Here is a 280843-nt window from a genome sequence, read left to right as displayed (position 1 = left end):
AGCTGAGGCATCGGTTGGCCACAGTGAGCACAGGGTGCAGGATGATGATGATGAAGAAGAAGAGTTTGGATTTGATATCCCGCTTTATCACTACCCGAAGGAGTCTCAAAGCGGCTCACATTCTCCTTTCCCTTCCTCTCCCACAAGGTGAGCGGGGCTGAGAGACTTCAGAGAAGTGTGACTGGCCCAAGGTCACCCAGCAGCTGCAGGTGGAGGAGTGGGGAAGCGAACCCGGTTCACCAGATTACGAGTCTACCGCTCTTAACCACTACACCACACTGGTAGGACTCCACTTCCTTGAGGTAGGACTTCTAGCAAGAGATGGGCTGCACCTCACAGCAGTTGGCAAGAATGTGTTTGCTAAGAGTCTTGCAGACCTGTTCAGGAAAGGTTCCAACTAGAACTTGAGGCGGAGGGAGACATCACGGACAGAAGAGCACCTGGCACAGGGGATAATAGCTGCATTGATGCACAGGAAACTGAGGAGGTGCTCCAGAAACCTGCCAAAGGGCAGGAAATGTCAGGCACCCGAGGTTCCCATCCCCCACGGTAGGTTGCCAGAAACGAATAAGTGGAAGTTCTTTCCAATGCTTTTATTCAATAATTCACACAGAGAGGCTTAGAAACGCAGCTGCTTGGAGTAATGGCCTTGCTCCGAATGAGTCTCCTCCCCCTCCCCAATCTCCCACAATGCATCATCACTACGGCTGCTGAGTTGTGTCCTCTGTCTCTGAGCTCTCTGCTCTCCTACTTTCAATGCCTGCCGGGTTCTGGGAGGGGGGCTTTCTAAAGACACTGTGTCTGTTAGCTGCCCCCCTTCTTCTTTTTCCTTCTCTCCCATTATTTCCCAACTTTCCCCCCATCTGCCTCTGAGGTATGATCTTCCTCAAACCCTTGTTGTAATCCTGAACTGTCTTCTTCTCCTCTGGAAGGTTCAGTCTGAGGAGTCGGTCTCCACCATCCCTCCCCCCCCCCCAGTCCCTGACACACTCCTAAAAAAAAGTTGAGTGTTTTGTGGACCTTGAGCCATCTCTGCAACTCTTTCAGCTGCTCTAGACCAGGAGACAAGAGAAAGAACCTGAGAGGCTGGAACTGAAGCAAGCAGGACTTTCTGTAACCACAAAGCTCACCCCATGTAGAGCTCACACAGTTCTGTACTCTGGATTCTCTGGAACATGTAGCTCTAGAACATCCAGTATTGAGACATCCGGTTCTGGAACATTCGGATCTGGAAGATTCGGATCTGGGCCCATAACCTTGCTGGTGCGTGAGCATCTACTCTTGGGTTTTCATTTCTGCAGCAGAGTTCCTTTTACAGAAATTTTTTTCTGCATCTTTTACTTCTTTACAGCAGCAGCAGCAGCAGCATTCCAGCTATCTTTTAGTGAAATTCTCATTACAGGAATAGACACCATTTGGTTCTGTTTCTCAGAGTCTTTTCTATTTACACTGGTGACTAATAAATAAAAACAAATAAAGCAACATAATCTTTTCTTCTTTTAGCCATCCAGCTAGAGACCTAATGCTGACCTATTCACTTGCTCATTTACACTGACCCAGACCCACATGTCCTAATAAGGACAACAGTTGTTGGGGAAATTTTCTATTGCCTAGCAAGTTGTTTAAGACTGTTTTCATGTTTCTTCTAGAATATTCCAACATTGGCCTCACTCTTCCCACCTTCCTGATTTAAGTCCAAGGAGCTTGTAGTCATAGCAGTTATTATAGGTTCATTTTCATCATTCATGACTTATGCAAAATAAAGAGAGATTTATATCGATGGAGCATTAATCTAAAACCAACTATGTGTGTTTCCTTTCTGCAGTGCTGGGTAGAATCAACATGGAATACTGTAAGAATCCAATGCCATCTTAAGTCCTTGTTCCCAGGTGCTCCTTTGTATTCAGATCAGGCCTCAGCAGAATAACGTAGCACTTGGGGAGGAAGATGCAGCCCAGGAGCCCAGCACTGGAGGCCAACATAGAGAAGATCTGCACGGCCACCATGTACTTCCCCTTGGTGCTCAGGTAGGTGGGCACAAAAGACACCCAAACACTGCAGAAGACCAGCATGCTGAAGGTGATCAGCTTGGCTTCGTTGAAGGAGCCAGGCAGCTTCCTGGCTAGGAAAGCCACTGTGAAGCAGATGGCAGCCAGGAAGCCCAGGTAGCCGAGGGCCACATAAAACATGGCCACAGAGCCTTCGTTGCATTGCAAGATGATCTCTTCCGCCTGGGAGTGCATGTCGGGCTCTGGGAATGGGGGAGAAGAGCCCAGCCAGAGGGTGCAGATGAGAACTTGCACACCAGAACAGGAGATGACAATGGAGTTGGCCAGACTCTTCCCTAGCCATCTCCTCACCCTGTTCCCTGGCCTTGTGGCCAGGAAGGCCAGCACCACCGTGATGGTCTTCGCCAAGAGAGAAGAAACAGCAACGGAGAAGACGATGCTGAAGGCTGTTTGTCGGAGAAGGCAGGTCGCTATTCTTGGTTGCCCAATGAAGAGGAAGGAGGACAAACAGGAAAGCAGGAGGGAGGCGAGCAGGATGTAGGAGAGGTCCCGGTTGTTGGCTTTGACTATTGGTGTTTCTTTGTATTTAATGAAGATTCCTAACACAATGCCTGCTGTTGAAGATAAGAAGAGGACAATGGAAGCTAAGGTGATCCCCAGATGTTCTTCATAAGCCAGGAAGGTGATAATCTTGGAGACACATTGATCTCTGTCCTTGTTTGGATGCTGATCTTCTGGGCATTTGGTGCAACGTTCTGCATCTGAGGAAGAGGAAAAGAGTGGCTTCAGCATCCCTTACATCCATGACCACCTGTGCTCCGGAAATAAGAATGTGTAAAGAGGTAAAGAGTGGCAAGCAATTCTTTGTTCCTTTTTTGCAAAGGGCAAAAATGCTTCCTCTCTTGTAATCCTTCTCACCCACCTTCTTGGTTGGACATGGTTCCTTCCGCACAAGGATCACAAGCATAGCAGCAAACAGGCTTTCCTTCTGGAACCACCTTTGCAAATCCAGGTTGACATATTGTGCTACACCTGGAACGAGGCACGGCCTAACCATGAAGATAAGAAGGTGCATGGAGAATCAATAAAAATGATACAGGGAGAGGGAAAGTAGGTGCATTAGGGGTATTTGTGTTTCTGGATTTCACCCACATAGTTTGGTAATCACCCAACAGGATTTCTTGTCCCCCTGATCTCATCCACTTTCTGCACAGAAGCACCATTCTCCAGCCCTGACCCTGAGTTCCAGCTCTGAGGGTCTGCTGACGGTTCCCTCCCTGGGAGAAGTGAGGTTACAAGGAACCAGGCAGAGGGCCTTCCCAGTGGTGGCACCCTCCCTGTGGAGCAACCTCCCATAAGATGTCAGGGAAATAAATAACTAGCTGACATTTAGAAGGCAGTATTAAATATTCGAGGTTTTATTGTACCAATTGGCTGTTTAGATCTCTAATGTGGTTTTGCCAAACTTTGGATTCTCCCACATGTCAAATCTCAGGGTGCACATGCCTGGGTGTAAGATTTGGGGAGTTACAAAAAACCAGCCTCCTTTGATGCTGGGGTGTGTGGAAGATGTGGGAAGGAGAGAGAAAGAGAGAGAGTGTCAGGGCTGCCACTCAGTCCCAGCTCACATAGGACCACGCTAGCCAGCGTTCAGGTTAAAAGAGTCTTTATTGGATTACAGGTTCCATTTCCAAACTGCAATGTGCAGCCCTACTTCTTCTAGGTCAGACCAGCGAAGACCCGTCTGAGTCTCCGCCTCTAGCACACCAGCTTAATACCCTAGCCTTGCTCCACCTCCTGCGCCTTTCCTTCCGTCTCTGGGTCCTTCTGCCCCCTGGGTCTCTTCTTTCCTACTCTCTTCTGACGCGGACCCCCCTGACCCTTCCGCCTCCTTGCGGCGGGCTTTGGGACCTGGCTCACTCTCTGGGCTGCTTACTGCGCCAGCTTCCGCTACATTTGAACTTGGCGCGCGCGCCCAACTCTCCACCTTCCTCTTGATCGTTTCGTCGCTCCCCGAGGTGGGCGTGACTACTCCTGACTCATGCCCTCCCTCCTTCTGAAAGCCTCCGGAACCCGATATCTGGTCCCCTTCCTCCCCGCTGCTCCCGGCTGGGTACGTGGGTCCCGATCTCCAACTACTGCTCTCTGATCCCTCTCTGGACCCTTCTTCCTGGGGTGTCCCCCTGTTTTCCCCCCTTGCTCTGACCGCTGGCGCTCCCTTCTGGGAATCCTCGGACTCACTGGATAAGCTCGGCGATCTCGGTTCGTCATCCCCACTCATCTTTCCTTCGTATTCCTCCCCCTCGCTCTCTGTCTCCTCCCTTCTCTGCGTCTCTGCTCCTGAACCCCTGACATCCATCCCCCCCTCGAAGCCCCCCCTTCCCCCCTCCCCGCTTTCAAGGGTGGTTGCTGGGTGCTCCATCATCACAGGAGTGAATGCCGGATACAGTTCGCTCCTCGTCGCTGGCCGCCAACTGAAGATCTCCGAGTCTTCCTCCTCGCGTTCCTCAACGTTGAGCTGCTCCGCCTCCATTTCAGTGCCGCCGTGCTCGAAACCGAGATCCTCCCCGCACACGTCCATGTCAGTCTCTGCGTCGGTCGCTTGACCTGGCATCTCCAGCCACCTCCGGCGCCACTGCTCCTCTGGCCGATCGTCCCACCAATACGAGGTGTCAGACGCCGAACCCTCCGGTGACCCCTCTGGGGAACGTGTGCGCTGTGCGGGCTCCCCGTCCGAGTCGAAGCCATGGAACGTGCTGGAGGAAAGTGTGGGTGTGAACAGCCAGTCGTCGAAGAAGCCTGCTGGCATGGGTCTGTGTGGGAAAAGGGCATGAAACTCGTCCTTGAGCAAGGGTTCCTCCAAAGCGTAGTCTGGCACCCAGCTATTAGCACTGGCCCGGGTGCCCTCTGGCTAGGAGGTATTCCACTCCGTCTTCCCCCCATCTGGAGTCCAAAATCTCCGTGACTTCGTTGATGGGGTCCTGCTGTGGCAATCTCCCCGCCTCCGTCCGCTCCTGAGACGGACTCGGTGCTGTTCCTGGTTCCTGGAACCTGTGAGGTGTCCTGTAGGGAGTGAGCACCGACCTGTGGAACACCGGATGCATCCTGGAACCCTCCGGGAGCACCAGCCTGAAAGCTACTGGGTTGATCTGCGCTTCGACTTGGTATGGACCGAGTTGCTTGTGCCCCAACTTCTTTTTGGCTAACGATCTGGTCGGCACTGCGTGGGCTGCCAACCAGACCCAGTCTCCCACTCGGATCTCTTCGCCAACCCGCCTGTGCTTGTCCGCTTGCACCTTGTAAGCGTGCTTCGCTAGCTCCAGCTGCCGTCGGAGTTGATCGTGGACCTCCTGCAACTCAGACGCGAAAGCGTCCGCCGTCTGCGGTTCCCCTTCCCCCACTCTGTCCAGTCCCGGGAAGGTTCTGGGATTCCTCCCATTGTTGGCGAAGAACGGCGTCACCCCTGTGGACACGTGCTTCGTGTTGTTGTAGGCGAACTCGGCGAGCGGCAGGTAATCCACCCACGTCGCAGGCTGTTGATTGGCATAGCATCTCAGGTACTGCTGCATGATGGCATTGACCCTCTCCGCTTGCCCGTTGGTCTGCGGGTGTCTCGCTGATGTCAGGTTGATCTTGACGTTCAGGAAGCCCATCAGCTTCTGCCAGAAATTCGAGATGAACTGGCGACCGCGGTCGGACAGTATAGACCGCGGCAGCCCGTGCACTTTGAACACTTGATCTATGAACAGTTTGGCTGTTTGTTCTGCCGTGGCCACCTTCGCACACGGTATGAAGTGTGCCATCTTGGTGAACAAGTCCACCACCACTAGTACAGCTGTCTTGCCTCTCGAGCTGGGGAGATCCGTGACAAAGTCCAGGGCCACCCTCTCCCACGGTTCAAACGGCGTTTGCAGCGGTTCCAGCAGTCCCGCCGGTGGTTTGTGCACCGGTTTGGCCCTCTGGCAGGTGTCGCACCTCGCGACGTAGTCCGCGACTTCCCCTCTCAGTCTGGGCCACCAAAAGTCCCTTGCGACTAATTCCACCGTTTTTTCCGTGCCAAAGTGCCCGGCCGTGGGTGCGTCGTGCAACTGCTGCAGTACCTTGGCGCGAAGTTCATCTCCCGGCACGTAGATGGCCCCTTTACGTAAGAGCAAGCCGTCCCGTATCTGGAACTCGTCGCTCTTCGCTGTGCCCTTGTGCACCTCGGCCATCTTCGCCTGCGCGAATGAGTCGTCCTGCAACGCCCGCCGCACCGCATCCAGGTCTACTGTGGCTGAAGCGCACGCCCACGCAGCTGGCGCGAAGATGTGCATGGCTGCCGCTGGCGTCGCCTCTTCGAGGTATTGCGGTTTTTGGGACAGTGCATCCGCCATGATGTTGGTGTCGCCTGGGACGTACTCTATTCGGAAATCGAAGTCAGCAAAGAACTCCGCCCAACGTATCTGCCTCTGGTTCAGGAACTTCGCCGTGCGCCAGTGCTCCAGATTCTTGTGGTCCGTGCAGACCTGCACCGTGTGCTTGGCGCCGATCAGGAAGTGTCTCCACGCCTTGAAGGCTGCATGAATGGCAAGCAACTCCCTGTCCCAGATGGTGTAGTTCTGCTCCGACTTGGTGAGCTTTCTGGAGTAGAACGCTCCCGGCCTCCAGACCCCCTGTGGGTCCCTCTGCAGCAGGACAGCTCCCACTGCTCTATCGGACGCGTCTGTCTCTACCCGCATCGGTCTGCTGGGGTCGATATGCAGCAGTTGCTCTTCCGACGCGAAGAGACGCTTGAGTGCCTGAAAGGACTGCTCCGCCTGCTCCGTCCAGATGAATTTCTTTTTCTTGGAGCTTAGCGTGTCCGTAATAGCCGCCGTCTGCATCGCGAACCCTTTGATAAACTTGCGATAGAAGTTGGCGAAGCCGACAAACCGCTGGACCTCCTTCCGGTTGCGCGGGCTCTTCCAATCCAACACCGCTCGAACCTTGGCGCTGTCCATGGCTAGCCCCTTGTCCGACAACTTGTAACCCAAGAAATCCACCTCCGTCGTGTCGAACTGGCACTTCTCCAGTTTGGCGTACAGTCTATGCTGCTGCAACCTCTCCAGCACCTCCCGAACATCCTGGTCATGCGCTTGCTGCGACTCGGAGAATATCAGGATGTCATCCAGAAAGCAGACGCACTTCTTGTAGAGGAGTCCCGCCAACACATGATGCATGAAAGCTTGAAAACAGTGAGAACCGTTTTGCAATCCAAACGGCATCACTCTGTACTCGTAGGTTCCCAGAGGCGTGAACATGGCTGTCTTCCACTCATCGCCCTCCCTCATGCGGATGAGATTGTACGCCCCTCGCAGGTCCAACTTGGTAAACACGCGTCCCTTGCGCACCGTCGCCAGTAGGTCGTCAATCCTGGGCATGGGGAAATCAGAGGGCTTGGTCATCTTGTTCAAGAGGCGAAAATCCACCACCAGCCTTTTTTGGGGCGTGTCCTTCTTCTTCACAAAGAAAACAGGACTGCCCCCTACTGCCCTGGACTCCCGGATGAAACCGCGCTCCAAATTGTGATCTATGAACTGTTTGAGTTCCTGTAGTTCATCCTCCGACATGGAATACAGCTTCCCCTTCGGTAGCGTCGCCCCTGGTAGGAGGTCAATCTTGCAGTCATATTGCCTGTGCGGTGGTAACTTGTCTGCCTCCTTCTCGCAGAAGACCTCCAGAAAGTCTGCGTATTTGTGGGGGACTGCTTGCAACGTTCCCAACTGCAGTTGTGATTCCTCCTCCTCTCTCTCCTGTTCGGGCAGGATGCAGTGTTCTGCGCAGTAAGAGGAGCCGAAGATCAGCTGTCGCTGGTACCAAGCCAGTGTCGGACTGTGCCTGTCCAGCCAACTCATGCCCAACACAATGGGTGTGTCCGACAGGCGGGTGACGTTAAAACTGATGACTTCCCTGTGGTTGCCAAGGCGCATCACCATTGGCGGCGTTTGCTTCACCACCTGCCCCCCCAGCAACTCTCTACCATCCACTGTGACGACTTGCAGGGGCAGAGTGGCCGGTAATAGCTGTATAGCGTGCTGCTCCACAAAATCCTGTGATATAAAGTCTGCGTTGCTTCCAGAATCCACAGAAAGCGGCACTTCGATAGTGACGCCATCGGGCAGCTGGAGAGATGCTGTGAGTTGCACTACTGGTTTGGGTGGGAGGGGGTCCGTGGGTTGCAAGATTGCTGGGGACTGCTTCAGTGATGCGTCTGGCTGGGCCCCAGTGCCTCTGTCTCCAGCCAGACATCGTCGTTTCCCTGCTGTTGTTCGCTGTGTTGCGTGGCCGCTTTCACCGTTGCGGAGGCTGCAGTGTGCTTGGAGCTCCTCTGGGGACACTCTTTCGCCAAGTGTTGAGAGCTGTCGCATATATAACACTTCCTGGTCCCTCTAGGAGGTTTAGTCTTGACTGCCGCCGGTGCAGGGGCTCTGGTAGCTGACTGAGCCCTGGCGCCTCCCACCTCCATAGGTTCCACTCCCCCTCCTGGCGGAGGTGTGGATTGCGCACGCGCAGCTTCCCTGGGAACGAAAGAGAAACTTCTCGCTGCTTCGCGCCCTCCACGTCCTTCGTCTCTGCACCATGGACGTTCTTCCAGCCTCACCCCCACAGTCAGCGCCCTTTGGACCACCTCCTGCGTGCTCCGGGGCCTCTCCCCCCTCGCAATTTCGTCTTTAACAGCACTGCTCAAACCTTCCCAGAAGAGGTCTCTGACTGGGGGCGAATCCCGGTCCCATTCTAAGGCACTGACCAGCGCAAAAAAGCGGGCGTGATACTGGCGTACGCTCGCCCTCCCTTGTTTCAGTCCATGAATCTCCCGTCGGGCAAGATCCACGTCAATGGTAGATAAAAAGCACGCATCCATCGCTTTGATAAAGGCATCTGCATTCTGAAGCGCCGGATCTTTATCCCTCCACAAATTGCGTAGCCACGCTTTCGCATCCCCATGCAAATGGGATAGTATAAACCCCACTTTCTCTTCCTCATCCCTAAAGTCTTTCGCCAGCAGTTGCAGTGCGCACATTACGTCTGCTCGAAAATTGGGGTACTGTTGTAAATTCCCATCGAAGTGAGCCACAAGCCCTCCTGCTCTCCGTGCCAACCCAACCCCCTCCGGTCTGGGTCCTGGCTGCCCATGCTTAACCAATGCTTCAAACCTGGCGTGGAGATCTCTGTAGGCGGCTGCCGCATCCTCCTCCCTTTTCTTGGATGCCTGTACCTCCGCGTTCAATTGGGTCACTGCCTGTTGCAGCGCTGAAATTTTCTCTGCTTCCGTCATCTCTGCCAACCGTTGTGAGCTCGCTCCCAAACACCAATTTCCTCCTCTCGCTGCTTCTGCCTCCGCTGCGAGGTATCAGGTGTCCGAAGCTTTAATGAGACGGGTCTTACTGTCAGGGCTGCCACTCAGTCCCAGCTCACATAGGACCACGCTAGCCAGCGTTCAGGTTAAAAGAGTCTTTATTGGATTACAGGTTCCATTTCCAAACTGCAATGTGCAGCCCTACTTCTTCTAGGTCAGACCGGCGAAGACCCGTCTGAGTCTCCGCCTCTAGCACACCAGCTTAATACCCTAGCCTTGCTCCACCTCCTGCGCCTTTCCTTCCGTCTCTGGGTCCTTCTGCCCCCCGGGGTCTCTTCTTTCCTACTCTCTTCTGACGCGGACCCCCCTGACCCTTCCGCCTCCTTGCGGCGGGCTTTGGGACCTGGCTCACTCTCTGGGCTGCTTACTGCGCCAGCTTCCGCTACATTTGAACTTGGCGCGCGCGCCCAACTCTCCACCTTCCTCTTGATCGTTTCGTCGCTCCCCGAGGTGGGCGTGACTACTCCTGACTCATGCCCTCCCTCCTTCTGAAAGCCTCCGGAACCCGATATCTGGTCCCCTTCCTCCCCGCTGCTCCCGGCTGGGTACGTGGGTCCCGATCTCCAACTGCTGCTCTCTGATCCCTCTCTGGACCCTTCTTCCTGGGGTGTCCCCCTGTTTTCCCCCCTTGCTCTGACCGCTGGCGCTCCCTTCTGGGAATCCTCGGACTCACTGGATAAGCTCGGCGATCTCGGTTCGTCATCCCCACTCATCTTTCCTTCGTATTCCTCCCCCTCGCTCTCTGTCTCCTCCCTTCTCTGCGTCTCTGCTCCTGAACCCCTGACAGAGAGAGAGAGAGAGAGAGAGAGAGAGAGAGAGAAGAAGAAGAAGAAGAAGAAGAAGAAGAAGAAGAAGAAGAAGAGAAGACGACTGGGTGCTGCTGGCTTTCCTCCCCAGGTGGACTGAGAGGGACCTGGCTGGGAAACATAGTCTGCCTTTTCTCAGGATGCCTGGGCGCTAGCGCATTCTTGAGCCTCCAGATTCCTCTCCCCTCTCAGCTGCTGTGGCAAGAAGGAGCAGCGCTGGCAGCTGAAACTGGGTGGAAAGGACACCACTGGTCCCCCTTTTGCAGGAGTGGCTCCAGGAAGAGCATGAGCAGGATCTCCTAGCCTTCTTCCTGGGTAACATCCCCTACCTTGTGAAACTTCTCAGGCCACTCAATGGCTTCTGGGTTGATGGTGAACTTGATGCCAGTAGATGCCTCTCTACTTGCACTGCCAATCTTCACTAGAGCACGAGACTTATTGGGAAACATCACCCAATTCATAATATCAAAGTCAGGAGGCAGCTCCCAATTCTCATCCAAACATATTGTGCCCCTGGAGGTATTCAAACACTGGATTTCTCTGAAGAAAGGGTGGAGCTGGAATGACAGGGAAAACAGCAGCATTTTATTGTTCCTCACTTGAAGCAAGTGGATCTCCAAAATAACATTAATACAAATAATAAATAAGCTTAATACAAACGACAATAAAATCACCTGCCATGGCTGAAACCTTCCCTGTTCCCATTGGGCTCCTTCTCCCACCATCAGCATCCGCCGTGGTCTAGATGAAAACGCAGCATTTAAGGCCTGGGCTGCCGCTTGAACATTGATGTAAGTGCCATAACTGTCTGCAGACAAGACTCTCTCAATCTCCCCTTGGGGCAAAGACTCCCGTTCCTTCTTCTCTCTGCATCTTTTCCAGCCTTTTGGGGATAAAACATGCTTTGCATATGAACAGTTAAATACTTCATCCAAAAAATGGATAAGAAGACTGGACAGTGATTCATCATAACCACGTTTGGTGCTCCTTATTCTGGTCTTAATTGCAAAAGAGAGAGAGCCATGAATGTGCTGGAAGAGTGTAGGAGGCATTATCAAGCCAGTGCTGATGCCCAGAAAAGCTGTTGTGATCCAGACTTTTGCCCCTATTTCCTTCTCATAATACGTACATATTTCTATTATTAATAATATTCCCACTGTATCAGTTACATAGCAAACAAATACCCCAACTTGTCTCTCTCTTAAAAAAGATTCACTTGGATTCTTCAGTGGAATTAAATCCTCTTCTGCCAATATTTTTGACAAGGCAACACAGATGCCTCTTCTGATCATCAGAGGTGTCATAGTCCTCACAAACCTTTCTCCACTGTCATTGTCTGCAGCTAAGAGGCCAACCCACGTCCATCCGAAATGGAGGAGCAACTCCACGATCCCTTGGTACTGGCTTTCCTCTTTGGGGAGCATCTGGTAGACGAAAGGGAACTGTGTTTTATCTTCAAGAACCTGGGCTGTGAAGCCATAACTGAGCTGGTGAGGAAAGGAAAGAGTAATTGTTTTGCTTTCAGGAAGGGAGTAGATATTTAGTAATCTGAAATGATTGATATAAGTTGTGCTGGTGGGGCCAATGGGCATTTTATTCCGAAACATCTGGTGGTGTCAGGAACTGTTCAGATGAGAAGAAGAGGTGGAGACCCTCAAGGGAGGGGGCAGAGGAAGACAGCATGGAGCCAGGTTTGTGGTGGTGGGAAAAGGACACAGCCCAGAAGAAGAAAAGAGCTGGGGAATGTTGGAAGGTGAGGAAGAAGGGCAAGGTAGCAGATTCACCAGCCCTGAAGAGAGACAGGAGTCAGATGCAATGGAGACAAGATCAGAGCCAGTTGAGACTAGGTCCCTTGGGAGCCTGCTAGATCTTCCTCCTTCCTCTAAAACCAGGCGTTTCACCCACATCACAGAGCAGAAAATGACCCAGAGGCAGAAGGGGTCCCTTGGCCGCCACCGTAGGCAGCAGGAGGGGTCTGATATGCAGACAGCAAGCTGGGGCAAGGGGGGTGGGCACACTGGGCAACAGCTCCAGCCTGGAGGGAACATACTTTGTGGTTCTCTGTCTGTTTTGCTTGATACTAAGAAGTGAATGGAGAAAGATGCTCCCTGCCTGCCTGGTTCCCCTTGCCAGTACTTTGCCTGTCAGGTGGGGGCCAAGTAGGAAAAGGCTCGGTACATTCAAAAAAGAATATGGATTCCATTCCATTTATTATATTTCTGTGTTGCTTTTCATTCACGAAAATCACAAAGCGGCTCATGAACAGCAAAAACGTAATAGAACATCACAAATACAACATAATTCATATAGAATAATTTACAAATCCTCAGTAAAACAATTATGTTCTATAAGACACTCTTAACAAAACAACAGTACAATTTCAACAAAAGTAACATTATATGATTAACAAAATAGCACAGTATGTATAATCTATGGAACAATATTAATACCCTCAATAAACCAGCAACCAGAAATGAACTGTGCACTCTGGAATTCATGCACCCAGTTTCCCCACCGCAGGACTCATGATCTCTCTCTCGTTTCAGTTCACTAAAAGACACATGCAGATAATGTCCATGGCAGCAGCTCAGGGCTGGAAGGTGGGGCAAGGCAGGTGGGAGAAGCCTTGGCCTGATGGCCAGCACATAGCTCAGGGTTTCCCCCCTTAACTCCCCCCAGGAGAAAGTAGAGTTTCCTCCTGTGTCCCTCCATGCCGTCTGTCCCATTCATACATGTGGGATTTTGTAGATGCCTGACATGGTGGAAATCTCCATTGAGATGTCAGAATCACTCCTTCCAAGAACAGCCAGAAGGGGGTTCCCTTCTCCGCAGTGATAATTGGGAATGTTTCTTCCGCTGCCTGCAAGCAGCTCTAGCATGGCATCTGAAGTCATCCTGGCATCAAAATAGTTCTCATAGAGGTTGTAGCCAAGGGTGGTGTTGGGTAAGAGCCTGAGATCCCGGTTGATCTCCTGGATGGTGAACAGGAAGGAGAAGATGTGCCAGTAGAACGCAAATGTGTCGCTGCAGTGAATGGACAAATTTAAAAGACTGAAACCCTCTTCACAGGTGAATGATAACCAAATATTATCCACAAAGATTAGTCTCTATTAAATTATCTTATTGCATTTATATACAACCGTATTATGCAATAAAGATTTGGAGATTTCTTCTCCAATCCAGGAGTGTAGAGGTACTCCAGAGAATAAAACAAAGTAAGAAAATGAATCTCCCTCTCCCCAAATTTGTGAAATACTGGGAAGTTGCTGCAAATGTTTTGCCTGTGCTTTTGCCTCAGGGGTTTGGCTCCTTCAAAGGGGGGCTGTACACACTTCCCAGCTCTTATTCAGAAGGAAAAATGGGGGTCAAGTGGGGGGGTGTTTTGTCCAGGGTGACCAGTGGGTTAGTTAGGAGCAGTATGAGTCCAGGATCTCAAAACATCTTTACTTAGAAACGAGGATGAGAGAATGAGAGAGAAGAAGAAGAAGAAGGAGGAGGAGGAGGAGGAGGAGGAGGAGGAGGAGGAGGAGGAGGAGGAGGAGGAGGAGGAGAAGAATTGCTCATGTTTGAGAGATCTGACTCCATAGCATGGGAGTCTCCTGGCCTTTATTGTTTTATTTCTTCATTTTCTAGAAAGCATACCTCTCTCTCTCTCTCTTCAGCCAACAAACGTCACCTGGAGGATCTTAACATTTCATTCTCAAAACTGCTGCATCTCTTAAAGGCAATTCTGACTAGGCAGTTTATAAATTGTACCAATAGAATAGTAATAAATCTAATCTTGGAACCTTGGAAACTGCCTGAGTTTCATGCCTCCTCACCTCCCTCCTGCAGGTGGGATAATTCAGGGGATCCCTTTGATCCCTGACCAGATTCTCTTGCATTCTTGTGTCACCAGCCTCCAAAAGCAACCCAGGAGCAAGAGAAGGAGAGTATTTTACTTGGGAAGATGCAAGGAACTGGGAGAGGCTTTGGGGGAAATCTTTTCCTGGACTCCAACTCCCATCAGCCCCAACCATCAAGGCCAAGGGTCGGTCAGGCAAGAGGGGAGTTGTAATCCAGCGATCTCTGGAGGACCCCAGACTCCCCAGCCTTGAGAAAGATAGGGACCAGGGGCCCTTAAGGATTTTGACATCCCTCTGTAAAGAATTACTTACCCCACGATCCTGGTGAAGGGTGTCTGGGAAAAGACATAGGGATCATATTTTACAAAATATTTTGGAGATATGATTCCACCAATGAGAAAGTCTCCAGGTTGGTAGTAATTGCGAGCATCAATTTCATCTCTGATCAGATTCAAGGAGCATTTTGCCTTCTGATTCACACAAACTCCTTGGGAGCAAATTAGCAGCAGGAGCAGCAGGGATCTCATCCTGGCTCTGCCTCCTTCACATCTGCTACGTGTGGCTCCTCTTACCTCCGGACCCAGCCAAGCAGGAGAATCACAAGACTCTCGCAAGACCAAAGCTGCAGTGGCTTTCCGGGGGGGGTGGGGGGCTCAGCTCTGGCTTCCCTCTCCCCTCCAGCCCTTCACCTGCTCCAAATCTTGACTCACTCTGTCTCCAACACAGGATCTATCATCTGCAACAACTTTTTCTTTTCCAGTCCAGGTACAATTAATAATGTCATGCTGTTGGTGCTTCAGATGCAACCTCCAGAAATATCTCTTGGGCTTTTAGAAGATGAAATCACTATGATTTTGATAATGATAAGTGGAAGAAATTTCACCTAGATAACTTTCTGGTGTCTTGAATGCCTCAAGCAGCAGCTGCAGAGCTGGAGGAAAACATGTTTGCAATGCTGCTCTAACATTTGGCATAAATCAAGAGGGGGCAGAGTTTGGCCTGAAATTTGTGCACAGGACCTCCGGAGAGAGACCTGCACCTGGATCCGACCAAAGGCCCAACTAGTCCAACACCCTGTAGCTCACAGTGGGAAACTAGAGAAGCAGGACCGGAGGGTCCCAAGGGAGCTGCTCACACCTTCTCAAAGAATCGGGGTGCGTAAAGCTTGAAAAGGCTACAAGCCCCCAAAGTCCTGCTCTGCCTCCACAGGGGAGAAGGCTGTTGTGCTCAGGTCCAGTCAGGGCTTTTGATGGAGACATTGGGTTGTCCACTGTGAGAACAGGATGAGGAATGACAATGAGCCATTGGCCTAAATGAGCCATTGGATTCCTCCATCAGAAGCACTGTAAAGCGTAATGCCCTGTGGACTGTCCTTCTAAAATTTGGCTGCCCAGATAAATTTGTGAACATCATTCGGCTCCTCTGTGATACTGACAGGAACAATAGCAGAAAACAATGGCTCTCAAAGTGAACCATTCACAGTGGGATCGGGTGTTAAACAGGGTTGTGTTATTACCCCAGCTCTATTCATTATTTTCATTTCTATGATCCTACACTTTATTGATCCTACCCCAGCAGAGTAGAAATCACATATGGAACAGATGGAAAGCTCTTCAATCTGAGCAGGCTGAAAGCAAAGAGTGAAGTTACCATAACTTCTGTCCTAGAGCTTCAGGATGCGGAGGACAATGCGGCGTTTGCACGCTCAGAGGATGACCTCCAAACCATCCTAAATATCATTGCAGAAGTTTACGAAAAGCTTGGCCTATCGCTCAACATAAAAAAAATCAAATGCTGCACAAACCAGTACAAAATATCCCCTCTGCAGCGCCACAAATACAACTCAATGGTGTAACGTTGGAAAATGTCGATCACTTCTCCCACCTTGGCAGATACCTTTCCACAAGGGCCAACATCGATGCCAAAACACAGCATCACCTGAACTCTGTGAGTGCGGCTTTCTCCTGATTGAAGTGCAGAGTGTTTGAGGACCGGGACATTCACAGGGAAACCAAAATGCTTGTTTACAAAGCTATTGTACTACCAACCTTGCTTTCTGCTTGTGAAACATGGACCACTTATAAATGCCATCTCCAACTCCTTGAAAGATTCCATCAACGGTGTCTTTGAAAATGTTACACATCACTTGGGAAGACACACAAACTAATGCCAGTGTACTGGAAGAAGCAAAGATCACCAGTGTCAAAGCAATTATTCTTCAACATCAACTTTGTTGGACTGGTCATGTTGTTCGGACGCCTGATTTTCATCTTTCAAAGCGACTACTCTATTTCCAACTTAAAAATGGAAAGCATAATGCTGGTGGTTAACAATAGAGGTTTAAAGACTGTCTCAAGGCAAATCTAAAAAAAAATGTAGTATAAACACCGACAACTGGGAAACACTGGGCTGCAAGTGCTCCAATTGAAGAACAGCCTTTACCAAAGGTGTCATAGGTGTCGTGGGTTTTGAAGACACTCGAACTCAGGACGCAAGGGAGAAACGTGCTAAGAGGAACACATGCTTGGCAAACCCACGTGATCCACTCCTGCCCGGAAACCTGTGTTCCCACTGTGGAAGGACATGTGGATCCAGAATTGGCCTCCGCAGTCACTTACTGTTACAAGCATGTTCATGGAAGACCATCTTACTCATCTATGAGGGATTGCCAAAGAAGAAGAAGAAAGATCGGACTTCCGGGTTGGCGCGATCTGGAAATGGCGGATTCCCTCCGAGCTGCGGAGGGAATCTGCTCAGCTGAGGACGGGTCTTGCCGCGCCGGCGACGCGGGGACCCTTAAAAACCGCAGGCGCTGAAGCCTGCGGACTGAAGACTCGGTGGGCGCCTTAAGCGCCCCCCCGACCCACGAAGAGCCTTTTTAAAGGCTGGGAGAGGGTACGGAGGGTGGCGTGGCGCTGAGAGTCGATCGCTACCTCGGTTGAGCGAAGCCGCGAGCCATGACTGGAGAGCGCTGACTTCCTTCCTTGAAATTCGGACTGAAAAGAATAACCCGTGAGTAAAACGGAATTGGACTTTTTGAATATTATCCCGTGAATTTGAGACGACCGGGGGGTGTGCTAAAAGGAAGTCCGCACCCCCCCTTTTGCAGACGATCTAAAGCAACGACATAAGAACTAAGCTGGAGAGCCTACCCTTTGTGGGGTGAGTTAAAAAAGATATTAACTTCCAAGATTTGGCAAAAAGAAATTTTGAGCTGGAGAGTGGAGTTTTGGAAGCTTTCTTTCTGTTGTAAACAACCCCCCCTCCCGGGCCCGGGAGCGTCCTGTTTTTGAGCTTGTGGAAGAGGTGCGGAGTTTGACAGCTGTCAAAGCTGTCAAACGGACAGTTTAGAGTGGAAAAATTGTCATTTAAGATCCCTCTGGACTAAAATGAGTTACAACTGAACTAAAATTGTTGGAAACAAAGTAATAACAATAAGTTAGAGGATTGTTGGAGAAAGATTACCAAGTAACCAGATTCCCTCTAGGGGGAACTCTGTGAAATTACAATGGCTGTGGATGGAAAGTTACTAGTGGAAATCGAAAGAATGTTTCATTTGGTGGGAATCTTACAAGAGCAGAGTCTGGCTATGAATAAACAACTCATGACCTTGACTTCTGGAACAAGCAGCTCTGCTGAATGTATTGAGGACCTGAATGAGAAAGAATCCACAGCTGAATTGGAAATGATATCTAAAGAAGTGGAAGAGACTAAACAAGAAAAAGAGAAAGTAAAGTTGGAAAGTACCAACCAGAAGCTGACATCTGTGGAATATAAGCAAGGAGACTTTTGGATCATATCTACCACAAATCTGCGAAAGATGCAAAAGAAGGAGGAGGAGGCCCCGGGAGTTTATGGAATACAGGAACTTAAAATAAAGAAATATGATTGGGGCCTCCACTCTGACTCTGACTCTGAAGATGCAGGCCTTGTGGAAATTTTCCAGTAGCTGTTTCCAAATGTCCTTGTGGGAAAAGAATATGGTTTGATGGTGATAGAACTTTTTCGAGATTCGACGACCGACATAAAGGATTACCAACAAGACCGGCGGAGAGGGACTGAAAGAGACTTGAAAGCCTCGGACGTGAGGAACCCAGGCTAAGAATTGCTATTTTGGACATGTATTTTGGACATGTATTAGGGAAGGGACGAAAACCGGGGATGGGAGGGAGGGAAGAATAGAATTCTAAAAACACTCAAGACCTTTGGGTTTAGTTAATATGACCTTTATTTAAGACAAAATGGGAAATCGATGGAAGGGAATTTGAGTCCAACTTAGAAAAATCTATTTTTCTTTATAAAAGAGGTAATATTAAGATGGTTAAGAGGAGAAATACCAATTTGCTGACATAATTCTGGGAATTGGGATGCATGAAGGGGGGTGGGGGGAAGTTAGGGAACAAGGTTAGGAAAGTAGGATTTTCTGAAATTATACATGTTTTTGTCTTTTGTCTTTTCTGTGTGTATTTTGTCTTTATAAAAGGTGAAAAACCAATAAAAAAATTTTTTAAAAAAAAAAGAAGAAGAAGAAAGATCAGACTCACCATAGCCTGTTGGGAAACCCAACTCCTTAGTGGAATGTGACCCAGGCTGAACAGATAAACTGCCAACCAAGTTTGAATGTTAAAGGGACATGTAAATTAGAACTGCCATATGTCTGAAATTTCTCGGACATAGCCAGAATTGGCATTCAGAAACAGAGTCCGGGTGGAAATTGCTAAAATGTCCAGGAAAATACAAACATATGGCAACCCTCACTGCGAGAAGCCAAGTAACAGGGAACCAGGCAGAGGGCCTTCTCGGTGGTGGCACCTGCCCTGTGGAACACCCTCCCACCAGATGTCAAAAAGAAGAAAAACTACCAGACCTTTAGAAGACATCTGAAGGCAGCCCTGTTTAGGGAAGCTTTTAATGTTTAACAGACCACTGTATTTTAATATTTTGTTGGAAGCCGCCCAGAGTGACTGGGAAACCCAGCCAGATGGGTGGGGTATAAATAATAAATTATTATTATTATTATTATTATTATTATTATTATTATTATTATTATTACAACCCATGCCAGTTCCCCAGAGTCCCATCCCCCCCACTGGGCTGCAGTGGCCCCCCGAGACCTGGAGGGATTACATACCTCCAACATTTCTCCAGTGGAAATAGGGAAACCCAGCCAGATGGGCAGGGTATAAATAATAACAATAAAGTATGGGCGGCTCCCAACAGAATATTAAAAGCACAATAAAACATCAAACATTATCCCTAATGATCATTTTACTATTTATATCCCAGCCATCTTATTGGGTTTCCCCAGCCACTCTGGGTGGCTCAGGGGGTCAGATAACTCCATCCCCTCCAACATTTCTGCATTGAAAATAGGGATGTCCTAAGGGAAAGTGGGACATTCCGGGATCAAATCAGAAACTGGGACGGCTTCTCTAAATCAGGGACATCCCTGGAAAATGGGGACACTGGGAGGGTCTGGGATGAGGAGCGGGAGCGACTTCTCCTGTTGAACTACCACCTGAGTGGGAGGAACAGAGAAAGGGCTTCTGGGCCCCCGAGTTCCAGCCTTGTCTTTCCCCTACGCCTGAAGGTTGGGGGGTCGGGGTCTAGCCAGGGTTTCTGTCCCGGGGGAAGCCTCCCCAGGGGGGCCACTGGGGCTCCCAGCCTGGAAAGCCCGGCTGCATGGCTCTTCCCACTGGAGACGGGATCCCCTCTGGGTTTGCTACTGTGCGGGAGAAAGAAATTCTGGAGGGGAACGGAGGAAGAGAATCCGCTGGACTACCAGGCACGTCCAGATCCCAATAGACTGCAATCTACTCACAGTATTAAAAAAAACCTGGCAGTGATCTACCCATTGTAAAACAAACAAACAAACTGGCAGTGACCTACCCATTGTAAAACAAACAAACAAACTGGCAGTGATCTACCCATTGTTAAAAAAAATACTGGGAGTGATCTACCCATTGTAAAACAAACAAACAAAAAACTGGGAGTGATCCACCCATTGTAAAACAAACAAACAAACAAACAAACAAACTGGCAGTGATCTACCTTTTTTTTGGAAGCGAAAGTTGTTGGGCTTTTTTGGGGAAAGGCAAAGTTGTAGAGCTTTTTAAAGGAAGCCAGAGTTGTTGAGATAATTTTCGGAAGCTGAAGTTGTTGAGCTTTTTTATTTTAATAAAACATTTTTTTAAAAAGATCGCTGAGGGGCCAGAGATCGTCCTGGATCTACCCGGAGTACCCCGAGATCTACCAGTAGATCGCACTCTGCCTGTTGGACATGCCTGATCCTTGGGGTCCCTTCCAGCTCTGCCGTTCTCTGACCCCTTTCAGGAGCTCAGCTTGAGTGATCCACCCGCAGGAGAGCCTTTTCCCTGCCCCAGGCAGATCCCTGGCCTGCCAGGACGGTGACCCAAGGGCCCTTCCGGCTTCAGACTCACAAAAAGCATTTCTTCACCTCACGCGGAACCGCAGAGGACTACAAAACTATCATTTCCTCAAACGAGTAATCAGACAAAAATGAAACTTGTGAAGCTTATTTGGGAGTAAATTTACACGCCAAAACTCCTTGAAAGGGTTTGCACAGAACAAAGAGTGATGGGTGGCAAAAAGCCGGGGGGGGGACCATTTTAAAAGGAGACCAGAGGGTCTTGGCTGATCTGAGGGAAATGGCGTCTTTTAAGGATCCCGTGACCAATTAAATCCCATTGGAAACCTGACCTCAGAGAGACTTTTACTGCCCCTGGAAGTTCTCCTTTGGAGAAACATTTTGCTTTGCCTGGAAGGGAGGCTCACGTCCCCTTTGCTCCTGGGCTTCCTTTGCACTCAGATGATGTACGTCCTTTTTACGCCCTTGGCGGATAAACGTGTTGCGGGGTGTTTGTTTGCGTGTGTGGGGGCACAAAGACGCACCCAGGGGTGCCCACCTGGGCCTTGGACCCCGGGGAGAGAAAGCCCCCTTTCGGCCCTGGGTTGCCTTGACTCTGGTGGGGCGAAGGAAGCTGGTCTGGGGGTCAAACTCCCCTGAGGGAACCCTCCGCCTCTGAGGAGAAAAAAGGCCCTATTATTATTATTATTATTATTATTATTATTATTCCTCTTAGGCCTCAGAGAGGGCCTTTCCCTCCTCGCTGCCCCAGGCCTGGCATCTCCAAGGGTCTCGGCCTCCTCCGTTGTGCCAACATGGCGAGGAGAGAGGTGCCCCCTGAGGCAAAGCCACCCTGGGCACAGATGCCGAGGGAGGGTGGCCAGGCGGCCAAGGACACCCCAGGAGCGCTGGCACCCAAAGGGGCCGCCATCATTCAGCCGGGAGGAGAGAGCACAGAGGAGCCACGAGGCCCGCAGGGGCCGCCATCACATTCTCTAGAAGAAACAAAATGGCGTTTCCCGCCTTTTTCGGAAAAGGGCGGGAAAGGCCACCTCCTGGCCCTGCCGCCTCCCTGGGCTCCTCCTGGCCAGGGGGGGAATCCAGCTGCCCCCAAACAAGGAGGGGAAAGAGAAAGAGGGAGGGAAGGAAGGAGAAATGAAGGAGAAGCTGGGAGGAAGGGAGCAGCCAAGAGAGAAACTCCCTCAGGAAACCGGGCGAAGGAGAGGCCCAGGCCCAGGGGAGGGTTAGAATTCCTGCTCCATGTTTGCAGTCATGGGATTGTTGCCTTTCACATGACATTATATGTTTTGACTCCACAGAGTGGGATGTGACGGAAACAGTGTGTTTGTGTTCCGTGAAGTGGACTGTTGTCCTTTGATGCTAGAGAGAGGGGGAGCCATTTTGCAGTGCTCCCTGTGTGTTCATATGTAGATAAAGTAGATTAGCCAAAATGCTGAGTTGCTGAGGTCTGCCATGCGCATGAGGCGCAAACTCTGCAGATCCCTGAGTGTGCCAGTGTCTGTTGGCATCGGTCGCTGTGATGTTCGGGCAGAAGAAAGCTTTTGAAGCTCCCAAACGATCGACCAGGAGGGAGGGAACATGCCAGTCGGGCAGGTGTCTCTGCCAGGGTCCTACTCGGGTGTAGGCCGAACTCCTGACAGGGAGCTCCTCACCCAACTGGCCCCCCAGGAAGGCTTTCTCCTTCTCAGACAGAGAGAGACACAAAGACCCCGCCATCCCGGGCTGCAGGTGGGAGAGCCTGCCCGCCCCCCTCAGGAATGGCGGACACCCAGCATTGGACCGGGCAAATCTTTCAGAGACAACGTTGGCGAGATCTCTCAGAGTTGGAGATGGCGTTCAGAAGTGGTTCACGTTTCACAAGCAGACACTCAGGTTGGTAGTGGAATAGCTTGGTAAAGGTGCATTGCGGTTTCCCTGCAAATGTCCTCAAACGCTCTGCGCTTCAGTCAGGGCCAGATTGAGGTTGGATGCGGCCCTCAGGAGCTCCTGAAGGGAAGGGGGCCCTTTCTATGTCCAGCTGTCCTTTGCCCACAACAAATTGCTGCTGTTTTTTGTGTTGAATATATGCTAGATGGTCATTGATGGACCTAATGCATGGGGAGGCAACCTAACGGCCGGGGGCCGGATCCGGCCCAATCGCCTTCTCAGTCCGGCCCGCAGACAGTCCAGGAATCAGCGTGTTTTTACATGAGTAGAATGTTTCCTTTTATTGAAAATGCATCTTTGGTTTATTTGTGGGGCATAGGAATTCGTTCATTCCCCCCAAAAAAATATTGTCCGGCCCCCCACAAGGTCTGAGGGACAGTGGACTGGCCGCCTGCTGAAAAAGGTTGCTGACCCCTGGCCTAATGGGTATCTAAAGCACATCACAAAACATGTATTTTATCAAAGTCATTGTTGAACTGAAATACAACTAAGAAGTATATTAAGAGTGAAATACAATTAAGAAGTATATTAAGAGTCAAGTAATTATGAATCTCTAACTTAATAATGCAAACACATTGGCATTTGGCAAGAACAAAAGTTCCTTTAGAAACACCATTTACAAAGACTCATCGCCTAGTCTCTAGAAATTTGCTATATCATGAAACAATCATATGATGCAAACTACTAATAATTATAAAGAGCAGAATGTAGGCACCCTATATCTAGAAAGGAGCAAACCAGTGATATTTTAGGGAGCAGGCGGAGCCCATTAATTACCATATTTTTTGCTCTATACGACTCACTTTTTCCCTCCTAAAAAGTAAGGGGAAATGTGTGTGCATCTTATGGAGCGAATGCAGGCTGTGCAGCTATCCCAGAAGCCAGAACAGCAAGAGGGATCCTTCTTGCTGTTCTGGCTTCTGGGATTCAAAATATTTTTTTTTCTTGTTTTCCTCCTCCAAAAACCAGGTGCGTCTTATGGTCTGGGCGTCTTATAGAGCAAAAAATATGGTGCATCATAGGAGCCTACACAACACCCAACACTGTTGCTGTATGTAGGTTTTATTACATTTGTTTTTTATCTTATATTTTGGAAATGTACATCCAGGTTTTTTCCTTTAAATTTTTTGAGTGGGGCCCTAAGCTATAGCTTGTGTATCTTATATGTAAATCCAGCACTGACTTCAATCGGGAGAAAGCTGCACTCGCAGAGCTCAGGTGATGCTGGATTTTGGCAACCGTGTCAGCCCTTGTGGAAAGGTATCTGCCCAGGTGGGAGAAGTGATCAACATTTCCCAACGTTACACCACTGAGTTGGATTTGTGGTGCTGCAGAGATGTTATTTTGTACTTGTTGGTTTTTTGGATGTTGAGCAATAGGCCAAGCTTTTCATAAGCTTCTGCAAATATATTTAGGATGGTTTGGAAGTCATCCTCTGAGCGTGCAAACACTACATTGTCCTCCGCATCCTGAAGCTCTAGGACGGAAGTTACTTTACTTTCTGCCTGCTCAGATTGAAGAGCTTTCCATCTGTTCCACAAATGATTTCTACTCCAGTGGGGAGTTTCCCTTCGACAAAGTGCAGGATCATGGCAATGAAAATAGTAAATACAGTTGGGGTGATAACACAACCCTGTTTAACACCTGATCCCACTTCGAATGGTTCACTTTGAGAGCCATTGTTATTTGCGATTGTTGCTGTCATGTTATCATGGGGGAGCCGAATGATGTCCACAATTTATCTGGGCAGCCAGTTTTCAGAAGGACAGTCCACAGGGCATTACGCTTTACAGTGTCAAAAGCCTTACTCAGGTCAATAAACGCCATATACATGGGTTGGTTTTGCTCTCTGCATTTTTCTTGAAGCTGTCGAGAAGTAAAAATCATGTCCACTGTCCCCCTAGAAGGCCGAAAACCATTTTGGGGTTCAGCAAGGCTTGCCTCGGGTATTGTTAAGATACTGTTTGCTAAGATCCTTGCAAGAATTTTGCTGGCCGCCGCTAATAGATAGATGCCTAGATAGTTTCCACAATCACTTCTGTCACCTTTTTAAAAGAGATTGAGAATTTTGGCGTCCCTGAAATCTGCTGGGATCTTCTCTCTCCCAGATTTTTTCGAAGAGCTTGTGAAGTTGTTGTGCAAGTTCAATTCCACCCACTTTGAAGACCTCAGCAGGTATCCCATCAGGTCCACTGATTTTGTTGTTTTTCATTTGGTTAATAGCTGTGCACAACTCTCCCAGATTTGGAGATATTGCAAGCTCATCTCTAACTTGTTTTTGTGGAATTTGTGAGTGGACCTCAGCAGCTGTGGGGGAATTGCAGTTACGGAGGTGTTGGTAATGTTCTTTCCAGCACAGTGCAATAGCTTCTTTATCTTTATCCCAGGAGTAATAAATGATGCAAATATATAGACCACATCTTCTCATGCCATTTCTGCATCCCAAAAAGAGCACAATAAGTTTGTGGGAATATCTGCAACATATTGTTCCTTATTAGTGGTCAGAATATGAGTTATTGGTTTGTGAATTGGTTTAAAGAGAAACCAAGGGGGAACAGGACAGAGCAGAGTTAGCGTATCAGTCAGAGTCCTTGTCCCTCTTCCGTTACCAAGGGAAGCATAGAAAGTGTGGGTCTGTGGATGGACATGGGGGGGGGGGCTGTTCAAAGCAAAGGTCATCGTTGGTCTTTGGATTCAAATGTAGATCCACCAGATTGAGCCCAGTGCTGCTGGTGGGGCTAGCAGGTGGGACTTCTGGAGGCTTATTTCTTCTCTCACCCTGCTGTAAAGTGTATGCTCTTAGTTATGCCAAAATCTCAAGGGGGGCGGGGGGAGTGCCAGTACCAACAGGCTCCTCCTACCCTTTAATGAGGCTTCCCCCCCCCCCCACGCTTGAGGCTTTGTGTTATTACATATTTAATTTGTATACCGCACTTCATCCGAAGATCGCAGGGCATAACATAATATAAAAATATGAAACAAGAACACAAAATCATAAGAAAACAAGACCCATAACCCCCCTCCCACAAACACAGGTGACAGCAAAAGTTGCAAGGTTTTTAGCTGGGGCAATTAGAATAAGATCCACTATATGACTGTTGATTCAAAACCCCACAATGTATTTTATGTAATCAACTTTTTATTTTTATTTCTATTCTTTGTATGTCGTATTGTTGTTTTATTGCTATGGCCGATGGCTGATGCAAATGAAGATTCATTCATTCATTCATTCAGCCTCATTCTGCCCCTCCCACAAACACGTTAAAGAGGCCAGAGAAAGTAAATCAGCCAAGGCCTGGTTAGAGAGGAACATTTTTGTTGTGGAGGTGGGGTTTGTGCGAACAAAGCCAATCTCCTGGCAAACTGGGAATATCCCCTCGCCCACCCAAGTTTAGGGTGTCCCACACCTTTCCTCAGCGGTTTCTTTTTCTTTGAGAAAAATAAGTGACTCACGCAAATGTAAGCTAATCTTTAAAATAAAGAAAACTGTAACAATATAGTTGAAACAAAAATTTTAAAAAATCCTTCCAGTAGCACCTTAGAGACCAACTAAGTTTGTTATAGGTATGAGCTTTCATGTGCATGTACACTTTTTCAGTCTATTTCAGAAGTCTGTTTCACTGTATCTGAAGAAGTGTGCATGCACACAAAAGCTCATACCAAGAACAAACTTAGAGCCAAGCCCAGGTCTTTTGGCAGCTGACTGACTGTATCAGAATTGCACTGAATCAACAAGTAGAATAAGGAAAATAAAAAATACATTGAGAAAGCATAATTAAGACATACATTTGTAGTAAACAATATACAAGACAGTATGTAAACTGCTATTCCCAATCGAATGAAAACAACATAATATTATCCACAAAAATTAGTATTTATTTAATTATCTTATTGCATTTATATCCAATCCTTTTCTGTCAATTACACTATAAAGATTGGGAGATTCATGCTCCGTTACAGGAGTGTAAATGAACACAGTCTCTATCCAGAGAATAAAACAGTAAAAAATGAATCTCCCATCCTCAAAGTTTCTGAATTGTTTTGCCTTTGCTTTTGGCTCAGTGGTTTGGCTCCTTCAATCCGATGACATTTGCAGATCAAATTTGCAGATGACACCAAACTGGGAGGGGTGGCTAACACCCCAGAGGACAGGATCACACTTCAAAACGACCTTGACAGATTAGAGAACTGGGCCAAAACAAACAAGATGAATTTTAACAGGGAGAAATGTAAAGTATTGCACTTGGGCAAAAAAAATGAGAGGCACAAATACAAGATGGGTGACACCTGGCTTGAGAGCAGTACATGTGAAAAGGATCTAGGAGTCTTGGTTGACCACAAACTTGACATGAGCCAACAGTGTGACGCGGCAGCTAAAAAAGCCAATGCAATTCTGGGCTGCATCAATAGGAGTATAGCATCTAGATCAAGGGAAGTAATAGTGCCACTGTATTCTGCTCTGGTCAGACCTCACCTGGAGTACTGTGTCCAGTTCTGGGCACCACAATTCAAGAAGGACACTGACAAACTGGAACGTGTCCAGAGGAGGGCAACCAAAATGGTCAAAGGCCTGGAAATGATGCCTTATGAGGAACGGCTAAGGGAGCTGGGCATGTTTAGCCTGGAGAAGAGGAGGTTAAGGGGTGATATGATAGCCATGTTCAAATATATAAAAGGATGTCACATAGAGGAGGGAGAAAGGTTGTTTTCTGCTGCTCCAGAGAAGCGGACACGGAGCAATGGATCCAAACTACAAGAAAGAAGATTCCAGCTAAACATTAGGAAGAACTTCCTGACAGTAAGAGCTGTTCGACAGTGGAATTTGCTGCCAATGAGTGTGGTGGAGTCTCCTACTTTGGAGGTCTTTAAGCAGAGGCTTGACAACCATATGTCAGGAGTGCTCTGATGGTGTTTCCTGCTTGGCAGGGGGTTGGACTCGATGGCCCTTGTGGTCTCTTCCAACTCTACGATTCTATGATTCTATGACATCTTAAGTCCTTGTGGTCAGGTGCTCCTTTGTATTCAGATCAGGCCTCAGCACAATAATGTAGCACTTGGGGAGGAAGATGCAGCCCAGAAGCCCAGCACTGGAGGCCAACATAGAGAAGATCTGCACGGCCACCATGTACTTGCCCTTGGTGCTCAGGTAGGTGGGCACAAAAGACACCCAAACACTGCAGAAGACCAGCATGCTGAAGGTGATCAGCTTGGCTTCGTTGAAGGAGCCAGGCAGCTTCCTGGCTAAGAACGCCACCGTGAAGCAGATGGCAGCCAGGAAGCCCAGGTAGCCAAGGGCAACATAAAACATGGCCACAGAGCCTTCGTTGCATTGCAAGATGATCTCTTCCGCCTGGGAGTGCATGTCGGGTTCTGGGAATGGGGGAGAAGAGCCCAGCCAGATGGTGCAGATGAGAACTTGCACACCAGAACAGGAGATGACAATGGAGGTGGCCAGACTCTTCCCTAGCCATCTCCTCACCCTGTTCCCTGGCCTTGTGGCCAGGAAGGCCAGCACCACCGTGATGGTCTTGGCCAAGACAGAAGAAACAGCAATGGAGAAGATGATGCTGAAGGCCGTTTGTCGGAGGAGGCAGGTCGCTATTCTTGGTTGCCCAATGAAGAGGAAGGAGAACAAACAGGAAAGCAGGAGGGAGACGAGCAGGATGTAGGAGAGGTCCCGGTTGTTGGCTTTGACTATTGGGGTTTCTTTGTATTTAATGAAGATTCCTAACACAATGCCTGCTGTTGAAGATAAGAAGAGGACAATGGAAGCTAAGGTGATCCCCAGATGTTCTTCATAAGCCAGGAAGGTGATAATCTTGGGGACACATTGATCTCTGTCCTTGTTTGGATGCTGATCTTCTGGGCATTTGGTGCAACGTTCTGCATCTGAAGAAGAGGGAAAGAGTGGCTTCAGCATCCCTTACATCCATGACCACCTGCCCTCCAGAAATAAGAATGTGTAGAGTGACAAGCAATTCTTTGTTCCTTTTTTGCAAAGGGCAAAAATGCTTCCTCTCTTGTAATCCTTCTCACCCACCTTCTTGGTTGGACATGGTTCCTTCCGCACATGGATCACAAGCATAGCAGCAAACAGGCAAATGGAATTTTTTAAACAGGACAGGAAAGTCGGCTTCCAGGTGGAAAAATCAAAATTAGAAACCGAATTGTTAGAATCCAATACTAAGAATTTATCTAGAATGTACAACTTGTTGTTGAAATGGAACACACAGGATGAAACAGTTAAATCGGCTACGATTAAGTGGGCTCAGGATGTTGGACATAACATTATGTCAGCTGACTGGGAATGGTTATGGAACACCGGTATAAAATTTACGGCATGTAATGCCTTAAAGGAAAACATTATGAAAATGGTATACAGGTGGTACATGACCCCAGTCAAGCTGGCAAAAATCTATCATTTGCCCGATAACAAATGTTGGAAGTGTAAAGAGACTGAAGGTACCTTCTATCACCTTTGGTGGACATGTCCGAAGACTAAGGCCTTCTGGGAAATGATCTATAATGAAATGAAAAAGGTACTTAAATGTACCTTTTCTAAAAAACCAGAGGCCTTCCTCTTGGGCATTGTCGGCCAATTGGTGACAAAGAAAGATAGAGCTTTTTTTATGTATGCCACAACAGCAGCAAGAATACTTATCGCAAAGTATTGGAAGACACAAGACCTACCCACTTTGGAAGAATGGCAGATGAAAGTGATGGACTACATGACATTGGCCGAGATGACAAGCAGAATCCGTGATCAACAAAAAGAGACGGTAGAAGAAGAATGGAAAAAATTTAAAAGCTATCTTAAGGACTACTATAAACTTAATGAATGTTAAAATGTCGGAGTTTCCAGAAACAAAGGGGTACAGGGACATAAGGTCAGAGTGTAAGAGAGGACTAAGAGGATAGAGATTGGAAAGTAATAACTGGGAGTTGCTAGTTGAACAATGGACATTGGGATGCAGAGAGGGGGGGTATGGGGAAGTCCTAGAAAGGAGGTTTATGAAAATATGTTTGAAACTATACGTGTATGTTTGTCATTCTTAATGTTTGTCTGTTTTTCTTAAAAATGTTGTAAAACCAATAAAAATTTTATAAAAAAAAAAAAAAAAAAGATAATCTTGGAGACACATTGATCTCTGTCCTTGTTTGGATGCTGATCTTCTGGGCATTTGGTGCAACGTTCTGCATCTGAGGAAGAGGAAAAGAGTGGCTTCAGCATCCCTTACATCCATGACCACCTGTGCTCCGGAAATAAGAATGTGTAAAGAGGTAAAGAGTGACAAGAAATTCTTTGTTCCTTTTTTGCAAAGGGCAAAAATGCTTCCTCTCTTGTAATCCTTCTCACCCACCTTCTTGGTTGGACATGGTTCCTTCCGCACAAGGATCACAAGCATAGCAGCAAACAGGCTTTCCTTCTGGAACCACCTTTGCAAATCCAGGTTGACATATTTTGCTACACCTGGAACGAGGCACGGCCTAACCATAAAGATAAGAAGGTGCATGGAGAATCAATAAAAATGATACAGGGAGAGGGAAAGTAGGTGCATTAGGGGTATTTGTGTGTCTGGATTTCACCCACATGGTTTGGAAATGACCCAACAGGATCTCTTGTCCCCCTGACCCTGTCCACCTACTGCACAGAAGGTTTGTTCATTCAAATTTAATATCACACATTTATAGACAATTCAAAGTGTTGGTGCTAACCTTTAAAGCCCTCAATGAACTTGGCCCAGTATGCCAGAAGGAGTGTCTCCACCCCCTTTATCCAGCCCTGACCCTGAGGTCCTCCTCCGAGGGCCTTCTGCTAGTTCCCGCCCTACAAGAAGTGAGGATACAGGGAACCAAGCAGAGGGTCTTCTCGGTGGTGGCACTCTCCCTGTGGAACAACCTCCCATTAGATGTCTAGGAAATAAATAAATAACTTACTTTTAGAAGGCAGCCCTGTACAGAGAAATATTAAATATTTGAGGTTTTATTGTGCATTTTTGGGAGGAACTGCCTGCTCCTCTTGTACCAATTGTCTGTCCAGGTGTCAGGTGCTGGTCTGGAGAGGAGAACTGGAAGGGTCCCCACAGTCTGCTCAGCTCCGCTTGGAAGAAGAGAAGGAGTGGGAAGTCTGTCCTTCTGCCCCCCCCCCAGCAGTTTAAGAAGGAGTAAGAGCTGCTTTAGAGCTGCGTGAAGAAATGCCTAGTAATGAGATGGGGGGGGGGGAGTTAGAGAGCAGCCAGCAGAGATCTCCCTGGAGAGTCCAGAGCAGGCATCCCCAACCTGCAGCCCTCCAGATGTTTTGGGACTACAAATCCCATCACCCCTAGCTAACAGCACCAGTGGTCAGGGATGATGGTCAAACGATGCCTTATGAGGAACGGCTAAGGGAGCTGGGCATGTTTAGCCTGGAGAAGAGGAGGTTAAGGGGTGATATGATAGCCATGTTCAAATATATAAAAGGATGTCACATAGAGGAGGGAGAAAGGTTGTTTTCTGCTGCTCCAGAGAAGCGGACACGGAGCAATGGATCCAAACTACAAGAAAGAAGATTCCACCTAAACATTAGGAAGAACTTCCTGACAGTAAGAGCTGTTCGACAGTGGAATTTGCTGCCAAGGAGTGTGGTGGAGTCTCCTACTTTGGAGGTCTTTAAGCAGAGGCTTGACAACCATATGTCAGGAGTGCTCTGATGGTGTTTCCTGCTTGGCAGGGGGTTGGACTCGATGGCCCTTGTGGTCTCTTCCAACTCTATGATTCTATGATTCTATGATTCTATGATGGGAATTGTAGTCCCAAAACTTCTGGAGGGCTGAGTTTGCCTATGCCCTGTCTGGAAGATCATCCCTCACCAAGGGCTCATAGGTCCCTACACATTCATGGATAAAGGATGCGAAGGAATATGACTCCTGGGACTTCCCGCAGAATTTCAGGATGTTGTTGGGGACAGAAGAAGAGGGACTCAGAGTAGCCAATGTCTCCTCTGCGTGAAGACATGGATCTTTTGTCGTGCAACCAGATGACTAAATAAAAAGCCATAAAATATGTACTATTTGTTCTTCTTGCCTCTGAGGATTCTCCACACCTGAAACCAGCTCTCTAATGTGGTTTTGCCAAACTTTAGGATTCGGGTAATCTGTTGTTGTTGTTTAGTCGTTTAGTCGTTGTCAGAGCTGCTTGAAGATCCTAGCTCACAGAGGATCACGCTAGCCAGCGATCATTAAGTAAAAGTCTTTATTGAATTGCAGTTTCCATTCTCACGCTGCTGCGCGCAACTCTACGTCTAGTAGCTAGATCGGCGAAGCTCCGTCTGATTCTCCGCCCCTTGTGCACCAACTTAATATCCTAGCCCTGCTCCACCTTTTCCGCCTGACTGTCCTCCTCTGGGTCCCTCTACCCCCCGGGGTTTCTTCCTTCCTGGATTCTTCTGACGCTGACCCGGACCCTCCTGCCTCCTTGCGCCGGGCTTTAGGACCTGGTTCCCTTTCCGGGCTGCTTACTGCGCCGCCTTCCTCTGCATTTGAACTTGGCGCGCGCGCCCAACCTTCCACTTTCCTCTTAACCGTTTCTTCGCTCCCCGATGGAGGTGTGGCCACTCCTGACTCATGCCCTCCCTCCTGTGGTGAGCTGCCAGCGCTTGCCCCCTGGCTCCCTTCTTCTTCCCTGCTCCCTGGCGGTGACGCTGGTCCCGATTTCCAACTGCTCTCCCCTGAGTCCCCTCTGGCTCTATCTTCCTGGGGTGCCCCCCTAGACTCCCCCCTTGCCCTGGCCACTGGTGCTCCTTTCTGTGAATCCTCTGATTCACTGGAAAGACTAGGAGATCTCGGGTCGTCGTCATCACTCATCTTTTCTTCTGCCTCCTCCCCTTCGCTCTCTGTTTCCTCCCTTGGCCTTGCCTCTGCTCCTAAATCCCTGACATCCATCCCCCCCTCGAAGCCCCCCATTCCCCCCTCCCCTCCTTCCGGTGCTGGAGCTGGGTGCTGCTGTTGCAAAGGGACGAACGTCGGATATCGTTCGCTTCCCGTGGCGGGCCTCCATCTGAAGTCTCGCGGGTCTTCCTCCCTGCTCTCGTCGACGACGGTCACCTCCGCTTCCATCTCTGTGCCGCCGTGCTCGAAACCAGGGTCGTCCCCGAAAACGTCCATGTCCGTTTCTCCCTCACTTCCTCCTGGCGGCGTTGCTCGTCCTGGGCCTTCCAGCCACCTTCTGCGGAACTGCTCCTCTGGTCTATCGTCCCACCAATACGAGGGTTCTGATGCAGATCCCGAGGGTGACCCCTCCGGGGAACGGACGTCTTGTGTCGGGTCCTCTTCCGAGTCAAACCCCCGGAAAGTGCTGGCCGAAAGCGTGGGCGTGAAAAGCCAGTCGTCGAAAAAGTCTGCTGGCATAGGTCTATGTGGGAAGAGGGCATGAAACTCGTCTTTGAGTAGAGGTTCGTCCAAGGCGTAGCCCGGCACCCAGCTGTTCGCACTGGCCGGGGTGCCCTCCTTGGCGAGAAAGTATTCTACCCCCTCTTCCCCCCATCTGGAGTCCAAAATCTCCGTGACTTCGTTGATGCGCTCCTTCTGTGCCACTCCCGCGTGCCCTGTTCTGTCTCTGACCGGACTCGGCGCCGTTCCGGGTTCCTGGAACCTGTGCGGTGCCTTGTAGGGAGTGAGCACCGATCTGTGGAACACCGGATGCATTCTGGAACCCTCCGGAAGTGCCAGTCTGAAAGCTACCGGGTTGACCTGCTCTTCGACTTGGTAGGGCCCCAGTTGTTTATGCCCTAGTTTCTTCTTGGCCAACGACCTGGCCGGCACTGCGTGGGCTGCTAACCAGACCCAGTCTCCCACGTGGAGCTCTTCGCCAACCCTTCTGTGTCTGTCCGCTTGTACCTTGTATGCGTGTTTGGCCAGCTCCAGGTGGCGCCTCAGCTGATCGTGGACTTCCTGCAGCTCCGACGCGAACGCATCTGCCGTCTGCGGCTCCCCCTCCCCCATTCTTTCCAGTCCCGGGAAGGTTCTGGGGTGCCTCCCGTTGTTGGCGAAGAACGGCGTGACCCCCGTGGACACGTGCTTCGTGTTGTTGTAGGCGAACTCGGCAAGCGGCAGGTAATCCACCCACGTCACAGGCTGTTGATTCGCATAGCATCTCAGGTACTGCTGCATGATGGCATTGACCCGCTCCGCTTGCCCGTTGGTCTGCGGGTGTCTCGCCGACGCCAGGTTGATCTTGACGTTCAGGAAGCCCATCAGCTTCTGCCAGAAATTCGAGATAAACTGCCGCCCGCGGTCGGACAGAATAGACCGTGGCAGACCGTGAACCTTGAACACGTGGTCTATGAACAGTTTGGCGGTTTGCTCCGCCGTGGCCACCTTAGCACACGGAATGAAATGGGCCATCTTGGAAAACAGGTCCACCACCACCAGCACTGCCGTCTTGCCCCTCGAGCTGGGCAGATCTGTGACAAAGTCCAGAGCCACCCTTTCCCAAGGTTCGACCGGAGTTTGCAGCGGTTCCAACAGTCCGGCCGGCGGTCTGTGCACTGGTTTGGCCCTCTGGCAGGTGTCACACCTCGCCACGTAGTCTGCGACCTCCCCTCTCATTCCAGGCCACCAGAAATCCCTGGCTACTAATTCCACCGTCTTCTCCTTGCCAAAGTGCCCGGCCGTGGGCGCGTCGTGCAGCTGCTGCAGCACCTTGGCGCGAAGGTCGTCTCCCGGCACGTAGATGGCCCCTTTACGGATGAGCAATCCATCTCGTAGCTGGAAACCGTCGGCCACAGCCTTGCCCCTTTGCACCTCTGCCATCTTTGCTTGCGCGAAGGAGTCATCCTGCAACGCTCGTCGCACCGCCTCCAGGTCCACGGTGGCCGCGGCGCACGCCCATACTGTTGGTGCGAAGATGTGCATGGCTGCCGCTGGCGTTGCGTCCTCCAGATACTGTGGCTTACGGGAGAGGGCGTCCGCCATGATGTTAGTGTCCCCCGGGACATACTCTATGCGGAAGTCGAAGTTCGCAAAAAACTCAGCCCAGCGTATCTGCCTCTGGTTTAGGAACTGTGCCGTGCGCCAGTGCTCCAGATTCTTGTGGTCCGTGCAAACCTGCACCGTGTGCTTGGCGCCGATCAGGAAGTGCCGCCACGCTTTGAACGCTGCATGAATGGCCAGCAACTCCCTGTCCCAGATGGTGTAGTTCTGCTCGGACTTGCTGAGCTTCCTGGAGTAAAACGCTCCCGGTCGCCACACACCCTGCTGGTCCTTTTGCAGCAGGACCGCCCCCACGGCTCTGTCCGAGGCGTCTGTCTCCACCCTCATCGGCCTGCTGGGGTTGACGTGAAGCAGCTGCTCTTCCGACGCGAAGAGACGCTTGAGTGCCTGAAAGGACTGCTCCACCTCCTCCGTCCAAACGAACTTCTTTTTCTTGGAGCTAAGCGTGTCTGTGATGGCCGCTGTCTGCATAGCGAAGCCCTTGATAAACTTGCGATAGAAGTTCGCAAAGCCGACAAACCTTTGGACCTCTTTCCGGTTGCGTGGGCTCTTCCAGTCCAATACCGCTCGAACCTTGGCGCTGTCCATGGCGAGCCCCTTGTCAGACAACTTGTAGCCCAGAAAATCCACCTCCGTCACGTCGAATTGGCACTTCTCCAGCTTGGCGTAGAGCCTATGTTGCTTTAGTCTGGTCAGCACTTCCTTGACGTGCCTGTCATGCTCCTGCTGCGATTCCGAAAAGATCAGGATGTCATCTAAGAAACAGACGCACGTCTTGTAGAGAAATCCCGCCAACACGTGATGCATGAAAGCTTGAAAAACGTGGGAGCCATTTTGCAGTCCAAAAGGCATAACTCTGTATTCGTAGGTACCCAGTGGCGTGAACATGGCCGTCTTCCACTCATCCCCCTCCCGCATGCGAATGAGGTTGTACGCCCCTCGCAGGTCTAATTTGGTGAACACTTTTCCCTTCCGCACCTTCGCCAGGAGGTCGTCGATTCGGGGCATGGGGAAGTCCGACGGCTTGGTCACACTGTTTAAAATGCGATAGTCCACGACCAGTCTTTTTTGGGGCGTGTCTCGCTTTTTAACAAAGAATACAGGACTGCCCCCCGCTGCCTTGGACTCTCGGATGAAACCGCGCTCCAAATTATGATCGATGAACTCTTTGAGTTCCTGCAGCTCGTCCTCCGACATGGAATACAGTTTCCCTTTAGGCAGCGCCGCCCCCGGCAGCAGGTCAATTTTGCAGTCATATGGTCTGTGAGGGGGTAGCCTGTCCGCCTCCTTCTCGCAGAAAACTTCCAAAAATTCTGCGTACTTGTGGGGAATCGCTTGCAGCGTGCCTAGCAGCAGCTGTGACTCCTCTTCCTCTCCTTCCTGCCGGTGCACGATGCAGTGTTCAGCACAAAAGGAAGAGCCGAAGACCAGCTGCCTCTGGTACCAAGCCAGCGTTGGGCTGTGCTTGTCCAGCCAACTCATTCCCAATACAATGGGCGTATCCGATAGTTGAGTGACATTGAAGCTGATGATTTCTTTGTGATTCCCAAGTCGCATCGCCATTGGCGGCGTCTGCTTCACCACTTGCCCCCCTAGCAACTCCCTGCCATCCACCGTGACAACCTGCAGGGGCAGTGTGGCCGGCAGCAACTGTATAGCGTGCTTGTCGACAAAGTCCTGCCCTATAAAGTCCGCGTTGCTGCCCGAGTCCACTGTGATGGGCACGTCCATGGTGATTCCATTGGGCAGCTGGAGAGATGCGGTGAGCCTCACCACTGGTTTGGGCGGGAGGGGGTTCACGGGCTGTAAAATCTCTGGGGACTGCGGCACTAACACGTCTGGCTGGGCCCCAGGGCCTCTTCCTCCAGCCAGACTGCTTCGTTTCCCTGCTGTGTTCCTCCTTGCTGCGTTGCTGCAGTCACCATTGCCGAGGCTGCAGTGAGCTTGTGGAGCCTCTGGGGACACTCTTTCGCCATATGCCCTGGCTCCTCACAGACGTAACACTTCCTGTTCCCTCTAGGAGGCTTCGCTTTCACTGCTGCCGGTGCTAGGGCTCTGGTTGCTGACTGAGCCCTTGCACCTCCAACCTCCATAGGTTCGGCTCCTCCTCCTGGCGGAGGCGTGGATTGCGCCCGCGCTGCTTCTCTGGGAAGGAAGGAGGGGCCCCTGGCTGGTTCGCGCCCTCCACGCCCTTCGTCCCTGCTCCACGGGCGTTCTTCCAGCCTCACCCCCACTGCCAGTGCCCTCTGAACGACCTCCTGGGTGGTTCGGGGTCTCTCCCCCCTCGCGATCTCATCTTTAATCGAGCTGTGCAACCCCTCCCAAAAGAGGTCTCTTACAGGGGCCGAATCTCTGTCCCATTCCAGGGCACTGACCAAGGCGAAAAAGCGGGCATGGTACTGCCTGACGCTGGCCCTCCCTTGTCTTAGCCCATGCACCTCCTTCCGGGCAAGATCCACGTCAATGCTTGATAAAAAACACCCATCCATCGCTTTAATAAAGGCATCTGCATTCTGGAGCGCCGGATCCTTATCTCTCCATAAATTGCGTAGCCATGCTTTAGCATCCCCATGCAAATGAGACATGATGAATCCCACTCTCTCTTGCTCATCTCTAAAGTCTTTATGCAGCAGTTGCAGTGCGCACAGTACGTCTGCTCTAAAGTTGGGATACTGTTGCAGGTTCCCATCGAAGTGAGAGACCAGCCCGCCTGTGCGTCTCGCCAACCCAATTCCCTCCTGCCGGGGTGTCTGCTTTGTCAGCACATCTAACCTGACCTGGAGATCCCTGCAGGCGGCAGCTGCCTCCTCCTCTCTCTTCCTGGATGCGAGAGCCTCGGCATTCAGTTGTGCCACTGCTTTTCTGAGTTCCTCTATCTGCTGCTCAGCCGTCATGTCGTCTGCCGTTCGTGAGCTCGCTAGTGGGCACCTGCTTCTCTCCCCTCCTCGAGGTTGTAGATGCCCACAATTGAGTGAGACGGAGCTTACTGTCAGAGCTGCTTGAAGATCCTAGCTCACAGAGGATCACGCTAGCCAGCGATCATTAAGTAAAAGTCTTTATTGAATTGCAGTTTCCATTCTCACGCTGCTGCGCGCAACTCTACGTCTAGTAGCTAGATCGGCGAAGCTCCGTCTGAGTCTCCGCCCCTTGTGCACCAACTTAATATCCTAGCCCTGCTCCACCTTTTCCGCCTGACTGTCCTCCTCTGGGTCCCTCTACCCCCCGGGGTTTCTTCCTTCCTGGATTCTTCTGACGCTGACCCGGACCCTCCTGCCTCCTTGCGCCGGGCTTTAGGACCTGGTTCCCTTTCCGGGCTGCTTACTGCGCCGCCTTCCTCTGCATTTGAACTTGGCGCGCGCGCCCAACCTTCCACTTTCCTCTTAACCGTTTCTTCGCTCCCCGATGGAGGTGTGGCCACTCCTGACTCATGCCCTCCCTCCTGTGGTGAGCTGCCAGCGCTTGCCCCCTGGCTCCCTTCTTCTTCCCTGCTCCCTGGTGGTGACGCTGGTCCCGATTTCCAACTGCTCTCCCCTGAGTCCCCTCTGGCTCTATCTTCCTGGGGTGCCCCCCTAGACTCCCCCCTTGCCCTGGCCACTGGTGCTCCTTTCTGTGAATCCTCTGATTCACTGGAAAGACTAGGAGATCTCGGGTCGTCGTCATCACTCATCTTTTCTTCTGCCTCCTCCCCTTCGCTCTCTGTTTCCTCCCTTGGCCTTGCCTCTGCTCCTAAATCCCTGACAGTCGTGTCCGACTCTTCGTGACCCCATGGACCAGAACACGCCAGGCACCCCTGTCCTCCACTACCTCCCGCAGTTTGGTCAAACTCATGCTGGTAGCTTCAAGAACACCATCCAACCATCTCATTCTCTGTCGTCCCCTTCTCCTTGTGCCCTCCATCTTTCCCAGCATCAGTGTCTTCTCCAGGGAGTCTTCTCTTCTCATGAGGTGGCCAAAGTACTGGAGCCTCAGTACTGGAGCCTCGGGTAATCTACCACATGCCAAACCACAGGGTGCAAACTCCTGGGTGTAAGATTTGGGGTTTACAATAAACCAGCCTCCTTTGATGCTGTGGTGGGAGTGAGAACAGTGCAGAGAGGGGGAGAAGAGTTCCGGTTGCTGCTTTCTTTCCTTCCCAGGTGAACAGACAGGGACCTGGCTGGGAAACATAGTCTGCCTTTTCTCAGGATGCCTGGGCGCTAGCGCATTCTTGAGCCTCCAGATTCCTCTCCCCTCTCAGCTGCTGTGGCAAGAAGGAGCAGCGCTGGCAGCTGAAACTGGGTGGAAAGGACACCATTGGTCCCCCTTTTGCAGGAGTGGCTCCAGGAAGAGCATGAGCAGGATCTCCTAGCCTTCTTCCTCGGTAACATCCCCTACCTTGTGAAACTTCTCAGGCCACTCAATGGCTTCTGGGTTGATGGTGAACTTGATGCCAGTAGATGCCTCTCTCCTTATACTGCCAATCTTCACTAGAGCACGAGACTCATTGGGAAACATCACCCAATTCAGAATATCAAAGTCAGGAGGCAGCTCCCAATTCTCATTCAGACATATTGTGCCCCTGGAGGTATTCAAACACTGGATTTCTTTTAAGAAAGGGTGGAGCTGGAATGACAGGGAAAACAGCATTTCATTGTTCCTCACTTGGAACAAGGAGCTGTACAAAACAAGATTAATACTAATAATAAATAAGATCAATACAAACGACAATACAATCAGGTTTTTTTTTAAAAAATGAAATGCCTAACAGACACTTTGGTCTATTAGAAGTAGCTGCGAGAACATCATTTTCACAGATACCCCTTTCATTTCTAGTGAAGATTGAATTCATATAGCTCCGTTCATCCAAGGATCTGATGGTGGATTACAGCATAATTAAAATTCTTTATGGTGCACTTGCACATGACATCTGGTGAAAGGCCTGTGTCAGGAACGTGGCTCACCAGAATCAAGGGGAAGAGTCAGACTTAGAAATTGAATAAGTGAAAAAGGGACTGACTCTGCAGATGAGAGCTGGCTGACAGTCGACAAAAGGGCAGTTCGACACTCCCACTTTCTCAAGGAAGATACTGTTAGCTCTTAAGAAGAGGAAGAGTTGGAAGGCAGCCAGAGTGTTGCTAGGCAATCAGCAGATAAGCAGAGGTCTGAGACTATGTTAAGTGAAAGTGGGGAGGGCAAATGCCAGCCTCTCAGTCCCCATTCTAGGAGACTGGATAAGATCAGAGGGCAACGGAAGGGCAAGAGGGGAAAGGCAGGAGTTTGACGTCCTTCCGGCTGTGGGAGGGGTGAAGATTCAGACTGACCAACTATCGAGCAGGCGAGAAGCCGTGCTCTGGAGGTGTTTTGTTGAAAATAAATGTACATTAAGCTGCCGGAGAGTCATTACTTCTTGTTGGGGCTTGCTTGCTTGCCAGAGTTCGTTACAGACTGTATCGCAGTGGAACAGCACCTACTTTTCACACCAAAGGCCTGTGCTTCAATCTCCAGCCCCTGCAGGTGAGGCTCTGTCTGAAGGCCAGGGGAACAAGTCCCTGGAGGCAGCACTGAGGTCGATGGGCCAATGATCTGACTCAGTATAAGGCAGCTTCCTGTGCTCCAAGTGGTCATGCCTGCACCAAGTAAAATGGTTCAATAGCTGCATTTCCTTTCATCACCATGAATGCTACACAAGGTGATAAGGAAAGGGAGTTCTTCCGAGGTTAGAGAGATTCATCAGCAGATTCAACAAGCATTTCATGTTTCCTAACTGAGCAGGTGCTACAGGGTCTCTCCACAGAAGGCCTTCATAACCCCCACAATCATCATCTGATGGACTTGTTCATGTGCATGTCTTCTACAAGAGGTCTGGAGGGTGGCAACACAAGAACAGGCCTTTTCTGTGGCAGATTGTGTTATTTGGTTTTTTGTTATGGCAGTTATCTTTCCACAAGGGCCAGCATTGATGCCGAAATCCAGCGTTGCCTGAGCTCTGCAAGTGCCGCTTTCTCCTGATTGAAGTGCAGAGTGTTTGAGGACCGGGACATTCGCAGGGAAACCAAAATGCTTGTTTAAAAAGCTATTGTACTGCCAACGTTACTATATGCTTGTGAAACATGGACCACTTAGAATCATAGAATCATAGAATCATAGAGTTGGAAGAGACCCCAAGGGCCATCGAGTCCAACCCCCTGCCAAGCAGGAAACACCATCAGAGCACTCCTGGCATATGGTTGTCAAGCCTCTGCTTAAAGACCTCCAAAGTAGGAGACTCCACCACACTCCTTGGCAGCAAATTCCACTGTCGAACAGCTCTTACTGTCAGGAAGTTCTTCCTAATGTTTAGGTGGAATCTTCTTTCTTGTAGTTTGGCTCCATTGCTCCGTGTCCGCTTCTCTGGAGCAGCAGAAAACAACCTTTCTCCCTCCTCTATGTGACATCCTTTTATAGATTTGAACATGGCTATCATATCACCCCTTAACCTCCTCTTCTCCAGGCTAAACATGCCCAGCTCCCTTAGCCGTTCCTCATAAGGCATCGTTTCCAGGCCTTTGACCATTTTGGTTGCCCTCCTCTGGACACGTTCCAGTTTGTCAGTGTCCTTCTTGAATTGTGGTGCCCAGAACTGGACACAGTACTCCAGGTGAGGTCTGACCAGAGCTTATAAAGACCATCTCCAACTCCTCGAAAGAGTCCATCAACGGTGTCTCCAAAATTTATTACACATTACTTGGGAAGACAGACGAACTAATATCAATGTATTGGAGGAAGCAAAGATCACCAGTGTTGAAGCAATGATTCTTCAACATCAACTTAGTTGGACTGGTCAAGTTGTGTGGATGCCTGCTGATCATCTTCCAAAGCAACTAATCTTTTCCGAACTTAAAAATGGAAAGCATAATGCTGGTGGTCAACAAAAGAGGTTTAAAGACTGTCTCAAGGCAAATCTAAAAAAAAGTTGTATAAACACCGACAACTGGGAAACACTGGCCTGCAAGCGCTCCATTTGGAGAACAGCCTTTGCCAAAGGTGTCATGGGCTTTGAAGACACTAGAACTCAGGACGCAAGGGAGAAACGCGCTAAGAGGAAGGCATGTTTGGCAAACCCTCACCATGATCAACTCCCACCCGGAAACCAATGTCCCCACTGTGGAAGGACGTGTGGATCCAGAATTGGCCTCCACAGTCACCTACAGACTCACTGTTAAAGCCGTGTTTATGGAAAACAATCTTACTCGGCTATAAGTGACCACAGAAGAAGTGTGGTTTTTGATGATAGCCAGACACAAGCTTGGCTGTCAGATTTCACTTCTGAAAAGAAGCTGAAAAGAAGCAATTACCGTATTTTTTGCTCTATAGGACTCACTTTTTCCCTCCTAAAAAGTAAGGGGAAATGTGTGTGTGCATCTTATGGAGCGAATGCAGGCTGCACAGCTATCCCAGAGGCCAGAACAGCAAGAGGGATTTCTGCTTCCACTGCGCAGTGATCCCTCTTGCTGGCTTCTGAGATTCAGAATATTTTTTTCTTGTTTTCCTCCTCCAAAAACTAGGTGCGTCTTGTGGTCTGGAGCGTCTTATAGAGCGAAAAATATGGTAACCTCTGGTTGCCTTGAAAAGCTGTATTGTTGTTTTCCTGCCCTGTGACTCAAGTGACTGCAAACTGAGAACCATCCTCTTGCCCAAACCATGCTGCTGTCCCATTATTGTGGACTGCAAAGACCTCCCTTTCTTAATGATCTTTGGAATGGGATGATTAACAAGTGTTTCTGCATCTGTCAACAAAAACCAGTCCCTGTTGAATTAACTGTTTTACGTAATAAAGAGAAAGAAAGAAAGCTCCATCTTACAGCATTGAGTAAAAGCAACAAAGAGCTGGTTTCATTGTGTGGATTGAGAAACCTTTGTCTCACTCCTACTTTTATTCCACAGTTAGGACAATGGATTGCAGTTTGCAGAAGGAGGAAGGAAATACCTGCCATGGCTGAAGCCTTCCCTGTTCCCATTTGGCTCCTTCTCCCACCATCAGCATCCGCCGTGGTCTAGATGAAAATGCAGCATTTAAGGCCTGGGCTGCCGCTTGAACATTGATGTAAGTGCCATAGCTGTCTGCAGACAGGACTCTCTCAATCTCCCCTTGGGGCAAAGCCCCCCATTCCTCCTTCTCTCTGCATCTTATCCGGCCTTTCGGGGATAAAACATGCTTGGAATATGAACAGTGAAATGCTTCCCACAAAAAATAGAAAAGAAGATTGGACAGTGGTCCATCATCACCACGTTTGGTGCTCCCTATTCTGGTCTTAATTGCGAAAGAGAGAGAACCATGAATGTACTGGAAGAATGTACAAGGGAAAGTCAAGCTAACGCTGATGTCCTGGAAAGCTGTTGTGATCCAGACTTTGGCCCCTATTTCCTTCTCATAATACATACATATTTCCATTATTAATATGATTCTCACTGTATCAGTTACATAGCAAACAAATACCCTGGCTTGTCTCCAGTTGAAAAGAGCATCACTTGGGTTCAGCAGTTGCTTTAAATCCTCTTCTGCGAATATTTTTGACAAGGCAATGCAGATCCCTCTTCTGATCATCAGAGGTGTCATAGTCCTCACAAACTTTTCTCCACTGTCATTGTCTGGAGCCAACAGACCAATCCAGTTCCATCCGAAATGGAGGAGTAACTCCACGATCCCCTGGAACAGACTTTCCTCTTTGGGGAGCATCTGGTAGAGGAAAGGGAACTGTGTTTTATCTTCAAGAACCTGGGCTGTGATGCCATAACTGAGCTGGTGAAGAAAGGAAAGAGTAATTGTTTTGCTTTCAGGAAGGGAGCAGATATTTAGTAATCTGAAATTATTAATATCTAACCACAGTTGTGCTGCTGGGATCAATGGACTTTTTATTCCGAAACATCTGGTGGTGTCAGGAACTGTTCAGATGAGAAGAAGAGGTGGAGACCCTCAAGGGAGGGGGCAGAGGAAGACAAAATGGAGCCAGGTTTGTGGTGGTGGGAAAAGGACACAGCCCAGAAGAAGAAAAGAGCTGGGGAATGTTGGAAGGTGAGGAAGAAGGGCAAGGGAGCAGATTCACCAGCCCTGAAGAGAGACAGGAGTCAGATGCAGTGGAGACAAGATCAGAGCCAGTTGAGACTAGGTCCCTTGGGAGCCTGCTAGATCTTCCTCCTTCCTCTAAAACCAGGCGTTTCACCCACATCACAGAGCAGAAAATGACCCAGAGGCAGAAGGGGTCCCTTGGCCGCCACCGTAGGCAGCAGGAGGGGTCTGATATGCAGACAGCAAGCTGGGGCAAGGGGGAGTGGGCACACTGGGCAACAGCTCCAGCCTGAAGGGAACATACTGTGTGGTTCTCTGTCTGTTTCGTTTGATACTAAGAAGTGAATGGAGAAAGATGCTCCCTGCCTGCCTGGTTCCCCTTGCCAGTACTTTGCCTGTCAGGTGGGGGCCAAGTAGGAAAAGGCTCAGTATGTTCAAAAAAGAGTGTTGGATTTCACTTCATTTATTATATTTCTGTGCTGCTTTTCATTTACAAAATCGCAGAGCGGCTCATGGACAACAAAAACGTAATAGAACATCACAAATGCAACATAAATTGTATAGAATAATTTACAAACCATCAGTTAAGCATTTATGCTCTGTAAAAAAACTATTAACAAAACAACTCATAAGCTAAACAGCACAATTTCAACAAAAGTAACCTTATAAGATTAACAAAATAGTACCGTATGTATAATCAACAAACCAGCAACCAGAAATGAACCAAGCACTCTTGAATTCATGCACCCAGTCTCCCCACCGCAGGACTCATGATCTCTCTCTCGTTTCAGTTCACTAAAAAACACATGCAGATAATGTCCATGGCAGCAGCTCAGGGCTGGAAGGTGGGGCAAGGCAGGTGGGAAAAGCCTTGGCCAGATGGCCAGCACATAGCTCAGGGTTTTCCCACTTAACTCCCCCCCAGGAGAAAGTAGAGTTTCCTCCTGTGTCCCTCCATGCCCCCTGTCCCAGTCATACCTGTGGGATTTTGTAGATGCCTGAGATGGTGGAAATCACCTTTGAGATGTCAGAATCACTCCTTCCAAGAACAGCCAGAAGGGGATTCTCTTCTCCGCAGTGATAATTGGGAATGTTTCTTCCGCTGCCTGCAAGCAGCTCTAGCATGGCATCTGAAGTCATCCTGGCATCAAAATAGTTCTCATAGAGGTTGTAGCCAAGGGTGATGTTGGGTAGGAGCCTGAGATCCCGGTTGATCTCCTGGATGGTGAACAGGAAGGAGAAGATGTGCCAGTAGTACCTAGGGGACTCATTGGAATAAATGGATCAATTTTAAAGACTGAAACACTATTTGGAGGTGAATGGAAACAAAAATAATATTATCCCAAAAGATTAGTATCTATTTAATCATCTTATTGCATTTATATCCAACCCTTTTCTGTCCATTATACAATACAGATTTGAAGATTTGTTCTCCAAACCAGGAGTGTAGATGCACACAGTCTCTCTCCAGACAATAAAACAGAGTAAGAAAATGAATCTCCCTCCCCCCAAATTTGTGAAATACTGGGAAATTGCTGCAAATGTTTTGCCTGTGCTTTTGCCTCAGGGGTTTGGCTCCTTTAAAGGGGGGCTGTACACATTCCCCAGCTGTTATTCAGAAGGACAAATGGGGGTCAAGTAGCGGGGGTGTTTTGTCCAGGGTGACCAGTGGGTTAGTTAGGAGCAATTTGAGTTCAGGTGGGGAAGCACCAAACAACTCAAAATATCTGTACATAGAAATGAGAATGAGAGAATGAGAATGAGAATGAGAATGAGAAGAAGAAGAAGAAGAAGAAGAAGAAGAAGAAGAAGAAGAAGAAGAAGAAGAGGAGGAGGAGGAGGAGGAATTACTTACTCCACAATCCTGGTGATTGGTGTCTGGGAAAAGACATATGGATCATGTTCATAAAAGCGTTTTGGAGATATAATTCCACCAATGAGAAAGTCTCCAGGCTGGTAGTAATTGCGAGCATCACTTTGATCTCTGATCAGATTCAAGGGGCATTTTGCCTTCTGCTTCACACAGACTCCTTGGGAGCAAATTAGCAGCAGGAGTAGCAGGGATCTCATCCTGGCTCTGCCTCCTTCACACCTGTTGTGTGTGGCTCCTCTTCCTTCCTGACCCAGCCAAGCAGGAGAATCACAAGACTCTCGCAAGACCAAAGCTGCAGTGGCTTTCCTGGGGTGGGGTGTGGGGCTCAGCTCTGGCTACCCTCTCCCCCCCCCAGCCCTTCACCTGCTCCAAATCCCTACTCACTCTGTCTCCAACACAGGAAATACTATCTGCAACAACTTTTTCTTTTTCTTTCACGGTACAATTAATAATGCCATGCTGTTGGTGCTTCTGATGCAACCTCCAGAAATATCTCTTGGGCTTTTAGAAGATGAAATCACTATGATTTTGATAATGATAAGTGGAATAAATTTCACCTAGATAACTTTCTGGCGTCTTGAATGCCTCAAGCATTGGCAGGGGGTTGGACTCGATGGCCCTTGTGGTCTCTTCCAACTCTATGATTCTATGATTCTAAGCAGCAACTGCAGAGCTGGAGGAAAACATGTTTGCAATGCTGCTCTAACATTTGGCATAAATCAAGGGGGGGCAGAGTTTGGCCTGAAATTTGTGCACAGGACCTCCGGAGAGAGACCTGCACCTGGATCCGACCAAAGTCCCAACTAGTCCAACACCCTGTAGCTCACAGTGGGAAACTAGAGAAGCAGGACCGGAGGGTCCCAAGGGAGCTGCTCACACCTTCTCAAAGAACCGGGGTGCTTAAAGCTTTAAGCCAGTGTGGTGTAGTGGTTAAGAGCGGTGGACTCGTAATCTGGTGAACCGGGTTCGCCTCTCCGCTCCTCCACATGCAGCTGGTGGGTGACCTTGGGCCAGTCACGCTTCTCTGAAGTCTCTCAGCCTCACAGAGTGTTTGTTGTGGGGGAGGAAGGGAAAGGAGAATGTTAGCCGCTTTGAGACTTCTTCGAGCAGTGATATCAAATCCAAAGTCGTCGTCGTCGTCGTCGTCTTCTTCTTCTTCTTCTTCTTCTTCTTCTTCTTCTTCTTCTTCTTCTTCTTCTTCTTCTTTAAAAGCCCCCAAAGTCCTGCTCTGCCTCCACAGGGGAGAAGGCTGTTGTGCTCAGGTCCAGTCAGGGCTTTCGATGGAGACATTGGGTTGTCCACTGTGAGAACAGGATGAGGAATGACAATGAGCCATTGGCCTAAATAAGCCAGCAGAGTCCTCAGATTCCCAGGGCTGTTATTTCCTAGTTGCACTGCTGATATGTGAGTGCCATCAGAAGCACTGTGCTGGCCCCCCCTTCAGACCCTTTCATGGCGCCACCGATGAAAGAGGAAGGCACACTTGGCAAACCCTCACCATGATCAACTCCCACCCAGAAACCTATGTCCCCACGGTGGAAGGACGTGTGGATCCAAATTGGCCTCCACAGTCACTTTAAGGCTGTCTTCATGGATGACCATCTTACTTGGCTATGAGTGATCGCCAAAGAAGAAGAAAGATCATACTCACCATAGCCAGATGGGAAACCCATCTCCAAAGTGGAAGGTGACCCAGGCTGAACAGATAAACTGCCAGCCAACGTATAAATTAGGGCTGCTATATGCCCAGAATTTTGCGGACATTGTCTCCATAGTCTCTTACAGACTCACTCCTGCATAGATTTCTGGAACTGGCGACTTCCGGGTTGACGCCTCCGGCAATGGCGGAGCTCCTCCGTTCGGGAGGAACTTGCTCCGTGAAAAACAGGGTCTGACCGCCACGGTGAAGGTGGAGACCCTTATGAAATCACAAGCGGGAGAAGCTTGTGAACCTGGGATTTGGCTGGCACCTTTTGCGCCTCCCCTACTCGTGGGAAAACCCTGTTTTGGGGATCCGGAGTGACGTGGGGTGAGTGGCACGGTGCTTTGAATCAACTGCTTTTTTCACGGAGTGAAGCCACATTGCTGTTGCCGGAGAGCGCTGACTTTTTCCTGTGGACAATTGGATTTTAAACAACTACTCGTGAGTAAATCGGAAAATTGGATTTTTAAATACTCTAATTCGGCACTGAAGCAGGAGGTCATAAACAGGAAGTCCGCCTTCCATTTTTGTAAATAGACTGAAGCAAAGACGTTACAAGTTAAAGTCTTTGAAAGCTTTTGGCAAAGGATTAAATTTCCATCGGTTTAAAATACAAACCCCCCCTTGGAAGCAGGAGAAGAGGGGGAAATCTTGGATCTAGTGAGCCTGCAGGAGAGAGTGAAAAATCAAATTACCACTGCTCTGAACCTGGGAACGGGCTGCCAGATGACGTTTGGAGAGAGTGCTTTTGACAGAACGGATTTGACAGCTAGCTAAATAAGAGTAAGATACTGTTTCCATTGTCCTCCTCTGCGTTTAAAAAAGAGGAAAAGTAACTGAAAATGTATCTTTAATGCTTGAGTTGTGCCTGAAAGAACTGATACAAGTGGAGACTGTTTCCCTCTAGAGGGAGCTTTTGAAACTGTAACAGGACTGTAACTGGGGGATTTCCAGCTGCAGATAAGGAGTTTGAGAACCAGAGAGTGACCTTGGACCATTTTAAAATGTTGACAGGAGAGGCCATTGTGACTATTTTATGTAAGATAAGCTGTTCGCTGGGACAGCTTCACAAGAAGATGGATGACATGACTTTTAAAGTTGATAATTTGGAACAGAAAGTGACTAATTTGAGTCAAAAAGCGAACACCAACACAGAAATAATTCAGGACTTGGTACAGGAATCCATTTTGGCAGGACAAATGGTGGAGGAGAAGGAGGAGAAGGAGAATGCTGCTGTTGTTGAACATAAAGTAATACAAGTGAGATCCGTGGTTTTACAGAAGCAAATTGAGGACTATAAGTTGAGGCCTTTTATGATTGAATCTAGGAAAAGTCAGACTCTGAGGAATGGATCCCGGCTTGGACTAAAGAAGGAAAGTTGGAAAGATCCCTCTATGCAGGGATTAACTGACTTTTGGGACATGGACTCGGGCCTGGAGGAGATTGAAGTTTTGGGGGCCTTTGGACTTGGAGGAATCTTGAAATATACCCTGAAATACTTTATGGACTGTAGCTTTAACTATGGAAATTTGGCTGATCTGTTCAGAAGGAAGAAAAGGATTGACAGGTTGGAGTTTCCCCGAGATTTGCTCTTTAGCATTAAAGAAAATGAAGAAGACCTGCAGAAGGGACTTGGAAAAGAGTTAAGAGCCTCGGACATAAGATCACCAGGTTGATGGACTTTATGGAGTTGACGGAAAGGACTGGCAGAATCCGAAACCAGGGAGAGGAGATGGTGGAAGAAGACTGGAAAATTTAAAGTTTATATATAGACTTATGATAAAACTAATGAGTGATAGAAAAATGGTGTATCTGAAGAAGTGTGCATGCACACGAAAGCTCATACCAAGAACTAACTTAGTTGGTCTTTAAGGTGCTACTGGAAGGAATTTTTTTATTTAGAAAAATGGTGGAATGATTTTTTATGGGCTTAGCAGAAATGTTATAAGGAGTTAAGCATATATAAGTATTTTAGTTCTAATGGAAAATAAGGTTAAAAATGCATTATTTACAATATGATAGAAAATGGAGAAAGATGGAAAGGATTTGCTGAAACAATTAAAAGAAGTGGAATACAAAAAGGGAGGTGAGAGGAGGTCGAGGAAACAAGGGAATGAAAGATAGAGTACGGAAAAGAGATGATGTATGTTTTTAAATTGTTTTTGTTTTGTTTCATTTAGGGTTAAGGTTAGGGAGTGGGGTTTGTTTAGTTTAGTTTAATGTGTTTAGTTTTGAGTTTAGGTTGTGTTTTGCATTGTTTATATATTGTATTGTATTGTGTGTTTTTTTCTTTTTTCTTTCCTTCTTTGTCTTTTTTTCTGTTTTCTTTTTCTTTTTTCTCTTTTTGTAATCTATAAAAATAATAAATATTATTTTTTTAAAAATAGATTTCTGGAACTGGCATCCCCTTGTCCAGTGCTCATTAATGGTTCCTTCTCATCCTGGGGAAAGGGACACGTGGGGTGCTGCAGGTTCTGTGACCTTAAGAAACGTCTCCACCTCCATTGTTCAGCCCAGAAACAGGTTCAGCTCCAAGGGCCTTCTGGTGGTTCCCTCACTGCAAGAAGCCAAGTTACAGGGAACCAGGCAGAGGGCCTTCTTGGTAGTGGCGCCCACCCTGTGGAATGCCCTCCCAGCAGAGGTCAAGAAAATGTAACCTTCAGAAGACATCAGAAGGCAGCCGTGTATAGGGAAGCTTTTTAATGTGTAATGTTTTATTACGTTTTTATCCCCTCCCACTCTCTGGAAACCAGTTGGATCCATTAAGTAGCGGGGGCGGACCATCCGAATTGGTCCCACCTCCCTGCAGAGGGGAAGGGTCGTGGAGAAGTCCAGTTGCACCAGGAAGTGATCTGACCATGGCACTTCTTTCGTTTCGCTTTTACTTAGTGTCAGATCACCAACATCCGTAGAGGTGAACACCAAGTCTAAGGCATGTCCGCGGCTATGAGTTGGGCCAGACTTATTCAGGGACAGCCCCATGGAGGCCATGCTTTCCACGAAGTCCCGAGCGGCCCCTTGTAAGGTCGTGTCGGCATGGATGTTAAAATCCCCTAGGACAACCAAACTAGGTGTCTCCAGGAGAGCATTTGCCACGACCTGAAGCAGCTCGGGCAGGGAATCCTTGGTGCAGCGGGGAGGTCGGTACACCAAAAGGAATCCTGTACTGCCCCTATTGCCCAACTTCCAGAACATGCACTCAGAAAACTGGGTCTTCCCAATAGGACACCTGGTTTTTATATATGCTGGAAGCCACGCAGGGTGGCTGGAGCAACCCAGTCAGTTGGGAGGGATACAAAGGGTACCTAGGTCTTGAGGCCCTCAAAATAAATTTTAAGCAAATTGGTGAAGCAGCAAAGAGTTTATTGACTGCATACGTTCTTGCAAGAAGTGGGTGTCCAAAAGCAGGCACACCCGAAATTAGCAAAACACAAGCTTATACCCCCTTTCCCCAAGCTCAGGGTCCCTCCCTTCTTTCCCCATTGGCTGGGGACGCAGAGGGTTTACAGCCTATCACGGCTGCCTGATTAAAATACTAAGACGCCCGCCTTTGTTAACATTGCCCATTACCCTTAATTCCGACGACTTCTCATGTTTGTCTTTCCCCTTATATGGTCTATGCTTTCAGCCTTTTACACATTGCCTCAAACTATAAAGCCACATCCTGAGCACTAGTGGGTGTAGCTGAGTTCAATAATAATAGCAATAACAACAACAACAACAACAATAATAATAATTTATTTTTACCGGCCCCCAGCCATTCTACATCTACATCTGCTGACGCATACAGATAAGTTGCAAGCTGCCTTGTTTTTCTGTCGTTCTAACCATAATCCGTTCTAAACATAAACTTTAATCCAAAACCAACTATGTGTGTTTCCTTTCTGCAGTGCTGGGTAGAATCAACATGGAATACTGTAAGAATCCAATGCCATCTTAAGTCCTTGTTCCCAGGTGCTCCTTTGTATTCAGATCAGGCCTCAGCAGAATAACGTAGCACTTGGGGAGGAAGATGCAGCCCAGGAGCCCCGCACTGGAGGCCAACATAGAGAAGATCTGCACGGCCACCATGTACTTGCCCTTGGTGCTCAGGTAGGTGGGCACAAAAGACACCCAAACACTGCAGAAGACCAGCATGCTGAAGGTGATCAGCTTGGCTTCGTTGAAGGAGCCAGGCAGCTTCCTGGCTAGGAAAGCCACTGTGAAGCAGATGGCAGCCAGGAAGCCCAGGTAGCCGAGGGCAACATAAAACATGGCCACAGAGCCTTCGTTGCATTGCAAGATGATCTCTTCCGCCTGGGAGTGCATGTCGGGCTCTGGGAATGGGGGAGAAGAGCCCAGCCAGATGGTGCAGATGAGAACTTGCACAGCAGAACAGGAGATGACAATGGAGTTGGCCAGACTCTTCCCTAGCCATCTCCTCACCCTGTTCCCGGGCTTTGTGGCCAGGAAGGCCAGCACCACCGTGATGGTCTTGGCCAAGACAGAAGAAACAGCAACGGAGAAGATGATGCTGAAGGCTGTTTGTCGGAGGAGGCAGGTCGCTCTTCTTGGTTGCCCAATGAAGAGGAAGGAGGACAAACAGGAAAGCAGAAGGGAGGCGAGCAGGATGTAGGAGAGGTCCCGGTTGTTGGCTTTGACTATTGGGGTTTCTTTGTATTTAATGAAGATTCCTAACACAATGCCTGCTGTTGAAGATAAGAAGAGGACAATGGAAGCTAAGGTGATCCCCAGATGTTCTTCATAAGCCAGGAAGGTGATAATCTTGGAGACACATTGATCTTTGTCCTTGTTTGGATGCTGATCTTCTGGGCATTTGGTGCAACGTTCTGCATCTGAGGAAAAGGAAAAGAGTGGCTTCAGCATCCCTTACATCCATGACCACCTGTGCTCCGGAAATAAGAATGTGTAAAGAGGTAAAGAGTGACAAGAAATTCTTTGTTCCTTTTTTGCAAAGGGCAAAAATGCTTCCTCTCTTGTAATCCTTCTCACCCACCTTCTTGGTTGGACATGGTTCCTTCCGCACAAGGATCACAAGCATAGCAGCAAACAGGCTTTCCTTCTGGAACCACCTTTGCAAATCCAGGTTGACATATTTTGCTACACCTGGAACGAGGCACGGCCTAACCATAAAGATAAGAAGGTGCATGGAGAATCAATAAACATGATAGGGCGGGGGGAGAAGGTGAATTTTGACAGTTTGGAAATTACCTAAGAGGATCTCTTGTCCCCTGAGCCTGTCCACTTTTTGCATAGAAGCATCTCTTTGTTCGTTTGTTTGCTTGTTCATGCAAGTTTTATATCACACGTTTATATACAATTCAAAATGTTGGTGCTGATCTTTAAAGCTCTAAACAAACTTGGCCCTGTACGCTTGAAGGTGCGTCTCCTTCCCCTTTATCCAGCCCTGACTCTGAGGTCCAGCTCCAAGGGCCTTCTGACGGTTCCCTCCCTGTGAGAAGTCCCGTTACAGGGAACCAGGCAGAGGGCCTTCTCATTGGTGGCGACTTCTATGTGGAACAACCTCCCATGGGATGTGTGAGGGTTTGATTAGCTGCTTGTGCGTGAAAACGTGCTCCCTCAGAGTTTGTGCGCCCCCACAAACCTCCGTGTGTGACGGAGCTCCTCAGACATGTCTGCTCTAGTCACTAGTAGAGTCCGACAGTGGCTGTCTGCGGAAGCGTTTCCAGCAAAGAAGTTCCTTAACGGAAACGCGTCTCCTGGACTCACGGCGTGACAGTTTCCTGCGAGGTATGGGTCTCCCTATGGGAGACTCCGATACCTCCCCACTGTTCTCGCTGGAAGCCTCCCTGAGCCCTCCCTCCTGCTCGCATTCCCTCAGAGACCCACTCCTCCCCCTGCTGGTCCCTGCTTCAGCAGTTGAGTCTCTTTCATCCTGCCTGAGTCCCTCCACCACCTGATGCTCTGATGGCAGTTCCCTGACATCCACCTCCCCTCCAGGGCCCCCCTCACCCCCTCCCAATTCCTCCCCCCTGGGAGGTGAAGGGCTAAAACCCCGAAACGAATCTTCCTCATCTTCTGACGTCTCGAACAATTCTCTCCATCGATCGTCGTCCTGGCCAGCTGAATCCTCCTCCTCTTCAGAATCTGGGAACCCCTCCAACTCCTCTTCCTCGTCGGTGGTGGCAAAGTATTCCCTTCGGAACCTCGCTACAGGCTGAGGTTTACGTGGGAACCTCTGATGAAAAGTCTCTATTAAAACCTCGTCATTGACATCCTCTGCCCTAACCCAGGTGTTTTCCGACTCCGGTTCCCCTTCCCACATTACCAAATACTCTACTTGATCTCCCTTCCACCTGGAATCGAGGATCTCCGCTACATGGTAGCTGTGTTCCTTCTCCTCCATTGCTGGTCCCCTAGTGACCCTCCCCTCACTGTCTCCTCTATATGGTGACAGCAACGACCTGTGAAAAACTGGGTGCAGCTTCATGTGGTTCGGTAACCGGAGCCTGAAAGCCACTGGATTGACCTGCTGTATGACTTCAAACGGACCCAGCCTTTTGGGTCTTAATTTCTTACAACCTCCTTTGAATGGCAACCCTTGGGTTGACAGCCACACCTGGTCCCCCACCCTGATGCTTTCACCTTCCCTTCTGTTTTTGTCTGCTTGCCTCTTATATTCCTCCTTAGCCCTGTTTAAGTTGAGTTGGAGCTGGCGATGGATCGCTTCCATTTCTTCCACGAACTGTTCTGCAGCTGGAACGCTCCAGTTCTCCCCCTCCCCCCCAGGGAAGGCTCTGGGATGGCACCCGTGATTAGCCAAAAAGGGGCTCATCCCCGTGGACACGTTCTCTGCATTGTTGTAGGCAAATTCTGCCAACGCCAGCTTCTCCACCCAATCATTCTCTCTGTCATTAACATAACACCTCAAATATTGTTGGAGAACCCCATTTGCTCTTTCCGCCTGCCCGTTGGTTTCAGGATGACGGGCCGTCGAGAAATTAACCTCTACATGCAGTAAGCTCATGAGCTTCCTCCAGAACCTGGAAGTAAATTGTTTCCCTCGGTCTGAAACCACCCTCAAGGGGGCGCCATGCAACCTAAACACATTCTCTACAAACAATTTGGCGGTTTCTTCTGCTGTAACCGCATGTGAGCAGGCTATGAAGTGGGCCATTTTAGTTAACAGGTCTACTACAACCATGATGGCTGTTTTCCCTCTAGACCTTGGCAGATCAGTCATGAAATCTATTGCCACTGCTTCCCACGGTCTCTCAGGTGTGGGCAGTGGTTCTAATAAACCAGCCGGCGCCTGCCTCTCCCCCTTGGCTCTTTGGCATTGTTCACACCCTCTCACATACTCCCGCACATCTTCCCTGACCTTGGGCCACCAAAATTCCCTGGTAACCAGCCACATGGTTTTGTGTTGCCCAAAGTGCCCTGCTGTGGGGCTATCGTGCAGCTGCTTGAGTACTTTCTCCCTCAATTCCCCTTCAGGTATATATAACGCTCCCTTATAATACAATGCCCCATTTCTCTCCTCAAAACCACCGGGTTTGTCTTCCTCCCCTCTGAGATCCCTGAGTTTCCCCTGGGCGTATGCATCCTGCACCGTACCCTCTACCAATTCCCTTTGCCCCACCAAAGTCCCCCCACACACCCAGCGGTCCTCTGGAATGATATGGGTTTCTTCGGGTGCTCCCTCCCCCTCCAAATATTCAGGTTTGCGTGAGAGAGCGTCCGCCCTAACATTCTCTGGGCCTGGCACATAACAAATCTCAAAGTTAAATTTGGAGAACTCTTGGGCCCATCTCAACTGCCTTTGGTTGAGCACTCGCGCCGTTCTCCAGTACTCTAGATTTTTATGGTCCGTGCACACTTGCACTTTATGTTGTGCACCAACTAGCAGATGCCTCCATCTCCGGAACGCCTCATGAATAGCAAGCAGTTCTCGGTCGTACACCGTGTAGTTCCTCTCGGATTTGTTCAGCTTCCGCGAGAAGAAGGCACACGGACGCCACTCCGACTCCTCCTTCCCCGGCTGCAGAAGAAGCACCGCCCCTATGGCTCTGTCAGATGCGTCTGTTTCAACCCTTAGCTTCTTTCGTAAATCCACATGCAGAAGTTGTTCTTCAGAGGCGAAGGCCCTTTTCAGTTCCTCAAACGCTCGCTCCGCCTCCGCCGTCCATACAAACTTCTTCTTACTGCTGAGACAGTCAGTGATGGGCGCCGTCAGATGGGCGAAGTTGCGGATGAACTTACGATAAAAGTTTCCAAACCCTAGGAACCTCTGCACATCCTTCTTGGTTTTGGGTGTTTTCCATTCCAGCACTGCCTGTACCTTGCCGGGATCCATGGCCAATCCCTTGTCTGACAGGCGGTACCCCAGGAATTCCACCTCCTTGGTATGGAACCGACACTTCTCCAGTTTGACCCACAGCCTGTTGGCTTGCAGTCTGCTCAACACTTCTCTGACGTCTCTCACATGTTGCTCCTCATTCTCAGAATACACCAACACATCATCTAGAAAGGCAACGCAATTCTTGTAGAGCAAAGGGCCCAGCACGTGGTTCATAAAAGATTGAAAACACGCGGAGCCTGCTTGTAATCCAAATGGCATAACGAGGTATTCAAACGCCCCCAAAGGGGTAAACATGGTGGTTTTCCATTCATCCCCTTTCCTTATGCGTATCAGGTTGTACGCCCCCCTTAGATCCAGCTTTGTGAAAATCTTTCCCTTCCTCACCATGGTCAAAATATCATCAATTCTGGGCATAGGGAACGCCACCGGTTCAGTCACTGCATTCAGCCGCCTAAAATCACATACAAGTCTCGGCTTGTCCGCATTTTTTTTGTCCACAAAGAACACTGGGCTCCCCCCTGCTGCTTTGGACTCTCTGATGAAGCCTCTCTTCAGGTTCTTGTCAATGAACCCTCGCAACTCCTGCATTTCCCTGTCTGACATGGCATACAACTTGCCCACGGGAAGCTGTGCTCCAGGGAGTAAATTGATCTGACAATCAAAGGGTCTATGAGGTGGTAGTTGGTCAGCTTCCTTCTCGCTGAACACGTCGCTGAGATCTGCATACTGTGGTGGTACCTTCACCTTCCCCATTACTTCAGTCCCTGCTAGGGTGGCTTGGGCCCCTACTGAACCCTTCTCCCCTTTGCAGTGTTCTAGGCAATGTGCTGAACCAAAGGACACCACTCTTTGATGCCAGCCAACCAGCGGATCATGTAGAGCTAGCCAGCTCATTCCCAAAATAATGGGAGCGCCTCCCAGGGTGGCCACATTAAACGCTATCAGTTCTGTGTGCCTTGCCACCCTCATTATCATTGGGACAGTCTGCAAGCGGACTCCTCCTCCCAACAACTCCCTGCCATCAATCGTGGTCACCTGCAGGGGGTTGCTTAAAGGGATGGTCTGTATCTGGTGTTCAGCAGCAAACTCCTTGCTCATAAAATTGCAGGAGCTGCCTGAGTCCAATAGCGCCTTTATTTTTAGGGGGTGCCCATTCTGCAGCTCTAGCGACACTTCAATCACTAGAGCAGGTCGAGGAGCTTCTGGCACGGGCACTTTCACTGCTCTTTGGCCTGGCTGCAGTGCCCCAATTGTGGCAACCAGGCGTTGGCTTTTACCTGCTCCGCTCCCCCTTCTTCTCCCCCCTCAACAGCTCCCACCATCCCTTGCCATTCCTTCCTCTGGGGGCAGACTCTGGCAAAGTGGCCTGGCTGTTGGCAGAGATAGCATTTCCGGGGGCCCTTTCCCTCCTTCTTAACTCCCTCGCTGGTTTTTGAAAATGCGCGCGCGCGCGCTGTTCCGATTTCCATCGGCTCTGCCGGCGGGAAAGCTGGCTCAGGAATGTCTGGAATGCGGAACTCCTTCCAACGTTCCCCTCTCCCTTCCCGCCTCTCCAAGGCTCTTGCCTCCTGCCGCGCTCCTATGGTCAGCGCAGATTTGGTCAGCTGATCCATAGACTCCGCCCTGGGGCTCCGTGCCAGCTCGTCTTTCACCCCCGAAGAAAGACCTTCTTCAAATAGCATTTGAACGGGTGCCGCCGATAAATCCCAACTCAGTCTGTGAATCAGCATGGTAAACTCAGTCCAATATTCACGGACAGATCGACTCCCCTGCTTACAAGCCATTAGCTGTCTGCGCACCACCCCTTCCTCAATATCGCTGGAAAACATGATATCCATTGCACGAAAGAACTTCATTGTGTCCTTTAGTATGTCATTGTGCGTTGCCATTAGGGGTCGAACCCAGTCTCTAGCCCCTTTCTCAAGATGCCCAATTACAAAAGCAACTCGCGATTCCTCATCAGGGAACTCATCGAACTGCACATTAAGGGCATATTGCATCTCTGTCCTAAAAGCATGGTAGTCCTTGGGGTCCCCCCCAAATTTCTGCACCAATCCTGGTACCTTTCTGGGGAATTGAGTGGCTCTCCCCTTCTTGTCTGCATCCTGAGCCCTTCTCTCCTCCAGCCTCGCCGTCTGCAGGGCCAGTTGAACCTCCAACGCTCGGTATCTATCTTCCAAGCTTGGACCAGCTCCAGCCCCTGCTCCTCCGGTTCCGGTTGGTTCGCTCATGATGCCTTCTCTTGCACAGGCAGCGTACAAAGACTGTCGGACTGCTGTGAGGGTTTGATTAGCTGCTTGTGCGTGAAAACGTGCTCCCTCAGAGTTTGTGCGCCCCCACAAACCTCCGTGTGTGACGGAGCTCCTCAGACATGTCTGCTCTAGTCACTAGTAGAGTCCGACAGTGGCTGTCTGCGGAAGCGTTTCCAGCAAAGAAGTTCCTTAACGGAAACGCGTCTCCTGGACTCACGGCGTGACAGTTTCCTGCGAGGTATGGGTCTCCCTATGGGAGACTCCGATACCTCCCCACTGTTCTCGCTGGAAGCCTCCCTGAGCCCTCCCTCCTGCTCGCATTCCCTCAGAGACCCACTCCTCCCCCTGCTGGTCCCTGCTTCAGCAGTTGAGTCTCTTTCATCCTGCCTGAGTCCCTCCACCACCTGATGCTCTGATGGCAGTTCCCTGACAGGATGTCAAGGAAATAAGTAACTAGCTGACTTTTAGAAGGCAGTCCTAGACAGAGAAGTTTTAAATATTTGAGGTTTTATTGTGCGTTTTTGGGAGGAATTAGCTGCTCCTCTTATACAAATTGACCGTTCAGGTCTTTAATGTGGTTTTGCCAAACTTTAGGATTTGGGTAATCTCCCACATGCCAAACCACAGGGTGCACACTCCTGGGTGTAAGATTTGGGGATTAGAGAAAACCAGCCACCAGCCTATTTTGATGCTGGGGGGGGGACTGGACAGGGGAGAGAGAGAGAGAGAGGGAGAGAGGGAGAGGGAGAGGACTGGGTGCTGCTGGCTTTCCTCCCCAGGTGGACTGAGAGGGACCTGGCTGGGAAACATAGTCTGCCTTTTCTCAGGATGCCTGGGTGCTAACGCATTCTTGAGCCTCCAAGATTCAGCGCTGGCAGCTGAAACTGGGTGGAAAGGACACCATTGGTCCCCCTTTTGCAGGAGTGGCTCCAGGAAGAGCATGAGCAGGATCTCCTAGCCTTCTTCCTCGGTAACATCCCCTACCTTGTGAAACTTCTCAGGCCACTCAATGGCTTCTGGGTTGATGGTGAATTTGATGCCAGTAGATGCCTCTCTCCTTATACTGCCAATCTTCACCAAAGCATGAGACTCATTGGGAAACATCACCCAATTCATGATATCAAAGTCAGGAGGCAGCTCCCAATTCTCATCCAAACATATTGTGCCCCTGGAAGTATTCAAACACTGGATTTCTTTTAAGAAAGGGTGGAGCTGGAATGACAGGGAAAACAGCAGCATTTTATTGTTCCTCACTTGAAGCAAGCGACTTTCCAAAATAACATTAATACAAATAATAAATAAGCTTAATACAAAAGTCAATACAGTCTTCTTCTTTTTTTTAAGAACCAAAATGCCTAACAGACACATCGGTCTGCTGGAACTAGCTGAGAGAACATCATTTCCACAGGTGATGCCATGAATGAGCCAACTGAAGAAAGCAGCCAGGAAGAGAGAGGGTTAACTGCCATGCAGGATGAGCATCGGCTAGTGCCTACTCTTCCACCCCCTTGGAATGCCGGCTGATGAGGGAATGGCGGAAAACGTAGTCAGGAACGTAGCCAAAGCTCGCCGGAAGCACAAACCGGCAAGAAAGAGTTAAGGGACAGCCTCTCAGAGAATGAGGAAGAGGAGGGAGTTGACTCACTCTCTCCAAGGTCTCAACGAATGGGAAGGCTTTAAGATAAGAAGGAAAACAAAAGATGTATGAAGTGAAAGTTCAGTTGCTTCTGGTCGCGCCGGAAGCATTCTTCAGAAGGGTCATCTTGACTGATGATGGAGGCTGTGTTAGAGCTGGCCAGAGTTACCTGTTTGTTTTAACAATAAATCATCCTTTTTAATTAACTACGCTCACTGTGTTATCAAGCCGGGGACTGGATTCCTGACTGGTGACCCCTTTATTTCTAGTGAAGATTGATCAGATCAGAAGAATTTTTATTTGCATCAACCACAAGTCATAGCAATAAAATTGTCAGCATCGCCCTTGAGCCAGTGCCACCAACTGAACTCACACACCTCAGGCCCGACTGGGCTAGGCGAGCTGGGTAGCACTTCCAGAGACCACCTTCTGCACAGGAACAGGTCAAAGTGCTGTGGACTCACAGCTTAGAGTTGTGAGCACCCGATTCACTTCCACAAGACAGTCGTCGCACACAGCAGAGTATAGCAGAGTACAGCAGAGCATAAATGACTCGGAGAGCAGCTCTGCAGAATATCTTCTTTATTCTGTCTACAACTATAATACACAACTATGTACAGAGCTAAATGAGGTCTAAACGAAAATGCTGAACTGCACTGAGTGTCTGCAGCTGCTCTTAGCAGCAACCTTATCTAAACACACGATCTCTCTCTAACACTCAGTCTCTCTCTCTCTCTCTTTGATGTGAGGCTGGAGCGGAATAAGTAGAGAGCAAAAACCGCCCCCTCCTCTCTGGAGAATCAGCAGAGAACATCAGCAGATTCTTGGATATGGGAGGGGTGAAATCTCAAAAATAACAATATATACTGAAGATAGAGGTAAAAACTTTAACTAAAATAGAATGCATTTTGGGGTTTACATCAAATAATAGATCTTATTCTAATTGCCGCCCATTAAAATCCTTGCAGTTTTTGCTGTCACCTGATCATCTTGACCTGCTAAAAGAAAGGACACAGTAACGATGGTTGAGCGACCCGGCATGGAAAATAAAAGAGGGGTAATAACCTCACTCCTCAAATCTTTATAAAGAGTGCAAACCAGAAGGACATGAGCCACTGACTCAATACTGCCATCTCCCCAGGGGCATAACCATTTTTCCAGTGGAATTTTTTTTGAAATCGACCCTCAAGTACAGCCGAAGGCAGTATATTCAACCTTGCAAAAGTGCATCTATATTTTGGGATTGTTAAATTTTGCAAATAGGGTGCCAAATGTCAAGATGACCATGTGGAAAGTAGTCATACCATGGACAAAATTTCCTCATTGTGGCCAGATTATTCTGTCGCTCGATATCATGTAGGCCAGTGGTGGCGAACCTATGGCACGTGTGCCAGAGGGGGCACTCAGAGCCCTCTCTTTGGGCACGCACACCGTTGCCCCAGCACAGGGCCGGCAGAAGGTGAGGGTGGCACGTCAAGTCCTCAGCTCAACTTGGGCGGCCAGAGCACCATGTGTGCGGCTGGTTGGCGTGGAAAACTGCACAGCAGGAGTGGAATGTGATGCCCATCAAGGCTCTCTCTAAAACAGAGGTCGCAGCTCTTCTTTGGCCCTAGTTCATTACGCCCAATTGCGCGGAGGCTTCCAAAACATATTGCGGCAATTAGTATTTTGCGCGAGCAGGTTGCAAAATAGCACCAGCAATGCTTATGGTGGGGCCTCAGTTTCGGATGCTGCACAAGCAGGACAGCATAGAGCCGAAATCCCCAAATTGGCCCTTTGGGGCTCCTTTTGCTCAGCTGATCTGCACAGGATGCCCAGGCTGAGAAGGCACCCTTGTGGCCAGGGAGGGGCAAAGGGAAGGGGCGAGTGGGGCATTGGTCCCATTCAGATACTTGGTGCTGTCCCCACACAGGTGCTCATGTTTTCAGAGGCTGAGTGTGGATTCTGGGATTTGTGTCCGAGTAGAAGTGCCTCAGATGGGGCGTCGGGGGGTGCAAAATGGAGCCACAACCCCCAGGGCGCATGTTTTCCCTTGGGGAGCCTCTGCTGTGGGTGGAGAGGGTGCAGCAGTCTGCACGCGCTCAGAGGTGCGCTGCCGCTTTGGTGAGCCACTGAGAGTTCTGGATGGGCCTTATCTGTGGGGGTTTGTGTTATTTGGTGATATGTTATGTATTTTTTCTTCTCATTTTGTGTCTTTATGCTGTAAACTGCCCTGTGATCTTTCAACCAAGGATGGGATCATGGTGGACTGAAGGTCTTTCAATGACTCCTTGCCCACAGAGATAGTAGCCTGGTGTTGGATGATAGCCAGACACAAGCTTGGCTGTCAGATTTCACTTCTGAAAAGAAGTTGAAATGAAGCAATTAACCTCCGGTTGCCTTGAAAAGTTGGATTGCTGTTTTCCTGACCTGTGACTCAAGTGACTACAAACCAAGGACCATCCTCTTGCCCAAACCATGCTGCTGTCCCATTATTATGGACCACAAAGACCTCCCTTCCTTAATGATCTTTGGAATGGAAGACCATATTACACCGGTCCTGAAAGAACTGCATTGGCTCCCAGTACGTTTCCGAGCACAAGTCAAAGTGTTGGTGCTGACCATGAAAGTCCTAAACGGCCTCAAATGCCCAGTATACCTGAAGGAGCGTCTCCACCCCCATCATTCAGCCGGGACACTGAGTTCCAGCGCCGAGGGTTTTATGGCAGTTCCCTCCCTGCAAGAAGTGAGGTTGCAGGGAACCAGGCAGAGGGCCTTCTCAGTGGTGGCGCCTGCCCTGTGGAATGCCCTCCCATCAGATGTCAAGGAAATAAACAAATATCTGACTTTTAGATGACATCTGAAGGTAGCCCTATTTAGGGAAGTTTTTAAGGATTGCTGTTTTATGATGTTTTTGATATCCTGTTGTAAGCCGCCAAGAGTGGGCAGGGTATAATTTTTTAAAAAATTATTTTATTTTATTTTATTTTATATTTTATTTCATTTACAAGTGTTTCTGAGTCTACAGTCAACTGCTGACAAAACATTAAGGTCTGGGAGGACTTGGCAACAATCCAGGAGAGGTCCATCGTCCGGCCCCCCTGCTCTTTTTGTTGCAGCCTTTGTACCAGTATATGTAAAACCAAGAGAAATGTTGACAGAAGAGGCTCTAGTGGCTGCATTACTTAAGATAAATGACTCTTTGGATCAGCTTCACAGGAAAATGGACACGATAAATGTGAAAGTGCATGTTTCAATCACTAAAATTAACTTAAATATAGAAAGTATAAATAATACTAATATAGAAACCACCCAGAAATTGACACAGGAACCTATTTCGATACGGCAAACTGCAGAGGAGGCCAGGGAAAAAGCTGTTGTTGCTGAATGTAAAGTAACACAACTGGAGAGAAAGAGAAAGAGAGCCCCAGCCCTACAGAGGCAATTTGATGAACATAAGTTGACGCTTGTTATGACTGAATGTAAAGAAAAACAGACGAATTTGAGGATTAGAGTTCACCTTTGGTGGACATGCCCAAGGATTAAGACACTTTGGGAGATGATTCATAACGAAATGAAAAAGGTATTTAAATATACCCTTTTGAAGAAACCAGAGGCCTTTCTCCTGGGCATGGTCGGCCAATTGGTGTTAAAGAAGGATAGAACTTTTTTCACATATGCAACAATAGCAGCAAGAATACTCATTGTGAAGTATTGGAAGACACAAGATTTATCTATCCGGGAAGAATGGCAGATGAAGTTGATGGACTATATGGAATTGGCGGAAATGACTGGCAGAAATCCGAGACCAGGGAGAAGAGTCGGTGGAAGAAGACTGGAAAAAGTTTAAGACTATTTATAGAAATATTGTAAAAATAATGAATGTTAGAAAAATGTTGGAATGAAGTTATATGGCTTTAGTAGAAATGCTATAAGGGATTAAGTATAAATAGATTAATAGAGTATTAAAGGGAAAAATAAGATTAGAATATGTTAAGATAATTATAGGATAGAAAACAGAGGAAGATGGAAAGGATTTGCTGAAACAATTAATAGAAGTGGAATACAAAAAGGGAGGTGTGAGGAGGTCGTGGAAATAAGGGAATGAAAGTTAAGATATTGAAATTGTTTTGTGTTTTAAATGGTTTGCGTCTTGTTTTGTTAATCTTATGTTCTTTCTTTTCTCTCCTTTGCTTTTTCTTTTCCTTTTTTCCTTTTTTGTTTTATTGTGTTTAAATGGTTGGAAAATCAATAATTATTTTTTTTTAATACAAGTGTTTCTGAGTCTGTCAGAAAAAAACAGAACCTTGTGAGTTAACTGTTTTCCGCACTAAAGAAGAAGTGTTGAGTAAAAGCAACAAAGAGCTGGATTCATTGTGTGGATTGAGAAACCTTTGTCTCACTCCTACATTTATTCCACAGTTAGGACAATGGATTGCAGTTTGCAGAAGGAGGAAGGAAATACCTGCCATGGCTGAAGCCTTCCCTGTTCCCATTCGGCTCCTTCTCCCACCATCAGCATCCGCCGTGGTCTAGATGAAAACGCAGCATTTAAGGCCTGGGCTGCCACTTGAACATTGATGTAAGTGCCATAGCTGTCTGCAGACAGGACTCTCTCAATCTCCCCTTGGGGCAAAGACTCCCGTCCCTCCTTCTCTCTGCATCTAATCCGGTCTTTCGGGGATAAAACATGCTTGGAATATGAACAGTTAAATGCTTCCCACAAAAAATAGAAAAGGTGATTGGACAGTGATTCATCATAACCATGTTTGGTGCTCCTTATTCTGGTCTTAATTGCGAAAGAGAGAGAACCATGAATGTACTGGATGTACAGAGGAGGGAAAGCCAAGCTAGCGCTGATGTCCTGGAAAGCTGTTGTGATCCACACTTTGGCCCCTATTTCCATCTCATAATACATACATAGCTGTATTATTATTAGCATTCCCACTGTATCAGTTACATAGCAAACAAATACCCCGACTTGTCTCCAGTTGAAAAAAGCATCACTTGGGTACCTCTGTTGATATACATCATCTTCTGTTAATATTTCTGACAAGGCAATGCAGATCCCCTTTCTGTTCATCAGAGGTGTCATAAGGCTCTCAAACCTTTCTCCACTGTCATTGTCTGAAGCCAAGAGACCAATCCAGTTCCATCCGAAATGGAGGAGTAACTCGACGATCCCCTGGAACTGACTTTCTTCTTTGGGGAGCATCTGGTAGAGGAAAGGGAACTGTGTTTTATCTTCAAGAACCTGGGCTGTGATGCCATAACTGAGCTGGTGAAGAAAGGAAAGAGTAATTGTTTTGCTTTCAGGAAGGGAGTAGATATTTAGTACAGTGGTACCCCGCAAGACGAACGCCTTGCGAGACGAAAAACTCGCAAAACGAAAGGTTTTTTCGTTTTCGAGTTGCCTCGCAAGACGAATTTCCCTATGGGCTTGCTTCGCAAAACGAAGCTTGCCCCGGGGACAGCGGGTCTTCTCTTTTGAAGCAAGGGGCTGCGGGGAGATAGCGATCTCCCTGCAGCCCCTTGCTGCAAAAGACGTCCGGGGGAAGCGGGGAAGCAAAGCGCTTCGCTATCTCCCCCCAGCCCCTTGCTTCAGAAGAGGTCCGGGGGCAGCGGGAAGCGAAGCGCTTCTTCCCCGCTTCCCCCGGACGTCTTTTGCAGCAAGGGGCTGCAGGGAGATCGCTATCTCCCCCCAGCCCCTTGCTTCAGAAGAGGTCGGGGGCAGCGGGAAGCGAAGCGCTTCGCTTCCCCGCTGCCCCCGGACGTCTTTGGCAGCAAGGGGCTGCAGGGAGATCGCTATCTCCCCCCAGCCCCTTGCTTCAGAAGAGGTCCGGGGGCAGCGGGAAGCGAAGCGCTTCTTCCCCGCTTCCCCCGGACGTCTTTTGCAGCAAGGGGCTGCGGGGAGATCGCTTCTCCCGGTGCTCCGAAGCCGGGCGGGGGGCAGGGGACACCTCCCGCCGCCGCGGGGACACCTTTTGAAGGCAGGCCGGGGGGGGAGCAAAGACTTTCGCCCCCCGCCCGCCTTCAGAAGAGGTCCAGGACCTCTTCTGAAGGCTGGCGGGGGGCAAAAGTCTTTGTCCCCCCTGCCTGCCTTCCCAGGGGCTTTTAAATCGCCCCGGACAGCGGAGAAGTCCTCCGCTGTCCGGGGTGATTTTAAAATGCCGCCCGCCAGCATTTTAAGATCGCCCGGACAGCGGAGAAGTCCTCCGCTGTCCCGGGGTTTTTTAAAATGCTGGGGGTGGGAAGAAAAGCCCTTGTCCCCCCCCCCCCAGCCTTCAGAAGAGGTCCGGGGACAGACTGTCCCCGGACCTGGTCTGAAGGCGGTTTCCCTAGGAACGCATTAATTGATTTTCAATGCATTCCTATGGGAAACCGTGCATCGCAAGACGAAAAAACCGCAAGACGAAGAGACTTGCGGAACGAATTAATTTCTTCTTGCGAGGCACCACTGTAATCTGAAATGATTAATATCTAACCACAGTTGTGCTGCTGGGATCAATGGGAGTTTTATTCCGAAACATCTGGTGGTGTCAGGAACTGTTCAGATGAGAAGAAGAGGTGGAGACCCTCAAGAGTCTTCCAGGGAGGGGGCAGAGGAAGACAGCATGGAGCCAGCTTTGTGGTGGTCAGAAAAGGACACAGCCCAGAAGAAGAAAAGAGCTGGGGAATGTTGGAAGGTGAGGAAGAAGGGCAAGGTAGCAGATTCACCAGCCCTGAAGAGAGACAGGAGTCAGATGCAATGGAGACAAGATCTGAGCCAGTTGAGACTAGGTCCCTTGGGAGCCTGCTAGATCTTCCTCCTTCCTCTAAAACCAGGCGTTTCACCCACATCACAGAGCAGAAAACGACCCAGAGGCAGAAGGGGTCCCTTGGCCGCCACCGTAGGCAGCAGGAGGGGTCTGATATGCAGACAGCAAGCTGGGGCAAGGAGGATTTAATTTAATTTATTATACTATATTACTGTGCAGCTTTTCATTCACAAAAATCACAAAGCGGCTCATGGACAGCAAAAACCTAATAGAACATCACCAATACAACATAAATCGTATAGAATAATTTACAAATCATCAGTAGAACAATTACGTTCTTTTAACCACTATTAACAAAACTACTCATAAGCTAACCTGTACAATTTCAACATAATTTCCCGTAAAAGAAATGGAGTGGCCCTCATAGTCAACAAAAGAATGGCAAAAGCTGTACTGGGGTGCAATCTCAAAAATGATAGAATGATCTCAATACGAATCCAAGGCAGTCCTTTTAACATCACAGTAATCCAAGTTTATGCACCAACCACTGGTGCTGAAGAAACTGAAACTGACCAATTCTATGAAGACTTACAACACCTTATAGAAGTGACACCAAAGAAGGATGTTCTTCTCATTATAGGGGATTGGAATGCTAAAGTAGGGAGTCAAGAGATAAAAGGAACAACTGGCAAATTTGGCCTTGGAGTTCAAAACGAAGCAGGGCAAAGGCTAATAGAGTTCTGTCAAGAGAACAAGCTGGTCATCACAAACGCGCTTTTCCAACAACACAAGAGACGACTCTCCCCATGACATCACCAGATGGGCAGCATCGAAATCAGATTGATTATATTCTCTGCAGCCAAAGATGGAGAAGCTCTATACAGTCAGCAAAAACAAGGCCAGGAGCTGACTGTGGCTCAGATCATCAGCTTCTGATAGCAAAATTCAAGCTTAAACTGAAGAAAGTAGGAAAAACCACTGGACAGGTAAGATACAATCTAAGTCAAATCCCTTATGAATACACAGTGGAAGTGAGGAACAGGTTTAAGGATTTAGATTTGGTGGACAGAGTGCCTGAAGAACTGTGGATGGAGGCTCGTAACAGTATACAAGAGGCGGCAACTAAAACCATCCCAATGAAAAGGAAATGCAAGAAAGCAAAGTGGCTGTCCAATGAGGCCTTACAAATAGTGGAGGAGAGAAGGCAAGCAAAATGCAAGGGAGATAAGTGAAAGATACAGGAAATTGAATGCAGATTTCCAAAAAATAGCAAGGAGAGACAAGAAGACCTTCTTAAACGAGCAATGCAAAGAAATAGAGGAAAACAACAGAATGGGAAGAACCAGAGATCTGTTCAAGAAAATTGGAGATATGAAAGGAACATTTCGTACAAAGATTACCATAATAAAGGACAAAAGTGGTAAGGACCTAACAGAAGCAGAAGACATCAAGAAGAGGTGGCAAGAATACACAGAGGAATTATACCAGAAAGAAATGGATGTCTCGTGCACCCCAGGTAGTGAGTGGGGTTGCTGACCTTGAGCCAGACATCCTGGAGAGTGAAGTCAAATGGGCCTTAGAAAGCACTGCAAATAACAAGGCCAGTGGAAGTGATGGTATTCCAGCTGAACTATTTAAAATTTTAAAAGATGATACTGTTAAAGTGCTACACTCAATATGCCAGCAAGTTTGGAAAACTCAGCAGTGGCCAGAGGATTGGAGAAGATCAGTCTACATCCCAATCCCAAAGAAAGGCAGTGCCAAAGAATGCTCCAACTACCGCACAATTGCACTCATTTCACACACTAGCAAGGTTATGCTTAAAATTCTACAAGGAAGGCTCAAGCAATATGTGGACCGAGAACTCCCAGAAGTGCAAGCTGGATTTAGAAGAGGCAGAGGAACCAGAGACCAAATTGCAAACATGCGCCGGATTATGGAGAAAGCTAGAGAGTTCCAGAAAGACATCTACTTCTGCTTCATTGACTATGCAAAAGCCTTTGTCTGTGTCGACCACAGCAAATTATGGCAAGTTCTTAAAGAAATGGGAGTGCCTGATCACCTCATGTGTCTCCTGAGAAATCTCTATGTGGGACAAGAAGCTACAGTTAGAACTGGATATGGAACAACTGATTGGTTCAAAATTGGGAAAGGAGTACGACAAGGCTGTATATTGTCTCCCTGCTTATTTAACTTATATGCAAAATACATCATGCGAAAGGCTGGGCTGGATGAATCCCAAGCCGGAATTAAGATTGCCGGAAGAAATATCAACAACCTCAGATATACAGATGACTCAACCTTGATGGCAGAAAGTGAGGAGGAATTAAAGAACCTTTTAATGAGGGTGAAAGAGGAGAGCGCAAAATATGGTCTGAAGCTCAACATCAAAAAAACAAAGATCATGGCCACTGGGACCATCACCTCCTGGCAAATAGAAGGGGAAGAAAGGGAGGCAGTGAGAGATTTTACTTTCTTGGGCTCAATGATCACTGCAGATGGTGACAGCAGCCATGAAATTAAAAGACGCCTGCTCCTTGGGAGAAAGGCGATGGCAAACCTAGACCAGTGTTTCCCAACCTTTTTTGGGCAAAGGCACACTTGTTTCATGAAAAAAATCTCGAGGCACACCACCATGCCAGATGGGGAAAGGTCACTTTTTACTTATGTAAAAAAAAAAATAAAAAAATAGTAACAGCATAGAAGGTAATGGTTAGGCTAGCATCCCTCTTCCAAATATGCTAGGTTTTTATTTGCAGGGACTGTTCTACATGGGAAGGGGAAAGGAAAGTTAATAGAAGGAAAGGCGGGTGGGAGAGAAAGAGAAAGAAAGAGGGAAGGAAGGGGGGAAGAGAAGTGGAAAGGAGGGAGACCGAGGAGGGGGAGAAGCGTCTGGAGAGTTGCTCCGAAGTTTGTTTGTTTGTTTGTTTTTTATAAAATTTTTATTTGGTTTTCTGGTTTTATAGAGACAAGACATACACAAAGAAAAGACTAAAGACAAAAACATATATAAAATCAGCAAATCCCCGTTTCATAAACTTGTTCCCTGACTTCCCCCCACCTCCCCTCGTGCATCCCAGTTTCAAGGTTATATCAGCAAGTTGGTATTTCTCCTCTCAACATTCTTATTCATCTTATTACCTTTTTTATAATAAAAATTAATTTTCCTAAGTTGGACTTAAGTTCTCTTCCATCGATTTTCATTTTATCTTAATTAAGAGTCATAATAACCAAACCTAGAAGTCTTAAGAGTTTTTAAGAGTCTCTTCTTCCCTCCCTCCCATCCCCGGTTTTTGTCCCTTCCCAATAAAGATCCAGATTCAAGATTCTCAGCCTGGGTTCCTCACGTCCGAGGCTTTCAAATCCCTTTCAGTCCCTCTCCGCCTGTCCTGTTGGTAGTCCTTTATGTCAGTCGTCAGGTCTGGGAAAAGCTCTTTCACCGTCAAAATGTGTCCTCTTCCCACAAGGGGGTTCAAAAGTAACTGCTGGAGAATTTCCACAAAGCCTATCTCTTCACAATCAAAGTCCAAACGGAGGCCCCAATCGTATTTCTTTATTTTAGTTTTCTGTATTCCATTTTGTCCCGGAACCTCCTCCTTCTTCTTCTGTGTCTTTCGCAGAGTTGTAGTAGATATGTTCCCAGCATTTCCTTGCTTATGTTCCGCAGATATCAACTTTTGGTTGTTGCTTCCCAGGATTACTTCTTCTTTTTCTTGTTGTTTAGTCTCTTCCAGCTCTGTAGGTATTGTTTCCCATTCAGCTGTGGATTCTTTCTCATTGAGGTCCTCAATACTAAGAGCAGAGTTGCCTGTTCCCAAGGTCATAGTCTCAAGTTGTTTATTCATGGCCAAGCTCTGTTCTTGTAAGATTCCCACCAATTGAAACATCCTTTCGATTTCCACAAGTAACTTTCCTTCCACAGCCATTGTATCCATTGTAGTTTCACAGAATTCCCCCTAGGGGGAATCTGGTTACTTATTAGCCTTTTCACCAACAATCCTTTAACTGATTATTGTTACTTTGTTTCCAACAGTTTTAGCTCAATTATAACTCGTCTTAGTCCAGAGGGATCTTAGATGACAAATTTTCCACTTTAAATCGGCCGTTTGACAGCTTTGACAGCTGTCAAACTCCGCAGCTCTTACACAGGCACCAAAGCAGGACGTTCCCGGGCCCGGGAGGGGGGGTTGGTTAAAGCAAAAAGAAGATTCCCAAAACTCCACTCTCCAGCCCAAAATTTCCCTTAGTTAAATCTCGGAAGTTAATGTCCTTTTTAACTCACCCCACCAGGGGTAGGCTCTCCAGCTTAGCTCTTGCGCCGTTGCTTAGATCGTCTGCAAGGGGGGGGGGTGCGGACTTCCTTTTAGACACCCCCCGCTCGTCTCCAATTCAAGGTAGAATTTTATAAAGTCCCAATCCGTCTTACTCACGGGCGATTCTTTCAGTCCAAATTTTCAAGGAAGGAAGTCAGCGCTCTCTGGTTATGGCTCGCGGCTTCGCTCCACCGAGGTAGCGATCGACTCTCAGTGCCACGCCACCCCCGTATCCCCTCCGCAGCCTTTAAAAAGGCTCTTTGCGAATCAGGGGGGCGCTTAAGGCACCCGCCGAGTCTTCAGTCCGCAGGCTTCCGCGCCTGCGGTTTTTAAGGGTCCCCGCGTCGCCGGCGCGGCAAAGACCCATCCTCAGTGGAGCCGATTCCCTCCGGAGCTCGGAGGGAATCCGCCATTTCCAGATCGCGTCAACCCGGAAGTCCAACGTTGCTCCGAAGTTTGGGGGGCCGCGGGGGTGGGCGCGCGTCCCAGGAGGCAGAGGCCAGCCCGGGCTGGGAGCCGCGCCGCGGCCCGGGGGCGGAAGGCGGACCGCGGCTCCTAGGATGTGGAAAGGGGACGGCGGCACAGGGGGAGGAGACCCGCACGGCTAGGGCAGCGCGCAGGGGGAGGGGAGCAGGCCGGAGGCGGGCGAGGGGGGCCGCGATCCCGCGCGCCGCGAACATGGCCTCCTTCCCCGCGGGCCCCGCCGAGCCCCCTGGCCGAGGAGGGCGGCGCGCCCCCGCCGCCGGAGGAGAGCAGAGGCAGGAGGAGGAGGACGAAGGCGCTGCCGAGGAGGCGCGCCAACTTCTGCCAACTTCGGCGCCCGCCCCGTCGCCGCAGGCTCCTCCCGGCCGAGAGCCAGAGGACGGCGGCGGAGCAGGAGGAGGAGGATCGGGTTTGGCGACGGCTGCTGCGTCCTCTCCAAGCGCGGGGCTGGCCTCTGCCGCGCCCGATCCTCCGCGCTCGCCGCGCTTCTCGGCGGAGCACGTCTCGTGCGTGTGCGAGGCGCTGCTGCAGGCGGGCGACCCCGGCCGGCTGGGCCGCTTCCTGGGCTCGCTGCCGCCCGACGCCGAGGCACCATGCCTGGAGGCGCAGGCGGGCGAGAGCCTGGCCAAGGCGCGTGCACTGCTGGCCTTCCAGCGCGGCGACTTCGCCGAGCTCTACCGCCTGGTGCAGAGCCGGCGATGGGATGTGGGAGGGAGGGAGCTCGCCGCCCCACGTGTGCCTATGTGGGGCACGTTACAGCCCCGTGACGTCAGCGCCACGCAGGCAGCCAGGCAGGCAGACGGCGAGAGCCCCGCGCTGGGCGGCCTCTCCTCGCTGCCGCCGCCCCGCCTCCCTCCCACGGCACACCAGGCAACGTCTGGCGGCACCCTAGTGTGCCGCGGAACACCGGTTGGGAAACACTGACCTAGACAACATTTTAAAAAGCAGAGACATCACCTTGCCAACAAAGGTCCATATAGTTAAAGCTATGGTTTTCCCAGTAGTGATGTATGGAAGTGAGAGCTGGACCATAAAGAAGGCTGATCGCCGAAGAATGGATGCTTTTGAATTCTGGTGCTGGAGGAGACTCTTGAGAGTCCCATGGACTGCAAGAAGATCAAACGTATCCATTATTAAGGAAATTAGCCCTGAGTGGTCACTGGAAGGACAGATCATGAAGCTGAGGCTCCAAGACTTCTCATGAGAAGAGAAGACTCCCTGGAAAAGACCCTGATGTTGGGAAAGATTGAGGGCACAAGGAGAAGGGGACAACAGAGGACGAGATGGCTGGACAGTGTTCTTGAAGTTACAAACATGAGTCTGACCAAACTGCGGGAGGCAGTGAAAGACAGAAGTGCCTGGCATGCTCTGGTCCATGGGGTCACGAAGAGTCGGACACGACTAAATGACTAAACAACAACAATTTCAACAAAAGTGATATTATAAGATTAACAAAATAATATGCTATGGGACAATATTAACACCCTCAACAAATCAGCAACCAGAAATGAACTGAGCACTCTTGAATTCATGCACCCAGTTTCCCCACCGCATGACTCATGATCTTTCTCTTGTTTCAGTTCACTAAAAGACACATGCAGATAATGTCCATGGCAGCAGCTCAGGGCTGGAAGGTGGGGCAAGGCAGGTGGGAGAAGCCTTGGCCTGATGGCCAGCACATAGCTCAGGGTTTCCCCCCTTAACTCCCCCCAGGAGAAAGTAGAGTTTCCTCCTGTGTCCCTCCATGCCCTCTGTCCCATTCATACCTGTGGGATTTTGTAGATGCCTGACATGGTGGAAATCTCCTTTGAGATGTCAGAATCGCTCCTTCCAAGAACAGCGAGAAGGGGATTCTCTTCTCCGCAGCGATAATTGGGAATGTTTCTTCCGCCGCCTGCAAGCAGCTCTAGCAGGGCATCTGAAGTCATCCTGGCATCAAAATAGTTCTCATAGAGGCTGTAGCCAAGGGTGATGTTGGGTAAGAGCCTGAGATCCCGGTTGATCTCCTGGATGGTGAACAGGAAGGACAGGATGTGCCAGTAGTACCTAGGTGTCTCACTGCAATAAGTGGATTAATTAGAAAGAGTAAAACCGCTACTCACAGTTGAATGAAAACAAACATGATATGATACACAAAGATTAATCTCTATTAAATTATCTTTTTGCATTTATATCTAACCCTTTTCTATCCATTATACAATAAAGATTAGTAGATTCGTGCTCCAATCCAGGAGTGTAGATGCACATTGTCTCTCTGCAGAGAATAAAACAAAGTAAGAAAATGAATCTCCCTCCCCCCAAATTTGTGAAATACTGGGAAATTGCTGCAAATGTTTTGCCTGTGTTTTTGCCTCAGGGGTTTGGGTCCTTCAAAGGGGGCCTGTACACATTTCCCAGGTGTTATTCAGAAGGAAAAATGGGGGTCAAGTCGGGGAAGTGTTAGGAGCAATTTGAGTCTAGGACATCAAAACATCTTTACCTAGGAGGAGGAGGAGGAGGAGGAGGAGGAGGAGGAGGAGGAGGAAGAAGAATTGCCCATGTTTCAGAGATCTGTCACCATAGCATGGAACTCTTCTGGCTTTTATTGTTTTATTTATTCGTTTTGTAGAAAACATAGCTTTCTCTCTCTTCAGCCAACAAACATCACCCGGAGGATCTTAACATTTTATATTCAAAACTATTGCATTCCTTAAAGGCAATTCTGATGAAGCAGTTTATAAATTGTACAAACAGAATAGTAATAAATCAGATCTTGGAACCGTGGAAACTGCCTGAGTTTTATGCCATCCTCACCTCCTTTCTGCAGGTAGGAAACCTCAGGGGATCCCTTTGATCCCTGACCAGATTCTCTTGCATTCTTGTGTCACCAACCTGTAAGATGCAAGGCAATAGGAGAGGCTTCGGGGGGAATCTTTTAATGGACTCCAACTCCCATCAGCTCCATCAAGGCCAAAGGTCAGTCAGGCAAGCCCAGGAATCTCTGGAGGACCCCAGATTCCCCAATCTTGGGGAAAGGATCTCTCCTTCAGAGATAGGGACCTGGGGTGCTTAAGGACTTTGACATACCTCTGTAAAGAATTACTTACTATGAAATCCTGGTGAAGGGTGTCTGACGAAAAACAAATGGATCACGTTGCAAAATACGTTTTGGAGATATGATCCCACCAATGAGAAAGTCTCCAGGCCGGAAGTAATTCCGAGCATCAATTTGATCTCTGATCAGATTCAAAGGGCATTTTGCCTTCTGATTCACACAAACTCGATGGGAGCAAATTAGCAGCAGGAGCAGCAGGGATCTCATCCTGGCTCTGCCTCCTTCACATCTGCTACGTGTGGCTCCTCTTACCTCCTGACCCAGCCAAGCAGGAGAATCACAAGACTCTCGCAAGACCAAAGCTGCAGTGGCTTTCCGGGGGGGGGGGCCTCAGCTCTGACTTCCCTCTTCCCCCCAGCCCTTCACCTGCTCCAGTCTTCACTCACTCTGTCCCCAACATTTTTTCTTTTCCAGTCCAGGTACAATTAATACTGTCATGCTGTTGGTGCTTCAGATGCAACCTCCAGAAATATCTCTTGGGCTTTTAGAAGATGAAATCACTATGATTTTGATAATTATAAGTGGAAGAAATCTCACCTAGATAACTTTCTGGCGTCTTGAATGGCTCAAGCAGCAGCTGCAGAGCTGGAGGAAAACATGTTTGCAATGCTGCTCTAACATTTGGCATAAATTAATAGGGGGGGCAGAGTTTGGCCTGAAATTTGTGCACAGGACCTCCGGAGAGACCTGCACCTGGATCCGACCAAAGGCCCAACTAGTCCAACACCCTGTAGCTCACAGTGGGAAACTAGAGAAGCAGGACCGGAGGGTCCCAAGGGAGCTGCTCACACCTTCTCAAAGAATCGGGGTGCGTAAAGCTTGAAAAGGCTACAAGCCCCCAAAGTCCTGCTCTGCCTCCACAGGGGAGAGGGCGGTTGTGCTCAGGTCCAGTCAGGGCTTTTGATGGAGACATTGGGTTGTCCACTGTGAGAACAGGATGAGGAATGACAACGAGCCATTGGCCTAAATGAACCAGCAGAGTCCTCAGATTCCCAGGGCTGTTATATCATAGTTGCATTTCTGATACATGAGTGCCACCATAAGCACTGTACTGCTCCCCACCTTCAGATCTTTTCATGGAGCCACGGATGGTAAGAGGAAGGACCTTTGGCCAATCGTCACTGTGATCAACTCCTGCCCAGAAACCTATCTCCCCACTTTGGAAGGACGTGTGGATCCAGAATTGGCCTCCACAGTCACTTATGGACTCACTGTTAAGACCATGTTCATGGATGACCATGTTACGCAGTTACAACAGATCTCCAAAGAGAGAACAGAGAAGATGCCTGCCCATGTTTGCATCGATATGTCCTCTCAAAGTACTGCATCCTGCAACAATAGCCCCCCCCCCCATGCCAGTTCTCTCCCAACAGAGGCTCACTTCCAGGGGATATTTAGAGTTTAAAGGGCCAACATGCCATAACCTCTGCTGTCAAAAGTGTTGGGATACTGCCAGGGAGACAAAGGGCATCATGCCCCCATGCCGTCTCCGGACGATCCATCAACCTCCCGTAGAAACGCAGTATCAGTCAATTAGCGACACAAGCCTCAGAAACATCTGTCCACATTCCAAGGACTTGTGCACGCCCTTTGCAGCATTCGCACAATGAAAGATGCACTCAGGAGAGCATTATTTACAACTTTATTCAGCGTTGGTCAGAACAAAGAAAAACACGACTGCCTGCCTGCATGTCCAGGCACAGAGAGAGAAAACAACAGCTATATACTAAAACAGAAACTTCCTATGAGCCGGAAGTACGCAGACTGTGACTCAAACAACAGCCTGCTCCCTGTTTAAGGTGGAACGGAAATATCCTAACAAAAAGATGGTTGCAGCACAGCCCCCTCCCCCCCCCCAGCACCTGCTCAGGGCAATGCTCAGGCCATCGCACTGTTTCTGTGAATGGGACTCTCCACTGTGTCAATGGCACACCACGGGCAATGTTCACTTCCTGCGTGAAGCAGATACACCTTCTTGCGCTTGTTTCACTTAGGAAATCTTGTCATGGGAACCCTGGTCTGCCATGAACCCCCAAGCACACAGTCACGGAGGCTCCTTCTCCTCAGCAGAAAGGTCCAGAAGAGTTTTTCTTCATGGTGGCAATTGACAATGGACATAGCAATGTTTTCCCATCCTATTGGTTACCGTATTTTAGCTTTATAAGACGTACACTATAGCCGCGCAAAGCCTTTTCAGGGCAGTGGGAGCATTCCTCCCACTGCCCTGAAGAGGCTTTGCGTTGCTTTCACTGAAGCCAGAAGAGCAAGAGGGATCGCTGTGCAGCGATCCCTCTTGCTGTTCTGGCTTCTGGGCTTCAGAATATTCCCCCCCCCTTGTTTTCCTCCTCCAAAAACTAGGTGCGTCTTATGGTCGGTGGCATCATATAGAGTGAAAAATACGGTACTTGTGTTGTCATTCAAATGGAACTTGTGATAACTATTCAGAACCTCAGTGCATTACGAAAACTCTGTCTGGAAAGGTGTAAGCCCTGCAATTCACAACTGACTTGATTGACATGTAATTTCTAACCTGTCTGACCTGCTGCAGCCCCTCCTAACGTGTGATGTTCTTTTTATGTTTGCATACACATCGCTGACATTTGTGGGATGGGACTTCTTACCATTTTTGTGCCAAATGTAAATTTTTAAAAAGCTAAACATGCATTGTCTGGGGGTTCGCCTTTCTTTATTTTCAGAGAGGTCAAGTCTTTGTTATAACAAATAAATGACCAAAGTACAGCAAGCACGGGAATGGCTATGATCAGTCCAATTAGTCTTGATTTAGAAGCATATTTGCACAGCGGTGTTAGTATTTTCATTCTCCTATTGCTGGGTCACATGATCCCATGTTTACATTCCTTACCATTGTATGTGTGGAAATGGAAGTATGACTGAAAAACTTCTGCTCTTTGTTCTTTCCTCTCTGAGGATGTTTGTGTGAGACGGTGCTCACACTGCTAGTCATGTTTGTTTACTTAATTTGCTGTAAATAATAAAATACTCGATGCCACATATCTGGACAGTCTGGCTTTTCACTGACTCTGCTGTTAGCGTGCACACAGGTCCATTGGATGTGCGTCACTGGATGTATGGGACCGCTGCTGAATTTGTGTCCTGATAAGCAGTTCTCACACACAACCATTACACATAAAAGATGTCCTAATCTGACTCCTGGTGCTGGAGGAGACTCTTGAGAGTCCCATGGACTGCAAGAAGATCAGACCTCTCCATTCTGAAGGAAATCAGCCCTGAGTGCTCACTGGAAGGACAGATCGTGAAGCTGAGGCTCCAAGACTTTGGCCACCTCATGAGAAGAGAAGACTCCCTGGAAAAGACCCTGATGTTGGGAAAGATGGAGGGCACAAGGAGAAGGGGAGGACAGAGCACGAGATGGTGGGACGGTGTTCTCGAAGAGACTAGCATGAGTTTGACCAAACTGCGGGAGGCAGTGGAAGACAGGAGGGCCTGGCGTGCTCTGGTCCAGGAGGTCACGAAGAGTCGGACACGACTAAATGACTAAACAACAACAACAATCTGACTCCTCCCAACCAAACCCCCAACAGGATTGGCACCAGAAGCCTTTGCACCTGCTTTTGTGTTTATGTTCTCCCTGGAGGGGTGCCCAACGCCAATGCCTCGGGCTGAGAGTGTTAATTGGCTCCTCATCACTATCACTAGATAATGCTTCCGGAGTTATCCGACCCATTGGCAGACTGCCCTTGTCTGGGCTGTCTTCCAGCCTTCCCCCTCCCACTGATCTCGGAGTGCCAGGTCTAGAAGGGGAGGGGGTTGCAGCTGCAGGGTGTTAGCTAGGTAAGTCAAGCCTTCTGCCTCATCTGCAAGCTCACTCTCCAATCCTGTCTCGCTTACTGTGTCCTGGGGAGCCAGGTTCCTGACACCACTCCCCCCTCCAAGGCTCTCCTCCTCGTTGTCTTCCTACCTCCACCCACTGGGTCTAGGCCTGTTGGGGTAGTTGCGGTGAAACTCCCTTTGCAACTCAGGAGCATGGACATCTGTCGTGAACTCCCAGGATCTCATGAAATGGCCGTACCCCTCCCACTCTATCAGATCCTGTAGCCTCCTTCTGTTCCAACGGGAGTCCGAAATCTGTGCCACTTCAAACTCCTCTTCTCCCTCCACTATCACTGGGCGAGAGGGTGCTTCTTTAGGGGCTTGGTAAGGGTGAGGAGGAACCACGGGGGATACCAATGCCCTGTGAAACACAGGGTGTATCTTCATGGAAGTTGGCAACCTGAGTCAGAACGTTACAGGGTTGCTCTGTTCTATCACTTCAAAGGGCCCCACCCACTGAGGATCCAACTTCCGGCACCTACCCTTCTGGGGCAGGTCTTTTGTGGATAGCCACACCTTGTCTCCTTCTCCTTCTCCTTCTCCTTCTTCTTCTTCTTCTTCTTCTTCTTCTTCTTCTTCTTCTTCTTCTTCTCCTTCTCCTTCTCCTTCTCCTTCTCCTTCTCCTTCTCCTTCTCCTTCTCCTTCTCCTTCTCCTCCTCCTCCTTCTTCTTCTTCTTCTCCTTCTCCTCCTCCTCCTTCTCCTTCTCCTTCTCCTTCTCCTTCTCCTTCTCCTTCTTCTTCTTCTTCTTCTTCTTCTTCTTCTTCTTCTCCTTCTCCTTCTCCTTCTCCTTCTCCTTCTCCTTCTCCTTCTCCTTCTCCTTCTTCTTCTCCTTCTCCTTCTCCTCCTTCTCCTTCTCCTTCTCCTTCTCCTTCTCCTTCTCCTCCTCCTCCTCCTCCTCCTCCTCCTCCTCCTCCTCCTCCTTCTTCTTCTTCTCCTTCTCCTTCTCCTTCTCCTTCTCCTTCTCCTTCTCCTTCTCCTTCTCCTTCTTCTCCTTCTTCTCCTTCTCCTTCTCCTTCTCCTTCTCCTCCTTCTCCTTCTCCTTCTCCTTCTCCTTCTCCTTCTCCTTCTCCTTCTTCTTCTTCTTCTTCTTCTTCTTCTTCTTCTTCTCCTTCTCCTTCTCCTTCTCCTTCTCCTCCTACTTCTCCTTCCTCTTGTCTCTCATTCTCTCATCCTCGTTTCTAAGTAAAGATGTTTTGAGATCCTGGACTCATACTGCTCCTAACTAACCCACTGGTCACCCTGGACAAAGCACCCCCCCTACTTGACCCCCATTTTTCCTTCTGAATAAGAGCTTGGGAATGTGTACAGCCCCCCTTTGAAGGAGCCAAACCCCTGAGGCAAAAGCACAGGCAAAACATTTGCAGCAACTTCCCAGTATTTCACAAATTTCTGTATTAATATTCACTTTTTGTCCCAAATTAGTCACTTTTTGTTCCAAGTTATCAATTTTTATAGTCCTCGCATCCATCTTCTTATGGAGCTGTTCCAGTGAATCATTAATCTTACATAATGCAACCACTAAGGCTTCTTCTGTCAACATTCCCAACAATTCAAGGTCAATCCCAGATTCTCACAGTTTTATCTTGCAGGTGGAAATTCCCCCAGCTCAGCTCATGTAACAGTTTCAAAGGCTTCCTCTAGGGGGAAACAATTTCTATTTGTATCAATCCTTTTAAGCACAGTTCAAACAATAAAGTTAGTTTCAATTTTCAATTACTTTTACTCCTTTTTAAACGCAGAAGGAGACAATGGAAACAATGTATTTCTCTTCTTTAACTTACTGTCAACAAACGATCTATTCACAGTCAATGAGCATATCCAAAACTTCAGTCTTACTGGCAGCCCGTTTCCAGGTTCAGAGCGGTGGTAATTTAAGTTTCTTCACTCTCTCCTGCAGGCTTACGTGATCTAAACTTTCCCCCCTCTTCTCCTGCTTCCAAGTTTGATGATTTTAGCCGCTGGAAGTTTAATCCTTTATGAAAGGCTTTCCAAGACTTTAGCTTGCAGCCTCTTTGCTTCAGTCTATATACAAAAGGGGAAGGCGGACTTCCTGTTTGAGACCTCCCCATTTCGGTGCCAAATTAAGACGTTTAAAAATCCAATTTTCCATTCTACTCACGGGTAGTTGTTTTAAGATCAAATTGTCCACAGGAAAAAGTCAGCGCTCTCCGGCAACAGCAATGCGGCTTCACTCCGTGAAAGAAGCAGTCAATTCGAAGCACCGCGCCACTCACCCCACGTCGCTCCAGATCCCCGAAACCGGGTTTCCCCGCGAGTAGGGGAGGCGCAAAAGGTGCCAGCCGAATCCCACGTTCACAGGCTTCTCCCGCCTGCGGTTTTTTGTGGGTCCCCGCCTTCGCCGTGGCGGCCAGACCCTAATTTCCACGAAGCAAATTCCTCCCAATCAGAGGAGTTCAGCCATTACCGGAGGCACTAACCCGGAGGTCCCCCAGCTCTTTTTGTCTTCTGGGCTGTGTCCTTTTCCCACCAACACAAAGCTGGCTCCATGCTTTTTTTTATAATATTTTTATTGGGTTTTCACAAATTTTTAGACAAACATAAAAACACAAACAAACACAACACAAATAACAAATATACTTTCAGATCCTTATTTTCTAAACATCCTTCCCTGACTTCCCCACACCTCCCCTACTTATATTCGAATTCCAATAGTTAGCTCAGCAAGTTCTTATCCCTGTTTTACCTTATTTATTATTAAATTTAATTCATCTTAATTAACCAATTTTAACTTATAAACCTCAATTTAAACAACGATACTCACTATTTACCCCCTTTTCTAAAGTCGACCCTAATTCCCTTCCACCAAATTCCCAATTTTTATATTAATTACACAAGAAAATAACAAATAAACAAAGTATGATTATACACCCTTTGGATTCCAAAACTTCCACCCCCCCTCCCCCGGTTTTGATCCCCAAAAAATGTCTCTCAATTGTCAACTATCAGCCTGGAGATCTCACGTCTGAGGCCCTCAAATCTCTCTCAGTTCCACTCTGCCGGTTTTTTTGATAGTCCTTTATATTAAACATCAAGTCTCGGAGAAGCTCAATAATAAGATCTAAGTTTCTTGCCACCAGACCTCCATATTCAAAGGTGGAGCCCAAATCTTGTTTCTTGTTGCTTTTAAGTCCAAATGTCCCAAATGTCCCAAAAGCTCCAACTTTCAGCTTGATCAGAGTTGTAATCCATAGGTCTTCAGATCTCCCCATAAGGAGATCCCTCCATTCTTCGTTCTCCGATTCAAACCAAATTCTAATCATCCAGGTCTTGTTATCTTTAATGTCCGTCTTAGCAGGCCTCTGGCTCTCCTTTGTCATCTGCGACATTTCAGCTCCTCCTTCCCCCTCCTCTGAAACAACACATATCTCTTCTTGTTCAGCTGCGTAGGTTCCTTGGGTCAAGTCCTTGGCAAATTCAGCAAGATTGTTTACTTTTAAGTTCAAAGTTGTAGCATTTGTAGCCAAAACTTCACTCTGACCTTGTAACTTTCCCAAGAGAAAAAACATTTTATCCAGCTCAGCCTGTATTTTTCCATCTGCAGCCATTGTAATGACTCAGAACCCCTCTAGAGGGATTCTAGTTACTTAGTGTTCCTTCCAACTCGAATCCAAAAGCCAAGTTAGTTTGTTTCTTTCTTCTTTGTTTCAACAGTTTAAAATCAGGTTATAACAGAAATAACCAGCAAAGATAACAGAAATCCACTTTCCTTTCTTTCCCGACTTTGACAGCTAATTTGACAGCTGTCAAACTCTTTATGTCTCCTCAACAGGCTCTCTCGCAGATCGCTCCCGGGTCCCGGGGGGTTGCGCTTCAGCTCTTAAAATCGACTCTTATCCTCCAGAAAAATTACTTATACTGCCAAGTGATGAAATTAGTAACTTTTATCCAATAAAAGGAAGAATGTTCTCTCGACCTTAGCTGTATATTTCTTGCTTTAATTTATCTACAAGCCGGGGGGGCGGACTTCCTTTTAACACCTCCCCCGATCGTACCTGATTCAAGAGAAAAAACTTTTTACATTCCAATTTCCGTACTACTCACAGGTTGTTACTTTAAAAGTCCAAATGTTCAAGAAAAGAAGTCAGCGCTCTCCGACCATGGCATGCGGCTTCGCTCCATAGAAGTAGCGGTCCACTCTCAGCACCATGCCTCTCCCCGTCCCCCGCTCCAGAGCCTTTAAAAAGGCTCCTTCGCGGGTCGGGGGCGCAAATGGTGCCCACCGAGTCACCAAGTCCACAGGCTTCAGTGCCTGTGGTTTCTAAGGGTCCCCGCGTCACCACCGTGGCAGGACCCGTCTTCCACAGAGCCGATTCCCTCCGGAGCTGGGAGGGAATCCGCCATTAGCCGATCGCGCTAACCCGGAAGTGATGCTGTCTTCCTCTGCCCCCTCCCTGGACGACTCTTGAGGGTCTCCACCTCTTCTTCTCATCTGAACAGTTCCTGACACCACCAGCTGTTTCGGAATAAAAAGTCCATTGATCCCAGCAGCACAACTGGGGTTAGATATTAATCATTTCAGATTACTCAATATCTACTCCCTTCCTGAAAGCAAAACAATTACTCTTTCCTTTCCTCACCAGCTTAATTATGGCCTCACAGCTCAGGTTCTTGAAGATAAAACACAGTTCCCTTTCCTCTACCAGATGCTCCCCAAAGACGAAAGTCAGTACCAAGGGATCGTGGAGTTGCTCCTCCATTTCAGATGGAACTGGATTGGCCTCTTGGCTGCAGACAATGACAGTGGAGAAAGGTTTGTGAGCATTATGACACCTCTGATGATCAGAAGAGGGATCTGCGTTGCCTTGTCAAAAATATTGGCAGAAGAGGATTTAATTCCACTGATGAACCCAAGTGAAGCTTATTTAAGATGGAGACAAGTTGGGGTATTTGTTTGCTATGTAACTGATACAGTGGAAATATTATTAATAATAGAAATATGTACGGATTATGAGAAAGAAATAGGGGGCAAAGTCTGGATCACAACAGCTTTTCTGGGCATCAGCACTGGCTTGATAATGCCTCCTACACTCTTCCAGCACATTCATGGCTCTCTCTCTTTTGCAATTAAGACCAGAATAAGGAGCACCAAAAGTGGTTATGATGAATCCCTGTCCAGTCTTCTTATCCATTTTTTGGATGAAGCATTTAACTGTTCATATGCAAAGCATGTTTTATCCCCGAAAGGCTGGATAAGATGCAGAGAGAAGAAGGAACGGGAGTCTTTGCCCCAAGGGGAGATTGAGAGAGTCCTGTCTGCAGACAGCTATGGCACTTACATCAATGTTCAAGCGGCAGCCCAGGCCTTAAATGCTGCGTTTTCATCTAGACCACAGCGGATGATGGTGGTGGGAGAAGGAGCCCAATGGGAACAGGGAAGGCTTCAGCCATGGCAGGTGATTTTATTGTCGTTTGTATTAAGCTTATTTATTATTAGTATTAATCTTATTTTGGAGATCCACTTGCTTCAAGTGAGGAACAATGAAATGCTGCTGTTTTCCCTGTCATTCCAGCTCCACCTTTTCTTAAAAGAAATCCAGTGTTTGAATACTTCCAGGGGCACAGTATGTTTGGATGAGAATTGGGAGCTGCCTCCTGACTTTGATATTCTGAATTGGGTGATGTTTCCCAATGAGTCTCGTGCTCTAGTGAAGATTGGCAGTGCAAGTAGAGAGGCATCTACTGGCATCAAGTTCACCATCAACCCAGAAGCCATTGAGTGGCCTGAGAAGTTTCACAAGGTAGGGGATGTTACCCAGGAAGAAGGCTAGGAGATCCTGCTCATGCTCTTCCTGGAGCCACTCCTGCAAAAGGGGGACCAATGGTGTCCTTTCCACCCAGTTTCAGCTGCCAGCGCTGCTCCTTCTTGCCACAGCAGCTGAGAGGGGAGAGGAATCTGGAGGCTCAAGAATGCGCTAGCGCCCAGGCATCCTGAGAAAAGGCAGACTATGTTTCCCAGCCAGGTCCCTCTCAGTCCACCTGGGGAGGAAAGCCAGCAGCACCCAGCCCTCTTTCCTTCTCTTCTCTTCTCCCTTCCTCTCTCTCTCTCCTTCCCACCCCTTCCACACACCCCAGCATCAAAGGAGGCTGATTTTTTGTAATCCCCCAAGTCTTACACCCTGGCGTGTGCACCCTGTGGTTTGACATGTGGGAGAATCCTAAGTTTGGCAAAACCAATTGGTACAATAAAACCTCAGATATTTAATACTTCTCTGTACCAGGTTGCCTTCTAAATGTCAGCTAGTTATTTATTTCCCTGACATCTTATGGGAGGTTGTTCCACAGGGAGGGTGCCACCACTGGGAAGGCCCTCTGCCTGGTTCCTTGTAACCTCACTTCTCCCAGGGAGGGAACCGTCAGCAGACTCTCGGAGCTGGAACTCAGGGTCAGGGCTAGAGAATGCTGCTTCTATGCAGAAAGTGGACGAGGTCAGGAGGACAAGAGATCCTGTTGGGTGATTACCAAACTATGTGGGTGAAATCCAGACACACAAATACCCCTAACACTTTCTCCACAATGCATCTTCTCTCCCCCCCCCCCTTATAATTTTATTGAGTCTCCATGTACCTTCTTATCTTCATGGTTAGGCCGTGCCTCGTTCCAGGTGTAGCAAAATATGTCAACCTGGATTTGCAAAGGTGGTTCCAGAAGGAAAGCCTGTTTGCTGCTATGGTTGTGATCCTTGTGCGGAAGGAACCATGTCCAACCAAGAAGGTGGGTGAGAAGGATTACAAGAGAGGGACCATTCTGATCTCACTACCGGAAGCATTGCATGGAAGCAACAGAAAACTATTTGCCTTAACAAGGTCAAGGTGAAGTGACGTGTCTTCAGGATTATGCAGAAAACATAGAATGCAGTTGATGTGGAGAAGTCTTTGCCTCTCAGTAGATCCTAGATCACCATTTGTCAGGGCCTGGGCAGAGGAGGAATGGTGGAGACTGTCTCCCCCTTCTGACCAGAGAAGATGAAGACAGTTCAGAATTACAACAGGGGTTTGAGGGAGCTCAGAGGCAGATGAGGGGGAAAGCTGGGGAATAAGGGGAGAGGTGGAGGAAGGGGAAGCACCAGTAGGGTGACGGCTGATGGACACAATGTTTTTAGAAAGCATTCCTGAACCCAACAAGCCTTGAAAGCCGGAGAGCAAAGAGCTCAAAGGCAGAGGGCAAACATCAGCACCTGTAGAGGTGCTGAGGATGAGGAATGACAAAGTGGGAGAGATGGGGGGGTGGAGATTCACTTGGGATGACGCCATTATCCAAGAGGCTGGGTTCTATAGCCTCTCTCTGTATATGCTGAATAAAAAATGGGTGGTACGAACATCCCTTGTCTTTGTACATTTCTAAGCAGAAGGAGTTGCTGGCAGCCGCCTGACACAATGTTGCTGTGGTGATCATAATGAGAAAAGCCTTGTGCACCACCTCTGCCTCCTTCGAGGAAATGTAAGATATAAAGGGTGCCCTTTGCAAGAAGGGAACAAAGAATTGCTTGCCACTCTTTACACATTCTTATTTCCGGAGCACAGGTGGTCATGGATGTAAGGGATGCTGAAGCCACTCTTTTCCTCTTCCTCAGATGCAGAACGTTGCACCAAATGCCCAGAAGATCAGCATCCAAACAAGGACAGAGATCAATGTGTCTCCAAGATTATCACCTTCCTGGCTTATGAAGAACATCTGGGGATCATCTTAGCTTCCATTGTCCTCTTCTTATCTTCTACAGCAGGCATTGTGTTAGGAATCTTCATTAAATACAAAGAAACCCCAATAGTCAAAGCCAACAACCGGAACCTCTCCTACATCCTGCTCGCCTCCCTTCTGCTTTCCTGTTTGTCCTCCTTCCTCTTCATTGGGCAACCAAGAATAGCGAGCTGCCTTCTCCGACAAACGGCCTTCAGCATCATCTTCTCCGTTGCTGTTTCTTCTCTCTTGGCCAAGACCATCACGGTGGTGCTGGCTTTCCTGGCCACAAGGCCAGGGAACAGGGTGAGGAGATGGCTAGGGAAGACTCTGGCCACCTCCATTGTCATCTCCTGTTCTGCTGTGCAAGTTCTCATCTGCACCATCTGGTTGGGCTCTTCTCCCCCATTCCCAGAGCCCGACATGCACTCCCAGGCGGAAGAGATCATCTTGCAATGCAACGAAGGCTCTGTGGCCATGTTTTATGTTGCCCTTGGCTACCTGGGCTTCCTGGCTGCCATCTGCTTCACAGTGGCTTTCCTAGCCAGGAAGCTGCCTGGCTCCTTCAACGAAGCCAAGCTGATCACCTTCAGCATGCTGGTCTTCTGCAGTGTTTGGGTGTCTTTTGTGCCCACCTACCTGAGCACCAAGGGGAAGTACATGGTGGCCGTGCAGATCTTCTCTATGTTGGCCTCCAGTGCTGGGCTCCTGGGCTGCATCTTCCTCCCCAAGTGCTACGTTATTCTGCTGAGGCCTGCTCTGAATACAAAGGAGCACCTGGGAACAAGAACTTAAGATGGCATTGGATTCTTACAATATTCCATGTTGCTTCTACAAAATATTGAACCTGCATTACCAGAATACCTTGATAATTCAGGGCTCAAGAGTGGAGATATTTAAGGACATCCCAAAACAACTTTTGGACCTTAGGTCCAACTATATAGACCTGGTGACTTTGTTGAAAGGAAATAGAACCATATTTAGGTGGGAATTCCCTCAAGGCCTATCTTTTACCTTTAAAGGTAAAAAGTTCAAAATAAGATCAGTGGAGGAGAAAGAAAAATTTCTGAGCGACCACGAAGAAGACCTGCAAAAAGGAGTGGAAGGAGAGCCAGGAGCCTTACGACCAGGAATATCAGGCAAAGCATTACCACCTTTGGGATTGGACAAACTACAGAAAGTGATACCACCGTCAGAACAAGAGGACTTGTTGGGAGCAGTTGGAGGAAAAATAATTTAAATACATCGTGTCTCTGCAACTATTAAGTTGGAATATTCATGGACTTAATTCCCCGGAGAAAAGGAAGAAAGTTTTTCATTTATTGAAAAAGGAGGAATTGGACCTGATTTGCCTGCAGGAAACACATGTGATAAGGCTACATAGGAAAATATTGATTAATAAGAGACTGGGTCAAGAATTTATTTCATCAGACAAGGTTAAAAAGCGAGGAGTAGTTATTTATGCAAAAGAGTGCCTATCACTGAAATTTATTTTCAAAGATGACCAAGGAAGATTTATTGCAATTGAAATTCAAACACAAGGGACTTCCGGTCGGCGCCAGCGCTAATGGCGGTCCTTTTTCCGAGCTCCGGAGAAGGACTGCCCTGCGAGTTCGGGTCTGTCCCGCTACGGCAAGCGGGGGACCCCTAAAATCACAGGCGCGGAAGCCTGTGAACGAGGAGATTCGGTGGGCACCAAAAGCGCCCCCCTTTACCGCAGAAAGAGCCTTTTTAAAGGCTCTGGAACGACATCGGGGGAGCGCGGTGCTGAGAATCGCTACCCAGCCCGCAGGGTGAAGCCGCGTCGCTATTAGTGGAGAGCGCCGATTCCTTCCTGTAAATTACGGACAGAAAAAACCCGTGAGTAAAACGGAACTTTTATTTGGATCTAAAATTTGGAGATTTGGTGGAAAGCGGGGAGGTCAAAATCAAGGAAGTCTGCCTCCCCCCGACTGCATGAAAGTGAAAGCAACGGAACTCTAAAGCTGCATCCGTTAAAGACTTTGTTTTTATTTAATCAAACCTGACATTTGGACTTTAGATCTCCCCTCTAGCTAGCAGGGCAGAGGGGAGGCAAAAGAGACTTTGGCAACTGCATGATTTATTTAAAAGAAAAATCCTCTGCTGCCTCAGCTGTCTAAGAGCATGAAACGGTCTGCCTTATAGGACAATAGGACACTGAACTGGCTTTTCCCTGTGAAAGTTACATTGTGATATAAAGTTTCTGCATTGACTGGATACAGTACATCAGAGTAAGTTGAGACAGTATCTACTGGGAAATTGTGGCAATTTGCAGTTACAAGTCTCCAGCTACACTTGCTTTAATTTTTCTCTTTCTCCCTTTCCTACGTATTTGGATATTCTCTTTGCCTTTGTATTTGGACATTTTATATTTGGCCATTTTGATTTGCTCCCCCTAGAGGGTAAAGTAAAGGTTGGCACAGCCTAAGACAGTGGAATTTTCCAGTGGGGAACAGCTCCCGTGGGAAACGACCTTGACATGAGTGGCTCACAAGAAGAGATAGTCACAAGAGCCAAGACCAAACAACAACAACAGCACCAGCTGCAGCAACAACAGCTAAAGAAAAGAGGCTCAATCACAGGCATAACTGCCGGACTTGCAGGAATAACAGGACAAGAAAAAGTGACAGCTGTCTCTATGGAAGCCGTGACAGAAGCCCTGCTCAAGATAAATCAATCCCTGGAGTCTCTGACAAAACAGACTTCAGAAAATACACAAAAATTAACAGAAATATCAGCAAGACTAGACCAGAACACAGGAGAATATTGATTAATAAGAGACTGGGTCAAGAATTTATTTCATCAGACAAGGTTAAAAAGCGAGGAGTAGTTATTTATGCAAAAGAGTGCCTATCACTGAAATTTATTTTCAAAGATGACCAAGGAAGATTTATTGCAATTGAAATTCAAACACAAGGAGAAAAAATTTTGATAATTGGAGTTTATGCACCAAATGAGGGGAAATCTGAATTTTATAAAAAGCTGCATGAGACTTTGTTGGACTATATGGACTATAACATTATTTTGATGGGAGATATGAATGGAGTGGTATCCACAAACATGGACAAGTCACAGAGACAGGTAGTTACTAAAGATGGTAGACTACCAAAAACCTTTTTTGAATTGACTGACAATATGGATTTGACTGACATTTGGAGAATTAGGAATCCCTTGGCAAGAGAAGGAACCTTCTTTTCTGAAGCCCAAAAGACATGGACAAGAATTGAGCAAATCTGGATTACTAGAGGACTGGCACCGAAGATTAGGAAAGTTGAGATCTGCCCTAAAACGTGCTCCGACCATAATACCGTGAAAATGGAGATGAAACTAACACCAACTGGTTCCTTCAGATGGAGGATGAATGACACCTTGTTTAGAGATCAAGAGGTGATTAAGAAGGCCCAAAAAACTCTGAGAGACTATTTTGAGATAAATTTAAAAACTAATGTGGAAAAAAGAGTAGTCTGGGACGCAAGTAAAGCAGTTATGAGGGGGTTTCTGATCCAACAGAATTCATTAAAGAAGAGAGCCCAAAATGAGAAAAAAGAATTTTTTTGGGAAAAAATAAAAGAGGGCGAGAAGAAACTGAGAGTGAAACCCAATTCACAAGAGATTTTGAGAGAAATAAAGTTACATCAAGTGCAATACATGAAGATGATAAATCAGGAAATCGAATGGAAAATTAAACAAATGAAACAAAGGACTTTTGAATCGGCAAATAAATGTGGGAAATTGTTAGCTTGGCAGATGAAGAAAAGACAAAAACTCAACACTATTACCAACTTGGAAGTCAAAATAAAAAAATTCCTTCCAGTAGCACCTTAAAGACCAACTAAGTTAGTTCTTGGTATGAGCTTTCGTGTGCATGCACACTTCTTCAGATACACATGCACACGAAAGCTCATACCAAGAACTAACTTAGTTGGTCTTTAAGGTGCTACTGGAAGGAATTTTTTTATTTTGACTATGGCAGACCAACACGGCTACCTATCTGTAACTGCAACTTGGAAGTGGAAGGGAAAAACATCCAGCGGAAATTAGAAAATGCTTCCAGAGGTATTTTAAACAATTATATACACAAGGACCCCAGAAAGAGTTTGATATAGACCAGTTTTTGAAAACAAATGGATTGCAAAAAATCTCTCAAGAAAATAAGATAATGTTGAATCACAAAATTACGGAACAGGAGGTAGAAGGTGCCATTCAGAGTATGCAGCTGGGAAAATCTCCAGGGCCGGATGGTTTAACCTCAAAATACTATAGAACTTTGAAAGACTGGATAATTCAACCACTAAAGGAGGTCTGCAATGAAATTTTGGAGGGGAAAAAAGCGCCAGAGTCGTGGAAAGAAGCATTTATTACACTTATACCGAAAACTGAGTCTGAAAAGACAGAACTTAAGAACTACAGACCCATATCCCTGCTAAATGTGGATTACAAAATATTTGCTGATATTTTGGCTAAAAGGCTAAAAAAAGTATTAGGGGAAGAGATACACAAGGACCAAGCTGGCTTCCTCCCAGGTAGACACTTGTCTGACAATACGAGGAATATAATCAACATTTTGGAGAAGTTGCAAGAAGACATTAACACTAAAGCAATTTTAATCTTTGTGGACGCCGAGAAAGCCTTTGACAATATTTCTTGGAGTTTTATGAAGAAAAATCTTCATGGGATGGGGGTTGGTCAAGAGTTTGAAAATTGTATAAGTGCAATATATTCAGAACAAAAAGCTAAATTAATAGTTAATAATGTGGTGACAGAGGAATTTAAGATAGAGAAAGGGACACGACAAGGCTGCCCAATTTCCCCATTACTTTTTATTTCGGTCCTGGAGGTTCTGTTAAATATGAATCATAGAATCATAGAATCATAGAGTTGGAAGAGACCACAAGGGCCATCGAGTCCAACCCCCTGCCAAGCAGGAAACACCATCAGAGCACTCCTGACATATGGTTGTCAAGCCTCTGCTTAAAGACCTCCAAAGAAGGAGACTCCACCACACTCCTTGGCAGCAAATTCCACTGTCAAACAGCTCTTACTGTCAGGAAGTTCTTCCTAATGTTTAGGTGGAATCTTCTTTCTTGTAGTTTGGATCCATTGCTCCGTGTCCGCTTCTCTGGAGCAGCAGAAAACAACCTTTCTCCCTCCTCTATGTGACATCCTTTTCTATATTTGAACATGGCTATCATATCACCCCTTAACCTCCTCTTCTCCAGGCTAAACATGCCCAGCTCCCTTAGCCGTTCCTCATAAGGCATCGTTTCCAGGCCTTTGACCATTTTGGTTGCCCTCCTCTGGACACGTTCCAGTTTGTCAGTGTCCGTCTTGAATTGTGGTGCCCAGAACTGGACACAGTACTCCAGGTGTGGTCTGACCAGAGCAGAATACAGTGGCACTATTACTTCCCTTGATCTAGATGCTATACTCCTATTGATGCAGCCCAGAATTGCATTGGCTTTTTTAGCTGCCGCGTCACACTGTTGGCTCATGTCAAGTTTGTGGTCAACCAAGACTCCTAGATCCTTTTCACATGTACTGCTCTCAAGCCAGGTGTCACCCATCTTGTATTTGTGCCTCTCATTTTTTTTGCCCAAGTGCAATACTTTACATTTCTCCCTGTTAAAATTCATCTTGTTTGTTTTTGCCCAGTTCTCTAATCTGTCAAGGTCGTTTTGAAGTGTGATCCTGTCCTCTGGGGTGTTAGCCACCCCTCCCAGTTTGGTGTCATCTGCAAATTTGATCAGGATGCCCTTGAGTCCATCAGCCAAGTCGTTGATAAAGATGTTGAATAAGACCGGGCCCAAGACAGAACCCTGTGGCACCCCACTAGTCACTCTTCTCCAGGATGAAGAGGAACCATTGATGAGCACCCTTTGGGTTCGGTCAGTCAGCCAGTTACAAATCCACTGAGTGGTAGCATAGTCAAGACCGCATTTTACCAGCTTCTTTACAAGAATATCATGGGGCACCTTGTCAAATGCCTTGCTGAAATCAAGGTAGGCTACATCCACTGATTAGAAGGGACCGTTTGATTAAAGGCATAATTGTCGGAGCTAAACAATACAAACTGAAAGCTTTTGCAGATGACCTAGTATTGACACTACAGGAGCCAGAATCTAGTACTAAAAGAGTATTAGAAGTGATCCATGATTTTGGTCATGTGGCAGGATTTAAGTTGAATAAGTTAAAAACTAAAGTCCTTGAGAAAAATTTAACAATGATTGAGAAAGAGAGGTTTCAGAATGAGACAGGTTTAACAGTGGTTAAGAAGGTTAAATACTTGGGGATTAACATGACAGCTAAAAATGGGAACTTGTTTAAAGATAATTATGAAAAATGTTGGACGGAGGTTAAAATATTTTGTCTCTCTCCTCTTTTGATCGAAGGGTGATCAAACAGTCTCTCACCCTGTTCCTTCTCCCTTCTCTTCCAAGTCTGAAGGCCTTTAGTATCTTAAAGCCTTGCTTGTCATCCAATTTCCAAAATCCTGCAAATTCCTGTGTCAAAAAGTCACTTAGATTCTCTTTCTCGAGTTCAGGTACCGCCCTGACCCTCAAATTGGTCTGCTTCTCCTTCAATTCAATCATAGACAAAAGTGCCTGGTGGGCCCCAAGCTGTTTACTAATCGGAATTATCTTTTCTTCTACTGCCACTGCTTTTTCTTTTGCTTCCTGAGCAGTCTTTTGATTTGATGCTGATTCCTGCAGCAGCTTTTCAATTGATTCTCTATTCGAATTCACCTTCTGGCTCAAATTGTTAATACTTGTAGTGTTTTGGTCAATTTTATTTGTTGCTTCTGTAACTTGTTTACTTAATTTATCCAGAGTTTCATAAATCTTACTTAGAATCACAGTATTCCATGTTGATTCTACCCAGCACTGCAGAAATGAAACACACATAGTTGGTTTTAGATTAATGCTCCATCGATATAAATCTCTCTTTATTTTGCATAAGTCATGAATGATGAAAATGAACCTATAATAACTGCCACGACTACAAGCTCTTGGACTGAAAATCTTTTTCACAGGCTGATTCCAACAAGATACCTTAAACGTCATGTTGTTGTTTCTGCTCCTGATCCTCATCTGGGTCATCCTGGCTGGTTCTGGAGGACAGTATGGATTTGGATCAGTTGTATGCAGAAGGGCATAGTGTTAGGATATTTCCGTTCCACCTTAAGAGGGAGCAGGCTTTGTGAGTCAGAGAGCCTACGCATGTCCTGTTCACAGGATGCTTATGTTTCCTATTGCTTTCGTTTCTCTCTCTGTCGGAGACACTGACACAGGCAGTCATGTCTTTCTTTGTTCTGATCAACAGAGGCTGCAGAGGGTAGAAGCTGGGGAAGATTGGAAGAGGAAGAAGAAGAAGCACCAGTGAGAGACAGCTGACAGACTCGGTGTCTTTGGAAAGCATTCCTGACACACACACCCTTCTCACAAGACAAGGCAGGCATTGAGCATAGTAGAACAGAGAGAGCCTGCCATCCTCTGCTTTCTCCCCCCTCGAGAGAGTTCAATCCAAACTTCTTAGAGCCCTTCTACCAGTCCCCAGATGTGTTTCAAACGCCTGGTCAGACTAGAAACGGGGATGATGAGAGTTGAGGTTCATATCAGCCTAACCTCAATATATAAATGGCTGGCACTGAAACTGCTCCCCTTGGTATAGCTCCACTGATCCTTTGCGACCAGTTCCAGTCAGGCTGGCTGTCCTGAACATTCTTCAGAAACTGGGCTTTGCCCCTCAAGCCCTTTTAAGCCTGGGCTTGCACCAAGCAAAAGCCACGGTCAGGCAAAGAATTATAGACAGTGAGAGACAACAGGACTGCCTAAGGTGCCCCGACTACAAAACTCTAAAAACCGACAGCATCTCTCTATTTTCTTGTATCCAAAAATGCAAGAAGGGCCTTTACACTTGCCAGAAGCTCGGCTCTGCCCTCCCTGGTCCTGGAAGGATCCTTTAAAAAAGTCCCATATGCCCAGAGACTTTGTGCCTGCCCACTGGGGGAGATAGGAAGCCCCAAACATCTATTTTTTAGATGTCCTTTCTATAATGAGGCACGTAGAAATACTATTGACCACTTGCTGAAGAGGCTTGCTGACCTCCCGGAAAAACACAAATATGATCTTCTCCTTTTAGGTAAAGATCATAAGACGACCTGGACGGTTGCCAGATTCTGTCTACAGATCTGTAGGTACAGACCACCCCCCGATACAACTAGTCCATCAAGAAAATCCCCAGACTCGGATCCACGGGTGACTCTGGGCCAATCTTCTATGCTAGTTTTTCCCAAAGATTTTATGTGTTTACGTGTTTGGCGCATTTTTTAACATGTAAGCCATTGCTGTACATTGTTTTAAATGTCTGCTTTGCTTTTGGGAGTGCAGTCCCCTTATGTGTTTTACAAGCTGGTCATTCCTGACCCCCTTCTCCCAGGACCAGGCGAGCATTGAGAGCAGAAGAGAAAGCTCAGAAGCAGAAGGCTCAGATTAGCCGACACAGGGGTGGCGTAGAAGAGGAGAGACCGGGGGGGGGGGGACTTGACTCGGAGCAACGCCACTATCTTAGGGAGACTGCATTCTTCCGTGTCTCTCTGTGAACTATGGAATAAATGACTCCTCTTGTTTACCTGCTTCTTGGCTGCCTCTGTGGGAGGGATCGGATTTCCTGACCCCTGACACCACTTGTCACTCCTTCCAGGATGACAAGGAACCATTAATGAGCACTGGACAAGGAGAGGCCAACTGCAGAGGTTTATGTGGCAGCCCAAGGAAACACACCGGAAGGCAGGTGTCAGGGGCTGGACTGAGGAGGACTGGTGGGAGCCCCCGCTTTTCCTGAACCTTCTCAAGGGCAGGAGGACAGTATTGAATTAGAACAGTGGTTTGCAGAGGGGCATAGTCCAGAGGGGAAAGGCTGGGAGAAACTGGATGAGGAACAGCTAGAAGAGAAAACACCAGGAGAGATAGAGCTGGCAGATTCAGATTACGCGACGGAGGAGTGACGTATATTAATGGGGACGGAGGGGGTGAGCCTGGACTGGGGGCAGCACCATTTCCAGAGAGATGGGCATTCCTTTATCTCTGGCTGTGATTATTAAAGGAACCAAGTGGTAAGAACGCTGCTTTCATTTGATCTGATGATTTACTGCCACTGGGGGAGGGATATGATTCCCCAAATCCTGATAGCAGATAAGCTCTGGCCACCTAAACGTACACTTCCTGTAGTGGAAATAACCAGATATCATTTTGAATTATTTTAAAATTTATACACCATTGAATGACAAAATGAGAGGTTCACTAAGTATAAACGCCCAATTACACATCATTTAAAAATACAACGCTAAAGGTCTTCACTGTCATCAACCTGCAGCAAGATCTTCCTCTCCTCTCCCCTCCCCTCTCCATCGCTGCTTCCCAGAGCCCCTCCCAGGCTGGCTGCTCACAGACATGTTGTTTCTGGCAAGAGGAGCAAGTTGGCTGCATGTGCAACAGAGACTCACCTTCCCCAAAACAGGGTGGCAGGGAAGGGAGTTATTCTACCGGACAAAGTAATGTCAATGGTGTACTTACAGGTACTATCTCCGACCATCCTGTCCTCACCACTGAATTTCCGGCACAGGTCCCCATTGGTAGGTCCAGTCAAGTAGATGTATTGATGGGTCAAGTTCACTGCGGTTAAATTCCAAGATTCCACGTTGTTGGCGAAAGGTGTTGTTGTAAAGTGAGGGGCACTCCAAGGAAGGAAATGCCACTTTGGACATGAGCTGGGGCGTTTGCACAGATCCAGCAGTTGTCCGAGGTCACTTGCTTGGCAATTTTTGAGACGAGTTTTGTGAAGAGAATCAGAACTTACAGGGTTAAACAGTTCTGAGTGACGTCTCACATTCTGAGGCGTGGTTATGTTCACATACGGGAGTGGTTTCTCTGTGTGTGAGTCTTCTTTCGGTTTTGACCAAGAGGCGAAAGATGTGTGCTATTTCGCCGGGATGATTTAAGATGTTTTGCTACACGATTAAAGACTGTTGAAGATAAGCAACAAGCCAGCGTACAGTCTGATTTATTACACACACATTGCAACAGTTTTCTACCGCTGCGGAGACTCTGCTGAAGGACGCTGACAGTGAGCCAAGCAAAGGGGTCCAGTGTGGCGCAGCAGAAAGTGTGCCGGACTCCATCATCAAGCCACAAGTTTTACGTAGGAATTGGAGTGCCAAGTGAAGAGGAGGTCTTCATTGGTAGGTATATTTGACACCCCGTTTGTTGGGGTGCTGTGCCTATGGGATGCAAGGGGTCTTGGCGGTATAGATAGGTTTGTAGCCAGTCCCCTGCACCTTTGTGGGCCAGTAGTGTCCCACTCTGTGGGTGCAGGGCCAGTAGTGGAGTGATACCAGCCTTCCAGGTAGGCTTTGCCCTCCCATGTAGAGGCCAGACCAATGTCCCATACACAGCAGAATATCTGTAGACAGACCCCTTGGAGGATAGTGGGTCGGGGTCGGGGTGTGGAGTCGACACGTTGGCAATGAAATCCATGGATCAGGCGGTGGGTTGGGTGATTCCGGTCTGTATAAACAGACTCTCCTCCCCCATTGTCCAGTAATGTCCAGTTAATTGGTTGGAAGACTCCGCCGTCAGAAAAACGTGTATAGGAGCCATTCAAGCATTGGGCTCAATTCCAAGTGTTATTGCGGGTTAGGATGAGTTTCTCTAGGAGGGTATAAGTTGGTGAGCAGATGAATAGTTCCTGGGTCTGGTGGGTTGTCAAGGTTGATAAGACCAAGTAGCAGAGGAGAACACGGGTTTCTGGAGAGCAAAAGTCAAAGTCACCCAACCGGTCTAATGACCCCTTCTTCACCATGTCCACAATTCCAAAATCCATGTGTTGTTGTTCAACTTGTAGTCCCGGACACCAGTGGTGTTGGGGGTTTGTGGGTATGGCAGTCTTGGAGTAGGGAAGAAAGGTAGTGGAAATGCAGGGTGTGAGGAGGAAAGATAAGAGGAAAAGCGGACTGGTACTGATGGAAATCATGGGGGATAGTAGGGGCGGTAGGATGAGGCGGGAAATGTAAGCTGTCAAAAGTGGCGGGTTGTCAGAGCGGCGAGTCAAACACGAGCTGTCAAACAGGAGCTGTCAAAGCGGCGTTGCTTTGCATAGTAGGAGGCAAATTGGGGGTCTCCCTTGATCGTCTGCGGTGGGAAGTTTTTCGGATGTCCGGTGGGTCGTTGTTGTAGGTGGAGCTGGTCCGGTCTGCTGAACTGGTCCGGTCTGTTGGGCTTGATCCGTGCCCCGAACTGGTCCAGTCTGTGGGAGGTCCTCAGAATCGCTGTCGTCCCTGGGTTGTGGTGGGGTGGCGTAGATTGTAGGGATGTCGTCCTGGTCTGTGGCGTCAGTGGGTGGAAGGGCAGCTTTGCAGCGTGTGTGGCCAACTTTTCCGCTACCTTAAGAGAAGTGGGGGTAGTCCGTAATACCTGATAGGGTCCCTCCCAGGTGGGTTCCAACGGCACCTTGTGGTAGGTCTTTGTCAATACCCAGTCGCCCGGCTGGAAAGAGTGGATCTTCTCATCCAGGGATATATTTTGACTCCCAGATGCATACCTGTGGAGAGTAATCAATTGCTTCTGGAGCTGGATTACATATTGAGTTAGTTCTGATTCTCCCACCTCTAGTTCAGAAGGGGGAAATTGGGTGTGGTACACAGGGGAAGGTCTCCCACAGAGTAGCTCATACGAAGAAAGGTTCAGGTTTCCCCTGGGGCACCCTCTTATGTTATGTAGTACCAAGGGGAGAGCATTGACGCACTTCAATCCGGCGGTTTTACAAAGTTTCCCTAATTGTGACTTGAGCTGCTGGTTCATTCTTTCAACCTGGCCGGAGGACGGTGGGTCGTACGGGGTATGCACTTTCCATTAAATTCCCAATGCTTTGGCTATTTGTTGGACCACATCCGATGTAAAATGGGATCCTCTGTCGCTGTCTGTGTGACTTGGGACCCCGAAAGGTGGTATGATTTCATGTAACAAGGCTTTTGCCACAACCTGAAGTCCACTTGCAGACTTTCCAATGGAAGAACAGCCCAAGGTCTAGCTCCCGGTGGGGTTCTGGCAGCGTGCTTTGGGTTGAAGGCATGACAGGTATGGCAATTTTAAACTGCAGCCTTTGCAGCGAGGGCTAGTCCTGGCGCATACCAGCAGCGTTTCATACTATCCACAAGCTTGTCCCTTCCCCAACGAGTACATTGGTGTAATATTCTTAGATGTTTTGGCACACAGAGTCTCGGCATCAAGAGTTTTTTCTCGGCGGACTTCCGGAGGCGGCGCGAAACAGCAATGGCGGTCCTCTTCGGTCTCTGAAGAGGGGCTCCGCGGAAAAGGGTCGTGCGCTGCGGCACAGCGACGACCCATCAAGAAAAACCACGGGCAGAGTGAGCTCGTGGCCGTGGGACTCGGCGGGCACCAGGAGCGACCCCAGAAACGGTGAAGGAACCCCGTAAGGGGCTCCGTAACGTGAAAGGGGGAGCGGTGCTGTGAGTTCATCGCTCTTTCTGCGGAAGCGAAGCCGCGCGGCTGCTGCTGATGAGCGCTGTCCTTTCTTCCTGGAACATCAGGCTCTAAAACTCCATACTCGTGAGTAAGGATTATAAGAATCTTTTGGGACTAAAATTTTTAAATTCGGCTGAAAACGGGAGACGAAAACAGGAAGTCCGCCTTCCGATTCTGCTTAAAGATCAAAGCAAAGACTCTGACAAGCGGGAAGCGCTTTGAAAAGGATTACAAAAGGAAGTTGCTTTAATCGTGCAAAATTTGAACTTATTTATTTAGAAGGGAAAAGGACCAGCTTTGTGTAAATGGATTTGATTTGAACTGGAACCTCTCCTCTATTTAGCGGATTATAAAAGTTGAAAAACCAAATCGCTGGGCTGCCAGGATAAAAGAACTGTCAAATTGCGGAAACTGTATCTAAAGGTGGAAGTGCTACTGTTGAGCATTGTTGGATACAAATAAGAAATTGCTACTTGCATCACTACTGAAACCTTGTTTTACTTGGGGAAAGCTCTGCAAATTTAAAGGGACATTGAAGGTGCCTCTTTAATTCTTTTTTTTTTTTTTTGGATTGCTGTTTAATGGTGGAAAAAGTTTCTTCCTTCCTCTGAATTACAGGGGAGCTCCCTCTAGTGGATTTGGGATTAATAAGTCTCTGGGAACTGCATATTATTTGGACTATCTTCTGGGTGGTTGTTTATATTTTGGACTGTCTTTCCCATGGGATTTACAATTTGACCTTGACGCATAGACAGCTGTGGAATGAGTGGCACAGGGAAAACAAGGGTGGCCAAGACGAAAGCAAAACAATCTGTACAGCAACTGCTACAGACAACGTTGACTGTTCAGCCACGTAGATCATCTGTTCCTACTATTTTAACACTGCAAGAAGGAGAAGTTGTTCAGCCAGCTCAAGAGCCAGCTCCAGAGGATATGGCTTCAGGAGGGACTGATCCAATTTCTAAACAAATTCTGGAACAGCTGGCAGCTTTAAATACAAAATTTGATCAAGTTACAACCACTATCAATAAACTGACTGAGCAAGTCTCCCAAAATACACAAGTAATTGGGAACCTCCAAACAACAACTGCAGAAAATCGCAAACTGGCTGAGGAAGCAAATCAAAAAGCAGAACAAGCTAATAAGAAGGCCGAGGAAGTAAGAAGGGAAGTAAGGCCATTGTGCAGGCAAATTAATGAACAGCAGGCCTATCTGTCTATGGTGGAATTGAAAAATCAGGAAAATAATCTTAGATTAAGAGCAATACCAGAACTTGAACAAGAAGATTTGATTGGTTTTTTGACATCAGAATTATCAAAGTTCTGGGGCATAGAAGAAGATAAGGACTTTAAAATTGTCACCGCTTTTAGACTGGGAAGAGTGGTGAGGAAGGACAGATCTAGAGATTGCCTGATCATTTTGAGATCTAGGCAAGAAAGAGACAAAATATTAGGCCTACATTTTAAAAAACCACTGGTGATCCAGGGTAAAAAAGCAGAAATCTACAGAGACATACCGAAACAACTTTTGGATTTAAGAGCTACATATACAGATCTAGCAAGACTACTGAGAAACAACTCAATTTCCTATAGGTGGGAGTTCCCCCAAGGACTATCTTTTAATCTCAAAGGAAAGAAAGTTAAAATTAGAACAGCAGAGGACCAACAAAAGTTCCTGAACGACTACGGGGAGGACCTTCGGAAGGGAGTAGCAGCAGCTTGGCCACCACCTCCGCCTGAATCAACACCTGGGCCATCTCCGGGTCTGGACGAAAAGGAAGACACATCTCTATAGGACTTATAGATTGATCCAGGATGTCTCTGCAGCTTCTTAGCTGGAACATAAATGGTGGGAATTCTCCGGAAAAAAGAAGAAGGATCTTTCATATATTGAAAAAAGAACAATTGGACATTATTTGCTTGCAGGAAACGCATGTGACTAGGCTCCACAGGAAAGTGTTAATTAACAAAAGACTAGGCCAAGAATTTATTTCATCAGACAAAGTCAAAAAAAGAGGCGTAGTGATCTATGCAAAGGAGAACCTGTCACCGAAATTTCTATTTAAAGATGAGCAAGGAAGAATTTTGGCAATTGAGATACAAACACAAGGAGAAAAATTTTTGATAGTAGGAATCTATGCACCAAATGAGGGGAAATCGGAATTTTACAAGAAGCTGCATGAGACAATGCTGGACTATCTGGACTATACCAACATCATTATGATGGGAGACATGAATGGGGTGGTCTCTACTCATATGGACAAGTCACAGAACCAAAATTTAACTAAAGATGGTAGACTACCTAAAACTTTCTTTGAACTAACTGACAGTATGGATTTGATTGACATTTGGAGGACAAAGAACCCCCTAGGTAAAGAAGGAACATTCTTTTCTGAGGCTCACCTGTCATGGACAAGAATCGACCAAATATGGACAACTAGAGGGCTGGCTCCCAAGACTAGAAAAGTGGAAATCTGCCCAAAAACCTGCTCCGACCATAACGCTCTGAAAGTGGAATTGAGACTTACTCCAATCGGTTCCTTCAGATGGAAAATGAATGACATCCTACTAAGAGATCAGGAGATTGTAAAGAAGGCCCAAAAAACTTTAAAAGACTATTTTGAAATCAACCTGAACACCTCGGTGGAAAAGAGAACAATCTGGGACGCAAGTAAAGCAGTAACGAGAGGGTTTCTGATACAACAGAATACGATCAAGAAAAAACTCTGGAATGGAAAAAAGGACAAGATATTAGAGAAGATAAGAGATGGAGAGAAAAAATTGAGATTAAAACCAAAATCAAAAGAGATTCTAAGAGAAATTAAGTTCCATCAAGCACAATATGCGAAATTGATAAATCAAGAAGTGGAATGGAAAATTAAACAAATGAAACAAAGATCATTTGAATCGGCGAACAAATGTGGGAAACTGCTAGCATGGCAGTTGAAAAAGAGACAAAAATTGAACTTTGTCACCAATCTGGAGGTTGAAGGGAGAAATATACAGAAACCAGAAGAAATTAGAAAGTGCTTCCAGAGAACATTATTGACATTTTGGAACTTTTGCAAACTAACATCAATACTAAAGCAGTGTTAATTTTCATTGATGCGGAGAAGGCCTTTGATAACATCTCCTGGAAGTTTATGAAGAAAAATTTGGAAGGGATGGGAGTTGGACGGGGGTTTGAAAATGGTATAGAAGCAATCTACTCAGAGCAAAAAGCTAAATTGATAGTGAACAATGTGGTGACAGAAGAGTTTAAAATCGAAAAAGGAACACGACAGGGGTGCCCCTTATCCCCTCTTTTATTCATTTCAGTCCTGGAGGTGCTTCTGAGTATGATTAGGGAGGACCGGTTGGTACAAGGAATACAGGTCAGAGTGAAACAATATAAATTGAAAGCTTTTGCAGATGACTTGGTTTTAACATTACAGGACCCAGAATCTAGTACAAAAAGAGTTTTAGAACTGATTCATGAGTTTGGTCGGGTGGCGGGATTTAAGTTGAACAAGCAAAAAACCAAGGTCTTGGGGAAAAACTTGACACCTTTAGAAACAGATGAATTTCAGAAGGAAACCGAATTAAATGTGGTTAAAAAAGTGAAATACCTGGGGGTCAATTTGTCCTCCAAAAATTTGAATTTATTTAAAGATAATTATGAAAAATGTTGGTCTGAAGTTAAAAAGGATTTAGAAACTTGGTCAAGACTGAAACTTTCCTTGTTGGGCCGAATTGCAGCTATAAAAATGAATGTATTGCCAAAGATGCTGTTTTTGTTTCAGACCCTACAGATCGTGGACAGAGTGGAATGTTTTGGTAAATGGCAGAAGGATATTTCTAAGTTCGTTTGGCAGGGCAAAAAGCCCCGAATAAAATTTAAAATACTAACTGATGCAAAAGAAAGAGGGGGGTTTGCCCTGCCAGACTTAAGGTTATATTACGAAGCTGCAGCCTTCTGCTGGATGAAGGATTGGTTACTTTTGGAGAACACTGATGTCCTAGATCTGGAAGGGTTTAATAACTCTTCGGGTTGGCATGCATATCTGTGGTACGACAAGGTAAAGATTCATAAAATGTTCAAAAACCATATTGTCAGGAAAGCGATATTCATGGTCTGGACAAAATATAAAGACTTATTAGAAGGTAAGACCCCGAGGTGGCTATCACCAGCAGAGGCCAAGGCCCAAAAAAAAACCTAATATGGAGGTTGGTTGGCCGAAATATGGAGAAATCATAGAAAGAATTGGAGAAAATTGGAGGTTGCAGAGCTATGAAAAACTAAAGAATAAGGTGCAAGATTGGTTTCATTATGCTCAAATACAGGAGGTTTTTAAGTTGGATAAAAAACAGGCTTCCAGGTGGAAAAATCGAAACTAGAGACAGAATTGTTAGAACCAAAGACTAAGGTACTTTCGAGAATGTATAACTTGCTGCTTAGATGGAACACTCAGGACGAGACAGTTAAATCAGCCATGATAAAATGGGCTCAGGACATTGGGTACAACATTATGTTTGAAGACTGGGAAAGGTTATGGACCACCGGAATGAAATTTACGGCATGTAATGCCTTGAAAGAAAATATTATGAAAATGATATACAGGTGGTACATGACCCCAGTCAAGCTTGCTAAGATATATCATTTGTCTGATAATAAATGTTGGAAATGTAAGGAGGCTGAAGGGACATTCTTTCACCTCTGGTGGACTTGCCCAAAAGTGAAGGTCTTCTGGGAAATGATTTATAATGAGCTAAAAAAGGTGTTTAAGTACACCTTTCCCAAGAAACCAGAGGCCTTCCTCCTGGGCATGGTCGGCCAAAAGGTGTTAAAGAAGGACAGAACTTTTTATATGTATGCAACAACAGCAGCAAGAATACTTATTGCAAAATACTGGAAGACACAAGATTTGCCCACACTGGAAGAGTGGCAGACGCAATTGATGGACTATATGGAATTGGCTGAAATGACTGGCAGAATCCGAGATTTGGGAGAAGAAACAATGGAAGAGGATTGGAAAAAATTTAAAGACTATTTAGAAAAATATTATAAGTTATATGAATGTTAAGAATTTGCATGACGTGGAAAATTTAGCTTCAGCAATAATATTTGGCGATAGGGGAAATTAAGTCATAAACACTAAAGGACTAATGTGTAAAGTAATATTATATTTATCTTAAGGCAAAGTAATCTGACAATAAGTATTTTAAACACAAAATATAACTATTTGAAAGTACAAAGGAATGCATGAAACAAGGTAACAATTTGCTGATATTTTTATTGTAAAGAATGCAGGGTGTGGGAGATGTGCGGAAGTCCGGTTGGTCATGAGAAAAGGTTTTGGAAAGATGGTTGTTGTTTTTTCTTTCTTTCTTTCTTCTTACTGTTCTCTTTTGATATATCTGACGTTACATTTGTATCTGGAAAAAAAATGCAATAAAAATATTTATTAAAAAAAAGAGTTTTTTCTCGGGGAGGTACCAAATGCCGCCTTTTAAAACAGCCCCCTGTTCCCTCCATCCCTCTAGTTCTTCTGGAGTCACTGTTTTATACATTAGTTCGAAATCAACATCAGAAGGTAATGGTGCTCCCTGGAATCCATTGTCCGGTGGTAGGGGCCATAAAGTCGCTTCCTGTGCTGCCTGATCACGCATCGGTTTCTGACTGGGATCAGATCCTTTCCCTTTGTGTCTGCTTTACAGTGCACCACCACCTTGGCATCGGGAAGGTGTGTGGAGTTCACCAGGCACTCGACTAAAGTTGCATGGGCAATGTTTGTGCCTGCAGCTGTTAAGAAACCCTTCCGGAGTCAAATTTGACCTGTGGCATGCACCAGTCCGAAATAATATCTCGAGTCCATGTAGATCATAATTCTTTGTCCTGCCCCCATTTCACAGGCTCTGATAAGGGCAATTAGTTCTGCTGCCTGTGCGCTATATCTGGCCTGAATGGGGCATGCTTCTAGAATGTCAGTCTCAGTTACTACTGCATAACCACTTTTGCGCTCCTCTCCCACTACCTTGGAGCTCCCATCTGTATCTATGATGAGGTCCGGATCTTCCAAGCGAAGGTAGTCCAGATCCTCTCATGGTTTTTCAGCATGGCGAACTACTTGGGAGCAATCATGGTGTGGCAACCCATCATCAGGGAGAGGTGGGAGAGTCGCTGGGTTAAGGGAATTTACCCTTTTGATCGTTACGTCTGAGGGGCTCAGGAGGATGGCTTCATACCTATTTAGTCTCTGTGTGGTGAAACATTGCCCCCCCCCCCCGTAGGTTAAAGAGGGTGGCCACGGCATGGGGAACGTTTATGGTCAGGTCGTGTCCGACTACAGTTTCTTGTGCCTTCTCTAAAAGTAGTGCAGCTGCTGCTGCCACTCTGAGGCACCCCCATTCCCCATTGCAATGGTATCTAACTGGAGGCTGTAATAGGCAACTGGTCTGTTCCTTCCTTGGAATGGCTGTGTGAGGACACCTGAGGCCACTCCTTTATTTTCAGGTATGAACAAGGAGAAGGGCAACCGATAATCGGGGAGCCCGAGGGCAGGGGAGGATCTTAACTCCCGTTTGATGGATTCAAAGGATTCAAGTGCCTCCACAGACCGCATGAGTTGTTCTGGGGCATCATCATGAGTCATGGCGGTGAGGGGACGGGTGAATTCTCCATATCGGGGGATCCAGGCGCGGCAGAACGCACTCATTCCAATGAAGCCTCTAAGTTGCCTTTTTGTCTTGGGGAGGGGTAGTTTTGTTATGGCCTCTATCCTGTCTGTTGTTAAGGCACGGGTTTCTTTTCCTAGGATGTGACCAAGGTATTTTACTTCCCTTTAGTAATACTGTCTTTTCTTTGGGGATACCTTGTGTCCTTTATGCGCTCATGCCGTGAGAAGAGCTATGGTGTCCAGTTTACAAGATTCCAAGTCCCGCCCACATGGTAAGATGTCATCAACGTACAAAAGGAGGGCGGACCCTTTTGGGAGGGTGACGTCTAGCAGATCCTGATATAGTATAGTGGAGAAGATTGCTGGAGATTCCACATAGTCCTGGGGCAACCGCGTCCATGTTAATTGTCCGGCTTGCCAGATGAAGGCAAAGAGGAATTGGCTTTCTACATCCACTGGGAAGTTGAAGAAAGTGGAACGTAAGTCAATAACGGAGTAAACTACAGTTCCCTCCGGAATTGAGCTCAGGAGGTGATGAGGATTTGCCACCACAGCGTGGCGGGGAATGACAAAGGAGTTCACAAGTCTCAAGTCCTGCCATTTTACAGGGTTCATGTGTGGTTTGTGGACGGGGAGCAAAGGGGTGTTACAAGGGGAAGCGCAGGGAACTAGAACTCCCATTTTTAAGACTTCCTCTATCATCGGAGTAAGTCCTTCTATTGCTTCCGTTGGTAATGGGTATTGTTTGGTACAAGGAAAAGGCAGGTCTTTCCTGTAGTTCACCTCTACTGGGGTGGCGGACTCCAACCGATGTGGATTCAGTTCCCCACAGCCGGGGGGGGGACTCCATTTAGGAGCTCAGGGGGAAGATCCAGATCTTTATTATTCGTCTCTTGTAAGATTCCTTGGAAGTTGAAGATAGATTCATTGGGGATATACAGGTAAATCCCCTCCTCCACATTGGATGGTGGCATTTAGTTTGACGGGGCTAGAAGTTAATAAAAAAAAGTGTGCTTAATGGACAAAGGTCCAACTGACACTTTGGCAGCCTTGGAAAGGGGGCAAACTCTAGGAATCCCGTCCAGTCCCATTACAGTCCTGGTTTCCTCTCCTGGGGTCAAGTGACTATTTGTGAGAGTAGAATAGGTGGCCCCCGTGTCTAGCAGACAGTCGTAAGATTGTAGGATCTGAGGGTGATAGTTGTAGAATAGGACAAAGGAAAGGAAAAGAGGCGGGATCTGCTTCTGATTGTCAGTAGTCATTGTATTCCTCCATTACCATTTTGTGGGAAGGGTTGGCAGGGCGGTTTGTATGGTTGAAAGGATTGGTGTTCTTGGGGAGAGTCCTAGGTCGCGGTAAAGGAGGAGGAAGCGCCCTTTGGGGCTGCATTTGGGAGGAGTTTCCCTGAGCCTGGGGTTAGCCGGTTCCCTGTATTCCAGCCTCAGTGTCCTTGGCTCTCTATAGTCTGATCTCCCGGGCCTGGATTCTTGGTGCCCGGTTAATAATGGGCAGTTCCTTCTGATGTGTCCTTCCTCACTGCAATGGAAACAGACACGTCTGTCTGGCTGTTCATGTCCTCTTCCCTTCTGCCTCTCCCTAGGAGGGGGAACCCCGATTGTGTAAACTAGCACTCGTGGGGATTCTCCCCTCTGGTCCTTCCTTTTTCGTTCATCTCTTGAATTAAAAACTGACTTGGCAATAGAGAGGATCTCATTTATTGTTTTCCTGTTGTAGCTGAGGTGTGCGTTTAATGCCTTCCGTATGTCGGCTGTGGCTTGGTCTTTAAAGAATCCCTTAACAATAATCTCATGTTGTAGACTTTCAGGGTTGACCCCACCCCAGGTTTTGATTGCGAACACCAATCGGGTATAATAATCGGAAGGGTGTTCATCGGGTCCTTGTAGGATGGCTTGGACTTTAGTCCAGTTTACTGTTCACTGTCCTGCAGCTTGCAAGCCATCCAAGATAGCTTTCTTGAATATCTTCAAACCCCATATACCCCCGGTTGTGTTATAATCCCAGGCAGGGTTGTTCAGGAGGTTTTGGGCTGTCAAAACGGGCATATCAGTGGGTCTGTCTGCTTGATAGTCAGGTCTGCTCAAAGCTTCCCCTGCCTTTACTAGTATTTCCCTCTTCTCAGCTTCATTAAAAAGGGCTCCTAATAACATGTGCATGTCAGCCCACATCGGATTATGAGTGGAAAAGATAGTGGCTCCTTGTCGATGGCATTTATCGGGGTCATCTCGGAGGGAGGGCATTTTATCCGACCAGTTCATTAAATCGGAGGTGAGGAAAGGCTGGTGGGTGAAAACAATGTGAGGCAGGTCTCCTGCTCTTGCCAGGGGTATGGGTAGTGCTCTGAGGGGCAGCACGGCCTCTACTTCTCCATTGACTAAGTTATTTCTGTGACAAGTTCTCCTAGAGAGTGGTTCTTCACCTTCCTTATCTGAAGGAGCCCCCGCAGGCAGAGCATTCGGGTCAGGATTAGCTTGTTCCCCCACCTCCTGGCGCATTCTGGAGAAGGTTGTTTGAGCTGGGATTTGTAGGTTTTGGGAGAGATCAGGGGCAGGATTCCCCGGGCTGTCTATGGCTCCTGCCCCGGCTCCGGCTCTGGCTCCTGGTCCGGATGGCAGGGGTCCCATTGGTTCAGGGTAGTAAAAGGGGATGAGGGGCCTATCTAACTGTTCCTCTTGCATCCTGATTTCATCATAAGGAGGGGGTCTGGCGGTCCCCAGTACAGCCATCTGTCAAGCAATCTGTGCTTGCTTACATTTAAAGAGTTCGTGGGCTTCCACGAAGGCATTTAGGTAGTAAAGCTGTCGGGTGTTTTCATCAGCTAAGTAGGATCTAAGTGCTTGCATCTTCGTAACGTTAAAAGAGCCTTGAGGTGGCCATTGAGACCCTGCCTCTAGGTGATGGATAAAAGCCACCCATGAAAAGTTACAAAGGTCTCTCAATTTGGACTTGGAAAGACCCTTTCGCCCCTTTAAACTTTTCCAGGTGGAGATGACAAACTGGAAAGCCATATCAGAATCCTCTCTGGGGCAAAAAGGCTTCATGGAAGCCTTGTTGCCAGGAGGAGTCCAGCTATGGTTCTTGGAAGGTTGAGCTCCAATTTTCCTTTTATACTGAGGGGGGGTTGCTCAATAACAAACTATACAAGGAGATACACAAACAGATACAAGAAAGGGACAAAGAGGTGGGGAGAGAAAAGAATGTCCTATCAGTATTCAGTCTAACACTCAGGTGCCCCTCGTGGCCCTTTCTGGGCAAACTCCGACGGATTGGACCAGAGAAGGCTAGCAGAAATCTAAAACCAGGCAATCCCTGTGTACAATTAAAACCACGGGCAACTGGCCTGCAAACCACAGGTCTCTTAACCCGGAAAAACCACAGATCCAGAATTCACTCAGAGCTGCTCATAAAACTAATCCTAGTGCGGGGCCCTGTCTTCTTCGGTGAACCTCCCACTCTACCGTCCACAACAACCTCCTTCCTGAACTCAAATGCTAGATTCGGGTTTCTCTAGTGGACACTTGCACATCGCAATGCCAGATTGGGACCCGAGAAAACAAAAGTTTGGAAAAGAACAAACAACCTTGCGTTCTCACGTACACGAGTCATCCCAACAAGGGTCATCGTGCCAGAGGTGCGGCTTCGTTTGATTTAAGGAGAAAAGAAGCGTATAGGAGTAGGTAAAGTCCCTTCGACCTTCTCTGGCCGTAGTCTGAAGGATAGGGTAGAAGGGTATTGTTCAGGAAAGTGGTGAGTTTTCCACGACCCTTTCTGGGCAAACTCTGATGGATCGGGTCGAGGAGAGAGAGAAAAAGGTTTCCCATGACCTTCTCTGGCCGTACTCCGAGGGATCAGGTCGGGGAGTGGGAAAAAAAGGAAAGCTTTGGTTGTCGTGGAGATGTTATCCTTCCACACACACCCCTCCCAGTGCACTAATTTCAAACCATACTCACGTCCTGGGAACATCCCTCGTGGATCCCAGGATCCTTAGTTGGCCAGCTTGACCTTGCCTTTGCTCCTCCTAGCTGAGCCTTTGGTGACAGTTGATTACCTCCCACAAAGGGAAGGCAGGGAGAGAAAAGGGATCTCTGGGCTAAGGTTGCCCAGTGGCGCCCGATCCCCTCTATTTCCCCCCTCGTCTTCATAGGAGAACCAAGAGTCCCTGAGCACAGTCGCCAAACTGTTAAGGGAGAAATCCGAGGGCTCCCTTGGACAAAAAGCAAGGACACCAACCAGGAAAATTGGAGCAAAACAGCAGCCAGTAGGCTTGGTCTTTATTGAGACTATCCCGACAGGACTCCAACTCACTGCAAGACAAAGCAAGATGGAAGTCCCAAACAAAAGAAGACCCCAGCTTTTTTTAGTTACTCATTCCCCATGCTACACCCCTAACACTACATCATAATTACATCATGACTACATCATTGATACATCACAAAGAGGAGGGGTTGATGTGGTAACCTGACTGTCCTGTCACCTGTCCAGTTCCTCCTTTCCCCCTCCCCATGAGTACATTCCAGAGGACAAAGAGGAGTTCACAGTTTCCTGCTCCCAGAGAGAAGGGCTGGTCACTGTCCTTTGTTTTGGTCTGTACTGAATCCACTTCCATATGCAAGTTCTTTGTAAGCGAAATGGTCCACTTTCTGGCACCATCAATGTGGGCACGCCCGCTGGGGTGGGCTCGCTGCGGACGTGTTGGTACGCTTGGGGGCTTATGGCTGCCCTGTGTCAAGCCTCCCCCTTTGTTAGTCCTTCTTCCAAGGTGCAGAACAAAAGTGGAACGGTACAGATCCGATGTACAGCTGAATTTCTTTGAATTTATAACAGAAACACTACAGAGGTAAAAACACTTTCGCTCCAAGAGGAAACACTTGGATACATTCGGATAGGATAAGTCACAGTCAATTAAACCCAGATACATTGTATTAGCAGCTGTCAATAGTTACTGAGAGGTAGACGTCGGCCATGCAGTACCTGCTTGGTCGCCACAAGGGGCGCTAGTCCGTTACACTCATTGGCTGGAGCGCAGCAGTTTATTTGCATAGGGAACTGGTCTACCTGTATTGAAAATAGCAAATGGGCTTCCGTGGGGATAGACTTACGATTCAAGTGCTTCCTTATTTACGGAAGGCTTTTCAAATAAAGTTTATTAAAGGAAGTGGTGTGTGTGTGTGTGGTGTGTGTGGTGTGTGTGTGTGTGTGTGTGTGTGTGTGTGTGTGTGTGTGTGTGGTGCTTGTGCAACTGAATGGTTGGGGGAGGGGTTCCTGCAACAGGCCAAACTCTGCCCTCCCCCCTTGATTTATGCCAAATATTAGAGCAGCATTGCAAACATGTTTTCCTCCAGCTCTGCAGCTACTGCTTGAGGCATTCAAGACACCAGAAAGTTATCTAGGTGAGATTTCTTCCACTTATAATTATCAAAATCATAGTGATTTCTTCTTCTAAAAGCCCAAGAGATATTTCTGGAGATTGCATCTGAAGCACCAACAGCATGACATTATTAATTGTACCTGGACTGGAAAAGAAATGTTGGGGACAGAGTGAGTGAAGACTGGAGCAGGTGAAGGGCTGGAGGGGAGAGGGTAGCCAGAGCTGAGCCCCCCACCCCACCCCAGGAAAGCCTCTGCAGCTTTGGTCTTGCGAGAGTCTTGTGATTCTCCTGCTTGGCTGGGTCAGGAAGGAAGAGGAGCCACACACGTAGCAGATGTGAAGGAGGCAGAGCCAGGATGAGATCCCTGCTGCTCCTGCTGCTAATTTGCTCCCAAGGAGTCTGTGTGAAGCAGAAGGCAAAATGCCCCTTGAATCTGATCAGAGATGAAATTGATGCTCGCAATTACTACCAACCTGGAGACTTTCTCATTGGTGGAATCGTATCTCCACAATATATTTTGGAACATAATCCATATGTCTTTAACCAGACACCCTTCACCAACCATTTGATGTAAGTAATTCTTTACCTAGGAATGTAAAAGTCTTTAACCTTCCCTGGTCCCTATCTCTGAAGGAGAGAGCCCCTATCTCACGGCTGGGGAGTCTGAAACTGATGCTCGCAATTACTACCAGCCTGGAGACTTTCTCATTGGTGGAATCGTATCTCCAAAAGATTTTTTAGAATATGATCCCTATGTCTTCTCCCAGACACCCTTCACCAGGATTGTGGAGTAAGTAATTCTTTACAGAAGGATGTCAAAGTCCTTAAGGGACCCTGGTCCCTACCTCTGAAGGAGAGAGCCCCTTTCTCAAGAGTCTGGGGTCCTCCAGAGATCGCTGGATTACAACCCCCTCTTGCCTGACCGACCCTTGGCCTTGATGGTTGTTGGTGGTGTTGTTTGAATTTATACATATCCCTATACCCGGGGGTCTCAGGGCAGTTCACAGAATAAAATCAAGATATAAAACCACAAAATACCTGAGAAAAATAAAAACAACAACCCAATTGCTGCCCCACCGGGGCTGATGGGAGGTGGGGTCCAGGAAAAGATTTCCCCCAAAGCCTCTCCCAGTTCCTTGCATCTTCCCAAGTAAAATACTCTCCTTCTCTTGCTCCTGGGTTGCTTTTGGAGGCTGGTGACACAAGAATGCAAGAGAATCTGGTCAGGGATCAAAGGGATCCCCTGGATTATCCCACCTGCAGGAGGGAGGTGAGGAGGCATGAGACTCAGGCAGTTTCCAAGGTGCCAAGTTTTGATTTATCACTATTCTATTTGTACAATTTATAAACTGCTTCATCAGAATTGTCTTTAAGGAATGTAGCAGTTTTGAGAATGAAATGCTAAGATCTTCCAGGTGACATTTGTTAGCTGAAGAACGGGAAAGATATGCTTTCTACAAAATGAAGAAATAAACAATAGAAGTCAGAAGACTCCCATGCTATGGAGTCAGATCTCTAAAAAAGAACAATTCTTCTTCTTCTTCTTCTTCTTCTTCTTCTTCTTCTTCTTCTTCTTCTTCTTCTTCTTCTTCTTCTCTCATTCTCTCATTCTCTCATTCTCTCATTCTCTCATTCTCTCATCCTCATTTCTAAGTAAAGTTGTTTTGAGATCTTGGACTAACTAACCCACTGGTCACAAAACACCACCTCTACACTCCTGGATTGGAGAACAAATCTCCAAATCTTTATTGTATAATTGGCAGGAAAGGGTTGGATATAAATGCAATAAGATAATTTAATAGAGACTAATCTTTGTGGATAATATTTTTTTATCATTCACCTGTGAAGAGGGTTTCAGTCTTTTAAATTGGTCCATTCATTGCAGCGACGCATCTAAGTTCTACTGGCACATCTTCTCCTTCCTGTTCACCATCCAGGAGATCAACCGGGATCTCAGGCTCCTACCCAACATCACCCTTGGCTACAACCTCTATGAGAACTATTTTGATGCCAGGATGACTTCAGATGCCATGCTAGAGCTGCTTGCAGGCAGCGGAAGAAACATTCCCAATTATCACTGCGGAGAAGGGAATCCCCTTCTGGCTGTTCTTGGAAGGAGTGATTCTGACATCTCAAAGGAGATTTCCACCATGTCAGGCATCTACAAAATCCCACAGGTGTGAATGGGACAGGGGGCATGGAGGGACACAGGAGGAAACTCTACTTTCTCCGTGGGGGAGTTAAGTGGGAAAACCCTGAGCTATGTGCTGGCCATCCGGCCAAGGCTTTTCCCACCTGCCTTGCCCCACCTTCCAGCCCTGAGCTGCTGCCATGGACATTATCTGCATGTGCCTTTTAGTGAACTGAAACGAGAGAGAGATCATGAGTCCTGCGGTGGGGAAACTGGGTGCATGAATTCAAGAGTGCACAGTTCATTCCTGGTTGCTGGTTTGTTGAGGGTGTTAATATTGTTCCATAGATTATACATACTGTGCTATTTCGTTAATCATATATTGTTACTTTTGTTGAACTTGTACTGTTGTTTTGTTAAGAGTGTCTTATAGAACATAATTGTTTTACTGATGATTTGTAAATTATTCTATATGAATTATGTTGTATTTGTGATGTTCTATTACGTTTTTGCTGTTCATGAGCCGCTTTGTGATTTTTGTGAATGAAAAGCAGCACAGAAATATAATAAATGGAATGGAATCCATATTCTTTTTTGAACGTACTGAGCCTTTTCCTACTTGGCCCCCACCTGACAGGCAAAGTACTGGCAAGGGGAACCAGGCAGGCAGGGAGCATCTTTCTCCATTCACTTCTTAGTATCAAACGAAACAGACAGAGAACCACACAGTATGTTCCCTCCAGGCTGGAGCTGTTGCCCAGTGTGCCCACCCCCCTTGCACCAGCTTGCTTTCTGCATATCAGACCCCTCCTGCTGCCTATGGTGGCGGCCAAGGGACCCCTTCTGCCTCTGGGTCGTTTTCTGCTCTGTGATGTGGGTGAAACGCCTGGTTTTAGAGGAAGGAGGAAGATCTAGCAGGCTCCCAAGGGACCTAGTCTCAACTGGCTCAGATCTTGTCTCCACTGCATCTGACTCCTGTCTCTCTTCAGGGCTGGTGAATCTGCTCCCTTGCCCTTCTTCCTCACCTTCCAACATTCCCCAGCTCTTTTCTTCTTCTGGGCTGTGTCCTTTTCCCACCACCACAAACCTGGCTCCATGCTGTCTTCCTCTGCCCCCTCCCTTGAGGGTCTCCACCTCTTCTTCTCATCTGAACAGTTCCTGACACCACCAGATGTTTCGGAATAAAATGCCCATTGGCCCCACCAGCACAACTGTGGTTAGATATTAATCATTTCAGATTACTAAATATCTACTCCCTTCCTGAAAGCAAAACAATTACTCTTTCCTTTCTTCACCAGCTCAGTTATGGCTTCACAGCCCAGGTTCTTGAAGATAAAACACAGTTCCCTTTCCTCTACCAGATGCTCCCCAAAGAGGAAAGTCTGTTCCAGGGGATCATGGAGTTACTCCTCCATTTCGGATGGAACTGGATTGGTCTCTTGGCTCCAGACAATGACAGTGGAGAAAAGTTCGTGAGGACTATGACACCTCTGATGATCAGAAATGGGATCTGCATTGCCTTCTCAAAAATATATACAGAAGATGATTTATATCAACTAATGGACCCAAGTGAAGCTGTTATCAACAGGAGACAAGTTGGGGTATTTGTTTGCTATGTAACTCATACAAAGGAAATTTTCTTAATAATGGAAACATGTATGAGTATTGAGGAATATTGGAAGAAGGAAATACCGGCAACAGTCTGGATCACAACTGCTTTCCAGGACATCAACGTTAGCTTGACTTTCTCTCCTAGGTACATCCAGTACATTCATGGTGCTCTCTCTTTCGCAGTTAAGACCAGGATAAGGAGCACCAAACAGGGTTATGATGCATCACTGTTCCATAATTTTTTCCTTTTTTGGAGTGTAGCATTTCACTGTTCATATTCCAAGCATGTTTTATCCCCGAAAGGCCGGATAAGATGCAGAGAGAAGGAGGGACGGGAGTCTTTGCCCCAAGAGGAGATTGAGAGCGCTCTGTCTGGAGACAACTATGGCACTTACATCAATGTTCAAGCGGCAGCCCAGGCCTTAAATGCTGCGTTTTCATCTAGACCACGGCGGGTGCTGATGGTGGGAGAAGGAGCCCAATGGGAACAGGGAAGGCTTCAGCCATGGCAGGTATTTCCTTAGGCAATTTGTTTTTTAAAAGGAAAATGATTTTATTGCCTTTTGTATTAATCTTATTTATTATTTGTATTAATCTTACTTTGGAGATCCACTTGCTCCAAGTGAGAAACAATGAAATGCTGATGTTTTCCCTGTCATTCCAGCTCCACCTTTTCTTAAAAGAAATCCAGTGTTTGAATACTTCCAGGGGCACAATGTGTTTGGATGAGAATTGGGAGCTGCCTCCTGACTTTGATATTCTGAATTGGGTGATGTTTCCCAATAAGTCTCGTGCTCTAGTGAAGATTGGCAGTGCAAGTAGAGAGGCATCTACTGGCATCAAGTTCACCATCAACCCAGAAGCCATTGAGTGGCCTGAGAAGTTTCACAAGGTAGGGGATGTTACCCAGGAAGAAGGCTAGGAGATCCTGCTCATGCTCTTCCTGGAGCCACTCCTGCAAAAGGGGGACCAATGGTGTCCTTTCCACCCAGTTTCAGCTGCCAGCGCTGCTCCTTCTTGCCACAGCAGCTGAGAGGGGAGAGGAATCTGGAGGCTCAAGAATGCGCTAGCGCCCAGGCATCCTGAGAAAAGGCAGACTATGTTTCCCAGCCAGGTCCCTCTCAGTCCACCTGGGGAGGAAAGCCAGCAGCACCCAGTCGTCTTCTCTTCTCCTCTCCTCTCCTCTCCTCTCTTCTCCTCTCTTCTCTTCTCTTCTCTTCTCTCTTCTTCTCTCTCTCTCTCTCTCTCTCTCTCTCCTTCCCACACCTTCCACACACCCCAGCATCAAAGGAGGCTGGCTTTCTCTAACTCTTTCTCTAAGTCTTACACCCCGGCGTGTGTACCTTGTGGTTTGGCATGTGGGACATTATCCAAATCCTAAAGTTTGGCAAAACCACATTAAAGCCCTGAACAGCCAATTGGTACAATAAAACCTCAAATATTTAAAACTTCTCTGTCTAGGACTGCCTTCTAAAAGTCAGCTAGTTACTTATTTCCTTGACATCCCATGGGAGGTTGTTCCACATGGAAGTCGCCACCAATGAGAAGGCCCTCTGCCTGGTTCCCTGTAACGGGACTTCTCACAGGGAGGGAACCGTCAGAAGGCCCTTGGAGCTGGACCTCAGGGTCAGGGCTGGATAAAGGGGAAGGAGACACACCTTCAAGCGTACAGGGCCAAGTTTGTTTAGAGCTTTAAAGATCAGCACCAACATTTTGTTGTTGTTTTTTAAATGATATTTATTAAGTTTTCAAAGAAAAAAAAATTACATAGATAAAAAGAATAGAGAGAAAACAAAAAGAAAAATACCAAAAAAGAAAAATACAAAATACAGAAAAAAGATAAAAAAAATTTAAAAAGAAAACACATCAATCTTTCCATATCATATATTCATATCCTTGTTTCCCTGACCTCCTCACACCTCCCTTTTTTGTATTCCAATTCAATTAGTTAATTCAGCAATTTCTTTCCCTCTTTATTTTATCTTAATCCTTTAACTTAATATAATATAACTTTGAGTTCTACCTGTTAATAATCCATTTTTCATACACCTTTATAACATTGCTGCTTAAACCACTTAACTTCACTCTGACATCATTCTAACATTCATTAATTTTGCAATATTTCTGTAAATAGTCTTTAAATTTCTTCCAATCTTCTTCCACCGACTCTTTTCCCTGGTCTCGGATTCTGCCAGTCATTTCAGCCAGTTCCATGTAGTCCATCACCTTCATCTGCCATTCTTCCAGGGTGGGTAGATCTTGCGTCTTCCAATACTTTGCAATAAGTATTCTTGCTGCTGTTGTGGCATACATAAAGAAAGTTCTGTCCTTCTTTGGCACCAATTGGCCGACCATGCCCAGGAGAAAGGCCTCTGGTTTCTTCAAGAAGGTATATTTATATACCTTTTTCATTTCATTATAAATCATCTCCCAGAAAGCCTTGATCCTTGGGCACGTCCACCAAAGGTGAAAAAATGTACCTTCAGTTTCCTTGCATTTCCAACATTTATTATCGGGCAAGTGATAGATTTTTGCAAGCTTGACTGGTGTCATTTACCACCTGTATATCATTTTCATAATATTCTCTCTTAAGGCATTGCATGCCGTAAACTTCATACCTGTGGTCCATAACTGTTCCCAGTCAGCCATCATTATGTTATGTCCAACATCTTGTGCCCATTTAATCATAACAGATTTCACCGTTTCATCCTGTGTATTCCATTTCAACAGCAAGTTATACATCTTTGACAAAATCTTAGTTTTGGGTTCTAACAGTTCTGTTTCTAATTTTGATTTTTCCACCTGGAAGCCAATTTTCTTGTCCAAATTATATACCTCCATTATCTGATAATAATGAAGCCAGTCTCGCACTTTGTTTTTTAATTTCTCAAAACTCTGCAATTTCAGTCTATCTCCCTCTTGTTCCAAAATTTCCCAATATTTCAGCCATTTGAGCTCCATATTGAGCTTTTTCTGAGCTTTCGCTTCCATCGGTGACAGCCACCTTGGGGTTTTGTTTTCCAGTAAGTCCTTATATCTTATCCAAACATTAAACAATGCTTTCCTGACAATGTGGTTTTTAAATGCTTTATGTGCTTTGACCTTGTCATACCACAAATATGCATGCCATCCAAATACATTATTAAAACCTTCTAAATCCAAAATGTCTGAGTTCTCAAGAAGCAGCCATTCTTTCAACCAGCAAAAGGCTGCTGATTCATAATAAAGTTTAAGGTCTGGCAGGGCAAATCCACCTCTTTCCTTTGCATCTGTTAGTATTTTAAATTTTATTCTAGGCTTCTTGCCCTGCCAGACAAATCAAGAGATATCTCTCTGCCACTTCTTGAAACAGTCCATTTTGTCCAAAATTTGCAAAGTTTGAAACAAAAACAACATTCTAGGCAATACATTCATTTTTATCGCAGCAATACGGCCTAGCAGTGAAAGCTTCAAATTTGACCAAATTTCTAAATCTTTTTTCACTTCAGCCCAACATTTTTCATAGTTGTCTTTGAATAGGTTCCCATTTTTTGCTGTCATGTTAATCCCCAGGTATTTCACTTTCTTAACCACTGTTAAACCTGTCTCATTCTGAAACCTCTCTCTCTCAATCGGTGTTAGATTTTTCTCTAAAACCTTAGTTTTTAACTTATTCAGTTTGAATCCTGCAGCCTGACCAAATTCTTGAATCAGTTCCAAAACCCTTTTAGTACTAGATTCTGGCTCCTGTAACATCAATACTAAGTCATCTGCAAATGCTCTCAACTTGTACTGTTTAACTCCGACTTGTATACCTTTAACCAACTGGTCTCTTCTAATCATATTCAACAGGACCTCCAGAACCGATATAAAAAGCAATGGGGAGATTAGGCAGCCTTGTTGTGTCCCTTTTTCTATCTTGAATTCTTCCGTCACCACGTTATTTACAATTAATTTAGCCTTTTGTTCTGAATAAATTGCACTTATACCGTTTTCAAAGCCTTGGCCTACCCCCATCCCCTGTAGGTTCTTCTTCATAAAACTCCAAGAAATATTGTCAAAGGCTTTCTCCGCATCCACAAATATCAAAACTGCCTTGGTATTTATGTTCACTTGTAATTTTTCTAAAATGTTGATTATATTTCTCACATTATCAGACAAATGTCTACCCGGGAGAAAGCCTGCTTGGTCTTTATGGATCTCTTCCATTAATACTTTTTTTAGTCTTTTAGCCAAAATGTCTGCAAAGATTTTGTAATCCACATTGAGCAATGATATGGGGCGATAGTTCTTAAGCTGCGTCCTTTCAGTCTCTGTTTTCGGTACAAGTGTAATATACGCTTCTTTCCACGACTCTGGTGCCCTTTTCCCACCCATTATTTCGTTACAGACTTCCTTCAAAGGTTGTACTAACCATTCTGAATTGTATATAAATGTGTGATATAAAACTTGCATGAACAAACGAACAAAGAGATGCTTCTGTGCAAAAAGTGGACAGGGTCAGGGGGAAAAGAGATCCTATTCGGTCATTTCCAAACTGTCAAAATTCATTGACAGTGCATTATATAGTTCTTTCCTAACAATATGATTTTTAAAAGCTTTATGAGCTTTAACCTTGTCATACCATATATATGCATGCCATCCGAATACATTATTAAAACCTTCCAAATCCAAGATATCAGTATTCTCAAGAAGTAGCCAGTCTTTCATCCAGCAGAAGGCTGCTGATTCATAGTACAGTTTTAAGTCCGGCAGGGCAAACCCCCCTCTTTCCTTTGCATCAGGAATTTTATTCTGGGTTTTTTGCCCTGCCAGACAAACTTCGAAATATCTTTCTGCCACCTCTTGAAGCAATCCATCTTATCCACAATTTGCAATGTTTGAAATAAAAATAACATTCTAGGCAATACATTCATCTTAATAACAGCAATTCGGCCTAACAAGGAAAGCTTCAAATTTGACCATATTTCTAGATCTTTTTTTACTTCTGTCCAGCATTTCTCATAGTTATCTTTAAATAGATTCACATTCTTAGATGTCATATTAATCCCCAAGTATTTCACCTTCTTAACCACATTTAATCCTGTTTCATTCTGGAACCTCTCCCTTTCAATAACTGTTAGATTTTTCTCCAATACCTTAGTTTTTTGTTTGTTCAGCTTAAATCCTGCAACTTGACCAAATTCTTGAATTAATTCTAAAACCCTTTTCGTACTAGTGTCTGGCTCTTGTAAAGTAAGTACCAAGTCATCTGCAAAAGCCCTCAATTTGTACTGTTTAGCTCCGACCTGTATCCCTTTAACCAGCTGGTCCCTTCTAATCTGTACCTTCTTATCTTTATGGTTAGGCCGTGCCTCGTTCCAGGTGCAGCAAAATATGTCAACCTGGATTTGCAAAGGTGGTTCCAGAAGGAAAGCCTGTTTGCTGCTATGCTTGTGATCCATGTGCGGAAGGAACCATGTCCAACCAAGAAGGTGGGTGAGAAGGATTACAAGAGAGGAAGCATTTTTGCCCTTTGCAAAAAAGGAACAAAGAATTGCTTGCCACACTTTACCTCTTTACACATTCTTATTTCCGGAGCACAGGTGGTCATGGATGTAAGGGATGCTGAAGCCACTCTTTTCCTCTTCCTCAGATGCAGAACGTTGCACCAAATGCCCAGAAGATCAGCATCCAAACAAGGTCAGAGATCAATGTGTCCCCAAGATTATCACCTTCCTGGCTTATGAAGACCATCTGGGGATCACCTTAGCTTCCATTGTCCTCTTCTTATCTTCTACAGCAGGAATTGTGTTAGGAATCTTCATTAAATACAAAGAAACCCCAATAGTCAAAGCCAACAACCGGGACCTCTCCTACATCCTGCTCGCCTCCCTCCTGCTTTCCTGTTTGTCCTCCTTCCTCTTCATTGGGCAACCAAGAAGAGCGACCTGCCTCCTCCGACAAACGGCCTTCAGCATCATCTTCTCTGTTGCTGTTTCTTCTGTCTTGGCCAAGACCATCACGGTGGTGCTGGCCTTCCTGGCCACAAGGCCAGGGAACAGGGTGAGGAGATGGCTAGGGAAGAGTCTGGCCAACTCCATTGTCATCTCCTGTTCTGGTGTGCAAGTTCTCATCTGCACCATCTGGCTGGGCTCTTCTCCCCCATTCCCAGAGCCCGACATGCACTCCCAGGCGGAAGAGATCATCTTGCAATGCAACGAAGGCTCTGTGGCCATGTTTTATGTTGCCCTTGGCTACCTGGGCTTCCTGGCTGCCATCTGCTTCATGGTGGCTTTCCTAGCCAGGAAGCTGCCTGGCTCCTTCAACGAAGCCAAGCTGATCACCTTCAGCATGCTGGTCTTCTGCAGTGTTTGGGTGTCTTTTGTGCCCACCTACCTGAGCACCAAGGGGAAGTACATGGTGGCCGTGCAGATCTTCTCTATGTTGGCCTCCAGTGCTGGGCTCCTGGGCTGCATCTTCCTCCCCAAGTGCTACGTTATTCTGCTGAGGCCTGATCTGAATACAAAGGAGCACCTGACCACAAGGACTTAAGATGGCATCGGATTCTTTCAGTATTCCATGTTGATTCTACCCAGCACTGCAGAAAGGAAACACACATAGTTGTTTTTAGATTAATGCTCCATCGATATAAATCTCTCTTTATTTTGCATAAGTCATGAATGATGAAAATGAACCTAGAATAACTGCCACGACTACAAGCTCTTGGACTGAAAATCTTTTTCACAGGCTGATTCCAACAAGATACCTTAAACGTCATGTTGTTGTTTCTGCTCCTGATCCTCATCTGGGTCATCCTGGCTGGTTCTGGAGGACAGTATGGATTTGGATCAGTTGTATGCAGAAGGGCATAGTGTTAGGATATTTCCGTTCCACCTTAAGAGGGAGCAGGCTTTGTGAGTCAGAGAGCCTACGCATGTCCTGTTCACAGGATGCTTATGTTTCCTATTGCTTTCGTTTCTCTCTCTGTCGGAGACACTGACACAGGCAGTCATGTCTTTCTTTGTTCTGATCAACAGAGGCTGCAGAGGGTAGAAGCTGGGGAAGATTGGAAGAGGAAGAAGAAGAAGCACCAGCGAGAGACAGCTGACAGACTCGGTGTCTTTGGAAAGCATTCCTGACACACACACCCTTCTCACAAGACAAGGCAGGCATTGAGCATAGTAGAACAGAGAGCCCCACCCCCTTTATCTTCTGTTGTGATTATGTTTCTCACATTATCAGACAAATGTCTACCCGGGAGAAAGCCTGCTTGGTCTTTATGGATCTCTTCCATTAACACTTTTATTAGTCTTTTAGCCAAAATGTCTGCAAAGATTTTGTAATCCACATTGAGCAATGATATGGGGCGATAGTTCTTAAGCTGCATCCTTTCAGTCTCTGTTTTCGGTACAAGTGTAATATACGCTTCTTTCCACGACTCTGGTGCCCTTTTCCCACCCATTATTTTGTTACAGACTTCCTTCAAAGGTTGTACTAACCATTCTGAATTGTATATAAATGTGTGATATATAAATGTGTGTATATAAATGTGTGATTCCCCACCCCCTTTATCTTCTGTTGTGTTGTTGCTGTTATTTTTATTTTGGTTATTTATGAAAAATTTAAAAAGGCTATCACAAAAAAAGAGGATCACTGAGTACAGCACATTCCACTCTGCGATCTGGTGATCTTGGGAGGTCCTTTTGCCAGTCAGAACCATCCAAGAGACCGCAGCCAGGTATATGAAGCTATTAAGCCCCATCTTTATTGTTGCAACCCCCGCCCCCCCCCCCAGCAAGCGAAAAGAAGGGACCCCGGACAAAGGTGTGCAACCCTTTTAAAAGCTACAATTTCCCATAAAACATTTCCATAAAACACAATTTAAATGCCTTGCCATGTCACAAAATGGTTCTGTGATAGACAGAAACTTAAGTCCTTGGCTTGTCACCTTTCAGTCAAGATGTCAGTGTATTGCTCATCTTTCCTCCTTGAAGCAAGGATTCCCGTTTTCTTTTACATGACAGTCACGTTAGTTCATTTCTCTTGGCCCAGTCTCTTGTGCAAATCGTCCCTGATTGTGAGTGGGTGACTCTCTGCCTCTCCATCTGGTCCAGCCTTGCCCTCTGGCAGCCAAGACGGAGAGGCCCGAGTTGGCACTCTTGTGCTTTGGGGATGATGGCTCCTCTCGCTTTGACCAGCCCTGGGGCTCAGGACCACTCCAGCCATGGCTTTGTAGGCTGAGTTTCTACCCTTTTGTACAAATAAAACGGTTTATTTGAACATTTACAGTGTTTTCCATTGATAAGAGTTTCACGGGCTTATTGGATGATTTCCACAAGGCCCGTTTCTCCACTGGACCCGCTGATGTGTGATGGATGAAGTGTTGACAAGCTCTTTCTGGGCAGAATTTGCTCTTTACACAGCCACTCCTATAGAGGCCGCTCTTCCTTAAGGGGATTTTAACTCTAAAGGGCCTGCTAGCGCTGTTTCGGATTGGATGGCTGACAAAAGGAGTGGCTTCTGAATGGTCAGTTTTCGGGCTGTGTTGAAAATGGAGGTTTATTGCCTGATTTCAGCATGGTGGACTGAATGCACTTATGTAAATTGTTTGTTTGTTTGTTTGTTTGTTTGTTTGTTTGTTTGTTTGTTTGTTTGTTATGCCCCGCCCATCTGGCTGGGCATCCCCAGCCACTCTTGGTGGTTCCCAACAGAATAATAATAATAATAATAATAATAATAATAATAATAATTTATTTGTACCCCGCCCATCTGGCTGGGTTTCCCCAGCCACTCTGGGTGGCTTCCACAGAGACCAAAAATACACTAAAATGTCACACATTAAAAACTTCCCTGAACAGGGCTGCCTTAAGATGTCTTCTGAGTGTCAGGTAGTTGTTTATCGCTTTGACATCTGATGAGAGGGTGTTCCACAGGGCGGGCGCCACCACCGAAAAGGCCCTCTGCCTGGTTCCCTGTAGCTTTGCTTCTCGCAATGAGGGAACCGCCAGAAGGCCCTCGGAGCTGGACCTCAGTGTCCAGGTAGAACGATGGAGGTGGAGACGCTCCTTCAGGTATACTGGTCCGAGGCTATTTAGGGCTTCAAAGGTCAGCACCAACATTTTGAATTGTGCTCGGAAACTTACTGGGAGCCAATGTAGGTCTTTCAGGACCGGTGTTATGTGGTCTCGACGGCCACCCCCAGTCACCAGTCTATCTGCCGCATTCTGGATTAATTGCAGTTTCCGGGTCACCTTCAAAGGTAGCCCCACGTAGAGTGCATTGCAGTAGTCCAAGCGGAAGATAACTAGAGCATGCACCACTCTGGCCAGACAGTCCGTGGGCAGGGAGGGTCACATCCTGCGTACCAGATGGAGCCAGCAGACAGCTGCCCTGGACACAGAACTGACCTGTGCCTCCATGGACAGCTGTGAGTCCAAAATATTAAAATAGTAAAAACACAATAAAACATCAAATAGCAAAAGCTTCCCTAAACAGGGCTGCCTTCAGATGTCTTCTAAAAGTCAAAGAGTTGTTTATTTCCTTGACATTTGACGGGAGGGCGTTCCACAGGGAGGGTGCCACCACCAAGAAGGCCCTCTACATGCATTCTATGGGTTTTATAAGGGGGTGCAATTATGTTCATCCATAACAGTATAAATACTGAGCTCAACGGACCAGTGTTGGGACTTGCTAGAAGGCATGTTCTTACTGGAATCAGCTCTTTGTTCAGAGTTCCTCCTTCCTTGGAGGTTTTTAGGCAGAGGTTGGAGGGCCACCTGTCATGGATGCTTGAGCTGAGATTCCTGCCTTGCAGGGGGTTGGCCTAGATGACCTTTGGGGGTCCCTTACAACTCTATGATTCTGTGACTCTTGGATGGAGTTTCCTGCTTTTCAGAGCTTTCTCCCTGCAAGCTGCTGCTCCTGTTTCTGGCCAAGGGAGGGAACACACCCCCACAAAAAATAAAACCTCTCTGGGTTCCTGGGCAGGAGGGAGCCTGGTGTGCTCAGCTTATCAGGATTGCAATCTTCCTGGCTCCCTGCACCTCATTTGCTGGTGCTTTCTAAAGACTGTTCCCTATTAGGAAAAAGGTTTCCAGACCATAAACCAGATGATGAAATCCCCAGTCCAATCAGATCCCCAAATAGCATGATTACCTTATTTTTCTTTAGAAGCCCAAGGAATGCCTAATAAAGATCTTATTACCCGTTTGTTAACTGCCGCCGGATTAATAAATGTCAGGCGCAGGAAGACTCTTAATGTAAATCTCTTTGAGGCTCGGCTGTCGCAAATGTAGGACTCTGCTTATGCGCAAGCTAAGAGCCTGGCACTGAGAGCCCCCTGCTGGAAAGGAAAGCGCAAACTTTCAGGGAACCAAATTCCTTTTGTGGAATATGCACGTCTACTGAGCATGGCTTCCGTCCACATGGCAATATTGCGGAACGGTCTCCCTCGGGAGGCTGTGGACTCTCCTTCCTTGGAGGTTTATAAATGAAGGTCAGAGCATCTGGAGCTATGATTCCTGCATCCCAGGGGGTTGGACTAGAGGTCCCGGGCCCTAAGGAAGTTAGATTGGCTTCAACCAGAGCCAGGGCCTTTTCAACTCTGGCCCCGGCCTGGTGGAACGCTCTGCCTCATGAGACCAGGGCCCTGCGGGATCTGATTTCTTTTCGCAGGGCCTGTAAGACAGAGTTGTTCCGCCTGGCCTTTGGCTTGGAGCCAATTTGATTCCCTCCCTCTCTTTCTTTTTCCTTTCGCCTCCTGTGAAGAGGCTGCATCCTAATGTTTTAGTGTCATATCGTAATCTTTTAAATTGTATTTTAATCAACTTGTTTTTATTATTGGTTGTTAGCCGCCCTGAGCCCGGTCTTGGCTGGGGAGGGCGGGGTATAAATAAAATTTTATTATTATTTTTTATTATCAAAGCTCTGCAATTCTAGGATTCTACGATAAGGTTACCAGATTTTTTTCTTTTCACCCCCCCCCCAATAAATTTTTATTGTTTTCTTTACATATTCTTTCTTACAATACTTTAATCAACACAAAACCATTTTAGCTCTGCCAAGCTTGTGACTTCCCTCCCTCTCTTCAGCTGGTATCCCATATCACATCCATTCACGTATTTTATCTTTTCACTTTTTTCATCTACATTGTAGGAGTTACTTCAGTCCTGCTAGTGTCCTTAAATTTGTACAGCTCTCTTTTAAATATACAATAAATTTACTCCAATTTTCTTGGAATCTCTGATTGTCCTGATCCCAAATTCTTCCCGTCAGTTTGGCTAATTCCACATAGTTACTTTCGTCTGGCATTCCGCAATCATAGGAACTTCCTTTAATTTCCAGTTTGGGGCCAACAAAGTCCTTGCAGCACCTGTGGCGTACATAAACAGTCTTTGATTTTTGTCTTAATCTCCTTTCCCATCAAGCCGAGTAAAAAGTTACCAGATTTTTTTCAGTGAATCCAGGGACACGTTTCACCTTCAATGGATTTTGTATGGGGACTGATTTGTAAATCCTGGGACTGTCCCTGGGAAACGGGGACGTCTGGTAACCTTATTCTACAAGTCTATGAATGATACTTTCAGCTGGCTATTGTGCATTCAGAGAAGCACAACTGGGGTTGCTTCTGTTATATTTTCCTCTTTGGAGGGACGGCTCTGTACCTGTTGTGATTGTTTATATTACTATTATTTTCTCTCCTTCATATGTTATTCATTTGTAACTGCTCTGCTTCAGGACAGAGGAAACCTCCCCTTTCCCTCTTTCTTTTTAGTGCCACACTCCCTTCTTCTCTCGCTCCTTCCTTCCAGGTGCGCCTGTCCCGTGGGATCTGCAGCTTCGGAGAATAAGCCAACCTTTATTCCACTGGTGACTCAGCCTCTTGTGGGTTTCAGGTCAAGGGGAAACACATTTCACAACGAGGCACCTTGCAAACTCTGGGAAGGCACCGGCCCCTCCTTCTTGCCGGGATCTCCCCCGCGCGTCCAGGGAAGGCGGCGAAAGCCTCGCCTGCTGCCTCTGAGCTGGGACGGGATGGAAGTGGAGATCCAGTTCTACCTGGCATGGAAGAAAGGGGAAAGAGGAGAGGTTTTCTCCTTTCCTCATCGCGCTGGAACTTGTGAGCATCCCAGGAAGGTGGAGGGCAGGTCAAAGGAAGTTCTTCTTCCCCCGCGCCTGGTTAGACTATGGAGGCCGGACGGCTGCATTGCGCGGGGCTGGACGAGATCCCTCCCAACTCTAGGATCCTGCGGAAAGAGGATTGCACAAATTCCTGGCGGAGGCGGAGGCTGTCTCTGGCCAGCAGCCAGGCTGCCTCCAGTCCCAGCGCCGGCTGCGGGGCGCGCGGAGCTCCCCCCTGGATCCGCGCGCTCCGGCGGTTCTTGCGCGCAAAGCAGGCATCCCGTGCGCGCCTTTTGCCTTCCTCCGACACTGGGGGTCTCTGCCGTCCATCTGTCCGCCTCTTTCTCCGCCTGGGCGGGGCCCCCGGTTCTCCTCTCAGGGGGCGGGGGCTTTCCTGCCGTGCACGTGGCGGCGTCGGGAGCGCGCAGGGTCCAGCTGCGCATGCGTCCCCCCCTGCTTGGCGAGCCGAGGTTGCTTCCTCGGAGCTGGAGGGGCCGGGCTGGCGGGCGCGCGCCTGAGGCTGCTGCTGCTGCCGGGGCTCTTGGAGCGGGTGAGTGACGGGCGCGCGCGCGCGAGGCAGCGGCGGCGGCGCGGGAGGAGAAGGAGCGCGCGAGAGGCACCGGCGGGCCGGAGCTGGAGCTTCCCGGGGCCGGGAGACGAGCCGGGGGCGGACTGGGGTGGGGTGGCTGCCTCCCATCCTCTGGCCCAGGAGGGGGGGGGGCGGACGGGCCTCCCGGGGCCGCGCGCTGGGCTCCCTCCTGCTCCGAGGCAGGCGCGCTCTGCGTGTGCTCAGAGGCACGCGCTTGGCGGAGAAGCGAGGGAGCGCCCTCTCGGGGGAGAACCGGCTGAGGAGCCCCCGTCCAGCCCCCCATCCAGGACTTGCGCTCCGCCAGGTGCCTTGGCTGGGAGATTCCCCGCAGGCGGGACTCGCTCCCGGGGCGCCTGCAGCGCGCGGCCTGCGCTTTTGGAGAGCGCCGGCTCCAGCTTCGCGCATTGCGCTCTGCCGTGGCAACCTGGGGGGGGGGGTGTGTCTCCCTTTCTCTTGCTCAGCCAGCCATGCAGAGGTCTGCCCGGGGTCCACCCCAAAGGCCAGGCGAGCCACCCGCCGTGGGGCAGGATCAGAATCCAGGCCCCGGGGCACCGCGGGCAGAGGGCATCTGGGGCAGGCGCTGCGGGGGCACCCGGAAGCCTGGAGGCCGGGCGCGCAGGGGGGGGGGGGATTTGCCAGGAGCCATTTCCCTGAGCAGGAGGGATGCAGATGTTTCTGGATGGGATGGAGCCGCCAGGGACACACCTTGCTGTGGGCGCGGGTGATGCCAACACCTTCCCTCGCTTTCTGGGCAGGGCTGGGCGCCCGCTAGGAAGGTGCTGCTCGCCGTTGCATAACCTTGGAGGTGGGGGGGGTGCACTGCATTCCCAGGAAGGAAAGATCCAGCCTGCAGCCCACATCCTCACCAGGGAGGAATTCTCCAGGGGTGGCTCATTCCTGGCACTCCCTCCCGCCTCCCTGGAGGGCCTGCACTGCCTTGCAAGCCGTGCCAGCCTCTTCAGGCGGCACCCCTCTTGGGGGCGAGAGGGAGGAGTTCCTGGATCCGTGCCCTGGGTCTGTCTGGGCGCTGTGCAGCGCCAGAACCTCAGCTCAGGCAGCGCTCACCTTTTGCTCCTGATAGTGGGAGGTTCGGGAAGGACGAAAGAAAGTCTGTCTTCACACAGCAGATAACTGACCTGTGGAACTCCCTCCCACAGTGATGACCATCAGCTTGGATGGCTCTCAAAGAGGGTTAGGACAATTGATGGTGGGGGTGGCTGATTGCCCCTGAATCCCAGTTGCGGGAGAGTTGCTCTGGCGTTCGGATCCTGCTCATGGTTTCCCAATAAGGGGATCTCATTGGCCCCTATGAGAACAGGAGGCTGGACCAGGTGGGCGACTGGCCTGATCCAGCTGCTCTTGCATTTGAGGCGTCCGGAAGACCCAACTGCTCTCTGCTTTTCCTTTCATTTGTGGGCATGAAACCAGGAGCAAGGAAGGTGGCTGGGCCTCTGGTCAGGCCAGACTCTGGGTTGGCAGTCTGGCACTTCTGAGTGTTCCTGGCCTGCAGTTCCCATCACCATCATCCCTCCTGGTTTCTGCCTGCGGGCAGCCCCTTGGCCCGTCCTCCTCTGACCCAGAGCTCCTTCCATGGCCGCATCCTGGCTTGTGTGGACACCCCACTCTGCTGCTGCTGCCTTTGGGCCTGCCATTCTCTTCTCCTCACTCCACTGGGGACTGCATTGCAGGGGTTGGACTAGATGGTGCCTGGGGGTCCCTTACAATTCTGTGATTCACAGGAGGTTTCCAGCAGAGTTCGGATGGGCGTCTGGTGCATAGCTGTCAACTTTTCCCTTTTCTTGCGAGGAATCCTATTCAGAATAAGGGAATTCCCCTTTAAAAAAGGAAAACGTTGACAGCTATGGTCTGTTGGGGATTCTTCAGCTGTGATTCCTGCATTGCAGGGGGTTGGGCTACAATTCTTCATTTTTGTGGGTGCCTCTAAGCATGTGCAGAGAGGCGGCCTCTTGGCAGATGCCGTTGGCAGAGCCCCGTCCATTGTTTCAGAAACGAAGCTGCCCTTCCGTTTCCACTCAATTCTGCCCTTTCCGGCACCTCCTGAGTTCATTACCTGCTTTTCCCACACTCAGAAGGGGCAGCAGCCAAAACCCCAGTTGAAGCCGAGAGAGAGAGAGGTGAGGAAGAGCAGAAAGGGCACCAAACCAGAACCAGACACAGGACAGAACCAAGCAGAGGCTGGCTGGGAAATCAAGTTGGTGCCAAACCCTTCTCCAAGCCCAGCAGCGAGGCAGATCTTTGCCCCTCCTCAGGTGGGAGAGCCTTGGGGTCTGCCACATCAGGCCGCCTGGTTTGCAGGCTCCGTTGTTTGTTTCTTGGGAAGGCAGGCCTTCAGGCGTGTGTGTTTTCCTGCTGCATTTATGTCTCCCCCCTTTCTCCACGGAGCCCAAGGTGGCGTATGTGCTTCTCCTCTCCCTCCTCGTTTAATTCCCACAACAACCCCGTGTTGGGCTGAGACTGAGTGACCGGCCCCCAAGGTCACCCTTCCGGCCTGAGTGGGCAGATTTGGACCCTCGTGTATCCTTGGTCACGGAACCATAGAATCGTAGAGTTGGAAGGTTCTGCAATGCAGAAATGTTTCCTGGGCTGACACTCCCGTAGAATTCTCTCTGTTATATTTCATCTACACCATCGGAATGAATTCTGGAACCAAAATGCTTTTTCTGTGAAGCCTGAGCAGGAGCAGCAAACAATTATAACTGAGAGTTGTCGCTTGCCTCTGCTTCCCCCATTTCACAATTGTGAAGAATATTCGTGTGATATGAATGGTCTGCGTCACCATTAAGAAAAAGAGGTTGGAACTGGTTGATATACAGTGGTACCTCGGGTTAAGTACTTAATTCGTTCCGGAGATCCGTTCTTAACCTGAAACTGTTCTTAACCAGAAGCAGCACTTTAGCTAATGGGGTGTCCCACTGCCACCGCGCCGCCGGAGCACAATTTCTGTTCTCATCCTGAAGCAAAGTTCTTACTTCTGGGTTAGCGGAGTCTGAAGCTTCTGTAACCACTGAATCGGTAGACTGTCCCTGGATCAAGGGACATTCCTTCTTTAAGTTTTCAAAATTCTTAACCCATCTCAAGGTTGTCCTCTGAACTAGCCAGATGTTTCCCTGAGAATCAATCACAGTCAGTCCAAAATTTGAAAAATAATACTTCAGAGCTGTCCGGCCCCAAAATGGCAACTAGACGTTCCATTTTGGCAACTTCAGCCTCAGTTTAAGGAGCCCTTTGGCCCCTAGCTTATACATCTGAGTTTCCAACACTGCTAGCAACCATCGACAGCCTTCTCCTGCTCTATCAACTTTCCCCCATGTCCTCTTTAACGCCAAAGCACCTTCCTTCATTTGCCTATTTGCCGTATTTGGGCTCTTTGGCCAAAAAGGCCCCCAGAGCAGTTGACATCCTATTAGGAGAAAGAAGAGACAGATGCAGGCTGGCAGTATGAAGGACGTGGCACCCCAAAGAGGACTTTAGGGCCCCCCAATGGCAACCAGAACTAGACCTTCTGTTTTGGTGACAGCAGCATTGGTTTAAGGAGCCGCTTGGTGCCCAGCTGATGTGTCTGGGTCCAGCTCTCCTGTTCTCACAAGGCCTCTCTGGGAAATCAGCAAGCCAGGATCTGAGCAGAAAAGCAACTTTCCCCTCCTGGGGTTTCCAGCAGCCCATATTCAGGGGAACAGTGGTACCTTGAGTTACGAATGCCTCGGGTTACGAACGCCTCAGGTTACAAACTCTGCTAACCTGGAAGAGTTACCTCGAGTTGAAAACTTTGCCCCAGGATGAGAACGGAAATCGTGTGCCGGCGGCACAGCGGCAGCAAGAGGCCCCATTAGCAAAAAGATGCCTCTTATTAAGAACTGTTTCATGTTAAGAACGGACCTCCAGAAAGAATTAAGTTCGTAAGTAGAGGTACCAGTGTATTTGTGGAGGCAGAGCAGAGCCCGGGTGGCCAGCAGCCAAGAGGCCAGAGGGGCTTGTCCTGGCTGGAAGAGTCCTGGCTTGGCAGCTAGATTTCTCTCTGCGGTGAAACAGGCCGGCAGTGGCTGTCAGCAGAGTTCCTGAGGCTCATTGTGTTGGAGTAATTAGTGGGTTTTGTTCTCGGCTCCTTGCGCTCCCCGGGGTGGGGAGGGGGCCCGGGTGAACAGGTCCAGGGCTGCGTAATTGCAGGTGCTGCCCCACCCACCTGGGAAGCAGCCGAGGAGAACCTTGCCGTGTTTCCGGGGCTTCCTTTGCGAGATCCTCATCTCTGCTTTCTCACGCTCAGGGGGAAGGGCCTGCTGCGGGCCTGCCATCTCAGGAGGGGGCCAGGCGGCCGCTTATGGAACCGTCCCATTTGTAAGCGTTGGAAGGGGACCCCCAAGGGCCATCTAGTTCAACTCCTTCAATTCTGGAGCCGCAGCCAAAGAATCCCTGGTTAAAAACCTCCAAGGAAGGAGAGAGCGTCTTTTGAGAGAGTCTGCTCCACAGCCAAATAATAAATAATAATAATAATAATAATAATAATAATAATAATAATATTATTATTATTATTATTATTATTATTATTATTATTATTATTATTATTATTATTTATACCCCGTCCATCTGGCTGGGTTTCCCCAGCCAGTCTGGGCGGCTTCCAACAAAGTATTAAAACACAGTGGTCTGTTAAACATCAAAAGCTTCCCTAAAGAGGGCTGCCTTCAGATGTCTTCTAAAAGTCTGGGAGTTGTTCTTCTCTTTGACATCCGGTGGGAGGGCGTTCCACAGGGCGGGCGCCACCACCGAGAAGGCCCTCTGCCTGGTTCCCTGTAGCTTTGCTTCTCGCAGGGAGGGAACCGCCAGAAGGCCCTCAGAGCTGGACCTCAGTGTCTGGAAGCTGCCCAGAGTGGCTGGGGAGACCCAGCCAGATGGGCAGGGTACTAATAATAACAATAACAATAACAATAATAATAATAATAATAATAATAATAATATGTTCTTAAAGCCACAGGGAGGCTGCTTCTGTTTCTTTGGTTATTGAAGCGGGGTAGAAATGATTGCCCTGAAAATGAATAAACCAGCAACAGAAGAGCAGCATTCTGGAAGAAGACATGGGGGGGGGGTCCTTGCAAGGGCTGCTCCTCTCTTCCACTGCCTTGGGAGGGGCTGCTGGGCAGAGCATCTTGACCAGGAGGTTGTACAGCTGGCATCCCGCCCCTCCAGTTGCCCCCTCCCTGTGGGAATCCTGGGGGTGCCCCCTGGACCAGGAGCAGGCACAGAGAGGGGGGAGCTGAGATTCCGTCCCTGGCTTGGCCTCAGTGTTAGCGGAAGCTGGGAGGGGAGAGCAGGCTGTAGTTCAATGGTCTAGCCAGTGTATAAGCTAGGGGCCAAAGGGCTCCTGAAACCGAGGCTGCAGGCACCAAAACTAAATGTCCAGTTGCCATTTGGGGGCCGGACAGCTCTGAAGTCTTATTTTTCAAATGATGGACTGACTGTGATTGATTCCCAGTGAAACATCTGGCTAGCTCAGAGGACAACCTTGAGCGGGGTTAAGAATTTTGAAAACTTAAAGAAGAAATATATATCTATATATCTATATATCTATATATCTATATATCTAATTTTTCTTAATGGTGACCATTCATAATGTGGGCAGATTCTTCCCATGTGTGAGCAGGGTGAGGGGGGAGTGAAGACAAGCCCCAGCAATTCATTATAACATTGTTCACTACTCCTGCCTCAGGCTGCCCAGAAAAAGCATTTTGGTTACAGAAGTTCATTCCGATTGTGCAGATAAAATATCACAGATAGAATTCTGCAGGACGGGGTCTTAGTGTGTGAAAACTGTCCCGATCCAAGGATCCCCAGGTGGCTGAGATGTTGGGTCCCATCCTGGCTCCCAGGCATCTTCGCTTGGTTGCAAGTGGCCAATAGCCAGGTGCAAAATGTGCCAGGCGGATTTCGAACCCTGGGCAGAGCATCTTCAGTGGAGCTCCTGCAGGATGGGCTCTCGGTCCTGTTGGCCCAATTCTGTGGCTCTGCCCCCCAGCTGAGACCCAGCAGCCCCCCCCCCCGTTGAACCAGGCACTCAGTGGACGCTTTTCAGATATCTAGTTAATTTAAATGGATTATATAACTCTTTTGCAACTTTGCTTAGAAACAGTAGTATTTTCCGTAGAAACAATGGCCTATAAATTGTATCAAAAAGTTCTGAGTGGAGAAGGACCCCTGTTCCGTCCCTGCCCCCATCTTCAGGGAGAGCTAAGAAAGACCCAACCCAAAGCACTGCTGCTGCCCGTCAGTGTTGGCAGTTCTGAGCTACCTGGGCCCTGGTCCTCTGTCTCTGCTTCTCCCTCGCCTGTCCTGCTTTCTTCCCGGTCCGACCGCTGGAGTCTCTTGCCGGCCCCTAATGATGGGTTGTGCGGCTGGCTGGGTTGCATCTGCCACACCGGTCTGGTTTTGAAGTCCGGCTTGTGGGGCCGGAGGTGGGGCGGTTTGTGGGAGGGAGGGGAAGGGCCGGCGGTCTTTGTGAGAGGGAAGCCAGCCAGCCCAGGCCTGCAAAGATGTGCCGGTCAGCTGGTTTTCGCAGAAGAGGAGAGTCAGTGGCTGGTCCTGAATGGAGGACGGCGCTGTCAGGTGCTGGTCCCGATCCGTAGAACTGGGAAGGGTTCAGAGCAAAATGGTCCAGGGGATGGAGCGACGCCCCTGTGAGGAAGGCCTGCAACAAACTTTTGAGTTGAGAGAAAAGGAGGCAATGGGATAGAAGTTTATAAAGCTTTTCTTCCTCTCTCGTAACACTAGAATTCAGGGGGATCCCATGCAGTGTTAGACATCTGCCTGGCACGTTTTGCTTCTAGCGCTGGTCCAGGTGCAAATTCCTGGAGATTTCTGGGCATCAGGTTGGTGAGCGCAGTTTAAAAACCTCTGCCTTACTCCATAGCTATTGCCATTTCCATTTCCACTGGGTGTGCTTCTCCGTCTTGCCTCCTGGGACAAGGAGACTGTTGGAGGAGCAAGCGGCAGTCAGGCAACGTAGCTGAGAGCATAGGACAATGGAATCATAGAAGGGACCCCAAGGGTCATCCAGTCCAGCCCCCTAGAGAATAGACATCCCGTTGTGGCGACTGCAACCGAGGTTCAAGGTGCCCTTTGGCGCTGAGCTTGTATATCGGAGTTTCTAACACTGCATGAGGTTGAAGGTTGGAAGATTCAGGAAAGGTACAAGAAAGACCTTCACGTGGTGCTGAGTTGAACCGTGGAACTCCCTGCCACAGGAGGCAGTCATGACCACCAACCTGGTTGAGTTTCAAAGAGGGTTAGGCAAAGTGGGAGGCAGAGGGCCCATTGCCAGTCCTTGGAGCAAAGAGTTGGGCCAAGTCTGGCACATCCTTCCCCTAACGATGATGCGAATCCCAGAGGCCCCTGTGAAGCAAAAGGCACTCTGCACATGGGCAGAGGTAGGCCTGCTTCCATCACTTCTGTGGGCCCTTCCAACCTGAGCTGGAAGGCAAGTTTGAAGACCTGCCTCTGGCGTCCCACTCGTGGCCGAGGGTTGTGGGGTTTCCCCAGTGAGTAACAAGCGCACCAGAAGAGCTTGGCTGGTGCTGGATGAGGCCAGAGGAGGCCCATCTGGGCAGCAGCCTTTTCTCCAAGTCACCAACCAGCAAGCGGGATCGGAGCCCAAGCGCTCTCTGCCCTCCTGGGGTTTCCAGAAAGGGGGGTTCAGGAGCGCCATGGAGAGCCCCCCCTCCATGAATTTGTCTCATCCTCTTTCCAGCCCACAAGTTTTGCATATCACTCATTTCCTGACATGACGCATCTTTGTTTGGTTCAGAGTTTCCGCCTCTTCTTGATTCAGAGCTGAAAAGGGGGGGGGCCTTTTGTCAGCCTGAGGCCTCATTCCCTGATGGCCAACCTAAGTCCCGGGGGCCGGATGCAGCCCAATCACCTTCTAAATCCGGCCCATGGACGGTCCAGGAATCAGCGTGTTTTTACATGAGTAGAATGTGTCCTTTTCTTTGAAATCCATCTCTGGGTTATTTGTGGGGCAGAGGAATTCATTCATTGTTATTTTTCAAAATATAGTCCTGCCCCCCACAAGGTCTGAGGGACAGTGGACCAGACCCCTGCTGAAAAAGTTTGCTGATCCCTGATCTAAGCTTTAATTTTCTGTAAAGGTTTTCTTTTAATAGTTCCTGTGGGTAAAGATATGGGGAGGCAAACTAAGGTCCGTGGGCCAGATCCGGCCCAATCGCCTTCTCAATCTGGCCCTATATTTCGCACCCCTTGTCTTTTCCTGTAAGACCTATTGCAGTCGTTAAGAGTCGTCAACAGGCTCATCTCAGCTATCTGCCAATCTCCCATTCCCACCACCCTTCTGAGTAATACCCCTCCCCACCTCACTATATAGAAGGATCTGGCAACTTCTGTTTCAGTGTATCTGAAGAAGTGTGCATGCACACGAAAGCTCATACCAAGAACTAACTTAGTTGGTCTTTAAGGTGCTACTGGAAGGAATTTTTTTATTTTCCCAAAATATAGTCCAGCCCCCCACAAGGTCTGAGAGACAGTGGACCGGCCCACGGCTGGAAAAGGTTGCTGACCCCTGGCCAAGGTTATGGGGCCAAATGTAAGGGGTGTGGCCGGAGCCACTAGTGGGCAGAGACCCCCCAAAAAAACCACATGCATCCACACGCAGGCATACAAATAGTTGCAAAGAGGCAGGCATTCAGACCCATGTTGTGTCTCTGCCTCACCCGTTCATTCTTGACGCTCCTGTGCCTTTGCGCTGCCATCCCCGCTCTGCCTGGCCTTGGACCACGTGACCTTTTGGATCCCTTCCAACTCTTCCGTTCTGTGATTCTTTGAACCTAATGGCGGCGCAGGGACATTTTGGGCACTGGGGGTATCGCATCGCTTGGGGAGGTTTAGCCTTTCCTTCCGCAGCTGCGACCCCCCTCCCCAAACAACAGGCCCCCACTTGGAAAACCTCCTAGTGGCTCCCAGGGTTTTTTCAGGTCTAATTCTGGCACCGGTGGGAGGGGAGGAATGCCAGCGCTCAATGGGCCGGATCCAGCCTCCAGATCAGGAACAGGGTTATTTATTGCCGCTAATCAAATTTATCTAGCCACCCATCAATAAATATTCCCGGAGCGGTTTGCAAGCATAACGACGTTAATTAAAAATACAATATATAATTAATCTTGCGGAATAATTATCTGGTCCAACCCCTCGCCTGGTGCAGGACGTCCTGTCCTCAGATCGAAAGTCTGGCAAGACCGTCGAGGTAGATATCCCTCCGAAATCTGGAAGGAAAGGCTCCCTGTGTACACTTCCGCCCCACGGAAAGTCCTCCTTCCCTCTCTGCGGAATCCTGAGCTGAACGTTCTGCAAACCGCCCTTGCCAGGTGCAAAACATTTTGCCACCAGCCACCTGTGCGCAGCCTAGCAGTTCTTCCATCTTGCCCCAAAGGCGCTTGGGAGAGATTGGCTGCAAGTGTTTCTGTGCCAGCGCTGGAAGCCTCTGAGTCAAGAGGGGCAAAGTGGAGCGCTCAGTCTTAGAGGACGGCTTTGGTGCAGTGAATATCTCAGAAACCTGGCGGTTATCTCTGGCTGCGAACTCTGGGAAGGACAGAGAGCAGCATATCGGAGGTGGTTTCGCTCTGGACATCAGACACAGCACTGAGTCCAGCAAGCTAGAATTCCCCAAAGGGGCAGATTCGTTGTGGGTGGTGGAATTGACCAGGAGGGCACCCCTAGACTGAACCTTGAGTGGCACCCAAAACCTGGCACGAGATGTCACAGTTGCCCAACCACTTGGGAGCAGCAGCCACCGTGCTATTAAGTTAAATATGCATTTAACTGGCCAATTGCCCAGAAAATTCAACACGGTTCCATTTGACTTCCAAAGAGGAAACTTCATCACAATGAGGCTATAGGTCAGCGATAGGAGTTTTAGTACAACCCCCTACGGAGGGCATCACGTTGGCAACCTTAGTAAAGGCCTGGTAGTGAGGCAGTGATATGGTTGAAGCTCTTTGGGCTTCTTTTATGCAAGTTAGGACTGGGCAATATCTCAATATATCATCGAAAACCGCATTCAAGTCCATATCGTGATTTTGGTTTCATAATTTTTGACCTGGCAATATATTGCAAATCATGGTGTGTGCGCGCCCTATGCCGAAATTACAATGGGAGGGAAACCGTGGTGCCTGCCACCGCCTCTCCCTAACTCCACCCTTATTCCAGACATTGCGATACATATATTGGTATAGCGTGATGTATGGCTCATGGTGTATCACGATGTGGGAAACCAGACATTGCCCAGCAGGTCTGTAAGAGCAGCATTCTGGGAATTTGCTGGAGTCTGGAGGTGGAAATGTTCTAAAGTGCATCCTTCGACATTCATAATAATGTATTTTGTCCTCATTTTGCATTTTTCTGTTGTGAACCGCTCTGGGATCGTAGGGTGAAGGGCAGCATGCAAACTTTTATCATCATCATCATTGATAATATGGAAAGGAAGTAGAAAGGCAAAGAATGGAGGATTAAATCTCTCCAAAATGATCAGGAGTTGGAGAAGTCATTGGAGACCCGAAGGCTTCTTTTGAAAAATCCAAGTTCTGTCTGAATGAAGAGAACGAAAAGGAGCACAAACTTTGGCCAAAGAAGAAAGTTAAAGTAGATAGTAAAGGATGCTAAAAATTAAAAAGGCTTTGAAGAGCACATTGGTAAAATCATTGAGACCAACAGCCAGAAGTGGTTTAAATACATTTGTCGCAGGAGACCATCTAGGGAAGGGGTTAACCCTTGGGTGACCAGGGGGTCAAAAATGTGCTAAAGGAAGACAAGGAGAACAGAATGACTTCTGCAAGCCAATGCCTGGAGGAGTGGGGAGAGAGCTGCACTCTGTGCATGCTCTGAAGCCTTCGCCCATTTATTTCTGGGGTTTGTTTGCTCCGGTGTTTTGAAATCTGGTTCCGTGGCTGAGCTCTCGCAATGCCTGATTCAGAGGGGTCCCTCCACATGTCCTTGGAGACACCTTTTCATCTTCTGCCCTCCAAGGACCAGGCAAAAAAGGGGAGTTGTGGGTCCTGATTAGGAGAGGGCAGAATTCAGTTAAACATTAGGAGAGATTAAGGGAGCCAGTGCTGACTGACTCCAGAGATCCAGGACAACACTGGCCTTATCCGGCCAAGATAAGAAGTGGAACAATGGGGAGAAAGGCACCTCCTGGCTCCTTGAAGGGGGCCCTGGGGACCCCTAGCCAGGGGAAGGGGCAGCCCTTGCAGATGGGGCTCTCTGGGGCCAGGCTGGACCGGGTGCCATCACCTCCTGGAATGGACTTGTGGGTCTGTGCCCCCTTTCTTTTTTCCATAGGGTGGGACGTTTTTGGGGTGCAGCACTTTGCTGCGTTTCTGTGGGGCCAGATGTTAGGGGTGTTAGGGGAGGGGCGGCACTGTTGGCTATTTGCAGTATAGTAGCGCTGCAGAGAGCTTGCTGGGGAGACCATGCATAACCAGGAACCTAAAATAACTTTTTAACAAGGTTTTAATAACAAAACAAAAACTCCTTTTACACTAAAGATAACAACAAACCAGACCCAACCACCCCCCCCCCAGGTAATGGGAGAGCTAGGTGCCGCTCTTTATATACTAGACCCAATTGCTGACACAGCTTGATTAACACAACTCAGCAGCTCCTGCCATGTTTCACAGCTGCAAGACTGGGTCTCGTTATTTGCCCTGGCCCTTAAAGGTATACACAACTTGTGAAACAGTAATGAACCTTCACGTTTTACAGTGACCATTCAACAAGCACATCTGGTGGGGGCACGTCCTGCTCCTTTGGGGTCATTCGCCCACCTTGGCTTCCCTGTGCTCAGTTCTTACCTGTGGCTCCTAGAAGCTGCCAGCAGGAGACAGAGGCCACAATCCCGGGGAGGGGAGACAAGGGGTCTTGAACCCCCACGAGCGATTTGCGGGGGCTGCACTAGATGACCCCTGGGGTCCCTTCCAACTCTATAATTCCTTGATTCTGTGGCATTTGGGGAGGGAGTCATAATGATGTACAGTTTGCTCTAGGGGGCTTAATTTGGTCAGAATTGAGTCCACACTTCCAGAGTTAACGCAAAATGCCGTATTTTTCGCTCCATAAGACGCACCTAGTTTTTAGAGGAGGAAAACAAGGGAAAAAATATTCTGAACAAAACAGTGGATATATGATTTTTGTGGTTCATGCTGTGGCCACAGACATGTGATCTGATGGTGAATTTGGGGTGATCCAATGCAAAAATCCTGAGGATCAATGGGCTTTTACCTCCCCCCTCCCAGGCAGCCTCCTTTATCTCTAGAGTCCCTTATCTCCCTCCCAACACCCCCTTCCCTCTTTCTAAAAAACATAGCACGATCTGCTTTTTGCCCCTGGGCAATTTGGCTCCAGGGACCACGCATTCACTCCATAAGACGCACAGACATTTCCCCTTACTTTTTAGGAGGAAAAAAGTGTGTCTTATGGAGTGAAAAATATGGTATATTAGCGGCCACCAGAGCCGCTAGAGGGCCATGAAATCTTGTGTCCTGGGCTTTTTAGACTCGTCTCCCCATCTACTCTCTGAAAACCAAGGGGCAAATTGGTTGCCGGGTGTGAAGTTTTTCCCAGCCCTCCTACCCCACGGAACTTCTTCTTTGGTGATCATCCCTCCGATACCTGCTTGGTTTCCCCTGCCAGGGAGGACTTGCCTTTGTCACGCCAAGGTTAGACTACCTCTGTGCTCTCTATGTGGGGCTGCCCTTGGAGACAGTCCAGGAGCTCCTGTCAGGCCAGACTGTGGCAGGTGAGGTACCTGGCCATCTCACCTGAGGCTCCTTGTGGTCCCTCGCTTGTTTACCTGCTCATTTTTGGTGCTGGCATTCTCATTTCCTGCTTGTTCATTTATACACTGCCTAATGCCTGGATGGGACGCGGGTGGCGCTGTGGGTTAAACCACAGAGCCTAGGACTTGCCGATCAGAAGGTCGGCGGTTCGAATCCCCACGACGGGGTGAGCTCCCGTTGCTCAGTCCCAGCTCCTGCCAACCTAGCAGTTCGAAAGCACGTCAAAGTGCAAGTAGATCAATAGGTACCACTCCGGCGGGAAGGTAAACGGCGTTTCTGTGCGCTGCTCTGGTTCACCAGAAGCGGCTTCGTCATGCTGGCCACATGACCCAGAAGCTGTACACCGGCTTCCTCGGCCAGTAAAGCGAGATGAGCACCACAACCCCAGAGTCGGCCATGACTGGACCTAATGGTCAGGGGTCCCTTTGCCTTTACCTAATGCCTGGATGGCTTCTATTGACCTTTGAGGCCCCCAGTGGCCTGGGATTCCTGCACTGCAGGCTGCTGGACTTTGGGGTCTCTTCCAGCTCTGCAGCCCCATGATTCTGTGATCTGCCCTACAGACTTGCTCAAGGTTTAAGATCTGCGTCCCATTCACAGAATCATAGAATTGGAATGGAGCCCAAGGCAAGAAGAGCTGTTTGACAGCTGAGGTTTTGAAGCAGAGGCCATCTGTCATGGATGCTGGAGCTGAGATTCCTGCGTTGCGGGGGGGGGTTGGACTAGATGACCCTCAGGGGACCCCTTCCATGATTCTATGTAGCCCCAACAGAGTTTGTTCCACTAGTCTTTGAGACGCAGCTTTGAGTTTTCCTGATCAGTCCTCCTGACTTCTGACTGGCTTTGTTTTGCTGTTCTGCCTTCTTTGCATAGCTTTGCATGTTTTCAAATTACAAGCAGAAAAAGAATTGTATGGGCTGGATCAGGCCAGAGGCCCCTCTAGCCCAGCCTCCTGTTCTCACAGCGGTCAACTAGATGCTGCAAGTGGGACTGGAGCCCCGGAGCCCTCTGCCCTCCTGGGGCTTCCAGAATCGGCGTGGTTTCCAATAGCCCTTTCCTCCTGCACGAAGTCACCCTGTCCTCTTTGGCAGCTGCCCAAGTTGGTGGCCCTCCCCGCCTCCTGTGGCAGTGAGTTCCGTAGGTTAGCTGCCCCCTGCGTAAGGAAACTCCGCTCGTATATTTCGCAATTTGCTGTACCGATGCATTACGTGAGGGGAAGCAGAGACGAGGAGGCACTTGTCCTTTGTGCCACGGGCAGCGTTGTGACTCTGTGCGATGCCGTGCGCGCTCTGAGTGCCTGTTTGCGTGCATTTCCCCTCTGGAAGCCGCCTGGGCCTGGTGGGGGGGCTCAGTGTGGGCCCAGGTGTGCTGGACATTTGGAGAGGTTCAGAGGCGGCTCCCATCCCCTCTTGCAACCGGCGTCCCCAGGAGGGGGGTCCCTGGGGGTGAGATGGATGGGGAGCCAGCAGCACCCACAAAGAGGGGGGCTCACCCCCTTCCTGGCTGTCTTCTTTTCCAGTATCCTGTTTGCTGGCCGAGTTTGGGATGGCAAGTCCTCCTCTTCACTGCCTTTCCTGAGGACTAGAGACCCTGCAGGAATTTGGCGAGGAGGTGAGTGCGCCCCCTGCCATTGGACATGGGGAGGGCGAGGGGTAGGGTGTGGGGTTTGAGCCTGATACCACTTTTTGGGGCTGAGAATGAGCAGAGCTGTAGGAAGCAGGGTGTGGTGCAGCCACCCCTTTCTCCCCCCTGCTTGAAAGCTGCTTCCTTGCGCAGCCTTTGGAACCTCCTGCCACCAGACAGAGTGGCTTCCTCCCCAAATAGGCTTTAGAGGGGGAGGTTTCCAAGGGCACGGGAGGAGCTGAGTCACTTCTGTGTTTCCCATCAGGGATGAATCAGGGCTTTGGGGAGGGAAGGGGTGTTCCTGGCGGAGGACGGGGGGGGAGCGTCCTTCTCTGAGTGTGCTTTGCCCGGCTTCCTCTGCTGGTGGGGCCTTTGCAATAGGCAAATGGGGGACGCCCCACGTCTCAGTTGTGGGGTACCTGCCTGGAATGCAGAAGGACTCGAGTTCGAACCCTGACAGCATCTCCTGGTAGACCTAGGAATATCCCCAGACTGCGACTGCTGCCAGCCAGTGCAGGTATGACTGGTCTAGATAGGCCAATGGTCTGACTGGGCATGTTTAGCCTGGAGAAGAGGAGGTTAAGGGGTGATATGATAGCCATGTTCAAATATATAAAAGGATGTCACATAGAGGAGGGAGACAGGTTGTTTTCTGCTGCTCCAGAGAAGCGGACACGGAGCAATGGATCCAAACTACAAGAAAGAAGATTCCACCTAAACATTAGGAAGAACTTCCTGACAGTAAGAGCTGTTCGACAGTGGAATTTGCTGCCAAGGAGTGTGGTGGAGTCTCCTACTTTGGAGGTCTTTAAGCAGAGGCTTGACAACCATATGTCAGGAGTGCTCTGATGGTGTTTCCTGCTTGGCAGGGGGTTGGACTCGATGGCCCTTGTGGTCTCTTCCAACTCTAGGATTCTATGATTCTATGATTCTGTGACTAAGGTGGCTTCCTTAATGAGGAGGGGAGCTTTGCTGGGGGGTAGATACAGTCTGGGGAGGTGGCTTGCTGGGTGTGAGGGGCAGAATGAGCCCCCTTCTTTTGAAGCCCCCTGTTAAAAGTGTAGGGCGGGGCTTTGTTTCCAGACTTTGTCCAGATGTGGCTGAACTACAACTCCCATCAGCCTCTGCACCCTCCAGCTGCAGTCCAGCTGAGTAGCTGGAGCGGACATTCCCAAACTTGGCCCTCCAGATGTTTTGGGACTACAATTCCCATCATCCCTGACCACTGGTCCTGTTAGCTAGAGATGATGGGAGTTGTAGTCCCAAAACATCTGGAGGGCCAAGTTTGGGCATGCCTGATCTGGAGGGCTTCTGGCCGAGAAGTCCTAGATTTATAGCACTGCAGAGTTAGAAGGGACCCTGGGGGTCATCTATCCCAACCCCCAACGTGAGCCTCAAACCTGCAACCCTCAGTCTGAGTGCTTTGACAAGTGGCTCCTTCCTCGCTTTCCTGGCTGCGCTGTGTGCGCCTTGTGTTGTGCAAGCGGCTGCATGCTGACTCGGCCGTCCGCAGTGAAGGTGATTTGGGGGCTGGGCTGGGGGGGCAGGAAGTGCGGGGGGCTGCTTGTGGGGCCGGATTTCACAATGGCGGCCCCAGGTTGAGCCGCGGGTCAGGGCTCTGCGCCAGCCCAATTATTCCGCCCTGTCAAGGGGAAGAATGCAGCTTTGCGCAGCCTGGTGGGGGTCTGCCGGCCACCTCTGGAACTGGGGGAGCGGGGAGGGGGACCCCACCCCAAGAGGCAGGACATGGGGGGTGGCACGAGGGTCCTGGGCCAAGTGGGGTCTGGGGGTCTGTCTAGAGCCGCCATTCGTACATCGATAGTCCTTCTGCTCAATCCCGCAAGGAGCACATGGGACCGTAGTTCCGGAAGGGACCCCAGGGTCATCTAGCCCAACCTGCTGCATTGCAAGCTGTGACCCCCAAACTAAGCTAAGACCCACTCCTGCTAGCCTTGCCCAGAAGAGGGGAGCAGGGGGTTTGGGGGGGGTTGCAGCTGCAGAAGGAGGTTCTACCTGCTGGTGCCCAGGAGAGTTTGCCAGCTGCAAAGTGGGCACGGCGGAAAAGGAGTCAGGCCCAGTGAAGACCACCTGGGGAAAAGGGTTTGCAGAACCCAGATTCCAAAAACCCAACCTGAATGGAAACCTTCCGGTTGGTGCAGATTGCCTGAGCTGCGATTGTGGCCTTGCCAAGGGGGTGGACTAGATGAGCCCCAGGGCTCCCTTCCAACTCCCTTCCAGTTCCACGATTCTCTGACTGCCTGCCTCTGTGACCCACCCTCCTGTGACTGACGGGGGCCGCCATTCTTTCCCCAACCTGCTGCCCCCCCCAAGATGCCCAGTGGGGACTTGGGGGGAGCTGTGCCTTTGACTTTGGCCGGATGGGACCCCCACGGCCGGCCAGGACAAAGATGACGCAGCGCTTGCCCCGGCTGGCACTGCCCTCCCCGGCCTGCTGCTGGCGCTGCCCCAGAGGCGGCTCCCCACGCCTCATTAGGGCCGCTTAGGGGGCAGTGGGGGGCCTGAGTGGCTGCCAGGAAGGGCCGGCCAGACGCAGGGAAGGGCAGAGAGCTGCTTCTCCTCGCCCCGGCCCTCCTCCTCCTCCTCCTGCCGGCTTGGGGGGCCTCTGGCTGCCCATGCCAATTAGCCCAGCGCCTGCCGTGGGGCAGGAGGGCCTTTCAAGTTCTTTGGGGTCACTGGAGGGCTCCGGGCACCAGCGGGGGGCTCCCGTGGCCAAAGAGCCTCCGGTCACAGGCTCCGCCCTCCCCTTCTGCCTCCACCGGAGTCAGAGAACCATGCAGTTGCCAAGTTGGAAGGGACCCCCAAAGGTCATCCAGCCCAGCCCCCTCCAGGCAGGAGTTCCAGGTGAAGAATCCCTGAGAGATGGCTGGTACTTTATTATTTACACCCTGCGAGGAGGGAGACCCTCTTAGTCTTTACACCTGTCCTCCAACCTGCAAGGAAGGGAATCTTGCCTATTTATGCACTGCTTTTGAATTTATATCCTCATTTAATGCCCAGAACAACCTTGCAAAGGAGGTCAGGCTGAGAAGCAGGGGCTGGCCCCCCAGGCCTCCCCCAGGGAGCTTCACGACTGAGCGGGGATTCGAACTCTGGCCTCCCGGGTCCCAGTCTGACACTCTGCTAGACCCCTCTCTCGTGGGGGGCATATTTTGGGGGGGGGGGTTGGGCGCTGGGCCTGGCCTTGCACTTGACTCGCCTCTGCTCCCCAGCGATGCCCTCTAGCAACACCCCCCACCCTGAGCCCCCCACCCCTCTTTGCAAGGCTGGTTTCCTCTCAAACAGTTCAGGGGGTGGTTGCTTGCGAGGGGAAACCGAGGGAAACGGAGGGGTGTCTTGTGGGGGAGCCTTGAAAGAGGGGGTGCTTGCACTTTCAGGCTTCCAATTTACTGCACCATTTGGCCTCGCCGTGGGGCAGAGGCCTTCTCTGGTTCCCCCTTTGCATTGCGGGGTGCACTGGATGACCCTTGGGGTCTATTCTGTGACGCTTTAACACCGGGAGGAAGAGGAGAAGCTCAGCTCTGCTCTCCTTTCTTAGTCCAGGCTTCTTGCGCTGCAATTCCTGCAGTTCAGGGGGTCAGACTAGATGGGCCTTGGAGGTCCCTTCCAACTCTGTGCTTCTGTGATTCATGGATCCCTCCCCTTTGGGGTGTCCCATTGGCCAGGGAGGCTTCCCCCTGGGGGGTCAAATGAGCCAGGATTGGGGCCTTCTTGAGAATCCGGGGAGGAGGGCAGAGGAAGGGAACTCCCTTTCCAAGCAACTCTTGACTTCTCTCTCTCCGTCCCCCCCTCCTGTGTCACTTGGGGGGCGCTGAGCCCTTTGGGGTCACAGATGGAAAATCCCAGCCCATTCTGCCAGCTGAATTTCCTTACCAGCCCTCCCCAAAGCCGGGTCCTTCCCAGGGCCCCCTGCCCCCCAGCTCAGTCGGCAGAGATGGAGACTCTTAATCTCAAGGTCCCGGGTTCGAGCCCCAAAAACTTCCTGCACGGCGGGGGTTGGACTAGATGACCCTCGGTTCCCTTCCAGCGCTCTGGTTTGAAGATGGATCAATATCCCATCTCTTATCCCTAAAGCGGCTCAAAGTGGCGCACGTGGTTCTCTCCCTCTCCTCTGGTAATCGCCACAACAACCCTGCCGGGTAGGTCAGGCTGAGAGAGACCCAGGGAGCTTCCGGGCCGAGTGGGGATTCGAACCCTGGTCTCTCCCAGGTGAAGTGCCTGCTCAGGCCATGCCTTCGTTTCCTCATAATGCCATTGGGTCTGCCTGCACCCTGAGCTAACTCGGAAGGGGGGAACTGGGGTGGGTGGGTGCAAGACAGCGCCCAATTCCTGGGGTGGCTTTCTTTCTCTTGGGGCCAAGAATGCCAATGTCCTCCCCCCAGTGCAGCCATTGGCATCTGCATGGCAGAGGAAGAGGGAGAATCTTCCTCCCTCCCCTGGAAGTGTTGAGATGGAAGGCGCTCCCAAAGGTCATCCAGCCTGACCCCCTTGCCAGACAGGCGTCTCGGTTCAAGAATCCCTGGCAGGTGACCACCTGAGCTTTGCTGAGAAACCTCCAATGAAGGAGAGCCCTCCTGCCTTCCAAGGCCATTGAATCCTAGGATTGGAAGGGGTCCCCAAAGGTCATCCAGCCTGACCCCCTCAAAAAGAGTTTCTGAGAGGAGGTGCTGAGGTGGGGAAGGTTGCCTGGGGAGTGTGTCATTCATGCCCCCCCCCCCCGCCACAACTAGGTCTTAACTGCTTGCTGCTCCTCCAGGCCAGGTGAGCTGTCTTGCCTGAGGGCAGAAGGGGGGCAGGAAATAACCAGCCTGCTTGGGGGGGGCAGGTAATGACCCCCTATCAGGGCAGTGGGGCATGAAGAGGGAGAGGCTGTCTGGGTGACGGGGGGGCACCCTGCCACAACCCTGACATTAGCAGCAGGGGTTGGTTTACCACCCAGGCCAGCCGGCCAGCCGCCCTGCTGACACAGCAGCCCCCGCAGGGGGAGGAATTGGCTGGGTGCTGGGGGGGGGGGAGGTGGCGGGAGCCTTGCAGGGGCCCCACCCCATGCCCCCCCCGTGGGTGCCTCGCCCAGGGCCCTCCCCTGCCCCCCTGCTCCAGCTGCACAATCCCAGGGGTGTCTCTCCCTTCCCGCCGTAGAAGCAAAGAGCCAGAAGGGAACCCAGGGGTCATCTAGTCCAACCCCATGCTGGCCAACAGGCCAGGGAGCCCCCACCCACCCAAGATTGGTCCACTTTCAGAGGAGCCCCGTCCTCCCCATATCTCAGTTGGCTGGTCTTTTTCCTCCTGCCCCATGGAGCTGTGGAACTCCCTGCCACAGGGGGAAGAGATGGCCGGCGACCTCAATGTGGATCCAAAGTGGATTGGAGAGGAGAGAGGCTCTGCTCTGCCCTCCAATTTCAGAGGCAGCCGCTCTGAGCCCGGCTTCAGCTGGCGAGGGCAGGATATAAATAAAATATTATTATTATTATTATTATTATTATTATTATTATTATTATTAAATGCTTCCGAATCCCAGTGCCTGGAAGCCGCAGGAGGAGAGAGTCATGGCCGGATCCTGCGTTTCCCGAGAGGGGCATCTGGGACGCTGCCCTATAGATCAGGCTTCCTCCACCTCGGCCCTCCAGATGTTTTGGGACTACAGTTCCCATCATCCCTGACCACTGGTCCTGCTAGCTGGGGATCATGGGAGTTGTAGGCTAAAAACACCTGGAGGTTGAGGAAGCTTGCCCTAGATGGTCCCCTTTGGCCCCGGAACCCGCTTTTCATGGGGTGATGGGCAGGGATATGGAGAGAGTGCCTCTGAGCATGCAGAGAGTGCTTTCCACAAGTGGGGGGGGGAGAAGGCAGGGCAGGACAGCTGGCCTGGCAGGGGAGCAGCTGTGGCCTGCGCTGTGTGTGTGTGTGTTTGCGGTGCCCGCAGGAGGAGTGGCCAGCGCTGAAGTGGCACTTATGGGGACCGGCTGCTGTGGGGACTTTTCCTCCCCCCTCCCTCCCTCTCTCCCTGCCAGGAGGCAGGTATAAAAAACTCTGCAGCCTCCGCCGAGGGCAGTGCCAGGGCAGCCGCTTGGGCAGAGGGTGCCCCCTTCTCCTGCAGCAGCTGCCTGCCTAGGGGCTGCCACCCTGGCAGCCGACAGGCGGCCTTTGGCAGGATTTCCTGCTTCCTGAGCAGCTCCCGGGCAGGAAACCCGCCGGACCCCTCTGCCCGCCCCACGGAGGAAGCAGCCGCAGCCGCAGGAGCCTATGGGGTGAGTGGAGGGGGCCGGTTCCTGGGTGCCCAGAGGGGAGATTCCTGGCCGAGAGAAGCCGCTGGTTTCATTCTTCCGTGGTCCGGAGGTGCCCTTCAGGGGGTGGCAACGTCCCCCCAGCCACAGTTGGAAGGGGTCCCAGGGGTCATCTAGTCCAACCCCCTCGTTGTGGTTTGGCTTCCCACGTGCAGAGTGCTTTCGGGTCTTCCTTCCTTGGAGGTTTGTCGGCAGAGGTTGGGTGGCCATCAGTCGTGGATGCTTGAGCTCAGATCCCTGCATTGCAGGGGGTGGACTGGATGACCCTGGGGGGTCCCTTCCAACTCTGCCGTTCTCTGATTCCCACAACAACCTTGCCAGGCAGTTGAGTCTCTTTTAGCCAAGAGAAGTGGAAGAGGCAGCCTTGAACCCAGAGGGGAGACCCTGCTTGGGTGAGGCCAGATGGGTGGGGTATAATAATAATAATAATAATAATAATAATAATAATAATAATAATTGTATTTATGTCCTGCCCTCCCCAGCCGAAGCCGGGCTCAGTGTGGCTAACAACAGTAAAAGTAACACAGTTATTATTATTATTATTACTGTTATTATTATTATTATTATTGCATTGTGGTTCTCCTGTTGGATAAAGGTTGAGGCGGAGGGAATATTTGCCAGCTCCCGCAGCCTCCAACCTGGTCAGCTCAGTGTTGTGGCCTGTGGGGCTTATTCAGGCCTGATAGAAATGCACTCTGCACATGCCCAGAGGCGCAAAGTTGCTTCATGGTACGACATCCCTTGGCCTTTATGTCAGCTTTCAGGTCTGTATCTGGGGGGGGGGCTGATCTCTTTGGACACTTCATGTATGCTGCTGTTAGTTTGGGTTGCCTCTGAGCCCGCGCAGAGTGCCTTTTGCTCTCCAGGTCAGAGGCAGAGTCCCCTTCCGGCTTCTGCACCCTCCTGGATCTGCAGAGGCCGTTCAGGGCAGGGGAGGAGGAGGAAGAGGAGGAGGAGAGGTTTGTGTGCGAGGCTGGAAGAGGAAACCTGCTGCGTCCGCAAGGAGCCTCTGAGCACGTGCTGAAGGGCGGGGGGGGCACTCTCGTGATTCATCCTCAGGATAGTCTTACTTGTTCTGTGGAGGCGGCAGGCGGCTATTTTTAACTGGGTCTGGGCGGGTGGCAGGCGCCTGGCGTGGCTCTGCCCGCCCAGGCCTCTCTCTGGGGCTTTGCAGGGTGCTCTTCTCACGGGGGGGGGGGCCGAGGCTGGCAATTGGGAGAGTGGCAGATGCTGGAGCCTTGGAGGGAGCCCCCCCCCAGCAGTCAGTCACTTTCGGGGTGGCCTTGTGGGCTGAGAGACAGAGCCGGGCAACTGTGCCACCTTGTGAGCTCAGCTCTGCCCCTGCTCTGCCCATTGCACAGCTGGAGAACTGAGGCCACTGCTGCCAAGCCCATCTTTGTTCTCCGAGGAGCTCAAGGGGGCATGCATGGGTCTTCTCCTCCCCCCCCCACTGTTTTATCCTCCCAACACCCCTGTGAGGAAGGCTAGGCTTAAAGAGCAGGGACCGCTCCCAGTCCCACCCACTGAGCTTCATGGCCAAGTGAGGATTCGAATCCAGGTCTCTCCCATGTTTTTATTTATACCCCGCCCTCTCCGGCCAAAGCCAGGCTCAGGGCGGCTAGCACCAATAAAATTACAATGAAAACATAATAGAAAAAAATAAAAGAAAGCAATTTAAAATACAGGTTAATATGCAATTTAAAACACAGCCTCATTTTAAAAGTAGCCCATAGATCAAAACCGTAAGGGGAGGGAAACATAAGGGTCAGAGTGAGTCCAAACCAAAGGCCAGGACGAACAGCTCCATCTTGCAGGCCCTGCGGAAAGATGTCAAGTCCCGCAGGGCCCTGGTCTTTTGAGACAGAGCGTTCCACCAATTCGGGGCCAGTACTGAAAAGGCCCTGGCCCTAGTTGAGACCAATCTAACCACCTTGTGACCTGGGACCTCCAAAGTGTTGTCATTTGGGGACCTTAAGGTCCTCCGTGGGGCAGACCAGGAGAGGCGGTCCCATAGGTATGTGGGTCCTAGGCTGCATAGTATAAAACTGGGTCTGGGAATCCGACTTTATGTTGCTCACGAGAAGCAACTTTCTACTCCTCATTGGGGTTGTGGCACTTGGCCCGTCCCCTCAGGGGCAGAGCTTTCAGGCCCAGCCTTGTACCAACCACGCCCAGAGGGTAGAGGTGCCCGGCTTTGGTTCAGGGCACCCAATTGAGAGAGGGTATTTCTGGCCAGCCCTTTTCCTCTTGGGGCCCAGGCAGAGAGGCCAGTGCGGGGAGGAGGGTTTTAAGCCACCTGTCATGGAAGCCTTGGCTGTGGGTCCCGCACTGCAGGGGGTTGGGCTGGATGACCCTCTGGGGTCCCTACAAACTGTAGGATTCTTTGCTCTCGTGGCCCAGGAGTGAATCAGGCAACTCCATCAAAACCCAAAGCCTTCTCCATCTCTCTCTGCTGCGGTCAGACCCCGTCCAAGCCCCCAAGATTCACTGTCCTCCTTCACACACACACCCCAGTTTTAAACCCCCTTTGATGAGCAGCCCCACTTGACCCCTTGCGGTCAAAGAAGCAGGGATCCGCAGAGCCTGTTCCAGCGCGTGGGGGGGGGGCTGGAGCGATTTGGGGAGCAAACGTGAAAGGAATTGCAGGAGGGGAGAGGCAATCCTGTCTGAGAAGAAGTCCCTGCCCCCCCCCAGGGCGGAGGTGCCAATAGAAGGAGCAGGAAGGATGTGGCTGAACGTGATCCTTTCCCAGAGTGACCTTCGTCCTCCTTGGAAGGTTTTGTGCTTTCTCTTAGCGCCTGTGCCTCTCTCCCTCCCGACTGCAGGATCCCCTGCAAAAGCCATGGAGTGCTAGAATTGCAGAGTGGGAAGGGGACCCCAAAGGTCCTGTAGTCCAGCCCCCCGATTAGGCCCCTGCAGGTGGCCCTCCAACCTCTGCTTTGAAACCTCCACCTCCGAGAGAGGCAGCTCCACTGCCAAACGGCTCTTGCCCTCAGAAAGTTCTTCCCACAATTTAGTCAGAATCTCCTTTCTTGCAACTTGAAGCCCTGAGTTCGGATTCTGACCTCCAGAGCATTTGCTCCTTCCTTGGTCAGACCCCACCTGGAGTCCTGGGTCCAGTTCTGGGAGCCACATTATAAGAAGGATGCTGACCAGCTGGAAGGTGGGCAGAGGAGGGCAGCCAAGATGATCAAGGGTCTGGAAACTAAGCCTGATGAGGAACGGTTGAAGGAGCTGGGGGTGTTTAGCCTGGGAAAGAGGAGACTGAGAGGAGATATGAGAGCCACCTTCCCATATCTCAAGGGAAGGTGGAGCAAGCTGGTTTTCTGTGGCTCTAGGAAGCAGGACGCAAACTGCCGGATTCAGATCTGTGAGATCTTGTGATGGAGGGCATCCTATAAATTCAATAAGTAATAACAAATTAAAAGGCAAGAAAGGAGATCCTGACTGCACTACTGATTGGGAAATCCTGCATTTGAGAGAACTAGACACAGGTGGCTAGACGACCATTTCCAAGAACTTTGGAACCAAATTGGGGAATCTCCCCTTGGACCACCCTGAATGACCCCAGGGCGTCCCTGCTAGCGAGACTGAATGGGACCCCTTTGCCAGTCCTGCAGGGGAGAGTCCAGAAAACGCCACTCACAGCGTGGACTCACCTTCCCTGGAGGCTTTTCAGCAGAGGCTGGATGACCATCTCTCAGGGAGGCTTGAGCTGAGATTCCTGCCTTGCAGGGGGCTGGACTGGATGACCCCTGGGGTCCCTTCCAACCCGACTGCGATTCTATGACACAGCTAGACTGGGTCATGCATGTTCTTTTGCACTGTCCCTGGGATGAGACCATTCGATCGAAGTTGGTTCATCAGTTGGTTGTTAGTGGGGAGCGACATCTGGACAAAGACAAGGTCCCCTTCCTGACCTATAAGATTCAGATAGTGGCCACGTTTCTGCCACACGAAACGAAGTGTATCCTACAATGTTATACATTAACTTAAGCGTGAGATTTAGGTTTTTATTGTGGAAAACCCTACTGCAATCTGGCATAAATGCCAACAAAGGTTCGAGAGTTTGAGACGCCAACTCAGCCTTAGGAAGATCTCTCAAGACAGGGAGACTTTCCTTCCCTGGAGGTTTCCAAGCAGAAGTTGTGCGGATGCTCCAGTTGCGGTTCCTGCATTGCAGGGGGTTGGTCTGGATGACCCCTTGGGGTCCCTTTCAATGCTGCAGTCCTGTAATTCTGCCTGCTGGCTGCAGCCCCCTCTCCCGGGGTCAGGAGACTGGGGCACAGTCTGTCCTCCGGAGAACCAGGGCGAAAGGCTGCCTCTCTGCCGCGACTTTGCCAGGCCCCCCTGCCCCCCCCCCCGTAATCGCCTTAGTGGGATCAGGCGGGCCAGTTGGGGCTCGCCCCTGGAATGTGACTTCAGGAGGTGCGCCAGTCTGTAATTAAACGCTGAGCGGTGCGGGGGGGGGGCGGTCGGCCGCTGTGGGGTCTTTGGCCCGGCCTGGCCGGGATCTGATCTGCCCGGCGTCTCCCTCGGCCACAAGGGCCTTTTGTCCGCCGCTTAAAGCCCCGTGAAATATTTGGGTGGCGCAGGGGGGAGTGGCTCAGGAGGAGGCGCGCCTGGGTGCCAAGGCAGGAGATTGGCAGCGTGGCAGAGAGGAGCCGGGAGAGAGAAGCCTCGCAGGTGCCGCTCAGAAGCTGCTGGCCCCCACCGCCTTGGCACCCCAAGGTAGGCAGAGAGGGTAGGCATGGGCGGGGGTCCTGGAGGGGGCCAGAGAGGTGCCAGTCCCTGGGGGGGGCAGGCCCAAGGGGGGGGGCTGCAGGAGCAGGACTGGGTTGCAATGGGGGCAGAGGAAGAATGGGGGCAGAGCAGTTTGGAGCATGTGCAGAGTGCCCTTTCCCCACCCCCTGTGTGCATTAGTGCTTAGATTAAAGGGATGCAGTGGGGGGGGGTTGCAACAGCTGCACCCCCCTTCATGCTGGGAGATCAAACCCTCCGAGGACAGCATTCTCCAGGCTCGGAATCCTAGAACTGTAGAGTTGGAAGGGCCCATGAAGGACATCTAGTCCAGCCCTCAGGCAGACGGCCATCTTTGTGGCAATGTTTCCCTGTCCCGCAGCACCCTCGGAGTAAACATTCCCTCTTGGGGAGGCAGCTCGGTCCTCTTCAAACACCCGCAACGGGTGTGGGAAAGGCACTCTGCACGTGCCCAGAGGGACGATGTTATCCGCTGTGGGGCAACCTCAGCCCTCAGGGGCGCGTCCCAGAGGCTTAGCCCTGCTGAATGCAGGCAGAGAGCAAGGAAGGAGATTCACATTCTGCCTCAGGACTCAAAGCAATGGATTCAAAATGCAAGGAAGGAAATTCCGGCCGGATGTCAGGGAGATCTTTCTGACGGGAAGAAGAGCTGTTCCGTAGGGGAAGCGATTTCCTTGGGAGTCTGTGGAGGTTTTCAGCAGAGCTTGGCTGGCCTTCTGTCCCGGATGCTTGAGCCGAGATCCCCGCATTGCAGGGGGGGGGTGGGCTGGATGACCCTCAGGGGTCCCACTCTGCAATCCCGTGACTCCGATCCTTCCTGCTGGGCTGGGGAAGGAGTGTGTGGCGGCCGGACTCTCCCACCCGTGAGAACCAGTCTGGCCCCCTCTTCTCAGCTCGGCTTTCCCCAGAACAATCTGAAATTTGTTTACCGGCCCTTAATCCTCCCCTCCTGCTCCACACATGGGCGGCCGGATTAAGGAAAGGAATCTGCTTATTCAGAGGGGCGGGTGCATGGGCTGGGGGGGCATTTTGTGGGGAGCGCACTAGTCTTCTGAGCCCCTGCCCCAGAGATGGGGCAGGCTGACCCTCTTCCAAAGAAAGCACCCTCTTGATGTGGGGCTTTGCCTCTGCACTTGACCCTGGGTCAAGAGGTCCCAGCTCTGACCTCTGGCCTGGCCTGGGGGAAGCTTCCTCCCCCCCCCCCCCCCACGCCTGCCCCACTTCTCCATCCCTAGCAAATGAACACAGATGCAGTTCCCTGCCCGGAAAGATTAAATCTAGATTCTGCTCATGGTCCTCCAGCTGCCAATCATCATGTCTGGAGGGGCTTCTTCCTTTGGCCCTGGGGGCTGATGGGAGTTGGAGTCCAGCCCTATTCTGGGGGGGCGTTTGCAGGGTCCCCCCTGCCCCCATCAAGAGAAAAAGGGGCTTTTCTGTGCTTGGCTGGGGCCGGCATTCCTGCGCTCCTCCAGCAGAGGGTGCTGTGGAACCCTCTTCCTCTTCTGCCCCCCAACCTGCCTATCTTGTGCAAGGGGGGGGGGTTGGGGGCAGGCTGTGAAAGCCTTGGGACAGGAGTCACCGGCCCCTCAGGCTGGCAGGATCCAGGCAGAGCCATCGCATCCGAGTTTTGGAAGGGACTCCCAAAGGCCCTCTAGTCCAGCCCACTGCCAAGCAAGGGATGCTGTCTCAGCAAAAAGATGCCGTGGCCGAGAGAGTGGGGAGGGGGGCTCTTTTCCGCCCCCCCTCCATTGGAGTGGGCTTGGGGGGCTGCTTGGGCATCCTTGGAATCTGAAAGGGCTCGCTTGCTCGAGTCGCCTGCCGCCGCTTGCTCTGCTCTGTTCTCGGAGAAGCAGAGATTAAGGCCTGTGGGTTAAATCACTGAGCCTAGGGCTTGTGGATCAGAAGGTCGGCGGTTCAAATCCCCACAACGGGGTGCGCTCCCGTTGCTCGGTCCCTGCTCCTGCCCACCTAGCAGTTCAAAAGCACGTCAAAGTGCAAGTAGATCAATAGGTACCGCTCTGGCGGGAAGGTAAATGGCGTTTCCGTGCGCTGCTCTGGTTCGCCAGAAGTGGCTTAGTCCTGCTGGCCACATGACCTGGAAGCTGTACGCTGGCTCCCTCGGCCAGTAAAGCGAGATGAGCGCCACAACCCCAGAGTCGGCCACGACTGGACCTAATGGTCAGGGGTCCCTTTACCTTATTTGGGGAGGGGGCTGCCTGGGCCTTGAGTGCCATTCCTGCCCCACCAGCCAGGGAGCCTCACAAAGGAGGCAGGCAGAGAAGCCCACAATGCCGTGGGGCATGCCAGCTGGGAGGGGGGATCTGGAACCAGGACCATAGCCTTGTAGACTCGGAAGGGACCCCGAGGGTCATCCAGCCCAACCCCAGTGAGGCAGGAATCCCAGCAGGGCAGGAATTGCCAGACCTGGCATGAGGGGCTGTTTGTGGGGGGCTGTGAGAACCTGGTGCCCCTGTGGGTCCTGCCTGGAGTGTGTGTGTGTCCCCCTCCCTGCAGGGCGAGCCAGAGTTCGGCCCTGTGGGTGACAGCAGGGTGACTGAGCGTCCCTTGTGAGGGACAGTCACCGCTCAGCTGGCGTCACGAGGCGCAGGGGGAGCCATAAGAGGCGGCGGGAAGCTGCTGTCCCTCAATTGGCAGCTGGAGGCAGGGGCAGCTGGTCGCTGGGGGAGCGACGGAGGTGAGCAAAGGGGGGGGAGCCCAGCCCCACGATGGTGGGGGGCAAAGGGGGGCTCAATCGTCAGAGGTGGGGGGTCTGGACAGGCCCTCGGGGGTGGAGGCAAAAACTGTCTGGCTTCCAGAAAGGACGCTGCACCCAGCAGCCTGAGCGAAAAGCGCTCTGCACATTCACAGAGGCCACTTTTGGGTAGAGCTGAGGCAGGACCCACCTTTCCTGGGATGGCGCTCTGTCCGGGATGCTTTTGCTGTGATTCCTGCATTTCAGGAGAGGGGGTTGGTCTGGATGACCTCTTGGGGTCCCAAGCCTTCAATTCCTTCATTCGATGACTCTCCTCCGTCAGGGGCGACTCCTGCATTGCGGGGGGCTGGGCTAGATGACCGCCTGGGGTCCCCCCAACGCTACGTTCCCCTCTGAAGGAGCCTCCTCACTGCCTGTCTCCCAGTTCTCTCCCCCCCCCCCGCCCCACCCAGATGCCCCGAGACCCCCTGCCACCCTCCATAACCTGGGGCACAGGAACTCAGGCTGGGCAACCCCAGCGCTCTCTTGAGTCACGAGTGCGATTCATGTCAAGAAAGCAGGCGGCGGGGGGGAGCTGAGCCTGAGCCGGATCAGACCAGCCGCACCGGCTGCCTGGGGGGACCCGATCCCCCTCTGGGCCTGGCGTTGCTCTTGGCACCCGCTGCCGCAGGAGAGCCCCAGGCCAAGACAAGCGTGGCCTCTGCCTCACCCGCCCGGCCCAGCGGGAAGACCGCACTCCTCCTCCTCGTTGGGATGCAGGAATCTTCCCGCGGTCAGGACATGGCAGCAGCTGTGAGGAGGAAGGCTTTCCCAGAGGAAGAAGCTGCTGGCCTTTGCAGGAAGGGGCCTCCAGGGGTCATCCAGACCAACCCCCTGCGAGGCAGCGAGGTTGAAGGTGGAACTTGTCATAGAAGTGCAGCTTGGGAAGCGATGGCGGGAGACACCCCCACCCTGAGATGGGGGCTGCAGAAGGAGGGGGTCCTGAGCAGGATGGGGGTGTTTGTGGGGGGAGGGGAAATTCCCAGGGGTCTCTTTCCACGTGGGCTCCTCACATGCCCTTGGTGAACAGGGATTCCCTCGCTGAACCCAGGAGAAAGCTGCAGGGTCAGGCCAAAGGGGGCCCATCGGCTGCAGCGTCCGAATGCCCCATTGCACCGCAGAGTCCAGATAGACTGCCTCTGGGCCTGAAGGCTCTGTAAGGGCGTCCACAGAGCCCGGCTGCTGGAGGAAGGCAAAGGGAGGAAGCCGTCTCATCCAGGTGCCCCCAGGGGAAACCCACAGGCAGGATTCGAACTCCTCCCTTGGTTTCCAGCAGAGCCTTGCCGCCTCTGGCTGGGGAGGGAGAGCCCAGCCATCGCCCTCTCCTCCTCCACGGATTTGCTCAGTCCTCTTTTCATGGTGGCCAGGCCTGCCTCTTGTGGCAGGGAGTTCCACAGTCTAGCTCTGCCCTGCAATAGGGTTCCCAGATTCCCAAAAGTGAAAATCTGGACAAACTTGTCCAGAGCTGTTTTTCCCCACCAGTAACATCTCCCCAAAAATATTAAGTTTTGGGGGCTTTGTTGTGATTTACCACCCTTGCCATATGTCTGGGTGTTCCTGGACATTTTACTGATTTGGCAAAAAAACCGCCCGGACGCCGTTCTGCTGCCCGAACCCTGGTCATTTCCAGGAAAATCCAGCCTTGGGAATCTTCCGACATTCAGTTTTGTCCACGAATTCCAGTGCTGAGAGCGAGGGGGGGGCCCACACTTTCCTCTCGGCCCCAAAGCCCCCAGTGCCGCCTCCCTGGCCCCCTTCCAGGGGTGCCCCCACCTCTCCCTCTGGCCTCCCTGCTCAGGTGCCTCCTCCTCGGCAGGGACCCCCAAGGGTCATCCAGCCCCACCCCTCCCCTGCAACGCAGGAATTGCACCCGCAGCATCCCTGGCAGGGGGCCAGCCAAGCTCTGCTTCCAATCCTCTCCCCCCCCAACTCCCTCCCTCCCGCTGCCCAATTCCTCCTCCGATTTCCTCGTTCTTTATTTCATGAGACATGGGATCCCGACTTTGCCCGCTGGGCACAGGAAAGAGCTCTTTCCTGCCCCGCTGGCGCTGCCGGAGCCCGCCTGGCAGGGGTGCCGATCAGACCCCCTCTGGAGGAGAAAGGGGGCATCTGCCTTGCCAAAAGTCCCTCCCTCCCCATTCTGTGGATGGTTCTTGCAGGGGGGGGCATCTTCCAAGCCCCCGGAGGTGCCATTTGCCCTGTGGGCAGCCAGACGGGCAGAAGGCCCCTCATCTGGGTCGGAGTCGGGGATTCATCCCCACCTTGGGCAAAAGATTCCCGCCTTGCCGGGGGTTGGGCTAGATGACCTTGGGGGGTCCCTGGTTCCGTGTAATTGGCCTTTTTTCTCTCTCTGCAGGTTATGGTGCCCTCACTCTGCCCTCTGAGTGCCAGGGAGAAAGAGAAAGGCTAGAGGGGCCTTTGCCCTCAGCCCGCCATGAGTCGCCCGCAGGTCTCCTCTGACCTCCACCGCATGGTCTCCGGGGCCGTTCAGGGGGTGAGTAGCAGAGGCCGGCCCTCAGGTGAGCCTCTCTGGACCTCACAGGGGCCACGGGGGGCCGGGCAGGGGGCTTCCGACGCCTGAGATGCTGCGGAAAGGTGAGCCTGGGTTGCTCCGTTGGGAAGCGGTGCCAGGAGAGCGGGCGCAAGCGGGCACTGCGCCATGTGCTGCCCACCTCTTTCCCCAGCCCACGGGGCACCTAGCTCAGCCCCTCCAGTCCTGTGTGGGGCAGAGCTCAGAACAGAGCCCGGGGTGAGGCTGGGCTCTAACGGGCAAAATCGCAGCAGCCTGGAGGGCATGGGAAGAGCTTTGCCAGTTGAATTTCTGCCTGCCGTGTAACCCTCAGACGTGCAGGATGAGGCCTGCCGGGGAAGGAAAGGAGCCGTGGGGCAGCCCCTGCTTTGCAGTGCGCCAGCCGCCCCCTGCCCCCCCTTCAAGCCCCCAAAAGCCTTTTCAGGAAGCCCTGTGGAACTGCTGCCTGCTGGGACCTTGCAGGAACGGTCAGGAATCCCAGGCCGACCCACAGGCCTCCTGGGAGATGGGGAGAGCAGTGCATGCTGGGATATGTGTCCTCGCCCCCTTGGTCAAGGTGGGGCTGGTGCAGAGGTCCAGAGCAGGCTGCTGACCTTCTGCAGCACCCCTGAACTGAGTTCCCAGGATGTAGCTCCAGAGCATGTGCAAAGCGCTCCAGCCCTTTAATTGGGTGGGGGGATTGCAGCGGGGGGGGGAGCTTTCTCCTCCCACCCACCCACCCGCTGCTGCCGGCCTGGTTTGGCCCCCTCCCCTCACATCAGCCCCACTTCCTGGCAGGGGCTGGATGGAGGGCAGCAGCGGGGGCTTCATCAACACCCCCTTGAAATGGCAATGCCTCTCGACTTTGGGGGTCCCGGTCCCCTCGAATATTTTATGGGGGGGCCAAAGGGGCCGCGATCCCAGGAGCTGGCTCCTATGGCCCTGGGGGGACCCAGCCGCCAGCCCCCCTCCTGCCCCACTGGGAACCGCCTGCGCTGAACTCCTGCGGGGTTAATGATTAACCCTTTGCATGGCTGCCTGCTCCCCGGTCCCCCCCCCCCAACTGGGCGAGTCCCGTGACCCAGGAAGGAGCGTCTGGGAGGAGGCGGCAGGGAGGGCTGGGTGCTGCTGGGACCCCCCCTTCCTCCCCCCAAACACACACACACACACACACACCCTGGGCTGCCATGGACTTCTTGCTCTGCCCACAGGTAAGGCCAGCCCCCCAGTCGCTGCCAGGCTGAAGGATGCCACCTGGTCGCCTGGGGAGGCCTGGGTGCCGGGGGGGGGGGAATGGAGGGGAGGGGGCGGCAGGGGGGTCTCTGGGTGCAGCTTTCTCCTGACGCCCACAGGGTGGGAACACCAGCTCTCATCTCCCATTGGGCAATTCCTGCCTGGGGGGCATTTCAGCAAAGGAGAAGGGAGCTGGGAGGTTCCCCCCCCCCACTCAAGTGAGGGCGTGTGGTGGGGGCAGACTTTCACCAGAGGCCGGGAGTTCCCCTGTCTTGGGTGCCAAGCACTGCTTGCTGGGTGGGGGGCAGGAAGAGGAGAGACCCCCTCCTGGGTGACTTGGAGAGGGGTGGGAGGTGGGGGAGAGGGAGGTGGGGGGGAAAGGGAGAGGCTGGGAGGACTAATTCAGCAGCACGTTCTCTGTGGAACTCCCTGCCACTTGACGCCAGCCAAGCGCCTTCTCTGATTGGTGCCCGCTTGGCAGCCCTTTCGCTCAGAGTTCATTTCATTCGTTTCCACTGCTAGTTTTAGTGCTTTACAGCCCTTTAAAACTTTTTACAACTTTAACGTTTCTCGTTTCTCGTAAACCACCCGGAGATGTTTTACGACCAGATGCCTTTTCAGATGCAAAGTAAACGAAACGGGTTTAGATGGGACACCAAAGGGAATCTCTCCCAAATCTCCCCTGAGCGTGTGCTGGGGGTCTTGGCTCAAATCTCTAGGGCCCCCCAGCCCAGGGTACCTCTTGCCCTTGGCTCCATGGGGGCATGGGATGTTGCCTGTGCTGCGGAGACAGAAAGCACTCTGTACATGCTCAGAGGCACGCGCCATTATTGCCACACATTCCAGGACTTACATGGTGGCATGGGGGGGGGCTGCTCCTCTTTGGGGCCCTCCAGAGGGGGACCCTAAGCCCTGCTGGGCTTCTTGGGGGGGTTGCCAGGGGCCCCTATGAGTGGCAGGGATGGGCTGGGGGGGCCTGTCCCAGGATATTCCTGCCCTCCCCCTTGGGCAAGTTAGGGGCCTTTCTGTGCACCCCCTCTTGAGAAATGGGGACTTGGAGGGACCCCGAGGGTCATCCAGTCCAACCCCTGCAATTCAGGATTCGCACCTGGAGCATCCCTGGCTGATAGCAATGCAAAAACTCTCCCGCGAAGGAGATCCTCTTACCCGCCCAGCCTCGGGGGCTCCGGGGAGGGGGAGGGCAGCCAGGAAGCAATGCCCCCCCTCTCCCTGGCAGCCTCCGTGCTGCTGTCACCTTGAGTCCTGGGGGGGGGGACCTCCTCCTTCTCCTCCTCCCCCCCTCCTGCCGGCTAATCTGCTCGGGTGTCTGCCGGCGCAAGGGGGGGCCTCTCCCCGTCAATATTTGGAGTGGCACGAGGGGACGGATCCGCCTGCCGCCTCCTCTCTGCGGGCGAAGTGACCTTCCCGGCCCGGGAGGAGCTCAGCATCATAAAGCGCCAGGCCGGCGGAGAAGGAGGCGCAGAGAGACGGGCAGGCGGGAGAGCGGAGGGGCAGCCGCGGGGGCGGGGGGCACAGCTTGGCATGGTGCAGGTAGGGAGAGGGGGACGCCCCCTCCAGGGCCCCTCGCGGGATGGGCAGGAACTTGGGGGGAGGGAGGGGGGCTTCTCCGCCTGCCTGCCCCCCTCCCTCCATGCCACACGTCCCTTCCTCCGGCAGCCTCTTCCCTGGCACAGGCTGGCGCTGCTCTGGACTCACATCCTGGCAAGCAGAGCGTCTTTTGGGGGTGGGGAGTCCCCCCCCCTTTTAAACTGCCTGTTTTCACATGCAGTAGTCATGCAGCCGGTTAATCCTGCAGGGTATGGGGAGCCTGCAAGGGAGGAGGAGGCTGCGCCTGGCATTGTAGAGAAGGGAGGGACCCCCAGTGGGCATCCAAACCACCCCCTGCCAGGCAGGAATGGCCCCTGAAAAGCCCCTGGCTGGCAGGCAGCTAGCTGACTTCCAGGAACCTGCAATGGAGGAGAGAGAAGCACAGAGTCCCAGAGGTTTCTCCTGCAAAGCTCCTCTCCTGCCACATAGAGGGACCCCCAACGGTCATCCAGTCTGACCCGGAGAAGAGCAGTCGGGCTCAGCAGGTGGAGCTTCTGCAGGGGGGGGGTCTCTCTCCTTCCCCTCTCAGCCTCTGGGCTTCTTCCGCAGCCGGAGCAGGATGGGCCCAGCCCCACGTCGCCCACCTTTGGGGGGCAGAAGGCGGCCGAGGAGGAGGAAGAGAAGGACCTGAGCAAAGCCCTGCGGGTGGAGCGCTTTGAGGAGATCCTGCAGGATTCGCACCCGCGCAACGTGGAGGAGGCTGGGCGGAGCTACAGCGAGGAGGACTTTGAGTGTGAGTTTTTTGGGGGGGAGCAAGGAGGGATCCTGCACCCAGGCCAAGGGGCGGGGGGGCGGGTCTGCTGGGGGGCTTCAGAGCTTGGGGGGGTTGCCCTTGGAAGACGTGGCTGAAGAGGCAGGAATGGGGTGGGTGGAGAATGCAGAGCTATTATTATTATTATTATTATTATTATTATTATTATTATTATTATATACCCTTTTATATTCAAGGCAGCTTAAAAATAAAAATAAGGACAGCTAATAACATTGTGGGGGGGGGTGCGAATCAAGCATTAACAGATTGATAGAATTAAAGCTATATTATATACATTTAAAAACCGGACCATAAAGGCACCAGGGCTCCAGCTGGAAAGTGGGCCTGGTGCCTTCTAGATGCCAAGCAGGTGTCCGGCACATTCATGTGGGTCTGTGAGTGGCGGGTGAGTGGAGCACCTGTGTCCTGCGGAAGCCTATCTCTGGATATGGGGGGAGGTCCCCTTTGCTTGTCCTGGGAATCATGGTGGCCAAGGGAAGACTTCCTAGACTCAGAAGGGCCCTCCTGGGGCCATCTAGTCCAAGGATGGCAGCTGGTTGGGGGGGGGGTGTCTTGAAGACCCTCTCACGACCATTTTATTAAAATCCTAGAATTGTAGGGTTGGCAGGGACCTTGGGGGTCATCTAGTCTGACCCTCTGAAGGCTGGAATCTGCAGCTGCCCCTCATGGGGCTCAAACCTGCAACCTTCGCATTGTCAGCACCAAGCAATGGGGCTTGGCAGCTTTCTCTTTGTACAGGATCACTTCTTTTTCTTTCTTTCTTAGTTTTTTATTTATACTTTTCAAATTTATACATTTCATTAGTTTTACAATCCATTTGACATTCCAAAATTTGACTTCCTTCCCTCTTTTGCTGCGGCTCCTTAAATTTATTTCTTAATATCTTCTGCAAATTCAAGGTCATTTAACTTGCTCATTTAATTATCTGCTGTAAATATATCCTCTTATAAAACTGCAGGTTATTAAACTAATCCTGCTAATGTTTTTATCTGTTTACAATTTACCGTATTTTTCGCCCTATAGGGCGCACCGGCCCATAGGGTCACCTAGTTTTGGGGGGAGAAATAAAGGGGGGGATTATTCCCCCCCCCAGGCACGGGGCTGGGGCGGGGGATCCCCGAGCTTCCCCCAACCCCAGCCCCCAGAACAGGCTGCTGTCTGCAAGCCTGGGGAGCCTGGACTACATGGAGTTGGCGGAAATGACTGGCAGAATCCGAGACCAGGGAGAAGAGTCGGTGGAAGAAGATTGGAAGAAATTTAAAGACTATTTACAGAAATATTGCAAAATTAATGAATGTTAGAATGATATTTGATTGAAGTTAAGCGGTTTCTAGCTGTAATGATATAAAAGAATATGGGAAAATTGGATTTCTAAATAGGTAAAAATTCAATGTTATAATATATTAAGATCAAAGATCAGGATAATAAGGAGGGAAAGAAATTGCTGAATTAATTAATTGAATTGGAACACAAAAAAGGGGGGTATGAGGAGGTCAGGGTAACAAGGATATGAATGTAGGATATGGAAAGGTTGATTTTTTATTTTTATTTTTTTCCTTTTTTCTGTAAGTGTACTAATTTTTTTTTATTCTGTATTTTTCTTGTATTTTTATTTTTGTCTTTTACTTTTGTATTTCTTGTTTTTATGTAATTCCTTTTTCTGAAACTTTAATAAATATTTTATAAATAAAAAATAAAAAAGGAAGTCGCGCCAGGCTCCCAAGGCTTGCAGAGAGCTGCCCGAAGCCTGGAGAGCGAGAGGGGTCGGTGCGCACCGACCCCTCTCACTCTCCAGGCTTCAGCGAAAGCCTGCATTCGCCCCATAGGATGCACACACATTTCCCCTTCGTTTTTGGAGAGGGGAAAGTGCGTCCTATAGGGCGAAAGATACGGTATCTGTCAATATTCAATAAACCATCTCCATTCTTTTATAAAAGAATTATCTTGATTTCTTATTCTTCCAGGAAGTTTTGGTATACAGTGGACGGTCGGGTTGCGAACGTGATCCCTGCGGGATGTATGTTCGCAACCCACGTCTCTGCACACGCGGGTTGCGATCCGGCACTTCTGTGCTTGCGCAGCCGCCGAAACCCGGAAGTAACCTGTTTCGGTACTTCCGGGTTTCGGCAGTCCGTAACCCGAAAAAACGCAACCTGAAGCGGCTGTAACCCGAGGTATGACTGTATTCCATAAGTTTTTGTCTCCATTTTTCCTTTGCTGGGACTTCTGCTTCTTTCCATTTTGGGTGCAAGCAATGTTCTTGCTGCTTTAGTTGCATACATAAATAAATTTCTATACAATTTAGGTAATTCTGTCCCTATCATTCCTGAAAGAAAAGCTTCAGGTTTGTTGGTTGGTTGGTTGGTTTATATAAAAGTTATTTTAAGCATCCTTTTCAGTTCATTATATATCATTTCCCCGTAAGCTTTGACCTTATTTCAAGACCACCACATATGATAAACCCAGTTTCCCAGTTCTTCTACTTGGACAATCGGTTCCTTCCTGTTGGTGAGGAGCAGATCCAGGACAGATAACCCCCTTCTTACTTCTTCTACCTTTTGTTTCCCCCCCCCAAAAAAAAAATCATTCATTTTATAACACAACTAAACAACAGAAACAGAAAAACAATACAAACAAATTCTTGTCTTATCCTTATTTTTTCCTAAACATTGTTAGGTGGGCTACCCCAAGTCCCCCCTGTCTGATTTTCATTTTACCTCATCTTTACAGTTTGCATATATCATAATTTTTAAGCATTTTTTTAATCATGCTTACTTTTACCATAAAAATCTTTACATTTTATCACTTACAAATACTATTTTAAAATACGCTATCTTCTACTTCTAACCCTACAGCCTAAATCCACTTCCAAAGCTATTCTAAGATTTAAATATCAACATATTTTTTTCAAATATTCCTTAAACTTCTTCCAATCTTCTTCCACCACCTCTTCTCTCTGGTCTCGGAGTCTCCCGGTCAGTTCGGCAAGTTCCATATAGTCCATCATCTTCATCTGCCATTCTTCTATAGATGGTAAATCTCGTTTCTTCCAATTCTTTGCTAGCAATATTCTCGCAGCTGTTGTGGCATACAGAAAAAAAGTAACATCCTTTTTGGGGATTTCACCCCCCACTATACCAAGTAAAAAGGCTTCTGGTTTCTTAATAAATGTGTTTTCCAACACTTTTTTCAGTTCATTATAAATCCTTTCCCAGAAGCCTTTTACTTTGGGGCATGTCCACCACATGTGGTGAAAAGTTCCTTCTTTTTCCTGATATTTCCAGCATTTATGATAGATTTTTGCTAACTTCACTGGTGTTAAGTAGCATCTGTGATTCTGGGCCGGCTTCCTGGTGGCCCTGGAGGCCCCCTCCTCCCCAGAATCGCCCCCCCCCAACGCCGCTTCCCGCTTCCCCCCGCAGACCACCGCCAGTCGTCCCACCACATCCACCACCCGCTGTCCAGCCACCTTCCCTCAGACCCCCGGAGGAAGAAGGGCGTCTCCAGGAAGGCCAAGAAGAAGAAGAAGGAGCCGCAGCCGCAGCGCCCCCCCGTCCCCGGGGAGACCCCCACCATCGAGGAGGAGGAGGAGGAGGAGGAGGGGGAGGAGGAGGCCGACGAGGACACCTGCGACACCGAGACGGAGCAGGCCTCCGAGGACCTGATGCTTCTGCAGGGCTCTCCAGAGGGGGTGCAGGTAGGTCGGGGGGGCAGGAGGACGTGCTCAGAGGGACGGCACGGACCGGCAGCAGTTCAGGCAGGGAGGCTGTTTCCACCAGTCTGCCATCCCAGAATTGCAGGGGTTGGGCTGGATGACCCTCAGGGGTCCCTTCTGACTCTACGATTGGATGCCCACCAGTCAGGGATTCTGGAGCTGCGATTCTGGCATCGCAGGGGGTCAGACTGGATGGCCCTCAGGTACACCTTCCAGCTCGACATTTCTACAAGGAACTCTGATGCCAGTGGAGGATCTCTCCTTGCTGGGAGACTTCCTGGGAGAGCTGGGGCGGCCCTTTGCCAGGGAGGCTTCAGCTGAGATTCCTGCATTGCCGGGGGTTGGTCTGGATGACCTTTGGGGTTCCCTCCCGACTCAGCAATTCTGCAATCCCAGGACAGGCTGGGGATTGATCCTCTGAGCTATGGCCAAGGCCACCCCCCCCCCAAGGCTCAGGATGGTGGTGGAAGTGGCAAAGGGGTTTGTAAGTTCGTAGAACTGTCGTGTTGGAAGGGACCCAAGGGTCATCTAGCCCAACCCCTTCAATAATAATACTGTAATAATAATAATAATAATAATAATAATAATAATAATAATAATAATTTTTATATATACCCCGCCCTCCAGAGCCAGTGTGGTGTAGTGGTTAAGAGCGGTAGTCTCGTAATCTGGGGAACCGGGTTCGCTTCCCTGCTCCTCCACCTGCAGCTGCTGGGTGACCTTGGGCCAGTCACACTTCTGTGAAGTCTCTCAGCCTCACTCACCTCACAGAGTGTTTGTTGTGGGGGAGGAAGGGAAAGGAGAATGTGAGCTGCTTTGAGACTCCTGAAGGGGAGTGAAAGGCGGGATATCAAATCCAAACTCCTTTTCTTCTTCTTCTTCTTCTTCTTCTTCCCCAGCCAAGACTGGGCTCAGGCCGGCTAACACCAAATATAAAACAATTGATTGAAATACAACTTAAAAAAAACAAGATTAAAATGCAAAGACAACATCCCCTGAGGGACCCCATCCAAGCCTCCAAGGAGAGCCCACCTTTTCTCAAGGGAGACCATCCCACCCCCAGCATCTCCTGCTCCTTCCTGGCCGCAGAAGGCCGAGGAGGGGAGGGGAGCGCCCCAGCCCCTGACCCCCCGCTTCTCTCCCCTCAGTTCTTCTTGCAAGAGGACGATGGAGCAGACCGGCCGGCGGAGGGGGCAGCCAGCCCCACAATGCCCCATAGCTCCTCAACGGACTCTGGGGGCTCCCCAGCTCCCAAGGGGGCCAAAGCAGGCAGGTGAGTGGGGGCCGGGGGCTGGCGGGGGCCTGAAGGGAGGGGGTTTTGCAGGGGTCCAGAGGAAGGAGAGGGTCTGCCCTGAGCAGCGGATTTCAGCTGGGGGGGAGTGCAGGGGGTGGGAGCGGGTTTGGGCACCTCCTCCCTCCTGGGGGGTCCCTGAAAGAAGGTGGCTCTGGCTCAGGGGCTGGTTGATTCTCCCTGCGTGAAGTGGGGGGGGTCTCTCCCCACAGCATCTGAAATCAGGCTCTTTGTTGCATGAAATCATGTGCTGCCTGAACGTCTTTTTTGTTGAATTGATACTTTATTGAAAGGTTTTCATGTATAAAAGAAAAATCAAGAGAGAGAGAAAAGAAAAGAGTGTGGAAAAAGAAAGACAGAGGAGAAGACAGAAAACATGCAGAACGCACAGTGTAATAATTAAGTCCCTTTCCCTTCTATAGATTATTCTATAGAGAAGTGATATAATCATCCTAATCTATATATGGTCACTAATAACCCCCTCGATTCCGTATAAATTCGTTTCAGGTATCAATATATTTGTCCAAACCAAGGAAGTCCGTTCATCAGTTGCAAGTGTGGTCAGTCTTTGGAGTCACACGTTAAGAAACCCTCAGAGCCGTTTTCCAAAGACAAGAATGACCAACCAGGAGGCTTCCTAAAAGTTGAAACCGACTAGAAACAGAATTAAAACTCGCTGCCGGTTTTTGAGCGTCTGGCCAGGCCTGTCTGAGCAAGAATGTTCTTAGCGGGAGCTGAAAAGAGAGCAGGGAAGGCACCTTGAGATCCCTAGGCAGGGAGTTCCAAAGGTTATAGGTGCTGCCACCCTGCAAGATTGGCCGTTGCACGGTACCCGTAAGAGTGCCAGTTGTGCCGATCGAAGCAGCCAAGCGGGCAGGTCTGGGGCAAGGCGATTTCGTGGGGAAACCGGTGCCCAGTTGTTGAGGGAAAGGAGGTTCCCCTCACTTTATGCCAGCGCCCCAGAGCTGCCTCCTTGGCGCCTGAGGCGGGCGCGGTGCCCGCCTGTGAGTCTGCCTCTCTCACAGCTCAGATGCCGAGGAACCCGCGGGCACGGAGGCGCCCAGCATGGCCGAGGCGGGCTCCCCCGGGAGGGCGCTCTCCAAGTCCCAGCCCGGGCATCGCAGCTACAACCTCAACGAGCGCCGGCGCATCGGCAGCATGACGGGCATCGAACAGACCCGCTACCCCAAGGTGCCCACAGATGAGTCCGAGGCCCAGACCCTGGCCTCCGCCGACCTGGACTTCATGAAGAGTGAGTGGCGGGGGGCAGGGCGGGGGGAGCACAGGGGAGGAGGAGTCCTGGGTGCGAATCCGCCAGCTGGGATGCCCTCTGGCTCCCTGGCACCAGACTCTTTCTCAGGCAAAGCCATGAAACTATTTTTGGCCTGTTAAAGCTGCTATTAGGATTATTTTTTATGCTTATTATTTATTATTGATGTTCCATCAAATGTGTTCTTAATGGGATCTTTTGATAAAGGGCAGTATGTAAAGTATTAGTATTCTGGCAGTGGCCTACCTGGCGGGGGGGGGGTCGTGCAGCAGAGTATAAAGGGCTTTGTGAGTTGCCGTATTTGTTGCTCCATAAGACGCACTTTTTCCTCCTAAAAAGTATGGGGAAATGTCTTATGGAGCGAATGCGTGGTCCCTGGAGCAGAATTGCCCAGGGGCAAAAAGCAGATTATGCTCTTTTTCTCCCTTCTTTTTTTTGAAAGAGGGAAGGGGGTGTTGAAACAAAGCCACTGATCAGAAACAGGAAGACTTAATCAATTAGGAGAGAAATTAGAAGAAAAGGAGGAGCAAAAAACTGCTAAGGAAAAGACACTAAGGCAAACAAGAGGGAAGGGAGTGTTGAAAGGAAGCAGCTGATCGGTGGGATCGGGAGGGAGATAAGGGACTCTAGAGATAAAGGAGGCTGTCTGGGAGCGGGGAGGTACAAGCCCATGGATCCTCAGGATTTTTGCATTGGTTCACCCCAAATTCACCATCAGATCACATGTCTGCGGCCACAGCATGAACCACAAAAATCATACATCCACTGTTTGGTTCAGAATATTTTTTCTTGTTTTCTTCCTCTAAAAACTAGGTGCGTCTTATGGTCGGGTGCATCTTAGGGAGAGAATAATACCGTAGTCTGTTGGAGGCACTTCTGAGCCAGACACGTTTGTTGCATCCCAGTCTTTTGTGGGCTGCAGAGAGTGGCCTTCCTGGGATGCAGGAAGCACTAATAATAATAATAATTTTTATTCTGGGCGGCTTGCCTTTGCTGGGAATATCTCTCTCTCCAAAGGCAAAAAGTTCCTTGTGATTATAGTAAATAAAAGTAAACAAGGGAGAAGAAAAAGGAAAGAATAGAAAACAGAAAGAGAGGAAGAGAATACCGGTACATTAAGAAACATTTTTAAAAACAGAGGGTAACAGCAATAACAAAGTAACCATTAAACAGAATTACGGCTACAAAACTATATAGTATATCCCAGGCTCCCTCGACCTTCACCCCTCCAGATGTTTTGGTACTACAATTCCCATCATCCCTGACCGCTGGTCCTGTTCGCTAGGGATCGTGAGAGTTGTAGGCCAAAAACATCTGGAGGGCGGAGGTTGAAGAAGCCTGGGCTGTCCTTTCGCCATCTGTGGCATGGAGGTGGGCTTTTCCGCTCGCTGGGTGTTCCTTCCTTTAATTCTGCCCCTTCGAATCCTAGAAGGGAAGGGACCCCCAAGGGGCATCTAGTCCAACCCCCCCGAAAGGCAGGAGTGGGTTTTTTCAAACTGACAAATGACCCAGCTGCGACACAACAGCCCTGCAGTGTTGCCAGGGGGTCTCAAATCGGGAAACTTTTTTGCACAGAAAAGGGAAAGTGGGCAGAGGTCCAAGCAGAACACAGAACATTCTGAGCCCCAAAACTGGGCTCATCCTAGTGGCTGTCATCATTCTGGTTTACTCGCAAGTAGGCAGCAATAATAGAACGCCTGGCCTGGATCCCTGGGGGTCTTCCTCCCCTATCTTTGGAGGGAGGGACCCCAGGCTCTTTCTGACCAATGGCGTGCCAGCGCCTGGGGCTGAGGTGCTTCGCCTTTCTCAGGTGGCACCTGAAGAGGCTGGAATGGATGTAGGGGAGCCGTGAGGAGGACGGATCAGGGCCTTTCTCTGCACCCCCCACTCAGGGCCTTCTCTCCTTCCACCCCGCAGGCCACAGGTTCGAGGACGTTCCTGGGGTGCGGCGCCACCTGGTCCGGAAAAGCGCCAAAGGCCAGGTGGTGCACATTGGCAAGGACCGCAAGGAGCCCAGCGCCCGGCAGAGGAAGCAGGACCGGCAGCCCCACGAGGTGAGCAGGGGGGGGCGATTTGTGGCCTGCTGGGGGGCAAGAGGCAGAGCCGTGGCTGGGTGATCTCGCGCCCCTGGCAGGACCGTCCAGATTGCGCCCCCTAGGGAATGTGGCACAGGGAAAACCCACATATCATGTAAAAACCCTCTATTTAAGACCTTTTCTTATGAGGCAATAATTGATATTTTTATAGACATATTTGTGGAAATATTTTTTATATATATAATTTTTTATTCGTTTTTTAACATACCATTTTCAACGGTAATTAAACATATTTTTACATCTTAATCATTTTTTTTGACTTCCATCAAAAATATTTATGGAAATATTTTTAGCAGATTTTGCACCCGCTGGTGGGGGCCTTCCTTGCCACCCCCTGGCAAGAAGCTGTGGGAAGGAGGGGGCGCAGCCGGCGGGCTGAGGGACCACTGGGGCAAACTGGACGCTGGCCCCCGATGTTGTAGGGCTATCAGAGACCCTTAGGTTGGAGGGTCTTCTTCCTCCACCTGCCACTTGCTCCCCACAAATCCAGGCCTGGATTGTGGAAATTCCCTTGGGGTGGGGGGGACCTGTGGTGTTTCTGAGCCTGGGGGGCTCAGCGACACCCCCTTGCAGGAAGAGGAAGTTTCTTGGCCATCACCCCAAATTCTCCTGCCCCCCCCCAAGTTCTGATCTGGGCTGTTAGTCAGAATCAGAGGCCGCAAGTATTTCTGAACCCCATTTCTGGAAAGCACAGGAGGGGGAGAGGGATGCTCTCGTGTTTGAATCCTGCGTCCGATCAGCCCTTGCGAGGACAGGAGCCTGGAATCTGTGGGTCTCCTTGGACCTGATCCAACCAGCCCTCTTTCTTTTAAATACGGTATATAGATGATAGATAGATAGATAGATGATAGATAGATAGATAGATAGATAGATAGATAGATAGATAGATGATAGATAGATAGATAGATAGATAGATAGATAGATAGATAGATAGATGATAGATAGATAGATAGATTATTGAGAAAATTCAACATTAATACATTTATACATACATATTACAGATATACAAACAAACATACATTTCATACAATCCTTAAAAATATTCTTACAAACCCACACTCAATCCCGCACATGCTTCCTTTTCCCACCATCATCCCTGTGCTAGACTTCTACTCAATTGCACTTTCTTTCTATTTCTATTACTTACTTTCACACGCTATTAAACCAACTTTCTACTTCTTTTTCTGTTATCCATATTATTTGGTGTTTCGGTATTTATAACGGAACTTGTTTGTTCCAATAGGAGTTCTGGTTTTTCAATGTGATTTTGCAAATATCCTTTAAACACCTTCCAGTCCTTCTCTATCTTCTCTTTTGAGATCCTTCCGATCTCTGTGTTTGGGACATATTGTAATACTCCAATGGTTTGGCAAGCCGCTCTTCCCACCCTCTGACCCTCTCCGCCCGGCCCAGGTCTTTGTGGAGCTGAACGAGCTGATTGTGGACAAGAACCAGGAGATGCAGTGGAAGGAGACGGCGCGATGGATCAAGTTTGAGGAGGACGTGGAAGAGGAGACGGATCGCTGGGGGAAGCCCCACGTGGCCTCGCTCTCCTTCCGGAGCCTCCTGGAGCTGCGCAGGACCCTGGCACACGGTGGGCAGGGCAGAGGGGCACCGGGAGAGGGCAGGCTCATTCATAGAGTCAGAAGGGACCCCCCAAGGTCATCCAGACCAACTCCCTGTAAGGCAGGAATCTCAGCTGAAGCCTCCATGGCAGAGGGCCATCTAGTCTGACCCCCTGCGATGCCGGAATCACAGCTCCAGAATCCCTGACCGGTGGGCATCCAATCGTAGAGTCAGAAGGGACCCCTGAGGGTCATCCAGACCAACCCCCGGCAAGGCAGGAATCCCTGAGGGATCCCATCCCAGCTCTGCTTAAAGGGCTCCCAGGAAGGAGAGGCTGCTCCACTGTCACCAGAGTCGAGCCGGAATCCCCTTCCTTGTAGAAATGTCAAGTTGGAAGGGGCACCCAAGGGCCATCTAGTCTGACCCCCTGCGATGCCGGAATCGCAGCTCCAGAATCCCTGACCGGTGGGCATCCAATCGAGTCAGAAGGGACCCCTGAGGGTCATCCAGCCCAACCCCCTGCAAGGCAGGCATCTTCTGCCTCCAGCTCCTCTTCCCATTCCCCTGTTCCAACTTTCAATTTGGAGCCTGTCTTTCCAGATTGTTACACGCAAACCCAAAATACACAGTGCAACAATTTGAGTCAATGCCAAAAATACGGCTTCCAAATAAACCCATCATGGAATTCTAGAGTTGGGAGGGAACCCCAAAGGTCATCCAGACCAACCCCCGGCAAGGCAGGAATCCCTGAGGGATCCCATCCCAGCTCCGCTTAAAGGCCTGCCAGCAAGGAGAGATCCTCCACTGGCATCAGAGCTGAGCCAGAATCTCCTTCCTTGTAACTTGTAGAAACGTCAAGTTGGAAGGGGTACCCCGAGGGCCATCTAGTCTGACCCCCTGTGATGCCGGAATCGCAGCTCCAGAATCCAGTGCCCTCCGATGAGAGGGCAGGGGGACTATGCAGGTGGCCCATATGGGCATCGAACCTGCGACCCTGGCATTTTCTGCCCCCCCTTCAACTAGCTAAGCTAACGGGGGATGCCAGGTCTGGTTCTTTTGGGGTGGGGGCAGCAAGTCCAATGCGGAATCCCCCAGGCCCCCTGGGGAGCTGTGGAACTCACTGCAGCAGGAGGGGCTGGGTGGAAATGGGGCTCAGTGAAGAACTTTTTTGGGGGGTCTATGGGACAGACCCTTGTCCCCCGGCTAGTGCCCCCTCGCTCTCTCTCCCCAGGGGCCGTCCTCCTCGACCTGGACCAGAAGACCCTGCCAGGGGTGGCACACCAAGTCGTGGAGCAGATGATCATTTCGGACCAGATCCGAGCGGAGGACCGCGCCAACGTGCTGCGGGCGCTGCTCCTCAAGCACAGGTGAGGCAAGCGGGGGGTGGGGGGCAGTTTCTGGCTCCTCCTCCTGCCAGCTCTGGCATCATATAGACAGCGTGGCAGAGTGGGTAGAGCAGCCTCTCTCTCCGCCTTGGGTCCCTGGGTGCTGCACTCCCATCATCCCTCTCTAGCAGAACCGTCGGTTGGGAACGGTGGGAGTTGTAGTCCAACAGCACCCAGGGACCCAAGGTTTGAGTGTCAGGCCAGGATCTGGCAGGGACCTGGGTTCAAATCCCGACACACGGCCACGAAGCTCAGCGGGTGACCTCGGAAGCCAGTCTCCCTCAGCCTGACCCACCTCACAGGGTTGTTGTTGAATTATTATTATTACTATTTACTGATGTTTAATTTTACTGTTTACTATTCTGTTTACTATTCTAATGGATTCTGGAATGTTGCTTTGTTTGATATAAGCTTTATTTTAAAGTTATTGTGACTTTTGTATTGAGTCAGATGGTTACTATTAATGTTTGATGTTTTATTGTGTTTTTATTTCCTGGAAGCCACCCAGAGTGACTTGGGCAACCCAGCCAGATGGGTGGGGTATAAATGAATTTTATATAAAATAATAATAATAATAATAATTTATTTACACCCTGCCAATCTGGCTGGGTTTCCCCAGCCACTCTGGGCGGCTTCCAACAGAACACTAAAATACAATAACCTATTAAACATTAAAAGCTTCCCTAAACAGGCTTCTGATGTTGTTGTTGTTGCAAGATAAAAATGGGGGGGGGAGTATTGCACCCTGGCCTCCGTGGAGGAAATAAGGGTCATACTATAATCCCAGGGAAGATTCCCCTGGCTTGGTGGGTGTCTGCAGCAAGGGGGGGCATCCTTGCAAGCCCCCCCAGCGCCCCCCAGATGGAGCCCCCTTCCCTGACGCGCTGGTCTTCCTCGCAGCCACCCCTCAGATGAAAAGGAGTTCTCCTTCCCGCGCAACATCTCGGCCGGCTCCCTGGGCTCCCTGCTGGGCCACCACCACAGCGCCAACCACGTCGGCGAGGGGGCCGAGCCCACCGTGACCGACCCCCTCATCGGGGGCCATGGCGGGGAGCACGAGACCCGGGTGGACATCGAGAAGGAGGTGAGAGGAAGTGGGGAAGGGACCCCCAAAGGCCATCCGGCCTGACCCCCCGCAATGCAATGCAGGAATCACTGCTGGGTGGGGGGGCTGGGGGGGCGCCTGTGCACCAAGGATGCGCGGCAGCCAGCCAAGTCTCTCCACCTTGCTTCTCTCTCTCCCTGCCCCCCACCCGGGGGTCTCTGCAGCGCGAAGTGGCGTCCCCCACGCTCCCCGGCCCCATCACCAGGTCCAAGTCGAAGCACGAGCTGAAGCTGTTGGAGAAGATCCCCGACAACGCAGAGGCCACCGTGGTTCTTGTGGGTAAGGGAGGGGCAGAGTCTCAGGGGGGCAGAGAATCATGGAATCGTGGCCTGGAAGGGACCCCCCAGTATTTATTTGCAGTGGTACCTTGGTTCTCAAACTTAATCCGTTCCAGAAGCCCATTCCAAAACCAAATCGTTCCAAAACCAAGGTGGGCTTTCCATAGAAAGTCATGCAAAACGAATTAATCCTTTCCAGACTTTTAAAAACAAACCCTGGAAACAGCAATTTAACATGAATTTTACTATCTAACGAGACCACTAGTCCATAAAATGAAAGCAAGAATCTATGTACTGTGTTGCGTTTGCTTCAGGCTGAGCGTTTTCAGGTTGCGTCCCGTGGCGACCCAGAAGTAACGGAACGGGTTACTTCTGGGTTTTGTCGCTCGTGCATGTGCTCAAAATGACGTCAACAGCATGCGCAGAAGCTGTGAATCGCGACCTGTGCAAACACAGGTTGCATTCTGCTCAAGTTGCGAAGGGGCTCCAGAATGGATCCTGTTCACAACCAGAGGTACCACTGCATTGTAGATGATAAAAATTAAAATTACCGTATTTTTCTGTGTATAAGACTATATTTTTCCCTAAATTTTTGAAGTTTAAAATAAGGGGTCGTCTTATACACGGATAGTGCATAGTGCATTTTCTTAAGTTTGAATCCCCAAAAATAGGGGGCATCTTATACATGGAAAAATACAAAAAAAAATAATCTTACCTGCACTGATGATAGTCATTGTTTGGATGGGGGAGGCTTTTATCCATTTCCGAAGTCACATAATCAATCAGTAGCTGAACTGGGTTCCACACAGTCACAAAAACAAATTAATTGAAAAAGCCTCAAAAACAAAAAGGCAAAATAAATACCAAAAACAAAAGTGCCAAACTTAATCAGGGATAGGGAATATCACAGAATTGTTGGAAGGGATCCCCTCAGAGCACAGGAGAACTAGGAATCACAGAAAGGACCCCGAGGGCAGCGTCCAAAATTCACCAGGCATACCGTGTTTTTCGTTCTATAAGCCGCACTTTTCCCCTCCTAAAAAGTGAGGGGAAATGTGTGTGCATCTTATGGAGCGAATGCAGGCGGGAGGCTCTGCTCAGCGCTGCCTTTAAAGAGCTGCGTGGAGCCCTTCTCCCTCCCCGGGGAAAAGCCCCCAAGAGCCGCACACACGCTCCGTGCGTTCTTGAGAGGGAGCGCGGCTCTTGGGGGAGCCTTAGCCATGAACAGCCTCTCCTGGGCGGGGGATGAAGGCTCCCCTTGCCCAGGAGAGGCTGCGCGCGGCTAAACAATAAGCCAGGACAGCCAACTAGCGTCTTATGGTCTGGTGCGTCTTATAGAGCAAAAATGCAGTGCTTTGCGCCTGGCTATTTGCCACTTGTGGCCAAGTGAAGATGCCCGGTTGCCAGGATGGTGCCTGACGTCTCCACCATCTGGAGATGCAGAATCCTATCCATTCTCTTTTATCTGCACAATCAGAACCAACAAGTCAGATTGGAAAATACGACTTTGGAGCTCTATTTTGGCCCCCAAATGGCAAGTAGGCATTCTGTTTTGGCGCCCGTCAGCCTGGTTTAAGGAGCCATTGGGCTCCTGGCTTACATCTCTGCATGAGGTGGAAGGACGGAAGATTCAGGACAGGTACAAGACCTTCCTGCAGCGCTGAGGTGAAGTGCCCGTTCCTGCCCATGCAAGGGGGCATCTCGGCTCAAGCGCCCCTGGCAGGTGGCCGTCCAACCTCTGCTCCCAAACCTGCCAGGCAGGAGAGCATCTCGAGGGAGACGGTGCCAGGGCTGCCACTGTCCCAGAGCGCTGACTGTCAGGAAGCCCTCCTTTCTTGTGGCCCTTGGCCCCCATCCGCCGCCCCCCTCTTCCCCCGCAGGCAGCGTGGAGTTCCTGGACCAGCCCACCATGGCCTTTGTGCGGCTGCAGGAGGCGGCGCTGATGGACTCGGTCCTGGAGGTGCCCGTCCCAGTACGCTTCCTCTTTGTCCTGCTGGGGCCTAGCAGCGCCAACATGGACTACCACGAGATCGGGCGCTCCATCTCCACCCTCATGTCCGACAAGGTAGGCCATCGCCACCCTCTCCTCCTCCTCCTCTCCCGCGCGGTGGGGCACCCTCCCCGGCCTCACCTGCCCGTCTCCCCCCAGCAATTCCACGAAGCTGCCTACCTGGCCGACGACCGCCAGGACCTGCTCCACGCCATCAACGAGTTCCTGGACTGCAGCGTGGTGCTTCCTCCCTCGGAGGTGCAGGGCGAGGAGCTGCTGCGGAGCGTGGCCCACTTCCAGCGAGAGATGCTGCGGCGGAGGGAGGAGCAGGAGCGGCGCCTCCTCCTGGGGGCCGCCATGGAGCCCAAGTCCCCCGAGGAGAAAGGTAGGCGCTGGCTCTCGGGCAAAGGGACCCCCGAGGGCCATCCAGTCCAACCCCCGGTGATGGAGGAGGACAGGACTAATGACAGGAGCCACAAAGGGGTGGAGAGAAGTCCAGGAGATTCTGTGGATATTGTATGCTGATTTATTACTTTGATTTTTTTTAAAAAAAACATTTTATTGATTTTCCAATAACAAACATCCAATTAAATATCCAATCATAATACTTCAAATAAAAAAACTAAAAAACTAAAATAAAGATCAAATTATAGTCCAAAATGTATTTATTAATTTCTTGGGGCTCCCCACGGTCTGGATCTCTGGAGCATATCTCCGCATCTTAGTCCTGCTTATTACTTTAAATGTTTAATTTAAAAAACCTAAATAAATAAATATACAAAAATAAATAAAAACGAGAATCAAAATATATTGCAACGTGTTCAAAACCAGCCTCAAAGCCACAGTAGCCTGGAAAGCTCTTGCTTCCTCCTGAGCCAAAATGCAACTGGTTGATTTGCCATAATGCTACCGTTATTATCTAAAATATTTATATCCCGGGGATATATACGGGAATGAGAGAATCGTAGCATTGCAGGGTTGGAAGGGGCCCCCAGAGGCCATCCAGTCCAGCCCCCTGCCATGAACACCCACTCGTTCAACACAGTCGTGGAAATACGTTGCAGCGTTGGGGGGTCTCAGTCTCTTCTTGGGGGGACATGCCCTCACTGCCGCCCCCTGTCTGCCCCACAGCACTGCTGAAGGTGGAGGAGGAGGAGCCGGACCCCCTCCGGCGAACGGGGCGCCCTTTCGGGGGTCTGGTCCAGGACGTCTGCCGCCGTTACCCCAAATACCTGAGCGACTTCCGGGACGCCCTGGACGCCCAGTGCGTGGCAGCCATCATCTTCATCTACTTTGCTGCCCTGTCGCCGGCCATCACTTTTGGGGGGCTGCTGGGTGAGTGGGGGGCCAGCGCCCCACATTGAGGCGCAGAGGCCGCCCGGCCTGGCCTGGCCGGACCCCGCACTGCCTGTGCCTTTGGGGAGCTGCCCTTCCCAGGAATTGCAGGGCTGAGGCTGGGTTTGGGGTGCTCTGGGGCGCCAGCCCTGAGAGGTAGGCCAGCCCACTCTGAGCCTTGCTCTCCCCCCCCCCAGGTGAGAAGACGCAGGGGCTGATTGGGGTCTCGGAGCTGATCATCTCCACCTCGGTCCAGGGCATCTTCTTCTGCCTGCTGGGCGCCCAACCCCTCCTGGTCATCGGCTTCTCAGGACCCCTCCTCGTTTTTGAGGAGGCCTTTTTCATGGTGAGTTTTCTCAGGGGGTTGGGGTCTCCCCCGATTCCCTAGCGTCCCGTCTCCCCCTTGAAACTCCCCATCGGAGCTGCGATCCTGCAGGACATCTTATCCCCTCCAAAGGCCCAGGATGGGGGGGGAATCGTAGAACCGCCGGGTTCAGGGTTCCCGGCTGCAAAGGTTTCCCGGCTTTGTCCCGATCTGGTCCTGGAGGCTCAGCGTCGGTCTGGTTCGAGCAAGAAAGCGCAGCCAGGTTAGAGAAAACCCTTCGAGTAGGGTTTTGGTATTTTCTTAGCAGGAGGGACCCCTAGAGGTCCTGTAGTCCAACCCACCCCTGCAATGAAGGGGTCACAGCTCCAGGATCCATGGCCAGTGGCCCCCCAACCTCACCGAATCAGCCTCCCGCTAGAAGGGGGGCTGGGCTGGATGAGGGTCCCCCTTGCAGCCTGATGGCATTATCTTTCAATGACCCCACAGGTGCTGGTTCTCCCTATAGCATCTCTCTGCCAAGGGAGGGGAGAGGGAGAGAGAGAGAGAGAGAGATGGACAGGTGCCCCCCACCCAGGACTGTGGGGAGGGGGCCCCAGGAGGACACCCCTCACTGCCTGTCCTTCCCCCCGCCCCAGTTCTGCACCTCGCAGGGCCTGGACTACCTGGTGGGTCGCGTCTGGATCGGATTCTGGCTCATCCTGATTGTGCTGGTCATGGTGGCATTTGAAGGCAGCTTCCTGGTGCGCTATGTCTCTCGCTTCACCCAGGAAATCTTCGCCTTCCTCATCTCCCTCATCTTCATCTACGAGACCTTCTTCAAGCTTATCAAGGTCAGTGGCGGACCCACGTTTGGGGGCCCCTGAAGCTCGAAGTGTATGAGGGGGACCCCAAGGCCTGGGCAGCCCCTGCAACCTTCTACCACAGATTTCTGCTGCATATTTTGTTCTTCTTAATTTGGAGTCTAATATATTTATCATTGTTTTTTCGAGTTCAATGTTGCATTTTCTACGTTTCTTTTGGTAATTGCAAATGTTGAATCAAAACCTGCTAATGCGTCCATCTCTTTACATTGTTTCTGTAGGGATAACATAAATGGTTCCCAGTCTTTCTTAAAGTCTCTGCTGTCCTTATCTCATAGTCTTCCAGTTAATTTTGACATTTCAGTGTATTCCATCAATTTTTCTTGCCATTCTTCTTTTCCATCTTTGGGCTAACAGCGTCCTAGTTTTTTTCTTTTATTTTGGCAACTCTTGACCTGAAATGCCTAGTAAAAAAATTTCTGGTCTTTTTATTAAAGAGTTATCTTAAGCATTTTTTTCCATTTCATTATAAATAATTTCCCAATAGTTTTTGATTATTTTACAATCCCACCACATATGAAAAAATGTTCCTTCTTTTTCTTTACATTTCCAACACTTGTTGGAGCCATTTTTGCCATTTTTACAGCTGTAATGTACCATCTATACATCATTTCCATATAGTTCTCCTTTAACAATATGCAATCAGCGAATTTTAAATTCACTTTCCATAATTTTTCCCAGTCTTCCATTTGTATATTATCTCCTGTATCTTGTGCCCCGGAGAGTTCATTTTGACAGCAGTTTGAATTCATCCCCAGAGACACACTCCATTGTCTCTCGAGATAGACAGATGCCGCCACTGCCAAAATACACTCTCAGTGGAAAACCAGTTTAAAAGCATTCTGTGAAACAATATAAAAACCAACCAAGGAAGGATAAGGATTCCTTGCAAGAAACAAACGGGAAAGGTTTTGTCTCTGGGCAGATCTTCCAGGAGCACCCGCTCAATAGCTGCACCAAGGCCAACAGCACCGGCGACATCAGCCTGGACGGCAACACCACCCTGGTCTTGGGCAACGGGACGTCCGTCCGCTCTGCGGCCAAAGTGACCGGCCAGCCCAACACGGCCCTCCTCTCGCTGGTCCTCATGGCCGGCACCTTCTTCATCGCCTTCTTCCTGCGCAAGTTTAAGAACAGCCGCTTCTTCCCGGGACGGGTGCGTGGCCTGGGGGGGGGGGAGGGTCAGGGAAGAATTGGGCGGCCAGAGCAAGAGAACAGCCGCAATTGCCCAGAGAGAGGATTCCCTTATTTGCAAGGATTTGGAGAGTTCATCCTATGTGCCCAATAGATTTTCAGATATTGCTTTATTTGATAAAGTTCCTCCCTCAGGGGTCTCTCCCTACTCTGCCATTCTATGATATGTTTATATTAAAACCTTTTTAAATTGTGATTATATATTTTTGCGTTGGATCGTATTATTACGCTGCACGTTTTGGGGTTTCTTGAGCTTGTCAACCACTTTGTGTGCAGCAATAGAGAAAGATGGGGCTCAAATTAAAAATTACATGGAGGGGTGGCAAGAGGGGGCAGAGGAGGGGGCAGGAGGGTCTGGGGGCACTCTGCGCACCCTCAGAGGCCCCTTGCCTTAGAGCCACATGCTCCTGCCACCAGAAACGGCTCTTGAAGGCCAGAGCTGAGCAAGTCTCTCCCTCTTTCTCTCTGGGCAGGTCCGGCGTGTGATTGGGGATTTTGGGGTGCCGATTGCTATCCTCATCATGGTGCTGGTGGACTACAGCATCCGGGACACCTACACACAGGTGAGCTGGCAGGTGGGCTGAGCGCCCCCAAGAATCCTGGAATGGAGGAGGCAGGCAGCGCTGTGCAGTGGTTACAGTGTTGGACTGGAACTTGGCAGAAACAGTTAACAATACCAATAATAATAATGATACCAACAACAACAACAATTTAATTATTTGCTGGTATCATGAGAGTTCCTTTTATTGTGCATCATTACATCCTAGTGGATTATTGTAGGGTTGACATATGGAAGCCTAGATTGCTGGATCTTAGCAACCTCCTTCCTTGGAGGTTTTTAAGGAGAGGGTGCCTGGCTAGCTCCTTGAGTGGACATTCCTGCATTGCAGGGGTTGGACTAGATGACCTTTGGGGATCCCTCTGCCATTTCCCTCCCCGGAACCCCTTCTATCATTCTCCTCTCCCTCCCGGTCACCCGCTGCCCACCTCCTCTCTCCCCTCCTCCCCCGCAGAAACTCTCAGTGCCCCACGGCTTCTCGGTCACGGACCCCCAGAAGCGGGGCTGGGTGATCAACCCCCTGGGCGAGAGCCAGGCCTTCCCCGTCTGGATGATGGTGGCCAGTGCCCTGCCGGCCGTCCTGGTCTTCATCCTCATCTTCATGGAGACGCAAATCACCACGTGAGTCACGCCCAGGACGCCCGGGGTCTGTCCCAAGGGGGACCCTTTGGCCGGGGGGGGGGTCCTCTCTAGGAGCCGGGAGGGGAGGGCAGGCCAAGGGGCTTCGGGGGGCGCCAGTTCCTTTCTTAATATTATTTTTATTTCATTTGGTTTTCACTTGTAAATTTTACAAACACCAACATACAACATAAAAGCAATATTCCCAGGAATCTCCTGGACTTTTCCCCTTTGCGGGTCCTATTATTAATCACTTCCTCCTGCATCTTTTATAACAGTCCAAATATTTCACATCTCCATTATGTCCAAAGTTCATCATTAAACTTGTTACAAGTGTTCTCCCAACCCTACTAACGATTTCAACTGTTTACAATACTTTTTAAGGTAAAATATAAATTTTCCCCATTCCTTATTTTTACGATATGATAATCTTTATTGTCATTGTCCCATAGAGAACAACGAAATTGAAAAAATCTACATCAGACATTCAAAACCCAACAAGCCTGCTGTTCCAGCTATCCCAGCCTGGTCAGCCCCTAAAAACTCTGATACCCCATAATTAAATACAGTATACTCCCACAGAGACTACCTTACATTGCATTTAAAACCAAAATCGCATTTGGATAGAAACTGTTTCTCAGGCAGCTAAGTCCTAGTCTTTATAACCCTGGACCTTCTCCAAGAAGCTGAAAGAGATCATTTCCGGGGTGCGCATTATCCTGCACTATTTCTGCAGCTTTCTTATGGCACCTGGAAGCGTAGATTTGATCCAAGGTGGGAAGAGTGCGCCCAATTATTTTCTCCGCAGTCTTGACAACCCTGGACAGCATTGTTTTTCCCCCTGACTGTTCAGCTCCCAAACCACACGCACAGACCATAAGTTAATACACTCTCAACAGTACAATGGTAAAATGCCATCAACAGGATTGTTTTTCCGGAGGATTCTCAGAAAATATAACCTTTGCTGTGCTCTCTGCATCAGGTTATTAAAATTTTGATCTTCCTCATTTTGGCATGATCCATCCACTTGATCTGCCATTCTTCTCTGTTTTATCTTCTTTCCATCTCTGGGCCAGTAACATCCACGTAGCCACGGTTGCGTACATAAATAGCATTTTCTGCTCCCTTGGGATTTTGGCTCCTAGAATTCCTCAAAGGAAGGCTCTGAGTTATTCTAAACTTCTGTTTTTCCAATTCATTATATATCACCTCCTAACCGCCTTGCCCGCTTCCTCCTCGCCCCGCAGGCTGATCATCAGCAAGAAGGAGCGGAAGCTGCAGAAAGGCTCCGGCTTCCACCTGGACCTGCTCCTGATTGTGGCCATGGGGGGCTTCTGCGCCCTCTTTGGCCTGCCCTGGCTGGCGGCCGCCACCGTGCGCTCCGTCACCCACGCCAACGCCCTCACCGTCATGAGCAAGGCCGTGGCGCCCGGGGACAAGCCCAAGATCCAGGAGGTCAAGGAGCAGCGCGTCACCGGGCTGGTGGTGGCACTGCTTGTGGGTGAGTCGCCGGCCGGGGAAGGGGGCCCACCCCCCACAAACACACCAGGGGCCGCTCAGGGGAGCCTGCCTGGCAGGGTGGTTGCGGATGAGGAAGAGGAGAACCAGGAGAGATAAAGGCAAATGCAATAATAAGGAAGACTTCCTTGCTTTTGGGGGGGACCAGGAGTGCCCCCCTCCTCAAAGTGGCACGGAGGATCCTGAGGGAGAGTCTCCACCCCCATCATTCAGCCCTGACCCTGAGGTCCAGCTCCGAGGGCCTTCTGGCGGTTCCCTCGCTGCGAGAAGTGAGGTTACAGGGAACCAGGTAGAGGGCCTTCTAGGTGGTGGCTCCCTCCCGTCAGATGTCAAAGAAATAAACAACTATCTGACTTTTAGAAGACATTTGAAGGCAGCCCTGTTTAGGGAAGTTTTTAATGTTTGATGCTGTATTGTGTTTTTAATATTCGGTTGGGAGCCGCCCAGAGTGGCTGGGGAAACCCAGCTAGATGGACGGGGCATTAATAATAATAATAATAATAATAATAATAATAATAATAATAACTCCTGCATTGCAGCTGAGCAGGGGGGCAGAATTAGGCAGCTGCATTGGCCCCCGACTGCAGCCAATGCAGCTCATTTCAACATTGCTGCATCTCACCAAACGGCGATGTTCAGCTGGTGATATACCACAATGTTGGAAACGTAACATTGCCCAGCCCTCAGCCCCATGCCAGATCTGTGTGCCCCCCACCCGCCTAATCTCTAGGATTGCTCCCTCCCTCAGCCCCACGCCTGATCTCCAATTTCAGACATATATTGGAATATCACAATGTTTAGCTGCTGATACGTCACTATGCTGAAAACCAGATATCGCTCAGTCTGAGTCTGTTTCTTAGTATACCTAAAATCCTTTGCATATTAGGGGCTACCCCACATTTTGTTCCAAAAATTGCTTTGTGGAGGTAACTCCCGTAGAGTTATCTAAATTTTCAAAAGTAGGAGTTCCGTGGCTTGGCTTTTGAAAAATAGGGAGTCCTCAGTAATGAGCTAATTGGGAACCACTGATCTAGACACAGGGGAAAAATGCTATAAATAAGTCAGAATAATGAAAGGGGAAAATCTCTATGGAAAAGTCCTGCTCTCTTGCGCCCTCTGGTGATTCATTTTTATAGTGTAATCAAATGGCCATTTCGCTGAGTCCTAAGAGTTAACCCTTACAATTCCATATACCAGTACCTGTCTAGGTATTGGTTTCATTATCCAAATACGTCCGTGTTTATTTTTAAATGCCTATATTTTGTATAAACGCGTCATCGTACTTCTCCATGCATTCTCCATCTTGGCACTTTGCTTGATGGAGATGCCCCAAAGTGGGGGCATTGGGGGAGGCAGACCCACTCCTGGGGGGGGGATGTTGGGGTCTGGCAGGACTCCGGCTGAAGCGCCCTGTTCCCCCTCCCTCTCCAGGCCTGTCCATCGTGATTGGCGACCTTCTGCGCAAGATCCCCCTGGCCGTCCTCTTTGGGATCTTCCTCTACATGGGCGTCACCTCTCTGAACGGGATCCAGTTCTACGAGCGACTCCACCTCCTGCTTATGCCCCCCAAGCACCACCCAGACGTCACCTATGTCAAGAAGGTCAGGGGGAAGGGACCTGGCCTGGGATTTGGGGTGGGGGGCAGGTGGGTCTCCCATGGGGGGTGAGGGGAGAGGCTCTTTGCACCCCACAGAGCCCCATTTCCCCAGAGTCCAGAGGGTCCTTCTGCCCCTGGCTCCACAGGAGCCCCAGAAGCGACTTCTGTCCACATTGCTTTTTTAAAAAAACGGGTCCAGTAGACTCAGTTTGAGATGCCTGACTGAAACGGATTAATTTCTGGCGGCATCTATTTCAACAATCCCAAAGTTTGAGAATCAGCGGCACAGGTGTAAAGGCGGTAAGTTGGCCGTTCTGCTGAAGAGCACTCAGATTCTTCCAGCATCGTCTCCAGAAAGTGTCACGGCCAGGAAGCTCTCGGGATGCGAATGTGTGGCTCAGAAAAGAATCACAGGATTGTAGGAAGGGAACCCCAAGGGTCATCCAGTCCAACCCCGTGCAAGGCAGTGATCTTTTGCCCAAGGTGGGGCCCGGAAAACTATATGGCACGGGGTGTTTTTATTAACCCAGGGACTTTGACAGGTCAGCTAATCCAGGACAGACATTTTAATCAAAATCTATTGTAGCAGCTAATTTTTATTTTTTTAACGTGGGGATCTGTCATGGAAAACCCCCACTGGATAGGGAATGGGGTGATCTCGTTGCTGGTTGCGATGGGACCCCCATAACGGTCTGAGCCCCAAAAGGCGTAGGTCTGGCCCCCCTTCTCCTGGGACCAGTGGGGTGGGAAGGCGGAGGGCGATTCTGGCCTCGGTTGTGGGTCTTCCTTGGACGGCCGCCTGCCAGGGATCCTGGAGCTGTAACCAGGGGTTGGGCTGGATGACCTCCCGGGGTCCCCTTTCCGACGCTGCGCTTGTGGCCCTGCAGGTGCGGACGCTGCGGATGCATCTCTTCACGCTGCTGCAGCTGGCCTGCCTGGCGGTGCTGTGGGCCGTCATGTCCACGGTGGCCTCGCTGGCTTTCCCCTTCATCCTCATCCTGACGGTCCCCCTGCGCATGTGCCTGCTCAGCCGCATCTTCACCGAGAGGGAGATGAAGTGTGTAAGTGGCCAACGCAGAGGAGGCCCCGCCGGGCGCAGAGCCCTCACAAGGCAGGGGGGAAGCGGGCTGCGCTGGCACCTCTGCTCCCGGGGATGGGGGTGGCGGGGGAGCAGAAGCCGCCCCTTCCTCCTCCTCCCGCTGCCCCTGAGCCCCCCTCTCTTTTGCCCCACAGCTGGACGCAGCCGAGGCCGAGCCCATCCTGGACGAGAGGGAAGGGGTGGACGAGTACAACGAGATGCCCATGCCCGTGTGAGGCGGGCAGCATGGACGGAGACCCGCAGGGCAGCGGCCGGAAAGGGCCCTGGAGATGGCACCCCTGTGCCTTGACCAGCCACCCCCCACCCCCAGTGCCTTCTTGCCCCAGAGCAGAGGGGCCGCCCCACATCCCCCCGCCGCCTCTGGGGGCGCTCAGCACACTCACACCCCTGAGACACCCCCCACCCCTTTGCTTCCTTGCGCCAGCCTTAGAGGGGGCGGGGGCGTGCCCCACCCTCGCCCCCAAAGACAATCACCCTCTAGCCCCATCCAATCTCAACGCGGCTTTCTTAGGGCGGGGCGTCCGGCAAGGGCAGTGGGGCAGGGGCTTTGCCCTCAGCTGGGGGGCACTGCCTCCCCAACCATGCCCAGCCGAAGGCCAAGGAAGAGGTGCCCCCAGGAAAGTGGGGTGAGGCATCCCCCCCCCGGGAGGAAGTGAGTGGGGCAGGCCCATAGGGCCGCGCTGGAGGCAGGACGATGCGTTGTGGGGAGGCTGGGGGGCGGCGGAAGGGAGCCCTCTGCCCCATTCCTTGCTGAACGAGGGAGGCAAATAAAGCAAGAGAAGGAATCTGGTCTGGACGTTTCGCCTCTTTATTATTATTATTCTTTTAATTTATTTTAATTTATTATTGCAAAGAAAAACCCTCTCTTGCACCTTGAACGAATCCCTCTCAGGGGTGCACTGGGGGAATGTGTGTTCTGCAAGGAAAGACCCACACCATCCCCACACGTGTCCGGTGACCCACACAGACCCACAGCGAGGCGTCTGCTTCAGAACTGCAGCTCCTCCAGCTTCCGTCTCAGGTAGACCTTGGTCTCCTCGACGCCCCTCATTTTCTCCAGCTCCTGGTAGGGCAGCTGCAAAGCAAAGAAGCAGAGGAACATCCTGCCGGCCAAAAGACCCCGGGACCCTGGGCGTCCAGGTAGACTGCTCCTGCTCCCGGAGGCTCCATGCAGGCGTCCAAAGAGCCTGGCTGCCGGATCCGGCCCAAGGGGCCCCCTCCGGGCACCACAGCCGGGAAACGCTGCCTGGGAGCGGCCCAGCCCATCCGGAAGTGGGGGGAGGGAGAGTCCTGCTCACCTGCACCAGGCGGTAGCCCAACAGGCGGAGATGTCGGCTGCGCATGGCCCGAGAGCCCACCAGGACCGAGGAGCCGTGGCAGTAATGCCACTGGTCGTTGACAGACAGCACCACCCTGGGGGGAGGAAATGGGGTGCTGGCATCAGAGGGAGTATGCACCCCCCCCGGCATTCAAGGTCCCCCCAGTTAAGAGCCCCAGAGAAAAACACTGCAAGTTCTGAAGGATGTGGCCGCCTCCCCTGGTCAGAAACGGAGGGCAGGCCCCCCCCCCAGACGCAAGAAGATGGGGGAGAGCCCCCCCTTGGCACTAGAGGGCGCCCTGGAACAGCCAGCTCCAGAGGCAGCCGGGGTTCAGGGGGTCGGGCTTGGCTCCTCTTCGCCCCCAAAACGGCTACCCCTCCTGCAAACAGGCTCCAACCCCTCCCTCCCCATAACTAAGCCCCCCAGGCTAGGCATTCCTGGCCCAGCCGAGCCCAGACATGTTCTGAGCACAGGCTGTGAGCCACCGCCAGAAGAGGCTGGCCGCTGCCGGCAGAAGAGGCTAGGCAAGGGCAGGCAGCCTGCAAACTGAGCTGGCTCTGGGCCAGGAAGGAGAGAAGCACAGAACTGAAGAGGGACCCCCAGCGGTCATCTAGTCCAACCCGCTGCAATGCCGGAACCGCAGCAGGATGGGCTGAGAGAGGAAAGCACTTGGCTCCTTTCAGTGGCCAAGCAGCGGAAAAAGCACCAGGCCCCCCCCCACTTAAGACTGTGACCCCAGGTCAGAGGTGCCTCCCCCCCCATTCGTACTGCAGGTACCTGTGGACCCCCTCCTTCTCCTGTGGACCACCCTGTGCTGCGCCTTTGGTGCTGGGCCCCTGGGGGGAGAAGGGGCCCCCTTCATCCGCTGGGGGGAGGCGGAGCCCCTGCCCAGTCTCTGGCTCCCAGGCGGGGAAGAAGAAGTGGGTCCCGTTGCTGCTGCAGGGGGGGCTCGCCGGGGAGTGGTCCGTCCGTGTGGGGCTGCTCAGGGAGGGGGTCCCTGGCGAGGGCTCCCAGCTGGGGCCACACAAGCTGTCCGGGGGCAGCAGAGACCGTGCTGTCGACTCCAGCCCCAAAGATGCCGGGTTCTGAGTTCCAGAGGCGAGGGCAGCACCCTTGGGAGAGCTGTGGGGGCCCCCCAGGGGGAGGACGCTGCCAGAAGGGGTGACCCAGAGCAGGAAGTCTGCGAAGAAAGAAAGAAAGTGGGATCGGCTGGGGGTTCGAGACAAAGGGAGAAGTGGGGTTGCTTGGTGGCTAAAAAACACTTTGCACGGGCTCAGGAGCACTCTTTCCCCCAGGGAGCCTGCAGTTACAGGTGGGGGGGTGGAGGGCACGATCCACTGTATGTGACATGTCAAAGGAGCAAGAAGGTCCAACTGATCGAAGTTTGGAAAGGCTTGGAGGTGAGCAGGAGTTGAAAGCAAGTTTTCTCAAATTAGTAAGAAAGGAAAAATCCCCAGGGTGTTTTTTATCTCCCAAAGCAGCTGGCCTGGAGCGTTTCATTGAGATGGGAGGAAAGATTCATAGGATCTCAGGATTGCAGAGTTGGGAGGGACCCCAGGGGTCATCCAGCCCAGCCCCAGAGTCCAAGGATGCTATAAAACGTCCCTTAAAGGCATGCCAAGCGTTTAGAGCAGGAATTCGTTTCTGTTGAAATATTTGCAAATATTTAAAAGATGAGGCAACCTAATGGGATCCATCAATTTATACCTAAAGTGGGAAGAAGCAAAGAGGCTGTCGAAACAGACTTTGGTGTGGAAAATTCAATATGACCCCAAAACTGAGACTGTGATCTTTTACGACCCGTTTTTTAAATGGAAAATTGTTCACCCGCCTCTGCCCCTTAAATGCCAGGAGAGTTGGAGGGAGACATTTGCACGCCTCATCCGAGAGCTTCCAGCTCCCCTGCCCAACACACACACAGGGCACCTTTCCGAGAATCGAAGGATCAGAGCCTTGGAAGGGACACCCTGAGGCATCTAGTCCACCCCCCGGCCAGGCAGGAATCGCCCAAAAGAGCATCCCTGGCAGAAGGCGAACCTCAGCTCTGACACAGCAAAGGAAGCCAGGGACCTGGGGGCCGAAGCCGAGCCCCCTTCTGTGGCTGTGGGGCCCTTCCCCACCCCACAGGCCCCACTCACCTAGGCAATATCCCGGGGGCACCACCTCGTCCTGCCGGAAGCACCCCCTGCCCACCAGCTGGCAGAGAGCCTCTCCCACCAGGCCTTTGTAGCTGAGGAGCAAAGAGGGGGGGTCAGTGCGCCAAAGGCCCCCATCCCCCAAAAGACACATGGCAGCTCAGCGCCTCTTCCCCTCCTAGCCTGGGGGGGGTCTTTCTCCCCCACTTATTGCACCCACCCCGAGGTTAAATATTCCCCTCTCCAAAAAAGGATTGAGTCATGCACACCAAGTCCATGGGCATTTCCTAGGAGAGATGAGTGGGACCCTAGAGGGTCATCCAGCCCAACCCCTGGCAAGCCCAGCCCTAAAGCGCAACCCCCTCCCAGGCGCGCCCCCCCCAGGCTCTGACCTGTACTTGCGGTTGGCCTCGTCTGCGGTGAGCGCCCCTTCGAACATGCGCACGTGGTACTGGGGGGGCAGGCGGGGGCCGCGGTACTCGGGGACCTCTAGCGCCACAGCCGCGTCCAAGAGGGAGAGGTAGCGCAGCACAATCTGCCCACAGGGGCTGCCTGGGGGGGGGAGAAGGGGAGCTGCCCCTCATCTGCTGCTCAAGGCGGGGCCCCCCGAAGAACAGCAACCCCCCAAAAAAACACTGGACCTCCCAGGGTCCCGAGGCCCATGGAATGGCAGAACGGCAGCATGGGAAGGGAGGGACCCCGGGGGTCATCCATCCCAACCCCCTGCCAGGCGGGAACCTACTGGTGACGTTGGCCAGGAAGGCGGGAGAGAAGACTTGGCGCAGGAGGGCAGGAGGGAAGTGGCCAAGTTGCACCAAGGACATGAGGACGTTGAGGGCGGCCAGCGGGGAGACGCCCGGCTTCTGCAGAGCCGCCTCCAGGCGGGGGAAGAGGACGGCGTGGTTGGACGGGCGGAAGTTCAACCGGCTGAAGGGGAAGACCAGCTTCTGGATCATCTATAGAAGGAGAGGCCTGGGGCGTCAGCCTCTCTGCCCTCCCCCCCCCCCAACATTGTGTCCTGCCCCTCCCCAAAGCCCCAGGGAGGCTAGACTCCGACGCACGCTTTGCAGAACCGTCCGGTCGGAAGGGACCCGAGGGTCATCTAGGCCACCCCCGTGCAGGGCACTGGCCAGGAAGCGGGTCCCGATGTGCTCAGCAGATCACACTGGGAGGGGACCTGCGCTGGAGGGGCTTCCAGACCCCCAAGAGCCTCAGACCACCCAGGCCATCTGAGGGCAGCCTCAAAGCGGTGGCTGCTCCAGGGATCAGGGAGAACCCCAGCAGCTAAACTGTGGAACTCCCTGCCACAGGATGAGCAGCCGAGATCACAAACGAGCCACGCTGAGATCTTCGGATGAAGAGCAGCGTATAAATTTAATTAATTAATAATAATAATAATAATAATAATAATAATAATAATAATAATAATAATAATATCCTCTAATCCTATGTGGAGGGAAAGGGAAGAAGAGAAACTTAATCTCCACTTTTTTCAGCCTGCAATGGGGGAGGATATTTCTTTGCTCTCCTCTGGGGAGCACACAAATTGAACTGGACCATGGACTTCTGTAACTGTTAGGGGTTACTGCCTGCAAAATTTTCATCCCTGCATGTGCTGAACCCTGGCAGGACTTTTGATGTGAGTAAAACTGATGTTTTCCTTGTTTACCCAAGAGCCTGAGAGTGATTTTTTTAAGATAAAAAATGAGAAGATAATCCAAGTCTGCCTAAAGCATCCTAATGGTTCTAAAAATTTATGCAACCTCGTCTTAAAAGCTTCTAGAGATGAGCTGCGCACAGATGATTTTTCTCCAGTGAAGCAGGTATCTGGACTCTGACACACAGGAAAAGAGGAAGGATAACCACTTAACATCCCTCTCCTACATATCTAAATCCAATTGACACACAGAAGGCAGGGGTGGGAAGCTTCAGAAGAGAAACGGGCAAATTTGTGGAGGAGACGGCGAGCAATGACTTATTATTATTCTTATTATTATTATTAATTAAAATTGTACAGCGCCCTGTACTTGCAGGCCTCTCTCTTTCTCAGCTCTGTTGTGATGCTTGCTGGAAACCCCAGAGCTGCTCCTGTGTTCGAATCCTGCTCAGGGGTTTCCCTTTAGGGCCCCGGTTGGCCACTGTGCAAAGAGGACACTGAGTGGCCCATGGGCTTCATCCCGTATTTTGGCTCTTCCCAGGTCCTTAGAAACAGAGCAGGGGGCGCCAGGTGGTCTGTCCGTCCTCCTTGACCTCTGGGTAGGGGCACCCCAAACAGGAAGGCTCCCCAAACCCGAAGCTCACCTTGCTGTCCAGCTGCTGTGCCCTCTCCAGCAGGAAGGTGGCGATGGCGTCCAGCAGGCGAGGCTCTCTCAGGCGGTGGCGGGCCAAGTATTTGGCAACCAGGGCCATGGTGGGAGGGGTCAAGCCCCCCGCCTTGCCAGGGAACCAGTCTGTGGAGGGAAAAAGCAGCTCAGCGGGCCCCCCAAATAAACAGCGTGCCCCCTGAAAGCGGTGGGACAGGCTTCCTCGGAGGGCGGAGGGGTGTAAGCAGAGGGTGGGTGTCCCGTGGGGCTGAGCTGCGAGGAGACCCCCAGAAGCCCCCCCCCCCCCCGCTCGCTGGCAGTGAGAAGCCCACCTCTTTTCCGACAAGGAGCTCAAGGAGGCGTGCGGGGCTCTTCCCCACCCTCGGTCAACCCCACAACAACCCTGTGGGGTTTGTAGAGCTGGAAGGCACCACCAGGGTCATCTAGTCCAACCCCCAGACATGGCAGGAATCTGTTGCCTGATGTGGGGTTCAAACCCAAGACCCTAAGAGTCTCGTGCTCGGCCGATTGAGCTATCCCAGGACTGGTCCCAGGTCACACCCAGGGAGCTTCATGGCTGAGGCAGGATTCGAACCCTGGTATCCCAGGTCCTAGTCCACGACTCTAACCCCTACACCATACTGTCTCTCCCGCTGGTTTCCGCAGAGCCCTTCTCTGCCCTTGGCTTCCCCTCTGTTCACTCGCTCCAATCGAGGTGTTTCTTCTCCCCTGGGGGGGCACTGGGGCTCTGCCCCACCAGCCCCATAGGGAAAACCCCTTCTGCCGCCCACAGGGATAGCTCAGTTGGTGCAGCGTAAGACGTTTGATCTCAGGGTTAGGGGTTCGAGCCCCACGTTGGGCAACAGATTCCTGCCTTGCAGGGGGTTGGACTGGATGACCTCTGGGGTCCCTCCCAGTTGTACCATTATGGGAGCATGTGAAGTGGTTCAATAAAAGGCTCTGGTGCGCCCTCTGCTGCCTTCTGGAAGAAGGTACAGGGTTATAAAGACCAGGACTAGCCGCCTGAGAAACAGTTTCTACCCAAAGGCAATTCTGGTTTTAAACGCAGTATAAAGAGTCTCTATAGGAGTACAGTGGTGCCTCGCAAGACGAAATTAATCCGTTCCGTGAGTCTCTTCGTCTAGCGGTTTTTTCATCTTGCGAAGCAACCCTATTAGCGGCTTAGCGGATTAGCGCTATTAGCGGCTATTAAAGGCTTAGCGGCTTAGAAAAAGGGGGGGGGAGCGAAAACAAATCGGAACACTCGCAAGACATTTTCGTCCCATAGGGAAAATCGTCTTGCGAAGCAGCTCAAAAATGGAAAACCCTTTCGTCTAGCGGGTTTTCCGTCTTGCGAGGCATTCGTCTTGCGGGGCACCACTGTATATTGTATTTTAAAATGGGGTTTCAGAGTTTTTAGGGGTTTTTGAATGTCTTATGTAGATTTTTCAATTTCATTGTTCTGTATGGGACAATGACAATAAAGATATTCCTTAATTCCGTATCGTAACTGCAAATCCTGGGACGAAGGGTGCAGGGGCAGCACTTTGCGCAGCAGCACTCCATGGGGGGGGGGGCACTGAGACACCCACAGCCCCCTCTGTGCCCAAGAGCCCCCCAGACACACCCACATGTTTGCACCCACAGCTACAGATCTCAGTTTCAACCACACGGTGGGAAATTGTTTTAACTGCTATAACGAAGGCGTCTCTGGATCTTAAATTGAGGCTCGTACAACAAAAAATAAAATTTACAATATATTGGACCCCATTGCATTTGTTTAAAAAAGGGCTATCTGATGTATCTAACTGTTGGAGATGCAACAGGGTCAATGCTTCGCTAAAACATGTGTTTTTTTCATTGTCTTGTATTGAAATATTTTTTGGCCGAAGGTAACCGAAACCATCAACGGAACTGTATGGAGCAACCTTACATTTGCAGAGCAAAATGTCCTCTGGAATTATATACCCAGCACATGGGACCTTGCAAAAGGACAATGCGAGTGGACTCTCCGTGCCCTGACCGTGGCAAAACAACTGATGAATTGGAAAAATAAAAATGAGGCTCCTTTCTATGATCGGATCGAAGACTTGTACAAACTCACAACATATGAACAGCTTGCATACTAACTGCAGACTTGCCATGGACAAATTCAATGATATTTGGAACCTATTATTACAAATACAGTAATAGGTTAAGATCTGGGGAAGTACAAGAACAACCTTGTAAAATATCCAGTTTGGGGTTTTTCTACAGGGGTTTAGAAAGGGAAAATAAATAAATGTTTGCACCCACAGCTGACCCCCTGGGGCACCGCCTCCCGCTTCCCCGCACGCCCCCCCCCCGGCACCCACCTGCCATGCTGCGGACGAAGTTCTCCCGGCGGTTCTGGTAGAAGAGCCGGGATCCGAAGACGGCGCCCAGGGTGTCGCTGCCAGTGGCCTCGCGGGCGCAGAGACAGAGCATCTCCTCCAGCAGCGCCAGCTCCTGTTCCTGCGCAACCTGCAGCTGGCGCAGCGAGAGGCGCACCAGGCGCAGGAACTCGCGCCGCACCGATGGGGCTTCTTCCTGCTGCTTCTGGGCCCGCAGGCGGTAGTAGGAGAGGAGCAAGAAGAGGGTCTGCAGGCGGCGCTGTTCCTCTGGGCTGCCCTGGCAGGACTCCACCGGAGGGGGGGTGGTAGCGGCAGCATGGCTCAGTGGGCGGAGGCAAACGTTGTTGCCGCTGACCGTCGAGACGTTCCTCTGGCGAAGGCGCTCCAGCCGCCTCTGGGCCTCATCCTGCAGCGCCAGGACCAGGCGGCCATCTCCCGGCAGGCCTGGGGCAGAGCAGGGGTTAGGGGGAGGCCGTCCCACCGCTGCCCGACCCTGCGGGGCGGCCCTTGGGAAGCCAGAAGAAAAAGGCCTGGTCAACGCCAAGGACTGCCTTCGGCCCCTCCTGCCCACACACCCCCCGGCCCCCAAGGACCCGGCAGTGCCCCACATGGTGGCAGCATGAGAACAGGGCCTTATCTGCAGTGGCTCCCCGTTTGTGCAATCCCCCCCACAAGAGACTCAGCTGGTGCCCTCATTACGTATCCTTAGTCGCCAAGACTAAAGCTGTTTAAGCTATCTACGGTCTTTCAAGATGGGAGTGTATTTTTTTTTGTTTGTTACTGTGATCTGCATTTTTCTGTTTTTGTATTATAAACTGCCATGTAAGCTTTGCATTAAAGGCAATACATAAAGTTAATCAATAATAATAATAATAATAATAATAATAATAATAATAATAATAATAATAATACAGTTTGGAACTACTGATAGGCAGGATCCTTCACTGTGCTCTTTTTTGGAGTACTTGCTAGAAACATAATCAGACAGATCCTGCCCTGGTGCAAGTCTTAATCTGTTTTCAATCATGGAAGGGACCCCTGGGGTCATCTAGTCCAACCCCACCCTGCAGGAATCTTTTGCCCAGTGTGGAGCTCAAATCCACAGCCCTGAGATTCAGAGTCTCTGGCTCTATCAATGGAGCTTCACTTTGTTGAGGGCTAAGCTGTTATTTTAACTTTTCAAATTATTTTCCCTTCTTCCCGGCGGCAATTTCACTGCTTTGTCCTTTCTCCTAAACCGCCTTGAGGTCTTTTCCCAATCAAGCTGTGGGATAAGTAAGTTTGTGGGATAAATAAATCAGCCTCAGCAGAGAGGCTTTGAGCTACTCGGCTGGCCCTGGCTTGGGGACCCGGGCGAGCATTGAGAACCCAGGGGTTGGACTAGAAGACCTTTGGGGTTCCCTTCCCGCTCGACCATTCCCAGATCCGCCCCCTCCCCATTCCCGGGTCTCACCCAGCGCAGCTGAGGCCTGGAGGCAGCGGACGAGGGTGACGTCGTCAAAGTGGGCGCAGCGCCTGGCGACGGCTCGGCTGAGGTGCTGGAAGTCAGGCTGGCGCAGGAGGGGCTCCAGGCAGGGACCCCCCTTGCCCGGGGGGAGCAGGCGACCCAGGTGGCCGAGGGCCAGGGCATAATGCGCACCCGACACCCGGCCCGGGTTCTGCCACAGCCAGCGCAGGAGCTCGGGGACGCTGCGCGATCGCTCCAGCAGACGCTTCAGGGCCACAAAGCTGCTCCGCCTCTCCGGGGACCCCTCGGGGGCCGCAGCGGGATGCGGGGGGCCGGGTTCCGGCGGCGAGGCAGGGGGCTTGGCCCTCCCCAGGCAGAAGCTGCAGGTCGGGAGCAGGCCAGCCCCGCCTGGGTCAGCCCAGGGGGCCGAGGGGCCGGTGCCCCCCCTGCTCAGGGCCCGGAGGAGCGGCAGCATGGCAGGGGGCAAAGTGGGGGGCAGCAGCAGCCCTAGACCTGCGGGAGAGAAGGGAGGCGGTGAGGTACAGATCCGGCACCCCCAGCCCAGCCAACACAGGCGGGGGCCACTACGCAGCACTGTGCCCGTAGGCAAGGGGGTTGTTGTTAACCTGTGGAACTCCCTGCCACAAGAGGCATGGGGGGGCCTCCCATTTGGGAGGCGTTAAAAAAGGAGAGGGCCTTCTGAGGAGGGCCCCCGCCCTGTGGAACAGCTGCCTGTCACATGTCCAGGAAGCAAATTATGGTCGGACTTTGCCTTGACATTTGAGACATTTGGCCTGGGTCAGGAAGGTGTCCAGAGCGATGGGGGCAACTGATCCAGACGCGGCTGGAGAAGGGCCCCCCCATTGGAACCCCCACCCTGAGTCCATTCCCAGAACCCAAAGCAATCTTCATCCGCCCCTTGGGGTGAGAGTGTCTGCCTTTCTCAAGGCCAAGATCCCTTCAGCCAGGGCCGGATAGAGGTCTGATGTGGCCCTCAGCTCCGGAAGGGAATGGGGCCCTTTCTATGTCCAGCTGTCCTTTGCCCACAACAAAAATGGCCGCAGTTTTTGTGTGTTGAATATATATGCTATACAGTGCGGGTTGCGACTGTGGTCCGTGTGGGATGCACGTTCGCAACCCGCAGCAGTGTTGCAATTCAGTGCTTCTGCACATGCAAAGCGCAATTTAGCATCTTCTGCGCAGGCACGGCTGCCAAAACCTGGAAGTAACCCCTTCCAGTACTTCTGGGTTTCAGTGGTCCATAACCCCAAAAACGCAACCTGAAGTGCCTGTAACCCGAGGGATGACTGCATGGTAATTTATGGACCTAAAACAGGGGTAGGCAACCTAAGGCCTGGGGGCCGGATCCGGCCCAATCGCCTTCTCAATCCGGCCCACGGATGGTCCAGCGTGTTTTTACACGAGTAGAGTGTGACCTTTTATTTAAAATGCATCTCTGGGTTATTTGTGGGGCAGAGGAATGCACTCATTATTGTTATTTTCAAAATATACTCCGGCCCCCCACAAGGTCTGGGGGACAGTGGACCGGCCCCCGGCTGAGAAAGTTTGCTGAGCCCTGGCCTCACAGGTCCAGACACAACACCATACACTGTTACTGCCTGTAGGTTGCGTTTTGTGTGCTTTTTTAATCTTATATTTTGGAAATGCGCCTCCAGGCTTTTCCCCCTTTCATTTTTGGGGGGGCCAGGCCGCCTTCCGGGCGGGGCTGGGCTAGATGACCCCGGCGGGGAGGAGGCTGGGCTGGAAGGGGGTCCCGGGGCTCCCCTTCTCCTCCCCCCCCCCGGCCTCCTCTTCCTCACCTCGTTGCCTCCTCCCGAAGCTGCACCGGGGCGATGCCGGCCTGCGCGCCCGCCGCGACCTCCAGGAGCCCTCGCCGCCCCAGGCCACGCCCCCTCATCGGCAGGCGCCCGGACGACGCCACTTCCGGTTTCCGGCGGGGAGCGAGCGGCAGGAGGAGGAGGAGGAGGAAGCTTCCGGGTATCCGCCGGGCTGCGATTGGGCGGAGAGAGTAGTGGGGGCGTGGCCTGGGAGAGAGTGTTGCTCCGCCTTCGCGCCGGGCGGAATCCGAGGGCGAAGGGGCACCCAGAGGCCATCCAGCGCAGCCCCCGGCCAGCGCAGAGAGAGAGGGAGAGCGTCGCCGGCTCTGGCTGGAGGGAAGGGAGAGCGCCGTCGGTCCCGCAGGAGACGCCTGACCTCGGGGTCGTGGGTTCGAGCGCCACGTAGGGCAAAAGAGGTTTGCACTGCAGGGGGCTGGACTAGATGACCCCTGGGGTCCCTCCCAACTCCACCATAGAGAAGCGCAGAATCGGAGTCGGAAGGGTCCCCCAGGGGTCATCTAGTCCAGCCCCCTGCAGTGCAAGAGTTGCAGCTCTCACAGCCTCTGCTGAGAAACCTTCCAACTAAGAACTGAGTGGCAATTATGTTTCCCATTATGATCATTGCACCTGCCCCCCACCTTCTGCACGACACACACCGCTTGGCACGCCGGGATTCTCCCATTTTGCTCTCGGGGCGCACGACTCACTCTGCCACGCTGGCTCTCTCAGGAGCAGGGTGCTGTGGCACAGGGTGGGGAGGGGGAAATGCCCATGTCCCACTGACGGGCTGGCCGGGGCATTTCCAGTGCTGAGGCGGCGGAGGAGGCAGCTGGCTCTGGGGAGGAACCTCAGGCCGCCTCGGACGCTCTCTGCAGCAGCAGCAGCAGCAGCCTGGCTGCTCCCTCCAGCTTCCTGAAGCAGGTCAAGAGAAAAGCTTATTCATTGCATTTGTGCCCCACCTTTTCCCCAAGGAGTCCACAGTTCACACACACACACCCGCTAATCCCTACAACGACCCTGTGAGGTAGGCCAAGGGGCTGCAACTGACTCCAAGGTCACCTGGTTAGACTTGGGACAGAGTGGGGATTCGAACCCTGATCTCCCAGGTCCCTGTCTGACCCTCTCACCACTACCCCACACTGCCTTCCTGGAGTCCTTCTGCCCTGAGGCAGCTCTATAAATGAAGTCGCCAAATAAATACGGGGAAAGCAAAATGTCACTGAAATATTCTCCTTGAAGCTTGCATTCATTTCATTCTGGGTTGCTTTATTTGATATTCCAATGTGTTGTAAACAGCTTGGAGATTTTCTCTTTAAAATATAATTATATATTATATAATTATAATTGATTTACATCAGGGGGGTGGGGATTGGTGCCTAGAGAGTCTGTTGTGGCAACCATGACCTAGTTCTCAGGTGGCCTTTGGTGATGAGCTTCTGCGTCTGAGTTTCTAGCCCCCCCCCCCCAGCCACACACCACGAGGGAGACCACTTCCCATCCTTCACAGTTTTAATTTTAAAAGAAGCCATGGCCAGGCACGCCCCCCACCCGCCCGCTGCTCTCAGCCCAGGCACACAAGGCCCCACCCCCACCAGCCCCTCCCCCAGGGCCCCTGCCTCACTTAGGCACCACAGGCGGCTCCTGCCCCCCTCCAGTCCAGCCCCCTCCAGTCCAGTCCCGCTTGGAGGTACATGCAAGGCGCCCGCTGCTGCGTGTGGCGTCCTGGGAGGGTGCAAAGACGAAAGGCAGGGAAGACACATCCAGGCAGATCCGAGGCGGCAGTCGGGGAGCCTGCGAGGTCTCTGTCCGCCAGGGGCCCCTGCCCTCTCCTGGCAGGCTGGCGCACAGAGTCCGGGCCTCGTCCGGGCGCTATCTGCGGTAGACGGCAAAGGCCACGAAGCTGAAGACGAGGGTGAGGCCCGCCAGGCAGGTGGTGGCCGTGGCCGTGAAGACGTGGCGGTACTGGAGCTGGAAGTACCACAGGGCACCCAACATCAGCACAAAGAGAGGCACCATCAGGCTGCCCACGTTGAGGGCCGCCTGGGCGGCGTCCGCCTGGCCGCCGTTGCCGTGGGCGGGCGTGGGCGGCGGCCGGTTCTGCGAGATGTGGCAGTGCACCACGCTGTTGTGGGCGAGGTGGAGGGCGGAGAGCGCCTGAGAGTCGTCCCGGAGGAGCTGGCCCTGGTAGATGAGGCGCACCAGATGCTCCTGGCCTGGGAAGTGGGTCCTGGCGGGGCGGAAAGAGAAGGAGAGAGGCTCATGTCTCTTGGCACGGGCTGAATAAGGGGATCCGAGCACGGGAGGGCTGGAAGGGACCCCCAAAGGCCCCCCCCAAGCAACGCCAAAGGGCACAGCTCACCGGCAGAGCATCCGCCTCGCAAGCAGAAGGTCCCGGCTTCCCTCCCCACCGACAGCGTCTCCAGGCAGGGCTGGGGGGAAACCTTCCCCGAAATCCCAGAGGGCCACTGCTGCCAGCCAGTGTGGGCAATACTAAGTGAGTTGAAGCAATGGGTCAGACTCAGTACAAGGAAGCTGCCAACCCTGCTCAGTTTGGACAGGGGCAGCTGACACCGCTGGGCCGTCTACAAATACCACTAATAAGTGACAGCGGGTTAACCCCCCCACCCCCACCTTGAAGTTTTTGGGTGACTCCAGAGGGAGATGGTCCCCTGATAAGTGGAACTCTGGATCGGCTGTAGCTATTTCTGCTAATTCAGGGTCCTTTTAACGAACTTTTAATTAACTGCATTTTAATGAATAGTTCATTACTGGAGGCGTGGGGGTGGGGGGGTTGTGTGCGTATGATCTCAGAAGCGTTCAGCTCATTTTTCAGTTGCTGTTTTGTCAATATTGTTTCACAGATTACAAATGCCCTATTGGTTTGTTAAGCCTGTCATACGACTTACACTACAACAGCGACATTGAGCTTATTTCTCAGTTGCTGGGTTGCTAATCGTGCTTTCTAAACCATAATTCTTTTTTTAATTATACACTTGATGTTGTGAACTGCCTGAGATCTGCAGACGAAGGGCTAAACAAGAATTAAATTAATAATAATAATAACGGTGTTTTATGCCGTACTTGTGATGTCCTCTTAATGTTTCTGAGCCGCTTTGGGATTTGTCGGAATGGAAAGTGACACAGATACGCATCCCATCGCTCAAATCCATCCCCGGTTAAGGGAGAAGGGGGCTGGCTGCGTATTTGCATTCTGACCCCATTGCAGCCCCCCCCAAGGGTGGGTGATGAGGCTCCTTTCATTGGGGCTGGGAACTCACCCCCAGCCTCACTGAGCAACAGGGAGCTATCAGCAGTGCTGGGGCACCCCCCCAACCCCCACAGGGAGCCCCTCACCTCTTCAAGGTGCCGACGGTGTCGTCAGGGTGGACCCGAGCCAGGCGCTCTGTGTCATTCAGGAACTTCAGCCGCAGGACGATGGTGTTGTCTGCTGGGGGGGCTTCTGCGCCAGGGGCCAGCCGGGGTCCCTGGGCAGGGGTGGGGGCCGTCCGATTCCTGAGCCCCCCGGCGTCCGAGGCGGCGGCAGCGGCCGAAGACGACGCCCCTTCGTCCTTGACCTGCCGGACCCCCGAGACCTGCGTCCCAGACCTGTCTTCCACCAGGAGGCCTCCCTCCCGCGGCTGCCCCCCTGCGGCCAGAGGGGGGGAGGCAGCAAAGAGGGGGTCCCCTCGCTCCACCGTGCGCGTGGAGAACCAGGCGAGGGCCAGCACCAGCAGCACCAACAGCACCCCAAAAAGGACCGTCACTTCGTCCCCCACGCCCTCGATCAGAGCCATGGCCGACGGCGACAGGGGGGAGGCACACCTCACACGCCTGGGGGGTGGAAGGGAAAGAGAAGGGCAGTGAGAACAAGAGGAGAAGCAGGGAGACTCCACAAAACCACAAGGCTTAGAAAGCGGATTCTCGGAAAACACAAGATCTACCCACTCTGGAAGAATGGCAGATGAAACTGATGGATTATATGGAATTGGCGGAAATGACTGGCAGAATCCGAGACCAGGGAGAAGAGTCGGTGGAAAAAATTTAAAGACTATTTACAGAAATATTGTAAAATTAATGAATGTTAGAATGATGTTGGATTGAAGTTAAGGGGTTTCTAGCTGTAATGGTATAAAAGAATATGAAAAAAATTGGATTCTTAACAGGTAAATTTAGGTTACAATATATCAAGATTAAAGATCAGGATAAAATAAGGAGGGAAAGGAATTGCTGAACTAATAAATTGAACTGGAATACAAAAAGGGGAGGTATGAGGAGGTCCGGGAAACAAGTAAATAAAAGATAAGTGATGAAAAGATTGAATAATTGTTTTTAACTATTTTTATTTTGTATTTTTTCTTTTCTCTTTTTCATTTTGTAACATTGTAAAAACCTTAATAAATATTTATTAAAAAAAACCAGAAAGCGGATTCTCAACCCGTTCTGCTCTTTAAACCTTTTGTGTTTTAAACTGCTGTTGCAATTTTTCCTTGGTTTCTCTCTCTCTTTTTGTAGAAAGCTTGGAGGCAATTGGGTTTGTTTTACAGTCGGGTTAGGTTTTAGGAAATGGATAAAATTAGAACAACGACGTCGCAGATCTGGAGCCAACGCCCAGCCCCCTACTCTATGGGGCTGCTGGAAAGCTCCAGCGGAGGAAGCAGACGACACGGTTGCTGCTGCTTCCAAGGAGTTGGGAGGGTGGGGGTGTCTCATCCTGGTGGCTCCTGGGAAGCTAGGTGTCCTTGTCACCCCCAGCAGCCAACCAGGTGCCCACACGCAGGATCTGGCCACACTGTCTGCTCCCGCAGTTTCCAGCATCTGGTTCTGGAGGGCATTTGCTGTGCAGGCAGCATTAGAAATTAGCCAGGTGCGTTTTGCGACTGGCGCACGTCCAACTGCAACCAAGTGGAGATTTCTGGGTGCCAGGCTGGCGACTGGGGGAAGGACCTGAAATATTCTCCTGGAAGCTTGACTTTGTTTTGCTCTTGTTTTGAGTTGATATTGCAATGTGTTGGGAGCCGCTTTTGAGATTTGTTCTTTAAAAGATAAAGCTGTATAGAACCAATAATAATAATAATAATAATAATAATAATAATAATAATAATAACAACCCACTACAAAAAAACCTCAAAACCGATAGCTACGTTCCATTGTGGCAACAGTAACCCAGGTTTGAGGTGCCATTTGGCAATGAGATTGTATAGCTGCGTTTCTGTGTGCCGGACAGAGCATGGAAACAAGGAAGAAGGTCGCCTTTCGGAGACGTCGGAAGGCAGCCCAGGAGAGGGAAGGCTGCTCAGCGGCTAATGTGCTATGATGTTTTTATTTGCAGTATGCTGCCCAGGGGGGGCGGGGTGCAAATAAAACAATAGCGATAATAATAGCAATAATAATAATAATAAAGGCGCCTGGGAGCCCAGCCCCCCCCCCCGGAAGCAGCGCTCCCTTCGGGGCTCCAGGCTGAGAGGCCCCAATCCAGCTGCTCTCCTGGGGGCTCCGCTCGGGGTGCCCCCCAAAGAGGGGGGGCTCTTCCCTTCCCTTCACAACAGCCCTGCCAGGTGGGCGCCTGGGGGGAGGGAGGGAGGGGCGCCCCCCCGGGACTCGGCCCCCGCCCCCTGGCGGAGGCGTCTCCTAGCAACCGCCCCCCCCGCGCGCGACCCCGACTCACCCGCGACCCCGCCAGCCGCCGCCGCTTCCTCCTCCATCCTCCTCGGGCTGCCACTCAGGCGCTCCCGCCCTCCCTTCCGGCCGCCGGCGCGCGGCATTGTGGGCCTCGTAGTCCCCGCCCGCCCAACTTCCGGCTTCCGGCCCAGAGAGCGGCCTGCCAGGCGGGGGCGCCCTCGCTCGTCGCGCAAGGCACGCCGGGGGCCGTAGTTGGGGCGCGCGGTGCCTTGTGGGTCGTTGCAGGGGATTGTGGGCGCTGTAGTTTTCCCTTCCCGGGCGGAGTCGGGAGGAAGAAAGGGAAGGCTGCTTCCTGCGGCGCAGAGTTGAACTGCGGAACTCCTTGCCACTGGAGGCCACCAACCTGGAAGGCTTCAAAAGAGGCTCCAGCAAATTGAGGGAGGAGGAAGAGGATAGGAAAGGCTCTGGCTCCACAGTCAGAGGCAGAAATGCTTCCCAAGACCAGTTGCTGGAAAACGCAGGAGGGGAGAGCGGCTCTGTGTTCGAGTCCTGCTTGAGGTTTCCCCATTGGGGCCTCTGTCTGGCCTCTGTGAGAACAAGATGCTGGACTAGAGGCGCATTGGCCTGATCCAGCAGGCTCTCAAGTGGCTTCTGCGCTGAATCCTTCCCCTTCGTGGGCAGCATCCCACGAAGCAGAAGGCCAGAAGGTTGAGGCCAAAGGAAGTCCTCCTCTGAAGCACAGAGTTCAACAGTGGAACTCACTGCCACAAGAGGCCGTGCTTCTCAGCCTGACTACTGCACAGGCTTGCCGTGAGGATTAAAGAGGGAAAGGAGACTCCCTGGCAGAAAGGCCCCTCCGAATCCCGAGGGTGACGGTCGCTTGGGCTGCGCAGGAGCCAACTCTGCCTGATAGCCACCTGCAAGTCCAGGGACAGCCAGAAGGGGGCAGTAGCCAATGTCACTTCAGTCCACAGGCAGCTGCGAGAGGAACTGGGGGGAAGCGACCCTCAATTCTTCTTCTCCTCTCGGCCCTGATGTCCACAGATCCATAAGAAGAGAAGGATCAGGCCACTGGCCTTTCAAAGCCCTCTCCTCCTCTTCTAAAGCCATCTAGAAGTCCTGAGGCAGAGAGTTCCACAGGTTAACTCTGTGCTGCGTGAAGGACCTTCTTTGATCTGCCCCGAATCTTCCAACATTCGGCTTCAATGTGTGCCCCCCATCAGAGGATGCATTTAATGCCTCGGGGAATGGCATCGCGCAGGAGTAAAATGCCTCCCCGTCTGCACCCCAACCCCAAGAGCCAGCCAAATGGCGCCAATGGCAGGACCAGGCAGGGCAGCGCCGGAGCCTACATCCTCTGCCAGGTGACCCTCATGGTCCCTCTATGATTCTGTGCATTCTTAGGGTTGTAGCTCAGTTCAGTTCCCAGCAGCACCTCCAGGTAGGGCTGGCAGAGACGACTCCTTGAAACCCTGGAGAGCCGCAGCTGCCAGTCAGTGTAGACAATATAAAGCTAGATGGTCTCAAGCAGCATGGTCTGCTTGAATGGCATCCGTCTGGCTAGGGAGACAATGGGAAAATGCACCTTTGAGGGCAAAGTCAAGCTGTTGGAAGGGAGGGAGTTGTCGCCGCGCCACACCTTGGTGCGTGGAGTCCCACAGGGCGCAATCCTCTCCCCCAATGCTTTTTAATATCTTAAACCTTGCCTAGATTGTCCGGAGCTTTGGGCTGGGGTGTCATCAATAACCCAACTCTGTCTGTTGATGGATGGCCATCCTGACTCGGCCCCAGACACACTGACCAGATGCTTGGAAGCTGTGGCTGGATGGTTACGTGGGAGCCGGTTGAAGTTAAATCCTTCGAAGACAGAGGTCCTCTGGCTGGGACGGGACGATATGGGATTGAGGGGGCAACTCCCATCTTTTGTGGGGGTGCAATTAGTGCCAGCACCGTCCGTTAAGAGTTTGGGTGTAATCTTCGATACCTCCCTCTCTATGGAGGCGCAGATTACAGCTATAACAAAGGCGGCATTTTTTCATCTCCGCCAAGCTAAGCAGTTGGCCCCTTATCTCTCTCGCCCTGACCTAGCCACTGTGATCCATGCGACGGTCACCTCCAGACTGGATTATTGTAACTCGCTCTACGTGGGGCTGCCCTTGAGACTGACCCAGAAACTCCAGCGGGTGCAGAATGCTGCAATGAGACTCCTTACGAGGTCTTCGCTGCGGGATCACATTCATCCGGTACTATACCAGCTGCACTGGCTCCCAGTGGAGTACAGGATCAGGTTTAAGGTGCTGGTTTTGACCTTTAAAGCCCTATACGGCTTAGGACCCTCGTACCTACGGGACCGCCTCTCCCGGTCTGCCCCATGGAGGACCTTAAGGTCTATAAATAATAACACTTTGGGGGTCTCAAGCCTTAAGGAGGTTAGGCTGGCCTCAACCAGAGCCAGGGCTTTTTCGGCTGTGGCTCCAATCTGGTGAACGCTCTGTCCCAAGAGACCAGGGCCCTGCGGGACTTGACATCTTTCCGTAGGGCCTGCAAGACAGAGCTGTTCCGCCTGGCCTTTGGTTTGGACTCAGTCTGACTCTTTATGTTTCCCTCCCCTTATGGTCTTGATTTATTGGCTATTTTAAAATGAGACTGCTTTTTAAATTGCATTTTAACCTGTATTTTAAATTTGTTTCCCCCCCCTTCTTTTCCCCCCTATTATGTTTTTACTGTGATTTTATTGGTGTTAGCCGCCCTGAGCCCGGCTCTGGCCGGGGAGGGTGGGCTATAAATAAAAATTTTTATTATTATTATTATTATTATTATTATTATTATTATTATTACAGCACCTGCTGTGGCTGCAGAGACTGATACAGAAGAGACATGTTTTGTTGCAGTCGGGGCAGACGAAGGTGTCCGGTTGTGTTGCTGCAGATGCACCAGGGCCTTTCTCCTCCCTCTCCTCTCCTCCTTCTCTCGTCACTGCTATGGATGCAGGGCCTGCCTGCCTGTCTCTCTCCAGGCACTGGGGTCGTCTGCATGGGATTCCCACACGGCAGGCCTGATGTTGCCAGCCTTCATGTCACACTGGCAGACATCTTGGTAAGGCAGAGTTGCTCTGCCAGTTGGCCTGGTGCCCGAAGCCAGCACCCCGTTGGGGATCCTGCCATCTTCCATTCTGCGGACACGACCAAGCCGGACGTCGCTGAGACAGGAGTGTGAACATGCTGGGAGTGTGGCCTTGGGAGAGCACTTCTTGGTTTGGAATTCTGTCCTGTCGTGTGACGCCCCCAGTCCTTCGGTTGCAGGGCATCATCATCATCACTTTTAATTTGTATACCGCCTTTCTATCTTACAACACTCAAGGCGGTTTACAAGCTGAAGAAACAAAAAATGTACATCTTATAACAATCTAATGCAATACAAAAATGTGATAATAAAACATAACTTTAAAATAGGTAAAAAGGTAAAGGGACCCCTGACCATTAGGGCCAGTCGCGGACAACTCTGGGGTTGCGGCGCTCATCTCGCTTTACTGGCCGAGGGAGCCGGCGTACAGTTTCCGGGTCATGTGGCCAGCATGACTAAGCCACTTCTGGCGAACCAGAGCAGCGCACAGAAACACCGTTTACCTTCCCTCTGCAGTGGTACCTGTTTATCTACTTGCACTTTGACGTGCTTTCAAACTGCTTGGTTGGCAGGAGCTGGGACCGAGCAACGGGAGCTCACCCGGTCGCGGGGATTCGAACCGCCAACCTTCTGATCAGCAAGTCCTAGGCTCTGTGGTTTAACCCACAGCGCCACCCCGTACCTCAAAAAAATAACATTCAACAATCATTAGAATAGTATAAAATAATAATATCAACATATAACAGTTAAACAGAAATCCACTCAACAGTTACAATAATATCTAAACTATCAGTAAAACAACGGCAAGTCACAGTACATAAAACAATACAATACACATTGAGAAGCAGAGAGTGGGGCGAGGCAGGTGGGAGGAGGCCTTGCCTGGTGGAGTCTTCTCTCATCAGTGCATGTGGATGTCACTGAGGCGTCGCTCCTGCCAGTTGCAAGTTGCCCACAACTCAGTGCCATAAAGCAGCATGACCAACATGCAAGCGGCTTGATTTTGGACATCCCATTTTCCCAGACCCCTTTGGAGAAGCCAGCCATTGCCATAGCTGCCTTGCCAACATGCTCGTCCAGCTCAGCATCAATGGAGACTTTTCTGGTTATAGGAGAACCCAGTGTGATGGCCTGGGACTCAGGGTCGGACCCGGAACCAGTCTCAGTCTGCACCAGATCCTTTGCCTCAGGCATCATCTGAACCAAGTCTGGGGCCTGATCCTGAAGAGTCCCAGTCCGCACAGGTTCCCCTGCGACAAACACCAGCTGGGCCGAGTCAGGGGCCTGATCCTGCCCTGGCTCCAGATGCGGGGATTCCCTTGTTGCCTCTGGCTGGGCCATCACTTACAGCTGCTCCACTACCAGTTGGGTCAGGAGAGGCTGAGGCAGCCCCTGGGTCTAGTAGCCCACCAACGTCTCCCAAGCTGCAGAGACTGAGGTCTGAGAGAAGGAGAGACCTGAGTACTCGCAGGAGGAGTGCTCGCCTTCGGGCGAGACAGGGAGGTGAGTTGCCGGGGGATCAGGACCAAAGATAAAAGGCTGCTGGACCCCCCCCCCCGGGGTTGCAGGAGCAACGTTGCTGTATGCCATATCCTGCCTGAGATCCTGTACCTGTCCTTGCCTGGTTTCCTGCCTTGGCCCTGTCGGACTGACTCCCAGAGGAACCTTTGGATTCTGGACCAGCCCTGGACCGCATTTCACGGGTTACCCCTGGGCCCAGCACACCCAGTGTAACAGAATCTTCCACCACCTCAAGCATGTGGTCCCCAGTGCTGATGCCTGGAGTTCTGGCGATGTCCTGGCCCAGGGTGCTGGTCCTTGTCAGGCTGGTGATCAGGCCGAACTCCCCGCAGTCTTGGGCAAAGCGGTTGACAGGTCTCTGCAGAGCTTCCTTGGACTGCGCTGTCACGGCCGCGTCATCTGGAAACTTCTCTCACATAAGGATCAGGCCCACTTTTGCTTCGGTGTGGAGATGTGCTCCTGATACAGGGCTGCCTTCAGATGTCTTCTGAAAGTCAGATAGTTGTTTGTTTCTTTGACATCTGGTGGGAGGGCGTTCCACAGGGCGGGTGCCACTACCGAGAAGGCCCTCTGCCTGGTTCCCTTAACCTCACTTCTCGCAGGGAGGGAACTGCCAGAAGGCCCTCGGAGCTGGAACTCAGTGTCCGGGCAGAATGATGGGGGTGGAGACGCTCCTTCAGGTATACAGGACTAAGGCCGTTTAGGGCTTTCAAGGTCAGCACCAACACTTTGAATTCTGCTCAGAAATGTACTGGGAACCAATGTAGGTCTTTTAGGACCGGTGTTATGTGGTCTCGGCGGCCGCTCCCAGTCACCAGTCTGGCTGCTGCATTCTGTGTTGTTGTTGTTTTAACTTTTATTAAACATACATTACATGCAAAAAATAAAAGAAAGAAAGAAGGAAAAAAACACAAACTAATCTTACATTGGATCTTTCTAGACTTAAGATAGTTTTTACAGTATACATAATCAAATTATCAAACATCTAGAATAAATGTGTATTATATAAAAAATAAAGGGAGAGAAAAGAAAAAAAGTAAATGAAAAATACAGGACAATAAAACAAAAAAAGTTTTACAAGACTAAAAATACCTATGAAACAAAAAACATTATTTAGTTAATTCAAACCAGTTCCAGGGTATCTAGCTGCCACATTCTGGTTTAGTTGTAGTTTCTGGGTCACCTTCAAAGGTATCCCCACGTAGAGCGCATGGCAGTAGTCCAAGCGGGAGATAACCAGAGCATGCACCACTCTGGAGAGACAGTCTGCGGGCAGGGAGGGTCTCATCCTGCGTACCAGATGGAGCTGATAAACAGCTGCCCTGGACACAGAATTGACCTGCGCCTCCATGGACATGGGTGAGTCCAAAATGACTCCCAGGCTGCGCACCTGGTCCTTCAGGGGCACAGTCACCCCATTCAGGACCAGGGAATCCCCCACACCTGCCCACCCCCTGTCCCCCAAAAACAGTACCTCAACCTCAATCTGTTAGCCGCCATCCATCCTCCAACCGCTTCATGCCACTCTTTGTGGGGAAGGCGTCTGAGGATGCGCCATCACATGGGACTGTGCCACGCATGTTCTTGTGGAAAGACACCATTTTGTGAAGCTGAGGTGGACATCTTATCTGGTGGAGCTGCACGAAGAGACCTTTTTGGCTGAGGAGGTCAAAGGCCTCAATGTTGTGCTCACAACACTGTGACTTGGGATAAACCCTGTGGGTGAGTGACTGCAATCCTTTGAGCACTACACGGACCAAGACTCCCCCCCCCCCCAGTGGCAGAGGGATCCCATGGTAGATTTTGCTGTCCTGGTGGTCACCTTTGTCACAGTGCTGGAGTCGCGAATGTCTTGTGGCACGGATCCTTGTTCCCAACACTGCGAGAAGAGGCTGTGAAAGAGTGTCAGGAAGATGGGATGGAATGGGGCTTTCAGCATCCTGCCCTGGGCCTTTTCCACATGCCTGAGTGTTGAGGGCATTCTTTAGTTCATCAAGGGAGGGAAGGCCTGTTAGAATTCCAAGACAGGCAGAGTCTGGATTCTGTCAATTTCCTGTGAGTAGCGTTCTTGAGAGTGCTCTGCCCATCATCGCTTCTTTGGCTTGCTGCAGTCTGCAACGATCTCTCCTGACAAAGTTTTCCGTGGTGCATTTTTCTTGATTGTTGCCCCAAAAGCTTTCTACATGCCTTCGTACATTTTGCAAGCGTTGCCGCTGTCAGCAGTGAGCTAGATGCTCTGACACAGCTTTAGCCAGTAGCCACTACTGGCACTGTGCTGGGCCCGGGGGTAACCCGTGAAACACAGTCCAGGACCGGTCCAGAATCCGAAGGTTCCGCTGGGAGTCAGTCCAACAGGGCCAAGGCAGGAAACCAGGCAAGGACAGGGGCAGGATCTGGCATACAGCAATGTTGCTCCCGCAACCTGGGACAGGGTCTGACAGCCTTTTATCTTTGTCCAGGTAGCGGCCGATCCTGATCCCCTGGCGACTCACCTCCCTGTTTTGCCCACAGGTGAGCACTCCTCCTGCAAGTACTCAGGTCTCTCCTTTTATCTTTGTCCAGGTAGCGGCCGATCCTGATCCCCTGGCGACTCACCTCCCTGTTTTGCCCACAGGTGAGCACTCCTCCTGCAAGTACTCAGGTCTCTCCTTCTCTCAGACCTGAGTCTCTGCAGCTCGGGAGACGTCGGTGGGTTACTAGATCCAGGGGCCACCTCAGTCTCCCCTGACCCAACCGGTAGTGGAGCAGCTGGAAGTGATGGCCCAGCTGAGGGCAACGAGGTCATCCCCGCATCTGGAGCCAGGGCAGGATCAGGCCCCAACTCGGCCCAGCTGGTGTTTGTTGCTGGGAAACCTGTGCAGACTGGGACTCTTCAGGATCAGGCCCCAGACGAGGTTCAGATGCCGCCTGAGGCAAAGGATCTGGTGCGGACTGAGACTCCTCTGGTTCAGAGTCTGAGCCCGAGTCCCAGGCCATCACAGGCACATTGTTTGGCAATCTGCTGGACATCACTCCTTGCCTCGTCTTCTCTCTCTACAAATTGCACCTCGGGGTTCACCCCTGAAGACTTTCCCACAAATGGAGGTTTAGGATAAGAGTTTTCCTAAATGGGCTACTTTCCCAGGTTGATGAGCCCCTCGTTTCTCTCCATGGCATGGGCAGAAAATGCCTTCATGACTGTTGGACCCACTATGGGTTAGCTGTGATTTCTGAATTGCCGGGAGTTGGACTACGTGCCCCTGGGGGTCCCACTACAATGCCATGCTTCTAGGACTGCTGGGCTGGAGCGGAGTGTGTCATCGTTCAAGTCCTTATTTTCATTGGCTGGTTCATGAGGGGGCGGGGCACGTCATGCTGTTTTTCCTTCCTGTGCTGCCATTGTGATCACTGTTTGGGGTTTCTCTGTTTTTGTTTTTTTATACGCTGCATGGAATTTTAATATTTTATAGAATCATGGAAGGGACCCCCAAGGATCATCTATTTCAGTCCTGCGCAATACAGGAAGAATGATCTATGTTGTGAACTACCCGGTGATCTTTGGAGGAAGGGTGCTATACATAATAATGGTGATAATAATAATTCTCTTTTATAGTGTTCCTCTGTGTATGTTGCTTGGAGACGGTTTTAGGTGACAAGAAACTAATAGGTTTAATAGATAAAAACATAAGGAGACCCTGCTGGCTTGTCTAATCCAGCAGCCTCTTCTCACAACCAGTTGCCCCCAATGGGAAACCTGCAAGCAAGACCCGAGTGCGGATTCCAGAAACTGGAATTCATGGAGGCAAAGCAGAAATCCCTTGGCTAGGAGCCACCAACAGCCCTTTCCTCCATGCATTTGAAATAAGCAAACAGTACCTTCCAGGGGAGAGGATATGGACCTGGAGCCTTCCCCACATATGAGTCTTCTTCACATTTTTCAAATTACCGGGGGGGGGGGGGGAATTGGTGTTCCCGCCCGAAAAAGGCTTTCCATGGAGGCGCAGATTGCCACTGTGATCCAAGTGACGGTCACCTCCAGACTGGATTATTGTAACTCACTCTACGTGGGGCTGCCCTTGAGACTGACCCAGAAACTCCAGGGGGTGCAGAATGCTGCAATGAGACTCCTTACGGGGTCCTCGCCACGGGATCACATTCACCCAGTGCTCTACCAGCTGCACTGGTACGAGGGTCCTATGCCGTGAAGGACATTAAAGGTCAAAAGCAGCACCTTAAATCTGACCCTGTACTCCACCGGGAGCCAGTGCAGCTGGAAAAGCACTGGGTGAATGTGCTCCCATGGCAGAGGGATTAAAAGCGGATTGGAGAAATTCATGGAGGAGGAAGAGAGGCAATCAATGGCTCCTGGCCAGGATGCTGTTCTCTGCATACACAGTCAGAGGCAGCGATGATTCTGAAGACCACCATCCCCTCCAACATTTCTCCAATGAAAATAGGGACGTCCTAAGGAAAAGCAGGGACGCGGGTGGCGCTGTGGGTTAAACCACAGAGCCCAGGACTTGCCGATCAGAAGGTTGGCGGTTTGAATCCCCGCGACTGGGTGAGCTCCCGTTCCTCGGTCCCTGCTCCTGCCCACCTAGCAGTTCGAAAGCATGTCAAAGTGCAAGTAGATAAATAGGTACCGCTCTGGCGGGAAGGTAAACGGCGTTTCCGTGCGCTGCTCTGGTTCGCCAGAAGCGGCTTAGTCCTGCTGGCCACATGACCCAGAAGCTGTACGCCGGCTTCCTCGGCCAGTAAAGCGAGATGAGCGCCACAACCCCAGAGTCGGCCACGACTGGACCTTACGGTCAGGGGTCCCTTTACCTTTAAGGAAAAGCAGGACATTCTAGGATGAAAAGAGAACTGCGATGGCTTCTGTACATCTGGGACGGTCCCTGGAATATGGGGGCACTTGGGGGGTCTGCATTTGCTGGAAACGGCAGGAGGGGAGAGTTTCTCTGGTGCCCAGAGCCCCTTGCTGGTTTCCCAATGAGGGCATCTGTTCAGCCACTATGAGAACAGGATCCTGGGTTGGGCAGGCACCCTTTGGCCTGACCCAGCAAAGGGAGCTCTTTTCTCCTGGGCAGCCCCGAGGAATGCCAAGAAGCTGCCGTCCAGCCTTGGTGTGAGGGCTGTGTGCGTCTGTCTGTCTGTCTGTCGCCAGCTGTGGGAGGTTTCCCTGCCTGTCTCCTGCTGCCCTCCGGATGAGTCACTCGGCCTCTGCTACCCAAACCTCCTATTAGGGCCTGGGGGTAATTAGCACCCAGCTGATCTGGCAGCTGGTGCCAATTAACTGCAGGATGTGTGTGCAGGCACTTGGAGGGGGTGCTGCTCTGGGCCTGAAGAAGATGCCAGCGATGGGGTGGGGGCTGGGTCTGCAGCCCTCCGCTGACCCCCCGTTAGCTGATCTCCTGGAAGGCACAGGGCTGCCGGTCAAAACTGGGCTTCTCTGGGGAGGCATGTTGAGTGAGCGCATCTCCTTCCTGGGCAGAGTAATCCCATGCAGCAATTAGGCAGAGGAAGGCAGGGGGGAGGGAGAGATAAATGCCAAGACTCCTCCTGCAGAGCAGGCTCAGCGTGGGTCCAGGAGTGGGGGGGGGGGAGGAAGCACACGCAGATGCCCAGAATGATGTGAAAAGGACAACCATGCCCTGAGCATCTCTGGACAGCCCATCTGGGATTGGGCTGGGAGGAACACCCCCAACCAAAGGGAACAGGGAACTCAGGACCCATACAGACATGGGGCTGGGCTGGATCTTGCAATGTGCACTCTGAAGGTTGGAAGATTCAGGACAGGGGTGGGCAAACTAAGGTCCGCGGGCCAGATCCGGCCCAATCGCCTTCTAAATCGGGACCGTCATGTTTTTACATGAGTAGAATGTGTCCTTTTATTTAAAATGCACCTCTGGGTTATTTGTGGGGCATAGGAATTCGTTCATTTTGTTCCCCAAAATATAGTCTGGCCCCCCACAAGGTCTGAGGGACAGAGGACCGGCCCTCTGCTGAAAAAGTTTGCTGACCCCTGATTCAGGACATGGAATCATAGTGTTGGAAGGGACCCTAAGTTCTGCACTTGGACAGGAAGAGCCAGCTGCAGAAATATAGGATGGGGGACACCTGGCTTGACAGAAGGACATGGAAAAAAGGATGAGGGGTCTTAGTAGACCACAAGCTGAACAGGAGTCAACCGTGTGATGCAGCAGCAAAAAAAGCTGATGCTATTCTAGGCTGCATCGACAGAGGTCTAGTGTCCAGATCAAGGGAGGTCATGGTCCTGCTCTCTTCTGCTTTGGTCAGACCACACCTGGAATCCTGCGTCCAGTTCTGGCACCACAATTTAAGAAGGATGCTGACCAGCTGGAAGGTGGGCAGAGGAGGGCAGCCAAGATGATCAAGGGTCTGGAAACCAAGCCTGATGAGGAGCGGTTGAAGGAGCTGAGGGTATTTAGCCTGGAAAAGAAGAGACTGAGAGGAGATATGAGAGCCATCTCCCAATATGGAGGAGGGAGCGTGCTTGTTTTCTCTTGTTCTGGAGGGCAGGATCTGAACCCATGGATTCAAGTTACAAGGAAGGAGATTCTGAGTAAACATCAGGAAGAACTTCCGGAAGCTGTTTGATGGTGCCATGTTCTATCTGGGAAGATTTTGGACCCTCCTTCTCTGGGGTTTTTTAAACAGAGGTTGAAGGGTCATCTGCCAATGATTCTTTAGCTGTGATTCCTGCGTTGCGGGAGGCTGGACTAGAAGACCCTGGGGGGTCCCTTCCAGTGTTGCAGTTCTGCGATGTAACCAGGGCTATTTCTCTGGGGAAAGAGGTGCCGGAACTCACCAGGAAGGCCTCCCTTGCTCTCTGATAATGGCAATGGCGTCCACCTGAGGGGTCAGAACCGAGTTCTGGTGAGTTCTAGCTGGGAAAAAAGCCCTGGATGTAACTAAAGATAAGGAAGCAATGAGTGATAAAAAAAACATATTTAGAGAGTTAAGAGAGAAGATGGACTGGATTTTCAATTAATGATCCTCTTTGTTTTAAATTGTGTTTTGTTGGTTGTTGTTTTTTAAAAAACCTATGAATCTGCCATTCCTGTCTTGCTGTGCTGGCCTGGTTTATGCTGTTCTGTTAGTTTTTAATATTTTAGATACTGGTGTTTGCTACTTAAAATCTGTTTTATATTTGTTGTTAGTATTTTAGATATTGATGTTTCCTATTCAAAAAATGCTTTACACTTGTTGTGAGAATCCTTGAGAAAACTGTGTTTAGAAAGGCAGAAGTCTCTGAAATAAATGAAATGGACCCCACGCTCTCTGGGTTGGGCTGAGGGCAGAAACTGACCCATTCTAGGCTCCCTTCTTTGGCAAGGAGCTCTCTCAGGCTCTGGCTCTCTCCATCTTACTCTGAGATTTTTGGGAAGCATCCTTCCCCCTGGGCCTGCACCCTCAGTGGGAGCCAGCCCCTAGGTACGCCCCTGGCCTTGGAGGAGGTGTGGGTCACCCCCCAACTGCGGCTGCTGCCACCTCCCCTGTTGGAGGCATCAAACTGGGCAGGCGGAAGGGCTTCTCAGCACAGAGTTCAAGTGATGGGCTTCCAAAGGATGCTTTGGCCAAGCTGTGGGGGTGGAGAAGGCCATCTTGGAGGCACAGGAGCCATCTCCTAGGGGGCGAGATCCCTTCACCCCCCCCAATAAAATATCTGAGGGGCCAGAGCCCCCCAAAGTTGATGGGGGTTGCCATTAAAATGGTGTGCACATCTTGTGATTGGTTATGCAAGGTGCCCCCACCCTATTTTATTCAGGTTGGGAGGGGGCCGGCGAAGGCTAGGAGCCACGTTGTCTCGGCTCCCCTTCGGAAGCCCCGCCGCGAGGGGAGAGCTGGTTCCCGAGAGGCCCCCGTGGGAGAAGGCTGCTGGACTGGGGCTGGTCCATCCGGCGGGCTCCTCGCCCCGACGGCCTGCCCGTTGCCAGCCGCGCTCCTGCCCCGGGACCCCCGCCCGGCCCCCTCCGAGGGTCCCCGCAAGGCGGGCGAGGGCCACGCGCGGCTCCCCCCGACGGCGCGGACGCGCGCCTTACATAAGCGCTGGCCGGGCTTGCGCAGGCGGCTCCTTCCCTCGCCGCCGCCGGCCCCGCATCCCCGCATCCCTCCTCCCCTCGGCCGCCCTCCTCCTTCCTGCCCTCCTCCTTCCCTCCTTCCTTCCTTCCCTCCGTCCGGGGGCGGTGCCAGCCCGGCGCTGACGCGGGAGGAGGAGCGGGGGCGGCTGCGTGACGCGGGGCCGCCGCCGCCGCCGCTTCTGCCGCTGCTGCTTGTGCTGCTGGCGGGGCCGCCGGCCGGAGAGGAGGAGGAGGACCAGCCGAGCAGCGCCGGGAGCCGCCATGCCGCGCCGGGAGCCCGCAGCCCCGGACGCCGCCGCCGCCCCGCGCCGCTGAGCCGCCCCGCCGCCGCCGCGCCTCGCCCGCCGCCCCGTCGAGCCTCGTCCGCCGCCCCCTCGCCGTTGTCCTCCTGCTCCTGCTGCTGCTCCCCGTCTTCGTCCTGCTCCCGCGCCGGCCATGAACTTCCAGGGCGGGCCGGGCGGGCAGGGCGGCGGGCCGGGCTCGCAGCAGAGCCTGGCGGCGCCGGGGGGCCCGTCGGGCCCGTCGGGCGCGGGCGGCGCGCCCTCGCCGCAGTTCGGCCTGTCCAACTCGGCGGCCATCCGCGCCGAGATCGGGCGCTTCGAGTCGGTGCACCCCAACATCTACGCCATCTACGACCTGGTCGAGCGCGTCGACGACCTGGCGCTGCAGAGCCAGATCCGCGAGCACGTCATCTCCATCGAGGGTGAGACCCCCGGCGGGCGGGGGGGGGGCGGGCCGGGGGCGCCGGGGCTCCTGCGGCGGAGGAGGAGGGGCGGCGGCCTCGGCGGGGGAGGGTGGTCGAGGGGTGGGGCGGGGGCTCTCGGGGATGCTCTGGGAAGGATGCGGCCGAAGGGGCTGTGCGGCGCCTGCCTTGCCAGAGGAGCCGCCTCCGCCTCCTCCGCCCGGGGGGGGGGGGCTGTTATGTGTGCATCTCTCTCTCCTGCAGCAGAAAATGGAGCTCCCGATGGGGGGGGGGGAGGTTTTATTGGCTCTGCAGAGAGGCTGTGATTAATCCCTTGCCAAATGTCACTCTTTTCTTTCCTTCCTTCCTTCCTTCCTTCCTTCCTTCCTTCCTTCCTTCCTTCCTTCCTTCCGTTCTCTCTTCTTGCACCCCCCCCCCTCCTCACCACGTGCTTTGGCACTTGGCAGAGTTTGCTGGCACTTTGCAAGGGACCCTGGTTTTGGGTGCGGGGAGGGGGAGAAAGGAGACCCTTCTTGGCCTCCTCGCACAAAGCCAGCCTCTCTTGCGCCAGGTTTCCTGGGTGGCGCTGTGCCCCCCTCCACACCCCACGCCTGTGGCTGCCCTTGGCTGTGCCCTTCCTGGCCAGAGAGGGGACCCCCCCCCCGCACTGGCAAATGTTGATGCTGCCAGATGCGCCCCAAAGAGATGGAGGGTTCTTGGCCAGCTGGGGGTCTGGAGAACCTCCAGGGTTGGGCAGTGGAGCCTGGTGTGCAAAGCAGCTCATTCTGAACTGAAGGCCCCCCCCAAAACAGGTGGGCAGCCCCCAAATCACCCACCTTCCAGCAAAGGGGCCTTGGGCTTGGGAGGTTGACTGGGCACTGTAGTTACAGGCAAGGACTGGGGGGGGGGCAGTTTGTGAGGAGGGCCCCAAACACCCCCAAGGAAGCAAAGGCTGCCCCCCCTGCTTCTCCTGCCTTGTAAATTCTGCGATGAACCTGGCTTCTGTTATAGAGATGCCCTCTGCACGAGCACAGAGGCACGGTTTTCATGCCGGCGCTCTGAGTCTGAACTTCCAGTGCCAGAGGCCCAGCAGGTCTTCTCTGGAAGGGTTCTGGGCCCGGAGTGCCCAGGCCAGAGAGCCATTCTGCCTTTGGTTGGGGTCAGGGTGTGAAAGCATCCCTCTGGGGCAGACCCTGGGGGTGGGGGCTCAGTGCCATGGCGACGGTGGTGGTGGTGGCAGCACCCTCCATTTCCCTTGGTTTATGCTGGTGGCTCCGTCTCTCTGCGCAGGAGGCGCTTCTGCGTGGCGCTGCCTGCGCCCATTGCTGTTGTTCTGTGTGGCCGGGGGGGGGGCTCTGGGGGGAGCCATGCCAGCTGTTCTGCTTGCACCCCATTTCTCTCTCCCTTGCTAAGAAGGGCAGCCTGGGGGAGTGGAAGCTGTCAGGCAGGGAAGGCGGGTGGCACCTTCTGCGCCCGACCTGGGCGTGGAAGGGCTCAGAAAGCCTTGCCCTGAGGCAGCGCAGCACCTGCACTCTGCTGGCAGGTTGGCAAACCTGTAGCGCCACCTCCCCACCTGTGCTGCTTGGCAGGAGCTCTCGGGGAGCCTCAAAGGACGGAAACGGTTCTGGGTGAGAGATTGGCGTGGGGCAAAGGGCGGGGGGTGGGGTGAGAGAGAGGGTGGTTTCTGGGAAGGGCCACCTGCATCCGGGGAGCTTGGGGTGTACTTGGGGGGACCCCTGTGAAGAGAAGGGCAAAGTCTGGACTGTTCCTGAGCATCCCTGGGCGGAAGAAGAAGGAAAGAGACATGCAGAAGCTGGCAGGATGAGAGGGAGGGAGGTTGCTGCTGCAGGGAATGGAAGCCACACAGGGAGCTTCCGCTGGGGCATTTCTGCCTCCCGCTACTATCTGGGAGCTGGTAAAAAGGTAAAGGGACCCCTGACCGTTAGGTCCAGTCACGGACGACTCTGGGGTTGTGGCGCTCATCTCGCTTTACTGGCCGAGGGAGCCGGCGTTTGTCCGCATACAGCTTTCCAGGTCCTGTGGCGAGCAGGACTGAGCTGCTTCTGGCGAACCAGAGCAGCACTGGGAGCTGGTCGGAGCCTCAAAAGTATGTCCACTCTGCTGCCAGGGGCAGGATGGGGCCTTGGCGGCAGCAGGAGAAACCAGGGAGATTTCCTCTCTTCTCCTGCTCTCTTCATGCCTTCTGTCTGTCTGTGGCCTGGCATTCATTGCTTGGTAGGAAGGGAGGAGCCTTGCAGGAGCCGCCCCCCAAAAGGGCTACGTGGGAGACACCTGGGACTGCGGTGGCAGCACTGGTTTTGGAGGCGGGGATCTTGTCAAGGGCTGGAAATGCCAGGTCAATCCACAGGTGCCACAGCCTTATGCCAAGGACTTGTCCAGCTCTGGCCTTCAATGCCGAAAGTCCAGGGGTGAGGGTGGTGGTGAACCCCGCACCCATCCTGTATCCTTCTGTGGGCGTCCTTTTCCCTTCCAGACTCTCTACGTGGCATCCAGGTGCAGCCAAGGGCACTCCTCAAAGGCAGCCTCCTTGGGTGTTCTGGGTCTGTGTTCGAAATCTGCCAGGCGCATTTTGCACCTGGCTACTGGCCACTGGCAACCAAGTGAAGATGCCTGAGTTCCAGAAGGGTGCCTGACGTCTCCACCACCTGGAGGTGCGTGGCTGCGCCTTGGATCCTTACTGTTTTCACACACTAGCAACACGTCCTGTAGAATTCTATCCATTCTATTTTATCTGCACAATCAGAATGAATTTCAGGAACCAAAATGCTTTTTCCGTGCAGCCTGAGCAGAAGAAGAGACCAATGTTATAGTGAATTGTTGTCGCTTGTCTTTGCTTTCCCCAGCCTAGCTCACACTTGGCGAAGAATATCTCTGTGTTATGAATGATCTGTGTCACCCTTAAGAAAAAGAGGTCGGGAGAGGCCAATATATATGTGGATTGTCCCTGGATCAAGGGACTTTCCTTCTTTAAGTTCTCAAAGCTCTTCACCCAACTCAACCTTGTCATATGAACTAGAATCATAGAATCATAGAGTTGGAAGAGACCCCAAGGGCCATCGAGTCCAACCCCCTGCCAAGCAGGAAACACCATCAGAGCACTCCTGACATATGGCTGTCAAGCCTCTGCTTAAAGACCTCCAAAGTAGGAGACTCCACCCCACTCCTTGGCAGCAAATCCCACTGTCAAACAGCTCTTACTGTCAGGAAGTGCTTCCTAATGTTTAGGTGGAATCTTCTTTCTTGTAGTTTGGATCCATTGCTCTGTGTCCGCTTCTCTGGAGCAGCAGAAAACAACCTTTCTCCCTCCTCTATGTGACATCCTTTTATATATTTGAACATGGCTATCATATCACCCCTTAACCTCCTCTTCTCCAGGCTAAACATGCCCAGCTCCCTTAGCCGTTCCTCATAAGGCATCGTTTCCAGGCCTTTGACCATTTTGGTTGCCCTCCTCTGGACACGTTCCAGTTTGTCAGTGTCCTTCTTGAACTGTGGTGCCCAGAACTGGACACAGTACTCCAGGTGAGGTCTGACCAGAGCAGAATACAGTGGCACTATTACTTCCCTTGATCTAGATGCTATACTCCTAATGATGCAGCCCAGAATTGCATTGGCTTTTTTAGCTGCCGCGTCACACTGTTGGCTCATGTCAAGTTTGTGGTCAACCAAGACTCCTAGATCCTTTTCACATGTATTGCTCTTAAGCCAGGTGTCCCCCATCTTGTATTTGTGCCTCTCATTTTTTTTGCCCAAGTGCAATACTTTACATTTCTCCCTGTTAAAATTCATCTTGTTTGTTTTGGCCCAGTTCTCTAATCTATCAAGGTCGTTTTGAAGTGTGATCCTGTCCTCTGGGGTGTTAGCCACCCCTCCCAGTTTGGTGTCATCTGCAAATTTGATCAGGATGCCCTTGAGTCCATCATCCAAGTCGTTGATAAAGATGTTGAATAAGACCGGGCCCAAGACAGAACTCTGTGGCACCCCACTAGTCACTCTTCTCCAGGATGAAGAGGAACCATTGATGAGCACCCTTTGGGTTCGGTCAGTCAGCCCGTTACAAATCCACTGAGTGGTAGCATAGTCAAGACCGCATTTTACCAGCTTCTTTACAAGAATATCATGGGGCACCTTGTCAAATGCCTTGCTGAAATCAAGGTAGGCTACATCCACTGTGTTCCCTTCATCTACCAGGCTTGTAATTCTGTCAAAAAACGAGATCAGGTTAGTCTGACATGACTTATTTTTCAGAAATCCATGCTGACTATTGGTGATCACAGCATTCCTTTCTAGGTGCTCACAGACTGTTTGCTTAATGATCTGCTCCAGAATCTTCCCTGGTATTGATGTCAGACTGACTGGGCGGTAATTATTTGGGTCCTCTCTTTCCCCCCTTTTGAAAATAGGGACAACATTTGCTCTCCTCCAGTCTGCCAGGACTTCGCCTGTTCTCCAGGAATTCTCAAAGATGACTGCCAGTGGTTCTGAGATCACATCTGCCAGTTCTTTTAATACTCTTGGATGCAGTTCATCTGGCCCTGGAGACTTGAATACATCTAAACTAGCCAAGTATTCTTGTACTATCTCCTTAGTTATTCTGGGCTGTGTTTCCTTTGCTGAATCATTTGCTCCAAATTCTTCAGGTCGGGCATTGTTTTCTTTATCGGAGAAGACTGAGGCAAAGAAGGCATTGAGGAGTTCAGCCCTTTCTGTGTCCCCTGTTTGCATTTCACCATCTTCTCCTCTGAGTGACCCCACTGTTTCTTTGTTTTTCCTTTTGCTGGATGTTCAGTCACACTCAGTCCCTCATTTGGAAAATGAAGCCATCTTGCCCCAAAATGGCCAGTAGACATTCTGTTTTGGTGACTCTAACCTTGGTTCTCAGGTGCCATCGGGCACCTAGCTGATATATTTGAGTTTCTAAGACTGGTCCGGCCATGCTTAGATTGCTGTAGCCCAGATTTGGGGGGGGGCACCTCAGCAGCTGGCTGGTCAAGTCCGCGGTGGCCCCGTTGGGGAGGCTGGGTGCTGAAGCCGGTGACTTGCCTGACCCACGTGGTCCTCAGCCTTTAGGAATTGCCTTCCTTTGGCCTTGCCACTCGCTGGACGCCGGCTGGGTACCCCCAGGACCTGAAAAGCCCTGGCATTGCTACCTGTGCCATACCTGTTCACCAGGTGTGTGCCAGTGGTGATCAGGCCAGGAGGACTTCCAAGGAGCCTTGCAGGTGGGCCGGATCAAATTCCTTAAGTTGACTACAAGTTGCTTGAAGGAAGACTTTCTCTTGCCAGTTCTGGATCTCCGTTTGGTTGGCGGCTCACGAAGCTGCATTGTGAGACAGGAAGAAAAACTTTGCACTGTGCCTAATTTTATAAACATCCGTCTTGTCGCTTCTTGTTCACCTTTTTTTGCAAACGGAAAATCCCCCAATGCTGCAACTTTTCCCCAGAGGGGAGTTTCTGCATCCCCCTCTCCATCATTTTCGGAACCTTCTCCAGCTGTGCGATATCCTCTTGGAGGAGAGGCAAACAGAACGGGGCGCAGGCCTCCCAAATCGCATTATAGATGGCATGATGGCAGTTTTATTTCCAGTTCCTTTCCTAATGATCTCTAGCGTGGGGGATTTGGTGCTTCCAGATTCACCTCACTGTTCACCCGACTCCAGACAAGTTAAAAAGCTCATGCCCTAATTCTGCTCTTTCTGAGGGCACTTTCCACATCCCTCTGTGGGGAGCAGCCCCATTTGTCTCTGCTCCCCACTTCCAGTTCTCTAGCCAGCTTCTGCTTCAAAAAGAGGAGGACCTCTCCTCTCGCCCCACGACCATCCAGCTTCCTCTGGAGTCTTTAGCGAAGATCTCCATTAACTAGGGGCCATTCCCATAGGTCAGCATCAACGTGTAGCTCCCAATAACAGGCTTGCCTTTTTTTGTTTTATCCTGGGTTCTTCCTGCATTGCAGGGGTTGGACTAGATGCCCTTGGGGTCCTTTCTGATTCTGAGGTTCTCTGATTAGGACTTGTTGAGGTGACCGTGTTGCTTTCAGGCCCTGTCAGCATCAGGGGGAGAAGGTCTCCGTGTCGTTGGGGTCTCACATTTCCCCTAAGAGCTGCTTCTCTGGGAAAGAGACACCATAATGGAAAGTGAGTTTCTTCGCCTGATGTTTCCAACATAAAGGATGATACTTTCTGGTCTTCTTGTGGCGCCTCTTAGGAGTCATATTTTGCTTAGTCATTAACTGGATACAGTTTCCCCTTCAGTTGATACACAATGAGACATTCTTGCTTTTAGTCCACCTGTCTTCCTATGGATCAAGGAAAGGGGCTCTTACAGAACTTTTAAGCTGCTCTTTCAAATACAGTATATAATTTGGCAAAACTGTACAGATGGCCAGTGTTTCGTTTGCTTCTCTGTTTTGTTCCTGCTAGCGAAAGATGAATCCACACAGCTAAAACTTCTGGCTTTGTACTTTAATCTTCCTAAGATCTCATTTGAATTAAATATACAGTGGACGCTTGGGTTGCGAACGTGATCCATGCAGGAGGCATGTTTGCAACCCGCAGCACCGCGTCTGCGCATGCACGGGTTGTGATTCGGCGCTTCTGCACATGTGCAAAGCGCAATTTAGCGCTTCTGCGCATGCGTGACCGCTGAAACCCGGAAGTAACCCGTTCCAGTACTTCCGGGTTCGGCACAGTTCACAACCTGAAAACACGTAACCTGAAGTGTCTGTAACCCGAGGTATGACTGTATTCGATATATTCCTGTGTGTGTGATAGGCAATTTTGTATCACAGTTAAGCTCTGGCAGAAGTTGCTTCCTTCCCTTCTGCAATTTTGGGCTGGGAGGAGGGGAGAGCAAGGCTTGCAAGGGGGTCCTGCTCTGCCTCTGGGACATCCAGCCGTCCTGGGGCCCAGAAACAGGTTCTGTGCCCTTTCCCATTTAAGGGACTCTTAACTCTGAGCTAACCATGGGAAAGGGAATCATATAACTGTAGAACTGCAGAGTTGGAAGGGATCCCATGGGGCAATCTAGTCCAACCCCCTGCAAAGCAGGAATCTCAGCTCAAGCCTCCCTGATGGATGGCTGTCCGATCTCTGCTTAAAAACCTCCCAGGAAGGAGAGTCCATTCTGCCACTGAATGGCTCTTTCCGCCAGAAAGTCCTTCCAGGTGTTTAGTCCGAATCTCCTTTCTTGTACTTTGAATCCAGGCAGCAGAAAACCAGCTTGTTTCACCTTCACTGGAGGGACACTCAAGTCTGGATTTGCAAAGGAAAGCTTGGCTTGGAACAAATTGCCTTTTGCTTGGTGCCAGACAGGGGGCAACTGGCTTAGTGGTCAACTCTGCTCTTCTCCACCCCCCCCCCCAAAAAAAAGTGTATTGTGGGCAGAGGGCTGCACGGTTTGTTTGGGCTGTTTGGGGGTCTCTGAAGAACCCCAGACTTTGGAGTCCTGGAGGGGGGGGGAGAGAACTGAAGTCTGGGGTGGTCCGGCAGGGAGGCGGCTCTGATTCCTGCAATGGCAGGGGTTACACTAGATGTCTCTTGGAGTTCCCTTCCACCGCTACAATTCTATGATTCTGTGGGTCGCTCCCAGCCACACCCTCTCCTTGTGGCTCTTACAGCTAGGGTACGAAATGCCCCACATTTTTCTTCTGGGTTTTCTGTGGCTTTTGCTGTGCTTGGATTCTGCGGCAGCTGCCTTGTGTTTGTGGCTCATGAGCTCCACTGACCCACAAGCAGCTCTGGGGGGCTGGAGTGTGGCAGATTCCTGGGCGTTGGCCTGTCTCTTGCAATTTGTCTTGTGCTGGAGGCGACAAGTGTTCTGGGGGTGGGGACAGGCACCCGCCCGTCTTCTGTGGCTCTGTCAAAGACAAGCTTCTAGTCTTCCCTTCCTTCCTTCCACCCTCCCACACGTTTCTTGGCCACTCAGCCTTACCCATTTTTTGTGGGGTGGGCGGGCACTGGCAAATCCCTCGTATCTCTTTTCCTAATCTCATAGGTCACCATTTATTGTGGAACAAGCACCATAGTATTATTATTCTTTATTATTTATTAAATCTGTGTACCACCCTTCATCTGAAGACCACAGGGCGATTCACAACATAGAAATGTGAAGTGAGAAGCCAAAATGCGTGATAAGAACAAGAGCAAAAGCAAACCCTTCGCCCCCCCTCCCAGAAACAGAAAAGGCCAAAGAATGTTCATCAGCCAAGACCTGGTTAGAGAGAAATGTTTTCACCTGGTGCCTAAAGATACGTAATGGTGGTGCTAGGTGAGTCTCCCTGGGGAGAGCATCCCACAGATGGGGAGCCACTGCAGAGAAGGCCCCGTTCTCGTGTTGCCACCCTCCGGACATGGAGGAGACACACGAAGGAGGGCCTCGGAAGGTGATCTCAGGGTCCAGGTAGGTTCAGATGGGAAGAGGCAGTTCTTGAGGTATTGCAGTCCTGAGCCATTTAAGGCTTTATAGGTCAAAGCCAGCACTTTGAATTGGGCCCAAAAACTAATTGGTAGCCAGTGCAGTCGGACCAGGATCAGTGTAAGATGCTCAAACCGTCTTGCTCCGCTGAGCAACCTGGCCGCTGAATTCTGCATCAGCTGAAGTTTCCGAACAGTCTTCAGAGGCAGCCCTATGTAGAACGCATTGTAGCAGTCTAACCTTGAGGTTACCAGAGCATAGACAGCAGTAGTTAGGCTCTCCCTGTCCAGATAGGGCGTAGCTGGGCCACCAGCTGAAGATGATGGAAGGCACTCTGGGCCACTGAGGCCACCTGAGCCTCGAGCGACAGCAAAGGATCCAGGAGGAACCCCAAGCTGCGCCCCTGCTCCTCCAGAGGAAACGTATCCCCATCAAGAGCAGGCCACCTCCCAGCCATCTGGCCTGAGGAACCACCCACTAACAGCCTCAGTCGTATCTGGATTGAGCTTCAGTCTGTTGGCTCTCATCCAGTCCATTACTGAGGCAAGACTGCCAGCACTTCCACTGCCTCACCGGCAGGTGTCAAGGAGAAGTAGAGTTGCGTGTCATCAGTATATTTCTGACAATGTACCCCAAACCTCAGAATAACACAACTCAGTGGTCTCATGTAGATGTTAAACAGCATATAGGGGATAGAATTGAGTCCTCAAAAACCCCACACTGAAGGCTCCACGGGGACGAAGAAAACCCCCCCAAGCATAACCCTCTGGGAACAACCATCTGAGTAGGACCGGAACCACCACAAAGCGGTTCCACCCACCCCTAGTCCAAAAGGACCCCATGGCTGATGGAATTGAAAGCCACTGAGAGGTCGAGGAGAATTAACAGGGACAAATTCCCCCCCTCTCTCTCCCCACAGAGGTCATCATGCAGGGAGACCAAAGCAGTTTCTGTGCTCAAACGAGGCCTAAACGCCAATTGAAACGGATCCAGAAAACCCACTTCCTCCCAGAGCGCCTGGATCTGGTCTGCGACCACCCGCTCCAGAACCTAAGAATAGTAATTTAGGGGGTTCGCTTGGTTTTGCCGTTCGGTTTCCAAGCAACAGAAGACATTTCTGTCACGTTTTCAAAGATTCTTTCCTCTCAAACCAGGGGGGGCGGTGTGAGGAGGGAGCTGCCGTCTGCTATCTGGGCTGCCGGGTGGGGGGAGTGGGGGCTGCCTGGGGCTTCAGCATCCCTCTTCCTGGCAGCTGCCTCTGCTGGTCTTGAGTGCGAGTCCTCTTGCTCATGAGGCTAAATCCTGCACATCGGCCTGACCGTAAGAACCATTACCACCTGGCAGTGGAGGCCCAGGTTCAGAAGCGATGTTCACCCTCTGCCCACATGTGGGGGCCACCTTTCCCCTTCCCCACCCACGGCACTCCCCATGGCACCACGTGGCACTCTGGGGCCGTGGTGCTTGCCACCACATGGTTTGTGTGCAGCAGACACATCCCGACACTGGTGCAGCCGCTGCCTTAGAAAAATAGAATTCTGGAGCTGAAGGTACCCCAGGGGTCATCTAGCCCAACCCGCTGCAATGAATGCAGAAATCTTTTTGCCTAACATGGGGTTCGAACCCACAACCCTGAGATTACGAGTCTATGGGACCGCCTCTCCGGGTCTGCCCCACGGAGGACCTTAAGGTCCCCAAATAACAACATTTTGGAGGTCCAAAGTTGCAAGGTGGTTCGGTTGGTCTCAACCAGGGCCAGGGCCTTTTCAGTACTGGCCCCGACTTGGTGGGACACTCTGTCCCAAGAGACCGGGGCCCTGCAGGACTTGACATATTTCCGCAGGGCCTGCAAGACAGAGCTGTTCTGCCTGGCCTTTGGTTTGGACTCCGTCTGACCCTTATGTTTCCCTCCCCTTATGGTCTTGATCTATGGGCTAATTTTAAAATGAGGCTGCATTTTAAATTGCATTTTAAATCCCCCCCCCATTATGTTTTTACTGTGATTTTATTGGTGTTAGCCGCCCTGAGCCCGGGGAGGGCGGGGTATAAATAAAATTTATTATTATTATTATTATTTTTATGCTCCAGCAACTGACCTACCTCTCCTTGGCTTCAGGCGACTCTGCCGTGTGAGGCAGGGCTGATGCCACCCTCTCCAACTTCCCTCCTGCCAGGGAAGCCAAGGAGAGCCTGGCAGATGGGCAGCTGGTGCCAGTCCTGTTGCACACAGGAAGAGCACCTGGCACCCTGCGTTTGCCTGGGCCCAGGTGCCCCTGGGTGGGCATCTTGCCATGCTGTGCCACCCTGGCCCCTCCCTTGGGCTGGTCGCTGGGGCAGCTGAGCAGGGAGAGGGCAGGGCTGATGGGGGGCATCTGCTTGGGAGAGGCACGTGCGGAAGATGTGATGCCCAGGGGGCTGCCCGATGCCAGGAGGGTGGGTGGAACTTAGCCTCCCTCCAGCAGATTCCCCATTGCAGGTGACGGGGCCAAACTTTGCCCAAGAGATTGGGGTGTGTGTGTTTGTGGTGGGGTCTCTCTGTCTGAGGGCATGGTTGCTCAGCAGGGAGGATTTGATTTACCGTATTTTTTGCACCATAACACTCACTTTTTTCCTCCTAGAAAGTAAGGGGAAATGTCTGTGCGTGTTATGGAGGGAATGCCTACGGGTGGCATGCCTACGGATTTTCCTCCTCTAAAAACTACATGCGTGTTATGGTCGGGTGCGTGTTATAGAGCGAAAAATACGGTAAATCAAATTGATCTAAATCACTAGTCACTAAGACTTGATTTAAATCATTATTTTTTTTACAGAAAGACTCATTCTTGCTGGTATAATCTTAATATTTGCAATCAAATGAAGGTTTCATTTTTGGAATAATACATTTTCAGAGTAGTTTTTACAGTTATATAAAAAATACAGATTTGGTTATACTATTAGAAATACATAGACAATTGTGAAATTATTGTGAGGTTTAATGAGTTAACTGCTTATGTTTGGACAACTTTTCTGCTGTACTTTAATGGAAGGAGAAGAATAATTATTTCCTTAGTAACAATTTAAACGATTTATTTAACTAAAACAAAAACATTAGAACCTATGTATCCATGTTTGTTAACTTGATGTGGTTAATCATTTTTTAAAAAAAAACCTTTGAGTTTTAGCGCACATGAAAAACTTAAAATCTTATTTCCTGATGAATAGCCTTTGGACTATAATGTAATTTAAACAGAAAACTATCTTTAGAAAGGTTTTTTTCTCCAAAAGCATTTTATTTTAAAAATCCAAATTAAATAGAAAACAAATCTGATTAAATTTGTTAGAAACCATTGATTTTTATCCACCCTGTTGCTCAGTTATTTGGGGTCTTGCAGGCTCCCCCAAACCCTGTTCTTTGAAAATGTTACTGCACTGAACCTTATATTGTGTTGTGGCTCCGTGATTCCTAACCCCCCCCCCATGCTAAGAAGTCAGGAATTTGCCCCCAGGTCCCTAGAAAACTCGCCTGCTCCCAGCCTGAAAGCACCCCCAAATCAAAGTTGGCATATAGAATCGTAGAAATGGGGGGATCCCAAAGGTCATTGGTCCAACCCTCTGCAATGCATGAAGCACAGCAAAAAGTGGGCTGGGTGGGTGTGTCTGCAAATAATGTGATTTTCAAGATGGATCTCAATTTTATGCCCGTCTGTAACTTGTCAAAGAAATGAAGACTTGGCAGAAGAGGTTTGCCTTAAGAGAGAGAGCTCCGCTCTAAGAATCAGGGAATTGAGGTGTTTTGAGAGGGGATTGATGCTTTTGAATTATGGTGCTGGAGGAGACTCTTGAGGGTCCCATGGACTGCAAAAAGATCAAACCTCTCCATTCTGAAGGAAATCAGCCCTGAGTGCTCACTGGAAGGACAGATCCTGAAGCTGAGGCTCCAAGACTTTGGCCACCTCACGAGAAGAGTCGAGTCCCTGGAAAAGACCCTGATGTTGGGAAAGATGGAGGGCACAAGGAGAAGGGGACGACAGAGGACGAGATGGTTGGATAGTGTTCTTGAAGCTACCAGCATGAGTTTGACCAAACTGTGGGAGGCAGTGGAAGACAGAAGTGCCTGGCGTGCTGTGGTCCATGGGGTCACGAAGAGGCGGACACGACTCAACGACTAAACAACAACAAGAGAGGGGATTTTGGGTGGTGGATTTTTACAAAAAGGGAGCCTTGTTTCAGAGAGAGAACTGGAAGAGGGAGTGGCGGCTGTCAGGGCTCCAGGATGCGACACCAAATACAACGTTGAGCTGGTTACAAATGGAATCGCAGAGGCAACAATTTGAGTTTCCTGAAAAATGCAGAAGTCCTTTGGCTGGCGAGGGGCAAAGGGAGGTTGCCGCCTGCTTCTCCCATCTTCCCTGCCTCGTCCCCACAGCAGTCCTGCGAGGCAGGCCAGGCTGGAAAAGGGGGCTGGCTGAAGCCCACTTGGGGTGGGGGGCTTCCTGCCTTCCCTGGGGGTCCCACTTCTTCCAGGCTCCTGCTGTGATGAAAGGGCCTGAGCTGCCTGTGGTCACTGCCCTCCAGGCCTTGGCAAGCCATGGGGCAGCTGCTTCCCTCCCCTCCGGCAGCTGGCGTGGGGGTGGGGGCGGAAGGCTGGAGCTGGACGAGGAATCTCTGCCCTCTGACTCACAGGCTGGCACTGCTCTCGGCCGCCGTTTCGGCCAGGCTGCCTGGCATGCTCTGTAGCTGCCACTGAATGCCAATGCTGTCGGAAAGTTCTTCCTGATGCCTCCAATGGAAATCAGAGACCAGGATTCGAACTCAAGTCCAATGCTGTCCCCTCCTGGGGTTTCCAGCAACTGGGATTCAGAATCCTTGCTGCCTCTGACTGTGGAGGCAGAGCAGAGCCAGCTATTATCCATGAATTCCTCTAATATTCTATATCCATGAATTCCTCTAATATTCTCTTAAAGCTAGCCCTATCTCTTGTGGGTGGGAGTTCCACAGGTTAACTTTATTCCATCCACCCTGAATCTCCTCAATCAACATCACTGAAGGTCCACAAGTTCTCCACGCTTTACAATACAGCCACACCTTGGTTTTCGAACGTTTTGGCTCCCGAACGCCACAAACCCAGAAGTGAATGTTCCGGTTTGCCAACTAGTTTTGGAAGCTGACTGTCTGATGGGGCTTCCGCAGCTTCTGATTGGCTGCAGGAGTTTCCTGCAGCCAATCAGAAGCCGTGCTTTAGTTTCTAAACGTTTTGGAAGTCAAACAGACTTCTGGAACAGATTCTGTTCAGCTTCCAAGGTACGACTGTAATTTATTAGAGTTGTGGGTTTGAGCCCCCCATTGGGCAAAAGATTCCTGCATGGCGGGGGGCTGGACTAGATGACCCTGTGTGGTCCCTTCCAACTCTCCAGTCCTATGATTCTAACATGTCACTTCTCACAAGCCTCTTCTCTGAACTGAAAAGTCCAAAACTCTGCAGCCTTTCTTTCTAAGGGAGTCGCTCCGCCCCCTCAGTTATTTGGGGGCCCCTTTTCTGAACATTTTCAAACTCTACAATATTATAGTATTATTCCAAATGTGGTTGCGCCCTAGATTTGTATAAGGGAACATGTATTAGCCATCTGGTCCCACCTCCTGCAATGCAAAAATCACAGCTAAAAGCTCGCCCTTTCAGGATCTGGCAATAAAGACATTAATCTCAATTTTATGCCTGTCCAAAAATAGGGAAAAGGGAGGGGTGAGTATTGAAAATAATAATAATAATAATAATAATAATAATAATAATAATAATAATTTATTTTTTATACCCTGCCCATCTGGCTGGGTTTCCCCAGCCACTCTGGGCTGCTTCCAACACAATATTAAAATACAATATTAAAAAGAGGTTCACCTTCAGAAAGACAGTGAGCTGGCTCTCAGAAGTAGGAAACAGAGGTGTCTGGAGAGAGGAGTCAGCATCGGGGTGATCAGCTGTGAGTTTTGTACTGAACGGGGTTGGACTAGATGATCCTTGGGTCCCTTCTGGCCCTGAAGTTCAATGATTCTTTGAGTTCTTTGGAGCCCCCCCAATGGATTCTGCCAAACTACTGAATTTCTTGAGGTTTCCTCCTAGGAGTGCCCTTCTGGGCATGTCTTGCCCACCTCCCTGGCGCTGCCTGCCTGACCCTGCCTGTCTCAGAGCAGCAGGAAGGAAGGCAGGAAGTTCTGCGGGCAGCGCCAGGAAGTTGTTGGGCTGTGCAGGTGGTTGTGGGCGGCTTCTTGCGGCTTCCGCCTGGGTTTCCCCAGTGGTGGCTCCCTGGGGGGGCCGGAGGACGGGCACGGCTGCCACCTTCCAGGGACTCCTCCCTCCCTCTTCCTTCCTTGGCTATGTGTGGACAAAGGCAATACAAGGAGAGCCTTCAGCTGGATCCGGCCAGTGAACCCTCCAGCCTCTTCTCACAGCAGCCAACCAAATGCCTCCAAAGGGGAGCCTTTCCCCACTCTTCCTCTCTGCCATTTCAAGGTAGACTGGCTCTGTCCATGGAGGCTCGATTTGGGAATCCAAGGAGAGCCTGCGGCATCAGAGCAGTGGCCGGCCAGACGCCCCAAGGAGGAGCGGAACGTAAGAGCTCTCTCCCATCCCACAATTTCCAGGAACTGGGGTTCTCCCCCCCCCCAATACATATATTTATTTGGTTTTTCAGATTAAAACTTTACAGTCACATATCAAACATATAAATAAAGAGTCCCAGGAATCTCCCAGAATTCCCTCCTCCTCCCCTTTGTGGGTCCTGTTGTTGTTTAGTCGTTTAGTCATGTCCGACTCTTCGTGACCCCCTGGACCAGAGCCCGCCAGGCCCTCCTGTCTTCCACTGCCTCCCGCAGTTTGGTCAAACTCATGCTGGTAGCTTCGAGAACACTGTCCCACCATCTCGTCCTCTGTCGTCCCCTTCTCCTTGTGCCCTCCATCTTTCCCAACATCAGGGTCTTTTCCAGGGAGTCTTCTCTTCTCATGAGGTGGCCAAAGTCTTGGAGCCTCAGCTTCAGGATCTGTCCTTCCAGGGAGCACTCAGGGCTGATTTCCTTCAGAATGGAGAGGTTGGATCTTCTTGCAGTCCATGGGACTCTCCAGAGTCTCCTCCAGCACCAGAATTCAAAAGCATCAATTCTTCGGCGATCAGCCTTCTTGATGGTCCAGCTCTCACTTCCATACATCACTACTGGGAAAACCAGAGCTTTAACTATAAGGACCTTTGTGGGCAAGGTGACGTCTCTGCTTTTAAAGATGCTGTCTAGGTTTGTCATTGCTTTTCTCCCAAGAAAAGCAATGTGGGTCCTACTGTTAATCATTTCCTCCTGCATCTTTTATGATAATCCAAATCTTTTACCTCTCCATTGTGTCCAAAGTTCACCTTTAAACTACGAGTGGTATTCCAATCCTACTAAAGGTTTTAACTGTTTGCAATGGTTTTTATGATAGGTTATAAAATTTTCCCATTCCTTATTGAAATTTTGGTCTTCCTGATTTCTGATTCTTCCGGTCATTTTGGCCATTTTGGCATAATTCATCCACTTGATCTGCCTGCCTTCTCTGGACTTTATCTTCTTTCCATCTCTGGGCCAGTAACATCCGCACAGCTGTAGCTGCGAACATAGATAGTCTTTCCTGCTCCCTTGCGATTTTGGCACCTTGAATTCCTCCAAGGAAGGCTTTGGGGGTTTTCTTTAAGAAAAGGTTATTTTAAACATTTTTTTTCAGCAGCTGGGATTCAGAAGTGTTGCTGGCCCCTGGCAGAGCCGTGCCAGGGTGGTTAAGAGCCGCTGGCAGCTCTCTCCTCCTCTGTGTATCTGTCTAATCCTCTTTTAAAGTCCTCCAAGTTGGTGGCCATCTCTGCCCCAAGTGGCAGGGAGTTCCGCAGTTTATGTGCTGCATGAAGAAGGGCTTCCTTTTCTCTGTCCTGACCAGGCTGGTCAGGCTTCGAAGCCCCCCCACCCAAGAGCAGGTTCTCCTGGAGTCCTGTTCCCAGTTCTGGGCGCCACCATTTAAGAAGGATATGGACAAGGGATGTTTCAGCTAAGATTCCTGCCCCGCAGTGGGTTGGACTAGATGACCCCTGGGGTTCCCTTCCAGCTCTCGTATTCTCTTACTCTGTGGCAAGCTGGAACGTGGGCAGAGGATTTGGAAGGCAAGCCTGGTGATGAACGGCTGAAGGAGCTGGAAAAGAGGAGAGTGAGATGAGATACGAGAGCCACCTTCAAATATCTTAAAGGCTGTCACATGGGAGAGGGAGCATGCTTGTTTTCGCCTGCTCCGGAGGGTAGGACTCGAACCCGTGGCTTCCAATGACAAGAAAGGAGATTGCAAGTAAACATTGAGACAGGGAGAGCTGTTTGGCAGTGGAACAGACTCCCCTGGAGTCTCCTTCATCTTGCGTTTTTCAACGGAGGCTGGATGGCCGTCTGTCCTGGATGTTTTAGGTGTGATTCCTGCATTGCAGGGGGTTGGGATAGATGACCCCTGGGGTCCCAACGCTGTAATTCTCCGATTCATCTACTCCCCACCACACACCGGGTTCTTGGTTGCTCTTGAAGGCCTGCTGGCTCAACACAGCCCCAGCCGAGTCCTCTTCCCACGGCCTTTCCTTGCCAAAGGCGAGAGGACGCTTCCCAGTCCTGCAGCTGGAAGTGGGAATTGGCAAAGCCTTTTGGCCCGAGAGCCCAGAGCCTCTTTGGCTTCTGTCATTGCCTAGGAAACCCAGAGAGGGAGGTCTCCATCTTGTGGAGGGAGAAAAGCAGATTCATAGAATTGTAGAGCTGAAAGGGACCCCTGAGGGTCATCTAGCCCAACCCCCGCAAGGGGAAGGGTAGCCTGTGGAGTGTGGGGAGCCCCACCTTGAACCCGCTCCTGGGCCAGGTGCCCAATGAAGCTGGAAGATTCAGGACAAACCAAAGGAAGTTCTTCATGCAGTGCAAAGTTGAACTGTGGAACTCACTGCCACAAGGAGGCAGGTATGGCTTTAAAAGAGGATTGGACAAATTCAGGGAGGAGGAAAGGGCTATTGGCTCTGCCCTCCACAGCCGGAGGCAGCAGTGTGTCCGAATACCACTTGCTGGAAGCTGCAGGAGGGGAGAAAGAGGCTCCTGTGTTCGAATCCTGCTTGTGGGTTTCCCATAATGGGCATCTGGGTGGCCATGGTGAGAAGAGGATCCTGGGCGAGTGGAGCCACTGGCCTCATCTGGCAGCCTCTGCTTGGGTTCTTCATGACATCCTCAACTGGCCTTCTTAGCTTCCTGGCAGATTTCTTAAGAGAAATCGGGGTCTTGGGTGCGGATCCATTGCAGTTTGTGCTAGGAGAGCTGCCTGCCCTCAGGGCGCTTCCTGCAACCCCCTTCTCCCCAAACCAGCAGGCTTTTACCCCACAGATTGGCTGCCCCCAAGGTTCCTAGATTCCAGCTTGCATTTTTCTACCTGGCAGGAGAGCCAGGCCAGGCCTTGCAGCCCTCGCAGGATCGGTGCCTTCCTGACCTGCAGAGTCCGCCAGAGTCTCTCGCCTGCCTGAGCTGCTGCACATCTGGCCAGCAAGCTCACAGCTGGAGAGGAAGCTTGCCTGACCTTCTCTGCCCGCCTGCCAGGCTCCCCAGGGGTCAGAAGCAAAAGGCAAACCCGCTGAGCGGGGGGAGGGGGGCGAGGGGACGTGTGTGCCCATCTGGCAGTGCCAACCGGGGCTTAAGATCTCTGTCCTGCGGTGACCTTCCTCTCCGCCGCTAGTGCAGCGAAGAGCAGGGCGGGACCAGGCGGGCAGGGCTGGAGAAATCCCAGGCCCAACACACACATCAAGATTTGCAATATATTGCCAGGTCACAATGCAGACTTCAAACTGGTTTTGGATTATATATCAATATATTGCTTAACTTTCCCACTTCAGTGCAGTTCCTTGGGATGCAAAATATTTTCCAGCTCTGTCTCCTTGAGTAACAACAACAATAGTAGTAGTAGTAGTAGTAGTAGTAGTAGTAGTAGTAATAATAATAATAATAATAATAATTTTATTTATACCCCACCCATCAGGCTGAGTTTCCGCAGCCACTCTGGGTGGCTCCCAATCAAATGTTAAAAACAATACAGCATTAAATATTAAAAACTTCCCTAAACAGGGAGGCAGGTTGGTGATAAAGTATCCAACTGGGACAGGGGAGAATAATAGAATCCTAGAATGGCCGACTTTGAATGGACCCCTGAGGATCATCTAGTCCAACCCAATCTCAACCAGTGGCGTAGTGTGGGGGGTGCAGGGGGGGTGGCCGCACCGGGCACAACATTTGGGGGTTAGGGCTAGGGGGCGCAAATCCACGGGTTAGGGGGCGCAAATTACTTGCCTTGCCCCGGGTGCTGACAACCCACGCTACGCCACTGATCTCAACTCAAGTATCCTTGACAGGTGGCCATCCAACCGGTGCTTGAAAACCTCCAGCCAAGGAGAGACCACCTCTTTCAGAGGGATCCTGTTCCACAGTCCAATATGCAGCCTTGGGGTGTAAAACATCACAGAACCTGGTTCTTAAGTCCTGGGCTGAATGAGCTGGTGCAGATTTAAAATCTGACTATAAAGCACCTGTCTGGGAGACCTGGCCTCAAACCTCCCACTTTCTGTATACTGCAGTTTTATGTTGTGAACCACCCGGAGGTCTACAGATGAGGGGGGGGGGTATACATGGGAGGGTGTGCAGGGAACCGGGGGCTCTTTTGCCTTTATTGTATTTTCCTGTGCTGCAACACTTCCTAGAACCTTGCGGCGAAGGACAGATAAGAAACACAGGTTAGTAATGGCTGTAGTAACAACCACAACAGCGAAACTTCCAGGAGCCCAGGAAGTTTTGGTATCCGTCTTGGTATCCTCCAAGCTGGACTACAAATCCCATCATCCCCAGTCCAGCGTGACGGTGCTCCCACCCGCTGCCCCACCCCCATGGAGCTGTGCCAGCAGGGGCTGCTGGGAGTTGTAGTCCAAACCAGTTGCAGTGATCCACTCTTTAGCCAGGTTGCAAAAGGCAGGTGGCAAATGGCTTAAGGGAACGACTGCCGTGATGCTTCATCCGCCAGGAGGAACACATTAAACAGCTGCTCCTGTTCCGACAGCAAAACGGGACTCTTTCTCTTGACACTTGTTCTGCAAATGGGAAGGAAGCGCCTTTGGTGTCTTGCCGGCGGCTCAGTTTCCTGATTTTCAAGCGAGACGGAGGCTCAGTCTGTGGCCTCTGCAGAAACAAGGAGGCTGCAGCAGAAGTTCCCCAGGAGAGGACACAATGTCCCCTCTGAGGCTTGGAAAGGGCTCTGGTGGGCGCCAGCTCTGGCAGCTTCTCTGCTTGCCTGCCTCAGAATAAATGCCACCCGGATCCCAAAGGGCTGGTCCTTGTCATCTGCATCCATTAAGGAAGGCGACAAATGAGCCTCCGGCCAAGTTCAGTGGGTGCAGCCTGTATCTTCCGAAATATTGTGCATCCCTGTAGAAGAGCAGGTGGGATTTAGAGACTTGGCTGAGCAGCCCCAAATTCTGCCTGGGGTTCCAGGCAGGCTCTGCCTGTTCAGCTACTGCCTGCAGAAGCTTTTGGGTCTCAGTGCCCGGCTGGCCTTGCCCTGCAGAGAGGCTGCGAGGACCAGCGGGGGAGCCAGCAAGCAGGGAGGTGGATCTGGGTCGCCTTTGTGGTTGCAATATCATGTAGACCTGCAGGGAGCAAAATGTTTTCTGGTCGCTGTTCAGGCGGACAGCTTTCCCCCCTCCTTGCCGTTTTGTATTTGAATGGGAGCTGCTCTTCAGCCTCGTTTCCCAGAGCAACAAACGCAGCCTGAGAATTGGAAGAAATGCCACGCAAGGTCGGGGACAAACGGCAGCAGGTAGAAGCCCAATGCCACAGGGAAACGGCTCGATGGAAATAATAATATTAATACATTTAATTTACTGTATTTTTCACGCCGTAAGACGCACCTGACCATAAGGCACATCTAGTTTTTAGAGAGGGAAAACAAGAAAAAAAAATTCTGAATGAAACAGTGGGTGTATGATTTTTGTGGTTCATGCTGTGGCCACAGACATGTGATTTGGGTAGCCCAGTGCAAAAATCCTGAGGATCCTTGTGGATCTGTGCTTTGTAACCACGTTTTTGCACCCACGAAACAATGGGTGCGTGATTTTTGGGTGCAGGCTGTAGCCATGGGCATGCTATGTGATCTGATGGTGAATTTGGGGTGACCCAATGCAAAAATCCTGAGGATCAATGGGCTTTTCCCTCCCCCCTCCCAGGCAGCCTCCTTTATCTCTAGAGTCCCTTATCTCCCTCCGGATCGCTTGCTGATCAGCTGCTCAGCCGCTTTGTTTCAACACCCCCTTCCCTCTTTCTTAAAAAAAAAAAAAAAGCACAATCTGCTTTTCTCCCCTGAGCAATTCGGCTCCAGGGACCACGCATTCGCTCCATAAGATGCACAGACATTTCCCCTTACTTTTTAGGAGGAAAAAAGTGTGTCTTATAGAGCGAAAAATACAGTATACCCTGCCCTCCCAAGCCAGAGCTGGGCTCAAGGCGGCTAACATCAGTAAAATTAAAATAAAAACATAATAGGGAAAAAACCACCAATTTAAAATACAGGTTAAAATGCAATTTAAAATGCAGCCTCATTTTAAAAGTGCCCCATAGATCAAGACCATAAGGGGAGGGAAACAGAAGGGTCAGACTGGGTCCGAACCGAAGGCCAGGCGGAACAGCTCTGTCTTGCAGGCCCTGCAGAAAGATGTCAAGTCCCGCAGGGCCCTAGTCTCTTGGGACAGAGCGTTCCACCAAGTCGGGGCCAGTACTGAAAAGGCCCTGGCCCTAGTTGAGACCAATCTAACCACCTTGTGACCTGGGACCTCCAAAGTGTTGTCATTTGGGGACCTTAAGGTCCTCCGTGGGGCAGACCAGGAGAGGCGGTCCTGTGGAAGTGGAATGGCGCCGGAAATGGACTCTGCCAATTTCTTGGGCAAACGGGGGACAGAAAGGGAATGCAGAAGCCTCTCTGGGAAGGGGCCAGGAACACAGCGTGTTCATGTCTAAACTGGCATAGCACCCCCCCATGGGCAACTATTTTTCCTGTGTGTCCTTTTGCGCCAACTGCAGTTCCCCAGAGTTCTGCAGCAGAGCCAGCGCCTTGCAGTAGTCTAGAGGAGGTGCAGCCCAGCAAGCCCTGTGGACCTCAGGGGTCACTTGTCACCTGTCTGAATTTGGTTACCTTCATTTCAAGGCCATCCCAGACTCAGAAGGGGGGGGGGACATAAGGAAGAACTAAGAACAGAGACTTAGCACGTTGTTCTGCCTTTTCTTGCAATTATCTGCTCGCTGCTTCCACTCTCCTGCTCCTTCCTGCCCCTGGGACGTGGCTCTGGGCCCCCAGGAGCCAGGCTAAATCCCTCTCTTGTTGAAAGGACTGGGGTGCCCCTGCCAGCCCCTTCGCCACCTCTGCAAATATCTTTCCGTCTGCCTACAGGGAGGAAGGCAAACCTGGGTGCCAAGTGCTCCGCAAGCCTTCCCCCTCATCTGCCCCCCCCCCGTGCTTGTATCTCCAGGTGAAACCCCCCTCTCCCTGGACTCCTCCCCAGCCTTCCTCACAGAGTCCTCCTCTCTTTGCCCACCCATCAAACGGGGTTCTGACTTGATGGCCCAGCTGTGGGCTTGGGCCCCCCCCCGACAAGCCACAGCTGGCTGAGCTGGGTGACCCAGATGAGGTGACTCAGCAGCCCAAGCAAAAGGGGGGGGGGAGATATTTACAAATAACGCCCCCAGCACACTTTTGCAGGCTGAGTCAGGTGTCTGAGCAGTCTCTGCAAGCGGGGAGGAGGGGGGAAGCCTCAAATAGGTCACAGACTCGCCCACGTATCCCAGCCCCTTTTGTCTCTTATGCCAGCCCTGTTCAACGACCCCCCCCCACTTTGCTTGCTTGCTTGCTCCCGGGAAACAGAGAGCCCTCCCATTCTGGAAAGGCCTTGCACCACATCTTGACAGCCCCGGGGAAAGGGGTCTGGGTCGTGTGGAGCAGCCTCCCTGGTTCGCAACTGAGGGTTGTCCCATTGCCACCATCCCCACCGAGGAGGCTGAGAGAGGAGCTCTTGCTTGTGACCGTGCAATGATGTAGACCTTCATAAGTACCTGGTGGATAGGGCCCGCCCAACCCAGCCCCCTGTTCCCACAACAGCCAGTAAGTTGCCCCAAGGGAAACCCCCAAATGGGTACAAGTCTTCTCCCCTCCTGTGGTTTTCATAAGAACATAGCAGATGTTGTTGTTTAGTCGTGTCCGACTCTTCGTGACCCCATGGACCAGAGCACGCCAGGCACTTCTGTCCTCCACTGCCTCCCGCAGTTTGATCAAACTCATGCTGGTAGCTTCAAGAACACTGTCCCACCATCTCGTCCTCTGTCGTCCCCTTCTCCTTGTGCCCTCCATCTTTCCCAACATCAGGGTCTTTTCCAGGGAGTCTTCTCTTCTCATGAGGTGGCCAAAGTCTTGGAGCCTCAGCTTCAGGATCTGTCCTTCCAGTGAGCCCTCAGGGCTGATTTCCTTCAGAATGGAGAGGTTTGATCTTCTTGCAGTCCATGGGACTCTCAAGAGTCTCCTCCAGCACCATAATTCAAAAGCATCCATTCTTCGGCGATCAGCCTTCTTGATGGTCCTGCTCTCACTTCCATACATCACTACTGGGAACACCATAGCTTTAATCATATGGACCTTTGTTGGCAAGGTGATGTCTCTGCTTTTTAAGATGCTTTTGAAGACATAGCAGATAACTCCGTCCATAGAGACTCTTGATCTCAGAGTCATGGGTTCGAATCCCAAGTTGAGCAAAAAGATTCCCGTATTGCAGGGGGTTGGGCTAGATGACCCTCAGGGACCCTTCCAACTCTGATTCTGTAAGATGAGCCTGCTGGATGAGGCCAAGGACTCGTCTAGTCCAACACCCTCTAGTTCTTACAGTCGCCAACCAGATGCCCATTACGGGGAACCTGCAAGCAGGATTTGTTCTGAAGTTGCCTTTAGGAGACAGAGATGAACTCCTCTCCTGGCCTGTAATGGGATTTGAGTGCAAAGACCTCTTTCTCCCCTCCTGTGGCGTCTAAGTTCTGGGATTCAGAAGCATGGCAGACTCTGTGGAGGCAGAGCAGAGAGCCCTTGTGGTCAGTTGCCACCCCTAGCCCTCTCCTCCCCCAGGAATTTGTATAACCCTCTTCTAAAGCCAACCAGGTTGGTTGAAGCCATCGCTTCTTCCAGTGGCAGGGAGTTCCACCGTCTGACTCTGCCCTGCGTGAAGAAGGTCTTTTTCTGATCTGTTCTAATGCATTGCCAGTGACGCATTGGATGCTCTACTAGGCAAATGGGGGGGGGGACTCTTTGTGGGCCACCTGTTTCCTCTTTTCCAGGCACCTCTGTGAGATTTAACACTTCTGTCTGAAATGGTGGAATAAACGCTCGAAAGCCCTTTATTTCCACATCTGCACCCCGTGCATAAGAGCTCGGAGAAACGAGCTTCTTGATAATCAATAATCACATGTCGGTTGCCAGATCAGGCCAGGGAGGAGGCAGGACTCCCGGCAACGGCCTTGCATGCCAGAGCGCGCATGTTTCGGCGCATGTCTGCAGACATTCACACGTGTGTGACCGGCCGCTCGGAAGTGAAGGCATCACGCGATGGCATGCGCTGGACCCGCAAACTCAGATGGGCAGATTTACACCTATCCCTGTCATTAACTGGGAACAAATGCGGGGCTGTCGGTGCAAAGTGTTCTCCGCAACGTTTTCCTCCTCACCACGTGGGTCTGCGCCTGGAATGTGGCTCTTTCTTCCTTCCTGAGCCACAACCTCCTTTATCCTCCTCGGTTCTGCGGGGAAACTCAGCTACTCCCGCCTCTCTGGCATTTCCAGCCAGTGAGAGGAGTCATAGCAATGACTGGCATCTGGGAAGAGGGATCCAGCCAATAGACACGGAGAAAGCCAGAGCAAAACACTCATTCCTCAAGCCTTTTCGGCTGGTCTTTCTGCTTCCTGCCTTGCAGAGATTCCGCTCTGGGATCCAGCATTTTGGCGCAGACCCGGGTCCTACTTCATACTCCAAAACAAAAACGTCTTCAAAGTCTGTAAACATTTAAAATGCACCTTTGATGGCAATGCAGATGCGCTGGCCCATCTGGCAGGGGGCTGAGAGAGGGCGGCTTACGCCAGCCCTGCAAAGCAGGCCACTTTTTCTTTTTCTTTTGTTAGAGCGCTTATTAATTTTCCAATAAAAACATCCAACTAGCATATCAAATCATAATCCAGTAAAAATAAAAAAACTAAAATAAAAACAAATCCAATTGTATTCTGAATTTAATTCTAATTTTGCGACTTCCCACAGCCTGAACGTCAAAGCAACTCCAAGTCTCAGTCCTGCCTCTCAAGATATTTCCATCACTTTTTCTTTTTCCTGAAGGGAGGGGGACAGGGCTGGTGCCGTGCTATTCTTATTATACAGATAGTTTTAATTCTACCAATGTTTATTTGTTTTTATTCATCCCCCCCATGTCTTTAGCTGTTCTTATTTTATCTGTAAGCTGCCTTGAGTAACTGTCAGAGAAAAAGGCAGAGGAATAATAATAATAATCATCATCATCATCATCATCTGGTGACGTGGGTGGGGTGGGATCGTGAAGTCATTTGCAGGAGGAGTGCAATTAATGAAGGGCTGGAGCAGAGGCGGGGGGGGGATAAGTGAGGGCTTCAGCAGTGACCAGAAGGGTGATGGGTGATGTCTGGATGGGTGCCCGACCCACCCACCCTTGGGTGCACAGCACAACGACCCCATTGCAGCTGGCAGAAGGGCAGACCTGGAAGAGGAGGTTCTGCGCTGCGATTCCTGGCTAGATGCCCTCTGGGGAGCCCTCCTCACTCGGCGGCGGCGGCGGCGGCGCCGGGATCCGTTCACTATGAGCAGAGCTCGCAGGGCGGTTCTTCCGCAGGCGGGTTTTCTGCATTGCGAGGACGGAGAGATGGGTTTGGGGGGAGAGATGCAGCGGGGGGGGGGGAGGCGGACGGAGCGGCTTGGAAGGGGGAGGGGCGTGCGGGGGCGGAGCTCTTTCCTGTCCCCCCCCCCCCGTCCGCGAATGACGCGCGAGCCCAACTGCGCAGCCCCTCCGGATCCACGACTGACGTCCGGACAGGCGGGCGTCACTCACCCCCCTCCCCAAATCCCCCGGACGTTTCTCCAGGCGCCAGCAGCCTGGCACGGGGGGGGGGCACCCTCGCCTTCCCTCGCCTGTGATGGGGGAGGGGTCTTGGACCCCCTGTCCTCAGATCTCCCCCCCCCCAATGCTTCCCGGCGCCGAGTCAGTTCTGCTCAGAGGCGACCCGTTGAAATGAAGACCCATCTCAGTCCCGTTGCTACTATCAGCCGGGGGCAAGCAGTTGAGAACACCCAATGGGTCTACTCTTGAGTAGAACGTGCATCCCACGCGAAAGACCTTCACCAGAGGCTTTGAAGCAGGGGTCGGGGGGGGGCCCGCCTGTCATGGGTACTCTAGTTGGGAGTCCTGCCTTGCAGGGGTTGGGCTGGATGACCCTCGGGGTCCCTCCCCAGGCTCCATTCTGTTGTTGTTGTTTAGTCGTTTAGTCGTGTCCGCCTCTTCGTGACCCCCTGGACCTGAGCACGCCAGACCCTCCTGTCTTCCACTGCCTCCCACAGTTTGGTCAAACTCATGCTGGTAGCTTCAAGAACACTGTCCCACCATCTCGTCCTCTGTCGTCCCCTTCTCCTTGTGCCCTCCATCTTTCCCAACATCAGGGTCTTCTCCAGGGAGTCTTCTCTTCTCATGAGGTGGCCAAAGTACTGGAGCCTCAGCTTCAGGATCTGTCCTTCCAGTGAGCACTCAGGGCTGATTTCCTTCAGAATGGAGAGGTTTGATCTTCTTGCAGTCCATGGGACCCTCAAGAGTCTCCTCCAGCACCAGAATTCAAAAGCATTTATTATTTGGCAATTCTGTGATTCTATTCTGTGATTCTACAACTCCCAATTTGCCTTTCTCTTGGTCTCCTGGCTGGAGCCCTAAGAGAAACCCCTCTTGCTCCTCTTCCCCCTCTCAAAGCGTCTCCTCAGTCAGGACATGGGGAGGACCCCCCCCCCCAGGATGCCCCCAAAGCAAGTGGGAGAGTGAGGGAAACAGAGGTAGCTCAGCTGGTAGAGAAGACCCTTAATCTCAGGGTTAATCCCTGGTGAACTGATGCCTTCTTGCTAACTTCTTTTGTCTGGCTTTACTGCTGCAACCTGCTTTGATCATTTGTCTGTGACACAGAGGCCTACAAGTCTTTTTACAAATAAATGCGCCATCCAGGTGCCGACACTGAAAGGCCTTGATGGGGCTTTGCGCAGTGGCAGCAGGGGAGACTGCAGAAGACAGCAGCCGGGGTCTGCAGCTTGTGGGACTCTCTGCCACAAGATGCGGCCCCCCGCGACTCAGAAGCCTTTCCCAGGAGGAGAGGGGGCTCTGGTCAGCTAAGTGAGTCAAGGGGGCTCCTTGAGGCAGCTCTTGCCCCATGAGCCCAGGGGCTTGGGGGGGACCCTTCTCACTCCCTTCCCCCCAGGAGGGCAGAGCTGAAGGGCCAGCAGGTGCCTCTGAGCAGGGATGGTTTTCTGAGAGGGACTCCTGTGTGGCACCTCCCAGCTAAGAAACTGGCTGTGTGGCGGCCCTGACTTCTGTGTCACACGCAGATGATTGATGCCCTTGATGAGGCAGGCTTTGTTGCAAGGGGGGAGGCGGATTGGGGCCCCAGAGATCTCTGCTGACCTGCTGAACTCTGGCACAGAAACCAGAAGGCAAAGGAAAGCTCAGATCCTTCCGCCAAGTGGCCTCAGCTGCCCTCCAGTGGCCATCATAGAATGGTACGGGTTGGAAGAGACCGGGAGGATCGGCTGGTCCAGCCCTGCAATGCAGGAATCTTTTGCCCACGAACCCGTGACCCTCAGATAATAAATAATAATAATAATAATTTTAATTTATATCCCACCCTCCCCAGCCAAAGCCGGGCTCAGAGCGGATAACAACAGTAAAAATAACACAGTTTACATAAAATCACAATCAATTAATTGAAATACATTCCAAAATAAATTCAGAATCAAATTAATGGCAACCATTGGGATAGAGTTCTGTGAGGATGACCAAAGGAAGGGGTCAGGCTGTGCCTTGGCCAAAGGCCTGGTGGAACAGCTCTGCCTTGCAGGAAAGATGTCAGGTCCTGCAGGGTCCTAGGCTCTTGTGACAGAGTGTTCCACCAGATTGGAGCCACAGCCGAAAAAGCCCTGGCTCTGGTTGAGGCCAGCCTAACCCCCTGTGGCCTGGGACCTCCAAGATGTTTTTGTTTGAAGACCATAAGTTTCTCTGTGGGGCATACCGGGAGAGGCGGTCCCGTAGGTACGAGGGTCCTAGGCCGTGTAGGGCTTTAAAGGTCAAAACCAGCACCTTGAACCTGATCCTGTACTCCACCGGGAGCCAGTGCAGCTGGTAGAGCACTGGGTGAATGTGATCCTGCGGCAAGGACCCCGTAAGGAGTCTCACTGCGGCATTCTGCACCCGCTGGAGTTTCTGGGTCAGTCTCAAGGGTATTGTAACATGTAGAGCGAGTTGCAATAATCCAATCTGGAGGTGACCGTCACTTGGATCACAGTGGCCAGGTCAGGGTGAGAGAGGTAAGGAGATGAAGCGTCTCAGGCTGTACTGACTGAGCTACCCCACTGCAGGCTGGTCAGACAGCAGGGCCTCTGTGTTGGGGGGGGGCTTTCTACGGGGAGACAGCCAGGAGCAAGATTTGGAGCAGAGCAACAGGGGCAGATTCCTCAGCTTCTTAAGAGATCTTGCAAGGCCCCTGCGGCTGCAAAGCTGCTCTGTGGACTTTGCTGCCTTCAGACAGGTTTTATTATCCTTCAATCAATTTTTGATGTACCAAATGGTGTCCCCCGCACTGCCCTGTGCCATGAAACAAGCCAAAGACTTTTAGGCTGCGGCTGCATTACTGGGCTGAACATAACAGCCTGGTTACAGACAAGTTAGCTGAATACCAACCATCGGGATGGTTAAGTGGGAATAAAATGAGAGAGGAATCTCACCAGACAGCTTGTGCAGCTTGTCTGAAAATTCCATGTTTGAGATAATCCAATGCAGATTGTTAAAACAACAGAGTCCAATAACTTGGCAGCCAAATTGGGAAGAACACCTGGACAAGTCTGGGGATTGTGAGAAGCCAGGGCCGACTTTTCTCTCCCCTTGGACCAACCCAAATGGATGCAGGGCCAAGATGCCGGCAAGACTGAATGGCTTGCCCTCCGCAGCGCTGCAGGGGAGATTCCAGAAAACAGCACTGGCAGGAAGAATGTGCCTCTCTGGACAGAGACAAATGGAATCAGTCTTTTGCACTGACCCTGGTATCTGACAGTACGATCTATGTTTATTCATCACTTGGTTGCTATTAGGGAGTGGAATTTGGACAAATGCAAGGTGGCCTTCCTTATGTTTACTCAGGATGGAGGTAGTAGCCAAGTTTCTGCAACCTGCAGTGAGGTTTGTGAATGCTAGATGGCACTAACTTGAGTGTCAGATGCAGGGTATTTTTATGGGATGTTTTGTATTGAACCTTCCTGGAATCTTGTACAGTGGTACATCAGGTTACAGACGCTTCAGGTTACAGACTCCCCTAACCCAGAAATAGGACCTCGGGTTAAGAACTTTGCTTCAGGATGAGAACAGAAATCGTGCAGCAGCGGCGCGGTGGCAGTGGGAGGCCCCATTAGCTAAAGTGGTAAAGGTAAAGGGATCCCTGACCATTAGGTCCAGTCGTGGCCGACTCTGGGGTTGCGGCGCTCATCTCGCTTTATTGGCCGAGGGAGCCGGCATACAGCTTCCAGGTCATGTGGCCAGCATGACTAAGCCACTTCTGGCGAACCAGAGCAGCCGTTTACCTTCCCGCCGGAGTGGTACCTATTTATCTACTTGCGCTTTGATGTGCTTTCGAACTGCTAGGTTGGCAGGAGCAGGGACCAAGCAATGGGAGCGTACCTCAGGTTAAAAACAGTTTCAGGTTAAGAACGGACCTCCAGAACGAATTAAGTTTGTAACCCAAGGTACCACTGTACATATGCCAAGTAAGTCTTGAGAATCAGAGTCACTCCAGTGGGCTGAGTCTCTGTGAAGGGGCTCCAGGAGTGACCCACTATTCCCGAACCTGGATGGGTCGCTGTGCCTCCGTGCATCTTCAGAGGCCGCCTCTCCCGGCCAAAGGCAAACTGGACTTTCACATGCAAAGAGGCCCCTCGGGCAAGTGGCAGAGTTCAAGGGGAGGAACTTGCGCCGCTCTGTGTGGACGTTGGTCTGGGATCCAACAAGCCAGCTCTACGTGGCAGCTTCCGGTGGGTAGGAAATGGCATGTGCCACCTTCTGCAAACCTCGGCTTGGCCACCAATGCCCAGCGTGTGCCAAGGCAGCCTGGCAGGCGGATCTGTGGCTGTCAGTATACAGGGAGGCTGTGAGCTTCTGCCTGGGGTTATTTTATTTCCTAAATTTTATACTCCAGTTGCTGGGAAGAACAAATCAACCCCAATCTCCATAAATAAAACAGAATTAGCCATAGGAAAAATTAGCAACAATTTAAAACTTTCAAAGTGTTAAAATAACAACAGACAAAACCCCCCAGTAAAGCTCACATTAGCTTCGTAAGCAACTGGAAGGTTTATCCAAATACAAATGTTTTTAGCAGGTGCCAGAAAGATTTCAGTAAAGGCACCTGCTTGCTATCAATAGGCAGGGAGTTCCAAAGTGTAGGTGCCAAGAACACGCAAAAAGATTATGTGGTACCTGTAACAGCTGTGGCATTACTCGTGTGCAAGGGGTTCTTCTGGTGGGAGCTGCCCCAGACAAACGCACCTGAGCCAAAGATGCTGCTCCTCAGAGGAGGCAGAGACAGCTGTCCATCCTCCTTCACCTCTTCCACCCAGAAGCTTCCATGCACTGGCTGTTGGCAGAAGCGACGCTTAGTGGCAGAGCCCCCTGCTTTCATAGAATCACAGAACTGTAGACTTGGAAGGGACCCCAGGGACCTCTGCTTAAATACCTCCAAGGAAGGAGAGTCCACCACCTCCCAAAGGAGACTGTTCCACTGCCCGACAGCTCTCTTATTGTCAGAAAGGTCTTCCTGGTGTTTAGTCGGAATCTCAGTGCTTGTAACTTGAAGCCATGGGTTCGAGTCCTGCCCTCCAGAGCAGGAGGCTCTTTTGTGTGCAGTCCCAGGTGACTGACAGCCCCTCGCCAGAGGAAAGGCCCCTGGGCTGCGTGGATTAACCTTTCCTTGACCTGGGGGGCCTTATCTTTGCGCAGAGCTGGCCGGGCTCCGGGCTGGGCCTCGACGGTCCTGCAGAGGGTGCTGTTGCATTAGGAAAGAAACGGCTCGGGGGTTCGGAAGGTCTGGGGCTGGGTTTGGGGGTGGGGGCTAATGGGTGCCCGTCCCTCCTGGCAGAGGCCCGAGCTCGGGGGGCCGGGTTTGGAGTCTCCAGAACTGGCCCCACAGCGAGCCTTCCTGGAGTGGATCTCGCCCGCATCCTTTCAGACGGCCGAGCCCGGTTTGCCTTTCCGCCGGCCCCACCGCGCAGCTCCTCGCCCCGGGGCTGGGTGGCCCGACGGCTCGCCCTCTTCCTCGGCTACCCCGCCGTGGGAGCCGCGCCGCTGCCGGCCCGCTCCGTCTTGGGCGAGGCCGCCTTCCCAGCTGCGCGCCGTCGGGCCTCCGCTCCGGGCAGGGCGGGATCCGCGCCAGAGTTTGCGAGGCGCTGTCGGGGCCAGGCCCGGGCACGTCGCTGCCTGGCGCGGGCTGCGATGCGCGAGCCAGAGGAGGCTCTGCCAGCGACGGGGCCAGGCCAGCGCGGACGCGGCGGCGGCATGGGGCGCGGGGCCGTCGGGGCCCGGCCGTGAGCCCCGCGGGGATGCCCGGCAGCAGCCGGCCAGGGCGCGCCGTCGAGGATGGCTGCCGAGGGCTGGCGCTGGCGTGAAGCGGGCCGCCCGCCGGGGACCCCCCGCGCCTGCCCGCGCCGCGCCGTCAGCGTGTGCGAGTCGCTGGACCTGCAAGGCGTGCCCGCCGTCCAGGCGGCCCTCAAGGCGGCCGAGCGCCAGCGACAGCGCCCCAAGAGCCTCTGCTCGGTGGGCAACGGGCTGGGCGTCGGGCCCCTCGGAGCCGCCCGGCCCCCGACGCGAGCGCGCAGCGGCTTCCTGGACTTCCTGCGCCTCCGTTCGCCCCGACGGCACGACGACGAAGGGGCGCCGCCGCCGCGCCCGGCCAGCGCCGCCTTCCCGCCGGCGGAGGCGCCTCCGACGGAGCCCGGGGGGTTCCTGCGCGGCGGCTCGCTGTGGGGCAGCCGGCGCTGGAACCTGTTCGGCGCCCGCGCCGACGGGGCGCGCAAGGGCCTCAGCTCGCTGCGCAAGAGCTTCAGCTTCCGCCTGCGCCGCGGCCACGAGCTGCACCGCTCGGGCTCCGGCCTGCTGCGCCCCGCGCGCCTCCGCACCCGCAGCGAGGGCGACGCCAGCTCCCTGCACACCTTCCCCAGCAAGCGGGACCTGCTCTACCCCGACGCCGCGCAGCCCCGCGGGGACCGGGCGCGCCCCGACGGCGGCGGAGGAGGAGGAGCAGGCAGTCTCTGGAAGCTGCTGGCGGGTCGCCTCCGGCGCCGAGAGCGCTGCGCGGGCCGCTCCTTCAGCCCCCTCGACCCCCGCGCCAGCCCCGCCAGCGCCCTCTGGAGCCTCCCGGGGGCCGAGCCCGTCCTCGTCTCGGTGGGGAGCCGCCGCAGCAGCGGGAGGGCGCCCGGTAAGGACGGAGAAAAGCCGGGGGGGGGAGTGGGGGGAGGCCCCTGAAGCAGCACCAAGGCTGTGATTTTGGGGAGGTGGACGGTATTCTGTTTAATGGATTTCTTTGTTGCATATGTATCCCACTCGTTTCTCCATGCAGCTGGAGGTGGTCTGCGTATTCCTCCTCCGCCCCACAACAGACCTGCTAGGTAGGCTGGCCACTTCATGGCTGAGCGGGTGGATTTGAACCGTGGTCTCTCCCAGGTCCTCCTCTGACCATTGAAGCAGAGGTTGGCTGGTCAGTTTAATAAAGTTAAACTGTGGAACTCCCTGCCACAAGAGATAGGGATGGCTGTAAAAGAATTCATGGAGGAGACGGCTTTTAATAGCTACCAGCCAGGATGGCTCTGTTCTGCCTCCACAGTCAGAGGCGGCAGTGCCCCTGAATCCCAGTTGCTGGAATCCCAGGCGGGGACAGCATTGCTCTTGAGTTCGAATCCCGGTTGCTGGTTTCCCTTTGAGGCCTCTGCTTGGCCAGTGTGAGAACAGGAGGAACTTTCTGGCAGTGAGAGCTTTTAGACAAGGGTCCTTTTCTCCTTCCTTGGAGGTTTTTAAGCAGAGCTTGGCAGGACACCTGTCATGAATGCTTGAGCTGAGATTCCTGCCTTGCAGGGGGTTGGACTGGATGACCCTCGGGGTCCCTTCTGACTCTACATTTCTGTGATTCTATGACCCTAACCACTGCTCCACCACTGGCTCTGGCGCATCGTAGCTCAGTGACAGAACACCCGCTCCGCATGCAGAACGTTCCTGCCTCAGTCCCCGCCGGCAGCTGCACACAGGGCTGGGAACGCCACCAGTGCTGCCAGTCTGGGTTGGCAATGCTGAGTATAGAGTGTTCCTTCCTGTGTGTTTTCCTCCTGCCCCACTTGTGTGGTCTATGCCTAAACTCTTGCTTGTAACTTTTTAGCCCCACGTACAGTATGCTGAAATAATTGTTATGATTGCAGTTTTGACTGGTTGTCTACCCAGCAACCCTGCAGAGTAGGCCACTAGCATTGCTAGGTTGTTAATTGGGACTGGGCTTGCTGGAGGGCAGCTGGCAGGAGTCCGCCCCTTTTTCTGGGGGGGGGGTTTAGACCCAGTGGCAACCTGCAGACCCCACGAGAGCTGTTGGTCGAAGTCCCACTGTGGCCAAGGAGCGTCCCTTGGCTGGGCTGGGGAGAGATTTTGAGGCTGTGCCAGCAGGACTTTTGCCCTTGGTGCCAATGCAGTTCTGGAGGGAGACTGGACAGCCAAACTCTTGCGGGGGGGGGGGGGCGGCGCTTAGTTGGAGTCTGTCTGGAAGCTGGCAAGGGAGGGGCATGGAAGTGGCATGGTTTGCAGTGGGAGGGGGCTCCCTTTAAAAATGTTCTCTTCTCACCCAACCCCAGCCTGGACGCTTTTTAGCAGAGTTTGGAGGGGCGCTTGTCAGGGATGCTTCAGCTGTGATTCTTGCCAGGGTGGTTTTGATGGAAATCAAATCGATTTAAATCACAATTTAAATAACTAGTCAGTAGGACTTGATTTAAATCTCTCTCTCTTTTTTTAACAGAAAGACTCATTCTTTCTGGTATAATCTTAATATTTGCAACCAGATGGTTTCATTTTTGGAATAATAAATTTTCAGAGTAGTTATTACAGTTATATAAAAAAATACTGATTTGGTTATACTATCAGAAATACATAGATAATTATGGAATTATCGTGAGGTTTAATAAGTTAACTCTTTATATTTGGGCAACGTTTCTGCTGTAGTTTATTGGAAAAAGAAAAATAATCATTTCCTGAATAACAATTTAAATAGTTTATTTAACTAAAACAATAACATTATAACTTATGTATCCATGTTTGTTAACTGATGTGGTTAAACAATATTTTTATATATATAAAAAAGACTGAATGAAAAACTTAAAACAAATCCTTATTTCCTGATGAATAGCCTTTTGATCAGGCATAGGCAAACTCATCCCTCCAGATGTTTTGGGACTACAACTCCCATCATCCCTAGCTAACAGGGCCAGTGGTCAGGGATGAGGGAAGTTGTAGTCCCAAAACATCTGGAGGGCTGAGTTTGCCTATGCCTGCTTTAGACTATAATGTAACTTAAACAGAAAAGTATCTTTAGAAAGGTGTTTCCTCCAAAAGCATTTTATTTTAAAAATCTGATTTAAATTTTAAAAATCCATTTTTATATTTAAAAAAAATCATTGATTTTTATCCACCCTGATTCCTGCATTGCAGGGGTTGGGCTAGATGCCCTCAGGAGTCCCTTCCAGCTCTGTGATCCTTTCCCTCTGGCTGCTCACAGACCAGTCCCAGACCAGAAGCCAAGGGCAGGCAGGAAGGCGGAGGATGTTTAGGGATGGTCAGGAATGTGGATGTTGGAGTCTCCACCCGCCACCTTGGGGCCCCCAGAATCATTGCACCAGGAACCTCTGGAAAGAGCCATTCTCCCTCCTCTCTTCAAGGCCAGATGTGCAGAGCGCCTGGTGCACGGCTGCCCACCCCACCCCCTCCCCAGCTGACACCCTAGAGGAGAGAGGTGGGTGCCAGCGGACAAAGGATTCTGGGCCTCTGAGCCGCCACAGCCCTGCACCCCACAGCTTGGCCACATAGGCAGCCGCTGCAGGTTTCTGCACGGCTGGGTGGTTAGAGAACCCAGCAGTGGGCCAGGTGGGGGGACAGGACAGGCCCCTCGACCCCCCCCCCAGGCAGCTTCAGGTAGAGGACACTTCGTTTGGACTGCAGACTCTTGTTTTGCATGGGAAACACCTGGCTATTAATCCGTGGCTCAGTGGGCAGTGCATCTGCCTGGGCAAGCAGAAGACCTCTGTCCATAGCTGTCAACTTTTCCCTTTTCTTGCAAGGAATCCTATTCGGAATAAGGAAATTTCCCTTAAAAAAAGGGGAAAAGTTGACAGCTATGCCTCTGTCTCCACTGCCCCTCCAGGCAGCGGTGGGCGAGAGATTCTCTGCCTGAAATCCTTGAGCGCTGCTGCCAGTCCGTGCCGGCAGTATGGAGCTGGAGGGGCCCCTGCTCTGACTGTACAAGGGAGCTGCCCATTCCCCCCTGGTTTGCTGCGAGTGGCTCCTTCAAGACATGAGGTCCTTGGCTGGGGCAGAAGCTAAAGCAGAGGAGCTGCTGGGGGGAAGGGGGAGTAGAGGGGTCTTCTCTGGGGGGGTGGGGCGATGGGGGGCACAGAAGGGAAAGAGTCATGAGCAGTGCTAGAAACTCAGGTGCACAGTCTAATTCCCACATGGTACCTTAAACCTGGGTACAGTCGCCACCATGGAATGTTTAGGTGCCTTTTCCCAACAAAGTATTATTATTATTATCATTATCATTATCATTATTATCATTATTATTATTATCATTATCATCATTATCATTATCATTATTATCATTATTATTATTATTATCATTATTATCATTATCATCATCATCATCATCATTATTATCATTATTATTATTACAGTTGTTCATTGGTTTTCAAACAGCTTAGTTCACGAACAACTTGGAACTCAAATGTCGCAAACCCGGAAGTAGGTGATCCGGTTTGCGAACTTGGTCTCAGAAGCTGAACGTCCGGCACCACTTCTGCGGCTTCCAATTGGCTGCAGGACACTCCTGGAACCCATCGGAAGTCGCGCCTTGGTTGTCGAACATTTTTGGAAGTCGGATGGACTTCCGGAACGCATTCTGTTCGAAAACCAAGGTGCAACTGTAATTCCGTTTCTATGCCACTTTATATTTTAAAGAACAAATCTCAAAGCTGTTCACAACACAAGTAAAACATTGTATAAAACAACCCAGAGCAAAACTAATTCAAGCTTCAAGGAAAATATTTCCTCTCACTTGGCATTCACCTCCCATGGGAGAACTTCCTGGCTCTCAATGTTGGGGGGGGGGGAGTTTGATCCTCTGAGGTTTCCCAGGGACCTGGCCAGATCCGCATGCAATAAAGGGCAGACTAGTCATGGCGGTGGTCCATACGGGGAGGTGTCAAGAGGCTCTGATGAAGCGTTGCCTCTGATGAAGCACAGGCCCAGTGAATTGGGGTGGGAGGTGAAGTGGGTCAGGGACGGCACTTGGGGTCATGGCCCCAGAGAGGAGGCCCCAGGCTCTATCTGCCCCCATCCCGGCACCCCAAGGTAGCACCCAAGAGCAGTCTTCGAAATTCGCCAGGTGCCAGGCGCATTCTGCACCTGGATTTTGGCCACTTGTGACCAAGTGAAGATGCCAGGATTGGGCCTGACATCTCGGCCACCTGGGGATCCTTGGATCGGGACTGTTTTCACACGCTAAGGCCCCATCCTGTAGAATTCTATCTGTTACATTTTATCTGCAGAAGCAGAATAAATTTCAGGAACCCAAATGTCATACTGAATAATATGACTTTTGAGCTGTCAGGCCCCCAAATGGCAACTAGGTAATCCATTTTGGCGACTGTCAGCCTGGTTTCAGGAGCCACTTGCCGCCTCACAGATATACCTGAGTTTCTAGCCCTGGTTTCAGGCCCTGGGGTCTCTCCTGGCCCTACCGGGAGATTCTGCTGGGGACTGAGGATGGGGTCCTCTGCATTCTCCGTAGCCCTGAGGTCCAGTGGCCTTCCTGAGATGTCTGGAGGGAGCCTCTGGTGGGAAGATGCTGGGTGGAGGCAGGAGGGGCCAAGTGGGAAGGAGATTTGGCACAGGAAGGGCAGGTAGACGTCAGAGGGACGTGCCTGGGCACCAGCCGGTGGGTGAGGTGAGGTCATCATCGCCAGGGATGGCAAGCCAAGCCAAGGAGCTGGGCAGGAGGCCAAACAGGGAGCTTGTGTGTTTTGGGTGGGGGCAGGGATGTCAGGCAACACCTGCGCTCTGTGGAGAGAAGGAAGGGGGCAGGAGGGGGCCGTAGGGCTGGCACAAACCCCTGCCTGAAACCCTGGAGTGCCAAATGCCCCCCCACTTGAAGATTTCTGAGGGTCCTGGCAGACAACCCAATGCCTATTACGCTTGTTGCAGCCACTGCAATGACGAGTGATTTCTAATTGCGTTTTTATCCCTCCTTTTCTTTAAAACATGCTACATTTTATTGCATTGCCACTGCAATTCCACAGAATTCAGGTTTTGCTAGTGTTCCTGGCAGAAATGCCCGGGTCCCCCTGAGCGAAGCCTGTGGGGGGGCGGGGGTCGTCAGTCCTGCGCTGCATAGATGGACTCACAGCCTGACTCTGCGCCAGGCGGCTCCCTCCGTTCCACTGTCCCTGCCTGGGCTGTCCTGCACTTCCTTTACTTCGGAGCTCCCTTTTTGCAGGCCCCCCCCCCCAGGCACCTTAATGGGAACCTGCAAGCCAGGATTGTGCCGCCTGATGCTGGTTGATGGCCGTCCACAAAAGCTGGTTGTGCCATGATGAATTTGTTAGCCTTCAAGGCCGTACTGCTCCAAAATTTTATTTTTCAAATGACGGACTGACTGATTGATTCTCAGTGAAACATCTGGCTACTTCAGAGGGTTAAGATTTTTAAAAACGGGGTTAAGATTTTTCAAAACTTAAAGAAGTCCTTTGATCCAGGAACCTTCTGCAGATATAGCCTATTCAAGCGTATTTTTCTTAATGCTGACCATTCATGATGTAGGAATATTCTTCACATATATGAGCAGGGCTGGTCGGGGGGGGGGGGAATGAAGACAAGCAATACAGTAATTCACTACAATGTCGTTCGCTGCTGCTGCTCAGGCTGCCCAGAAAAAGCATTTTGGTTACAGAAGTTCATTCCAATTGTGCAGATAAAATATCACAGAGAATTTGTTTAAACACAACACTACAAAACACAACACTACAAAAAAAAGAACAATACAATACAATACAATACAATACAAAAACACTACATAACACTGACACATTAAACTAACACAGCCAAACAAAAACAGTTTAAAACACATCAAACAATTTCAGTAGCTTATCTTTCATTCACTTATTTCCACGACCTCCTCACACCTCCCTTTTTGTATTCCACTTCTATTAGTTGTTTCAGCAATTCCTTTCCATCTTCCTCTGTTTCAAAAGGCTGAATCCAGATGCAAAATAAATCTGAGGCCGCAGTGCAGGTGCCCAGTGTGTCTCCCTCCTCCCCCCCCCAGCCTGGGCAAAGTGGTGCATCTTCTCCCACCTGTGAGGGCAGGTGCATGGCAAGGTGAGCGCCCCACCCCAGGTGTCTCTTTAGGCCAGAAGGCCGGGATTTCAAACAGAATGGGACAAATGGTTGGGGCCACGTCAGAAAAAAGCACACATAACTTGACCCCTCTCTAGCATCCAAGGGCATCGTTTCAAAACAAGCAAGCAAACCGTATGGGATTAATCTTCGACCCAAATGGGGTGCCGTTATAAATGAGCCTCTCAAAGCAAATTTGGATTGTAGGGAGACTCTCTGAAGTGGCCAGAGAGGCTTTGGGGTTGCTACAGAGAAGCTGCAGTCTCACAGTTGTGGCTTTTGCAGGCGGCGTCTGTGTAGTCCCGACAGTTTTCATCGTTCCGTTTGATACAATGGTCTCAAATGATGGGTAGCTGTTTTCAATCACAGATATTTTAAATGCTGTTGCGTAGTGCTTCTCTAATATAGCAGTAGCTGACTTTTGCAGTTCTGATGATCTCTGGGTCATTCCTGGAGGAGCAAGCGCCCTTTTGAAACACACAGAGCTGTAATAAACCTTAATAGTCACCACTTGTGAGAACATGTTTCTCTTCTTTGCGTTCTTTGATTATTATTTTTTACCGGCGGAGGCAAAAATGTCCATTTTGCCATGAAAGCCGATTCCCATATTTCTCCTCCGCCCTCTTTCATTCCCCCCCCTTTGTGGGTTTTCTGTGTAACCTCCAAGCCTTTGTCTGTAATATTCTTGCTGCTACCCGTAGGAAGTTAATTCCTTGAGTTCATTGCAGTTATCTAGAGTGAGGCATGAGCAGCAAAGGAGCCAGGAAAACAACAAGGAATTGGGTTTGTTGGACTGAAGTCAGTGCACCCCTTTCCATCTCAGTCTCAGGGCAGAATTGCAATGCAACAGGCAGCTCTGAGATTCTGCCTGGGGGACGGGGAAGGATGTATATTTGGCTACTGTTCAAAGGGCCCTAACGTTTTCATTCATTCATTTAGAAGGTTATAATCTACTTTTCCTCCCAAGGAACTGAAGGCAGCACACACAGTTCCTCCTTCTCCCGTCCCATTTCATCCTCACAACAATCCTGTGAGGTAGGAATTATTATAAAGGTAAAGGGACCCCTGACCATTAGGTCCAGTCGTGGCCAACTCTGGGGTTGCGGCGCTCATCTCGCTTTATTGGCCGAGGGAGCCGGCATACAGCTTCCGGGTCATGTGGCCAGCATGACTAAGCTGCTTCTGGCGAACCAGAGCAGTGCATGGAAACACCGTTTACTTTCCCGCCAGAGTGGTACCTATTTATCTACTTGCACTTTGACATGCTTTTGAACTGCTAGGTTGGCAGGAGCTGGGACCGAGCAACGGGAGCTCAAACCCGTTGTGGGGATTCAAACTGCCGACCTTCTGATCGGCAAGTCCTAGGCTCTGTGGTTTAACCCCCAGCGCCACCAGCGTCCCAACTATGAAGGTGAAGGTACCCCTGCCCTTACGGGCCAGTCTTGACAGACTCTTATGGATAAAAAATGCAGCACAGAGATAAAACAGAAAAACTAAAAGCGTGGGGGGAAAGACAATCATCGGAAAGTATTAAGCCTGAATAAAATTTAAACAATATAAAAAACAAATCTATTAAAAATGCAAATAGCAACAGCCCAAGAAATGTCAGAGCACCAGGCCTGTCTTTAAAAGCAGCAATTCCTGAAGGCCTGTCGGAATAAAGGAGGGAGCCTAGCTTGAATCACAGAATCATAGAGTTGGAAGGGACCCCAGTGGTCATTTAGTCCAACCCCCTGCAAGGCAGGGACGCAGGGCACTGGGGGTCAGGGTGGGGACGGGGACATTGTAGGGTGCGGGTGCCTTTGGCTTCTAATCCTGCCATTCCCAGTTCTGGGATAACTGGCTCTGGTTCATGTTTTGTGGGGAGGCTGTTCTCCCCGATCTGCATATGAATCTTCCAGATATTTGCATTTGAATATTGCATTGTTGCTCTTTTCTGCGTGGGAAAAGGAAGTCAGAATGTGTTGAGGTAACTGAGGTGTGTCCTTGGGGTTGCCTGTGTGTCTCCAGGAGGAGCTCAGTCTGCTCTGACTCAGTTTCCCTAAATCCTCCCCCAAGTTTCTGGCCCTCATGAAGGAGTCATGAATCTGAGCAGCTTTGTTTGTTTACTTGTTGCCCACCCTTCACCCAAGGTCCCATGGCGGGTCGCAACATTAAAATGCAATATTCAATTGCAAAAAACAAGGCGGATCCTAAAAGCATACGCTTCCCTTGGGGTGTCCTCAGCTTTTACCAGAAGCTGAATAGTGAAGGTGCCAGACCCACCTGTGCAGAGAGAGCCACAGTTTAGGGGCCACCACAGAGAAGGCCCTCTTCCCTTTAACCGCCTCCCCAAACATCTTTGGATGAAGGACCAAGAGGAGCCCCTCTGCCGATCTTGGCCCCCAAGAGGGTCTGCAGGGAAGGAGTCAGCCTTTCAGATATGGGGGGGGGGCTGAGTCATTCAGGGCTTTGAAGGTGTGTCGGGGGGTTGGAGACCCTTTTGCCTGCCTGCTTGGCATCCGGTCCGGATAGGACCCCAGCCTCCCCCAGTTTGGGTCTTACGGAATAGCTGTGAGGATAAGAGCAGTTTGGCTTTGGAACGGTCTTCCTTGGAGGTTTTTAAGCAGAGATTGCATGGATGCTTGGCTTGAGATTCCTGCATTCCAGGGGGTTGGGCTGGATGACCCTCGGGGGTCCCTTCCACCTTGACAGTTCTATGATTCCGTGGCCAGGTTTGGGTTTCTGCATAGAGGCTGCAGAGGAAGAGGTGATGGCAGAAGTTGGGGGGGGCGCTGTGTGCCGGAGACTGGCTCAGCCTGTCTGGGCAGGGCTGGGGCGTGGCTGGAGCTGAGATGAATCCCATGGGGGGGTGGGAGGGCCTCCCCGTTTGCTGAACTCTGCTTTGACCCGGGCAGGCGTGTTGGGCGGGGCCCCACCCAGTCTGCAGCCCCCGCCCCTGCCCCCATCCTGAGATGCCTCCTCCATGGGGCAGGTTCCTTAGAGAGGAGAGAGCTGGAGATGAGCTGCTTGTCTGTGTGGCTCCCAAGGCTTCCTGAAAGGGGGGGGGACCTCTCTCTCCCTCTTGGACAGACCCCATTCCTCCCCCTGCCTTCTGCCTGTGGTGCCCCCCTCCTTCCCTGCCTCTGGGGGGGGCATGACACTGAGAGGCATCTGCCTCTGCAGAGACCTGGAGCAGCCAGACTCGCCCAACCAGTTTGGGTGCTGTTCTGGCAAGCCCAGAGCCAGGGGCTGCTGCTCCTCCTCCTCCTCCTCCTGCCTGCTGCTGCTGCTGCCGCCTTTGGCTGCTCTGGGATCTCCAGCTGAGGCAGGCAGCACTTGCCTCCCCCAGCCTTAAGCGCATGAGGAGAACCCTGCTGGATCAGGACCCTTCTGGTCCATCACCCTGCTCTGACAGTGGCCAAACCCCCTCCCCCCAGAACATAGGAATCTAGATAGACTGGCTCCGGACCTGGAGGTTCCATTAAAAACGTAAGAAGAGCCTGTCTGCTGGATCAGGCCAGTGGTATGGGCATCTCTTAGTTGGTGGCCATCCTGTGGGAGGGAGTTTCATAGTTTCCCAAAATTCGTCTTTTTTATTGTCATCTTCATAAAGGCCCATGAAATATTATCAAAGGCCTTTTCAGCATTTATAAACGTTAAAGCAGCTTGTTTCTCATTCCTGACCTCTAGATAGTCTATGTCATCAATTATATTTCTTGTATTATCCTACGTCTGGCATCCTGGTAGGAAACCAGCCTGATCATGATTAATTATTTCTACCAAAACTCCTTTCATTCGGTTGGCAAGTATATTGGCAAATAGCTTATTATATAATAAGGAAATTAAAAGCCTATAACTTTTAAGTGAAAGTAAGTCCGCATCTTACTTTGGGATCAAAGTAATATAGGCCTCTTTCCAATTCCTGTATTTGAAATCCTGTTCATTACTTCTTTTAACGGTTGTACCAACAAATCCTGCAACTTTTATAATACTTTGCTGACAAACTGCCAGGCCCTGGCGTTTTACCTATTTTAGATTGCTTAATTGCATCTTAATTAGCCAATGCAATTCTGGGCTGCATCATTAGGAGTATAGCATCTAGATCAAGGGAAGTAAGAGTGCCACTGTATTCTGCTCTGGTCAGACCTCACCTGGAGTACTGTGTCCAGTTCTGGGCACCACAGTTCAAGAAGGACACTGACAAACTGGAACGTGTCCAGAGGAGGGCAACCAAAATGGTCAAAGGCCTGGAAACGATGCCTTATGAGGAACGGCTAAGGGAGCTGGGCATGTTTAGCCTGGAGAAGAGGAGGTTAAGGGGTGATATGATAGCCATGTTCAAATATATAAAAGGATGTCACATAGAGGAGGGAGAAAGGTTGTTTTCTGCTGCTCCAGAGAAGCGGACACAGAGCAATGGATCCAAACTACAAGAAAGAAGATTCCACCTAAACATTAGGAAGCACTTCCTGACAGTAAGAGCTGTTCGACAGTGGAATTTGCTGCCAAGGAGTGTGGTGGAGTCTCCTCCTTTGGAGGTCTTTAAGCAGAGGCTTGACAACCATTTGTCAGGAGTGCTCTGATGGTGTTTCCTGCTTGGCAGGGGGTTGGACTCGATGGCCCTTGTGGTCTCTTCCAACTCTATGATTCTATGATCTTGCACCTCCAGCACTATTATTGGCGCATTTAATAAAACTATTTTTGAGGAGTTCCATAGTTGAACTCAGCGCTGCATAAAGAAGGGCTTTGGAGGTCCCCACTGTTGGGAGAGAGGAAAAGAAACTTCTCTCCATCTTTCTCTGTTCCATGTTTATCATTATTCACCTACGCCTCATAAGGAGCTCTTTGTCTCCTTGATAATTTTGGCTCCCCTTTCCTGAATCTTTTCCAGCTCCACTGTGTCCTTTAGGAGGTGAGCCTGGCTGTGACCCCCAAGACTGAACGAGGGCTAGCTGCTCCCCCCACCCTCCATGGGCAGGCAGGAAGATGCTTGGGCCAATTTGCCCTTTGCCAAGCACTTTGACAGGGGGACGGGGACGGGGTGCTTTTAGTGGTTGGGCAGGGATGCTTTTAGTTCTTCCAAAGAATTGCTGTCTCTCTGTTTTTCCATCAGTACCTCCATTGGCGCCTCTGCAGATCTCTGGGATGGGGCAGGGCATGAGCTGAGGCAAGGCCTCTTTTGCCCTCTGGGCTCTGTCGGGAGTGGCGCTGCCATGGCCTCTGGGCAAAGAGCTTTCTGGTAGCCATGGGAGGAAAGGAGGAGCCGAGGGCAGGGAGAAGGTCCACCGTATTAGAGCACTACCGTGCATGCAGAAGCTCCCAGGTCAGTCCCAGTTTCTGAAACCCTGGAGAGCTGCAGCTGCGAGTCAGTGCAGGCAATACTAGGCAGGTAGTGGGTGGTTCCTCAGACCAGATGGCTGGGAGGTCGCCTGCTCTTGATGGGGTTACGCTTCCCCTGAAGGAGCAGGTTCGTAGCCTGGGGGTCCTCCTGGATCCTTTGCTGTCGCTCGAGGCTCAGGTGGCCTCAGTGGCCCGGAGTGCCTTCCATCATCTTCAGCTGGTGGCCCAGCTATGCCCTATCTGGACAGGGAGAGCCTAACTACTGCTGTCTATGCTCTGGTGACCTCAAGGTTAGATTACTGCAATGCGTTCTACGTAGGGCTGCCTCTAAAGACGGTTTGGAAACTTCAGCTGGTGCAGAATTCAGCGGCCAGGTTGCTCAGCGGAGCAAGACGGTTTGAGCATCTTACACCAATCCTGGTCCGACTGCACTGGCTACCAATTAGTTTCCAGGCCCAGTTCAAAGTGCCGGTTTTGACCTATAAAGCCTTAAACAGCTCAGGACCACAATACCTAAAGGACCACCCGTTTCCATCTGAACCTACCTGGACCCTGAGATCACCTTCCAAGGCCCTTCTATGTGTGCCTCCTCCTTGAGAGGTCCAGAGGGTGGCAACATGAGAACAGGGTCTTCTCTGCAATGGCTCCTCATCTGGGGGGGGGGTTCAGATGAGCTGCTGGCCCAAGAAGAAGACTCAGGTGGTGTTTTATGGTCTCTTTGGGCTCCTTTATGAAAGGGGAAAGGGGCCTAACTTGCAGAAATCTACAGGGTGTGCAACCCAGCACTGACCAGCCTGAGAGATGTGATGCTCTGACAAGCCCCCCTTCCCCTCTGTTTTTCTGGGGTGTCTTTGGCTTTGAGGGGCTCCCTTCACCCTCTGCTTCTCTCTCTCTCTGCAGATTCCTTTGTCAACAGCCAGGAGTGGACCTTGAGCCGGTCAGTGCCGGAGCTGAAAGTGGTGAGTTTTCCGTGGCTGTACCTGAGAACCTCGGGAGAGTCCAAGGGGCCCGGCCTAGCCCAGAACCCTAATAATAATAATAATAATAATAATAATAATAATAATAATAATAATAATATTTGTGGCTTCCAACAGAATTATTAAAATACAATAGTCTATTAAACATTAAAAGCTTCCCTAAACAGGGCTGCCTTCTAAAGGTCAGGCGCAGTGGCGTAGCGTGGGGGGTGCAGGGGGGGCCGACCGCACCGGGCGCAACATCTGGGGGTGCGCGCTTGCACTCGCAGCTCTCTGCCCCTACCCGGCTCACTCACTCTCTCTCACTGCAGTGCTGGCTGTGCGAATCCGATCCGAGCCACTGGGTCGCTGCCCACTGTGGAGGGGGTGGGTGCCAGGCGTGTGGTGCGGAGAGAGAGCGAGGGGCTATCTGGGGGAGGGACAGTGCAGCGGCCGCCCAGCACAGCGCTGAGCGCGGGAGAGAACCACACCAGACCAGACCAGGCAGCAGCAAGAAGAAGCTGGCAGGGGCGGCAGGTTAGGGGTTAGGGGTCGCAAATTACTTGCCTTGCCCCGGGTGCTGACAACCCACGCTACGCCGCTGGTCAGGCGTCTTCTAAAATATTGCAGAATCCACTTTTGTTGTCCATCAGTCCCCACGTTACAGGAATAGGAATGTCCTCAAGTGCCAAATTCCAATTTTCCTCACCTGTGATTGGGAGAAAAAGCATAAGATCCTAATCCAATCCATAACTTCCTGAGGAAATCCTCCCCCCCCCCAAAGTAACAGAAATAAACTGTCAATGTAGTTTGACAAAAGCCTTTTTAGCATCAAGAGAAATAACTGCAGCCACACCAGCTGTTTCACTGTTTGAAGCACCCCTTTTCCTACTAACCTTAAATTATCTGCTCCCCATCTTTGGCAAATGATATTAATGTACCCCTATAGCCATCACAGTCTGGTTAGCAATGACTCCTGTTATTATCTTGCTGACTGCAATAATTAAGGTGATTGGCCTATAATTTGGACTAGTTTGGTCTTTAGCCTCTTCTCCCGGTGGCTGATTGCCCCATGGGAGCTCTCTGGAAATCCCAATAGACTGCCTCTGGACCTGGAGGTTCCACGAGAAGAGTCCTGCCGGGTCAGGCCCAAGGGAGCCCACTGAGCCCAGCCTCCTCTTCCAACAGCGGCCACAGGATGAACACCCGTCCTCCCCCTTTGGGAGGTCATTTGGGGTCTGGGTCCACGGCTGGCTCTAGATGTGTGCCCTGACCCCTCACTCCCCAGGGGCACAGGAATACGCACTTACCCATTTTATTTTAACCTTGCCATGGATGACATCCCATATATATCTCTGGTGGTCCAAGGAAGGAAGGAGATGTGGGTCTCTGCTTCCACTGGAGGCTGGAAGAACCGTTGCAAAGTTGGAGGGTCTCCAGCGGTCATCTAGTCTAACCCCCTGCCACACCTGGTCCCGAGAAGCACCTGGATGGCAGAAACTGGGGGATGGCCATGTAGGACACGTGTGGTGCTGATTCCCTTCAGAGCCAAAGGGCAGAGAACGGCAGGGTTTGGGGGGGGTTGTCCGGCAGTCTGGGTTGACCACTGAGCTCCGCTGCCTTGCCAGCTGGGTCTTTTGTTAGAGCAGCCACCAGTAACTGAGATCCCCAGTGCCCCCCCACTTGGGGGCTGGGCCCCAGAGGAAACGCGTCTGAGCCTGCAGGTGGGGGAGGTTGAGCAAGATCTGTCTTCCCTGGTGCTCCAAAGACCCCCAGAAACTGGTCTGTCCCCCCCAAAAAAAAGATCCAAAGGGCCGGCAGAATGAGGGGTGAGCCACAGCCGCCCCAAATAAGGAGAGCCTGCTGGGCCAGCGTCTTGCTCTCACGGAGGCCGGGCAGTGGGAAGCCAGAGAGCAGGATTCGAACGCAGGAGCCCTCCCCCCCCACTGGTAGAAGCTCAGCTATACAATCTAATTGCCAAATGGCGCCTTAAACCTGGGCTAGGGTCGCCACAACGGAATGTCTAGGTGCCATTTTTTCCCAACGAAGTCAACAACAACAACAACAACAACAACAACAATAATAAAATAAATTCATTTTCTCTCTCTCTATATATATATTTATTAAATTTTCTGCTTTACAATTTAAAATACTATTTTTTACATCCTTAAAGACTTCCCTTCTTCTCTTTCCGTGGTTTATTTTGCATCTCTTAAATCCCTGCATATTTCACAAAAACTAAACCATTCAGCATTCCATTATTGCATCCATCAAAGCTTATTTACACTGTTGAATTTATCTTAATGCTGCCAACGTTTTCAGCTGTCCGCAATTATTTCCCATATATCCAATAAACGTTTTCCAATCTCCTCTAAATGTACGTTCTTCTTGTTCTCTTATTCTATATGTTAAGCCTGCAAGTTGTGCATATTCTGTCAGCTTAAGCTGCCATTCTTCTTTAGTTGGGACCTCGCTCGTTTTCCATTTTCCATTCCATGGAAAATGGACAATAATTTCATTTCTATACCAATAGCAGCCATGGATTTATCTCATCCTTTTTTTTAAGCCATCTGGGTTGGTGGCCTTTGCTGCCTCCTTTGGGAAAGAGTTTACCTGTGCCTTTAAAACCACCTGGGAGCCAAGAGAGAGTCAGGGCAGGGCTTCCCAAATTAACGGGTTTAACCCTTTGTTAGCCTTTGGCACTTATTACCTGCAAAGGCAAAGAGCGCCACCTTCTGGGCAAAGGCTGCAGTGCTGATGGGAGTCAACCTGCATTTTATTCCTATCAGCAAAGGAGGACAGTTTGGGGTGGAAAAGGGCGCTCTGGGTTGCGGGCAGTTCTTTCCGGCAGGTGCCAGGTGGGGTGTCAAGGAGTGCCTGGCACTGCCCCCTTAGTGTGCCCCATCTTTCTCCCCTACACCCTTCAGAACCGTAGAGTTGGAAGTGACAAATGCAGGAATCTCAACGAAAGCATCCCTTTCTTTCTTTCTTTCTTTCTTTCTTTCTTTCTTTCTTTGAGATTTTTTAATTTTAATTAATTAATTTTTTAATGTAACTTTTAATTACTTTTTTCCATTGCACCATAAAATTAGAAATAGAAAAGAAATGGACAATAGAAATAAAGATTGAGAAAAGAAAAAGAGAGAACAGTAAGATAAAGGGTAAAAAAAATAGCAAGAGAAGAACTTCTTATTTTCCATCTGCCTGGAAGAGCCCACCACTTTCCTTTTAATATTTATTTGGTTTTCCAGATTAAAATTTTACAGTCCTGTATCAAAATAAATCATAACAACAAGATTCCAAGGAATCTCTTGGACTTCCACCCTCCCCTTTGTGGATCCTATTATTAATCATTCCCTCCTGCATCTTTTATAATAATCCAAATCTTTTATCTCCAAAGTTCACCACTAAACTACAAGTGATATTCCAATCCTGCGAGCCCATCGCTTTCCAAGGCTGTCCGTTCCTTGCTGGACAAGCTCCACAGAAATGCATGCTGGGACCAGGGAGAGGGAGAGCAACGCTTGGCGCCGTCTTGCCCATGTTGCCAATCAAGGGCAGGTGCCCATGGTGGGCGTCCAGCGTGGGCCAGAGGCCCCTGCCCAGCAGGGCTTGAGCTTTGAGCAGCCAGCGCTGACATTGCCAGGCTCAGCTTTTTCGGGAACTCGTAGCACAATTTTCTGCGTTCTGCTTGTTCCTGCTCTTCTCATTGGAGCCCAAATACCTTGCACCATGCAATATAAACAGCAATATGAAATAAATCCAAACATTACATGCCTTCCAGACCGTCTGTAATTTTGTCTGTCCTTGACTGTTTATTTCAAATTAAAAGGATGTCACATAGAGGAGGGAGAAAGGTTGTTTTCTACTGCTCCAGAGAAGCGGACGTGGAGCAATGGATCCAAACTACAAGAAAAAAGATTCCAGCTAAACATTAGGAAGAACTTCCTGACAGTAAGAGCTGTTCGACAGTGGAATTTGCTGCCAAGGAGTGTGGTGGAGTCTCCTACTTTGGAGGTCTTTAAGCAGAGGCTTGACAACCATATGTCAGGAGTGCTCTGATGGTGTTTCCTGCTTGGCAGGGGGTTGGACTCGATGGCCCTTGGGGTCTCTTCCAACTCTAGGATTCTATGATTCTATGATTCTATGATTCTAATCGTTCAAGGCCTTTTTTGTTTTTCCCCTAAATTTAGTCTAGTAAATCATCATTTAGTCTCCATCTATTTTTTTATATATTATATTTTTATTAGTTTTCAAATACAAAAACAAATTTATACATTCCATACATCTTAATTACATCTTACTTCTCTTTTTTGACTTCCCTCAATTTGTCTGCCATTCCTTCCTATTGTTACTTTATACACATTTCTGCCCTCTTAACCCTTTCCCCCATTTAGTCTCCATCTAAAGGAGATTTGGCTTTCCTTTTGTAGTTCCATAATCAAGGAATTATGATCTGAAAAGGTTCTGGGATGGATTTCATTTTTTTTTACTCTTGTCTCCAATTCTTTGGAAATCCATAGGGAATCTATTCTCGAGCTGCTGTCATGTACGTGACTGTAGTAAGTGAACTCTTTATCAAACACATGCTTTGTTCTCCATATATCTATCAAATTTAAATTTTGAGCCACATCAAAGAAAGTCTCTGGTAACTTACCTTCTTTTGTTTCTTTTTGTGTGTGGCTGATCTGTCTTTATCTAGAGAAGGAACTCCAATTAAGTCTCCCATTAAGATCATCATCTTTTGATCTGCAAATTCGAGTAGTTCTGTTTTTTCTAATTTTTTGAAAGAGATTGCTTTTTTGTCATTGGGTGCATAAATGCCAACCAGAATCACTTTCTCTCCATGAATTTTGATTTGTATTACTAAGAGTCTACCTTTCTCATCCTTCTGAATCAATTTGGGTTCAAGTGCAGGATTGATATAGAAAACTCCTCCTCTCTTTTTTGTAACTGTTCATTTATCTGCGTTTATATCCCCCCAAGTCGCTCCTGGTTGTCCTTCTCCACTTTCTATCCTCACAACGACCCTGAGAGGGAGGTTAGGCTGAGAATAAGTGACTGGCCCCCGAGTTCACACAGGGAGCTCCCCGCCCGAGCCAGGATTCGAACCCTGGTCTCTCCCAGGCCGCCTTCTGGTACTCTAACCACTACACCACACTGCCTCTCAGACAAATGATTCCTCAGAGGCAACTGCCCGACTTCCTTGAGCTTGCCTGGAATCCAAAGGGATCTCTCTCTCTCCCCCATCGTTTCTGTGCTGGAAAAGACCACTTGGTGCATTTAAGGGAAGAGCGTGGCTCCCTCCCTCTGCCCCGCCAGGCCCCGATCCAGCCTCCACCTCCCAAGCAGACGGGGCACAGTGCTCATCCTTGCCTTCTATATTTCAGGGGATTGTGGGAAATCTGTCCAGTGGGAAGTCAGCCTTGGTTCATCGCTATCTGACGGGGACCTACGTGCAGGAGGAATCGCCAGAAGGTAAGAGGGCAGGCCCTCTTGTGGGTCACAGCCATGCCTGGGACTCCCTGTTGTACGAAATTTATGCACGGCATAATTGCAAAATGTGCTCACTGCACGACTGTAGAAATAACAACAACCCTCAAAGCAGTTTACAAAAGAGAATTTTTCTTTTAAACCAACAGCAATCATTTAAGACTTTCGAAAAGTTCAAATAACAATAGACAAGAAACAGATTAAAACTCACATCTCTTTTCTACATACCCAGGTGGGCTTGTCTGAACAAGAATGTTTTTAGCAGGCGCCAAAAAGGGGAAGGTGCCAGCCTGGTGTCAATAGGCAGGGAGTTTCAAAGTTCAGTCGCTGCCACACAGGCAGACTTGACTTCTTACAAATAAGGAACCTCTCTTACAAGACCCTTGTAGCAGCGTCAGGGCCGTCAATCAAAGTGGTCTAGGGGGCGCGGGGGGGGGGGTTCCAAGTCCATGTCCATTAGGGACAGACGTGGGGTTGTGCCTTTCGCTCTCTGCCCTGTTCCTGTGCCTAGGGCAGAGAGCAGGCTCCAGCCCTTCCTGTGGGAGAGGGCCCCCTCCTGGTCCTGGGGGTCAAGCGGACATCTCTGTGACTCCCCGGAGGAGCCCCTCTCCTTAATTCAATGGGCCACAGGATCCAGAAGTCCTCTTCGCTGTACTTCTCCAACCTGCCAGGAGAGACTTTCCTCTGGTTTAATCCTGGCATCTGCTTGGCTTCCCACCAGGCACCCATCCAAAAAACCTTGGGTGCTGTTGATGTAAACGGTACGTTGAGATTGGGAACCACAAGGGGGCTGCTGAGGACAGAGCCCCCCTGGCTCCCCACTCCCTGTTTTGCCGCCTTTAGGGTAGGGGTGGCTGTGAGTGAGCTTGGAGCATCCTTGGCCCATAGCTGTCAACTTTTCCCTTTTCTTGCGAGGAATCCTACTCGGAATAAGGGAATTTTCCTTAAATAAAGGGAAACATTGACAGCTATGCCTTGGCCAAGCGCAGCCTCCGTCCTGCTGGCTTGAAGGAACCAGTTTCCTTCGTGTCGCTCTGAGGCGGTCCCGATTCTGCTGCAAGGCCCAGGTTCCACTCTTGGCCTTGTCTGCTGCCTCCTCCTGTTTTCTGCTCTCTTACTTACAATGTGCTCTGCTCAGAATGACACTTTGGGGGGAAGGTTCTAATTGTCCTTTCCTAAGCACCTGGCCCTGACCGGGAGACCCCTAAAATCCCAGGCAGGGTGGTCTGAGGGATGATGGCCAGGGGCAGATTTCCAGTGGCCAGGGAGAGGGTCAGTTTCCTCTGGCCATAGCCAAAGAGCTTGAGGCAGCGGGAGCAAAATGCTTTGGGCCTGAGAGTCTCTTTTGTTTTGGGCCGCCAGTTTCCCTGTGCCCCAGGGAGGTGGGTCTGTGGGGAGTGTTAACGGAGAAATCTGAGGGCTCCCTTGGACAAAAAACAAGGACACCAGCCAGGAATACCAGAGCAAAACAGCAGCCAGTAGGCTTGGTCTTGATTGAAGACTGTCACCACAGGACTCCCACCTGCCACCAGGTGGAACAAGATGGAAGCCTCATACAAGAGAGAACCCAAACTTTTATTAGATGCTAATCCCCCATGCTACACCCCTCCAAACTACATCACAGTTACATCATGAAAGGGGAGGTCTGGTGGCAGGAATCTGAGCATCCTGGACCCTGCCCCATGGTTCCCCTTGCCCTCCACCAAACACCCATCAAGTGTAAGAAAAGAGACATTTACATTTCCCTGTTTCCCAGCCAAGTTCATCACACCCTTTTCTCTTCATCTGGCTTTGTTATTTCTGGAATGGCTACCTGTCTGGCACTCAGGTATCAGGATGCCAGGGATTATCCCTCAGGCAGAGGGGCTGCTGAGGAGCTGAGCTCACATGTCTATATGAATTTCTGAGGTTTTCCCAGTGAGCCAGTACAGAGAGACATTTATCAGTGAATTCCTACATTTGGTATCGTGCAGCAAAGGCCATTTGAATAGATAGGAAGAAACTGTGATGAAGTGTTTTGTGGGGACAAGTCACAAAAGTGATTGTGCTGGTTTTGGTAGTGGGCTGCATGTGCCTGATATTTGCTGGAGGGGCAACACCACCACCACCCGCAACCTATACATAAATTCCTGCAACAGGAGCACCATTAGGTCAGCTGCACTCCTCTTGCTGTGGGATGGAAGACAGAGAAAGAGAGAGGGGACTTATCTAGGGCAGGGCTGGGGAGACTTGGGGAGCCAAGTCCAGTGCTTTTTCTTGCAGTTGGGGGAGGTCAGATCCCTTGCCCAGGAGGTGGGCCTTTTCCAGACTGGCTCTGCCACTGATCTCTCCCCCCACCCCACCCCACCCCCTGCCCTGCCTTCCTGCCTCCCCAGGTGGCCGGTTCAAGAAGGAGATTGTGGTGGATGGGCAGAGCTACCTGTTGCTGATCCGCGATGAAGGAGGCCCTCCGGAGCTGCAGGTAAGTCTCTGGGGCCCCCTTCCTGGTGGGGGTCAGGGAGGGGTCTTGCTGTGGGGCCCCCTCAGCCTCTGGGAGTCGCCTCTGAAAGGCCAGGCTTTGGGGTACTCTAGCAAAGCTGACCGGAAGGAGCCCCAAATCAAAAAATACACAGAGAATGGAGACTATTCAAGGAGTATATGAGATTATATTCTAGAAAATGGAATAAATATACCAGAAAAATATACAGGAAAAAGCTATGAAACAAACTGTGCAATAAAATTAAGACAATGGAAAAAGTACAACGAGAAAGATTGGTAGTTTCTTTCAGAAGGCTTTATTAGATAAGACAGGATGTTATAACTAATATTCGTTTCTTGTTGTTAATTCTCTTTTGTTCTTTCTTATTTTTATTTTCTTTATACTTTTTCGTGTTTAATTTTGTTGTAACCAATTGTAATACATATGTAGGATGATATTTTAAATTAATAAAGACGAATTTGAAAAAAAGAAAGGTGAGGCTTTGGAAACATTTCCAGGGCAGCGAGAGACCCCCTCGGACAGGAGAGACAAAAATGGGGCTCCTCTGTTGTCCTGTTGGAAGGGCTTCTCCGAGGGTCCTGCTGGGGGCGGCGGAGGCCATGCTGCTCTGACTCCCCCCCCCCCGCGTTCTTTCTCCAGTTTGCGGCCTGGGTGGACGCCGTGGTCTTTGTCTTCAGCCTGGAGGACGAGATCAGCTTCCAGACGGTCTACAACTACTACTTGCGGCTCTGCAGCTACCGCAACACCTCGGAGGTGCCCATGGTGCTGGTCGGCACGCAAGGTGAGCGGGGGTGGGGCCGGTCAGCGAAGGGCAGGACCCCTCCGTCCAGCCTCGGAGCGGACTGGAGGGTCAGGCAGTGGGAAGCTGCCTCTGGTCTGGGGATCACGGCAGGGTCCGGGCTGCCCTGCTCTGAGAAGGAAAACAAGGAATCCCACCCGTAGCAAACTGTCTTGTCCCAGAGAAGGGCGGGTAAGAAGCTGCTATGAGGACTCACCTATGGGTTGCAAGGGGGCTGCCGTTGCTGTTCTCCCCCTCCCCACATTTTAATTATTATTATTATTATTAAATAATTCATTTATACCTCACCCATCTGGCTGGCTTCACGTTTTTTCCTACATTGTGATTTTTGCATGGCGCGCACACGCATGCCTCATGATTGGCGATACATATTGTCAGGTCGGAAATTATGAAACCGATATTACGATATGGACTTGGACGATCTATTGATATATTGCCCAGCCCTAGAGACCTCTGGCTATAGGGTGGGATATAAATTCAAATAATAATAATAATAATAATAATAATAATAATAATAATAATAATAATAATAATAATAATAATAATAAATTGTCCAGTAGCACCTTAGAGACTAAGTTTGTGCATGCACACTTCTTCAGATACCAAAAGAAGCTTATACCCAGAACAAACTTCGTTGGTCTCTACTGGACAATTTTTCAATTTATTTCAACTGTGTCAGACCAACATGGCTACCTGCCTGAAAATAGTAATAGGGGGTTGGCACAGATACAAAACTAAGCCACCTTAAATGGCCAAATCCCGCCCCCTACAGCCCATTCTGTAGGATTGCTGTAGGATGGGGACTGCCTTGGATGGGGGGCAGAACAGAATGCATTTTCCAGCCTGGCTGGCTGGCCCACGGCAGCGTTTCCCCCCAGGTCTCGCTTGCCCCACGGTCTCGACATCCTCAGGGCTTTGCTGCAGATGGGAGAGACGGCCAGTCTTCGCCCCGAGGAGCTTACAGTCTAGTGTTTGCCAGTGCGGTGGCAACAGAACAGGGGGGGGAGGGGTGTAGTGAAAAGCAAATGTGTGGGAGACCCCCCCTTGGCACGTGGGCTCTGCGGTGGATGCGGACGGGGGGGGGGGGCAGGGGGTCATGTCTGCCTTTGCACAGGCATGTTCTGGATCCAGAAGAGAAGGTCTGGGGTGCTGTGGGGGGGCAGCAGTTTTTGTTCACAGTAAGTGATTTATCAGGAGGAGGAGGCCTTGAGGGGTCTGCTTGGACTGGGGCCAGAAGTGGAAGGTCAGGGGGGGTGCCCCTCTCCAGCCCCTGGACAGATGAAAGGGAAGGGGGCCTCTTTCCCTCCCCCTGAACTTAGAGCAGGAATGGGGGACCTGCTGTGACACCCCCCTCAAAAAAATGTGGTTGGCCTCCCACCCTTGTCCCTAACCATTGGGCAAGCTGGCTGTTGGGGCTGCTGTGAGTGGGGGGCCTGGCAACATCTAGAGAGGGGCACAGCAGGGCCCCCCCCCCCAGGCATGGCGGACTTCATTTGTTTGATCAAAATTTATACAGTGCCTGATTTTTTTGCGGGGGGGGGGGGGAGAGAGAGGAGAATGCCTCACAGAGTTCTGCAAAAAGACAAGAAAACCAAGGGCAAAATTACATGCAAAAAGTTAAAATGCTAAAGCGCCTTTAAGATTTGCATCAACCTCCTAAGTGTCTGGACAGGCTTGCTGAAAGGAGTGTTTTTATCAGAGTGCCAGGAAGGCGCCTGCTTGGGGTCCAGAGGCAGGGAGTTCCCAAGGACACACTCAGTGACTGCGTTTTTACAAGGGCGTCAAATGGGTGTGATGTGGCAGGGCCCATTCCACCCACTGAGTGGCTGCACAAGGCGCTGGCAACAGCCTGCCTGGCATTCTGCCCAGGCCCTGGGGCACTGTGTGGGGCAGCAGTGACCCCTGCCAGCCCCAGGGAGGTCGGCAGCAGGGGGGCAGATGTTCTCAGGCCTCTCCCTGACCCCCTCCCTCCCTCTCAGATGCCATCAGCGCCACCAACCCCCGGGTGATTGACGACTCCCGCGCCAGGAAGCTGTCGAACGACCTGAAGCGCTGCACCTACTACGAGACCTGTGCCACCTACGGGCTCAATGTGGAGAGAGTCTTCCAGGATGGTAAGTGGGCGCCGGGCCAGCTTTGGCCAGGGGAGCAAGAGGGGAGCGGGGCTGCCTTGCTGGGACGCAAGAAGGGAGCCCCTCTTTCCTGGCAGCAAGCGGGCAATGGCCTTTGCCCCGAATTGCCTTTTCTACGATGGTATGTTGACTGTTTTTTAAAGAAATACAACATTTAGAGTAGAGACTGCTGGTCCATCTTGTGGCAGTGAGTTCCACAGGTCCATTTATGTTTTGCATGGTCTCTGTTGGTGGCAGGGCAGTATTTGCCCGCTTGATACCCCCCCCGGGGGGGCTTTGGGCTGCAGCTCCCATTAGCCCCCAGTCAGCCCCATGGAGAAGGCAGTAGAGCAAGGGCTCCCCAAGTGGGTGGAGGGATTACTTGGGGGTGGGGGCCACTCAGAGACGAGGGGGTGGCAAGGGGCACTGTACGTACTTGCAGGTGACTATCAGGCTTTGAAAAGCTGGCATCACCAGACCAAATTCATGCATTTTGTTGGATTAAAAGAGTTGTATTTTGAACAAGAGTGCAATTAATTGTTACTGTTTTTAATTGTGTTGTGCTTACACCTTCCAAATTGGGTCGCGCAAAGAGCTCTCCTGCGTAATGCATTTTATAGGGACCAAGGGGGTGGCTGAGGCCTGGCGCTCTTGCAGGGCCTTTTCAGCAGTGGCTTCCTGGCTGAGAGGGGAGGAGCCCTTGCAGTGCTGGGAGGTGGGGCCTGGATCGGGTGAAAGCCTTCTGATTGGTCTGGGGAACAGCGGCCTGTGGTTGGACCTGGAGGGCTCCGCTGAGGGAAGACAGGCAGTTAACTGCCCCTATGAGAAAGTCATGGTGGCAGAGGGGGAAGTGGGGGGCAGAGACTTGGGGTGAAGAGCAGGGGGAGGGAGCCCTGCCAGGCTGCCCTATGGGCACGTGCCCACAAAACACGGGTGAGCGAAGAGTCCCAAAGGGGTCAGCTGCCCCAGCAGGCAGAAGTGCAACTGGGAGAGCTTTTGGTGGGCTTGTGCTGAGGGCGGACGATTGGCCCTGAGCATAGCTGTCAACTTTCCCCTTTTCTTGCGAGGAAGCCTATTTGGAATAAGGGAATGTCCCTTAAAAAAAGGAAAACATTGACAACCATGGCCCTGAGGCGAACCTGGCCTGCCAGTGCCCGCCTCGCCCGCCCCCAATCTCAAGAGGGGGTAGCAGAGAAGGGTCACAGTGGGAAGTTACAGTGGCGGGGAGTTCCAGAGACCCCGAAATAGAGGTTGCCACACACCCCTTGCAAATACCTGTTGTGGTTCAGCCTCGCCCCCCCCATTCTTGCCTTTCCCCTGCCCATTGGGGGGGGAGGCACCCCAAGTGTGGCTGCTGTGCCAGAGCTGGGGGCTGAGTGCGCTTTCGGGTGCTGCTCCCCCCTTTCTGGAAACTGCCCCCCCCAATGGTCGCCTGGGGCTTATCTCTCCCCCCCCCCCGCTCGCTTTTCCAGTGGCCCAGAAGGTGGTGGCCCTGCGCAAGAAGCAGCAGCTGTCCATTGGGCCCTGCAAGTCGCTGCCCAACTCTCCCAGCCATTCGTCCGTCTCGGCCGCCTCCATCCCCTCCGTGCACATCAACCAGGTAGGGGGGCATCTTTGGGGAGGGCTCTGGGTCTTTCCTGGGAGCTTCTTTCTGGCCAGCCCCGTGAGCGGGAAGAGGCTGTCCTGGGCTGAGACCTGCAGGAAACCAGAGTTGTTGTTGTTTAATTTATTTAATCATTTTTTCAATACAAACAACAACGGCAAAAGACACATGCAACGAAAACCATAATAACACAATTTGACAATTCAGATCTGAATACACTGATATACCTATGACTACACCTTTTTAACAATGTTTTCCCACCTCTCTCTCCTCCCACCACTATCCGCCTTATCGCTTAAATGTTCCTTCCAGATTTCTTCATATTTATCCATTCTTAATTTGCATTGACATGCAATTTGTTCGTATGCAGCTAATCTGTCCATATTATCAATCCATGTGCTCAGTGGAATCTCTTTGCAGCTCTTCCAATTCATCCAAACAATTTTTTTTGCTTCTTATATAGCACAGTACATCCATTTTTTTTGACCCCTTGTAATCTCCCACGGTTCCGGAATATAATTTAGAATTAAATTCAATTCCCCTAAATAACAATTTCTTTCATTACTTTGGCTATAAATATCCTCACCAGGAAAGCAGAGTTCTTGTTGCTCAGAGGTGTAGCCTCACTCAGCCAGACAGGCCCAGAAATGGCATTGCTGGATCTGGCCCCTCTAGTCCAGCGTCCCGTCCGCACAGTGGCCTCCCCAATGCTCCATATGGGAAGCGTGGAAGCAACAGCGGTTCTCCAATTGTTATTCCCCATCTTCCGGTGTTCAGAGGTAGACTGCCCCTGGGCATGGAGGTTCTGCTATCGCAAGAGATCTCCATAAGAAGAGCCCTTGTGGCTGGATCAGGCCAATGGCCTGTCTTGTTCAGCATCCTGTCCTTGCAGAGGGCCCCCAGATGCCCCCCCCCCCCGGTAGCCTTCAATGGAAAAGATGGAGAGAGGGAGGATTGCCCTGACTGGAGGGGAAGAGCTGGCTGGACCTCAGCAGGAATGGCAGAAGGGGGGGCTGATCCTGGGGGTGTCTCTGATGCCCTCTCTTTGCAAACTCAGGGGGTCAGGTGACAAGCAGCACCACCCTAACGCCAAGCAGCGCTTTCCGCATACTTGTGAGACTCCCTTGCCAGGCTGGTGGGTAGGAGAGCTGAAAATGATGCCAATGTATTTCACACCGGGCAGCCAATGCTCCGCTTTGGTTTCAGATAGTATCTGGGCAGACGAGTCTTAAAAGCCCAGGACAGAAATGTTCACAGTTCACCAGTAGCTCTGGTGGCTCATTTGCCAGAAGTCATCTATTCAGCATTAACTCTGGCGGTTCCCTCCCTGCGAGAAGCGAAGTTACAGGGAACCAGGCAGAGGGCCTTCTCAGTGGTGGCACCTGCCCTGTGGAACGCCCTCCCGTCAGATGTCAAGGAAATAAGCAACTATCTGATTTTTAGAAGACATCTGAAGTCAGCCTTGGTTTGATGTTTTCTTGTGTTTTTAATATTCTGTTAGGGATGTAGGTGGCTCAATGGTTTAGACCACAGGGCTTGCCGATCAGAAGGTCAGCGGTTTGAATCCCCGCGACGGGGTGAGCTCCCGTTGCTCGGTCCCTGCTCCTGCCAACCTAGCAGTTCGAAAGCTCATCAAAGTGCAAGTAGATCAATAGGTACCGCTCTGGCGGGAAGGTAAACGGCGTTTCCGTGCGCTGCTCTGGTTCGCCAGAAGCGGCTTAGTCATGATGGCCACATGACCTGGAAAAACTGTCTGCGGACAAACGCCAACTCCCTTGGCCTATAGAGCAAGATGAGCGCGAAACCCCAGAGTCGTCCACGACTGTACCTAACGGTCCGGGGTCCCTTTAACTTTACTAATATTCTGTTGGGAGCTGCTCAGAGTGGCTGAGGCAACCCAGCCAAATGGGCATGGTATAAATATATTATTATTATTATTATTATTATTATTATTATTATTATTATTATTGTTATTATTATTATTATCCACTTCATTCTGACCAAACAAAGCTTCCTGGTGTATATTTTGCTCTAGGAGGCGTAGTTTGGTCAGAATTGAGTCGATGCTTCCAGAGTTAATGCTAAATACTTTACTTCTGGTCAATGAGCCACCAGAGCCGCTAGAGGGCCGTGAAATATTGTGTCCTGGACTTTTTAGACTTGCCCATCCATCTGAAGGTAAAATGGCGTTTCCATGCGCTGCTCTGGTTCGCCAGAAGCGGCTCAGTCCTGCTGGCCACATGACCCGGAAAAACCGTCTGCGGACAAGCGCTGGCTCCCTCGGCCCGTAAAGCTAGATGAGCGTCGCAACTCCAGAGTCGTCCGTGACTGGACTTAACAGTCAGGGATCCCTTTACCTTTTATCCATCTGAAACCCAAGGGGCAAATTGGTTGCCAGATGTGATTTCCCCCCCAGCTCTTACTAATAGAGTTTGAAGGGACTCTGAGGGTCATCCATCCTACATTGGCTCCCAGTACATTTTCCGAGCACAATTCAAAGTGTTGGTGCTGACCTCGAAAGCCCTAAATGGCCTCAAAGGCCCAGGAGACCTGAAGGAGAGTCTCCATCCCCATCGTTCTGCCCGGACACTGAGGTCCAGCTCCGAGGGCCTTCTGGCGGTTCCCTCACTGTGAGAAGCAAAGCTACAGGGAACCAGGCAGAGGGCCTTCTCGGTGGTGGCACCTGCCCTGGTGGAACGCCCTCCCATCAGATGTCAAAGAGATAAACAACTACCTGACATTCAGAAGACATCTGAAGGCAGCCCTGATCAGGGAAGTTTTTAATGTATGACATATTAGTGTATTTTTGGTCTTTGTGGAAGCTGCCCAGAGTGGCTGAGGAAACCCAGCCAGATGGGTGGGGTACAAATAAATTATTATTATTATTATTATTATTATTATTATTATTATTATTATTATCATCATCATCATCATCATCCAGTCCAACCCCCTTCAATGCAGGAATCGCAAATAAAGCATGGCTGGTGGGTGGCTCCAAACCCTTGTTTAAAAACCTCCAAGGAAGGCGAGGCCTCCATTAGAAATCACATAAGCACCATCTGCTGTTCTTGTTGATTCTGCTGCAGCGGGGGGGGGGGGGAGGCAGCCCCTTTGGGGGGGTGGGATAGATGGTTTGGTGGTGTGGGAGGGCCCCCAGTGTCGACCCCCTGGCCTCACGCGTCCCCCTTCCTCCCCAGGCTGCCAACGGGAGCGGGGCCTTCAGCGACTACTCGTCCTCTGTGCCCTCAACCCCCAGCATCAGCCAGCGAGAGCTGCGGATCGAGACCATTGCCGCCTCCAACACCCCCACCCCCATCCGCAAGCAGTCGAAGCGCCGGTCCAACATCTTCACAGTGAGTGCCTGAGTGTCTGGGGGGGCCACGGGAAGGGGGGGGCTCCTTTGGGTGGGCTGCCTGCGCAGAGCAGCCCATTCATTGCCTGCGGGGGGCAAAGTGGGGCGACACCAAGGCATAGCTGTCAACCTTCCCTTTTTTTGTGGGACATTCCCTTATTCCAGCGCTGCTTCCTGCTGCTATCCCGGATTGTTAGATATCCCGTAGTCTGTCCCCGGGACAGGGGAGGCTGCTGATCCCTTATTTTCAAATCCGAAAGTTGACAGCTATGCACTTGTTGCCCCACAAGGAACCACGTGGTGGGTCTTGCCCTGTTCCAAACATTCGCAATTGGTTTGGACACAGGAGGGGCGCACATCCACCTTGCAGATGATTAAAAATCGGGACAAATTGCAAACATGGCTGGGAATAGGATTGAGCTACAGGGTGATATTGTGGAGACATGAGGGGGGAGCAGAGATTTCATGAAGAGTCATTCTGGATTGCCCTCTCCCCTGAGCGACCTTTTTTTTAAAAAAAGCTTTCTTGGTTGTCCAGAAATAACTTGGACTTGGAATTTGAGAAATTGGATCCCTCTCTCTGCCCCAAGTCCTTTGGCTTCTGCCCTTCTGATTCCTATTATTATTATTATTATTATTATTATTATTAGTTAGAATGGATATACTGCCCTATACCCCGGGGTCTCAGGGCAGTTCACAGAATAAAATCAAGATATAAAATCACAAAATACCTAACAAAAATAAAAACAACAGCCCAATAGGCCTCCCGCCAAAAAACCCCCACATTTTTAAGAGGGCATAGGATGTAAATCGCACCAACCAAAGGCCTGGTTAAAAAGGAACATATTTGCCTGGTGCCTAAAGGTGTTTAATGAATGCGCCAGGCGAACTTCCCTGGGGAGAGATTCCGAGGACCCTCGTTGCTTCCTCCTCAGTTTTAAGGGCCCAATTCCCTCCCCGCTTCTGTTCTTCTACAGAAGTCCAGGTACCACCGGGGGGAGGGGGAGTGCAGATTTCCTGCAAATAGCTATAAAGACAAAAGAGCAAATTCATTTTGGAAAATCCTGGGAGGGAGGGTGTGGCCGCCACCTGCCCTTCAGGGAAGCGAAAGGGGCTGCCCCCTCTCCCCCCCCCCCGGGGTCTTCCATCTTAAAGAATGGCCAGGGGACATGGTTGGCCAGTCCATACTTTTGAAAAATTGCTTCCCTTCCAAAGAGAATCCCCAGGCGGGACCTCTCCCCATTTTTCAATCATCTGTTTGCAACACGGGCCTAGGCTGTCCCGTCTTGAAGTCTTGACCATTGTAGAGAATCTGTGTCTTTGAACACGGGCAAAGGTTTTCTGATTTCCAATCGGAGAAAAACCACGAACACGCTAAGCCCCAGAGCAGGCATCACCTGGCCTGGAAGCAGCTGCGCAGCCCCCCCCCCAGGCCCACGAGGGCCACAGAGCAGTGCATGCCCCCCGGGAGGGAGGTGGGGGCACCTCCAGAGGCTGTGGGTCTTGCTGGGGCTCCTTGGCTTGGCTGTGAGGTCTTCTGCTGCAGCCGGGGGGTGGGCAGGATGTGGAAGCTGGGGCTTGCCTGTCTGGCGCTCGGGCGGGGGCTGTGGGGCACAGCCTTTGCAAAGACAAATGGCCGCTGTTCTCTCTTGCAAGCCCCCCCCCCTCAGCCCACTTGACCAGACCCAGTCTCTGGGGCTTCTTCCCTGGGCCACTTCCGCGCACAAACACAAACACAGCCTGCCTTCCTGGGTCTCGGCTCTTCCTCCGCAAGCAGGGCTGCTGCTGGCTGTGGGGGTCCGGTGGGGGCCCTAGCTGTCCTTGCTCCTGCTTGCTTTGCTGCCCCCACTGCACGCGGCCCCCTCCCAACACTCCTGCTTGCTCCTGCTGGCTGCTGCCTTCCTCCCTGCTCCTCACGGGCGGATCTTTGAACGAGCGCTGCACTGGCCTGCTCCCTCTCTCGCTCGCTTGCCCCCACCGCCACTCGGCCGGAATGGCTTGCCGTGAGACCACCCCTCTTGCTTGGCGTCCCCCCCCCCGGGCTCCCTGCGGATCTGCTCTCTTCACCATGCTTGCTCACGTCCATCTACAAACTGCTGCCCAGCAGCTGCTCTCACGTGGGGGTCCTTCCGAGGGGCGGCACTGGCGGGGGGCTCCGGACGGGGGCTCCTGAAGGGTCTGGCAGCCGGGGCTTGTTTGGCTGTTGGGGAGGGAGGGGGGACCCTGTTTCCTTGGTCTTCACCTCTGCACCCCTCATTCCCAGAAGCTCATTCCCATGGCTGCTGCTTCCCCCTGCCTTCCTCTCCCAACTCCTGCTGCTTCTGCCCCTTCCTGACTCCCCCTCCTGCTCTCTGCACCAGCCAAGGAGGACGGAGGGTGTCAGTGTGTCTCTGGCCAGCAGGTGGAGGCAGAATCCTGCTTCCCTTCCTTCCTCCTTTCTTCCTCCCTCCCTCCCTTGGCTCTTCCTTCTCTCTCATCTGCTCCGCCTGACTGCTGCTGCTGCTGCTGCTGCCGCTGCCGCCGCTGCCCCACCTCTGGGCTGGCCGGCCTGACTCTCTGTGTCCTTCCTGCCGTGCCCCAGACAGACAGACAGACAGACGCGCACACACGTCCTTTTCTGAGTATAACATGCCAAACTCTTTATTCTTTCGATATTTGCAGATATGTGCCACTGTTTCCAACTTTTCATCAACCAAAAGGCCTTTTCAACTCCTTCCAAATTAGAAGATCCCGTTGGTTTCCCAGCAGGCACCTCAGTACCAATTCTCTCACTTTTCATTGCCTCTCCAGGGCCGGATCAGGGACAGGCACTGGGAGTGATCTCAGATTAGCGGCCTGCCCTACCTGCCGCCTGGGTCCCCCTCCTCCCGGAGACACGCAGGAGCCTTTAGCCCCTCCTCCTCCCCCCCTCTCTAAAGTCTCTCGGAGGGAGTCTGCTGCGCCTGCCCTCTAAGCCGGGATTTTGCTGGGCGAGCTGGACTGTCCGCGTGCCGAGAAGGGGCCCTCCGGGGACAGGAAGACCGCCAGAGCCGCCAGGAAGTGCCAGGAGATGGAGGGGCCACGGGACGCTTTGCCGCCGGCCGCGCCCTGCTACTTGCTCTCCGGCTCCCTCCTTCCTCCTGCATGGACTCCTCTTCTTCTCCTCCTCCTCCTCCTCTTCTTCTTCTTCATCTTCCTCCTCCTCCTCTTCTTCCTCCTTCTCTGCCACGGCCGCCGCCTCCCCAGACGACTATGGCTCTTGGAGGCCTCCTCTTTTGAGCTCGTCGGAGTGCGGGGCAAGAGGGCTGCTGCCGCCGCCACCAGCTCCTCCTTTCCGACCCCCTTCCGAGTGCGCAGGGGTTGGTGCGGCCGGCTGCGTTGGTGGACAGACAACGCAAGGGCTTGTAAGATGGATGGACCCCGGCCGAGGGCCGAAGGCTGCCTCCTCCCGCCATTCTTGTGGTTCTGAATGTATCGCTTGCATCCCCCGCCGTGACTCCCGCAAGGCTCTCCACTGTCTCTCCAGCGCCTTCCCAGGACCGCTTCTCAGCAGACTGTGGTTTCCAGCTTCATCTAGTGATCCGTTTATTTATTAAGCTGATGGTGGTGATGATGATGATGATGATGAACTGGAGTTATTGCTCTTCCTCTCCCCGCCCTCCTCCTTTCTCTCTCTCTCTTTCTCTCCCCAAGAATCATGTTCTAAATGTAAAGTAGCTGTTTATTGTCAAAGCTCTTTTGTAAGGGGCTGACGGCGGCCCAGTGAAATCCGCGACTTTGTATGGTGCCCGTGTGTTCACCAAATAAACGGTTGGATTAGTCGGGCTGGTGCCTTCTTTTCCGGCGGTGCTTTTGCTGCTGCTGCTCCCGCTGCTGCTGTTGCTGCTGCTGCTTCCTCCATCCATGCTCACCCCATCCCATGCTGCTCTCGTCTGTCACCCCATCCCGGGGACCAGGGGGCGGGCGGGCAGGCGGGGGCCGAGGCCATGGCAGCGCCTCCACTCCTCTGGCCTGGGGCTGGAGCAGAGAGCAGGCGGGGGCTCCCCTGAGTCTCCAGGGGGCAGCCTCCCTTGCCCTGCCCTCCCTGCCCATCTAACGCCCCGTGTCTCTTCTCTTCCAGTCTCGGAAAGGCACGGACATCGAGCGGGAGAAGAAGGCCCCCGAGTGTAAGGCGGACTCCATCGGCAGCGGGCGGGCCATTCCCATTAAGCAGGTTCGCGCTCTTCCCCCATCGCTGCGGCCCTGGAGGGGGGCGGGAGGGCCGGACGGGGGGAGGAGGAGCGGGCAGAAGGGGCACCTGGGGCTCACCCCACTCTTTTTCCTTCCCTGCCACTGAGGAGCATCTCTTTGTCAGGCCCATTGTGTTTCTCCATGCCAGTGTTGCAGTCACCAGCTCTGTGTTCGGCTACTCTGTGTGCCTCCGTGTCTGCATTTGGGCGGCGGGTTGGAGGGGAGGCCTTTGCTATGCTCTCCAAGGCGCCATCGGGGGAGGGGGGCTGCCAAGCACCATCTGCAAGCTGGCGACATCTGTGGGACTCCATGTTGCTTGCTTGGGCCCTCGTGCAATGGTTGGATTCAGCATGGATCTCCGAAGGCTGCTGGGGACCAGGCCTGGCCCGTCATGCCAGGTTGCAAAGGCTGGTTGCAGCTTCTTGTTGGTGCCAGAGGAGGCACTTGGCAGCCTCTCCTGGCTTTGAGCCCTGGCCCTGAACGTAGATTCCAGGGGCCGGGGTGGCTGGCCTTGCTGAAGAAGGCCGGCATCAAAGGACGTCCTTCCCAGGAGCCGGTCAAGTGCTGGGCTGGCTCTCGCCTTCGAGAGGAGACCGAGGTGGGTTTTGCTGCCATCTCCACTACAGCAAAGGTCTCTGCAGGGAGATTTCCTCCAGACAGCGCCAGGTCTTCTGGAGGAAGCCCGCTGCCTTGCTGTCTGCCCCATTTGGGGAAAGGACCTGGTAAGTTGAGATCTCTCCCTGCGTCCAAGAAGGTGGACAGGCGTCGCGGTTGCTGGTTGTGGAAGAGGGGCCTTCTGGGGCTTTGGTGCAAAATGTCTCCTGGAAGTCTCAGGGGCAGGACTAGCCCCCCCCCCCGCCAACCCCTTTTTCTGTCACTGACACACCGGGCAGCTGGAGGAGGGGGAATCTGAAGGAGAAAAAGGGCAGGAAGGGGAAAGGTGCAGCCGAGGGTGTTGCAGCTCAGGCAGACTTTGCGGGAAAGAGAAGCTGTTTCCCCAGGACTTTGTTGCCTGCCCTTGGCTTCTCGGGGGCCCCACCCGCCAGCAGCCCA

At 51.0% G+C, this 280843-nt stretch overlaps 9 protein-coding genes across 17 annotated transcripts in view; 4 read left to right on the top strand and 5 right to left on the bottom strand.

Moving 5' to 3' along the window:
• Window positions 1-1414: 1414 nt before the first annotated feature.
• On the bottom strand, window positions 1415-42426 carry LOC308569957 (vomeronasal type-2 receptor 26-like). The gene is made up of 6 exons (XM_081164231.1): window positions 42264-42426; window positions 38693-38920; window positions 10865-11677; window positions 10520-10747; window positions 2932-3058; window positions 1415-2770 (listed from the first exon to the last, which is right to left on the bottom strand). The coding sequence occupies exons 1-6, from the start codon at window positions 42318-42320 to the stop codon at window positions 1872-1874; spliced, it is 2352 nt and encodes a 783-aa protein (XP_081020357.1). The 5' UTR covers window positions 42321-42426; the 3' UTR covers window positions 1415-1871.
• Window positions 27340-28436, bottom strand: LOC308569950 (vomeronasal type-2 receptor 26-like; the record flags this gene model as incomplete). The annotated part of the gene is made up of 2 exons (XM_081164225.1): window positions 28390-28436; window positions 27340-28238 (listed from the first exon to the last, which is right to left on the bottom strand). Exons 1-2 carry the CDS (start codon window positions 28403-28405, stop codon window positions 27340-27342), a joined length of 915 nt encoding a protein of 304 aa, XP_081020351.1. The 5' UTR covers window positions 28406-28436.
• Window positions 42427-50755: 8329 nt separating the features above from the next.
• LOC308569939 (vomeronasal type-2 receptor 26-like) lies at window positions 50756-72963 on the bottom strand. Its single transcript, XM_081164207.1, has 5 exons — window positions 72429-72963; window positions 63574-64386; window positions 58478-58705; window positions 51915-52041; window positions 50756-51753 (listed from the first exon to the last, which is right to left on the bottom strand). Exons 1-5 carry the CDS (start codon window positions 72588-72590, stop codon window positions 50855-50857), a joined length of 2229 nt encoding a protein of 742 aa, XP_081020333.1. The 5' UTR covers window positions 72591-72963; the 3' UTR covers window positions 50756-50854.
• Window positions 72964-82004: 9041 nt separating this feature from the next.
• Window positions 82005-86099, top strand: LOC308569486 (vomeronasal type-2 receptor 26-like; the record flags this gene model as incomplete). Its single annotated transcript, XM_081163400.1, has 4 exons — window positions 82005-83023; window positions 83141-83368; window positions 84215-84341; window positions 85201-86099. Exons 1-4 carry the CDS (start codon window positions 82274-82276, stop codon window positions 86097-86099), a joined length of 2004 nt encoding a protein of 667 aa, XP_081019526.1. The 5' UTR covers window positions 82005-82273.
• Window positions 86100-94367: 8268 nt separating this feature from the next.
• On the top strand, window positions 94368-120476 carry LOC308569937 (vomeronasal type-2 receptor 26-like). Its single transcript, XM_081164203.1, has 6 exons — window positions 94368-94437; window positions 111792-112083; window positions 113336-114160; window positions 114313-114540; window positions 118975-119101; window positions 119263-120476. Exons 1-6 carry the CDS (start codon window positions 94391-94393, stop codon window positions 120159-120161), a joined length of 2418 nt encoding a protein of 805 aa, XP_081020329.1. The 5' UTR covers window positions 94368-94390; the 3' UTR covers window positions 120162-120476.
• A 5664-nt stretch (window positions 120477-126140) lies between these two features.
• Window positions 126141-185318, top strand: SLC4A2 (solute carrier family 4 member 2). 8 transcript variants are annotated; one of them, XM_081164180.1, is made up of 24 exons: window positions 126174-126279; window positions 140692-140783; window positions 156967-157104; window positions 160510-160693; window positions 164155-164429; window positions 165596-165720; window positions 166764-166990; window positions 168926-169062; window positions 170518-170698; window positions 171902-172037; window positions 172956-173139; window positions 173325-173439; window positions 175319-175503; window positions 175588-175813; window positions 176560-176763; window positions 176961-177109; window positions 177724-177918; window positions 178874-179104; window positions 179616-179705; window positions 180156-180322; window positions 181567-181820; window positions 183269-183438; window positions 184322-184495; window positions 184668-185318. In XM_081164180.1, exons 3-24 carry the CDS (start codon window positions 157045-157047, stop codon window positions 184746-184748), a joined length of 3750 nt encoding a protein of 1249 aa, XP_081020306.1. In that variant the 5' UTR covers window positions 126174-126279; window positions 140692-140783; window positions 156967-157044; the 3' UTR covers window positions 184749-185318. The 8 variants fall into 8 exon arrangements, with proteins under 8 accessions (XP_081020307.1, XP_081020306.1, XP_081020310.1 ...); XM_081164181.1 differs by lacking the exon at window positions 140692-140783 and having other exon boundaries at window positions 126141-126279; XM_081164184.1 differs by lacking the exons at window positions 126174-126279; window positions 140692-140783 and adding an exon at window positions 141203-141312.
• Window positions 185319-185325: 7 nt separating this feature from the next.
• Window positions 185326-196016, bottom strand: FASTK (Fas activated serine/threonine kinase). Its single transcript, XM_081164210.1, has 10 exons — window positions 195930-196016; window positions 194116-194622; window positions 192645-193106; window positions 190289-190437; window positions 188730-188943; window positions 188380-188539; window positions 187991-188082; window positions 186630-187032; window positions 185832-185946; window positions 185326-185608 (listed from the first exon to the last, which is right to left on the bottom strand). Exons 2-10 carry the CDS (start codon window positions 194582-194584, stop codon window positions 185522-185524), a joined length of 2151 nt encoding a protein of 716 aa, XP_081020336.1. The 5' UTR covers window positions 194585-194622; window positions 195930-196016; the 3' UTR covers window positions 185326-185521.
• Window positions 196017-197192: 1176 nt separating this feature from the next.
• Window positions 197193-201748, bottom strand: TMUB1 (transmembrane and ubiquitin like domain containing 1). Its single transcript, XM_081164220.1, has 3 exons — window positions 201613-201748; window positions 199302-199778; window positions 197193-198174 (listed from the first exon to the last, which is right to left on the bottom strand). Exons 2-3 carry the CDS (start codon window positions 199739-199741, stop codon window positions 197817-197819), a joined length of 798 nt encoding a protein of 265 aa, XP_081020346.1. The 5' UTR covers window positions 199742-199778; window positions 201613-201748; the 3' UTR covers window positions 197193-197816.
• A 12963-nt stretch (window positions 201749-214711) lies between these two features.
• Window positions 214712-280843, top strand: part of AGAP3 (ArfGAP with GTPase domain, ankyrin repeat and PH domain 3) — a 115503-nt gene continuing 49371 nt past the window's right edge. Inside the window, exons 1-9 of one of the 2 annotated variants that reach the window (XM_081164191.1) lie at window positions 214712-214994; window positions 259689-259747; window positions 265135-265222; window positions 267613-267698; window positions 268356-268497; window positions 270495-270629; window positions 272099-272226; window positions 275427-275582; window positions 279681-279773. In XM_081164191.1, the coding sequence (XP_081020317.1) occupies window positions 214727-214994; window positions 259689-259747; window positions 265135-265222; window positions 267613-267698; window positions 268356-268497; window positions 270495-270629; window positions 272099-272226; window positions 275427-275582; window positions 279681-279773 (1155 nt within the window). In that variant the 5' untranslated portion in view covers window positions 214712-214726. Of the gene's footprint in view, window positions 214995-246395; window positions 247249-259688; window positions 259748-265134; window positions 265223-267612; window positions 267699-268355; window positions 268498-270494; window positions 270630-272098; window positions 272227-275426; window positions 275583-279680; window positions 279774-280843 lie in introns of those variants that run through there. The other variant, XM_081164190.1, reaches the window with a different exon arrangement.

This window comes from Podarcis bocagei (assembly GCF_964188305.1).
Source record: "Podarcis bocagei genome assembly, chromosome: 12".
NCBI classification, from domain to species: Eukaryota; Metazoa; Chordata; class Lepidosauria; order Squamata; family Lacertidae; genus Podarcis; species Podarcis bocagei.
Note: the sequence above shows the minus strand (reverse complement) of the source record. Positions and strands in the feature narration are given on the sequence as shown.

Excerpts from the sequence above, each read along its gene's own strand:
- SLC4A2 (XM_081164181.1), top strand. The coding sequence starts at position 157,045 with ATGAGTCGCCCGCAGGTCTCCTCTGACCTCCACCGCATGGTCTCCGGG. Across the intron at positions 177,110-177,723 it reads TTGAGGAGGCCTTTTTCATG|TTCTGCACCTCGCAGGGCCT; the intron begins GTGAGTTTTCTC and ends CCCCCGCCCCAG. Across the intron at positions 184,496-184,667 it reads CCGAGAGGGAGATGAAGTGT|CTGGACGCAGCCGAGGCCGA; the intron begins GTAAGTGGCCAA and ends TTTGCCCCACAG.
- LOC308569937 (XM_081164203.1), top strand. The coding sequence starts at position 94,391 with ATGGGCATTCCTTTATCTCTGGCTGTGATTATTAAAGGAACCAAGTG. Across the intron at positions 94,438-111,791 it reads ATTATTAAAGGAACCAAGTG|CGACGCATCTAAGTTCTACT; the intron begins GTAAGAACGCTG and ends CATTCATTGCAG. Across the intron at positions 114,541-118,974 it reads GGCCTGAGAAGTTTCACAAG|GCCGTGCCTCGTTCCAGGTG; the intron begins GTAGGGGATGTT and ends CTTTATGGTTAG.
- LOC308569939 (XM_081164207.1), bottom strand. The coding sequence starts at position 72,590 with ATGACTTCAGATGCCCTGCTAGAGCTGCTTGCAGGCGGCGGAAGAAAC. Across the intron at positions 64,387-72,428 it reads GCATCTACAAAATCCCACAG|CTCAGTTATGGCATCACAGC; the intron begins GTATGAATGGGA and ends TTTCTTCACCAG. Across the intron at positions 51,754-51,914 it reads AACCATGTCCAACCAAGAAG|ATGCAGAACGTTGCACCAAA; the intron begins GTGGGTGAGAAG and ends CCTTTTCCTCAG.
- FASTK (XM_081164210.1), bottom strand. The coding sequence starts at position 194,584 with ATGCTGCCGCTCCTCCGGGCCCTGAGCAGGGGGGGCACCGGCCCCTCG. Across the intron at positions 188,083-188,379 it reads GAGGCCAACCGCAAGTACAG|CTACAAAGGCCTGGTGGGAG; the intron begins GTCAGAGCCTGG and ends TTTGCTCCTCAG. Across the intron at positions 185,947-186,629 it reads GAGAAGGAGGGGGTCCACAG|GGTGGTGCTGTCTGTCAACG; the intron begins GTACCTGCAGTA and ends TCCTCCCCCCAG.
- LOC308569957 (XM_081164231.1), bottom strand. The coding sequence starts at position 42,320 with ATGCTGATGGTGGGAGAAGGAGCCAAATGGGAACAGGGAAGGCTTCAG. Across the intron at positions 10,748-10,864 it reads GAAGGTTTCAGCCATGGCAG|CTCCACCCTTTCTTCAGAGA; the intron begins GTGATTTTATTG and ends CTGTCATTCCAG. Across the intron at positions 3,059-10,519 it reads GGCCTGAGAAGTTTCACAAG|GCCGTGCCTCGTTCCAGGTG; the intron begins GTAGGGGATGTT and ends CTTCATGGTTAG.
- TMUB1 (XM_081164220.1), bottom strand. The coding sequence starts at position 199,741 with ATGGCTCTGATCGAGGGCGTGGGGGACGAAGTGACGGTCCTTTTTGGG. Across the intron at positions 198,175-199,301 it reads ACCGTCGGCACCTTGAAGAG|GACCCACTTCCCAGGCCAGG; the intron begins GTGAGGGGCTCC and ends CCGCCCCGCCAG.